The 288358-nt window shown below is 38.5% G+C and overlaps 3 protein-coding genes and 1 non-coding gene across 8 annotated transcripts; 2 read left to right on the forward strand and 2 right to left on the reverse strand.

Annotated features, from left to right (window-relative positions):
* The first annotated feature begins 3548 nt into the window (after positions 1-3548).
* ZC3H14 (zinc finger CCCH-type containing 14) lies at positions 3549-26998 on the forward strand. Of its 2 annotated transcripts, none has more exons than XM_054067284.1 (17): positions 3549-3683; positions 4259-4301; positions 8280-8394; positions 11107-11147; positions 11474-11669; positions 12027-12447; positions 14333-14493; positions 15507-15607; positions 16914-17069; positions 18728-18802; positions 19235-19391; positions 20273-20496; positions 21745-21865; positions 23452-23588; positions 24576-24670; positions 25562-25668; positions 26344-26998. In XM_054067284.1, the coding sequence occupies exons 1-17, from the start codon at positions 3648-3650 to the stop codon at positions 26348-26350; spliced, it is 2193 nt and encodes a 730-aa protein (XP_053923259.1). In that variant the 5' UTR covers positions 3549-3647; the 3' UTR covers positions 26351-26998. The 2 variants fall into 2 exon arrangements, with proteins under 2 accessions (XP_053923259.1, XP_053923260.1); XM_054067285.1 differs by having other exon boundaries at positions 3550-3683; positions 12027-12195; positions 26344-26995.
* Positions 26999-28440: 1442 nt separating this feature from the next.
* On the reverse strand, positions 28441-140978 carry EML5 (EMAP like 5). 2 transcript variants are annotated; one of them, XM_054067286.1, is made up of 44 exons: positions 140520-140978; positions 122793-122952; positions 118711-118809; positions 118092-118160; positions 115386-115571; positions 106263-106398; positions 103669-103870; positions 102446-102583; positions 101376-101632; positions 98394-98606; positions 96470-96637; positions 94511-94617; positions 94005-94123; positions 87338-87524; positions 85493-85598; positions 84476-84569; positions 82304-82404; positions 80491-80693; positions 79278-79389; positions 78153-78280; positions 76325-76466; positions 74372-74524; positions 73387-73518; positions 72291-72379; positions 71336-71512; positions 70368-70569; positions 69405-69531; positions 66388-66402; positions 60340-60348; positions 54399-54477; positions 52662-52791; positions 51880-51978; positions 49741-49761; positions 46738-46911; positions 45411-45619; positions 43239-43396; positions 42456-42570; positions 41797-41985; positions 41431-41603; positions 40049-40211; positions 39041-39144; positions 37218-37371; positions 36349-36449; positions 28441-36034 (listed from the first exon to the last, which is right to left on the reverse strand). In XM_054067286.1, the coding sequence occupies exons 1-44, from the start codon at positions 140714-140716 to the stop codon at positions 35998-36000; spliced, it is 5934 nt and encodes a 1977-aa protein (XP_053923261.1). In that variant the 5' UTR covers positions 140717-140978; the 3' UTR covers positions 28441-35997. The 2 variants fall into 2 exon arrangements, with proteins under 2 accessions (XP_053923261.1, XP_053923262.1); XM_054067287.1 differs by lacking the exons at positions 49741-49761; positions 60340-60348; positions 66388-66402.
* A 246-nt stretch (positions 140979-141224) lies between these two features.
* Positions 141225-203829, forward strand: TTC8 (tetratricopeptide repeat domain 8). Of its 3 annotated transcripts, none has more exons than XM_054067104.1 (15): positions 141225-141296; positions 164898-164927; positions 169217-169337; positions 172709-172772; positions 172926-173085; positions 173995-174084; positions 176703-176747; positions 182646-182731; positions 184063-184150; positions 187222-187332; positions 189360-189499; positions 190737-190911; positions 192997-193119; positions 194880-194963; positions 196598-203829. In XM_054067104.1, exons 3-15 carry the CDS (start codon positions 169253-169255, stop codon positions 196712-196714), a joined length of 1368 nt encoding a protein of 455 aa, XP_053923079.1. In that variant the 5' UTR covers positions 141225-141296; positions 164898-164927; positions 169217-169252; the 3' UTR covers positions 196715-203829. The 3 variants fall into 3 exon arrangements, with proteins under 3 accessions (XP_053923079.1, XP_053923078.1, XP_053923080.1); XM_054067103.1 differs by lacking the exon at positions 141225-141296 and adding an exon at positions 155957-156114 and having other exon boundaries at positions 196598-203828; XM_054067105.1 differs by lacking the exons at positions 141225-141296; positions 169217-169337 and adding an exon at positions 156022-156114.
* A 66205-nt stretch (positions 203830-270034) lies between these two features.
* Positions 270035-270107, reverse strand: TRNAT-UGU (transfer RNA threonine (anticodon UGU)). Its single transcript has one exon. It is a non-coding gene; the product is annotated as a tRNA-Thr (tRNA).
* Between the last annotated feature and the right edge of the window lie 18251 nt (positions 270108-288358).

Genomic DNA, 288358 nt, shown 5'->3' on the forward strand with positions numbered 1-288358 from the left:
AGCAATTGTATGCAATCTGTTATTGTGCCTCTTCACACCGTGTGAGCCAGGCAAAAGCATATACAAACTCGAAACAGGTCAGGGGTGAGGAAAAAGGCAAAGTGAGTATATGTGTGCTGACTCATGACTGTAAAACTTTAGAAAGTGTTTTGGTAATGTAAAGCACAAAAACATGCTACTGTCTGAGCAGGTCTAACCTGCAGATCTGCTATGCAAATAATATGTTACTCAAGAGAACACTAATTTCCCCTGAAATGTGTAGATAATTTTGTACTAGGATGAACTCTTCTGAGATATTTCTCTTAGAAACAATGGCCTTTCCTCATATCACGGGAATATTGCATTTTCCCCTCCATACATCAGCCATAGTTATGATGAGCAGTCCATAAGCCAAGAAAAAAGAACTCATTCAGGGGAGTATTATATTAAGTAAAATAAACTAACTTTGAACTAATCAAATAGATACTCTTTTCTAATGGTGTTTGCTACAGGCCAGAACTGCGTTTTCTCAATGGAGAAAACTGACTGATACATTGCATGACAAATCCAGCTATGAAAATTCAGGGTAACAGAAGCAACCCCTCCTATTTCTAAACAATTCATACTAGAAACAAGGTTTCAGTTCTCTTATCTGTCACATTTCCTATTCTAAATCACACCCATTTCCTGCTTGATTCCCAGCCCAGAAGTCGCATTTATTGGAGTTTTCTTCCTTTCCATAGTTAGTCCGTGCTTCATTTTCTCTCTTCACATTTACATTAACAACACCACCTCCTCTTAAAAGAGACAGCTAGGACATTGCCAATATGCTCCTCTGCGGCCTGCATTTTCTCCTTTTGAATCTCATCAAACTTTTATTCCTGAATTAAATTTTCCTTCTGGTTTCTATAACCCCAGTTTGTATCCTAACTTTTATGGGTTTTCTGCCCTTACTGCATTTTGCCTTATCTCTTTTTTTTTGCCTCATCAGCTCTCCATTACCTGCTTTGCTCCAACAATCAACTCTAATAAAAAGGACACAGACACAAAGGCATCCATGAACATACGATGAAGTCTGATAAAGACACATTAATAAGACATAGCATGATTGCCTCAGGGCACATACCAAGTGTCTGCTTCTCCTCTTTAACCCCCACTCAACACTCTTGATGTGGATGGCTAGAAACACATATTTCGCTGTACTCTTCTCTTTGCTCTCTTGTTGAAGATTATGAGAGGAAAAGACTAATATCCTACAGCCCCGTGTGGCATCCCTTGTTCTATAAATGTAAAGTTTCAGCGTTGACTACAGCCTTTCCATAGTGGAACAGAGGTAAACCTGCATTTTTCTTATCGACATTTTCCCTTCTGAGGCAGTTCTGATTTTTTTTTTCCATCCTGGTCCAAAGCTGTAATTGGAGTTAGATGTATGTATCAGTCAACAGGATGAAGGCTGACGCAAGTATTTGCCTTGTTCTGAATCTGTCCAGCATCAGGTCTTTGTATGGACTAGTGGTAAGACAGAAAGCTGGAAGGGAGCCAAACGGTATGCAGAAGTCACTCTCCCAGTAGAAAAATGGTGTGTGTGCATACAGACTCCTCAGCCTAGTGGAGAGTTATCCATTTGTGATAAAAACACAGGCACAATAATCCAGAAACTGCTAGATAAAGGGTTATTCCCAGGATGCTGAAACAATGATGTCATGTGGAAAACGATCTTAATTTACTCACTAGCTATGCAAAACAGTGTCTCCATGAGCTGAAAAGCTAGGATAGCTCTGATTCTACATGTGACTCTTAAAGTTCTTCTCTGAAATAATTCACTTTATTCACCCCTTTTATGTTTTAGCCCTATGTCTGAAGCCTTAGCTTTCTTATTTGTGAAAAAGCAAGAGGCAGCTGGGTCTCTGTGCATCATTATATATTTATTGAAGGTAGTGGAGAGAATGGAAGGTCCTAGAAAAATGAGCACACATCTGTTACATGCTTGGAGTCTGAAATTTCATGTTTGCAAGATTCATTTTTTCCTTATCAGGCATTGTAAAATGTTGAACCACATTCTACTAACTAATTAAGGTTATAGAATTTTCCTACTAGACGAAAACAGGCAGTTTTCCTACACATAACACAGTACAGAACCTGAAGTGGTGAGCTCCTATTGTCATTCACAAAGGATACTTTTTTCCCCCAAACACAATGTTTCTTTCTAAAGTAAATCCATTAGTTATAAAACAAATTCCTATTTCTGTCCTTCAGTAATTAGTTTTCTTGTTCCAGTGATAAATACAAGGTATTTGAAATCTTGAGAGATAAAAATGCATCTCTTGAAGGTTAGGATGGAATGTTGTAATTAAACTAATCTGTTACTAGTTGCATCTCACTGTAACACCAGTATGTTATAGGTATAGTCAAGCAAATAGCTCAGATAGTTAACAATAATTAGTCTAGGCTATTTCTGCATGATATTTGGTTTATATTAGGAGCAGTGATGCAGAAGGAGATTAATACAACTATTAACTACAATGCCTGAAGTTTATTTTATCCAGTAGCATTACTTGTAAAAGACCCTTTATCTGTGGGCTGGGCTTTCCGTAACATTACTGCTCACTAACTCAGCTGAAGTGAAGCTCGGGCATCGGTGCAAAAGGCAAACAGTAGAGCTTGCGTACAACTTTTTACATGAGGAGAAAAATTTTCACAGAAAGGGTCATCAGGTGCTGGCAGAGGCTGACCAGGGAGGTGGTGGAGTCACCATCCCTGGAGGTATTTAAGAGACCAGTAGATGAGGTGCTCAGGGACATGATATCTCTGCTCGGTGGCAGATAGGAATGGTTGGACTCGATGATCTGAGAGGTTTTTTCCAACCTGGTGATTTTATGATTCTATCAATTTCCAGAGTTCTCCCTCCTTCTACAACTGGTGCTTTGTAGTAATAACACTGCTAGAGGCTGCAACCTCTTTCTAAGGAATAAAAGGAATTTATTCTAAGGAATAATAAAAAAGGAATGTTGTTTCAAGGTGCTGATCAGTCTAACGTGGGGGCACAAAACTAAAATTCAATAGTAAAATGTTTTGTAGTAAGGCGTTAAAAATTATTTTGCTACTTTGCGTATCCCCATACCATATTTTCATAGTGAATAGATATTTAAAACTTCATTTTTTAAATCTTTTTCATTAAGATTAAAATAACCTTGTCGCTAATCGCATGGTATGCACGCTCGGGATAAGCTGCGTGGTGGGACTGGATAAACCGAGTTTATGAAATCCAGGAATGAAGAAAGAGGCAGGTTAAAAGCAGCATCACGTTGCGGGGGCAGGGTTTGGTGTGAGGGCTGCCCCGGCGCCTCGGGCCCACCTCGGGCACCCTGCGGCCCCCGCCATGTGCCCGGGCGCAGCTCAGCGGGGCGCCGGCAGGGGGCGCTGCGGGTGGAGGTTGCGCTCTGTGTCCCGGCAGGGGGCGCTGCGGGCGGAGGTTGCGCTCTGTGTCCCGGCAGGGGGTGCTGCGGGCGGAGGTTGCGCTCTGTGTCCCGGCAGGGGGTGCTGCGGGCGGAGGCCGCGCGCTCGGTGTCCGCGCGCTCGGTGTCCCGGAAGCGCCGGCAGCAGCCGTTTCATCCTGCGGCGGGAGCGGAGCGGGAGGCCGCGCTGGGAGGGGAGGGACCGGGGCGGCCATGGAGATCGGCACCGAGATCAGCCGCAAGATCCGGGTGAGAGAGGGGGCAGCCGGGCCGGACCGGACCGGACCCCGCGAACCCCGAGCCCCCTGCGCCCCTTGTGCCCCCCACAACCGTCGCACCCTGCTCCCCTTCCCCCGTCCCGCACACCCCCGTCACCCCCGCACCTCTCTGTCAGCCCCGCGCCCGCCGGCCCATCTCTCCCCGTGTCCCAAAGGGAGCCACTGTCTCTCCTGCGGCTGGAGGGTTTGTTTTTCACTTGCTGAGCCGGGATGAGCTTTTATCGAACCTCCCGGGCTTCGTTTTGTTTGCAACCTCATGAGTCCGGATGGTCTCTGCTTGAACTGGGGCTTGGAGGGTGGTAGCACCAGGAACTGGTGTGTAGATCTGGTATTGAGAGTGGGCTTCCTGGCAGTTCTTGCCGCTCTGCTGTCAGTCCCTCGCTGTCACCGAGTTCATATCAGGAGCAGTGGAGAAAATGAAAAGTAACGTGTTAAACTAACACATTCTAACAGTTAACGAGACAAATTTTGCTAAGCCTGGCACTGCTTTGCAGTTCGAAATACTTTATTTCTCTATCCCTTATGTGTGCTTTCATTATTTTTTAGGGTGCTATAAAAGGAAAGTTGCAGGAGCTGGGGGCTTATGTTGGTAAGTTTTATCATGTATTTAGCAATCTGTTTCGGGTTCATTCTTAGTTAGGAAACAACTGTCTAGTTAGTGGAACAGCATATTTGCTTGTTACTACTTGTATTACTGCATACAGCAGCCTAAAGCATGAGATGAATTATCTGAATTGTTGGGCTAGTATGAAAGAAAATGACTTGCTTCTTAGAATACGTGTAGTGTAAGTGTGAGAGGAGGCAGTGTCTGGACATGGATGTGTGATGAACTAAAAGGAAATAACTAAGAAGGTTAACAGTCTCCCCTTTCAAGGAGAACTGGTGGCAAGTGATTTGAAAGTAAAACAAAGAAACGATGATGTGTCTGTGAATATTTAAGGAAGTTTCTTTGAAGCTCAAGGAGAAACATTATATAAAGCAAGATCCTTGCAATATAGCAGCAGTTACCTGTGACTACTCTGAGATGGAATCAGTCTTTCTTAGGCATCTTTTCAACAGCATTTTGAATTCAGGTGAGATATTTGTCTATATTAGGAGAAAGAATATTACTGTCAGACAGAGGTAGGCTGGATCTTTTAGGAGGTGGAAAGCTGTATTTTACAGCAGTAAAAGTTGGTAACTTAGCAGATTGTTCTGTCAGAAGCAGAATACCTCAGTCTTGCAACTGCCTTGTTGTTTGTGATACTTCTTGAATTTCAGGTAAAGGAAAGGAATTGAGAGCATTGTTCGGAGACCCCTTGAGTTGCAGGACCGAGTTAAAAGTTTGTAGTTTGATCTTGAATTTATCTTATTTCATATTTAAAGGGGACCATTGTTGTCTTTTTCCATAACTCTTTTTTTGTTGTTTTTTTTTTTCTTTTACTGTCATTCCAGATTTTAGTTTCTCAGTCTTTCATTCTTTGTCTGCTTTTTCTTGTATTTTTGAAAAAAATCTTTCTTATCTGTAATACCAAAGTGCTGGTAGAATAATAGTAATCTTTGATTCCGTCTATGGCTGATTATTCTTTCTCTATTTTTTTTCTGTTTCCTGTATTCAGAAGGCATTAAAAAAAAAGAACTGATAACTGCTGTCCTCACCCCTCCTGGGTCTTGGGACAGCAAGATGGTGACCTGTGGGATAGACCCCCTCCCACAGTAGAGGAGGATCAGGTTCGCAAACACCTGAGGAACCTGAACATATATAAGTGCATGGGACCTGATGAGATGCATCCCAGAGGCCTGAGGGAATTGGCAGATGTGGTTGCCAAGCTACTGTCCATGATATTTGAAAAGTCATGGCAGTCAGGAGAAGTCTTGTGACTGGAAGAAGGGTAATGTGCTGATTTCTAAAAAGGGTAGAAAAGACAACCCTGAGAACTACCAACGTTTCAGCCTCACCTCTGTGCCTGGGAAGGTCATGAAACAGATCCTCCTGGAAGCTATTCTAAAGCACATGGAGGACAGGGAGGTGATTAATGGCAGCCAGCACGGCTTCACCAGGGGCAAATCCTGTATGACCAACTTAGTGGCTCTCTATGATGGGTTAACCGCAGGAGTGGACATGGGTAAACCGACGGATGTGATTTATCTGGACTTCGATAAAGTCTTTGACATGGTCCCCCACAACATCCTTCTCTCTAAATTGGAGAGATATGGATTCCATGGGTGGACAGTATGGTGGATAAGAAACTACTTGGATGGTCGTATTCCAAGAGTAGTGGTCAATGGCTCAAAGTCCAGATGGTGATCTGTGATGAGTGGTGTTCCTCAGGGGTCTGTACTGGGACCAGTGCTGTTCAATATCTTTATCGATATTGACAGCAAGATTGAGTGCACCCTCAGCAAGTTTGCAGATGACACCAAGCTGAGTGTTGTAGTTGCCACACCGGAAGGACAGGACATCATCTAGAGGGACCTGAACAGACTGGAGAAGTGGGCCTCTGAGAACCTCATGAGGTTCAACAAGGCCAAGTGCAAGGTCCTACACCTGTGTCAGGGCAATCCCCATTTTTAGTACACAATGGGGGATTGAGAGCAGCCCTGCAGAGAAGCACTTGGGGGTGCTGGTTGATGAGAAGCTCGACATGAACTGGCAAAGTGCGCTCACAGCCCAGAAAGCCAACTGTATCCTGGGCTGCATCAAAAGCAGCGTGGCCAGCAGGGCGAGGGAAGTCATTCTTCCCCTGTGTTCCTCTCTTGTGAGACCTCATCTGGAATACTGTGTCCAGTTCTGGAATCCTCAACGTAAGAAGGATATGGAGCTGTTGGAATGGGTTCAGAGGAGGGCTAGAAAGATGATCGCAGGGCTGGAGTACCTTCCCAGTGAGGGCAGGCTGAGTGAGTTGGGCTTGTTCAGCCTGGAGAAGATCTCAGATGAGATCTTATAGCAACCTTCCAGTACCTGAAGGGGGCCTACAGGAAAGCTGGAGAGGGGCTATTCACAAAGGCTTGTGGTGACAGGACGAGGGGGAACGGCTATAGGCTGCAGGGGGACAAATTTAGACTAGACATTAGGAAGAATTTCTTCAGAATGAGAGTGGTGAGGCACTGGCACAGGTTGCCCAGGGAAGCTGTGGCTGCCCCATGCCTGGAGGTGTTCAAGGCCAGGTTGGATGGGGCCTTGGGCAGCCTGATTTATCGGGATGTCCCTGCCCATGGCAGGGGGCTTGGAACTATATGATCTTTAAGGTCACTTCCAACCTTAACTATTCTATGATTCTATGATTTTGATCTATACTTAAAGTATCTTCACTATTTCGTGTTGAACAACCTGAGAAGCTGATCAGGTTTAAAAGTAGCTTGGCCAAAAAATAAAATTCATTCTAAGTTCCTAGATCTGCAGCTTGTGGTTTCCATTAGAAAAAAACAAAGCAATACAGAAAAAACCTCACCAAAAACAACAAAAAAGTTAGGGCTTAGACTAAGTGTGTTACGTTGGAGCACTTGAATAGTGATAGTGGAGTGCAGGTTCAATGTATGAATGTTATTTCTGTAGTATAGGGTACAGATAAATTATTTACAGGATATGTAGAGACACATAGAAGGAAGGTGATTAATTTAATTTGTATTTTTATTCCTATTTAAGATTTTTCATTTTTTAGGTCTTCTTAACATTGTGTACAGGCTTAACTTGATGAAATGAGAGCAGCTATATTAATACCTTGGTTTGAATTCACAATTTAAAGTAGATTTCCCAACTATTTTCACTTACTATTGTATTGTTCGTGTCCTGGATTGGTATTGGAGAGCGTGAGGTGTTTGATTAAATTAAATTGAAATGTGTGCTCAAGAAGCATCCGTAATGCCCTCAAGCAACAAATATGCCACTCAGTCCATCAGAGTAGTCCAGAGCTAGGCCAAAGTGCAAAGTCAAATACCAAACTGCCCAAAGCCTCAAATTCTGTCCTTTCTGCTAGGTATGTGTACCCTGTGTGAGCAGTCCAGCAAGGAAATGGATAGGAAATGGATTTCTCACTGTGTATGAAATTGCCTGTGTTAGGGAGTGTGAGAATCAAGACTCTCGGGGTTGCTGGTTGTTTGGTGGAAAATCTGGAAGTTAATACAATGTTGACTGTGTTTAAGGCAGAAATCAGAAAGGGGTATTTATCTGTTTGGATTTTGTAACAAAACAAAATTTGACATGGATAAGGATCTGTATTTAGCAATATTTGAAGTGGTGAAAATTGTAGATGATTTTTAGGGTTCAGGTAAAAGGATATAGGCAGCAGAGTGGCTTTCTTTTATCTTGTCCTTCTTGTGTTTTATTTACTTACTTTTTAAATGCTTTGATCTTACCTTCAGCTTATCCTCTTGTGAAGTTGTCATCTTCTATTTCTTACCCATACCTAAAATTTGTATTGAACCTCAGAGGAAAGGGAAGTCTTGTTGACTTGCTTACCTAATCTTCTGCCTGCAGAGTCTTTATAGTAAAACTGGAAAACACAATTCTGGTTACATGTTAAAGGATATTTGCTATGCCTTTTATGATTTATTATATTTTAAAACTACACATTTCTCTTTCTATTAGATGAAGAGCTCCCTGATTATATTATGGTTATGGTGGCCAATAAGAAGAGTCAGGAGCAGATGACAGAAGACCTTTCCCTTTTCCTTGGAAACAATACTGTCAGATTTACTGTCTGGTATGTTTGTAATGTCATACTGTCAATGTTTGTACTTGTCATACTTCTTAACAGCAATCAGGATTGCTTTCTGTAAGTGAAACCCGAGAATTTAAGAAGTTACATATCTTCCCATTGTGTGATTTACATCAGTAAAAACTTCTATTTTGCAGTTTTAATAAGTAAATTATTTTTAGTCTGTTACAGTTACACTATTACAGTGATAATTACGTGGCAAAGGGCTAGAGGACTTATAGTCTGTGTTTGCTTATAACTTCAGTCAAATCTTTGAATCAAGTGAGGACCATGTGTTGGCTTAAAAACATTCCTGCAAAGCCCACTGTGATCTTGAGACCATTATTCACTGTAGTTAGTTGTAAAATAGTTCTTCAAAAGCAAACTTCTTTTCTTTTATGCTAATATTGCTTCAGATTGCTGTTGGTGTTGGCAATTACTATATCAGGACAGACGAGTGATAAATCTAATTCTGTGCGCTGTCTTTGACAAGGCTTGAGCACCAAATGCTTGGGTGTTCCCACCTTTCAGGCTGTTTATTTATTACCAGTACTCAGCTCTTGAAAACAAAAGTAGAACCTCAGAATTATTGTGAGCAGGACAAGTTAGCAACAGATGAACTCTTTTCTAAACTCCTGGCAGTGCAGATTAATTTACGCTATGCTCCGTGACAGCCTTAGTCATCATATTTCTCATGCGTTTTCTAATACTGAATTTGGCTTGCAGTATAAACCTTTAATTAACATCATGTTTCAGAGTATCCAAACAGATATTTCACTCCAGAGATTTTTCTTTCTTTGAGTTGTGTATTTTTTCAAGTTAATCTTATTTCTGAGTCTCTAACCTGACATAGTTTTGTATGAACTAGAGAAATACTATATTTTCTCTGCTTTTTTAGTTTGCTGCCTTTGAAATTTTCATACCGACAGGTTCACTTCCAGTATTTCTTCAAAGTTATTAGTCTAATTCCTTTTTATTTGGTTAAGAGCTTTTATGCTATTAAATAGCAGAGGGAAGCGTTTTAGAAGTTGGGTATGTTATGAAACTGTAAACATTGAGAAGTGAAAATTAGTTCCAGCTATTATAATTCACTGTATTAACTATTTAAACTGATCTATTTCCATGTTACTTGTATGTATATCATTTGAGTTTGCTTACAAGTTGATGAGGGTAGCTCCAGTAGTAGGGTTTTGACTGAAACCTGATATACAGAAAGAAAGAACACAATAGCCCATAGCAGAAAACAATTCTGTGGCTTTGTAAATGAAACTAAAACTTTACTGAAAAAAATAATGAAGATGTAGAGAAATCAGCATTTTATATATATATATATATATATATTTAGAACTGGATATCAACCATGTAGTTCTTATATCTCCTGGTGATTTTGACACCTGCTTAAATTCCAAGTGTAGTGAGGTTTTTCATCTCGATTCAGTATCCACATTTGCTTGTAAATACGACTTCATTGTCAAGAGTGCTTCATGAGGTAATGAAGTAGGTATTAGTTAAAAGAATGATCAAAAAGAACACAAGAGGAAACCTGTGCATTGAGCTGTCAGAGGACTGGTGACAAAATGTTAAATGGCATTGTAGTTGGGAGTTTATTTCTTCTGAAGGCAACCAAGAACATTTACATTCTTAAACATTGGCTAAAGACAATACTCAACAAGGTCTGCCTTCCTCGTTTTTATTCTGTAGCTGGTTATTTGGGGTCAGCTGGCAAAAGTTTCATGGCAGTTCTGTGGCAGACCTGGCAATCCTGCTGGTTGGCCAATACTTCTTGCTCTGAATGAAGTGTCAGGTCACAGTTATCTGGAGGTCAGTGTGAAAACTGATATGCATCATCAGAGCTCAGCTGACAAAACTTTTAAGAGTTCTAGTGAAAACTCATGAAGTGAGTATAAGCCTTCCTTATACTCACATGCAGTCCTACTTTTCCCAGTTTTCAATATGTTTTTGTTCCTTAACTCCTTTCTAATAGTCTAAATTACAGAGATGCCCATGATCAGGTTTGAATTCCAAGTAGGAGGTTGGTTTTTTCTTTCTTCTTATGGTAATGTGTGTTTTTTTTTAAACAGCCTTATTATTTTATTGCCTTTTGATTTTTGGTGTTGCTTCAGCTTGGTGCCTTTTTCATGGGCAAATGGCAAATTTGGTACATTGCTGAAATGTTTTTGCTCATCAGTATGTCTCAAGGAATAGTGTTGGTGTAGACAAAGCATGCTGGAAGAATCCTGAGTATGTTAAATGCTGTAAATTGTATTTTGTTTAGGTTTGTATTTAGAATTATGTTTAACTTGCTACGCAATTAAAGTTTCAAATATGAAGTAAAATTTTCAGTCATGCTTTAGGCTTGTAACTTAGGTTTTTTGAATAACTCCTTTTAAAAGGCACTTAGCTCATACCATTGGTTGTAGTGAAAGAATGGGAAGTACTGGCTTTACTTAAGTAAACCAACTAAGTGCCAAACGTAGATGATGTGATGGGTACCTCACCTGCATGTATGAAGACTCACCGGAGACAAGACATTTGAAGCTTCCCTTTGGAGGTTAAATGTATGTTAGTTGATGGGAAGTGAAGTTTTAGATAAATGAGATGCTTGTTATAAGGGGGTCAAGTTGGTTTCTGAAAGATGATTATTCTGAGTGTGAGTTAAAGTTCTTTTATTTCTCCTTTTTCCCTTTTGCTTCCTTTGCTATCCCCCATCTATTCCAGGCTCCATGGTGTTTTGGATAAGCTGCGATCTGTGACTACTGGTAAGTAAAGAAATTAATTTTGAGAGAACGCAGGTTTCTCTCTTCTGTGTAGTGTTGTGTGTCTAATAAGTTTCAAAAAAAGAACTGACTGTTTTATTAATTATTTTCAATTTATATGGTCTTTTGGGTCCTGACTCAAGAAAATTGCTTTATATTTTGAGATAAAGAGCTTATTTCTGAATCCAGAATTTATTTCTGCATGTTTTTTGCTGATGTTTTCAGCTTGAAATATTTTCAGAGCTGTGCAATTTGTCGTTTGCAGTTTCTTAGCCACATTTACTGCAGAATCTGTGCTTTGTAAAAATGAAAGATATCTGTCTCCACAGAACCAACTAGTGTAAAATCTTCAGAACCTAATATCTTTGAGAGCAACCTTCCTTCCAGCAAAAGCAGTTCATGTGTGAGTGATGAGAGGAAGCGTGAGGACGTCCTGCCACCTCTTGCAGTTCTCAGCACTCGGACTGAAAGAAATGACTCGAGAGTTTCAACTAGCTCACAGGAGCAAAGGAACGCTGCTTCACGGTAAAGCTTCAGATTACTTATTAACAGTCATTCAGACATTAGAAGTAATGTTGACTGTAGTAGCCATTCTGAAGAACACAGATGGTTGGAAAGATCAAAGTCGTTTTGAATAAAAAAAGCATTGCTACAATTTGTTGCATAAAAAACATTAAATCAGTAATTCAGTTCCTTTTCTTTAAGCAACAGATGGGCTTAGATTAATTAACCAAACTAAAAATAGCACTCAGTGTGTTAGATTTGTACAGACAGTAGTACCGTAATGATTGTTCCTTGCTGGCTTTGTTTAAAAGACTGTTCTCATTTTCCAGAACTTTATTTGTAGATTAATTAATAGCTGGCAATATCTTTTTTTATCAGACAGTCTTGTGAAGATGGTTCTGCATCCCGCTTAACCTCTACAGTCAAGCCTTTGAGGGAATTGTCACCTTCGGAAGCTGTAATTGACATTAAACCTGAACCAGATGATCTAATTGATGAAGACCTAAACTTCGTGCAGGAGAATCCTTTGTCACGGAAGAAACCTATTGTAACTGTAACTTATGGTTCTTCTCGTCCTTCCGCTGAAATCTACCGACCACCAGCTAGCAGGAGTGCAGATGGCAATACACATGTGCACAGATTGGCACAACAGGGCAACTTACAGGGGAGCCGGCAGTTAGACACACAAAGCTGCAGGTCTTTGGGAACAGGCCAGCTGTGCAATCCAGAAGCGTTTGGCAGCTTAGCAGAAAGTTACAGACCCACCTTCAGACTTAGTGCTGATAAAGTAGGCAGTGAGGTTAGTACAGTGTGAACTATTGCTATGTTATACACTTGCTAGGAGCCTAAATTGCTATGTACACTTGCAGTAAGGTCTTGACCTCAGAGAAATTGAAGGACTTCGGTCACTGATAACAGTAGATTTGTGATTTCATTCTTTGAGTCCACTGATAAAAAGAGGTTGCATAGTTTAACATCATCACCTGACAGGTTGCTGCATCTCAGAGTTGATGAGCTTGTGCATCTTCATGCCATATTGAGTTGGACTAATGGGTTAGGACTTTGTTATGATGCACGTGATGAATCAGAAATAACATTTTTGATCTCTAAATCACTGGAACAGCATGATCTTCCATAAGTGCTATGTAAATTTCCAGCTTTACACAGCTCTGTAAGTCAGTATTTTTGGGGTCCTGTGTATTTATAACTATGCTAGATATAGTCTTCAAAGCCCAGATATGCTGCTTATTAGGGTTATTTTACTATTTAGAACCATGGCCTTTATGAACTCTTTGGGATGGGTGTTGTACAAAGGCAAACTAAAGGGTGGTTGTTGCCCTACATACTTTGGAGGCCAGACTAAGCCAAGCGGGGTGACAGTCTTAGCTGATTGTTTTAAGACTACCCATATGAATCAGTTAAGAGACCTTTGTGAGAAGAAAGAAGATTGTTATGACTGCTAAAGTTGCAATGAAGCAGGAATTTTACATACCTTGTATTCCAAGTGCATCTGTGTTTGTTACTGCTTACACAGTTCTCTGTCTTTGCTGCTACTTAGTTAGTTCTGTATAAAGGACAACAAATTCTATTCAGAAATCTAGAATGTTTTACAAATACTTGTGCTGATGTGTTTTGTTTTTTAAGATGGGGAAGTGAGAGTAAGAATATAGTGATTTGTTTAAGGCTATACATAAGACATTGATGAATGACAGTCACTTCTCTCCTTGGAAGTATTAGAAAAAAGATCTTGTGATTATTTTCTTCTATTACTATTTCATTAATGTCTGGAAAAGGGCTGTTTCAGGGGTGTTTCTTAGAATGGTGGACCTTTGCTGTATTCTGCCTTCTTTTAGACAGTTCTTCTGCTTTGGGAAGTTTTACCTTTAAAAAGGTAATTTCTTTAGATATTGTGTTTTTCTACTGTGTGAAGCTTCTCTTTTGGTATAGTCTAGGTCCATCCCTTAGAATATTGCTTTCTTCTTGGAGGATATAGGGTAATTTAAAGGATACTGAGTGTAAACCTAGTATCCAGATGCCTTGTTGTGCTCGTGTGTATTTCAGTGCTGAGTGATGGTTCCGACAGGAATTACTGGCATGTGCTTTCTCCTATGCTTTCACACAGCTTAGCATTTATATTTGTCACTACCACATGTCCTGTTATGATGTAAGTGGCTGTATCAACAGGGACCTTGCACTGCCCAAGCTGGACCATCCTGGCCCTGCATAGCTATTGACATCCTTTGGAATACGTCAGCTTGCTAGAAATGAATTCTTATGCTAATCTGAAATTAGAGTTGATACAGAGAGAAAGTCATTCATATTGATTTCACTTTTCTCTGTCAGACTTTCAACAGGTGCAACTAGACAGATAGTATGAATTCCTTTTGAAAACCCTACTTTGTTTGTAGGTATTGGATAAATTATATGTGCTTTAGTCTTCTCCTTTTGTAAATTTTATTTATAGTTACGATTTTACTAAGATATTTCAGTGTAAATATGTCTGATTTTCAAATTTTCTTAGTGCTGTCATTTTTTTCTGCAGACAGTACAGTAGTCCTAGACTCACGCAAATTGAGTGGAAGTTCTCCATCTTCTGGATATAGTTAGAATTGCAATATTTTCTCGCTTATTAATACATGTTCTTTGTATTAATTTAATTATTTTGGCTCCTCTGTTTATTGTAGGAAGAAGGCTCCAGGAAGAGACGGTTGCCTGTTGTAAGCTCAGTAGTCAAAGTGAAAAAATTCTGTAATGACGGGGAAGACGAGGAGGAGGAGGAAGACTATGGATTGCGAACAGGAAGCATCTCCAGCAGTGTGTCTGTACCTGCAAAGCCAGAAAGAAGGTACTTAAGATCTTAGTGATTCTTTGTGGTTTACAGAATGAATTTAATGAACAAAAACTTTGAAAATGCAAGTTGTGGAAAACTGTTGGCTGTTTTGAGAACTGACATATAAAATTCAGTAAGCCCTTCTTGTATTTTTGTACTGTCTCACAACTGTGAGTGAGATGTTTATATCAGCGTTTCAATGGAGTGGTATAAATTCATATCAGCATGTTTCAGACCAGGTATTTAATGTGGTAAAAAAATGTTAGAGGAGTTCTAATTGCTTTGTTTTTATTTTTGGAATAGTTTTCAAACCCATCATCACTCTTTCTTTAAGGTGATTTTAATTTTTTAAAAGATTTGAGAGGTTTGAAGTTTTTTTTTTTTTTCTGCTCCCTAATTCTGTCTGAATGTCAGGTGTCGAAGTACATCAGTGGTTTTAATCAGATTTTCAACATTTGAGCTAGGGAAGAGATTGTTCTACAGATCTACAGTGCCAGCTTGTATAAGATTTGTTTTAACATAGAATCTTACTGAATTTATCTTCAGCACCACAGCACATTTATCTGATTAAGACTTCCTTATTGTTGATGCTGAAAGACGAACATAAAGTTTATTTTGCAACTAAGATGTTTTTGATAAAGTCAGTTTTCAGCCAGATCTTACTCCCCCAGGGCAACTGCGTAATTGCTGGTGCCAACACAAACATAGTACCAGGCATGTGAGCAGCAGAGGTGGGATGAAATGTATGGCAGCGTATGTCCCTTTCAGATGCAGCATAGTTTTATAGCACCTTGGGGTGAGAGGTGAAATCACACCTCTGGACCTCTTTTTCAGATTTTTTGTGGATCTCCATCTACTCAGAATAAATTAACAAGGTGAAAACAATTATCGATCAAGTAATTTTAGGTTATAATTTCTATTAGTATTATGCATAACTGCATTAACCTGTTGAAATATCTATGTTTAACATGGATACACTTGCTGTTGCAATTCATGTACAATTAATTTTTTTTTTTAATCTCCCTTAGACCTTCATTGCCACCTTCAAAACAGGCCAATAAGAATTTAATACTGAAAGCAATCTCTGAAGCACAGGAATCTGTTACAAAAACAACCAATTATTCCACTGGTAATTAGCATTATTTTTATTTGTGCTAAGCTATAATATTTCCAAGTGTTGTTTTATAAGTCCTAGCTAAAGACAGCACTTAAGAGAAAGAACAGAATGTTAAATAGTGGGTTTCAGTGATACACATAAGGGGTTTTCCATGTTCTGTAAACAGTTTTTTTGAAAGTTTTGATCTTGTAGTTTGACTTAACGTGAGAATATTTTAGTGGAGAGGCCAAAAAGCGCCCCTTTGCAGTTTAATATAGAGGTAGTGTGTGAATTTTATCTGAAGTGTTTTGAATAGAATAGTAGAATAAGTTCATTTGAAGTATGTAGGTAAAACAAAATGGTAAGATCATAAATGAGAAACCCAATACTGAGCAGTGTCTTTTAGTTGTATGTGCTAGAGGTTGAGTGCTAATGTGATATTCAGCAAGGGAAGAATATGCTTTGGCTTTCACAGCCAGTTCTGATGGTCTTAGCAGAAGGCAGGTAAAGAAGTCAACCTGTTGTCCCGCTACCCCCGAATTCCATGCTACAATTAACTGAAAGGAGGTTATAGCAAGGTGGATGTTGGTCCCTTTTCCCAAGTAATAAGTGATTAGACCAGAGGAACTGGCTGCAAATTGTGTCAGGGGAGGTTTTCAATTGGACATTAGGAAAAATTTTTTCACTGAAAGTGTTGTCAAGCATTGAAACAGGCTGCCCAGGGAAGTGGTGAAGTCAGCGTCCTTCGAGGTATTTAAAGGAGGTATACATGTGGCACTTAGGGACGTGGTTTGGTGGTGGACTTGGCAGTATTAGGTTAAGGGTTGGACTCAATGATTCTTACAGTCTTTTCCAACCTAAATGGTTCTATGATTTTACTACCATCAAGTTTTATTCTGTTTGCAAGCACCTTAGAATAGGGTAGCTGGTACTGTATGAAAAACACACATTAATAATCTATGATTGTTTATATGAAAGGTGAAATGAGAAGGGATTGCAATACCGTAAGAAAGTACCAAATTCATTATGTGTAGAAGTGGATGAATTAATAGTTTTCTGACCTATTCTAACCTACTCTAACCCTTCTCATGCTGTTTTATCTTACATGCAGATCTTCTGAGGTGCCACTCAGAGTGCTCTATGCACGCGCATGAATGTGCTTCTATACTAAGCCTTTTACGGGTAGCTAATGATGCTTTATGTGGAGACAGATGCTTAGGAATTATTTTTCTGTATGTGTAGGAATTTATTAGAGTTATTTTGGCACCGTAAGTAAAATTAGTACTGTTGTGTGATTGGGTTGTATGTAAATGATTTAACATTGTTTCTTTATTTAAAGTTCCACAGAAACAGACTGTTCCAGTTGCACCAAGAACTCGAATTAGCCCAGAACAATCACAGTTAGAAGTAATCCATGTGCAAAACAAACTACCTGCTCTGAGTTCTCAGCTGCGAGTAGAAGAGCCAAAGGAGCAGACAGCTGAAGGAATTCAAGGTCATCTGATAATGTTCTTGAAAAATTTATACCAGGGCATGCCATTTTACAACAGGCTGAGCAAAGAAAAGGGAGGTGGTTCAGTCCATCCCTGGAGGTATTTAAAAGACGGGTAGACAAGGTGCTCAGAGACATAGTTTAGTGACAGATAGGAATGGTTGGACTCGATGATCCAAGAGGTCTTTTCCAACCTGGTGATTCTATGATTCTATGAAATGCTTTTAATTTTTGAGTCAATATCAAAGGTTGCATGTGGAAATGCCCTGAAAACCAAGAAGGTTTCTAAAGCATGGCTGTAAGATAGATACGCACAAACCCATACACACACAGGTAACCTCAGAGGAATTAATCAGTAAGCAAAGGGTGTAATAGCATTGTGGCATGTCACTGAAGAATAATTTGCATAAGCAAATGCAATAAACAAATGTATCCATTTATATTGGGATAAATTCTCTTTTCCCTATCCTTTGCATGTTTTTTCCTTAATATCTTAAAGGATTAATTCTATCACAAAGCTTATATGAGAGAATTAAGATACTCTTAAGTTTGGAATGATTTTCCAGCGTATGAAGTATTAAAGGATTCTTTCTGACGTACTGTTACCACACAAATAGTTCTAATGTTTTACTTTAATTAATGTAAATATTGGAATATTTTTGCTGTCACAGGACAGCTGATATTAGGGTAACTGTGAACAGTCAGGGTTTTTTTCACTTCTGTTATGAAACTCTAGAGGGAAAAATAGAGTAACATTTAAAGGCAATCAAAGTGTCTTTTCAGCGTTCTTGTGTTACAAAGAAGGAAGTTTGTGTATGTCTGTGTTAGTTACAAGAACCATAGAAGTAAGAATGTGGAAAAACTTCTGTAAGAAGTTAATTCACTAAGTGTTTAGATTAAATTTAGATTATCAAGTAAAATTTGGTTTCAGTAAAATCTTTTTTATATCAGCTCATTGTCATTGTTAAGGAATGGAAAACATTTGTTATTTAAAAAAATTATTTTTTCAGTCTCTTATTTGTCATATGAATGTATTTGGGATCTTTCTGCCAACATAAAATAGTGGAAATTTTATCTCTAAAGTACAGAAAAAGAAGCTTTATCAGTCTTCGAATTAATGTACAGAAAATGTTTATGGTATGTATTTTTGCTCTTTTGCCATTGAAATGGAAATGGCAGCTTACTTAGGAAACCTACAAAAAGCAAAATAATTTTCTTTAAACCATAAGTCAAATGTAGAGCAGTACTACTCTGATTTATTTCACCTCTTGTAAGAAGACCGTAAAGTAGTCCCTTGTAGTTAGGTGCTCTCCTGTGTGCTATCACTGAACAGTCCACACCTCTACAAATGAGGAGGAAGAATTTGGACTTTATAAGTTGCCATACCCACAGACCTGATTTGTACTGACCAATAATCATGGGACAGACTAAAGTCTTTGAGTATTTAGATTTTGCTCTGCCATCTGTCTGGAGAAAACTTGTTACTGTTTCTGAAACAATGGAAAAGGTTTTCATAACAGTGAGAGTGGTGCTTTTTTGATAGAAATGTGAAGGGGGTTGATTTCTTTTTTAATCAAAGGAATTAGAAGAGTATGCTTTAGTTCTTTATAGTTTCATTTTGACATGCAGTAAAATATGCTTCTAATTACTGGTTTTTTTAGGAGTTGAACAAAAAGACCTCTCTTGTCAGCTCCAGATTGATCCTGTGATTGAAGATACCTTGCAAGTGACTCAAGGTTAATTCTTCTGATCTTTTATTTTCAAATTGAATACTGTTGGCCAGCAAATGTTAAAATATAACTTCCTTTTCAATTAAACATACCGATTTCTAATATTTTCTGGTTTCTACATCTCTAAGAAATAAAAGCATTGCATCAGTAGGTGTTCAAAGCCTGAGAGATTCTGGAGGCCTGTGGACTCCCTTCAATACTGTTGTAACACAGCCGTTTGAGTAACATAGTTTCCTGTTCTGGTCTAGTATGGCTTATGACTCCTGTTGATCCACTTCTGTGGAATTAGCTTGGAATTAAAAATGTTTTTTGGAAGTTACTAATAAGAAATTAAACTGTAATAAAATCAGTTTATCAGCCATGTAAATTGATATTAAAAAGTATGGCATAAGTTAAGAGCACTACACCCATTGCTATATCATTTTTCTCCCAATTCAGATTACTATGATGCAGAATCTATGATCCACGCAGATACCAGGTCATTTATCCTGAAGAAGCCCAAGTTATCTGAGGAAGTAGTGCTGCAGAATCAGCAACTGGGAAAGAGGGCAACAGAGGCAATACGAGTACTCTCAGGACGTCTAATACAGACACGGTAAAAAAGTTCTTTCTTTGGGGACTGTTAGTAGTCAGAATGCTTGTTTATGGTTGAGATGGAATCATTCAGTCAGGATGTGTGAAATCATGGAAAATGGACTGACACTGAATAGTAGAAGGGGAAAAAGCAGGATCAACAAAACCCCTAGAAATCCTTCTAAATGGAAAATAATTCCCAGGGTCAACTGTAGCTTAAGCATGTCTTTGAATTACAAGAAAGAAGGAGCTGGAAAGTATTGCTCTTTTTTGTCATAGCTCTGATTTTCTGAAATCATCTCCACTGAAAGACTGGAGAAAATGTGTGCATCCTATGTTTTTTGTACTCCCTCTTTTATCCAAGTTAACTACTGTCAGATAAAGGGTACTAGGCTAGAGTGATCTTTCAATTAGACTGAGTGTTAAGAGTTCTCAGCGTCAGTATTTCAAGTCTCTCTTTGTAGTCCTACAAATTTTTACACCTGCCCTTTCATAACGTGCCGCTCAGTATTTTTGAGATGCCTGTTTGGTGTGTTAAAAGAATGGTATTAACCCTCTTTTTTAATCTCAAAACTGTGAATTCCTCAAAAGACTGATCACTTTCTTTTCTCTAACTGTGTCTATAAATGAGCTTTTGGATCTATCTGTTGAGCAGAATGCAACAAACTGAAATGTACCTGCCACATTCTCTGCTGTGACATTGATATCTGTATTTCTTATTAGTGCTTCAGGGAGACTAGAAGGCAAACTATTTATTGGAGTGCATTATTAGTAGTCTTATGTTAACAGAAGGTTTGTTACTGTGTAGCTCTCCATAGATTATATTGTACTAATTTTAGTTACTAGTGCAGCTCACTTTTTTACTCAAACCTCTATTTTTACTACATTTCTTTTGTTTGATAGAGACCAGCTTGCACAGGCAGAGAAACCTGGCAGTCCCAAGTTCATCGTGACACTGGACGGTGTGCCCAGTCCACCAGGATACCTCTCTGATCAAGAAGAGGAAGATATGTATATAACTGAAGGATTAAAGCCAGTTACCCAAAATATATGTGCCAGCAAAGGATTAAAAGGCCTTCTAGTGCAGCAGATGCAAATTGTAACCAGGCAGCTAGAAGGCAATGAGGGTAATTATGCTTACAAATAGGATCTAACATCAATATGGTGGTTTAATTGTAGATAGAACTCTTGGTTATGTCTCTCTTAAGGCATTGGCACATTTTTACTAGTACAATTAAATATATGTTAGAGTACTACCCTTGCAAATCTGTGCTTTTGCTGGTATAGTCTCTTCCATACTCCTGATAAAGCTGTTTGGTACAGGAGACTGTTACAGTTGTATCTCTGTTAGGGATTTTTATTTCATTAGCTACCTTAGCCAAAAGTAGCACGAATGTGACTGAAGTTCTCACAGAATCAGATCAATGTGGGAGTGATTTGTACGAGCAATGTGGGTTTACAGTATGAACGCATTAGTTAGCTTCAGTGTGGTGCCAGGAGAAGGCATAAATAAGGCTGCGGATGGGATGTTGCTGGAGCAAGTGTGTCACTAGTAAGGTTAGAGGGGTAAGTTTAGCAGTCCTGGAAAGCTTTGAAAATCTGAAGGTTTAGTCATATTTGGGAAGATAAAAAACAGTGAATGTGTAATTGCCTGAATTTGCAGAATAAGGTTTTACAAGTAATGTTAAATAGGAGAAAGTCAAAGTCCCAGGTTCCCCCAAGTGTAGTGAAGGTATTAAATGTTTCAGCTTCTTAAAATGCTTTTTGGATTGGAGTCTGGGTTCAGGTAACTGAAGTGAATGTGGTGAATCTGTCCTAGCAAATCACATGAAAGTGGTTCTTTTTTTGGTGTGGGCCCCATACCAATAAATCCTATCTGGTTAATGTAAAAATTTATTTTTTACTTTATCTCTTGAAATAATTTTCTAGAGCCAAAAATACCTTGGAGAAAGGAAGCGTATCTATTATTAACACATGGCTCAGCAGAAGAGTATGGTTCAGCTGAAGAATCTTTGTCTTGTATGATCAAGATCTGGTCTGTTTGTCTTTCACACCTCACTTGGGATTTGTGAAGAAAATGAATCTACTTTGCTTGTAAACAGTGCAAGTTTGATCTCCTATCACCAAAAGGCAGCTGCCAGCCCAATATTATGGCTTCTTTCACTTTGTAGTTTTGGAAATTTTCTTTAGACAGTATGATCATACCTAAATTTTTACTGTCGTGACATTTTTGGATTAATGGAGGCTTATTGAAAACTGGGCTTAAAGGACAGAGAGAAGAGGAAATATTGTAGATTTCAATTGTGCTAAATTATGTACAATATAGAATCATAAACGTTGGGTTTTGGTTTGTTTTTTTTTTCTTTCCTTCCTAGGGGATATGGAACAGTTAAATGTGCTGCAAAAACAGGAGAAGGTTCTTGAGCGCTGCAAGTACTGGCCTGCCTGTAAAAATGGAGATGAATGTGTGTACCATCACCCCACACTGCCTTGCAAGTGAGTAGTGCAAAGCTCATCCACTTGGCATGGTACTATTATTTTTATTTCCGTGTTAATATACTAATATTCCAAGATAGCATAAGTCTGTTAGGGTATGATTAGAGCTAGAATATCACACTGAAATTTCTGCTGGTTTCCTCTCATCTGTTGTCTGCCATTTGTCAGAATACAGTGATGTTTCTAGTAAGTAGAGTCACAGCTGTGCTCATGCAGAGAAAGCTCAAGTTTGGCATACAGGCTGGTGGTTTTGTGTTGCTTAGAGATGTGGGAACTGATGTCTTGGAACAACAGGCACTCTTCTGCTAGTTGTCAAAATGCTTTAAAGCACATTAGGGTACCACTACATTGTAATGTTGTGATTGCTTTTATTTGAACGCAAAGCATGACTCTGGAATGTGAAGTGTGCCTTCGGCTTCTCTTTCACAAGTAACAACTGTCTAGAAAAGCAATTTCTACTTTAAGATAAATGTTACGAGATTGGGTAGCATCATCTACTCAGACATTTGAATTCTCTTTTAAAATCTGACACAACTAAATTCAAAATAGCACTTTCACTTCAGTGAAGGAGCCATGCTACTTACGGAATTCTGTACCCATCTAGGCAAAGGTCTACATTCACAGTGCCTTTGTTGCTCTGCACTGCACACTAAGAACAATGCCTCTTCGCTTGCAATACGTAACTCGCTACTCAACTCCACTGAGCATGAGGTCGTTCAGTTATTTACTGAACATAGAGCATCCGCAGGGGAAATAAATACAGATCTCTTAGTGTACAGCCAGCACACTACACTATGTGCGCTCGCAGCCCAGAAGGCCAACTGTATCCTGGGCTGCATCAAAAGAAGCGTGGCCAGCAGATCAAGGGAAGTGATTCTTCCCCTCTATTCCTCTCTTGTGAGACCTCATCTGGAATACTGTGTCCAGTTCTGGAATCCTCAATGTAAGAAGGATATGGAGCTGTTGGAACAGGTCCAGAGGAGGGCTACAAAGATGATCAGAGGGCTGGAGCACCTTCCCTGCGAGGACAAGCTGAAAGAGTTGGGCTTGTTCAGCCTGGAGAAGAGAAGATCTCAGAGGAGATCTTATAGCAACCTTCCAGTACCTGAAGGGGCTACAGGAAAGCTGGGAAGGGGCTATTCACAAAGGCTTGTGGGGATAGGACCAGGGGGAACGGGTACAAAGTAGACAGGGGCAGATTTAGACTAGACATTAGGAAGAAATTTTTCACCGTGAGAGTGGTGAGTGGTGAGGCACTGGCACAGGTTGCGCAGGGAAGCTGTGGCTGCCCCATGCCTGGAGGTGTTCAGGGCCAGGTTGGATGGGGCCTTGGGCAGCCTGATTTAACGGGATGTCCCTGCCCATGGCAGGGGGGTTGGAACTAGATGATCTTTAAGGTCCCTTCCTTCCGTCCCTAACTATTCTATGATTCTTCACCCGCATGCCCTGCTTTGGTGTCAACTAACACACATGCGCAAGCCTGGTTGTAGTTCTGGCTTTCTGTGATATTCTGGCTTTAATGCACAACAGCTCTTTGGGGATTTTGCTGTGAGTATGGGCTTATGACTCAATTTCTTTTCCTTCAGAGTTTTTCCTAACTGCAAATTTGCTGATAAATGCTTGTTCATCCATCCAAACTGTAAATACGATGCAAAGTGCACTAAGCCAGACTGTCCCTACACTCATGCCAGTCGACGAACCACCCATCCGTCTTCTAAACCAGGTGAGCACCTTTTGTTTTTCTAAGCTTTAAATGAAAGTGCTGAAGGGAAAACAGTATGTTTTGGAAGCAGAAACTGACAGTGGTGAAAAAAAAAATTTTTTGCTTGATTTGTCTTAATTTTCTTTCAACTCTTAATGCTAGATGAAGAAGAATAATCCATAGTTACCACAAAAACTGTTAATGGAAAAATCCCTGGACACTCTTATACAAGAGTCCCTATGAAATCTATGCAAGGCCAAAGTGATGACTTGCATAAGTTGTCCCTTCTGGAGGGATTAGCCTGCACTGCAGTTTTACCACAGTTTGTTTCTTGAAGTAGATACATGTTGTGCCAAGAGCTTTTGACACCAGTTGAAAACAGGTTTCTCTCTCCGTGTGAACATTTTTTTCTTTAATAACATTGCAGGAGTTAACTTTATGTAACACTGAGGATGAGGTTACCCGGTGAAGGCAGTAGCTGTGGTTGGATTACGGATTGGTATTCCTGCACCTTTGAACAGTGCCAAGGTGGAAGACCTTTACTACGCTGAAGTCATGGTCTTTTGGAAGTGGTTTAGCCCTTAGACATAGTGTGACGCAGTTTTGTATCTTTGCCAGAAGGCAGAGCACCATATGCTTATCCCCTGTATCATTTCCAGCAGCTCCTGTGTATTCCTGGAGAGAGCACTGCCTGTGCTTTTCAGTCCTGTTAGCTGGCTTGCTGCTGGCTCCAGCTAACATTTAAATGTCTTTGCCCACCAGAATCTCTGTTTAATTTGTTGGAAGCATTGCCATGACTGGGTACCTTCTGTCCTGAAACAGTGAAGAGCCAAGACTAATCATTAGTGGATTGTGATATGCTTCCTGTTTCTTGCAGAACTTTGGAGTAATATAAAATGTAATCTCTTGCAGAAGAGTCGATGTATTTGTTTGTGTGGAGCGATATTAAACACAGTAGTTTATTCTGATCCAGGCTCACTTTTTTGTTCTTTTGTTTTCTATGATTAGCACCACTACCTGCGCCATCTCTATCCTCCACTAGTCGGCTGTGCAAGTTTTTTCCTGCTTGTAAGAAAATGGAATGTCCATTTTACCACCCAAAAGTAAGAATTATCTCCTACCCCTTCACTTCCTTGCCAGAAAGATACTTGAAGTTCCTTACTGTGGGTCAGGAAAAGTCACTAGCATTTCATACTTTTTGCTTGTACTTTTCACATTTTAACTTCAGCTCAGAAACAGAATATGAAACGCAGCGATTTCAAGAATTTGGAAAACTACGTTTTTAAATAATCTTTCTACAGGATTTTTGAGAAGTTTCAAACAGGCAGCCACAGCACTGGTCAAAAATCTGCCCAGCCAGGATGCTGGGGGCAGGGGAGGTCACATTGTAGCCTATATGGAAGGAATATGTTTCAGACTTGACTCTTCAGATGTGCTGCAGTGTGTCAGAACTTTAAAGACTGCCCCGTTACCCTGGAATATATATCCACATAATTTATACAGTGCAAGAGTTTGTAACTCAGATAGTTCTGTTCTACAGAAATGTTTCCCTGTGTATTGTTAGTAAGTTCAGTGCTTTTTGAAGCCCTGATGATGCTGAAATGCACTGTGTCCCCAGGACTCTTCCCAGATATTGTTAGCCAGATTCTCTGTCTTTTCCTCTCTCTTTCAGATAAAGCTGTGTCATGCTCCTAACATGTAGACAACAGATAAATTGAAACTGAAGTCTGTAAACCCTTAAAAGCAAAGGAACTTCCACCTGTTAGTGCAGTGGCATTTTCGGAGTATCTAATTTAATTAAGATTCTTGAAAAATATTTCCTTCTGTCACAGAGTTGAACTGATGGCACTGCCTACATAGTTGTTGATTCATTGATCCATCAGATATGTTGTACAGTAATACAAGTTTGCATACAATACATTGTAGATTAGCTTGTTCAGGTGTTCAGACAGCCAATGTTGTGTAGCCTTCTCTGAAATGCTTTCATTTTTTAGCATTGTAGATTTAATACCCAGTGTACAAGACCAGACTGCACTTTTTACCATCCAACTATTGCTGTACCTCCACGCCATGCCTTGAAATGGACTCGAACCCAAACCAGGTGAGACACTTTGATTTTATTTTTCTTGGTTAGGTTTAGAGTGTGTGTTTGACTTACATCAGCAATGTAATTTTACTCACAGGAGTAACGTGTGCGCTGAACGAAGATTGTACAAAGACAGACAGCTGTTAGACGCATCTTTCTTTTAGAGAGAATCCTGACCCAATTGAGTTTAGTAGTATAAGCATTAACTAAAGTGATGCAACACTGAAACGCAAGTGCCCTGCAGCTTGGGTATAGCTGAGTCACTGGGATCCTGACACATTGTATTTACTGAGTTTTATTTGATTAAAGCTGAAAATCCAACATCAGCTCTTCTTTACTATTGTTTTATCTGTCTTCTCCATATAACATTCAGATGTTTCTTGGAGTGTTTCTGGCAGAACAGCTCCTTCCTGTCATCTATCCATGATTTCATAAACTGGTAGCAAACTTCCCAAAGCTGGAGTCAGTGGCCTGTCTTAAAGGCAGTCAAATCAGTTGAGCCTTAATCTCATAGAATCACAGAATAGTTAGGGTTGGACGGGACCTTAAAGATCATGTAGTGATTCCAACCCCCATCATCTGCAGAGGGTCTTAATCATTACAGGGGTAGGATGCAAATCAGTTCTCAAGTCATCTTTACAGACCAGTAGGACTGCTACTTATGTGAATTGTTTTTCTCTTTCCCCTCAGTGAATGAGTATGATACAACTTGGGACTGAACTTTGTCTCCTTTGGACAGTAGTGGAAAGGCAGATGAACCACCACAGAGGAGCACAGGATGTCAGAAAAAAACCCACAGATTCTGACCTTTTAATATACATTGTTTTCATAAAATAAGGTTGACTTGAAATGTCTTGGATTTTCCAACTTTGAGCAATTTTACATTTTTTTTTAGACTGTAAGAAAAAATGTCTGTGTAAGAAAAGTTAAACTTTGAATTCCATTAAAAAATTTCAAAGCACATTTTGTGTTCTATTTGGGTAATGTTTCTTTCTTAAGACTAGGTATGTGGAAGAAGTAAGTGTATCATCAGAACGTCTTAGAAAGCCTATTCCTGTATTGGGATCAATACTAGACGTATTTTTAGTTCATCAGATGTTTGGTACAATGCATACAACTGAACTGGTGTCCTGGCAAACAGTGACAGAATGCTTCACCTGCTCACTGGGAAAAGAGTGAAGAGTTTCTTTCGGGCATTTTTTTTCCACATAATAGTCATCACAGCCCTGATGCTTTCTCCAATGGGGAAAACCCAAGGACAAGGGAAAAAAATGCTTCATAAGCAAGAACAACTAAACAATTCATGGTATGGTGCTCCATTTAAAAAGCCTACAACATTAAATACCACTTCACTTGAAAATAAATGGTTTCAGCTGTCTCCATTTATACTGGGAAGACACAGAGTTCCTCTCTGAATCTCTTCCTGAAGAATCTGGTTTTCTTCCCATATCCCTGACTGCTGCGCATACTCAGTAATGAATGACCTCATTCCAGAAGTTCCCGTGACTCGCATTGCAAAAAATGATACCGGGAGGTGACTATAAATACATTCAAGGGGTATTAGAATGATGGGAAGTGCTGAGCAGTAACATAAATGCACTTTTTTATTAAATCTTTTGTATCTTTTGTGGAACTACATTTTCACAAAAATATAAAAAAGAATTTCTTTTTACAAATATTTACATTCAATATCAGAAAACAATGTTAGCTACATATTTTAAACTTAAATTTGACAAAAAGTCTTCAAATCTGAAACATAACACTCCAGGAAAGTATTTTTAAATATTTTTTTTTTGTGTGAAATAAAGTACTCAAAGTTCATATATAAAAAAATCTTAATTAATGCAAAAATCTGACATTTACTTTATATATATATATATATATATATATATACTTTAAATAAACATACAACATTGTTACAAGGATTAGACGTTCATGGTAGAAACCAAAATGGAGTACACTTAAACCCATGATCCATATACAGTAATACATGACCGTACCTTTGGACTAGTTTAAAATATCTTTTTTGTTAAAGCAAGAGGGATTACCTGACACACTCCATAACAAAACACAACAAATCTGAACAGACAACTGGATTTTAAGCTTAAAGTACTACAGTAAAATATTTTCCTAAGGTAACCTGACAAGGGAGTGGAGGAGGAGAGGATGGGTTCTTGAGTTGTACGGAGTGACGCTGAAACGGGTTTCCAGGTGAAAAACTGCAAGTTACAGCATTGTTAGAGTTTTCCAAAGCTTGCCTTAGCTGCCCTTCAGAAACAGCTACACCGTGAACCTATCTTCTGTGTGAGATGAGGAGATAATAATACATAAGGGCGGCAGAAAACCAGTATTACCTCCACTGCTGAATTCCAACAGCTTTGATGTTTTATATCCTACTGTACAATATTTAGCGTAAGGCAAGCTGCTGATTTTTCTTTGCTAAAAAAGAAGTGAATAAACCAAGCCACAAAGCTAAAAGTGGAGGTATTCTTAAAGGGAATGGTGCTAATGCACTTACTTGGATTGTTATTATTTAAAGTGATCACTGTGGTATTGGGTTTGTTCTTATGTGAAATTTTACATTAAAAGTGCATTAACTTTCTTCACAAATCAGAAATGCAGGATTTCCATCACTTAATATAATATGCTGTATACCTGTGACCAAACTAAAAAAGCAGAAAGGAAGCCTTATCATTATCAGATACTGCTTTTTTTTTTAAAAAAAAAAAAAAAAAAGTGCTAAAGTGCTATTTCACAGCTAAAACTGCAACACAATGATAAGTAGGAGCAGGTAAAGGAAAAATAGACCAAAAACGTGGAAAGTACTACCCAACAGCACCAATGTTTCACAGAAGTACAGAAAACCATTTTTTTTCATGCAATTTGTGCCTGCAGTCATGCTTGGAGTTTCTTCAGAAAGTATATTTATTAAATTCCCAAAGAATACAGTATAGAGCATGTCCTGGGCATGATTGGTGTTGGAAAACATCATGGAGTTACGGAAAATTTACAGATCCATAGCTGTACATTACTGATTCAGATTTCAAGTAATGTGCTGGAAAAAGGTATTTAACTGCTTTGCTTCTTGGGCAGAATCAATACCCCATCTTTTACCTGCTTGGCATGGAAACATCCTCCCCTCCTCCTCAGTTACAAGTTACTAAGTTACTAGAAAATTCATTTTCCTCAAGGCAATGCTTTGTATTGGCTTTGCACTGGGATTCGCCATAGCAACAGTAAAGCCGTAGTTAACGCTGGCTGACCTCTCACAGCCACCACCTCTGACAAAATACTTATTTGGGGGCTGGGAGAGGGGAGTTGGGGTCCTGTGGGAAAAGAAAAAAAAAAGGAGCAGAATAATGGCAAAAGCTGATGAATGAATAATTGGAGGATGTGACATTAAAAAACTTCCCCCACCACCAAAGAAAGGCTTCTAATCCTACAGAGGACAAATTAAACAGCCCCCGCTGCTTCCATCTTCCAAAACCCCAGTGGAATCCTTGTTTCTATAATCTACACTTTTTTCCTAAGTGCTGCTCTCCTGCCTCATCCCTGCCGAGCCAGGATGAAGGTGGCAGGGGGAGCAGCATTTGTCCCCTGTGAAAGAGGAATTAATCTTCAAAAAAACTAGTAAAGCACAAATGACATTAATCCTCTATAGTTTAAAACACGTATTAACGCTGGGCCCACGTATTAACTCACTGAACTTAATAGTTCAGTGAGTACAACAAGCTTGCTTTTAAGAATACAGAACAGTGTGAATCAGACACATCGCTACACCACCAAAAGAAACATGGCAATCATTTTGGGGATATCTTTTAAAAAGAAAAACCATTCGGAGTTTGTCATTTGTGGATTTTTTGGTTTTTTAAATAAGGTCTCATAGGACATCTGTGCCCCAACTAAGCCAGATACGTTATAGTAGGAGAAAAGCACTTTGTAGGGTCTTGAAGTTACCCCACAAGCAACAAAAAATCTGGACACTCATATTTGGACTTTTGAAGAAGAAATCCAAATGCACCAAGTGACAGGACCATGCTGCCTGTCAAGTCCCAAACTCAACTGTCCTATAGCAGGGGCAGAAGCAGCAGTCCAGCTGTTTGTGTATAGATATGTTTCTTACAAAGAGGTGCTACAAGTACAAATCAAGTTCAGTTCTTAAGTGGAACCTGTAAGGAGTTTGGATTTTTTTTTTTATACTAAAGTTCACCTTAGGCCAATTATTTCCTTATTTTGTAATGGTTTATTATGGGATAAAATCAAGAACTTTACTAATTTATTTCTACTCTTGTATATTAATAGGCCTACATTACATTCACCTTCCCTAACTTACTATACCTACACGGGGAAGCCTGAGACAAGGAATCCCTGAAGCAAAATTCCAGCTCATGATGACTGAAATTGCCCTCAGCAGCTCCCTGTCTCCATCACACCTCCAGTTAAACACAACAGATAGAGGCCATAGCTTTATGTCTGTCATCTTAAACGCTGTGCACATCTGGGAACAGGACCAGGAACTGGTGAATGTTTCAATAAGAAAGAAATGAAAGAGGCAGTAATTGATACAGTTTGGTTATAAACAGTTTTCTGAAGTATAGTATTTTTGGTTAAAGAACACATTTAAGCCCAGTTGCGCAGGAAACTAAAATATGGATAAATCATAAGAGGCCTATTAAAACCATCCGTATTTGGCGTACGTGGGAAAGATGAGTAGCACTTTAGAATACATCCTTAAACTCTTGTTACCTGAGCTCTCAGTCCTACATAGTGTTTTTATGTTTACAGTGCTTTCTTTGTTACCAACATGCACATGCTGCAGCAGTGGTTAACCTGTGTTAGCTGCTGCACATCAGTGCTAAAGACCTGCCCTGTAGCTATGGGAGTGAAAAGAGCAATGAATGGGAACGGCTGCACCTTCCCAAAACCATGGTGAACAAAGCCATCTGCAGCCTTTCCTCGAGCTCCCTACTGCTCTCCAGTCCTTAGGCTCCATAACCAGCCATTGAGCACTTCCCACTGGAGGCAAGATGTTTGCCAGAGGGTGACACCACCCACCCGTTCCCCATGTTGGTTCTTTGCTCCTGCCTTTGCCTATTCATGACTGTCCCTTCCTCTCTTTGCCTTTGTTTTCCTTTCCTTCTCCTTTTCTCCAGGTTTATATTGACTGTTTTCCTGTTACTGTGTTTTCTCCATCCTATAGCTCCATAATTTTAAAAAGAATTGGAAATATGAGAATTGCCTTTTGTCACCATGCTCAGACCTTTCATGTTTTTTGGTTGTTTTGTTTTACTTTGGAGAGAAAAGAGAACACGTGTTCTACGCCTTTTTTTCCCCCCTTTCTTCTTTTTTTTCCCTAAAGAAAAAGTGAATTCATTGGGCTGCTGGTTTAACAGGTAATCAGAAAAACAGATCAAGGTTATGACTGCCACACTGTTGGTACTCTGAGAAAGGGATGGTGAGTGGTTACTTGTTCTAGCGTCAAGTAGATGTGACATCACCATGGCCCCCAAACACTCCAATTTTTAGTTACTTATGAATGAATTTGGCAAGTAAACATACTATGGCTTTTACGCATACTAGACACCCCAAACTATTCTTTTTTTTCTGAAATGCGATATGCGGAGTTTAAGCCTGAGGCCAAAGTAAATTGAAGAGCTGGAGACAGGCAAAGAAACAGGTTTGGTCTAACCACACCATGGTGTCTGGGATAAAGGATGTGCAGTAGGCTTTGGCAAGCTCACATATCTGTTCATATGAGCAAAAAATGGCATGGTGCTATCAACTTCAGGAAAACAGAGTAGATTGCAAGGAAGCAGCAGAAAACCATAAGAACAAGAGAGTATGCAAATGCAATGCAGCCAATGATGTTAAAATCACTGATGTGGCAATTTATTTTGTGACTTGCAATTTTACTTTCCTTTCTGAAGTATACAGGATGATTCACTTTGTCAAAAATAATGACAAGACAACGTTTGCCTACAGCTTACACTAACAGAATTAAAAGAAAAAAAATCTTTAAAGATTAAGGCTTGTCACATCTGTGACGCTGATAATGAAACAGAGAAGGTCACCTTGCCCGTGTAAGAACTGCCTTGAAACCAAGATCCTCCACTTGTCACACTACTACACACCATGCACAGTGAGTCCAATAACGGACTCCAATGTACGGGTCAGGAGTGAAATCCCTAGAACGTGGAAACTTGAGCACTGTTGGAAAGCAGCTGAGGTGCTGCGCAGGCAAGATGCTCAGGGCTTGTTGAAGGAAGGGCACTGTTTGCCTCGGCAAACTTGCAAGTCAGACAGGGGAGTTTAGGCAACAGCTGAGAGAAGGAGATCATGGTTTTAAACTAAGCCACCTCTGAATGCTAACAAAAGTCTTGTTCTTGGTATTGAAGTGCTTTACTTTGATCTAGTTTTCCAATCCAGGAGATAACTTGTCTGCAATGCCTCTGCTTTCTGATGGCACAGTTCCAGGTCAACATTATCCCAACTTGTTATGAAGTTCAGAGTCATTCGGTAGTGAATCTTGCTAATATTGAAACCCTGATATATAGCAAGGTCAGATGTTACTCTGGGTTTGTGCTTTCCTTCAGCCATGAAGAAGTGATAAAGTAGCTTTCATCTTCTGAAATGTGTTATCTTTAGTCTTACATCATCTCTCGGTTTCCCTATCAAAATCAGGAAGTCATATATAATGGCTGACTCATAAAGGATAAAAAATTTAAGATTTCAAGTCTAAATGATTCAATACACTAGGCTAATTTTTTCTCTTTGTCATATCAGAACTGTGTTCCCCACTTCCCACACTATGCCAATTTTCATTCTAAATATATTTATTTTTGTTTGCTCCTAGGAGCTGGAACTTCCTTCTCTGATTCTCTTTTTTCTAAATACACTTAAATAGCATTCAGGGGTGGGTTTTTGTTTGTTTCTGTGGTTTTTTTTGAAGTGAAAAGTCATTTTTGCTTTTATTGAATTAGTTTTCTAGTTCATTTCTTCTATTAAATGAAATATTGCTGACTTTAAAGATTCCAAAGATGTACATTTGCTCCTAGCCAGAGAGTTAAGACAGACAATTAAACTAGAGAATGGAATTATCCATTATGAGTGAACAAATTATACAGAGAACGTTTGCCTCCCGGTGCTGTATAATCACAGAAAGGACTTTTTCCAGCTTCAGACAGAGCCCTCCTGCCTACATTTCTTTTCTCTGATGCTTTGAAAGAAAAGGCTGTCACTTCACACTCCAACTTCTTCCCTGACCTGTCCTACAGGGTCACATCATCCTCTTTTCTGCTGAGCAACCAGTCCCAAGCTCCCACACTGCTGGCTGAAACAGGCAGTCCGTTCCCATATGCAGATGCTTTAAGCATGGGGGGCAACAGTTAGCAAAATACTACAGTAGGATTTCATGTAAACAGCAAATGAGGCACGATAACAAGCACCATCACAGACAAAAAGACCAAAACACCATGAAGCTGCCATTTTTAACCACGCTTACAGCCAGCTGTTCTCTCCAGCAGAGAATCACAGCTTCCCCTACAAAATATGCTCCAAACCGTCCTTAGGAAGAAAGCTGCAACCGAGGCTTTACTCACTCCTCCCCTCAACATCTATGCCCGTTCCCAGCTGGCTGACCCCATTTTACCTGGTAAACCCTCGGGCAGTTTGCCAGGGAAAATACTGGCTACAACAGGAGGAACAAGGCTGGTAGTTTCGTTTCTAAAGAGCTCCTCAGCTTCCAGGTCCCATCCCAGCCCTTTACAGTAGTGGTGAGGTTTGGAAGAGAGTGAAGAAGCAGGGAGATCTGAAGACTCCAAGTTTCACTTTGCAGCTACCAGCCTCGCACCACCAAGGACAGCCTTGCTGGAATCTACCCGTCAGCTTCTCACCGGTACTTCACCCCCGGTGTGGCATTTGAGATTTCTCAGGGCAAAAGCACCAATGGACAAATGATCAGTGGAGAGGCACAGCAATCAAGGGGGCAAGGCTGGGGAGAGGGAGGGAGAGGACAAGACCAGTACTGGGAATCCAAGGAAAAAACCTCCTGATAGCCCACCAACCTCTTTCATTGGATGAAGGCCTACGGAAGACCAGGAGGCTGTGAGACACTGAGCCTAGGATTTTGAAGGGAAAACTCAGAAAGGCAGAAAAATCTAGACTTTAATCTAGCAGTCTGAGTAGGATGGACTATGAGGGAGCTCTTAAAAGCCATCCAACTTGAACTAAAGAAAGGCAACTTTAAGACTGAGGCAGGACAAATCTTACTTCAAATCAAGAAATCCTGCATAGATGTGTTTCATAAGGGATAGAATCACAGCTATGGACTAGTATACTGCAACTGACCTCCCCATAGGTAAGATTTAAATGCCATAATTTTCATATAAAACAGTCAAGCAGACAACAAGGTTATGAGACAGATCAGGTCTAACCTCCGCTATCATATGCAATTCCCCTCAAGTGAAAAACATTACTGGCAAGATCTCCCTGTACACTCATGACCAAATCCACAGATTTTTTCTGCTGTAGAATAGCAGCTGCGTGACTGACAAGATTTTGCTAAGAACCATCATGCCAAGAAACATGGTGATTATTTAATTCATAGACTTCTTAAAATAAATGTTTGCTATAGCTTGATATATAAAATATATTATCTAAGACCACTGGGTAACTAGATTTTTATAGCATGTAAAAAGCATTTTTGGACCTAGGAGAGCACAAAAGTCTGGCTCATTAACTTTTTCCCCTCCATCTCTTCTATATGGGAGCCCACTCATTCTGTCTATAACCACCACACAGAGAAGATGCTCAGAAGAAGAGATGAGGTTTATTTCTTTTTCACTTTGATCTGGCATAAGAGTGCAAGAGATGAATCATATCAAAGCCTACTGACTGACCTAAACAAATAGCATTGTTAAAGCAATGCTGGCTTAAACAGAAAAAAACCCTTATGTTCACAGCAGAATGTCATTAGGAGAGTAATGCTGATAATCAGTGACTTCTGTTCTCTTCGCTGTTGCATGAAAATTAACTGCACTGATTAAAAAAACAGGTTCAGTCTGTAATGCCTCTCTATGACATGATTTAGACAAAATGAGCTGATGAAATCTTGATCACTTGTACCCAAAACACAGCTTCATTCAGGTTTTCATTAGCACTGAAATACATTTTTCAACTCAGAGTCCTAGTTATGTTACAGGATAGAATAAATGCACTTACACTAGTGGTGACAGCAGGTCCATTTAAAGAAGCATATGATTGGACATTTTTTACAACTGGGAGAGAAATCGGAGTAGAGACCTCCCCCAGCTAGTCCTAACTCTTCTAAAAAGTTCAAATGTACAAAATATAATGTTCGTCAAGTTCATATTCTCTCTGAATCCCCCGTATGATGGTGAGAAAATAAAATCAATTCATATTGCTATGAAATTCTTTTTGCAACTGGTGGGTGTTTTCTTTCTCGATTACGAAGACTATAAAATCCTCACATTCCCAGAAAGAGGCTAACAGCCCAGTCAAGTAACACATCAACAATCTCTCCTACAGAGAATACTTTTACTCACAAGGCAAAATTGGAGATAGACTTTTAGGTTGTGGGAAGGCACTCGCAAAGTGAGCAAATCTATTTTTACTCACAGAACTAATTTAATGTTTAAGTGCAACAAAAACACTAAATTAGCCATGAAGATCATGCATATCTAACGGCTTTCACCAGACATGACTGTGTCCCAGGCCTCTAAATACAGAAACATTTAAATCCTAAGGAATCAGCTCTCTTATTTCCTTATTCACCAGATGAAGTTTCCTTTTGACTAGTCATAGAAATATAATTTCCATTATAACAATTAAACATTTATTAAAATACTATATATTTAAGAGTTAATATATGGTTTCTTTTAGTACTAAAATATGGAATACTTTTTTTTCCCCCCAAATGATATTCAGAGCCCAAAACTTAAAGGAGAAACATTCATGCTGAAAATAAATCAATGTACAGCACTAGGTCAGAAATAACATCTCATGATTAAAACCCCAGGATCTTACTGTGAAACTGTACATTGATTAACAATTCACTTTTTCCTTTTATCCATTTACTTCATTTTCAGCCTGGCAGTGAGTGAAATACAAACCCGGATTATCCGATACATAATATGCCTCAGCATATTTGTTACACTCCATCCTTCTGACAGACCCTAGATTCTTGTCTTTCACAGATTGCTCTGTGTCTTGGATCAGCACCATTTCTTACGCATGCAGGGCACAGTAGAATGTCACATTGCGGTCCTGGGTAATTCATGCCTGGTACTTTACGCAGTGTTCTCTTTGCAAGTCTCCATGTCTCTCTTAATGAGGCATATGCACACATTTCCAAACAAATAAGCTGTGTTTTCAAAAAGATATTAAATATGAGATATAAAAGACTACAATATTATTTAAAAAAATGGCTAACACAATCAAAAGAAACATTTCAGATAAAAGTACGATACAAACATTTTAATTTATAAATTAAACTTAACTTTTCATATTAACATCTAGGCTATTTATATTGTTGCAAATACCCATTTCTTTATATACAAACAGAAAAGCAAGCACACACAGAAAAAGATGAAGTCTCTGAACTTGAGCTTTATACTGTTATGGACTGCCCACATCCACTGCTGTGTACTTTTTGACAGTAATGGAAAGGATACGTACCTGCAGTCATCCCCTCCAGCACTGACCACATACCTATCTCCACTGGTAAATCGAATATTAGTTAAGTGGGCAGAGTGACCTAAAAATCGTTTGTGTTTTGCCTGAAAAAAAACCAAAACAACAATAAAATGAGAGTCTCTAAATCCTCCATGTCCTCCTAAATCAAACAAAGCATGCATGTTTTTATCTACCTTTTTATTGCATCACGTATATTTTATATAATTTAAAATGTTATAAAGGTTTTCAAATGTGAAAGATCTCTGGAAGGAGAACTACTATTGCACTATAATTGTCACCAAATGAGACTGCACCTGCAAATTGGGAACAATGCTCAAGCTAAAACAGTAAAATTAAACAGATCGTGTCACATGATTGACCTCTAAATTTTGTGTAGAATTCTTAACACTTAAAAACATTACTTTCATTGCAAGTGTGCAAGTAGTTTACACTGCGCAGTCTCAAATCCTGAAAATTAACAAGTTAACAAAAAAACCTGTAAACACTTCATCCGTGGAAATACACAGATGGGACTAAAATTATCAGCTGTCTTGTTCCTCTGTCAAAGGTAGATGAGGATAAATAAACCCAAGGGCTTTGAGGTTTTCAGTATGAAGACACTAAGCTAATGCAGACTGGCAGACAATATTAACATCTACAAAAGCTTGTAGCAGGAATCATTGCACAAAATGTTAGGAAAATTTTGAGGTGAAGCAGGCTCCTATCACCACAGAGATAAAGTTACACAGATGCATTAAAAAGCTACAAGTTTAGAGAAGAAATATTTCCATCATACAACTTCTAGAGAAACAATACAAGACCCTAGTAGCAACAGTACTTCTAGTAGTAACAATCCAAAAACGTGTTCTTACAAATTTTTCAGGACACGGAAAATCAAACAGTTTGACCATGCCAAAATCATCGCCTGTTACAAGATTGATTCCCGAGTGAGAGACACAGGCACAGTTTACATCAGCTTTTTCAGCATGCCTGGACCAGATTCCAATCACTTCATCCCCTAGAACACTGAAACAGAAGAGCAGAGATGCCTTTGAAAACTACAGCAAAACCCACAGAGTATGGAAATAGTAAGCACCTCTCACATATTGTAACTGGTTTTGTAAAAATTTAATTTTTACATTTTATTCTTACACATAAGCATCTCATATAGATTCTACTTAGTAATTATTTTTTTATATAATTCCATATTTGTTTCTGAAAGCAATGTTGTGATATAGTTCCTAAAATAATGTGGTCCATGCCACACTCGGCAGCATAAGTGATATCAGTAGTACTAAGGTTGTCCAGTGAGGAATTTGCCCAAGAAAATGACTAAAGAAAGAACAACTAAAACCAGAATGCCATAGCATAAGCACTAGATGAATAAGTTTCAGCTGCTGGAATGTAAAAATTTGTATATTCTCATTATAACTATGCTTTGTTGATTCTGTAACATTTTCTTATAAAGTTTCCTTGAGTCAAACAAAAATTCTTCATTATAATCAGTGAGAGAAAAAGAGAGAGACAAATTGTCCCAAACGGAAAACATAACTACCTTAAGATTCCAAACCAAACATTTATAGAAAATTTTCTTCGCAAAGCTTTATGAAAAGTTACTCTTTATTCAGCCCTGACTCCAGTGCATACACATACTTCCAAGACAGAAAAAAGCACTTTATCATTTGTTAATAGGTGAACAATTTGGGATTTTTTCTGTGATTCTTTCCCTCCAAGTCAGGCATAGTACCCTACGTTGAAAAAGGAACTATTTACTTCAGACATACTCAACTGGGTGAGAAAACACAGGTTTCTTGTTTTCATATCGAAGATGTGACAGGAATGGATTACCCAAGCAGAAGACAAAAAGCTAGCAAAATGTGTTTTTCAGAGCCCTCTGAAAAAAGTTTCAGCTATGCCTTGCAGCAAACAGTCAGGATTATTATTGCTTAAAGTGGTTTGCATGTGGAAAATTTTGAAGTATTTATTCTCAAATTTTGTCCATGGGTATTAATCAGAGAACAATAGTTGAAAGTAGGCACAGGAGCCAGAAATAAGTCACAGGAAATCGGATTTACAGAGAACAGAAAATAAATTATTTCAAAGTGAAATGGAAATAATATATGGTATCATTCTCTATATAATTTCTAAGACTATTTTGAATGAAACATAATAAAGTATTTAGAAGTACTTTTGTATACCTTTTAATACACAAATATTAATAGCAATTTTAATATACAGATATCATTAGTGTAATACTGTAAATATAACTTGAACTAGGAGAGTCTTTTATTGTCTTTTCATGTTTTGCTATGTTTTAATTTTCCTTGCACTCTTATCATCAAATTGCTATTTTGAAGCAAATAGTGCAGTATGCCAGGTAATCTGCACAATGCAATGAAAAACTACTGAGGCTACTAGAAACATAGCAAAGGAAGCTAGAGATACACAACAAATGGGCATGCACACATTAGAGACATCACTTCTTATCAGATATCCTGACTGGTCAAGCAGCTCATATTCTACTGAGGGAATCTGCTATGTACTTGATTTTGCTGTTCTGCACTTACCTGATCGGTTGCCAGAGCAGATGGGTGCGTTAAAGGAAAAGATCTGACTAAATGAAGGGATAAAACAGTAGGTGCTTCTTCTGGAAATTACAAGTGTTTTTACAGCTGTAAGTGTGTGAGTCACTTACCTTGTCCAAGTAGCCCATGTTATTCTATCAATTACAGCCTGGTCCACAAGCTGTTTTCCTGAAGGCACTTCATAGACTTGCCTTTTGTAAGATCCAGTAGAGACCTTTGAGATGATCAAAGAGAATTTAGAATACATGAACTTGTTTAAAAAAGATGAAAATATAATTCTAAAGGGCTCCAAAAAAAGCATTTTTTGACTTTTACTCTACAAGTAACCTAGCTATTAATAAAACTTGCTTGATGAGTTGAAAATTCTTAAAAAAATCTACACAAGCATAAAGCCACATTGAGAAAGCATAAGAAATCTTCAGTTTTAAAATTTTAAGATGTCTAATTCATAAAAAATAATTGAAGCATCTAACATTAGCACAGATTAATTCTCTTTATATATTGGATGTATTAGTATGTACCTGTGTGTATAAATAAGGCAAAAACTCACATCTTTAAAACTGACACAAACATCTCAGCTTGTAGATGTTGGTTTGACAGTGAAAGAAGATTATTTCTTCTCTCAGTTATGAACAAAATACAGAAAGCAAAGTATACCTACTTTATTTGGATTTTAAGAAGTGTCTTCAGCCCTTTGGCTGGGAGTTTCGACACCGTGATTTCAGTGCTGCTCCATGAAAGCTATCTCTGAAACACTGCTATCGTTCTGGCCAGGGACATGAAGAATTCACAGGTCCCTGGGGCTTACAGAATGATAGACCATATTGTTTCCTCTTTTAAGACAGCCCATCAGAATAACAGAGATAAAAAGGTAGGGAGACACATTGCAGCATTTTTGAATTCCGTTTCTTTTTCTAAACTTATATCTTGTATTTAATCTCCAGATAACTATTTTTGTCATCCATTTATCACTACAACAAAGTAACAGTCTAGAGACAGTAACCTAGTACTCCAACATTTCATTACAAAATTTGGCAGTTGTGGAAGAATAATACTTGCAGAGTATTTGTCATGCGTATGTTTACGATATTGAATGGAAAACAATCAATGACTGATACCTGCAGATACGAGCTGTCTGCAGAAAAGTCCATCTGGATCACAAAACTTGGGATATCTTTGCAATAGCTGACTCGATTCAGCGTAGGACCGAGAGTCAGATCATAAAAATCCACTGCATTCTCACTGGAACCCACTGCTAAGTAACGAGAATCTGGGCTAAACCTGAACAGATAAGTGGGTTTCATGAGTACAGGTTGGCATTTACAACAGATTCTAATAGTTGAAAAGCATGGGTAAATTTGCATTTCAAGTACCTGGTATTCAAAACTAAAGAGGGAGGCAGAGTATTCTGCCTGTAAGCAAAATAACTTTTGAAACAAATGAAATTTTCAGACAATGTACATGCAGTAGAAGGTAGAAATAATTTTGGCACAGTTGCCACATATAAGCAAACTGGGAATATCTCTGGAATAATTATATTCATTATCTGACCTCATTACCATCTCAACAATCTAACAAATTTGTTACATGCCCCCGATGACTTTGACTCTAATGCTATAATTGCAAGGCTACGAACCAGAAAAATGAAACGTTGTAAATGAAGAAAAGCCAGACCTTGTAGATGATATGCACAGAATAAAAAGACGTGAAATCAAGCCTTAATCTGTGCAACGTACTTTTGCACAGTGATTTCTTTCCTCTAACTGAGTCTTAAAACTCAGTAGGTTCCTGAGCTGAACAAATTCCTCACAGCCCCTTTTGTGTTACTAGGGAAGTTTCTTTATTTCTGTTATCTGAGACATTCCTTGGGACAGCTTTCTGATTCCAGCAACCTCCTAACTCCTAGCAGGCATCTCCTGCCCTCCTGCAGCGAAGTCCCTGTTTGCTTCCTCCCACTCACCCCAGTTTGCTCTCCAGAAGCTTCCCTTAGCTCATCAACTTATCTCACAGAAGGAACAGTCTTGTCTTCCATTCGGGAAATAGAAGCAAAATTTTACTTCTGATAATTACAGGCATTTCCATCATCTTTCACAACTCAGTCTTCATCTGTAAACTTCCAGTCTCATTTTACTTCCTACACATGATCCCATCCTGCTCCTTTTCACATCTACTCATCTGTCCCTTGTCATTGGTCTCTTCCTACTGTCCATTTACTTCCCCATTCACCCTTCAGTTTAACTAATCCTTGGCCATATCATACTCCCTGAGGTGCTGGTTTTTGACTTATTGCTATCTCTTATTTTCACGAATCTCTTATTTTCATGTACTTCTTCCACCCTTTTTATTCCTTATCAGAGTGATCACACAAACTCCACAACTAACTGTTTCCAGCACTCTGAAACACTACTATAATGCTCCTCAGAACATAAAACTGTATTCTTAAAAATCAACATTATACAGATTTCTATAACACTTCAACAGACAAAGCATATTTTCTGACCTTATATCTTGAATTGCTGATCTTCTGTCCCGCTTCTTCCCCCAGATTTTTAGAGAGGTCACAAGCAAGATAATAAATTCTCCATTTTTCATGCCAATAGCTACCATGTCGCCTTCTGGGCTATAACAAACAGTACGAGCTGCGTGTCCTAAGCTGACTTTGTTTAGCATCTTCTGTGTAGAAATAAAAAACCAAAAAAAAGTAAATGTTTCTATTTGTTCCTATTTCAAAAGTGCCTCCTGTTAGCCATCTGCCGCTATTATTCTCAGAATATATTAAAAAAAACAGATTTCCAGTTCGCAACACCACCAAAAGTCTAGGATTCCATTTTTTTTTCCTAAACAACAACGGTTTTCCAACACCTACCTTTTCAGCAATATCCCAGAGTCTTACTGTGCCATCTTCTGCAGCAGAAAGGAAAAAGTCTCTGGAAGGATGTGTCGCTAGGCCCCAGATTGGTCCATCCATATGACCATTAATTAGAATGTTACATGCAGCATTTTTCTCTCCAACTTCAATTATTTCAGCATTTCTTGTCCCAACAAGAATCTTCCCCTTGAACAACAGTGAAAGAATATCTCTAATATAATACATTCACTATTCATGATGAACAGTAATAAAGATACAATCCAAAGCAACAGTACTGTCAAGAACTTTGCTGAAATCAAATAATCAAATCATTAAAGATAATTTATTTTTTAAACTCCTCTATGATTTATTAAAGTACAAAGCTGTAGATAAATAATTATACTATTTCAGTTACTGCTCATGAGTCAGATATTTGAAGTGTGAAAATAGATATTAAATCCTTAGTCTTTAATAAAAATATATACAGAATATTATCTTAAGTTAGACTAAGATCTCCCAAAGTACATTTTTTCCTGCTTAAAATCAGTTGTAGACAACTTCTAGATGTTAATTTCAAATACTAACTATAAAAGAAAGAGGAAGCAAACATTTTAACATATATTTAATGCTATAGATAAATTATAAGCGTTATTATAAAGACATGATGCTTGCTTTACCTTGCCTCTACAAACAGAGCGAACACAGTCTGTCATTTGTCCTGTCTCTAGTCTGAAGGCACGACATCGTTTCAACTCTTGATCCCATAGCTTAACTGCTCCTCCTTCCTTTGAGCTAGGAAAAACAGGAACAAACACGAGTATAATGGCTGGCACAAAAAAGGTAATTAATGCATGAAAGAAATATATTGTTTAATCTAATGAATTGTAAATGAGGCATTTAATTATTGTTTAAATCATTAAAGATTCCATTTGGTTTTACTGAATAGGTAATGTTAATATGCTGAGCCTCCTAGCTAAGCAAGAAATACTGATTCAAAGTCCTTGTCATACTATTCTACAGAACAAGCTGAAATATGATCACTGCTAATATTAGTAAGAATTAGCAGCTCTTAGGGAATCTGACAAGTCAAAGGAATAGTTACACGTGTGAACAAACTGCAATCTTATTATTAAGACAGGCAGAGATTATCAAAATAACATTGAGGGAAACAGGAAAGGTATTTTACTACTGTGAAATAAATATCAAAAGATTTTCACTTTTGCAAAAATTTTGCTATTTTCACTGCTGTGAAATAAATTACAAAGATATGGGAAAAAAAAAATCACATGATGTTAATTGCACAAGATATCCAACTAGTAAGTGTTAATCAGGAAAGCAGTAACTACTTCCCGCCCACCTTCACGAGAACCTTTCTTCCTACTAGCTATTCAGGGATCCAAAAGTGACTACTCTTCTAGCTCTGATGTCTCAACTGCCTATTTATAAAAAAGATGACTCACGGCCTTTCTTTGCCTCCTGTAACGATCAAGCCATCTCTTAATGTGGTATACATTGTGAAAACAGGTCCATTGTGAGCTTTGGCCACAATTCGTATCAACACATGATCTTTCCAGACACAAACATCTCCACTGATGGTACCGGTAAATGTCAAGTTATTCTGAAAAGGGGAAAAACATACTCATGATCTGATTCTGAGTAAGGCAGGAAGAAAAACAATCAGAAATTAAAATCATCACCATTTGCTTTTAGGCTAGATTGCTTTTATTCACTGCTCAAGACAAGAAAATTGTGGGAAGGGTAAGAAGAACCTGTAGAGACAAAACTATGAGCTACTATATTCTTTCTTGAATTCTGAAACATGCTTTCTTGTATCTAATAGGCTCTGCACTGCAAGAAGAAATGCAATGGCTTCAGCTTCAGCCACACGGTTACGTATTTTTTCAGCCTACTAGGTGTGCAAACTGTGGCAAAAAAACCAGAAAACCAAGAACAGCTTTGAGATTTCGCACAGACAGGCAGTTTGCACCCCCTTGCTATGTACATTATGCTTACTCTTCTTTTTGTTGTTAAGTGAAGGTACTCACTGGATTACAGTAACCATTAATTTATGAAGAAAAGTCTGAGTCAACTCAGAACTAAATGCTACCTGTTCTTTATTTCTGCTTCCTGATTTTGAAAAGTAATTCAAATAAATTTAATTATCCCTCATATTTAAGGACAATTTATTAGTACACACTAATTAGCCCACTAATAAAACCAACAGGAACTGGTAATTGAATAAAACTGGTTTAGTAACTTACATGAACAATCCTTAAATTCAGTATCATGCATAACATTTCAGAGTACCAGTACACATGTACAGATTTGGTAAGAACACTTTCCTTGACTGAGGTGGGTTGATGTTCTACGGTTTTTGTTTGTTTGTTTGTTTGTTTGTTTGTTTTATGGGGTGGTGGTGCCCTAATAAGAGAGCAAATAAAAGAGGACTGCAAATGAACTTGGGAGCAAATCTTCTGATTGTCCTCACAGTATGACTGTCTGGTTGTTTCAAACTCCTCTTTAGGAGGACCTGAAATAGATCCTTCTGAGACAAAAATCAAGGAAGAAAAACACTAGATCTGCTCCCTATGCGAAGTATGGGGAACACACCTGGTTTGGTCTGTTCAATTCGCACAGCTCTTTGAACCCCCATGCAAGCTTCTCATCCTCAAACAACCTCACACCATATTCCAAAACATGCAGCATAAAGCCTGATTTTCATGCTAAGACTCTGTTCCTCCAAAATAAAGTTCACAGAGATTTTCCAAACCCCAGACTAATGCCTGGGCTGTGCATCATTTAACAGCTACCATTTGGAAGATGTCTTACTGCTTTGTAAGTCTGTCTCTTCTTCTATTTTTAGAAGAACCCAAGAGAGACAGACACCACTCTGGGAAAGAAAGAATCTCACAAAAAATTAATCCATGAGCCATTCACAGTTTGAAAAATCAAAATCAACACTATAAATTCAGTCTGGACCCACAGGCAGATCAGCAAGCAAGACAGTAATGCACGTCATAAAAGAGAAGAACCACTTCCCAAAAGAAATATGTATCTATCTGCCCAGCCAAAAGGGTGAGTGCTCTTCATACAGAGCAACTCCTGAAACGGCGAAGACGATGAACTTCGCAACAAGGTCTGCATCTGTCAAAAGAACCCCAAAGCAAAACACAACTCTACTGCAGATGTCTGACAGTCATAGATGTTAATGAATGCCCCAAGACAATCCGCACTGAGATCACCCATGAGTAATAATACATACAGATTATAACACAATCACCCTTATGTGGGCATAAAATTATCCTCCGTTCTACTGTTTGGTTCCTGCAGTCTAGAGTCAACTTTGTTTTACCTAGATTAAATACAAAGCAGCATATTATCAGCCCAAAGCACCTATGGTTTTTTGCCTTTTGAGAACACATAAGTCCATAATCCACATTTTTTTATGTTCTAAAGAAAGCTGGTACTAGTTCTAACTAGCAGGCATGTATTAGAAACATGAAACTGAGCTTAGTGAAACAATTGACATACTCATTAGCAGGTTAGAAAAGTCTCACTGACCTGAATAAAGGCAGAAGAGTGAGAAAATTTTTGTCTGTACGCATTTCAAAATAGTTTGTTAAGGTACTTACCGCTCCAAAAGCTACAGATAGCATCGTTTGCATGCGGGCATCTTCTATGGAGCTGAGCAGCCCTTTTTTACTGAGAAGAGCTCTTCCAGCCAGCGTCCAGAACCTCACATGTTTTACTCCCACAGAAACAAACTGGGTATCTGAATCTGGTCTGAATTCTGCTACAAATATACGCTGGTTATGACCAGCCCGGCTGGCAATTTTGGCACCTGGCAGAAACGAAATGGACATTTTGAATTCACTGAGAAAAATATACATTTCCTGGTTAAAAAATATAAAAATTATGGAGAATTATGAGTTATCCAAATCCACACAGGTTGTGAAAAAAAGCACAAATTGCTCCTAAACTAAAACTAAATTAAGATGCAAATTAAAAAAAAAAGATCATTTAATAAGACCCAGAAGCAAAGCGTAGCAACTAATGAAGGAGCCATCTACTTATAATTTTCAATTTCTTCAGGACTATAAAAGACTTAGGAGCTCAGAGCTAAGTCAGTTTCCATCCTCTCTTAAATTCCTAGGACTCCTCTGAAAATCCCAAACTCTGGGGAAATAATGAGAGACTAAAGAATGACTTCTCTGCAAGTTCTGCCCAAAGTTTTCTATCTTTCTGCAGAAAATGCAGAAACTGGCTTAATTACACATGGTCTTAGATTCAAAGGTAATGCTTTTCCAGTCTCTTCAGATCTAGCAGACAAGCTGTGATGGATCCCTTTTTATTAGGTTGATAGCTGATCGTTCAACTTCTGAGAGATACCAGCTGATCAACAGAAAACTCTGAAGAAAGAGGAAATTAACCACTAAGACTAGAGAATTGGGTTCATATTCTGGGCATGACTTTGCCAGACAGAAAAGAGATGAGAAAAGGAGCTGGCCAAATCATTTTAGCCTAAATCCAAAGTCCGAAGGCAGTCTGAAAACCTGTAGTATAGCTGAAGACACAGCTACACAGAGGAGCTGCACTGGTATCACATTTCTTCAATTTGCAATTTTGGGCAGATAATTTCAGGAACAAAGAAGATTTTTTTAAAGAGTTTTTAAACAAACAGCAAAGAAATTACTGAAAAAAATATGAGTTAAGACGGCAATTTTCTATTATTCTAACTGGAAATCAGTGAATTGTCTTGACTTTTACACAAGAGTCCCAAAGGAGATACATTCAGCAGTTATTATAAGTCCATTCATTTTTCCTCTTCTTCTACAGTGCATAGTGCACAGAATTTATTGTAATAATTTTCAGTGGGCTGATATATACAATTGCTCTCGACTGAAGCCAACTTGCCTCTGAGATTATAAACACATTCCACATAATCAATCACTTCCCTACCTTCCTGCCACTTCCAAATGGTAATGGTATGTTCGGGATCCAGCCCTACAGAGAGCAGCAGTTTGCCAGTGGCACTGAAACTGACTGAGCAAACGCCCTTTGAATGGTAGCACCGCAGCACCGACAGCGTCTGTTTGTTCATTGCATCCCACACATGAATAGAAGGAGCTGTAGCTACACAAATAGAAAAACACATAATCAGTATACATCCTGAAAATGTCTAATGATTTGCTCATTGAAGAAGCGTATGCTTTTATAACACAAATAAAATTGTGCTGGTCAGACAGAAAGAAACATAAGAAAGAAAAGAAAGGAGATTCTGGCCTCCCATTAGAAACCAATTTACAGGATCTTTAGGTAGGACTAAGAAGTTGGCCTTATTACACTACTGGAGATGAAAACCTTGTTTAACCTGTTCCTGGACTTCTGAGGCACCGCAGAAGTTCTGAAAGCAAGTCATCTTCTCCTGTTTTTCTGCTGCTAAAATTTAGCTCAGCTTGCTAACTCAAAAACTTTCATAAATATTGAGTAGGTCATCAAGAATTTAATTTCTACACGGAGCTTTTCTGGACAACTGACAGCTACAAAGAAATTAGTTTACAGTGCAAGGCCAAAATCTCCTTTTCTACAAAATGCCATCTGTCTGAAACGCATGCTCTCTTAGTAGAACATGAGTTGACTAATCAGTTTGCTTACTGATGTAGAAGAGTTAGAATTTTTAATTTAGTTTGCATTGTTTGGACTGCAAGCTCTTTGCAGTACTGTCCGTCCTTCCATGCTGCTAATGTATGCAATTATTTCTATTATGATGACAACTATTTTTTCCAAATGCAAAGCCTTCTCCAAACATCTTGCAATTCACGTATAGTTTGCAATCTCTGAATAGCATCTAGGGTGTTTCCAGGACAGTAAGATCTCCTCTCAAGCTTCTTTACCTCCAATCTCCAGTATATCTGACTGGAGAGTCTGAAGGTTATTCGTTACTGTCGTAGATGCCAATTCATATAAACCAAACTCTCCTTCAGCTCCATGCTTTTTGTTTCTCATCAGCTAAATCTAGTCCCTCAAAGGCACACATATATGATGGGAAACAGCAGGCACAGGGATCTAAGTAAAATTTTAGCCACATGAAATGAAGTTTTTGAGCACAATTCCACAGCCGTTACAAAACAGTCTTTAGAACATCTTCCTAATTTCTTGTGTTTCCCATTGTAATTTCCTCTCATGGCACCAACATGCTGTTATTGTCACCTTTTGAGAGGTACTACAGTATAGCCGTTAAAACAAAGGGCACGGGCTGGCAACAACTGGCATGTCTCAAAATTTTCAGCGAACTCCTTGCTGTTTCTATGAAAAGTTGTGGGAACGGAAAGCTTCATTAGGGTTCTGATTTTCCCCTTCAGCACTCCCCTGGGTAAAACTCTCTATTGCCCTTGATCTGTGCGCCCCCTCTATAATCTTGTCCAATTTTTTTTCTTTTGGGTGGCAGACAGAAATTTTCACCTAGATTTCATGAATAGGACTCACAAAACCTTTCAGAGCAGGATCTGCAAGACAGAGAAGGTGGACACTTCAGTCCTCCTACTGGATGGTGTTCTGAAAGTCTGTGTCCTGCCACTGCATCCTGCTTGTGGAGCACTCCAGCTGCTTAACATCTGCTCTCGCATGAGATTTTCTAAAGAGTCAAGTTAGATAAAACTACCATGGGCTGGCAGGACAAAAAGTATCTTCAATAAGATGAAGCAAATCTTTACCAAGTAATTACGAAACTTAATTTGCCATTCCAGCCTATTACAAACATTACGGCTTCAAGCATAGACAAGAGCATATTTGATCTAGAAAAGCAAAAGTTGTCAATAAGAAAGGTGCCAAATAACCATCAATAAATTTTAAGTGAAACTATGCCACTGTCTAATGAAGACAGGCAGCATCTTGATTTCCATACTAACGGTTCCATAAAGAAGTAAAAAAGTAAAAGTGCTGGTTTCAGGCAGTGACAACAAAATTCTGCAGCAAACACAAGCTTGGACTAAAGTTGCAGCAGAAAGAAGGCAAGTGAGAGAGGGAAAATCTCCAGGCATTATATGCAGGACTAGAGATGTTCTTTCATATAAACAAGAGTAGCATCATTGTCTCTCTTGAACAGTTTAAATGTGTCTGAAAAGGTACCTATATTCTTCCTCCCATCCTTAGAGCAAGCACAATTAGGCATATTTAAAAGAAGTCCACATACATTAAACATCCCATTATACGTTTGTTCTCCAGAGAACAAGCTTTAGATCCACATGAAGATTATTACACTTTCTAGGTACACATTAACACACATTTATGCATCTCTGAAGATTTGTCACAAGACAGTTATGGCTGCTCAACAATGAACTCACTCACACATGATGGTGTTGAATTTTTAAGATTACAGTTGAAAAACCAGCATATTAATAAAAAAAAATAGCTCAGTCAAGACCATCAAAGACCCAAAATGATACAGAAAAAAAAACTGAACTGACATCATAATAAGCATTTTGGATCAGTGGTAAGAACTGCATGACGATTATACATAAATGTGAAAGGTGATTTTTTTTCACTCAGTCACCTAGGCCTCCTCAATGGAATTTACTTTAGAAATACATGTTTAAAATTATACTCAATTGAGTGTCTAAACCAAATGTTAATTGTCAGCCCCAACATGTCTACAAAACCTGCAAGTGTACACAGGAATTCTACAAGCAGCAGTATGTATTAGAAATTACTATCACTGGGCAGAAAGAAGGGAATATGCTACAACAAAAGTAGTTTTTAAGTGTTTTCTAACATTTTAAATGTTTCTGTATGTACAAATTACTGAGCTGTTGTGGTTTATATTCAGTGCTGACAGTAATATGCCTGATACAGGGTTTTAATAAACTAAAAATGAATTCACGTCACTTATTGCTCTATAAAGCTGTAGACGGCTACTATATAGGCTAACTACACCTGAAGATGTTAAAATTTTATTTCCCTTACCTGACATATCTGCTGAGTCTCCTGTAATGGAAAAGCAGCAGAAAAATAATTAGACCAGAAATATGATAACTGCTAAAGAAAATATATTCCACATTTAGTGTAATTTCTTAACACATGTTGATGTCCTCTCTTTGCATTGCAGCAGCACCAATACTGCTTTTAGTGTTAAAGATGAACAATCACTGATAAAAGGTGGTCACATCAGAAATAAAAATTTGTAGAAAGAATATATTTTGATTTCCATTTTGAGTTACAACACAAAAATCTAGTTATAGTGTATGTTAGGTCTCGGCAAAACTAAATAAAAAAACATATTTTGCGTGTTACTGATATTTTAACAAATTAACTGAAAAAAAAATTGCTAATTTTTGTTCTGCCATGAAGTAATGTTTGAGTCTGATCTTGACAAGAAGCAAATAGACACGTGCTCTTCTATAGGAGCACTAAGAAATCAGGATTATAAAGGTTCAGCTATTGGGAAGTATTACCGAGATTGCACAACAGCATTATAGTTTAAAAACACTTGAAATTATGTTTCTGTAAATCTTTTGAGGATTTAAATCACAATGTTGAAGCTATGTTTGTGCCAGTCATATCACCGGGAAAGCAGCAGCAGTTAAGTGTGTTCTTTACAATGTTCTTTACAGAGCATCTACTCCTTAACATCTGTTCAGAGTCTAAAAACACAGGTTGTCTGAAGATATTTTCCTTCCACCTAGTTTTTCAGATTTAATTTTCTACCTAAAAATATGTTTTATAGTTTAATTTTTAAGTGTTATCTGCTCCCAATCTGTATGCCTTAATCCACATTATAAAACAATTTAAATTGTTCTACTGCTAGTTGTTAGAAATTATTATGAAATAAAAAAGCGTTAAGGGTCCTGTGTTTCTTCTTGGGTAAGATGAACACTAAAGAAAATCCAGGCAAATAAATTTTCACATTATGCCTACATTCTTCCTGTATATTATATTATATAGACAGGTAAACAGGGCCAGATTAAGAAATAAACTAAAAAGCAATGAAAAAACAAACTCTTAAAGACAATAAAAGGTCTGTAAATCCTACAAGTGTTCTTTGCAATCAAACCACAGGCCAAAGTCTGCTGATAATGTTTGCATTTAAATAATTTTCATTAATGATTTCTTTAATTGATTTGAGGCAAGAAACTAACCAAAAAATGAAGCTATTTTAGCTAATCAGTTACTACTATCAATGAGACAATTTTAATGAGATGTACACCTAAAAATCCAGAAGAGAGAAGGAAGCAGGTAATAAATTCTGAAAAATTGACCTTATGCAGATTAAACATCTAAAAAAACCTACAGGAAAAAAAAAAAGCACACTATTCCAGCTGAAGAAACTAAGGTGATTTTTTTGTATTCTATGCAGTATGGAAGAAAATACGGGTTTGAATCTGCTGCGAAACAACTGAAGGTATGAAAACTGCAGTTGGAGTGGACTACAAGTCACACTGTCCTGCCAAATTTAGAAACAGCAGTATTAGTTCAGCTATGTGGATGCACAGTGGGTTTTTTTCTGGTTTTCCTTCTTTTTTTTTAAACCTACTTACTTCACAGATCAATTTTAATGCTAGTATGAAACATAAAACACTTCCCTGTACGTTTAAATTTATCTATAGGGAAACACCGTTAGAGTTTGGGTTCTTCCTAGAATAATACAACTATGTATTATCAAAACACCAAGTAAGTATTTTAATCTGCCTGATGAGATAAAACCAACATAAAGTGACATCTATTTTAAGAATTCAGGGTTCAGTTCATAAAGAGATGGATAGCTTAATTAAGCTTCTTTGGAAGGGCTATGAGTCTTTGGAAGGCCTAACACACAGTGATAGTTAAATAAAAATAGGCTAATTTCACGGGGCTTAAGATTTCTATAAAAATATTTTTGATAACACTCCAAACAATAGATAAGCTTAATCTTCTGTTATGCCTCATTGGTTTTTGTTCTACTCTATTAAATTACGCTAGAAGAAACACATAAAGAGGACAGGTAACTGAGTAACACTCATACAACGGAGATAGCATAATCAAAAATATTTGTGATTTATCATGAACTTGCAAGGCCCTAGTTGCATGCTCTTATGTTAATTTCTTTTTACAAAAATACAAACATACCTACTTGGCCAGTTGCCACTATGTTGGTAAACTTGGGGTGCTGATTTACAGTGAGGCACAAAATATCATCATTGTGTTCCTGGTAAAAAGACTGAGATCCTGAAAAAAAAAAAAAAGAAGTCCATCTTTAATTAAAACACTTATACACACATAGACACGGTTAATGTTCGAAAAATTTATAACAATTGTAAGAAAACAGCACTACAGTGATGTTGCAGTTTGGAGCTTAAAAGCAGAAAACAGAAACTCCTATTTTTTTTTCATCTTGATTTTACCACATAGCACTCAATAACTCTGAACTATTACCTCATTTTTTCTACATCAAATTGCTTAAATATCACAGAAAAAAAATGGCACTCTTTAAAAGATCTAAGTTATCCAAACTAAATTGATTGTTGGGAATGAAGTTCTGTGACACAGAGGACTGAAAAGTAAACCAAACAAAAACCAATTATTCTAGTCTTAGGAAAAACATTAAACAACTATAATTTTTAGGTTGTTTTAGTTTCTGTGATCATTTTAGCAAGCAAAGTTAAGATTCAGAAAGTTAATACCAAAATAATCACATTTTCTCTTCTTTCAAAATTCAGTCATCAGAAATATTGCAATACATTTAGTTTGCTTATGCATTATGAAACATCTCTGCAGACTGTTTTTTTTTGCAACAAATAATAATAATTTTCCCAAATACTTTTATAAGATTTAAAGCATACCATTGACTTCACAAATTATAAGTCCGTGTGTGTGAAGAAATATTTCTCCTCACGTGGTTTTTCTCCTACCTGTTGCCACATTATACAAGATCCCAACAGACGCAGTATGGTATATTACATCAGCACCGTCATTCAAATAGTGCACATTGTTTCTGCAGTCCTTGCCTCGGTACCCAAAAACAAGCTCCAAAATCAGGTCCTAAGAAAGATATTTACATCTATTAGATACTCAAAACCTTAAAGCAATTATGAACTTTATAATCTTTTCTAGGATTTTATTTTTCAAATACGTCCTTATGCAGTACAGGAAAAGGAGATCAATGATGCCTCAAGCCAACAGAAACCGAGATCCTGCCCCTGTCACCTTACATTGCTATTTATTTTTGTTGCACACAGTTATGTCATACATCTCCTCTGTTTGGCGGATGCTGTAGAATATTTATATGTCCACGAACACATACATATACACAGAAAGAGAAACTCATATGCATGCATATAAATAAATAAATCGCAGAGAGACAAGAAGAACACAGCTCTGTTTCTTGATATCTTCTGCATCAAAAAAGAATGACAAAAGAATGGTCCACAATCTAACTCCAGCTGTCAATAAGGAATTTTAGGCTGTTTTTCAGCTTTCCTACAACACTGATGGCAAAATGCAATTTTTAACGCTATAAAGAATCATAGAATGGCTTTGGCTGGAAAGGACCTTAAAGATCATCTTATTCCAACCTACCTGCATGGGCAGGGAAAACTTCCACTACGTTAGGCTCAAAGCCTCATCCAACCCAGCCTTGAGCACCTCCTGGGATAGGACATCCATGACTTCTCTGGGCAATACGCTCCAGAGCCTCATCACCCTCACAGTAAAAATTCCTCCTAATATCTAATCTAAACCTACCCTCTTTCAGCTTAAAACTGTTACCCCTCATCCTATAACTGCACTCCCTGATAAAGAGCGCCTCTCCAGCTTTCCTACAGACTCCCTTTTTGTACTGGAAGGCTGCCGGAAGGTCTCCGTGAAGCCTTCTCCAGGCTGAACAGGACCAACTCTCACAGCCTGTCCTTGGATGCGAAATGCTCCAGCTCTCCGATCATCTTCGCGGCTCTCCTCTGGACTCGCTTTAATAGATCTATGTCTTTCCTGTGCTGAAGACTCCAGAACTGAACGCAGTAGTCCAGGTGAGGTCTCACAAGAGTGGAGTAAAGGGGAAGAATCACCTCCCTTGACCTGCCGCTCACACTTCTTTTGATGCAGCCCAGCATACTGTTGGCTTTCTGGGCTGCAAACGCACATTTCCAGATCATGTTGAGCTGTTCATCCACCAGCACTCTCAAGTGCCTGACCTAAAGGCATCATTAACATATTTTAAAAAATTATTTTATTTTTAAAACTGTTAACAATGATGGGTTTTAAACAAAGCTTTAAAATAAAAGCAAAAGAAATTGCAGTAAAAGATGCTTAGTTTTATTAGCAATAATAAACCTATTTACAATCCAATAATCTAAAAAGGACATATTGCTTTCTATACACTGCATTTAAAAGGTTTTACTGTTAGTAAGAACTAACTCATGCTCCATATTGTTTGCAAGAAAAAGTAATAATCAGGCTTTTTCAGATTTACCAAAAAAAGAAAATTCTCTCCCACTCTTTTTTCTGTCTCTTTACTCACTATTCAATACTTCTATCTCTGATACATTTAGAATGAAACAATCATTTTATATGTCCACAAATGTGTCCATTCCTGGCAAAAAAAAAAAAAAAGTCCTAAAAGCAGAAGAAGAGGAGACGAATGTTTTTCTTACCTCTATAGGTCTCTTTTTTTTCCCAACATTGTTTGTTTGAAGTTTCTCCGGCTGTGGCAATGCCCTACTAACTGGTGGTCTGAAATAAAGAACTGTGAATAAGAGAAGGCTGTCCGTCACCCATTCCATACTAACACAGTACCTTCCAACCTCCTACTGCATATGGAAAACTTACAGCCATATACTACTTAACTTATATTTGTATTAATCTTCTAAATATACATTCCTCTGTCAAAAGAAAAATACCCACCTTTGTTTAACATGCTAGGTTTTATGACAATTCGTCAATAATCCATGAGGTTAACAGAAAACTTTTGTTTATAATGAATGACCACTGATATAATATTCTTAGCTTTTTCATACCATATTCTTAAGGTACTGAAGCTACTTCCCTCTTCTCTGTAACAATTTTTATTGGATAAACTCTAAAGGCTTACCTGATTAATCTAAATACTTAAGATAATCAATCATTCCTGTGGCCACAACTTTTCCTATTGTTGTAATAGTTTGTAAAGAATTCTGGGTCCACTTGCCCATCCACTCTTACATTGCCAGAAACGAGATATCGATCAATGCTTAGTTGGAAGCAAGGCATCACTATGCAACTGCAGGACCACTGGGCACAACTTATGTTCCACTGTTCTGAATAGCCCAATTTACTTAAGAAGTCTCAATTAGATATGTTTGATAAATATTTGTAACATGTCTTTCAGATTATGCTCAACTGCTCATATACAAAGAAACATGGAAACAAATCAAAATTAAGCAATTGTTCCTAGTAATTTGCAGGAGCACTGGTTGTTGATTCAATATTTACAGTACATGCAGCCAAGAAAAGAAACCTCTAAGTTTGACCCTTTAAAAAAATAAAATTTAAGAATTAGTTTAAACATAAGTTTAACACATAGATTCAATGAAATCCAGATTATTTAAACCAGCAGGCAGTGTGACAAACTAATATAACACATAAAGCAACAAGTCAGCTCTCTTTCATATACCCTTTTTAGTATGATGCACTTTTAATTCCATCTCTGCTGCTTTATGATGACTTTGACGCAAAATAATCACCATGTCTTTTCTAATAACAATAGACTATGATTTGTTTGTTCACTGTATATTTTAAACTACATTTGCAAAGTGTCTTTTCGGTTACTCAAATAAAAAATAATTTTCTGAGCTTTATTTTTTCATTTTCCCTGTCTAATTTTAAAACCATTTACACATTGCAGGGATAAGTATCACTATCAAAAGATTTGTACGTAAAAGAAAACACTCTCAGTAAGTCACAGTGTTTATTATATTAAATATATACGGAGAGAGGTCACCTACAGTTTGGCAGAGGGAAAGATCTTTGACCACATCTGTTCCCTACCTTCACAGCAGTTGAGCAATTCCGGTTACAAATACACTGATCAAGAGATAACAAGAACCTCTCAGTGCTACAGAAGCCTTCTTATCACTGTGTGCTACTCAAATCAAATCCAACCAAGTAAAACTACTGAAATACATAGACAAAAATTGAAAGGCACATATTCTGTATGAGGAATGGGCTTTCTGAAAGCACTTCAGTGATAAAGAGAATAAAAACCTGCCCTTATTCATTTAAGTAAATAAAAAGACAAAAAGAAACTAATACAGCCCAAGTCAAATTAAAATTTGCCAGGGATCAGAATTAGACAGCTTCATCTGAGATAAAATTTACAATAAGATTCTCCTCTTCTCTTGTAAAGAATAACTTGCTTTTTTCCAGTATCTTTTTTGAAATGGTCACACTGACCTCCCAAAATATTAACAAAAAAGGCTTTGTTTGGCTTTTGCAATGGTTTTTTGGTTGTTTCTTTTTTGGGGGGGGAGGAGGGAATTGCTGTTTTTTATTTATATAAGTACTGTTCAAAATGGAACAAATTCTAGTGCTTACAATTTCTGAAGTTAAATGGCAAAATAATAACCAGTTCTCTGCCTGTGCAACCTAAAGTGTTTGAAGAATGAACAGGATGAAGAACTTAAATGAATTGCACATACCCATGATTGTACATACACTGGTTTTTTTTGTCCAAGTATTATAATTATTGAAATACATATAATACCTGATCTGTGTAACAGGTTGAAGTTCATTTATAACAGTATTAAGAGCTGTAATTTTTTTTTCCTACACACAGTTTATTACTTTGAATTGTAATTAAAATTCCTTATTTTCTTTGATACCTCTGTAATTGCTGCAAATTTATTAGGTAACTAGGAGCACACTTATCAATGCAAGAACTTCCTTCAAAAATGCTCGTACAGAAGTGGTTCTTTTCACTTACATAATGTTGACTTTATATACTTTTTTAAATTAAACAAACGTAACATGTACCTTTCCTTCTTTAAACATGGAAATAAGGAACTATGTGAAGTGCTGAAAACTGGAATACTGTGTATCAGTGATTCTGTTAGTCCTAACCATTAATTGCCCCAGGAATGAGAGAGAAAAAAAAGTGGAACCTAAAATAAACAGCATCAATGTTCACTAGTTTCCCACTGTCATGTTACTTCTCTCATCTCAGGTAGCAGCTATAAAATCAAAGAGCAAGTACAGCAGGGATGTGAGACAGGCATGCTATTTGTTGTGTGTGTTGCTTTTACTGGCATGTTGTAGAACTCAAAAAGGCTGCTGTTGTAAAAAAAATCCAGCTGCCAACGACATGTTAAGGACAAAACAGAAAATCACAATGCCACCTTACTCAGCTGGGAAGCATTAACAACCAAGATATGATTGCCAGTCTACTCATACACCAGCAGAAATAAATCCAAACTTTCTTGAAGAAAGTATAAAAAGATACGCTCCTCTTGCAGCTCCAGGGAGTCTTCCTAGCTGAAAGAGAAGCCCTTCAAATAGCAAGGAAATCTTTAAATGTAGTTTCCTTTAGATTACATTGCACCAAGCATATGGAACAAGAACATAAGAGTCTAGATCTAGTTCTTGCAGCAGTTTCTCTATTACTTTGAAAGACTACTATGAAGCAGATCAGTAACTAATAATCACTTTTGGAAAAAAAAGTCCATGAAAAGTAGCACAAGAGGAAATTACAACTTTGGATCAAAGACCGGGGAATACTATGCCTTACCATCAAAAAACACCTGATCTGAAGCAAGAAGTCAAAACTGTAGGGAACTGAAAATCCAGTTCTCTTGGGACAATTCCTAAAAATCTCTCCATGGAAATATTTTGACACCCATCTCAATTTAGAGCTGCTAAAAAGAAGAAAAAAAAGGCACTTCCTGAAACATTACTATTTAGGAGGAACAGTGTATGTTTATCAGCTGTCAGAGGCTGGTGCTGCTTGACTGTTATTGCAAAGACAACTAAAAAACTGAGATTGGGGTCAGGAGAGAGTCAAAGAAATAAAAAGGATATATCTAAAAGAGCAGGGGAAATTACTACAGTTATGTTTGAGGCAAAGGAAATTAAAAGTAGCTTCAAAAAGTTTTGAACCTTAAAAAAAATCCTAGGCAACCAAACAAAAACAAACTGCCAAAATGAAGGTTAATATCAGTGTGAAAGATGCAGACAGCTCTCAAGCAGAAGGGAGTGACAATGCTGTGCTGGTGCTGAGCAGGCAGGTGGCACACAAGGGCTGGAGACTACATCACTAGAGGGCAGTCCTGCTTTACAGATGAGGGTAGAAGACAGAACGAAACTGCCCAGTCCACCTTTTGCTCACTTTAGAATGCTTTCAAATATTTTATATTTTTAATTGTGATTTTTCATGGGCAATCCAGCAACAGTCTTATTACTGTTGGTCTAGACATTGATAAAACACAGCATAAAGAGTCCTTCTTCCACTTGTTACCCATACATTTGAGACAAAGCACTCAAGCCTCATTTCTTTCCTCCTCCGTGCCCCTTTTATTTATGTCTCTGAAAGACAGAGAAAAAACTGATTTAAAGATAAAATAGCAGAAAAAGTAGATAGAGCAGGACAGCATATCTGAAGTTTCATGAAGGCAGTGAAAACTGGAAGGACGTGGTTCTGGCACTGGTTTATGTTACTGGAACTGAATTGACTGTAAGTGAAGACTTCTCGACTGCTTGGATCTAGAACGTGGCATTTTTATAAACAATTGCTGTCTGCTAACCCATTGTGATAGAATGGGAGAAGAGGTAAAACAATCTTGTATCATACAACTGCTTGAAAACACAAGCTATACTTAAAGGCTGCACAGATAAACAGACAGATATTGGTTGATATCCATCCTCAGCCTATCATTAGAGTACATTTACATTTGTACACCACCATACAAAAAAATAAAGTGAATGTACATTGGTCAACAAAACTTGACTTGACAATTTATACTCAACTGTAGTATCTCACAGGGCACCAAGACAATTTATACAAGTACCCACCTATGAAAGATTAACTCTACACTGATTCAGAGCAGTGGAACTGGAATGCAAACTATGAGCACGTGTGTATTTTTTTTCCCAACTAAGTTTCAAGACTTGTGCATTTAAAAGCAGGAATGTTGAAGGACACCAGAATACATTTTCCAAGTGCTTTTTAAAACGTGTGAAAGCTAAGGATATTTTTAATTTGTTATTTAATGGGCAGGGAATTGACTAATGGCATGTACAACACTCAGTGGTCATACACCTGTGTATATTATGAGCTGCATGCTCAAAGTCTACATGCAGAAGATGGGAAGGAAACCATGAATAACATTTTGGGGTGAATGCACACATGGATAGGGTTAGCTTGAATATGTGGAAGGAGAGTTCCAGCCATCTGTCATAGGGGAAATATGGCACTTTATCTCAACATGAAAATAGAAGCTGTATATACAGTTTATTATTTCCTGGTATGAGACCATAAAAATGGAATACGAGCATTCTGAAGTAGTTTGCAAAACACTGAAATCCCTTTTTTTGTTTCAGACATAAAAGTTTCAATACTATTGATACTAGTACCCATGTTGTCTTGTATAACATTGTATTTCACTCATTTTTTTTATTGATATCGAGTTTCAAAAGTTATTAACAGAACAATGGATGGTCTTCTACGTTTAATATAAACTGCATCGATGGAGTTCCATGGCAAATCATGGCAATGTCAATTACAACGTTTATTTCTGTTTTAAGAATCCAAGTGTCATTTTGGGCATGATTTCATAGAGTAAATTACAGCTGTTGGTATAAAAATAAAGTCCCTTCCTGTGAGGGTCATCATAGGTGCACCTCGTACTTTGGAGGATTTGCCATGGATTCTTGTACTCCCCTTCAGCATGAAGCCATTTTTACTATCTTTCCCAAAAGGTGTTGGCAAGCATGAAGTAAAGAACTAATTTTAAAAGGAAAAGAAGGAGTTCCTTGCATTTACTCTTAGCAAGATTTTTGAAGTCACTTGTGAAAATTCAGAGGTCCCATTTCCATTGGAAAATAATGAAACTTTGTAGTTTTTCAGTATCGCTTATCCACAACAATTAGTCATAATTATTTTCACATGCCCTATGACTAGTACATGGCATTTCGTATGCACTAACACAGATACAGATAATCTCATACTTAAATAATTTACTGACATATATACCTGGATAAGTCAGGCGAGGCTGTTCCATCCAATGTAAAATAATCCACTTTTGAGATGTATAGCTGGCCACTAGTGACTGGAAAGTGTACTTATCTCTCTATATTTTAATAAATACTATTGAAAAATACAATTTGGAAAACACATACAAGTTTAATGGTCCATGTAGTTAATTTTATATTGGTAGATAAATAAATACCTAGCTTATTGTATGGAACAGACCTACAACAAATACATATAAATTTAACACTTCCAATACAGCGATATTCCAAAGAGTGCTAGGCGCATGGTATAGCACCCAATATGACAGATGGCTTTTTAAGGAAAATCTGAGATGTCAGTAAAATATGGACTAGATAGCAAAATAAAAGCATTACCTGGAACCTCTTTTCAGCAGCAGGTGGGAAAGAGAAAGGGATTACTTATACAAGTTTGGCTGAAATCTAGGTGTCAATGAACTATTCATAGAAAAAATATATATTAACTTTCTGGTTTACTTACTTCTTTTCACAACAAGGGGATTCTTCACAACTTTATAGGTTATGTAAATCTATATTTGTAACAAAAAACTCCCACTCACTTAAATGGGAATTATGAACATGTGTTGTCACAAGAATGTAATTCTTAGGAATGATTCCTACTGTAAATAGAGAAAGAATGCAAAAGTAGACCCAAAAACCTTTGAAATATATTAAGTGTTTAAAGAATTGGCAAACACAACACCTCAATTACTCAAAGAAATGTTGTGCAGGTTTAAATTCCTGAAACGAGCTAAAGGAGAGAACACTCAACTCACTATTAAAGACAGATGCTCAAGTTCACTCACAAGAATACATTGTTATACTAAAATAGAATTATCTCAGCTAGTCAAAATGTGTGAGTACTGAGCTCTGCTGATATAAACTGGTTTTTTCATGATTATTTAATTCAGTTTATGTTGACTAGAGATATTTTGGAATCTGTTTCACAAATTTATCGCACTGGATGTATCTTCTCAGTCATGCATGATGCATACTTTGTCTAGCAAAACATTATTATTAAATACCAGAAGATATGGTCATACACAGATTATTTCCTCAATTTGTGCTATGCATGGGCACTTTTCATTATTCTGATTTGCAGGTACACTTCCTTTGTTTTCCTTTGCTTTTCTATAAAGAACTACCAAGCAATTCCACTGCAGCAAGAAGGAAACTAGTTATCAGTCTTTTTCACTTATAGGTGAGGCAAAAATAATTTCTCTCTCATCTGTCACAGAAGACTTTCCAGCAAATTTAGGAAACAGTGTTAACAACTTACAAATGGAATTCCCCTCATGAAAAATAACCTGTTTTACAGAATCTTTTAATTAGTTTCAACTTCATTTTATGATGCAAGACTGATGCGCTATTTCTTCATACAGGAAACAGCTAAATCTTTTCTCCCAATAAAATTCAAATGTATCTTCAACAGGTTTTACAGCCAATAGCATGCAATTCTTCAAGGAATACAGAATTCAAATACCTTCAGATAGTTTTCAGAATAAGCGCTATGCAGAGGAAATTAGAGTTTCTCTAAGAACGGAGTAAAGTCTTCTCTTACCACTTCCCTGAGTTCACCAAACCAAATGTTCATATAGTCAGAGAAAAATTTTTAGCTTACATTTGGCAGTTTCAATCCTTCAATCTCCAATTCTGTTTTTCCAGTCTCACAATTTAGGTATGGAACAAGATTTTGCACATGGGCCACATAAGACATACCCAATTATTAGCCAGCAAATATTTACATATACTGAGATACGATCAGATTCCCAATTGGTACAAAGCAGAATTCATAAAAAGCTTTTGGACTATCTTCATTACTGAAATCTGCAAGACTTATCTCGTGCTGCATTCAACCTCTCTAGCGATATGCCCAAGTTTTAGTTATCCTTTTCTTGAGGTCTTTGATAAATAGGTATTGTTCACACAACTTGTTAGGTTCTGTTGATAAACTCAGTCTATACAGTTCATAACCCAAACACAAATCTTTCAACTCTCATTATCAGGTAACACAATCACTCCTCTAGATATTTCTTTCCTGGTCACATCTGATCATATTAGTTGCAAAATGAACAGTTTTTTTTTCCTTGAATTCAAAATTGGAGATTATTTGGTAAACCTTGATACTTTAGCTATTGGCTTTTTGATTTCATCAAACACATGAGTTTTAGCACAGCTTTGGGAGGAAAAAAGAATTACCTCAAGCTGGTAAAGGGAGACCACTCCTTTCCATAACGTTATTCTAGTTTATTGCTAGTGCTCTGAGACACAGTAATACAAGGAACTAATTACAATGAAATTCTTGCTTGTGAAGAGTAAAATCTCAGAAGTTTCAAGAGTTTCAATCTCAAGGTTAATGCCATGCATAAATGTACATTCCAATGTGCAGAGACAGATTCACAGAAAGTTTAGCTACGAAAAGCAAGGCTTTCTCTCTAAAACTGTTGAAAACAGTTAAATTTCAACTATCCTGTAATCTAATTTATCTCGCAAACAAGGTGAACAGAGAGACAGAAGAAGCTGCTAATAGAAAGTCCTTTGCTATAATTTTTCATTTTGATTCCTGGCTTCTCCCCTCTCCCAAACCAAAGAAGTTAACAGAGTGAACGGAGAGGATATGGCTGATTTTTACAAAAAGAACTCGGGAATTTGTGCTATTTACATTCGTATCACAAGCCACTAGACCGCCAAGCAGAAAAGTCTAATTGTATTCTGTTTGATTATCCAAAACATATGGAAGATGTTTATATAAAATCCCTGAATTTCTCTTTCAGCAGCAATTGCAAGGTGATAATTGTGAGATTCAGAAAAAGAAGGCCTCATTTCAGTAGCTTCCTCCCTGTCTTACCTCCTTGGAAGTGCAATTTAAGTTTATTTCCTGTATGCATCAGGTAAAAAACAAAAACCAAACTTCACTTCTGGATCAGCAGAGGACTAGTTTGTAAATGCTTCATTAGTTCTCTTCCCATTATGAATGCAGAAGGATTTAGAATAGATGCTGTATTTTTGCATATGTCCTTACACACACACAAAAAGAAACCCCTCAATACCAAAAAAAAAAAAAAAGAAAATCATAAATAATTTTGCCACAATGCCTAGTTCTGAATTGCATCTGGGAGGCAATACAGAGCATCTAAAGAATTTCTAAAAGATACAAAACACTGGGATCTTCCTGTACAAGAGATCTCAGCATGTGGACTGAGTAATGGTACGTACTAAGGAAACAGGAGAGTGATGACAATGAGAAACAAACTCTTCAGAGTTTTAGTTGCTTGTAAATGTTCAGTATGGTAAATTTATGGTGAAAAAATTAACCCAGAATTCCTGGTGGTTTAGTTTTGAGATCTCTTGGTACAGTCATTCTTATCTGAAGTATATTTATGACAATCGTCCCTTTGACAGGGACAAATGGTTAACACTTCAGAACATACAAGAACAATGATATTCTTCAAATTCTTCTCTCAGTCTCTAGTGATTTGCAGTTAAGAAATAGTTAAGCCAGAAGTGTTTTGAAAATTAACAATCCATGATGGATTTTTCCTCTCAGCAATTTACCTAGCACAAAAACATACTAGGAAAGGACTTTCAGTAAAGGACAGAAACATTTTTTCCAGTTTATCTTGTGCTGCTGAATATCCATAAAGCTACTACTTAACCACAGCAGACACACAGTAGACAGCTTTTCACATAAAAATATTATCTTTTAATGAACTATAATAAATTATAAATCATTCCAATTATAGACATAAGTGCTGCCTCACACAGAAACAATGCCATTTTGTGTCTTCAACATAAGTTAAAATAAGCATTCCAATATCAATGATTTATTATGGTAATTTTACTACAAGAGAATGCCATATCATTATTAGAGGTTGCATTAAGGTACACTACAAGCAGACCTTAAATCAATTGAATCTAAATCAAATCATGAGTTCTGGCATCCCTAGTTTTTTCAAAAAACTCACCTGAAGTGTAAGGCTTCAATATATTTCTACTCAGCACACTGATTTTTCAGCACTAGCATCTGTTATTTTTTAAAAAAAAAAAAATCTTCTCCCCCCCCCCCCCCAATATTGAACTGCTTTAGAAAGATTGTTAGAAAAAAAAAAGTCCCAGAAAAAGTGAGGAGAGTCATATTTATCCTGAAGGAAAAAATAAAGGCAGTGCAGCCGAGTAGTTTGAGTTGATGAAACTCACATCTTAACTTAATATGTTAGCTACAAAAATGATTAAGAATAGAAATGTCCACCGTTCCTAGTACAACTGTGCTGTTACAAAGAGGAAAACAAATTTTTTTTTTTTAACTTCTTCTACTACTAGGAAAAAAGTAATTTATTAGCAAAACTAGAGCACATGACACTATCTCTGTTAGGGAGCAAAAATAATCCTTATTTTTCAGATTCATGTTCTGGGAATTGCATTCACATTTTCAGGGTCACTTGAAGAAGAAAATTATTATCCTACACCAAAAGCAGAATCCCATGTTCCGTATTTCACGGAGAAGTTACCTGCCCCAACAGACTGCAGTGTTTTGCAGCCTCTGCTTATTCTCCCTTTCTGACCCTAGGGATTCTTTCATTCCTTTCTGCAGAGGAGAGTAAAAAGCAGTGACACTGTTTTGATCTAGTTGGTGATGTGTATTTGAATTTTTGATAGATTAAATGGCCTAAAACTCTGATTTTCTATGCCATCCCATTATATGTAACGTAAAAGGTGAGATCAACTTAACCTGTTGAATACTAGAATTGAAATAATTTTAGACAATTTTTGGTATCCAGTGGAGTAATTTATGACTCTAAATCCAGGCTGTGATCTCAAGACTACAACTTCTGGCTTCACAGATGTGCTTTTACTAGACAGAAGTAGCATAGAGATGAGAATTTAGGTATGCTTCTTCCTTTGGTGTTCTATTGTTTAATTTAATGTTCTAGATACTAAAAAAGATATTCCTTCTATACAGAGGGAACCTAAATATTGAGCCGGGGTTTCTGAATTCCACTTCAATTGTCAGGTACAACAATCTTAAGCAGTTGGTATGGTATTTAAAGTCTCCAAAGTCTTAGAGTTCAATTATCTGGAGTATTTATCTCTATTTTCTCCCACAGAGAATTAAACTCTCCTACACTCAACAGTAAAAGGCTTTTGAATACTTTCTAATAGGGAATTTCCTTTATACACAAAGTCAAAATTACTCAGAAAATATTCTCAGAAGCACATTCTACACTGGTATGTACCTGTGATCCTAAGAATACAAGGATTCCAATAAAGTGTTTCTACAAGAATTGTATCACTTCTCATGATTGTCAATAAATACAATAAGCTTAGACATAACATGGAATGCCAAAGATGTACTACTCACACTCTGAGCAGTATACTCAAATACTCTGTAAATGAACAAACATGGAAGAAAAGTCTGTACCAGTTATACACGCCATGTATAACTTAAATAGAATCACTGACTTTACAGACACAGAAAACCCAGAATTAATACTAAAAGTTGCTAGTGGTATGACCTACAACTTAAGATGAATACAGTGGCATTCTTGATTATGTCAAGTTGTCAGCAGAAGGGTACACAGCGATTAACAAACTTGTATCATAGTCACCACAGAGATGTGATTGCACTGTGGAAACAGAGTCCAGGTAGATATGAGAGGACTTCTCCTTTCTTAACCAGCATACATCCAAGTGACCTGGCAGCTCAGTCTACAAGTCTGAAGAGTGGCCTACAGCCTGAGGATTTGTTGTGCTATAAATTTACAAGCAAGTTTCTGAGTATGCACATATTCTAAACAGAGCATGTCCTGCATTACCTAATGCAGACACCTAACCCAGCAACTCTGCATGCCATATGAATGCAATGTGCATTCCTAGCAGCATTCAGAACCTTAAGCAGTATAGGGTGCACTGGTAAGATGCTGCAGCCAAGTCAATAACACTCCTCTTTTCTCTGAAGCTTTATTACCTTCATGTGCAGACAGGGTGATACAGCTCATATAGCCACTTCAGGCATCTCTGCAACATGCTCCCTCCATTTTTTATTCAATGTTGGATGTCTACACCAACACCGTGATACAGTCCCACCAAAATCCACAAGAAGTTAGGTAAGCTCTCTGATAATAGCTACTTAGGTCAAGCTGATTCTTAGCCACTCCAAAGTGCTGAGGGAAAGAATGAGATTGGACCACATCCTCCGAAAGACTTTATTTACCATCCATTCACGTCTACTAAAACCAAGAACTGGGTTTATTCTTTAACCTTTATCCCTTTTCTACCCATTAGCAAGCTAATATTTAGTAGTAAAGAATTAAAGCCTTTACTTCTATTTCAAAGTATAACTACTTTCCCAAGCAGCTTAAGTTACTAAAATGTGTTTGTTCCTGGACTTCGTGTAAATGGACTTACCTCACTACCCCCTGCCTTCATTGGAAGCAAAAGGAAAGGGAAATAAAAAGAAGTTAGTATTTATGAAAGTAGACTAACTAAAACATGTACCTAATATTAATTTCAGTAGAACATAAGTTAAAATGCATATAGTAACCATATACTGGTTTTATTAAGAAAAAAATTTTCTTTTGACTTTTTTTAGGGCCTCAAACTTTTAAACAATGCAGGCAATGAAATTTTCATAACTTTTATGCATTTTGAATCAGAAAGTAGCTACCTCACTACAGACTTAATTTTCTTTATTATTTTATTTCAAACTGGAAAACACAACCCACTCAGCTTCTAGAAACAATTATTAAAAGAAATACAAGAGGTTTGCAATTTGACTTAAAAAAACCCCAAACTTTAATGATTACTTTCATTAAAAAGAGTAAATATAAATTCAAAATGTTGATAGTCCGCATGTTATTTCTTTTTTATTCCCACATCAAATACATATAATTAATAAATAGAAAGATTATTTTTCATTTTAAATGCAAGATAGGGAGCCACAGCTTTATATGCAGGCATCCATTCTCTCCTTCAGCAACACAACTTAAAGACTACACCAAAACCCCCACACGCATCAGGTCACATTCCTCAACAAGGGCAACACAAATCTGCCAATTTCACTGCAGAAAGAGGCATGTCCATTGCAACAGAACTCCTCACATTCCTACAGGAAGATTCTAGTCTGCCATATCTGTATATCCTTACACCTAATTATACTGTGTTGTGTTTTCCTCACCTCCCCCTTTAATACTAGCATTCTTCAATTGCCACTGTACTGTGTTAGGAATCTCACTTTCCTTTTTCCTCACTCACACTGTCCACATGTAAGTGGACAAAAAACAACTTATAGAATCACAGAATCATAGAATAGCTTGGGTAGGAAGGAACATTAAAGATCATGCACAGAATCACAGAATCACAAGGTTGGAAAGGACCCATTGGATCATCGAGTCCAACCATTCCTAACACTCCCTAAACCATGTCTCAGCACTTCATCCACCCGTTCCTTAAACACCTCCAGGGAAGGCGACTCAACCACCTCCCTGGGCAGCCTGTTCCAGTACCCAATGACTCTTTCTGTGAAGATTTTTTTTCTGATATCCAACCTGAACCTCCCCTGACGGAGCTTCAGGCCATTCCCCCTTGTCCTGTCCCCTGTCACTTGGGAGAAGAGGCCAGCTCCCTCCTCTCCACAACCTCCTTTCAGGTAGTTGTAGAGAGCAATAAGGTCTCCCCTCAGCCTCCTCTTCTCCAGGCTAAACAACCACAGCTCTCTCAGCCGCTCCTTGTAAGACTTGTTCTCCAGCCCCCTCACCAGCTTCGTTGCTCTTCTCTGGACACGCTCCAGAGCCTCAACATCCTTCTTGTGGTGAGGGGTCCAGAACTGAACACAGTATTCGAGGTGCGGTCTCACCAATGCTGAGTACAGAGGGAGAATAACCTCCCTGGACCTGCTGGTGACCCCATTTCTGATACAAGCCAAGATGCCGTTGGCCTTCTTGGCCACCTGGGCACACTGCTGGCTCATGTTCAGTCGGCTGTCAACCAGCACCCCCAGGTCCTTCTCTTCCGTGCAGCTCTCCAGCCATTCTTCCCCCAGTCTGTAGCGCTGCATAGGGTTGTTATGCAGTTCCAACCCCCCTGCCATGGGCAGGGACATCCCACTAGATCAGGCTGCTCAAGGCCCCATCCAGCCTGGTCTTAGACACCTCCAGGGATGGGGTATCCACAACTTCCCTTGGCAACCTGTGCCAGTGCCTCACCACTCTCATTCTGAAGAAATTCTTCCTAATGTCTAGTCTAAATCTGCCCCTCTCCAGTTTGTACCCATTCCCCCTCATCCTATTACCACAAGCCTTTGCGAATAGTCCCTCCCCAGCTTTCCTGTAGGCCCCCTTCAGGTACTGGAAGGTCGCTATAAGGTCTCCTCTGAGCCTTCTCTTCTCCAGGATGAACAAGCCCAACTCTTTCAGCCTGTCCTCGTAGGGAAGGTGCTCCAGCCCTCCGATCATCTTTGTAGCCCTCTTCTGGACCTGTTCCAAGAGCTCCATATCCTTCTTACATTGAGGATTCCAGAACTGGACACAGTATTCCAGATGAGGTCTCACAAGAGAGGAATAGAGGGGGTAGAATCCCCTCCCTCGACCTGCTGGCCACGCTGCTTTTGATGCAGCCCAGGACACAGTTGGCCTTCTGGGCTGTGAGCACACATTGCTGGCTCATGTCAAGCTTCTCATCAACCAGCACCCCCAAGTCCTTCTCTGCAGGGCTGCTCTCAATCACATCAACTTTCAGCATTCTGTGTTCAGTGGCAGATTGTATAACAGATTATGTTCTAGTGGTTACACACTCTTTCTTATTTCACATCTGCTTTACCTGTGGTCTTATTTTACTTGGCTCCCCACCCTCTTATCTTCTAAAGCATATGATAGCGAACCAATCAATGCAACTAATGCTGCAATCAACTGCGTTTTATAAGACTCATTAACAGAAACTGAAGAACCACTGTGGACATAATATTTCAAAGAAATGCAGAAGTTATCTGGAGACAGAAACAATGCAAGGAGCAATTACAACAAAATTAGTCAAATTAGTTTGTTGGCAAAAGTAAATAATTGAGAGCTGTCTTTCAATAAAAGAGTCATAGAGGTTCATGCCTATAATACCATCACTAGATATCACATAGTATTTAAATTTCAAAAAGAACATATCATGCCAGCAAATAACTCCATTATCTCAAGAAACTCCCCAAACATAACAATATACATACACCATTTTGCAGTATTTTGAGCTCTCTGAAAAAGAGATACAGCCACATCCTCTCATGAGGCTATTCTTAAGCTGTTTTTCTTCCCCAAAGAAAAAATGTCCACTGTTTTTCAATATACCCTTTTAAGTTACATATATATTCCAGTATAACTATGTTCTAATATCAATCATATTTTCAGATTGCTTTCTTGGCTAGAATTGTAATTAGCAATTACCTTTCATCAAGGGTTGGCTCCTTTTGTTGCAGATGAGGCTTAATTCCAAACATTGGTCTAATGTTTGTTGATAAGGCTTTGATGGTGTAATTAATTTCATTTTCCCTTGTCACATCACTGTCATATCCTAACAAAATCACAGTGAATGGTATCAAACCAAAATAAGATACCAGAAAAAAAATTAAATCATAATTTGTGCAGGCTCCAACAATATACTGGACTACAAAGAAAGTTATATCATGTATTATTAGTAACATAAATACATATATTAGTAACATAAATACACAACAGAAAGTAAGTAGCTAGGAATCGTGGTTAATATTAAGACATTCTAAGAAAATAATTCTCGTTTTCTAACACTAAGACTACTAACGTAGTCAATTAAATCACTTTGTGGATGTAGTCTTCAATATTTTTAAGCTAAAAGACACTGCATAAAAGTTCTTCTCCAATTAATGTTTAATATTCTTCTAATATTAAAGTGCCTCTTTTGTCATTTAGCTGGTTTTACTGAAAACGGAAGTTTACTTATTACACAGATCTATTTAAAGAATAGCAGTGATAGTTTACAAATTCTTAAAGACTGAGGAACTGACATGGAGGAAAAATTACACTTGGGAGAAGAGAGAAATTCGTGCCCAAATATAAACAACAAATAATGTATTTTTCTATGTAGATTTTTGGAACTTACCGATAATTGGCACTTAATATTTTTCATTTAAATGACATCAAGAGTCTTTCTAGACACTCAAAGCAGTAATTCAAATACTTATTTTCTTCACAACAGTTCACTGGTACTTTCCCCCAAAAGAAATTCTACTCAACATATTTAAAGCATCTTCACTATATAAAAGAATCATATATTGTTGATTAAACTTGATTATTTCTAAATTAGCAATTATTCCATGAATAAAGTCTTCTTGAGAAAGCATAATTGACCTAGTTCTATAAATTACTACTGACCTCCATCTTCTTCAGAATCTAGATCAGACTCTTCACTGTCACACTGCCTGCTATCCCGATGTCCTTCCATCTCATAGGTCCACAGCATCAAAGAAGTGTCTGCTCCTCCAACAGTGACCAACAAACTGTCATCATAGGTCCAACGAACATTTGTTACATGGGTACTGTGAGCAACATATCTCTTAAATTTTCCAAACTTTCCCTAAGAAGGGAGAAGAACAAGCAAATTTCACCAGTCTGCTAGAAAAAAAAATGGTGAGTTGCCAATGCAAAACTACATGTTCTTAGCTTCTTTACAATTTTGCATTTTTATGTATCACATGATTTGCCAAACTCTTCTCCTACAGTAAATTAGTGAAATGTTAACCATTTTTCCATACCAAGCATGCAAGAACTTGTTTATGAAACAGATTCCCAGTAAATACTAGATCATTTTTCCTAAGAGAGAAAATAATCTCAAAGATTAAGAATAAAATGCACAGAGAATAATTTGAGTCTGTAATTGTGCATTGTTACTATGGCAAAATATTCAAAATTGAAGATCTATTTATGATAAAAATATAGGAAAACTAGAAAGGCTCTAGACGAGCAGTAAAAATACAATGTGCTTCTGGAATGGCTTGCCTGTGATGCATGATTAAATAATATTAAGGCTCTTCATCTTAGAGAAAAATTACTGAGGTTGGACAGAAGAAAGGTCTATAAAATCAGGAGTGAAATGAAGCTGAGGATGAAATGTTCCTTGTCTTCCAAAACAAGAACTTAAGGGGCTAAAAACAACACTAACAAAAACCACACTGAGGATATTAATGCCCAAGATATTATTAGACAGTGTCTGTCCCATTCCTATTCTTACAGTTTTTTTCCTATCCATTTGCCACCGTCAGTGATAGGACACTACATGAAATGACTCTTTAGTCTGAACTGGAATGGTCAATCATCTCCAGGAACAGATGAAAATTACTTACTCTAGCAGGGTATCGAAACAGTTTCACAAATCCAAAATCATCTCCTGTGGCTAATACTTTATTATCACTAGTGAGGCAGGAAGCAGTTACATCTGTGACTTCACCAATTATTGGCCAGATTCCTTCACAGCAAGACCCCAAAACACTTGTCCATGATGCCCAGCCAATCTTTTCTACCTACACGAAAAAAAAAACCAAAACCCTCTTTGAGATAGAGCATGCTTCTTCCCAGGTAGTTTTCTTCTATATCTGATTTCAAGAAAAAGTTCTTGCCCTGAAAGATATGTCATATCTAAAAGTTAATATTTTAACATATTAAACACTTATTTTCTGACTATTCAGGACTTAAATTTAAGAGTCTCACATGAACTTCCACTTCTAACACCTCTAATAGTATTTTAAAAATTTTGACCTCACCTGCCCTTCCAGGCTACAGAAAACAAATCACATTTTTGACTAGTGCCCTTGAAAATAATCCATTTTCACTCTCTGCCCTTTGACAATGCTCTATGTCTGAGAAGACAAATCAATATTATAGCTACAATATACTACACCTGCCTAGGTATATTATATATACCATATTGCATTGTTACATAAAGATAGACATGAGGTCTTCCACAGCAAGGTGGAATCTGCTGAGTAATGGATTTTCAAAGGTGTTTAGGTACCAAAGGAGGCAGAAATCCAGTGAGATTTTCATAAGTGCTTACATCAACCAAATGTCCACTTCTTAACAGAAGAGAGAAATGTGATATCCTCTATGCATTTTCTCATTCTGATTATATTATCTAATTGGAAAGGCTGCAGAAAAGGATAAAGAATAGCTAAGCAGAAACTCTTTCAATAGACCAGGTAAAATTATAGTTTTATACATCATTCCCTCTTATGTGGTATAGTTGGTTGTCTCATAACCCTAAATTCGCTAACAAGTTACAAAGGCAGTCCATTTCCTCACCTCCAAACTGGGAATTGTCTGTTTTTTCCCACGAGGAGCTTCAAAAAACAACTGCTCTTTAGCACCAGTGTTAACTTGCAAAAGCTTCCCTATAAAACATATTAAACATAAACATTACGTAGAAGATTCCATTGTACAAAAAAAAAACCAACCAAACAACGAAAAAAGAAAGGTTATTTTTAATTTTTTGTTGCTAGCAGCATTACACAAATTATTTGATTCAAAAAAATTGCATATATAAACAGTGGATCTGGAAACATAGGCTTCTGAAAATCTAAGTCCTTTGACCCCTTAAATTCACAGTCCTCCCTTCTCTTTAAAAACTGTAAAAACATTTCACTCTTCTCTCATTTATGGTCGTCTCATCAGGTGGTAGGCAAAATGTACTGGGTCTAATTCAGAGCTTGTTTGTGACAACTGTGACAAGTATGTGCGTGCTCTTGGGACTGAACACAATTGTTGCTTGGCCAATGGCTGCTTACAAGCAGATGACTTCTGCTTTCCTTTATGCCATTTATTTTCTGAGAGAAATTCTCATTAACATTTCTGTCCTCTTCCTGTTTTCAAACTTCTCAGAGGAAGGTAACTTAAAACATTCTTGCAAATTAAATTGGACTGTTTTGAAAGTGATTATGCAGAGGAATGAGCAGGAATTAACACACTAAACAATTGTACTGCCTTGGTTTTGCATGAAACAGGACTACAATTAGTATTTAAATTAATCACGTATTAAGACGTAGGAAGACAGGAAATCTAGTCTGCCTGCTATTTTTGACAAGGACAGGTATTCCTGAGTTACAGATGCAACTGCATTACGCAATACATTTTTCAAGAAGTCAAACAATAAACACAGAAGATGAAAAAGAAAAGCAAACCAATCAACAGAGACAATCTGTTTTACTTTAAATCACACAACTTCTAAATATATACAGTAGCAAAAACCATGTTTTTATAATTATTCAGATGCTGTGAGCATATCCATAAGCTGAAGAAAGAAATCCGTCAGCGATACCATGAATTCATACTGCAGATGTACCCTATTTAGTCTATACTGTAATCAATCTTACAGCACATTTTTAGAACGAATGCTACTTACCTCTTATGTCCCAGTCCATGTGGGTGATATAGCTGGAGGCTCCCTTACAGATTCCTACTCGTTTACTGCTCATTACATTGTAAATATCTACAAAGTTGTCACAGGATGCCACAGCTAAGTACTTTCCAGCCCCTAAAACACATCAGTAGAAACACAACACATTTTCAAAAGCTGTAGTGCTCTGTATATTAAACACAAGCACATTCTGGAATTAAGCTATATGCAATACTGATTTCTTTGAAATGAGCTTGCTAATTTATACATAGTACCTGAAAGACTAACATTCACATCACAAAACCAAAATCAGTATAAAATATAAAAAACGCTGTATCATTACAACTTAAACAATAAAAGCCATTTAACAAAATTTTAAACTTTTATTGCACTTAAAGACTGTGATAAGGCTCAGATAACCAGAAGGAGATGTCGCACGAGAACTGGTATCAATAATTTGCATCAAATTTCTCTTGCAGAAGAGTATTTTCATTGTAGAAGTAGTACTAGCTTAGGCCACACATTTGACTTCCTCAATAAGAACTGTACTGTTTGAAACAAACTAGCCTCACTGGGAGTGCTAAGCACTGCAGGGGGGAAAAGAAGAAAAAAAGATGCCAGAACTTTCTGACACGCCAGCTTCAAGCATCCGTGTTAGCTAACAGGAACCTCAGTGAACAGCCAAACTTATGCAGCTCTCGAAACGGAACCCTAGGGACCCAGGGCAGCTGCTGGATGATCATGATTTAAAACTGACTGTTGCATTCAGGAGGTTACTATGAGCAAAGTTATTCCAATAATATCATCCTCAACTGAGCAAAACAAGGTTTCATATCCAACATATTCGAAAATGTTAAGATCTGTTTCCCTGACTTATTTGTTACATGTAAAAGAGTATAATACTACAAATATCTACTGCTTCTACCTTTTAAAGGTTACAAAGCTTGCTCGAGAAACCTTGACATCAAAATCTTCATTTCAAATCACTTACCAGGAGAAAATCTGATTTCTGAAATAACATCTTTCCTGTGCTGGAAAGCGACTAGATCTTCCAGGGTATCTGCATTAACTATCAAAAAACTTCCATCATTGAGACCAACAGCTAATGCTTTCCCATCAGGAGAAAAGCAGCAACATCTGCCTCCTATAAGGAATACAGATATGGCATTCAGATAAATTTACAGGGCATAATCCCTCTTTCAGATTTATTTTTTTCAGTAGTAAAGGAAATTTATTCCTATATAGTCTAACGGAATTTTTTAGATGCTGCCAAGGCAACTTCCAAGCTCTACATCTGTGATAGGATACAGAAGTTACTAGCAAAAAGACAAGTACACAACCCCACAATTTACATTACATTTATTTGCATATTAACTGACATATATTCTACATTAGTAATACAGATTAATCACCATTATCTGTATCTTTTTAATTTGCTTTTCTTCTTACTACCTGCTGCCAGCTGTTTGTTACCATTTGCTCTCATAAGGACAACACAGCTGGAAAAGACTCACAGAATCCAGTTGTTTGCTGTCATGGTCACTATGTCCTATAATCCTTTCAACAAACATGTCAAGTTTCATTTGAAAAACACTTTAATTTCCAATCAGTATTTATTTATGGTCAGCTTATATAGTTTTGTTTCCATGCCAGAATTTACCATTAGCGTAAATATTTTTCTCTATGATTTGTTCCTCCAATTAACTTGTAGACAGTAAACCTTTATTTAGCCGACCCCATCACAAAGCTTCCCATTCATTACCCTGCAGCTCCTCTTTCTCCATATCCAAATTTCAGTTTAATTTCATTCAGCTGAACACAGATGAGAAGTATACACAAAAATATTCTGATTCCTGTAAATTACATGAACACTTCAGTATGTTCTGGGAAAAATACCTCACTATCACATGTAATTGTCATCCTGCGATCGGCTAGAACATCCCAAAGAGCCTTCTACTCCTCAGTTACTCCTCAGCTACACAGACATGCCTCAGTAATCAAGTCTTGCCTTTCTTACTACCAAATATTATCTCATTTTTATTACTGCAGTCTGCAGATGTATCCAGCTTTTTCTGTACAGTGCACATGTGCTTTTTAAGATCGCTAAAGCTCTCAAAATGCTGTATCATCAGCAAATTAAGTTATCGCAGTCGCTATTTTTCTGTCAAAACTACTCTTAAGAATATTAAGAAATATCAGCTTTAAGATTTAAGCAGACTTCACCAACTCAAAACTTCCTTGTTTAATACCTGCTTCTGCCAGCTTGTGAGCCTTATTATACTTACTTTATCAATACAAATGATCTTCAACTAATTTTGCTGTAAGGTTTGGATCAAAATACTTTGCTGAACACCAAACAGATAAAACCTATTGTTTTCCTTTGCCTAGCAAAGCATATATACCATTAAAAGCTTGCTAAGGCCAGTCTGGTCTAATCCTAAAAAAAGTCTCTTTATATGATGTCACTTACAACAGATTTTCCACCAATCAAAACAGGATTTAGTTATATAGCATATAACGAATAAGGATTTTATTACTGTCTCTTCCTTTAGCATTTCAGAGACGTCTTCTAAGGTTCAAAAAGAAGAGAAATTCAACATTGCTTCCAAGATTTCTTCCAAAAATTTCTAGGTTCTAAGTCCTCCACTGTTCAAATAAGCTCACCATACTATAAGCAACTTGGCAGATCTACAGAACTGGCTCAACTTTTATTGTGAATTCACTGACGTAAAGACATTACAACTGTAAATAATCTTCAGAACGGTGTCACACAGAAATCTTTCACACACATTTATTAGCTTAAGGTCCACATAACTTGCGAACAGATCAATAAAATACTTTGAGCAAAGAAAGGAATTAATTCAATTTTGCTTTTGAAAGATTCATAATGCTAGAAAATGTCATCTGAATTCAGTTAAATATTTTTTTATACTAAGCATCTTACCCTTCTTCAATTTGCGAACAGCTAACATACAATGGCTAGGAGACAAATCCCATATTCTTAAGGTTTTGTCATCACTTACAGTGGCACAAATAGGTAAATGAGGATGAGTAGCTAGACCCCAAACTTCCCCCTCCATGTGACCCTGAAAAAACACAATAAATCATATGATTTTGTATTTGAAACTGAAATATGAAATAATACAATTAAGGAAGTTAAAAAAAAAGAGATAGAACATGCATTATCTTTAGAGGATAATACAGAAATATTTGAAAAGAAACATAGAACAACTGCAAACACCTAACCCTGCTCCTTACAGAAAAGTGCAAATTACAGTAATTAGTACTAGAGAATTTCTTTCCCTGAGAAATAATCCTCACACACATCTAATGTCAATGACACAAACAGCGGGATCGAGTGCACCCTCAGCAAGTTTGTGGATGCCACCAAGCTGAGCAGTGCAGTTGACACCCCTGAGGGACAGGATGCCATCTAGAGGGACCTGGACAAGCTCAAGAAGTAGGTCCATGTGAACTTTATGAGTTTCAACAAGGCTGAGAGCAAGGTCCTGCATCTGGGTCAGGGCAATCCCAGGTATCAATACAGGCTGGAAGATGAAAGGATTGACAGCAGCCCTATGGAGAAGGACTTGGGGGACCTGGTGGATGAAAAGCTGGCCATGAGCTGGCAGCGTGCACTCACAGCCCAGAGAGCCAACTATATACTGTGCTGCACCAAAAGAAATGTGGCCAGTAAGTCAAGGGAGGTGATTCTGCCCCTCTACTCGGCTCTGGTGAGACCCCATCTGGAGCACTGTGTCCAGCTCTGGATCTCGCAGCACAGGAAGGACATGGACCTGCTGGAGCAGGTCCAGAGGAGGGCCACAAAATTGATGAGAGGAATGGAACACTTCTCCTATGAAGAAAATCTGAGAGAGCTGGGGTTGTTCTGCATGGAGAGGAGAAGGCTCCAAGGAGATCTTATATCTCACTTTCCAATACTTAAAGGGGGCCTAGAAAAATGATGGGGACAGACTTGTTCCAGGGCCTGTTGCGACAGGAGAAGGGGTAAAGTTTTTAAACTAAAAAAGGGCAGATTTAGACTAGATATAAGGAAAAAATTATTTATAATGAGGGTGGTGAAACACTGGAAGATGTTGCCCAGAGATGCAGTAGAAGCCTCATCCCAGGAAACATTCAAGGCCACATGGGACATGGCTCTGAGCAACCTGATCACTGCAGGGGGTTGGACTAGATGATGTTTAAGGGTCCCTTCGAACCCAAACTATTCTAAGATTTTATGATTAGTTATATAGTATACAATATAGATTTCTTTTCTTCACCCTAGGTTCCAATACATTTTTTGGGAAATCTAGTTCTTTACATATAGCATTGGCCTATAGCATAGAGAAATGCAGTCAGTTCGATACGGCAAAGAAAACTAAATTTCTTTCTACATAATTACACAGAAAGTCTAAAAATAAACCTCAAGGAGGCTACTTTTAAAAATAATTAGAATAATTAGTAACCAGAAAAAAGTTAATAAGTAATTTGGTGGAGGATCCAATGTTTCATACACTGTTTTTTTTAAACAAAAAATTATCTTGGTCTGCTTGAAAGGATGTTGAACAAATTATTACATGAAATTCTGTGACCCATTTTGCTCATGAGAGAGTCATAATGGTCTAGCCTAGTATTAAAAATCTTTAAAGTGATAGTAATAACTCACTAACTTCACTAGTAACTAAAATCCATGTTATTTCACAAAAGACTTTACTTGAAAGATAAATCAGTGTGTGGTATGGAATATTTGACTGATATTTAACGTGTACCTGAACCAGCAGAGTTATTGGTCCACTTTTATCCACCTCCAATATTTCACCATTCTTTGTGCCCACTAAAATATGACCATGTCCTAAAGATATGGCACGTATAGAAGGATTATCTTCTAAGAGGAGACCTAGAACATTAAAATGTTAGAAGACAAGATTCTCAAGTGTGCCTAAGCATGCACATTACATTCTCATGGCAGAAAAAGATATGCAGTAGTAAAGAAGTAAAACATATTCCTGCAAGCAAGAACTTATATGTTTTGATTAATTTGGGAGAATTTAGCAATTATCGAGTCAAGACTAATCTTTCTTATCAGTTGAGTATCTCTGAAGTTTAATCAGCCTCAGTCACCAGCAATCGTAGTGAAAAAATGTACATGTGAAGTATCAACTATACAACTATATTGCTACCTTTTATGGTACCTTCAAATCTGTCTTTTAATTAAACAGATATGAGACTGAAATACTCCGTAGTAGAAAGTTTTAGGGTGTTTACATTCCTGATTTTTGAAAATCAAACCATATTAATGTAATTTTAGGGGCAGCTGAAGAAGAAATGGCTATGTGGAATGTCAAATAGGGAAGATTGTAAAGCAGCACCAAGATCAAAACTAAACAGAAAAAATAGAAATAACAGGAATTAAAAGGTTCTTAAATATATGCATTGACAGAAAAGTAAGTCCTAAAATGCACTATTATCTTACAATACTAACTTCAATTCTGAATTCCACTCCTCCTTCAAAGCAAGTAAAATCAGACAAAAATACTTCATGATTTGACATATAACAGACATTTTGGTTGCCACTTTACCCCCCTCAAAAAAAAAAAAAAAAATCACCTGGGTGGTAAGAGACTCCAGGTTAAATCAATGACTCCAGGCAGAATATAAGGTAAATATTGTGATCTGAAACCAACAAATGTGCAAACAGATACTATGACATACCAGTCCCCTCCCAACAGAAATATGAGTTATTTATAATCAGTAAAACTTTAAAAGCATGATTTTTAGTATTTCTTATGTTAAATGCAGATTTCCCCCTACTGGGGAAAACAATTCCACAAAAACAGTTTTCTAAAGAAAGTATTTGAAATAGAACAAAAAGAAGAATATAAAGTTTGTGTTACCTTTAGACCCAGGGGCCAAAGCAGCCCTTTTGATGGCATAGGTTTTGAGACAACGTTCAAAGGTATCGTCCCAGAGAGCTACTACCCCATCCTTTCCTCCAGTGACAAATCCCTGGGTGGACAGGGAGGTGGGGGGGAGGGGGGGCAGAAATATATCACAAGTTATAATCAGTTGTTCTCTTTCCTTAATTTTTCAGTAATTTCTGCCAAAATTGAAAATGGATAACATACAACACTACAATGTACATAACTACATGTTAGAGATGAAAAGATCAGGAGCAACAAAATGACTGAATACTCCTGACAAGGGCCGTGCAGTTCTGTACAATCAATGTACACAGGCTGAAGTCCTAACCAATAAGCTTCAATTATACTAGAAAAATAATGTGACACATTGAAATATTTTTCTTTATATTTAGCTTCAATAGCCCTTTGGTGTTTCTCCTCATTACTCCAAGCTAAACTTAGTACCACTCGCAAAAATTCGATCAGCGTTTAAGTCGTCCAAATACATGCATATTTGTGCCATTCTGTCTTCAAAAAGTATTTACAGCTATTTAATGAAGCAAGAGGTTTACTTAAAACTGAAGCCATTAGTACTTCCCTTCAGAGAACTTAACTCCTACAATATGGAAAAAAAATAGATGCTTTGCCAAAAGCAATTATACTGTAACTCAAATATTAGAAGGTGGAGTAACCTGGTCTAATCAGGAAAAAGACAAACACGTATAACTTCAGGAATACAAGTAATCTAACTGTAACATCTATTTACATTTAAGCACACACTTAGAGGTTCTCCTGAGTCAAAAGAAGTTGAGAATCAGGACCGAGTACTTACTAGCTGCAGACTGAATGCTTCTACCAATAGATGATAATTAGAGCACAAAGTAGTAAAGTATGATCTTCCTCTCTCACTACTTACATATTCCATTAAACTTATGGATGCTTAAATCAGTAAGTACTTTTACTTACTAGAAGTTACTATTATTGCCTCAGTAAGAGCTCATGAAAGTTACAAGGATGTCAATGGACTACACAGGTTTGATAAACATCATACTACATAAGAATTAGAGACATGCATAAAATCTTGAATCTGGACCTCACAAGGTATTTCTTTAATGGATATAAAGCCATCGACTTCAGAGTTTGGGAAAGGCCTAACTTCACAGACGTTTTGTCCAGACATCAAAAAACATTGAGCAGTTTTATTTACTTTTTCCAATGCGTGCATGCTGAACACAGGACCATCATGTGCTTTGACAGTTTTTATGAGAAACACATCTCTCCAAATACACACATCCCCCGTGGAAGTTCCAGAGAACGCCATCTCTTCAGTCCAGCCATATACCGCACACATCATTGTGTCAGTTCTTCCCAATGCACCTATGCAGCCCTTTCTCCCAATTAGTCCTCCACCTGGTTCAAACCAAGAACAAGTCATCAAATGTTTGCTAAGATTTTTTTTCCAAAAACTATACAATTTTATCCAGAGCAACAAGTCCTTTTTTTTCTAGTTCACCCATGCTCCCAAAAGAACTGAGCCTGAGAAGAGTTCTCACAAAATGAAATTTTTGTACTATTTGGCATCTTTCAAGAAAAAAACTTACTACTTGAATCATGATTTCAGTATGTGCACATACCCACACAGACATACAAAGATAAAGTGCATCTGTAAGCCTGCATCTAAACGAAAAACGTAACATCTACTAAACAATTCATAGAAGTTCCTAATGGAATTAACTTGAAAGAAAAAAAAAGTGTTTAAATCTTGACATCCCATCTTTTTCATAATGTGTTTTCAATGAGAAGATTTCTAGTTTTATTTTAAAGGCTTCCTATATTGGCCTTTGAGTAACAGAAATGTTATAGCTACACAAATTTTAGAAGTCTTTAAAATACCATATCGAAAATCATTTGACAGGTATAACACAAAGTAACTTGTGGCTAGAAAGTCAGATTTGCATTTTCGCAGTCCTCAGGGAAACTTCATGTTGTACAACACAGGATCTGACACTTCATACTGTTCTCAGGATCTGACACTTCATACTGTTCTCCTACTGAGAGGCAAGGTCTCTGCACTTCTGTGCCATTGGTACTAGTCCAAAGCATACTTTGATGTCACTTCTCATATCAAGTGCACCTGCTCTAGTGCAGATTTAGTTAAGATTTTTGTGAAAAATGTATAGGAATTCATTCAGTAAATATCCTGACACACTTTGTTGTTTCTACAGGTAGCAAATTCAATTGTTAAAATCAAGAATTTATATTGACTTCAATAGTTTGCCCTCAAGGTAGTCTTGATTAATTTCTGTCGGAGCTAGACCTGAGATAATCAGTGTAATTTTTTTTTTCTGTTACAGACTTTTCTCTCCACAATTAATCTTTATTAGAGACTCCTGTGAGAAGATTCTGCATGAATAATTAGAACATTCTTAGCAGATAAGCTAGTCTCCTGTAGCACACGTGTCTTTACATAAACGAAGTTTATACTAATATCAGGGAACGGATTTTTCGCTCTTCAAGATTTTTCAAGCAGATAAAGCAAGCCACTTTATGTTGGTTTTCAATCATCAAGTTCAACAGACGAATCTGAATAAACAGGTCTCAACTGGCACATCAATCCCCTTGAAGCACCTTGTCTGAATTATTGTATGTGGGTATTTATAAACTTCAATTGGTTTATATTTGTGCCTCATTTTAGCATACATGTTCTAAAGGTCCTTCTCCCAAAATTTGTTCTATGATTTTACAGCAGCTCTGTAACACTTTCAGATGTGCTATAGTATTATCAGATATAAAAACAGACAGTAGAAAATCGACTTGTGTAGCTCTAGCTTCATGGCAAATTCTTACAAGAATTACCCCTACTACCATAATGTCAATTATCATTATGCCTACTAAGGCAAAGCTAACTTAGAGATGTGCAGAGAAAACATTCACCTTTAATGCATGAAACATACTATAAGAGATGCAATATTTATCCTTTAAGTAACAGAAAGTGCTGCAATTCTGAAAAGTTTCCTTACCTGCTCTACGCCAGAATTTCAAGTGCTTGATTCCAACAGTAATCAATTTATCAGGCATAAAAGGATTAACCTTAACAACAAAAATCTTATCCTTGCTTCCCCTGAAATGCAAAGCAAAATATTTTAAATAAAAATGTAACTATTCATATTTTTAAATAGGTTTTCATTCGGGTTTATTTTTTGCTAACCTATACTTTCTGTACCTTGCTAACACTTAGTTCCAATTCATTAACAATAGTTTACTATCAGAAGGAAGAAAGCCTAAGAAGTAACACAGTAAGCCCTGTTGTATTTTCATTACCCTTCAAAGCAGGTGAGAAATTACATTACTTCAAAAACTCACTAGAAGGCATTTTCTTTGCAAAAGAATGTACATTTGCATTAAAAGTTTAGGTACGTGACATTCAGATCTCTGACAGCTCATAATGAAACATAAAGGTGCATAGCTGTAAATCTTTTTTAGCAGTCTCGTTTTGAAAATAAATTGCCATTCTCATGCACCTTTTAATTGATTTTTCTATTTTTCTTGTTGGAATAAAACATATGCTGCTATATCAATTTTATGAATATTTCAGCTGTTTCTAAAAACATTAAAACCTGTTGCCTGTTACAGATTTCCTACTATCCTTTTATAAAAACACTGCCTTGCTTCAGTCCTGTAATTTGAAAACCAGCTTTCCTCTGGTTTTGCTATCTATGCAAGGGAAGAAATGTGTTGTTTTTTTCCCCCTTTAAAATGCAGAAAAGCCTCTGATCTCTTTTGCTCTTGTTCATGAGTGGCAATAATATTTTACCTTCTGCTGTTTGCTGTCATTGAATGAATTAGTAGCAAAAAGGATGCATCAGTTTCTTTCCAAACTCACACTGAAATCCTCAAAAGTATAAATGCTCCTCCCAAAAATTCTATTAAATTCCTCTAACTAGGTAGGAGGAAAAAACATTCCAGAAACTAAATCCACTATAAACTGGTTTAAATTTGATTTTAAAAAAAGAATTAAGATACATGGGTTCAGAGAGCGGGGCCCGGGGGGGGGAGCGGGGCACGAGGGGGAAGGTGAGAGGATTGGAATCACATGATGCATAGACAAACGAAAGGTCCAAACCAGCATCTTCATAGTAACCAAGCTCATGGGCTCCTAACAAATAACTGGGAAGGGAGTGCTCTTCTTTATCTACATCATCTATTCAGCATTTTCATTCCTCAGTGGATAAGAAACTCAAAGTACGTTTAAAAAGAAAACGAGCGTCATTGAAAAGCAACAAATTGATAAAATGTAATTTAATGGAAAAAAGGAATGTAATACCTTTTAAAACTGTATCTGCAGAGAATAATAAATCCCTTTCAAGCCTACCTAAAACAGTATTTAAAGTATATGTAATGAATCCAGACAGAGTGGGGAAAAGCCCACTCACATTACTACTCAGTGTAAAGCAAAATCAAAGGTTTCAAAAACATTACTCAACATTAGAAACAATATTCTATCTTGTACATTAAAAATCTAAATGAAATAATATTCTATCTTGCAGATTAAAACTCTAAATGAAATAATCTGTGCAGAGTCAAAAAAAATTCCAAAATATTTAACCTTTGAAGGTTATTTAGAATTTCCTATTCAAAGCAGAGCTAACTTCAAAGTTAGCTCAGGCTGCTCAGGACTCAGAGAGGAAAAGGAAAGAAGGTGAAGAAAAGAGAATCAAGCAAAACAACTACAAACTATCATCCCAAGAAAGTGACCTCTGAAGGAAAAGATCTTAGAAGTAATACGGAAAAGCACAGCATATGTCACCATCTCTGAGAGGGCCAACAGAAGGGCATGGGGTAAGTTTTAAAGAAATTATTTCAGAACACATCAAATAAACATATATAAACTTTGCCTTCTATGTCTTCTTTCTCCACCAGTTGAGCTGTAATAATTTTTGTGGACTCTATCAGAGCTTCAGATTTTTCTTTCAAAGAAACTCTTAAATGTGTTAAAAGTTATCGCTAACGTTAAATGTGTTAAATATTATTGCTAATGCTATCGCTGTGCTAAATGTTATCGCCTGTATCACTTAAGTAATAGAAACTGCTAAGTTTTTCAAAGAACTATTATTCTTTAATTAATATATTTTCTTTCTCTTAACTCAAAATTAAATCTAGGTACAAAATTTGAAACAAAGTTAAATTCCTACCTAACTGCTGAAAGCTTTTCCCCTTTCTTCCAATCCCAGAATACAATAGTGTGATTGTCATCTATTCCAACAGAAGCCAATCGTTTCCCATCCGCTAGAAAAATAAATTTATGATTAAGAGAGCAGATAGACAGCATTATGTTGCAATAATAAGAAATCATATTAAAAATATTATAACTTCACAAATGTTATAAGAAGAATGTACAAGCAGTTAAATAATTGTATGATGTGGGCTTAGAGGCATATCTGTCTGTTTGCTTTTAAACTTGAGTGCTCAGTTGGATGGAGTTTAGGACCTCAAGTTACCCTGTCTAGACACTGCACTTAGATCCTCTGTGTCTGTGTCATATCACTTGTTCAGCTACTTGCTGATATAGCTGTCCAAAACCCTTCATCACAGGCTGACTGTGACAATTTTCTGTTTACTCCATGTTTGTTTCTACACAGGAATGCACTGAAGTAATACCACAAAGATTATGAAATATCCTTAAAATATCCTTAAAATATCAGAAGATTTAACTGATGGGCTCTTATTTTATTACAAGATGGAGAGAGAATCTGGGTTTCTGCCCAGAAGGACTCTGTAACTGGACTTCCTGAATTTATCTGTGTGCTACCCAACTGGCTTGAGTGATTTAATTAAAAAAAAAAAAAGAAAGTGCAGACCTGATCAATTTGCTCAAAAATTTGCCTACACAGTTGTAATGCAGACACAACACTCAGGATCTGTGTGCCTGCCTCATACAACCAAAAGAAATTCCAAAGTGATAAGATCAACTGTTGAACTGCACAGAATCTGTTCCTGCTTTTCCTGACGTGCAAGCCTCTGCCGGAGCTCTTTTTAATGGATGATCATTTTAAAACAGCTTCTCTCATTTGATACTGATCACTGGAGAACACATCAAATACACAATCTTCACTGTAAATGAGTTTCCAGTTGTTCATTAGAAATGATTAGCTTGTATTTTCATACAGAAAAGGAAAATTGCATATAAATAAATAATAAATACTTATTACCTGAAAAATCAACAGCACAAACACCGTACTGATGATAGCCCTTTAATACTGAGAGTGGTTTTATTGTTTCTGTATCCCAAATGTGTATTGAGGAATCTCGACCAACCTGAAAGTACACATATTTATAACCATTTTTTTCATTTCCCAGTTGTTTAAAATTCTAATACTGATAAATACTTTGAAAAAAATTACCGTGACAAATTTTTCCTAGTGTTATTTCTCTTCTCCTAGTGTTATTCCTTCTCCTGCTTTACAAATACCACTCCCCAACTGGGTCTTTCTTCCCTCCAAAGAACTTAGGCACATAGAGCACAATTAACTAAAGACCTTTCATGGGGAGGGGGAAAAAAGCACCCTTTATTGATTGCACTGTGGCATATTTATTCCATCAATTCTCTATCAGTCATTTCCTGTCTCAAAATAAAAGGTTAATTTTATTGCTAGCACGTGAGCTACTCTATGTTTGAGAAATCAAGGTGACTTCTGTTGTTTTCTGATGTCATTATAAGTGCCTACAAGGCAGACTCCAATGTATTAATACACATGGAATAACCTCCACTACATTGGCACTAATGTAGGTAGTTCGAACTTGGTAAGAAATGGAATACAGCCTCTTCTTTCCAATTAGGCACAAGTGTTTTTAGTTTAATATTTATGAGATTATTTGCTATTCCAAAGGTTCTGCACCTCAGAACATAAAAATGGGCTGCAAAACCAGACCCGCACTCTCCTGTGTTTAGGGCTAAAGGCAGGACTCAAAACTGGGATCTATATCTGGTTCTGCAACAAACTTAATATGTGAAGTCTGCAAACTTTTCATAATGGCCACTATCAGGAAAATATGAACCCATGTTGCCAGGGGAATTTAATTACTGCATTACCTAATTTCTGCAGGTAGCATTGTATACAACAGTATATAACGTGTATATATAAGACACTATACAATGGAGTTGTATAGAATAGCATATTATTTTAAAATACAGTAAACTCAGGCTCATTTTCATTCATAGTCTTTAATATTCCAAAATAAATTCTCACTTTTAGGACTTTAATCTCTAAACTGACCTGCAAACTTCTGTTAATCTCAAATCTTTTTTTACAAAATAATGGCATTATAGTATATTTTTATTAAAAACTTCACATATTCTCCAATTTATTATATAACAATTAACAATTATAATAACAATTATAATAATTATGATAATCATTAAAAAACCCTGAAACATCAAATCAGACATTCAATCGTTGTGTATAAATATTTATGGGAAGAGACACCTGTCAGAAAACATGACTGAAAAAAAATTACCAAAAATTACTGGCTGGTGAAAGATCTGATGAACTATTATAACTACTTTAGCAACATACATACTTGTGTTGCATATACAAACATAAAAGGTTGTCTGTTGATGATAACCAAAAACATAATGCATGAATTTGAAATGCCAGAATGTAATAACAGCACCACTAACTTCATGATAGGTAATGTAATAAATGAAAGTAATAATAAAACACCGAACTCTACAACTAAGATATTACAAAACTATATTTTAATTGAACATTTCCTCCATTTGTTATCAAGAAGAAGCGACACAATGCTTAATAATAAAAGAAAATTAATCTATTGCTAAATAATAAAGAGGTTATACCAACTAAACACTCTTATCAGAATCAACATGAAAACCTGAAAACACACTTATGTTGCAGTTTTTTAACATGATTCCACCTGCAACAGAAATGCTGTCCTTCACCTGAATAAAGGCAGACTGGACTTGCTTCCTCTAAAACACGCTTTTCTAAATTCAGTATCAACTTCAGATTCTTATTGCAGATAAACATGCATCCTACCTGGCCTGTTGCCACATAGTCCTTTAAGGGGTGAATAGCAAGGCAAAGAATGTCATCATCATGACCCAGATAAAAGCGCTGCGTGTTCTGCTGTCGATTGTACACCACTCCCACTGCTGCAACATGGTATACAATTTCACCGGTCTGAGTGTAAAATAAATTGCTTCGACAGTCGTAACCTCTGTAACTAAAGAAAAAAAGTTTGTTTATCGAGGTCATAACCATATATACTGAAACTTCTGAGATAAAATTATGCAAGATGGATTTTGCACATGTTAAAACTCAGATTACTTACAAATTATTGTTCTGGTGTTTTAAGACTAGGGACATATTTTCCCCAAAGGAACACCATTTTATCAATTTCATTTACTATTCAGACATCAAGATTACTAGCATTAGTTTGAAAGTGGCTGCTATTTAATAGTTAACTCTCCACGATCACTTTAGAGCAGGAAGGAACAGCCAGTAATTTTTCCAGGCCACATGGAGAATTCAAGCATGCATGTAATTAAATTAAATAACCAAAACTAATGCTTTGGACATCTCTTACTGCTCAAAAATCAGACAGCAAAGGTTTCCACAAGAATGTGGAGAACACAGTTTCCAGATGAGTTTCTTTTGTGAAGGAAAACCTGTCTCCTTTCCGTACTGACACAGCAACTGTCCTGAGCATGCCAGTTCCCAACCAGGGTCTCTATCCACTATCATAATGTACACATGTCTTCATAGGTGTGATTAAGATCCAGTACTCCATAAAAACCAAAGGTGCCATTTTCAAAAAGGCTAGGGTCCTACTTTCAGAAGCAATTTAAGAGGCTCAGTAATCTACAAAACATTAAATAAACAAACAAGTTTTAAATTACCATTTTTAACAACACTGTCCTTGGCAGTCAATGGAGATAAGATTTAATGCGTAACTTAAATTCATTCCTTCCTTTCCTCTAACATAAAAAAACACTCTATAGACTCCTGACACATCCTGTTTCTGTGCTAAGAATTCTCCAGCTAACCTCATCCCTTTCCTTCTATTCTTACAAATCTTCACTAAATCAACGTTTTAATTATTTTACAAAGATGCAGGGAAAATCCTGTTACATTTCTAAATATATAGTTCAGTTTACAGGGAGGGAATGTGTTTGAACACATTGAATGTGTTTGAATTGGCCACGCATTAACTTTATTTAGGGATCAAAATGCTCTACCTCAGTATTCTTGCACCCAACTTCTAATTTAACTAGTTGGAAAAACACCCTAAAGATAATCAGCAAGTCACTCTAGGCAAACAAAATAACTAAACTTCCACCATCAGCAACTGCAAACCAGCAGAAATTGCTAATATCTAAACTTCTAATTATATTACTTTCTTTGCTTAATTAAAAGCATGTACCATCAGAACAAAGTAATTTTAAGAAGGAAAGAAATGCAGGATCTTTTGCAACAGAGCAGCTCTTCAAATTATCATGTAAGTCAAAGATTCATCTGTATATATAACAGTGTCATACGCAAAATGAATGAGATACCATTAAGGTAACTGCTACTTAAGAGACATAGGGTTTAAATGTAATTATGCAGCCCAGTTAGAAGATTGTTTCATAAAATTATATATAGCTCTTCAAGCGATCACAGTGCAACCATATGCACTGGCCAAGTAATGGATCTTTGAGGCAGTTAAGCAACGTAGCTTAATGAATTCTGTTCTGAGAACTCCAGCCACAGATCCATGTCCACAAGCACTAGACTGTGCAGTACTGCAAAACACCACAAGACACACCCGGAGCAGGTTTGAACACACTATATTTCTGTTGGCTCACCTACACAACACACAATGGTACTTATGCCAGCTTATAAATGATTAGAGAAAATTGCTAAAATCCTCTCACAGAGTTTTTAAACAGACCAGCAGATGGTCCAGGTCCTTCCTCCCCAGACGCAGAACGCTGCTTTTGTCTTTCTGAAGTTAATGAGATTCCTCCTTGTCCTGCTTTCTAGCCCGTCCAGGTCCCTCTCAATGTACCAGCCACTTCTCTCAGTTTTGTATTGTCTGTGATACTTTAAAGTCCAAAGCTGGGTCTCACTGGATCACAAGCAAGCAAAGAGAACTTCCACCAGGTCTGAGCCGCAGCTGTATGTCTGCTCCCTGCTCTTCCAAAAGCAACCGACAACGTAGACTCACAATACAAAGTAGACAGACACGCTTCACGCTCCCTCCAACCCTGTCCTTCACTAATAACTTCCCCCAGCAGCAACAGGTGTGGATATTTTGAAGCTGATTTCTGTGTGACCCAAAGCCTGCCTCCTTGCCCTGCCGCACCATTCCTTGATGCCCAGACACTGGTTCTTAAAGGGACACAACACCCAATGAACTACAATAACTATGATGAAAGAACACAAACGTAACCTATCACAGCATGCAACATCAACAGTTTAAGGACATGACAACATTCAGTGAGGGGCAGGGGTTATAAAAGCAGACACAGCACCAAAGAAGATATCTGGACCTATTGTTGTTCAGATGTCATTTTCCTGTGCTTCAGTCTGCATTGCACTCTGTTAAAAATACTCGATTTTCTTCACAAGTGAAGAAGAATAAAAAAATCCTAAATACACACCTAAATAGGAACATTTTTGAAAGCAGGTATAAAAATATGTATGCTGGTAATACTGGACATTGAGCAACTTATTAGAAGCCTAGCAGTCACCTATAAAAGTAAAAACACTTCTACCTGCAACCCAGAAATTCACAATTTTCCCAATTTTTGTCATAGGAGCTTCTATATACCCTATAGTTAAGCACACTGAAACTGAGTACATTAATGCCATTTATTACAGGACTACCTAAAATATCCAAAATGTATCTAGGATGCAGGAGAATATTCCTTATTACTCCTATCTATAACTTTTTATGATCAGAAGTTTATATTTCAGTTTACTACCTACAGTTATTAAAAGAACAAGTGTACAGCAGTTGTTTAAGATTAAAATAAAATATATTTTGCCAAAATACCAAGTAAATCCAACAAAGACATTTTGTAACTCAGTTAAACATATCTGGTCTTTCCCGTATGACAGTTTACAAACTCTCTGACTATGTGGGCAACTTTTTGCCAGAGGATAAAGTGATGGGCTTAGACAGTCCAAGAGGAGATGAAAAGAAGCATGTTTCAGTGTAAAAGATCATACCCTGAAAACATGCTACACAGTTCCAAAACACTTACATCTTCCTATTAAGCCAATTTAGCACCAAGATTATTAGCTAATCTCAGAAAAAGCACAAAAAGAAACAAATTCTTGACATGGAGAAAACAAGCCACGGCAGTAATTTAAAAGATATCTTACAAGAAACTAAAAACAAAATAATGAGGAAAGCAAGGTCTGCATCATCATTACTGGGTAATATATAACAAGACACAATAAATATAACACTGCATTCTACAGTAGTTGATATTTTCAAGTGGTCTTCAGCAACTGCTTATCAAACTATCGGTCCAGTACTGATTTAAGGTAATATTATAGCAACTTTCAGATCAAAAGACAGCTATCTTAATGCTACACAGGCAAAAAAAATTCTGTTACCAAGGTCATGAATCGTAGGGACCATATTCAGTTTGAGATTAAGACATGCAAACAGAGGTGCTCACGTGTGTGTTAATACATCATAGAATCATAGAATCATAGAATCATAGAATCATAGAATCATAGAATCATAGAACGTTTTGGGTTGGAAGGGACCCAATAGATAAACTCTCCTGCCATGGGCAGGGACACCTCTCACCAGCCCAGGCTGCCCAAGGCCCCAACCAACCAGGCCTTGAACGCTTCCAGGAATGGGGAATCCACAGCTTCCCTGGGCGACCTGTGCCAGTGCCTCACCATCGTGAAGAATTTCTTCCTAAAGTCTAATCTAAATCCTCTCCCTTCCAGTTTAAAGCCGTTAATATACCTAACACCTACATTTTAATCAACAGTGTTCTACTCAATACAGTCAATGGAACTTGCAGGCAGGGCCACTCAGCTGACCAACCAGTCAGCGTTCAGTTTTACTTGAGCCAAATGGTTCCTCGTGCTCCACTGATTACTGATTTCCACTGACTAACGGAAGTTTCAATACGCACATAAAACCACCTACTTTTAGGCACACAACTTTAAATTCTTTAATCTGAAGCTGAATACTACCCACAGATGGCAAGTTACACATCTACAGACAACTAAGGGGCAACTTCACAACCAGTATCCTCTCTGGGAAGAGTCAAATGTCTGATGCTGTAAGTGTTCCAAAATTTGTATGTTACTCTTCAAAGTATATATGGGAAATTTCTGATTGTACTGCAATCCTTCCCTAAAAATCTCCAGAAGAACCCAATGTCAAAATAAAATAAAAAGGTCGCAGTCTTTAATATTAAGGTAGGGATATGTATTTTTTTTTAACATCTTCACATGACAGTGCTGTTTTCTCAACAGGACTCACTCACAGCCTACTCCCTTCAGATGTTACTTGTAGGTATATGTAGTCCTCTGGTAAAAAATCCATGCAAAATGTCGTAAGACTCATTTAAAAGCATGATAAATCCCATGTCATCTTATGATAAGGTCAGCTCCAGTAATATCCTGAAACTTAAACTAGACTTTGCTTAAATCCTTTGAATAATATTTAAAAAAAAAAAAAATCATTCTTGCGAGATCAGCACCACAGCTTTGAGGGAATAAAGAACATATGTATTATATTTTCATCCTTATTCCCTGTCCACGTAAAGAAAGTATTACAAACGTTTAGTCTCAGAAAGGCATTCCTCTGAATATCTCAAAAGATTTATTCTTTTTGTTTCCGAACCACCACTGCTGTCAAAGACATGGAAGAAAGAAAATTCAAGAATAGACAAAAAGAGAACAAACTAGTCTACTACTTTAATAACGTTTCTGATCATGATTGCATCAGACCTCTCAAAGAAAGATGCATTTAAAGATTAACCTGTTAGCAGGAGTTGTTTTCTCATCCATATTAGTCTGTGGCTAGCTCACATATTCAGCATTATTAGTTTTACCTCCTTCCAAAACAGGAATTAAGCAGAGGTTTAAAAAAAATTTTTACAGGATATGAAGAGATTTTTAAAAGTTAATCTTTCAAGGCAGTTGACAAATTGAAAACACTAAACCAGCGTGCTCAAAAACAAAGAAAGGAAAAAGAGCTTCCTATTTCCCTAGTTCAAAAAAGCACTGCTTTTTACACTTCCAAGGAACATCCAAGACATTTCCATTGCAGCTAAAGAAAGACGAGGCAAAGCAGACTTCCTGAATCAGAGAATATGCCTATTACTCACTTGGATGTGGGTCACTTTAAAGTTAACAGCCTGGACACTGAGAAAAATCTGTTGTTCAGCATGGATTCTTCATTAGTTTCCTTGATGCCCATTGGGTAACCAGACAGAACTCAACTGGACATTCTACTTCTGGTCATTCCTGGATATTCTGGTCAAGCTTCACTTCTGTTGTGAAGGAAATAACAATAATCCCAAAGATCCAGGGCCCTTGTTTGTGCTACATCTTCTTCAGGATCATTTGGTTTGATTCTTAGATGAAATTTTAAAGACTACATACAGCTACACATCTTAATGCATTTTGTACACAGATATAAAAATCTTTAACTGAGAATTCTGGAGTGCCAAAAATGGAAATAAAAAAATCAATTCTGTACCAAGCTTCCCAGTTGTCATTTTTCTCAAAACTGTTCTCAGACTCCATGTCTTCTACAGACAAAATTGCTCATTTGAATGATTAACTATTCTCAGTCAATTAATTTATTAAGCTTTCTATGTGGAGCCCTTCTAATATTGTTTAAGTGTCATTATAAAGACAGATAGCAGCAGTAACTTATCTGCGCATTTAGTTAGCTCTAAAAAAGAAGTTGTATTGCTGCAAGGAGGTGTCTTTAGAATGGAAAACACAGTATTACCTGATTTCCAATGCCTTAATTTAGTAAAGGCTTTTGTTTTGCTTTGTATAAAGGGAATTTTTATTTCTGATCATTATTCTAATGTAGTAACATCTACTGCCAGTTGGCTTTAAAACACCACATCTTTGTCCTACCAAGCTGCCAAAGATGAAATCACAAGATTTCAAGGATGCATCTGAAAGCCATTTTGTTACCCAAATTAGCATCAAAAAGAGAGTGAAACTGAATTTTAACACACTTACAGGATCTATTAATAATTAAATTTAATGCCTAAACAAACAGAGGAACATGGAAATTGTTTCAAATTAGGTACTAACAGCTTATATATATTTTTTTAATAAAACACTCATAGAAACATCACTTACTACAGAACGCCACATTTCTGTAGTAGCTTCCAAAGTAATACACCAAAGGAATATTGGTTTCCAGGTACTCAAAAATAAGGGTGATGGCCAAATCTACTATTTAGCCACATCTATTCAAATAATAAGTATCAGCTAAAGTTTCAGTGCAGATTAACTTCAGGATTCATGTTCAGAATTAGTCTAGGTTGGTACCAACGCTTTCTATTACTATAATGTAAATTTATTTTTACAGAAATAAATAAAACCAGTAAATCACAAAGCAACTGTGTACAAATCTTTCATTAGATTATTAAACACCAACCTAAAAAACACAAGCAGTCTGTTTGTATATCTTAAAGAATCCTAGTTTTCATACCCATGCACAAAATGTAATCTTATACTGTTCCCTGGAGCTCGCTCTCTTCTCTTAGAAGCTGCGCTTTTTCTTTTTTCTTTGCATTGCTCTTTAAGCTGAGGTAGATCTTCTTTGTAAACCTTTAAGAAAGAGTAAACATATAAGAGACTCTTAAGAAAAATGTTTCTGAGAATTCAGCTGCAGTTATTACCCACAAAAAAAAGTTGAACTGAAATAATTGAATAAAATCTCCAATAACTGCGGCTGGCTGTTGTATTGTGTAACTAGTTTTTAAATTACAATCAAAACTCTAATAAGAACATGCTAGGAACACATGTAATCACTTTTTTCTCCTCTATTGTGCCTTAACATTATGGAATGCATCAGAAAATAACAATTCTAAAGCTTTTGTTTAGTACATGCCCAGCTTTCCATCTCCACAATTTTCAGATTTCAACACGACTCCATAGAAGAACAACTTAAACTCTGGGAAGCATTCCAACCGCCATTAAAACTAAAATCTTTACCTGTCGACGATAGGTGATCTGTGTCTCTTGTTCAATTTCAGAGTCCAGCTCTGGAACATCAGACTGATCTGAATCTGATTCATCACTATTAGAATCAACCAGACTCTCTACCGCCAAGAAAACAGAAACAGAAAATGAAGCAATCTAAACTAGAAACCAGAAAGTATTTGAAGTAACTGGTCAATGTTTCTGATTCGATAATCAATGCTTATATTAACTACAACATGGACTGCTAATAATTGACAGTCTGACAGGATCAATTCTGCTGATATGGTAGAAATAATCCAACTTGTAAGTATGCTAAATTTTTTCGCTCGTTTTTGGGAGCGAGTTAGTTTTTACTCATTAGAATTATTTTAACACTAATGTTAGGAGGAAAAGAAGAAAGTAGAGATTGAAGTAATGAGTATAAAGAAGAAATTAAGACTTATAGAAAGTTAATGAGAAGTAACGGGCTCCAAAGAGAAACATATGGTTACATGGTCCACTGACATAAGCAGCAATTCTTCAGGTATATTAGGGGGAAAAAAAAATCATATTTGGAAAGAAAGTAGTAAAATTTTGGGTGACTGTGGAGAAAGAGTAGTCAGTTAATCCTTCCTTTTTCATCTGGGGAAAGCCACATAATGTCGTAGCACAGAGTTTCATTCCAGCGGAAATTGAAAAGAATGTACTGGCTGATAAATGATAATACATTTTGATTTTTCTGCAACCTCTGGCTGAATTTTTTTGATTAAGAAGCCAGACACAAAATCAGCCTAGAACATAAGTGGGTTTTAAAAGATCTCCAATTGTAATTGCTAAGAGAGAATCACCAGTCAGTCAGAAAAGTTTCTAGAAATATGCAATAAACAGCAATCTTTGGAGCTACGCTACTTAATATTTTTATCAGTGATCAAGAGAAAAACAATACCACTAAAGGTAGCAGATTAGAGAGTTAGAAAAGCCATTAGCAGGACAGTTATCAAAAGAGTGATAGAACAGATGTACTTTGCACATACTGTCAGATAGCCAGAAATAAGATTATGTCTCCAGGAACAAGGAACACTTGTTCCTCCAGGAACATTTAATAGAATGAAATTTTATCTTGTGAAGCAGTAGCTAATGAGAAATTTCAGTCATGGGAAATAATGAGTCAAAAATGAATTTATACCATTAATGATCAAACCAGTTAAAGGCCTTTTGGAGGTTTCATCAAGGAGATGAAGAGAACAATTGCTTCCCTCTGCATTTGGCACTGATGTGGCCTGCACTGAATCAGCTCCTTCACCTACTAGCCAAGTCCACACTGATAAATCTTCATCTGTACTTAGCGATTAGAGGGTGAAACAACCTATTTCACTGTAACACTTATCACTTAATACTTATTTCCCCAAATAACTCTCTAAATTCTGTTAGGCATTGCCAAGTGAGGCAGTTGTTAATTTTTAATTGTTTAATTTGGGGAAAACTCAAATTGAGAGTTAAGAGTAACTGCTGTACTAGTCACTGCAGGAAACATCACCTACATTTTTTTTCCCCAATATTAAACACCTAGAGTCTTCTTAAAAAAAAATCAATTATAATGCTTACATTATCATCTAAATGCTTCAAAATTTTAATCAAATGAGTGTACATGCTTTTTTTTACCCACCACCTAGCTATTTCGTTGTTGTCAATTTAGTAAAGGATGATACGTACAGAATTCATAAATTCCTATCTATGATCCAAACTTTTACATTTTCCCTTTGCACAGGGGACACAGTGGTGATTTTTTTCCCACAGTCTTGCTAGACAACACACAAGGTAGAGGCAAGTATAGGCAACGTGATCAAGCACTTCAGGTAGCTGCAAAGCTTAAAAAACTATTTTGTGCAGACTGACAATTCTTAGTATTTACTTCTATACTTGCATCAAAACATTTTACTTCTCTTTTAGCATCCCCTCCTCCTACTCTTGTGTTTTTAATAAGCTACTTACCTTGGGGTGCTATATGAAGAGAATCTTTCAATTTCCTGTCAGGGACAAATTTCCACTGAAAGACAGAATGATCAGCTCCCCCAATAGAAACGACCCACTGGTGATCATGCGACCATCGGACGTTTGTCACATGAGCGGAATGACCAAGATACTTTTTAAACTTTGCTCCTAGAACAAGAACAAAAATCTCTTTCAATAAATGTGGAATAAATATTTTAGAAGCACCACAGGGAAGTCTTTAAGATAAACTTTAAAATTTGGAATCCATGATATGTCATCTTGAACAAGTCAAACACAAAGAGATAAAACATGATAGTGCTGTAAGAGATGTAATAATTTTTTTTTAAATTGCATTGTATTACATTTTGTTTTATTTTTGTACAAACCAAGATTTTGCCAATTATTATTTCTACATCGAAAAGATGCAGTTATTTAAACGTTAAAAGGATTTATGCTTAGCTCTGTGAAAAAAACCCTATTGAGTACTTGCAGCACTGGTTCCCACTGCTTGTGCAGTCAGAATGCTAAGTGCTTCTAGCAATTCATATCCTCACACCTTTAGTAGTTGTAGCAGCAGCAGCAGTAGTAATATAACTACATGAAGTTACCGTTTTCACTGACTACTACATAGCTACAACACAATCCTTCCATCAGTTACTATAAAAGAAGTTCCTAACAGCACTCCATTATACAGACTCTTGTGCCTTTTTTGGGGGGGGTGTCTATAATTCTAATGCAAAATAGGATAAAAAGGGAACAAATTCAGCCTCCTTCAAATGGACAGAAGACTGTTTTCTAGAACGCATTTTTGGCTTACCTCAGCTACCAATAAGAACCTTATCACTTTAAAAATAAAACTGGAAAGATTGAAATGAAATGGTTTTTATTACCACAGTTTACAAAAAGAGTTGACAAGACCACAGAGAAACATCAGTCATTTACAAAAAAAAAAAAAAAGAATCACTGCTTTAGGCACATATTGCTTGAAGACATATCCTAAGACCCATCACAAAGATTGTGCAGTTCTAGCCAGCATTAAACATGCAATGCTGCAAATTCCAATGCTGCAATGGTGCAATTCTTTGTTTCCCTTTTCAAAACTTGGAGATTTGAACTTGAAGGAAACTTTTCAGGTTAAGAGGACTCTTCTTAAAAGCTACAGAGCATTTCACGAGTTTTTTCTGGTCGTTATCATCATGTTACCAGCTTAAACACAAAGGTCTCTTTTACTTATCATTTGTTACAGTTCAACTTTAATGGTGTCTAGAATTAAGCTCTTCAAACAGCTCTGAAAAAATGAAGCTCTTCTTGTCTAAAACAATACATCTCTCCCCTGTTCACTCAGTCCTGAACAGTAATCTTCAGTTTTGAAAACTTCACATGAGATTTGTCCTTATTGCTAGTAAAATTTTGAGGAAAATTATATTGGAAAAGTTTTAAAACTTGAAATGCATAAGTGGCATACTCTGATTACAGGAGCAACTTACTGTTCACTTATTTCTTGCCTCTAATCATTTAGTAAAATTATTTTTTCTTGTTTCTTGTCTCCATCAGAGATCCAGAGGAAGGAAGAAAACTACTTGAAGACCAACATGAAATACTTAAACATACGTATCTTACAAAAGCATAGAGATTACATCACCTCATGAAATTTATCAAAAGAAAAAAATGAGAACTATTTTATGAAACAAATTATATGTAAAACCTTTGGCTATCCTATTCAAAATGCAAATAAAGTAACTGTTACAGTTGTCAATACACCAGCCTATTACTGATTCTCACCTTTGAGCTTAAACTAAACTTCTAAGAACAAATACTGGCTATTACATATTTTTAAAAAAAACAGTTTTCTAAAACCTTTTTCTTGAACAATCAAACATACACATTGAACATACACATTTATAATTGAACTTAAAGGTACTACCTTTTCTTAGACATGGATATCGAAAGAGCTTTACTATTCCATAATCATCAGCTGTAACCATAACTTGCCCAATAAAATTTGCATCCACAGAATTTATGTCATTTATATCTGAATATTTAGGCCAGATTCCATTAACTTCCACACCAGAAACACAGGTCCATGATGCCCACTGAATGCCTTTTAATTCCTCCTTGTTTGTTACTTCTTTTCCACCTAAGAACAAAAATGAAGAGCTCCTTTTCAGTATTCGCTGCTGCAATTTTAAAGAATGTAAAAGTTTTTAAGATTCTCCAGAAATCAAATCCAAATGAGACTGAAATAAAAACTTACTTCTAAAATTGTCCTGGATCTAATATTCTCTGTTATGACCAACAGTATCAGTAGTAAGGTTTCTCAAAACTACTTAGTGGAAGATAATGAGTTTGGTACTTTACAGTTTATTGTTATTTCTTATTATTTGCTGGAGGCTGTGTTATTTTTAAATGTTTATCAAAATATACATGTAGCCATTCTAAGATAAAGTTTGGAAAAACTCTTTTGTTGAATTGTTCTAGAAACCTGGATTATTTACAGCAAAAACTGAAGAACAATTAGATCTAGCAACTGTAAATTACAGAAAATACCAATTTTATGCTTAGGTCATTGTTACATTATTTTGTATCAGCTACACCTGTATAAGATCATTCCAGTCCTACAGGGTTTCATATAACAGCTTAAGTACGGAGTCAGACCAAAGATCCATTTAGTATACTAAATACTCTGCCTTCAAGAATGGCCAGAAGCAGAGTGCAAGAGCAACACCAGAACAATGCAAGCACATGTAAAAGATGTGAGTCAGACTGAGTGCACAGCCACAGAACCTCGGCAGGACACTGCCAACAATTCACTTCTCAGTCTTCAGTGGAAACAAAACTGAAGAGAACTGGACTGGGTTTTTTTCTGTTTTCTTCTTGTCACTAGGATTCTGACTAATGGCAGGGGATGGGATGGGATGGGATGGGATGGGATGGGATGGGATGGGATGGGATGGGATGGGATGGAATGGGATAGGATGTCACAGGGATCAGATACTGCAAGGAGGCAAGTTTTCAACACAGAGATAATGCAAGGGAGAACTCAAGTGGACTGGAATAAACAGATTAAAGACAAAAAGCCATAGAGAAAAGGTAAAGCAAAATGGCAAATAAAACAGAAAGGGAGACTTAGGAAAACAAAAAAAAACAAACCAACCCACCCTTGAGGAAAAGTTTAACTACTGTACTGCCCCCCCAAAAAGCTGGAAAGCAACCAAAGTCCCCTGTTTCAAGATCCTTCAGCTCTGACCAAATAACTACACTCTTTGACAAAGTTTACATTGTAATCTCTTTCAATCACTAATCCATGTAAACAATGACTACTAATACTGGTTATACCCATAACAAAGTCCTACAGATCTCCTATTAGGCAACTCTAAGTTCCTTACTCATTTATAGTGGAGTTTCAAGTGCTATATGATTCCAATTATTATTTTAAAATATTTATGAGATTCCTCTAACTTCACTGACTCCGCTAAGTTTTTTTCATAAACAAGCTTTCACAATCCCACATTGTAATATATCAAGAAACTCCAGGGTGAAAGCTGCTTATATAACTTCAAATTTCTCCTCTTGTGTGTACATTGTTACAGTTTACAGTGTAATTCTCACTATTTCTTCTTCCATATCTTCTGTTTCCTTCAGTGCAAAAATAAAAAAATCAAACTTGCACATAGAATGTGTTGGATGCTTCAGCAAAGAGTCACTAAAAGCTCCACAGAACTACGAGTAATGTACAATGCAAAGCGTAAATATCGTATAATGAAGGGACAATATAGTATGTGGTGATGATACTAAATACTTACTACAAATGCAACAGTGGGGAAAAAATGGAATGGTATCACATATAGAGTGCCCACATACAGAAGAAACAAGTCAAACCTTGTGACAAACACTGCCCTTGGTATTTTGTAATTAGGTCTACTTAAATTTGAGGCTTTGAGATATACATACTATGTGCATATGTCTTCTGCATAGGGAATTGTATTGACGAAAACTGTTCCAAGACTATGGAATGGTTCAGTCAAGTTTTCAAGACAGCATTGACACAAAATAATAGGGTTAACACAAACTTTGAATCTGAAAACTGTATTCTAATATTGTGTAATACACTATTTTTACTATCATAGTCCCTTGCCATAAAAGAGAAAAAAACACATCTGAGCTTGCATTATCAGTAGACTGTCCAGCTAGATTTCATTATATTTTCCTTCATTTTTAAGGTTGCATGATTGAACCATATATGTAACAGATCTTCAATATTTCTTTTGTTTCCAGTGATTAATTCCTAACATTTTGACATCTTTATATCAGGTACTCCTATTTTCTCTATAGTTACCTAATCCAATTACCCTACCAAGAGAATCTGCATTCTGATTATTAAAATCTTCTTACTGTAAAAGTTCTTTCAAATTAAATTCCTCAGTTCTGCTGCAATCACAGCTGTAGAAAACCAGATGACTCTTCTGAGACACAACATACTGATTTTTGCACACATTTTGAAAAACTTACAGCACAAGTAAATGACAATTCATTCAATATTGAAGCTCAATAAGTACAAAGCTATTAAGCTGTTGCAAAATCCAATCTGAATGCAATATTTTTCTTTTTTTCTTTTTCTAAAAAAGTAGGAGCAAACATTTCATTTTCAGAAATAAAATAAATTATAAGTTAGCACCCCTACCATGCAAAGATGTTTATTCTCCTTTGTGATGCATAAGGATAAAAATATTTAAGCACTTGCCAGAAAATGCTGTATTTATTCCAATAAAGCAAATATTTATGCAGACTTCAAAAAACATTGCTCTATAATCCAGTGCTTTGAAGCAGGTACTGTATTAGGCTGTTTTTACAAAATATGGTTTCCGTAATAAGCAACAAATACAACAAAGGCAATTTGGAATCTTACTTGGCATCCTGTAAAAAAGTCTCTTCCCATTGCCATCATTGGTCTGTAAGTATTTACTGTCTGAAGACCAATCCATATGGGTGATGAAACTTAGAGATCCAATACATTCCCCAACTTTCTTGTATCGCTGAACAACACCATATATATCCACAGAGCTGTCATTGGAACCAACAGCTAAGAAATTCCCATCTGGTGAATATTTCAGTTCATGAATAGCTTCTTTCCTGTCTTTGATATGAACAACCTCAGTCATATCTCTGTAGTATGAAAGAAAGCATGTCATAAGTATAGAAGAGTCTTATCATTCTGTCCAGTTGCCAGTTTTAAAAAACAGACAAAACTATGAAATGATGAAGTGAACTTTACTATCATTTGTGCAAACACAAAACTTCTAGAGTTGGATAGGACTTTATGACCAAAAAAAAAGAGAAGGCAAGAGACACACAAGAAGGTGCTGCAAAATGAACTGTTCCAGCTGGGTTCACAAAAAAAAAGTAAATAATTAAAAAAAAATCAGGTCGTTTACCAGAAGAAAACTTCACTCACATAAGACACAGAACATATTTTCCCTTTAAAATTATGATGAACACAGCAACAGGGCAGCACTGCTTTTGAATGCATGATGTGCTGACAGCAGCATTCCAGCACACAGAAACAATTTAGGAAAAAATGAAAATTTATTTCTTAATCATAGAATCATAGAATAGTTTGGGTTGGAAGGGACCTTAAAGATCACCCAGTTCTACCCCCCTCTGTGATAGGGGACTGGAATACAAGAATAATTAATAAAGCTAAAACCTAGAGTAAAACACTTTTTGTAACACTGCCATTCTTTGCAAATATATTTTTTCAAATATGCTTTTTCAAATGTGCTGTTATGGAACAACACGAACACATGTAGTGAACATATTTCAGAAACCTGAGCACCCTTAAGATCAGTAATTTAAAAAAGAAATGTAAGTGATCTCGTCTAGGGCCACTACAGTGTCCATATACAAACTATAAAAGCAACTACATCACATGCCTGAAAAACTTAACAAAATATCTGGTTTTAAATTTTTGCAACATACCTGACCCGAAGCACAGTGAAAGAGCCATCCTTCATTCCAAGAGCGAGATGGATTCCATCAGTGCTAACTGCAGCACAGCGAATGGGCTCCTCCATATTGCACCGGGCAATCAGAGCATGGTCTATTAAACTCCAAATTCTAAGATGAAGTAATAATTACAAACATAAGGAGTGTTTTGTAGTTGCGCCATAGATAGCATAAAGCCTGCTATTTCTGCAGGACACTAGACATGGTACTCTCCTATTTCAGAATAACTTTCCACAAGGAAAATCTATGCCAAAACCCTGAATTTTGTATAGAACAAAGAACATTATTGCATCTAAAATAAAAAGAAAGTATCTAATGAGAAAATGCAGAGGCATATTAATTTTGTTTGACTTTCTCGCTACAAAACCAATAACAGCATATGACAATACACACTTCTAAACTAGTCTGTGAAAATTCCACTACTTTAATACTATAGCCAAGAACATTAAAGAACAATTAAAAACTTTGCTCAGTAAATGTAACCTTTCCTACCAACACAGCAGTATTCATTACTCCTAACTAGACAATACTATAACATGTAAGCTTTTACAGTAAGATACATTACATCATTTATAAGATACATCTAGAATCCTAGAGCATTATTTTAATATTCATAATTCAACTACTGCTTTGCTTGACCATGTTACACTTAAGATACTGAAAAAAAATTAACACATTTAATTTCTAAGAAAGAAGAAAAAAAGGTGGTTTTGACACAAAAAGATGAACTTGTAAGAAGGAGTAATTTACCAAATTTACTCAAAATATAGGTTCCATTTACTACACATGCATTAAGTACAATGAAAACCCCAAGCTAAATGTTAATTGACAGCATATAAAAAAGTGAATATGGTATGCGCAAAAAGTTTTTATTACAGTTTTTTAAATTGTAACCTGTGAATGCCTAACATAACTCCTAAAAAGGAAAACACTTGCAGGATACTTTTGTATGACTGCTTAATGTTAGGCCAAATGAGATTTGTCCACATTTTGCAGGTTTAATTTTTGTGAAATACACCTTTCTACTGTATTTCATTACTGCAGAGCACTAATTTCATGCATAACTTAACTGGTTCAGAAGAACTTCAGTGTCATGTTTTAATGTCTTTAAAGAGTGTACAATTCAATTAGGTTATCTACAAAATGAGCTGTTTGTATAAAACTCTACACAGTTAAACAAACAAACAAGATTTAACCTGACTGATCGATCATCACTTCCAGTCATTGCTAGTGGTTTTGTAGGATGTACAGCCAAAGCCCACAGCTCTCCTTCACAGTGCCCCTGCATTATCAGGAAAGGCTTATTACGTTCATGCACCACAATTTCAAAAATTTCACTATCTTGTGTCCCAACGAGTATGTGGTCTCCTCTCCAGCAAACGCTTCTCACAGACAGACCTGTAGGAGAGATTGTTACTGAGACATACAGCCTGAGAATTTATGAAACTCAGGTAACTTAGCACATGACAAATACCAAGAAGTATCCATATAGCTTCTCTTTTTCCTTAATTTATTCCCTTTATCTATTCCGTATGACACATACTGATCTTGGAACATTAACTTCTAAAGCTTAGTAAAATATTACAGAAATTCTAAAATAAAATGTGAGCCTTACACATAAAGGCCATGTAGCCAATTCCTGCATTACAAGATCTCTGACAAAGAAAGATCATACTGACATTTGCATCTAAAATTATTCATTTAATGTCTTTAAATTTCAACAAAGGTAGCAAACAATATAAATCCTAATTTCTGATCAAGTCATGGGCCTTAGTACTAGCTAGATGAACCTAAATTATGTAACTGACAAAAGCATTATTGGAACATGCATTCCATTCAAAACAGCCTAAGAGCTAAATTCTCCCCAGCTTGTTTCTGAGATGCTTCCCCTTTGTAATATCTTAATAGTATCTAAAATTATTTTTCCCACTAAGTAGAAAACAAAAATAAATCAAACTGAAACAGCATACAAAGAGATGAAAAGGGTTTATGATGGAATTTAACATGCATTTTTAACAACAGCATTAGCGTCCAGGCTTACAGTGGGGGCAAGCAACTTGTTTATAGATAAGATTGGGAATAATAACATGGAAATTAGGACAGTTGTACACTGTGAACCCAGTCTTATATGCCCAATTTTATAAATATGCACATTTTAAAAGAAGTTGTATTTATTACATTCTGATAGTGCAGCTTGGTTTCCCCAAATTCAGGTGCAGATGCCTAAATACTGACTTTTGTGGAGAGTAGCTCAAGAATGATCTTTGAAAAAGTACTCTGGATAGATATGTAAGACAAAATTACATCTATCAGATGACAGAAAGGAACATTGTATCAGTACAAGCTGATGTGCTTTTGAAAAATATTCTTAACTATGTAGAAGGAAAAGAAGAATCTTATATTAGTAAATTTATATTGAAGAAAAATTGCAAGACTCAGAAGCAGTGAATGGGTGGGTTAGCAGGCTAGTACTTCTTATGGTGGAAGGAGATATTTTGAAAAACAATTTGACTACTTGTAGATAGATCTACAGTCAATTGCTCTGCAATCCACTCACAGGGATATAGAACTTGAGTTCATGTTCACAAATAAACCTACCAAGATGAGAAGTATAGGAGCACTAAAAAATGCAATTAAGAAAACGAGCAGAAGGACGTGTCATAAAGGCAATCCTCAAAAGGATACAGTAAGACTGAAGGGAAAAGATTCAGGAAACTGAATTTAGTCAAGATAGGATTTTAAAAAAACTATCAACTCTCAAATGTCATGGACATTTGATAAGTCAAAAAGATGAGGATGGAGTTCACACAAGTGATCAAGAAGAACTGAACGAGTTCATAGCAATAGTAAAGGAGACAATCTGGACTGGAGAACAAGTTTGGAAGAATGCAATGGGGAACAAAATACAGCTTTCAACTAGATATTAGAAGGCTGAGAAATAGCAGCTGAGTAAATTTAAATTTAAACCAGAGTCACTGTAGTGCAGGACATTTAAAATGTAACGTATTCCATCTTGTTGCAGTATTTCACAAACTTGGTGGGAATGCCAAGTCAATTACAGAATATAAAGATTTAACTTTTAATCAGTTATTTATTGACCCTGAGTACGTGATTGCCATCAGACATCCTAACACACTGTCAAATTCTTGGCAAGATACTAGTAAATAATGAGTGACTGTCAGCAAAGAAAATCAAATGCCAACAAAAGCAGTATTGTAAGTGACATTAGTGTTTAAGTACATGTTGGTATTCTCTTCCTGAATTACTACAACAAAATCTAGACACTGACAAAACATGCTACAGATTGCTTGATGTAAAATTTAGCATGACATAAACTGTAATTGAAGTCAGAGGCACATGTCAGCAGCATACTAAGTACTAAAGAACTGTAGGTTACTTCCACAACTTTTATGAAAACTTGGATAACTAGCAAATGCAATTTCTGGGCTCTGCTTTTTTACATCATAGATCTCACTGCCTAAGTTCTCTTAAAGCACTCCCGTTCCTTGTTAAAAACTGCTGCACTACAGAAAAGATGTGCATTTAATTGGTTTAAAAGCAAAAAAAAGTTAAATCTCTGTATCTACGAGGTAACAGCAAGTTTTACAGTAACTTCGAAGGACTACGTGACCTTCATAGTAATGGGCATGATCAAATTTCTTTTCTAGCAAACAGTTCACAGTAACACACGTAAACTAAACTTTTTGGTTTTTTAAAGTCTTTTCTTGTTCAAAACACTGATAAATGTCCTACCTTACTGGTATATCAAAAGTGACAAACTTCACTTTACCTTTATATCCCTGGTCTGTTTCCCTGAGATCAATCACAGTAATCGGTTTAAAATTTAAGTCCCACAAGCGAACACAGCCGTCCCTGCCACCAGTGGCAAAGCCCTCTTCACAGGCATTCATGCTGAAAATCCCTGCCTAAAGACAGAAGAAAGTTATTTTAGTGGTATACACAGATTAGAGACACCAATATGGAAAGTGGCACTCTTATCCACGTTGGTATTGATTTGTCTTCCTGTTATACTGTTGAAAATAGCATAAATGTATGTAACTAATACAAGTTTGGAATATGAGAGAGTCAGGAAACAAATCCATAACAAGCAGAATTTACATTAAGAGACAAACAGTAAGGTAAGAGAATTGTTGCAATACTACTTTCATCCTGATGATGACGATCGTAGTGATGCTGCTTCTTATCCCTAGAAAGAGTTTAGTTCCATACCCTCTAGGTCCCAGTCCAACTCTAGCAAATGTCAGCAGGAAGATTTCCACATTGATTTCCTTTGCTGCTATTATTCAGCTTCTATGCAACCAGAAAAAAAGCACATCTGGGATTTTTTACATGTTAAGCCAAAGAAGACTGATGTAAAAAGGAAAGCTTTAGAAGCAAAATGTAAGAAAAACAGTGATGACTTTACACCAGTTAAAAATACATAATGTAAGCTCTTATTTGAAACAAAACCTAATGCACTTCCTTTAACTTTGATACATGTTTTCTTCAGGGTAACTAAGAGGCAAGGATGATATATCTATTATTAAAATAAAGATACTATATGCACATAGCCATTATACTTGAGGTAAACGACATATTAACTAAATAGCTTACACACTTTAAGTACTTACACAACTCACTAGTTTTATTTTCAGAAGAATCTCAAGCACTGCAGTAAGCAAAGCTATTGAAAGTCTATGAGAAGTTAAAAAAATCTCTGTATTCATTGAAAATATTTAATATTTGGCTACGACAGTAGAAAACAGGAAAGCATTAAAAATGACAGAAGGGAAAATCTGTCACTCTGACTCCTCTCCAAAAGAAGGTAGAACAGCCAACAACACACATATATCTTCCATACCATTGTTCTGAAATTTTAGTTTGGTGAAGAAGTAAATGTAAAGTTCCAATAGTTTCTTCAGTTTGTTTGGATTTTACAGTAATGAAGCACATTAACCTCAAAAGTGAAAGCAATTTGCAAAGGAGAGGTTGGCTTTTGGGGGGGAAATAAAGCTGTATGCTTACAGGACAAACTAGCATCCAGTGTTGTGGCTTGTGAGAATTCTCAGGTACTCATGACTATTTGCTCATACCAAGTTGTTTTTTCTTCTTAAATTATGACTAATGAAAATGTCGTAATGGACGGATCATAATGAAACATGGCCTGTGTTTGCTTCTCTAGCATCAGGTAAAAAAGGAATCTCTCACATTTCACAAAAAAAGGCATATTACTACTAGTCTGTCAAGTGATAATCAAAACTGAAAGCCCACAGTACCAGAACTCAAATTTTTTGACATGTCATGTCCATCCTCAGCATACAGACTTCTAAGACAATCTACATTTTCAGGAGTATGTGCCTAAACAGAAACATACTGGAATGTTTAATTCATAAGGAGATTAGATTTCTAACCCCCATTAACTCTAACATTCTGAAAATCCTCTTTCTGTTTCTTTAGGAGTCTAGAGACTTTTGAAAATACAACCCAAACTGTATTTGTTTCTCTGTGTGTCTGTCTGTATTACTGCATTAACCTTTAAGTGTCATTGAGCAAATATATGGCTAGCAGAATTTTGGCTTGTTTTGCACCATACACTTAATTCTGCCCAAGTTCTGGCATATTTGAATCTTTTAAAGCTCTTTTTGGAATGTAATCTTGATAACAGGATTATTCTCTTTAATTAATTCCTTCAAAAATCCATGATTTAATTAGCATTAAAAAAAGAATTAGACATTTGGTGATGTGGGAAGCTGGCTGAACGTTCTGAAGATAAGATCAAGTAGATCCAGGATTAATCTGTTTTCCATTTCACAGAACATCCTCATCTTGTAAAGGACACAGTGGTTGTCAAGGAGATTTGTCAGATGTTGTGCTTGCTCAGTCTCTTGAAATGCAATAGGACATTGTCATTTCAGTCTAAGTGCCACTGGAACAGAAGAACTAGGTGAAAACTAGAAAAAAGTACCTAATGGAGGAAGCTGAGCTTAGCCGCTCTTCATTTAATTGTCAGGCCTGCACTTACTAGCGAAAAGACAGATTCAATACTCTAGTAGCTTGGTCACTCATAATTCTTCAACTAAATCTTTTCAGAAACTGTGAAGATTGTTAATGCAAATCAACTTTGGAATTTTCATTCTTCTCTTAATCCTTCAGACTGAAATTTTCATTAATGTGATTTGACTCTTGATGGTAAGTAGCCTTCTAACAATAACAAGAGGCAAACAACTGCATTGAGTTTGTGTGATTCAATGGAAAAATGTGAGCAATAAAGACCGATTTTGCTCCTGAATCAAAATAAAAGCTATAGATCGTGGTCCTCTATCTTAAAAGTTACAAAGTTTTACATACAGACTGCACTTGTCTGTTACAAATTTTTCACTACCTTTCCTATACATGTGAAAATTCAGGAAATAATATCTTAGACTGATTAGCATTTTTGTCAGAATGCATAGTATTTCCTATTTTTCCAGTATAATCAGCTGGTATCACATCTGTGTTCCCTCAAATTTAAAAAAAAAAAAAGTTGAATGAGAGCAAAGAAAGAAATAAATGCCCAGATCTTTCAGAAACAATAGCTGAAAGTTGGAGAAGTACAAGAACACCTTGACAAAGATGGTCTCTACTGCATGAATATTCTGCCACTGCTTCTATCCAAGAAGCTTCCAATATGGAGGTAGTCTCAGATTTTCTGCTGCTGCTGCACCCATCCTGCCTTCATTGGACAAAAATCAAGTGTTAGTTTATCCAAATGCAGTCGTTCTTATAAAATCCACCAAACTAACTCTAACTATGCAATTCCTAGAACACATGACTGAAATAATTATAATTAGGAGTGAGCTTGAAAGATCATACGAAAACTTCAAAAGCAACAAACTACTGAGCAGTACGGAGAACAGAGACATTTTGCCAGTTCAATAAAAATGCCAGCACCTTCTTTTTACTTCTAGATACAATATTTTTTAAATTTTTTTTTAATTTTTGGCTTTGAAAGGTACCTTAAAGATCATCTAATTCCACCCCCTGTCATGGGCAGGGACACGTCCCGCTAGATCAGGCTGCTCAAGGCCTCATCCAAACTGGCCTTGAATACCTCCAGGGATGGGGCATCCGCAGCTCCCCTGGGCAACGTGTGCCAGCGCCTCACCCTCATTGTGAAGAATTTCCAATGTCTAGTCTAAATCCTCCCCTCTCCAATTTATACCCATTGCCCATAGTCCTCTCACTGCATGCCTTTGTAAAAAGTCCCTCCCCAGCTTTCTTGTAGCCCCTTCAGGGACTGGAATGTCACTACAAGATCTCCTTGGAGCTTTCTCTTCCCCAAGCTGAACAAGCCCAACTCTCTCAGCCTGTCCTTGTATGGGAGGTGCTCCAGCCCTCTGATCATCTTTGTAGTCCTCCTCTAGACCCTTTACGGAAAGCATCCTTAAATATTTGCCAGCTCTGTTCTACTCCCTTGTCCCTGGAGACCACATCCCAGGGGTTCCTACTAACTAACTCCTTGAAGAGCTGGAAGTCTGCTTTCCTGAAATTTAGGGTCCTGACTATACTCCTCACCTGTCCTATATCCCTCAGGACCTTAACTCCACCAGTGCCCAGGCTGCAATGCACTCTAGAAGTCCCCTGGACTGCCTGCAGCTTGCCGTGCTATTTTTCCAGCATTTGTCAGCATGGTTGAAGTCCCCCAGTATGATGAGAGCTTGCAAGCATGAAGCTTCCTGTAGCTGGAAAAAGAAGGATTCATCGGTAGGCTCTCCTTGATCAGGTGGCCTGTAGTATACACGAACCACAAGGTTCCTTTTGCTGCCTCAGTCTTTTATTCTGACCCACAAGCTTTCAACCTGTTTGTGGCTACTCTTCAAAGACAGCTCTTCACATTCTATCCATTTCCTGATATAGAGGGCAACGCCTCCACCCCTCCTTCCTGGTCTGTCCCTTCTGAACCACCTGTAGCCACTGACAGCCACACTCCAGTCATGGGATTTGTTCCACCAAGTTTCAGTGATGGCAACCAGATCATATCTTTCTAGTAGCATGGTAGCTTCCAGCTCTTCCTGTTTATTGCCCAGGCATCATACATTTGTATAGAGGCACTTCAGCTGGGCTGTTGGCTGCATTGCCTTCTTAGTTGAAGACCCCTTATTTCTTTTAAGGTGTTCTGCAGAAGTTTGCTTGTTAGCACCTACTACCTCAGGAGCCCCCTGCTCACCTCCACAGGACTTCAACTGTTCTTTGTCATCCCCAGCATGCCCCCAGGCAGCAAGTGGAAGGCCCATACTGGCAACCCATCCCTTCAACCACTGTGTGTCCTCCCACAGCTTGTCATAGGCAAGCCTGATACTATTCCTCTCCCCCTTCTTCAAAGCTCTATCAATGAGCCCTGCAAGATCCTGAGCAAAGACCCTCCTCCCCCTTTGAGAAAGGTGGCTCCAATCTGATTCCTGCAAACATGGTGTAGGTCAATTCAGGAAATAAATACCAACATGTAGAACAACACAGATGTTGGACACTTATTCTAAGATATTGTCTCTCCCAACATATACTGCATTGGAAGGAAATGGATTGAAAACGTTTGAGGTTGGTGTCAGTAAGTTTACAGTGGAGAGTCAGTACTGTGAAATTAGTCTTCCTATATCACTCACAAAATAGTTAAAAACCACACATATTGCTATTAAAAAAACCAAATAGTTGCCTCTACACCTCTCATTGGCTGCAATAAGTGGACGGTTACCTTTCAAATGCATGACTAGCCTAAGCAGCAGAACAAAAATACTGCATGACTTACTGGGTTGGTACATGACACCAGCTTAAAACCATTCATTTAAGTTCATTATATTGTTTCCATCTATATTTAATTAGTATTCAGCCAACTGACATAGTCGTGCAATAGTTTTAACAGAGTACCTGTTATTTAACCTCGAGCCTGTTATTTAACCTCAGTTTCTGACATCAATCCACACAACTTTAATGTGCACCTCTGAAAGACTATCTGAAAATAAATTATTTAGCTCCTGAGAAAGCATCTTATGTACATTTACTATGCAAGACAAAGGCATAGCACACAAGAATCTTTAAAACATACAATGTTTTTAAATAAGTATAGTATTTAGTTTTAATACCCAAGTAACATCTTGCATATGTATCTTAATAGTTGTGGACAACCTTGAATTTAGAACATGTAAGATAATAAAATAAATAGAAGAATCTACAGTCTGTTCTTTGCACTGGTACAAAAACAAGACTCAAGGTGTATATTAACTTTCCAGAATCAGGTGCACTGCCTACAGTAACTTCCTCAAGTACTACCAGTGAAAATGAACTTAAATATGCTTTCAAGTTGCTGTTTTCTTTCTCCCTTTCAAAACTTTCATTATTAGTATTATTATTCAGGAGAGATCAGCAAAACTAAAATTTGGGTTTCCCACTGCCATCCAGTGCTCCCTGCACATGAACTCTGCAACTTCACTCTTAACTCCTGCTTATTTCCATATTTTCCTACTTTTCGTTCCTACTTCTAAATTTAATCGAACACTCCAGTCGTCTTCCACTAATTCTCCAGTCATCTCAACCTACTTGCTTTCAACTTTTTGATTCCACTCAAACTCAGATAGGAATCTGTTGGAAACTCTTCTTTCCTTTGTCTACAGTTCTTAGAATTGCTGTGGCAGAAGACAGATAATCTGGTTTAGCTGTGAATTCTTATTTTGCTTTCTAGTGTTAAAGTTGCTATCTGTTTTCTTCCTTGCTTATACTGGGACATCATGGTTTATTTTTCACATTGAATGACTCCTAAAATACAAAATTACTGTTTAGTTAGGGTAACTGTAACAAAGATAGCCAACCTTTGAAAAGAACACATTTTCTATATGAATGAAGAACATTGCTGGCTGGTTGGATTATATTCGCACATCATTAACGTGCTTTAGAACACGCTTCCTTCATCTCAGACACCTACTGTTTATACTGCAAGAAAGGAGCCCGTGGTGCTTTATTCAAAAAATGAGACATGTTTTCCTTGGATGAACTTTCAGTTTAATTCAAGCCTGTTGAGGAGTAATGATGCACAATGACAAACAGGCATGCAGGGAAGGCAACTCCAATTCTACCGATTTCTATCAATTCCCTACTATGTACCCCGTGCTTTTAAAAAGATACACATCACAAATGTTATCACTTACACCTGCATTTTCTTTTAAAAGAAAGGGTGAGGAGGATATGATTTATAAAATTAAGTACAAAATAACTGTAAAATAGTAGCTTAGTATGGTTGAAGAGGCACTCATTCCAAGCTGCTAAATTCTATGCTTACAATAGTTTGACAACTATTATCCTTTAAGGTAACATTTTTATTGAAAAATAAGGTTTAATTTTGTTGGAAAGTATGCTCCCAGAAGAGATCGGGGTTTTTTTTATCCTGAAATTGTTGAGATTTGTAGTGACTCTAATCTTTGTGAAAATTAATTCAAAAGCCATGGACTAGTGGTCCTGCTTAATATTCAGTACAGCAAGGTACAATTCCATTGAGCCTAAAGGACAGAGCCAAAAATAGAAGGCTAGATGAGAACTACTGTAAGGTCACCTGGTCTCTGTCCACTGATGCTACTGAAGATAAGGAGCAAAACACTTCAAATTTGACCTTGTGGTCAACAAAGAGCTGACACAGCACGTTAGGTAATCGAGCAACAAGCTCTCATCATCCTATGTTAATCAGTTGGGTCATTTCACACTGAAACAGCTGAAATGCACTACATTATTCTGAGATATAAACTGTCACAATTCTCAATATTCCAAGAAAAAAAAAGTGAACATACAGGACAGGTGTCTCCTATGGCACTGAATAGGATGGGGGCCAGGGGAATTTCCTGACGAGCTTTGGACAGGAGACCAAGTGCGTTCTTTCCTCTTGGAATCCAGGTCTGCACGTGCATTACAAGCATTTTAAAACTTTCATTTCACTAACTACAACATCAAAAATTAAATATCCACATCACCTTAGGAAAACATAGAATAGAATATAATAGAACACTATTGAACTCTATAGCCAGATCTGAAGATACAGAGCAAGAATCAGATACTATCTGAAGGCTAAAATATCCCTCATACTTCTTGGTTTGTAATTCAAGCCTTTTTGAATACTTTTAATATATCTATAGATAGATACAGGAGGATACGCATGTGTGTGTGTATATGTGTATTTTTTATATATACACACACTCGTATGTCTACAAAGACATCTCAAATGCAGAATATACTCCAGGACATGTCTCCCACACTTATGCTCTTTGTAACTTTATTTGTATTCATAATCAGATACACTGTCATTATACAGCTGTCTGAATAAGCAGTCCAGTCACTTTTAAATCATTAGTAATCCAACAAGCTGCAACTGTCCTGAATGTACATTTTTAAATCATCAGTAAACCAAGACTCTCCTTACCATAGACTGCAATCTCTTCCACATAAATACCATTCACCACTTTGTCCCCTACATTCTATGTGATCAAACCATGAAGAGTGATTTTAATACTTCAGAAAAATCCATCATCCCATCCAGTTCAATACTGCCACTTACAGCAAACATATATATTTATTTATAACAAAAAAATTAGTTATCACTGATTTTTACCTAGAATTTTGAAGCTGCAATATAGGAACTTATATGCTTGTATTTTCACACTATTTTAAATTGTTAGTAAGGGAACTTCAAGTATTATCTAAAAATCGCAATGCTTTCTGAAATGAAAATCAACCTTCACGCAGCAGATAATAGAGCTTCATAATGTTACCTTAGCAGTTTCATGCCTAGTACGTTAAAAAAAAAACAGAAATCAATTGGTTTTGTCTATAAAGTGATACTTGGGCAAGCTAGAAACTGAATTTCGCATTGTATTACCGTATATGACTTACTATCGTGAGCAGAAATGATAACTCTCAGTCTGGCATACATAAACGAGACTATAAATGACTATGTGGGTTCTTCCTGCCTACTTTAATCACAAAACCATATGGTTTGAAAGAACACGCAAAATGCAATGAAACCTTTATGTAGCAAAAATATAACTACTTCATAGTTGCATTAAACACTTCCATTAAAAGAAAATCTTACCAAGCACTTTTGAAAAATTTTATTAAACTTTCACTGATATGTCTTCACTTTTCAAGGCTGTAGACTGTCCTAAAAAGCTGAATGAGTATCATCAAAGGCAGAAGAAACATAGGACAATAAAGAGTGACTGAGGAGCTAGGTGTTTGGGCTGACATTACAGTTCATAGAATCAATGGACTCTAGAGAGCTATCAGACAATCAGCCTGTAGGACTCAATTCATTGAACAACAGAAGAGCTGAGGCTGAAGGAAAACTCAAGAGAGCTTCTAGTCCAAATCCCTGGTCTCTCTGAGGACCTGTTTCTTTGTTTCAACACCAATTGCCTAAATACAGGAGTCCAGGCCTTCTGAGAGTTTTTGGATTAATCTGACATCCACAAAATAAAGTCGGATAAAGCAGAGCCATGTTCTTTGGCAGAGGCAGTTATATACTCAACTCAGGTATATAAAATGTCATTATAGATGTCCACATGTAGGAAACTGAACAGACTAATACACGCTTACACAAGGCGTATGTATTAATGCATTCCAGGCTCTATTGATTACTAAGTCCCTCATCAATGATAACAGGAGACACTACATAGACAGACACCTAAATGCATTTCTCAATCAAGCACTCACTTTCTACCATAACAGTTGTCTTAAGCAACAGAAGGAAAGGAGAGGAAAAAAAAACCAATTCAAATTAGACATACTGAATCTCTACCATTGAAATTGTTTAGGAACACAGACCAGATGATCTTGCACTGCCCTTTCCAGCTCTACAGAAATCTATTTAACATTTTATAATAATTTAAAGAGACATACTTACAGCATGTGCTCCCTGTATCGTCCGTACAAGGTTGATTCCTTTCCATACATATATATCTCCATTCAGTGCACCAGAATATGTCACCTCATCCCTTGCACAGGCTAGGCACAATATAGTTTGGAGATCACCAGTTTTGCCAAAAACACCACGTTTTGGTGTCAATGAATTGCCACACAAGCTCCAGAACTGCAATATAAAGTGATTTAGAAAGATTGATATTTCATCAATATCCTATCATTTAACATGCACACCTGAACGAGAAATACCTTACCTCCAAAAGACATCATCATTCTTACCCTTTTCTCTGCTTTAGTTCTCCAGTTGTTTAACAACTTTTTTATTTTAACTAACTTAATCGTTCCTTAAAATCAGCATAGCAGACTAGCTGGGAAGCAGTTTCAGGGTATCAGTATTAAATCAAACTGAAATTCTTTCAAATTATAATTTTTGAGTCAGTTGCATTTTCAGTCTTTTTTGAAAGCATTCCACAGTAAATTTATTTGATCTTTCTTTGATGTAAGACTTTGCAAATGCTGCATTTGTAAGTAGGTAAATTTCTGAAAAGGTTGCTATTTGCTCTGTTTGAAAGCAGATGGTTTTATTACAGTCTTACCCCTTTTCATCAGAAACACTGATTATGCAAAGCAGCCACCTAAGAGGACTTTTTTGAGAACTTTGTAATAAACAGCATGTGATTACAGCAATCACAAGAGTGAATTTCCATCTAGGCAACCCAATATGTACTAACGACTCCTCAACTGAAGACAGACAAAGTCTCCTGTCAGAGCACAACACTGGCCAACCACATATCCAGCTATGCTTTGGTTTCTGATATCTCTGCAAACATGCAACGCTTACATATTCCCTTCAAACTCTCCTGTGCATGTAAACATGCAGCGGAAAGTCACCAAATTGCCAGAGTAATCCAGTGGAAAATGTGAGAGCATTTATGTCATTACTGCCGATAGGTTACTCTTATATTGACTCAGCATGTTCCCTGTGTACATGTACATGAAATCGTATATCACAGCAACTCTCTCTGTTATCAATAACTATTCAAAATTCTGAAAAGAGACTTCAATTAATGCAGGATAATGAAAGCAGGTACAATACACAGACTTTCGTACCAGCAATACTGTAATTAAGAAATAATCATATACTGATTAGAAAAATCTCTGGATCTTAACTAGGGTACATGGGTCACAGATTACGTTGTTGCTTGAGAAGTAACTGCACGATCACTGCATAAATCAAACACCTAGCTCCAATATGGAAATAGGTAACATAGCTAGGAAAAGTACTTCCTCAATATCAGTTCACTTGGAATTGTCTACATATTTAGTGTGACAATTTGCATAAAATATCGTGAGGAAAAAAAAATACAATAGTATTACAAACATGAAAGTAATTACAGATAGCTGAAAGAACAAGAAGGGATGGTTTAAGAAAAATACACATCTCTTGCCTGATCCAAATGCCTACAAATCTCTAGGATTCTAGTTTTTATATGATGTTCTCTCAAAGGAAACAAATTATTTTTAAGATGCTATTGTTATTTGAAAAGGCTTTGCAGAACCTTAAAAGTTGCCCAAATAAACTTTTGCTTATTTAAATTGATATGATTTGACATCATAAAGCCATCTTAAATATACTACCTCACTGCTGGCAAATATTAGCTTGTAACTGGCATAACGGCCCTTTTAGATCTTGAAGCAGAAAAAAAGATCATTACTAATAATGTTCTTGGAAATCTGTAAATGACATGCTCAACACTATACTAAATCAAAGACATATGCAGTCTGGCCAAAACATTGAAGTCTTTTTATAATAAACCATTAATATATACTAATCTAGAAGTTCATGGTATAAAAAGCAACATTTTCCTACCATAGGAACCTACACACAAGAGTAATACAGAACTTTCAAGCTGCCATCTACTGCTGTTATGTGGTAACACAGACAACAGTGTACGGGAGAATGCAGTGACTTTATGAAAAATATTGGATGGCAGTCAAGCATTGATAATCCTGCTGACAGAGTTAAACCTGAAAAAGAAGTTGTTTATATGTGGCAGTTGGTACATGGATCAAACAAAGCTTAAAATAGACATAAACTGTCCAAATTACAATCATGTAAGATTTACAGAGTGTTCAAAATGACAAAGGTAGGAATAACAGCAGGGAAAAGAAAAGAATTAAAAGATCAAGCACTTTCTCTTTCTCCTGTATCTCCATTCTCTCTCAAACTGTAAAAAATGTGGTTTCCAACTCATTTCACCTCTGCAATGTAACAATTAATTAATTGTTCAAGAATCAAGAACTTGAGTACCAGGACTCGCCTCAGAGGTGTGCATCCTGTCTTATGCTACTTGGGATTGCAAACAGCCTGTTTTCGACAACCTAAATTTCAAATTCTATTACAATCATTAAATACGATGCTACTGACAACTGCTTAATTCCTTTTGCGTTCCTTCTGTCAGGGCATGAATTCTTCTGAATGAGATGGTCTGTTTTCCACTCTATATGTATCTTGTAAAATGTCTAGTGTAGTCAAGTGTGATCCACGATCACAGTATCTAAGAAGTAATATTATTCTTACAAAGGACATTTCATATTATAATTATAATTTCCTTTTAGATTCTATTCTTATATATGTTAGAAACTACTGCAGCTTACATATTTTATGAATTAAGATTTATTTCATTACCTTAATGTGTTTTACGCCACAGCTGACGAGCTTGTTCGGCTGGTACAAATCCCAAGAAATATCAAATATCTGCATAGAAAAAAAACAAGGATGTCAGCAGAGATGGCCTTTCTAGCATGGGACAGTTAAAAGAGTAAAAAGTTGTAGTAAATTAACAGATGGTCTGAAATGTTTTAAATGTAACTATCAGAATGACTTTTTTTATGCCCTCATTCAATACTGGAATTGAAATTGCAATGTAGAACTCATGCCTGTTCTGTTTGGGTTTTTTTCCTACAGTGCTTACAACACAACATAAAACATAAAGGTTCATCTACAGGCTAGCAAAAAAATTGAAGAGATTATTTGCATTTTGATTTCCCATATGGGGATTAAGGTCTAGGAAGCATATTAATTTTGCACTTCCTCTACATGCTTGCAGTCTCAACAAACCATACACAAATCAATAGTGAGTTACCTATTTTATTTTAGAAACAAAGGTACATATCTTAAAATCCAAGCTTCATGCAAACTCTATTTCTAAAGCATAAAGTATTTTTTGTTCAGACATGGTATGTATACACACAGGATTTTACAAACTAAAACTACACTGACTCTCAAATTCCTTAGTTATACTTACTCTGTCCGTATGACCAGGAGCCATCGATAACAATTTTCCTTTCCTCCAGTCCCATACACAAACTGTGTTTTTCGAATCCAAACCAACTGAGACCAAACGCTAAAAATGTCCAAATTAAATAAATAAATAAAAATAATTCAATATATTAATGAAAGCTAGAGTCATCATTTCCAATGATAATAAATTTGCAATACATTTCAGATAGATGAAATAGCTACACTTCAATATAGAAGAAAACTAAAGATGCAACGTCATATGCCAGAGCTTCCACAGATGCATCTCTTTAGTTACGATCATAAAAAAATACGATCTTCTTGGATAACAACACATTTCTGGTTTATAAAGTTTAATATATATATATTTATATGTAGCACACTGGGCAAGTACCAGTCCGGAGACATTTGCAGAAAGGAATTATTTCATGGACATTAATAAAAACACATGTGTTGACCTTTAATTATATACAATATGCAGAATTTAGGTATTTATTTTAAAAGTTCAGGAGAGATAAAGAAAAAATACTTTGTTCTATCTTCCTGAAACAAACACAAGATTCAAAACCATTAAAAGCTTTCTCTTTTGCTTGATTCTTCAAAACTTATATAAGTGATTATTCCTTTCTGGATCCTTTCTCAAACCAGACTCCAAAAAGATCCTGAATGTACAAATTGCATGAAGCTTTTAATATTCACAGAGTCTGAAGCCAATTAAACTGTAAAACTAGGAAGGACAAGAAGATTGTTCCAAAAAAATATAGAAAAATAGAAGTTTGTGATTTTCCTATGCTCTACAGCCTGTCTTGTCTTCTGCTCTGAATGTACCCTTAGTAAGTTCATGGATGACACTAAACTGGGAGGAAGCATTGATCTGCTTGAGGGTAAGGAGGCTCCACAAAGAGATCTGAACAGGCTGGACCGGTGGGTTGAGGCCAATGGGATGAGGTTTAACAAGGCCAAGTGCAGAGCCCTGCGCTTGAGACACAACAGGGTTTTCCCCCCACCCTGTAGGGAAAAGTGGCTTGAAGGCTGCCTGGCAGAGAAAGACCTGGGGGTGCTGGTTGACAGCCAACTGAACATGAGCCAGCAGTGTGCCCAGGTGGCCAAGAAGGCCAATGGCTTCTTGGCTTGTATAGGAAATGGCATGGCCAGCAGGTCCAGGGAGGTGATTCTGCGCCTGTACTCAGCACTGGTGAGGCTGCACCTCGAATACTGTGTTCAATTCTGGGCCCCTCGCTACAAGAAAGACACTGAGGTCTGGGAGTGTGTCCAGAGAAGAGCAACGAAGCTGGTGAAGAGGCTGGAGAACAAGTTTTATGATGAGCAGCTGAGGGAGCTGGGGTTGTTTAGACTAGAGAAGACGAGGCTGAGGGGAGACCTTTTCACTGTCTACAACTACCTGAAAGGAGGTTGTAGAGAGGTGTGTGTTGGTCTCTTCTCCCAAGTGACAGGTGACAGGACGAGAGGGAATGGCCTCAAGCTGTGTCAGGGGAGGTTCAGATTGGACATGAGGAAAAACTTCTTCACTGAAAGGGTTATCTTTAGGATAAAGGTTTTTTTTCACTGTTCAGCAGTAAATATCTAGACACACTAAAGAAAAATGTAGTTCAGTATCTATGTAGACTATCAAAGTTAGTTTATGAAAGGAAACTTAAGTAAATTTCCAAAGATAGAAACCGATTCCCAATGACATCATTCCTTTACTGTCTAAAAAGCTTCAAGATTATGAGAAGAGAAAGAGACAAGTTAAATACAATTGCTATCCATGCTCCTCATTTACTAATGTCAACTTCAATTTTTCAGATACTGCAAAGTCCAACGTTTCTATTCCATCTTTGAAAACATTCTCGGAAGGAATGTAAGTTTCAATTACAGCTACACTTCCAGTTCCAGTCCTACTGCAAAATGAGAGGCATAAATGCAGATTAGTTTTACAATTGCTGCATACTCATCACAAAAAATTTGGGCACTGCTTTTCCAGACATAAACTAATACCCTGACTTCTCAAAACAGGAGATTAAATTATGTCCTCGGTTCTCCTGATAACTAGAAAATCTTGTTACCAACCAGCATATCCCCATAATGGAGTAAAGCTCAAAAAAGTGCAAAAATACAGTGGGAATAATGTACCATAAAGTAAGATGAACTTCTCTCAATACCAGGGAGACTGGAAGGTAACCTTGGTTTCAGATAACACAGCCACATCAGTGAATCATCAGGTTCCCCAAGACAATTAAAAAAGCATAATAAATAAAGAATAAATAATGTCATCCTGGGCTATCAAGAGCAGCTGAGGGTGAGGAGGAGAGTGTGTAGGTAGCACAGCCCAACATGAAGTATAAAATCTGAACAACTAATAAAACTTCAATCCACATAGTCTTTCCCAGTGACTGGAGATGCCCAGCATCGCAACAGTGATCATATAGAGACCAGTAATAGGAACCACATTTTTTTTGTGATTTATCTGTACAATGCAATTGCTAATGTTGTGATTTCCGTATATTCCTGTATCACTATACTAAATCAAATTCCCATATAACATCAAATATACAAAATGAGTATGTTTAATATCAATCATTAAACCCTCTGAAAGAACGTGGTCGGGAACTCTGACTAATCTAGATTTAAAAGAAGGGGCAGGATGTAAACAAATACCTTTGGCATGTCTTTCAGAACTCTGTGTTTTACAGTATTTCTATATGGGGACAATTCTGGAGACGCAGATCTTAAAAAACCTGAATCCAGCTTTCTTTTGAGACCACAAAATTCTAACAAATGCCATAAAAAGGTGATTATATGGAAATACTGAGAAAAGCAGACAGGCTAAATTCTGACCATTTATGGCTTTCAATATAAGAGTAAGCACTGTGTACACCTCGAACAAATCACACACCGACATTCAAATCTCTCCAGTACACTCAGGGAACTCATAATCTAAAACAGAAAAAAAGTTTGGAGGCTTCAGTCTTAACTGGATACATTTTGCCCTTAAATTAAGGCTGTTCAAATGAGAAAGTGACATGAGTTTACACAGACAAGAACACAGAGAAAAGATACTGCTGTCAAGTAGAAATGATGTTCTAGAAAGAAGTTGACTCCCTAAAGAATGAGAATCCTACACAATAAAATCTGAAGAATTTCCGAGAAACTCCAAACCTCCTTACAACAATTACAGCATGTTTTACAGAAACAAGTTACAGCAAGGCTTTCCTCAGTTTGTGTTCAATAGAGCTCCATTTGGTATCATCTTAATAAGGACAGCAAGTGGTCTCCACAATACATCCTCACCTGAGAAAGCAGTAATAAATAACAGATATTGACCTTTTTAGCAAGCAAAAGGAACTGAGATATCACATTGCAAGGCTAAGTGGGAGGTGAAGATGTGCTGAATAAAACTAGGGGAGCACAAATGCAGAAAGGACTTTCATGACTAATACCTCTTCATTTGCTATCTAATGTAAATTTTATATTTCCAATACATCAATCAAAAAGGCCTTTTTACTTATAGGTGCCTGGTAAAAATTATCTCCCTTATAAGCAGCAGCTCTGGGAACCAATTTACAACTCAGAGAATGCTTTAAAACAACAAAATTATAACCCAATAAAACCTTTTTTCTTTAATCTTAGATACAGGACACACAAGTCTGAACAAACAATCAAGAAGTGGAGAGCCACCAATGCATGCAAAATGCATGAGAGAATGGGATCCTGCCTGAAGACATTCAGAGTCCAAGATAAGCAGAACAATGGGATTACTATTGCTTTTTGCACAAGTCATGCCCCTGCGTGAGAGAGGTCCACCATCTCCAACCATTTGGTATAAAGCTAAACTGTAGTACACAGACCACAACAATCTCCCTACCACCCCATCTTCATTTAAAACTCTTTTGAAATTATACCTTTCCTTCCAAATGTGAATATGTGTCACTACTGATGACTATTTTTTTGGGAATATTGCACTTCCTTACTGCATTACCATTATCTGAGTCAATGCACTTCCTTAAAAAAAGAAAAAGCTACCTAACAAGATTCCTGACAGAAAAGCAATTTATTTAAGTGTTTTAAAATAGAATATTAATTACATACCTGACCATCTAAATCAAAAGCCACGCAAGCTATACCATGTGTGTGAACATCTTTCAGAACAGATACAGTTTGCACAGTGTATGAGTCCCACACGCAGATGTATGGTTCTTTTCCAACTTGACCTGTTGCCACCAACACACGATCAGGATGCAAAGCAAGGCTGCCGAAGAAAAAGATAGAAAATATTTTTGCATAAAACTTTTACATTTGATAAGTTGGTTGCATTAATATTTTTTCTTAAAATTGCTTTTATGATATTTTCCCATTAATAGTAGATATTAACAAGTCATCTTGTATCAAAGATTGCACAATAGCTGTAAAATTCCCTCAATGCAGCACACACCACCGTCGTTCTTGAATTTGAACATCCAGACCTTGCCTAGTCAGCAAGACAGATTTTGTTTTGTTAATGCAAACAAGCTGCAAGGGAGGAGAAAAGTAAGTTAAGTGTATATTCTAATAGAAACCCAAACAAGTGACTTGATGACATTCTACACAGACTAGATACAGCAGTCTAAAATGATGTGAGAAATACCACATGACAACTGGGAAGATAAAACTTCAAAAATTTGCTGTTTATTTTGGCTGAAAAATTTTCTCTGCTAACTAGTCATAATGATCTTGAGAACCACTAACAACATATACTAAGTGTATTTATCTTCTCAGCATCACTTGGATAGGAGAGCACTTTGCCACACCAAGATGATCTTACACTTAAACATACGTTTTGATGAATGAAGTTCGAAGGGGAGTCTATAAACATAGCTGAACTAGCCGGGATAAAGCTAATGTGGAAATGACCAGTAATAAAGATCGAACTCAAAGGATGTATACATTTTCTATAGACAAAAAAGACTGACAGAAAACCAGATTAGAAGTTACTTGATATTTCATGAAGTCATACTACAATATGCTTTTATATTTTTTCCTATTTTAATATTGCTTGTCAAGTTACACACATAGAACTCTGAAAGGATCCTTTAATTTCAAAGTTTCTACAAAAGGTAAAAAGCCTCTGGACCTTTCAACTTCTTTATGGGAATTCCTCTTTGCTACTCCGCATTACCCCCAGCACCAGAATCAAGCAACCAACAGTTTCTCACTTTGCTTGTCTTCAATTCTGGACTCATTTCTCTGGTCCTTCTGTTCCCTCTCTATTTGACAAAGCAACTACATAATTAAAAACAATGCAGAAAGGAGCCGGCAGGCAAAACTTATCACATTTCACTTCAGTTCTGCCACCTAATCCTGACCAACACCTGCATATCTCCCAGAGCATACACAGGCAGATGGTGTACACATGGGCAAAATGGAAAAGCATCTGGAGAGGGAGAAAATGCTGCATTGGAAACGATCAAATTTTCACAATGACACCACAGAGAGGGAGAGATAAGACCACATGGACAACAAAGAAATTCAAGAAGAGGAAGGAAGTGAAAAGGATAAGGAAAAAAAAAAAAAAAAAAAGAAGAAAAAAGACAGGGACTGAAATTAAGAGAAAAGGTAAAAATACAGCCATCTTATGACTGATTCACAACCTCTTCAATCCTGTACTTAGCTCCGCAATCAGGGCACTGTGCAGTTTCAGACAAGTGAAAACCACTCTGCAACTGCAACATTGAAAGTAGCTCAGGCACCACTCTGGACACACAGACATGCAAAAGTACCTCATGTTACACTTCATAACACACTTTCCAGCAACCTACAATTAGCACAGCATGTTTTAACTGAAGAGCAGAAGTGACAAACACAACACACCAGAGATGGAAGGGACAAAGGTAAGGTGCTTCCAAGGGCCATGAAAGCACTATCCCAGTCCAAGTGTGCCAACTAATTCCACTTGAAGCACATCAGGTGAATATAAAAAACATTTCCTCTCTTTCTAATTAATAAATTGAAAATAATAACTAATATCAATACCATAGTATTAGTCCTTTCTATATCATGATATAAAATAGTGGCTTAAACAACTGAGCTCAAATTCTGTCTTGATACAGAATAATGCAGAAAAAATTATGACCCAAAGCCTGAACTTCAATCACAACAGCAACATTGTAAAACTATGAATGTCCTCCTCCCATCACTTCAGTCTTTAGAGTAAATTGCTAGAAACCTTTTTAGGCAGTTACTGAAAGTAGAAGAAATTAGGTATACAATAAATATATTAAAACAGCAAGCTTTCTAAAAAAATGCCAGTGTGCAGGAATTTCAGGGAGACTGAACAGCAGAGCTGTGGCTGAAGAAATACTTACCTTGGTAACACCTTCACTCATTATTTCTTCCAGATCAAGAAATGAAGTATAGATTAAAGTACTGCTTGCAAGTATTTTATCTCACTGGCTATCACAACAGATGGAAAAGGGAAGCGTACAAAGAGTCAAGGGAGTTCCATTATGAACACTAGGAAAAGGAACTGCCACACTTATTCACACAATTTTCATATGAACAGTGATGGAGAAGATCCTTTCCTTAATATTCAAGACTTAATAAGTCTTGGCTATTATTACACCTGTGGGGCACCATGGAGAATTCTGGGTCTGAAATTTTGAGTCCTGATCAAAAGTCAAGGATTAGACTCCAGGTGTAAGCAATGTGGAGACCCTTTTCAGTTATTCTATTGGACTCCAAATGATTAAGCAATCCGAACAGGCATAGTAATTAATACAAAAATATAGCGCCTTCATCTACCCTCTAGAGTAAATGCACTCTCACAACTCACATATTCAGGAATGTTCATTATTAACATAGTCCTGACATTCTGAATAGCCTCTTAGTACAGCAAGAAAAATGCAGCTAGAATGGGTGCCTGGAAATGGACAACCATAAATGTTTGCCCTGCAGGGACCGTGTTGACCAATGGGAAGGACGCAGTTAACAACATCAAACAACGAGTGCAAGTCAGTACAGTGACCTAATATGGATTATCTCGCATTTTTTTTCCTACAAGGAGAAGAAGGAGATTGCTTAGAGGAATGGGAAGCTCTACACTTTGAAGGAGAGGACTCACATTCGTTTTACTGTCCCAGTAGTGAAAGCTGGGATGACCTACTCAGGTTACACTGCTGAAACTGTGCTTGTATCTAGCCCACGCAGCTAGACTGAAAACTTGCACCCGATTTCTTGCTCTTCCTTGAAGTATGACTAAGCAGATGAATGAGATATCACTGCTTGTCCATAAAAGGAAACAAGTATTCCTAACAACAGAAGTTCATCAGGCCTTCTGACTTGCCTCTGGCCTTTCCGATCCGGACTTCTCAAGAACAGACGTTAGATCTAACGTACTGTCTCTGAAGAGGCAGATGTGAAGAATGTCCAAAAGGCAAATGTAAGCATGAAACAAAGGAGGAATTAGGCTAACAAAGTGCTAAGTCAAATTAATTTTGAAATTGGCTATAAAAAACTTCTCACAAGATTTCAGAAGTAGAAAATTCGAAAAATTTGCCTGTCACTATTGCAACAAAACAGAACAGCTGGACCTGTGGAGAACTGAGATCTGCACTGATAGGTCTGACAGGTCTTTAGGTTCCTAGATAGGTATTATTCAAAAGAAAGCTGAAATACAGTATTACAGGTCTGACATATACTGAAAATAGGTATGTGTCTCAATTTAGTGCATTCAAACTCCTCATTTATACTTCAAACAGAAAAGATTCTTCCTCCCTTTCACAGCAGCATGTAAGCATTCCCATCATTCTGATGAGACATGTGCACTGTACAATATCTGTTAGATTAATCATGTGAAATATGAAATATGGAATCTTAAATATTAAACATTAAATATTAGTGGCAGACTGTAAAAAAAATATAAAAACTGTCCATACTATGTCTATTTGGGATGAGAAAAGGGACATGGACGTGATCCTCCAATCTGTGCAAGATCTGTAGTGTCAGGGGATCCTGAAGGAGAATAGTATATAATAAACTACTTTATTTTAAGAGAAATTAAGATTTTCTCTCTTTACTTGGTTTGTGCTGAGCATTAACAGGCATTGATTAATACAGACAGGCTGCAGACAAGGATACAGTATTAAAGATGATGTTTCCTTAGCAACAATATTGGATGAAAATCCAAGAATATATTCATGTGACTACTTCTGAGCTTCATAAAACTAGGGCACCAGTAAAAATACACAGAAAACACTGCAGTAAAATAACAGCATCTCAGATATGTAATAATTAAGAGTTAACTTTAAGTGTGAAATTGATTCTATGAGTAAACACAGAAAAGTATTTTCATTGTATGTTTACAGACTTTTTACATATAGTTGTGGATATTTGTTGCCATTTATCCATATTTCCCCTGAAACAATGTCAGGACAAACTATAAACCATTTCAGTTATACTATTTAATTTGTTAAAGCAGAAAGAGCTGTAATCACCAAATATCTCATGACTTTAAATAGATCAAGTCAGAACACACTTGCATCCCATAGTCAAAACAAAGCAGTACTCATCATGGAGTGCCACTACTGGGTCTTCCATATAACTACTGTCACAGCACCAAAAATGTCAAATACAGCTTTCTGAAGATTACTTAAATTGTACAAGCATCCAACTGCAAAGTAACAGAGTCTGAACTGGAGACAGGGAGACTGGACTAAAGCTGTACATTGATTATTGCCACCTGCAGTTCATCTCATTACCATTCCATATCTTCCATTCTCAGATCTGACTGCTTTTAGATAAACAAGAAAAAAAAAAAAAACTAATAATCACTCTGTGTTCCTGTTTGTCCCAAAACTCAGCTGAACAGGGAAAGAAAAAAAAAACCAACAATCAAAACCAGATGAATTTCAAAGAGAAGGAAAGAAACAGAGAGTGAGTGCAGTAACACTGATGCAAAGTTCCCAACTCATCAAATATGAAAACTGAGGAAAAAGATTCTGGGAACTACAGGCCACTTTACACAAACGCCTGTTTTTGCCTTGCATGGTCATATCCTCCACTGCTGAGGGCAAGATCGACTTAAGCTTTCTAGTAAAAGAGTTGCCATCTCTACAAAAAAAGATTAAAGATAAAGATATTCTCCTTCTTTTCAAATATTAACGGTTTTGCCAGTGCCAATAGGACAACTCATGTTTTGACTGAGCACGGGGTGCTGTTTTTCTCCAAATTCTATATGATCTTGACACTTTCATCATCAGGTTTTCACTATCTGAGGCAAGCTTCTTTTATAACATACCCCTTAAAAAAGATGGCAGCAAATTCACTTGCATTTTAATAGCAAAAACCTCTTCTTACAGAGAAGTCAGAAACATCATATACACCAAAATGATTTGGAGATAAATTTGCTAAGACAATGTCCTATTATTTTGTACTCACTGTTCACATGAAAGAAGCAGTTCTGCTAATAATAGCTGGTGGTACAATAACGTGACACACTAAAGCTTGAAGGCAACCAAGGTATGGAATCCCAACTAAAAAAATATCCACTTCCTTGTTTTCTTATGAGACAATGCAAGGACTTAAGACTCATTTTTTAAACCATTATTAGATATAAGCTGTCAAGCGTAATTCTTCCAGTGGAACAGGGAAAAAAAAAAAAAAGAAAAAAAATTAATACAGGAGAGCAAGATCTGTGGCAAGAAGAGGTGCTGCCATCAGCTGTCAGTAACTCAAGAGTGAGACAGTCTAGCTTTTCAGCTCCTTTCAGTCATCACATCTGATGGCCCGAAAGAGATCCCTGTACAACTCAGCAAGCACTATTACAGGATTTGGTGAGGAACTTGGTCACAAAGTTACTAACTAGTCCATCACTCCTGAATGCAAGCGGTGAAGAGTAGACAAGCATACAAAATGATCATAGATTGATTTTAGGCTACCTCAGTTTTTTAAAGCATAAACACTTGATTTCCCATTACAACCAGTTTACAAACTAAGGAGCTACTTAATTAGCTAGCACAAAGATTATCATGCTGTAGCCACATAATCATGCAGACACAGAGACAAGTACAGCCATAAAATCAGAATGGATTTAATTTCAAATAAACTTTGCAATGAAATACAAGCAAGAAAAGTGACAAAAATTCTTATCAGTCACAACTGCTCTCATTCTTCAGTGCACAAAATTTCATTACACTCTTTGCTGAATTAGAAATGCACAGAATAAAGGATTAAGGGCCAAACAGGTATTTAGTCCAAATCTTTTAGCCAAGAGAATTTCAAAAATTTCTTTCCAGAAAAAGGTTTCGTTGGATGCTTCAGACCTCACAAGTTAACTTAATAAACTTGCTTGACGTACAAAATGTTCTAATTTCTAAATTTTCCACTGTCATGGTAAAACTCCTCAGAAAACTCTTCATTCAGTCATTACCTCTTGCTGCTTCTCCGTAAGAGATTTACAACAGTTTTTATCAGTGAGATTAATCTTCTTACTTTCATTTTTGAAATTTATGGTAGATCTTTTAGTATTACATAGCAAAAAACCCGCACAGATGTGTACAATTTTCTTTCATATTTCTGAGCAAGTAGATTAAACTACAATTCAGTCTTCTCTCCCATGGGATATATTATGAAAAACTCATCTGACTGTTTGAGAACATATCATTTGAATATTCAAGAGTGGAGTCACAGAACAATTTGTAATAACTTTTGTAAGGTTCATGCTTTTTTTAATACAGAAAGGTCACCCTGATAAAATTAGCAGTTGGCTTAAAACAAGGAATGCTGGGGAGAAGGCAGTGGCAGAGCTGCTCATGAAATAAGTTGAGCTAAGCAGAATATTCTGTGCTTCAATCAACTGTATTTGATTACCTACCAAAGAAGGCTCAGAGCAGAAGACAGCAGCACTAAGAAAATCTTTATATTGTCAACTCTCAAGAAAGCAGACATACTAACCTTCTTTCCTAGCTCTTGAGAACACCAGACCTACAGGTATTCTGCAGGTGTTAGTCAGAGGTGTTTTCCTACAGAAAAGGAAAGTGAACGGCTTTTATAAAACTGGTCTCAAATTTACCATCCCAGCATCTAACTTCATGCCTAGAAAGGTGAAATGCACCAGGATACCACTTAAAGTTGGGACAACATCTGAACTATCATTTAGAAAAACTAAATAAATGTAATGCAGGCCACAGAACAGAAGTATTTAAATGAAAGACTTCCTGCCAAAACAAACAGAAGTCCCACAGCTACCAGAAGCATAAACAAAACAGGGAAGAAGCATGGGAAAATGCAAGAATACCAAATGAACTCCAAGGTCCACTCCACGGTTGTATTCGGTAGGCAATGAAAGCTGTTGCACATGTGGGCTCACTAACTTTATTACTGAAAACTACTAAAAAGGAGAAGATGTATAAAGAGCATTTGCGAGCAACATTTTCAAGAAAACAGAGCTGTTCTCTCTTTTAAATTATGTTTATCTCAGCAATATTGATCTATATTAGATGAGGTATTATAAGGTACACTGATAAAGCATATGCTGTAACCTGCAAAAGATAAAATCACAATTATTTCTAAATTAATTTATTACTAAATAATGTTTCAAAGGCTATCCATTTCTATGGTATTCATTTCTATGGTAGAAAAACCAGCAACTCATAAACCAGTAAGTAAATGAGGAACCTGTAACTAAAAATACAAATATCTAAACTGCAACCTCGATCTAAAAAACACCAAACCAAACATTTCCCAGTCCTTCACATTCTCCTGTTACTTCCCAAAGCACTCTGGAAGACTGTTTAGTTTAATATGTCACACTCGCCATAATAAATCTGCAGGCAATTCCCAAGTGCTGTCAGACACCTTGTCTTGATCTAAGATAAAGCATCGTTCACCTTGCTTGCTCCTGTAGACGGATTATAAGCAGAGAATGAGGATTAACACAGTTATAAAAGTCAAGAGAAGGTTTATACAGTTGTCAGCTAACCAAAACATAGCATTAATGCGCTCATTCTATGTGCACACTGTCTTGTTAAAATAGAGACATCTCACCACAACTCAACTTGGGTGAGTAAAGCACATAAATTTTTTTAAGTGACTTCTACCTTTCAGTATATCTACCTTTTTTTTTCCCCAGCTGTATGTATGTGTAATGTTTGCACGCATTTGTACCGGCGTCTGACATTTTCAGGAGCTTTATTATTAAAATAATATATAATACATAAAATAATATGTAATTCAGAAAATTCAAGGGTTACTGCTGTTTTTTAACTTTATACCCAACTAGATTTAGTCAAAAAATATACAACACAAATAGAAAGAAGCAAAACACTGAAACAATTCTTTCCCATCTAGCCTTTTAGAACACTGCAATAAAACTATGTAATAGCTACACATTTCATTCTCCAGTTCCGGTAAAGAAAAGAAAAAAAGTAATCAGTGATGAAAAATGAGCTAGAGCTGAGAACACGATTTTACTCTAATGGTCAGAGTCTTGAGGCACTGGAACAGGTTGCCCAGAGAAGTCACGGATGCCCCACCCCCGAAGGTGTTCAAGGCCAGGATGGATGAGGCATTAAGCAACCCGATCTAGAGGAAGGTGTCCCTGCTCACAGCAGGGAGGTTGGAACTGGATGTTCTTTAAGGTCCCTTCTGACCCAAACTATTCTATGATTCTATGAGCACTTTATAAACATTATTTTCAGCTTGGACACATTTGCTTTATTATTAGATCTAGTCCTTTGCCCCAGTTTTGTTTCTCATCTGTTCAGTTGAGTTCTTCACCTGAATGAAGCATTTTATTTACATATACTTTGACATCAAATATCTAATCAATACACCTTGTATGACGCCAATGGAAGTTTAAATACACATCCTACAGTAACACAATGTAAAAGGCAAATGAAAAATTTCCCTGCCTGTCATCTGTCACAGGCTTCGCTAAATCATCAGTGGAAGTACCACTTGGAGTACCTATAAAGCTGATGACTTTATTCAAAATGACATTATTTTCTCCAAAGCTATGGCACTAACACACTTCGGACACATTTCAGTTGACTCTTGAATTCAAACCACCAAGAAACATTCAACTCCAAGTCACAGCAATCCTTGTGAAGAGGAAAGTTCAAATCTGAACAGCATGTCAGGATCTGCTCAGGTGCCCTCCTGTGCCAGCCACAAATCTCACCCATTACCCAGTGAGGAGGCACAGGTTGTTCTAAAAGATGCACAGGTGAGGGTTTTCTGAAGGCAGGGTCCTAGTTCTGAGACTGGATACACATTAAAGCAGTTTGTAAGCTGAATCGAACAGAGAAATCTCTTGGAACTAATGTAAAGTGTATTTTTAAGATTCTTTTATTTCCACGTACCCCTCTTAAAACCTAGTAATTCTGTTTATATTTGGATAGTTTAAAGTAAAAAAAATCCTGAGACTAAAGTGGCTCAGAAAAAGAGATATTACAATTCCCAGCTCAAGAGAAGTAATTACTCCCACTGTGTGAATCCACTGCTTTTCAGCACAGGACTATCATGAGGATGCAGAACAATGCTAATCCAGACATACAATATCAAGATAATTCAAAGAAAGTGAGCACCCCAAAATATTTGTCAAAGATGACCCCATGAATATATAAGTAATAAGAAGCTGGATATTGCTGTTAGGACAGGAGTTGAAAGAAGGGATTTTTACCGCCTAAAATGAGAGAAAGCAACGCGTGTTTTTAAAGCAGAAGACTCAGACTGATCTGGTCACACAGATGCAGGACTTGATCCATCCTCTCTGCGGGCCAAAGCAATAGGCACTATAAAGAAAACTCCCCTGAAAAAGCTTGGAAGACCAAGCAGTGAATCGATATTAAAAAACTGTGAAAAATAGTCGGAAGGACTGCCCACTGTATCTTCTGAAGTAATGTCTGAATACCCAGGGCTTTCATTGAAGGAAAACTGCCGCGACTGAGAGACGGGACACAGCCTGATGCAAGCAAGATGTCGATTTTATCGTATTCTTAACATATATTTATACTAGTTATAAGTGACTTACAAGCAACGCGTTTCACGCTGATTGGTTATAGTCCATTGCTGTATGAGCTAATATTTGGCATTGCTGCATAGCTACAGATATCTACTCTTTTTGCAGGTCATTAGCTTCTTTAGACAGTAACAAGGTTTCCTCCTATCTAGATGGTTGCTACGCCATTTGCACGTAGCCCACATAGCTGTTACTCCTTGCTCTTCTTTTCTTGAGGGGAGTTCTTGTTTTTAGCTTATCCAAGGTCTGTGGCCGAGCTTATCCAACACATCCCCCTTAAACAATCATTCTGTACTTTGGGTTTTTCCAAAGCCTGTCAGACCCTGTCCTACAGATAACCATCAGGCATGATCTCACAGATCCTACTCAAAAGAAGAAGAGTCTACCAGGAAGCCTCTCAGCAGTAACGAGGATTCCCCGTTAAAGTCTTTTTCAGGTAGGCTGAGGAAAGTTATTCTGAAGAAGAGAGAGAATATTTGTCTACAGACGTAATAATACAGGTATCCTCTAGCAGCTACGTAAAACAACAAGAAAAACTGCTTTTCTAACAGGAACAGTCACACAAAGACGTCTTGCTCTAAATGTACTGTAGAAGTGAAATATCTTGCCTATCACCAAAACAACTGGTATGTCAGCATGGGGCTTGCAGAGGACAGGTGGTCTTCATGTTCACAAGCTGGTAAGATGTCTCCAAAAGCAATGTTGCTCAACTCATATATCAGCTCCTAATGAATATAAAAGTTTGCCCTCTTTCTTTGTAATGCTGACATAACCTTTTCCATTTTCATGACCAAAACTGAAGCAGAAAGACAAAAAGTTGAAATGAAGGTAAAGGTGGTCAACACCAAAAATGTTCCAGGGATTTGTTATCAGATGGTGCACATGCTAGAATTCTTTGTGGCTTCTACCTTTTGCAATATATAACTGAAAGGTATCTTAAGTCTGCCTTAAAAAATCAGTCATACCTTTTGCTACCAAGAGTTAAGGCAATCTTGGCCGATTCTGATCTTTTTGTGCAAATCAAGCACTGCATACTGCAAGTCTATTAATATCATAAAAGCTACAACAGCAATAAAAATAACAACATTGTTTACTCCTTGTAGAAATTAAAGCCTTTTGTAGCCACTGGAGTAATCACAGCTATCTGCACTCTAATGAACATAGTTTATACATATCGGTAACATTCTGCAAGGTGCTCCACAGAGGTAGCAGGGGAAATTCATACCACAACAAGCAACATGCACACCGGAATCTCACCATGTAGAAAATCTTCTATTTGTATTTTGAAGAAAACACTCAATAGCATCTAGGTTAAACAGTCAACTGAATTATTAAGGCAGACAGGGGAACTTTTACACTCTGCTTCAGAAGTTAAAAGAATATTATAGCTTTATTTTTCTTTTCAAGTTATTTCAAGTGCTCAGTAACTTTGTCTACCACGTGAAAGTACTAAAAGAAACAGATTCCAGGTTAAGCAAATATACTGTGAATAAGCTAATTTCCTTCATAATACTACAACAGCATTATAATTCTGAGTGTACCTTAAAACTAAATTTAAACAGAGTATAGGACTGATCCTTATCACTGCAGATTAGACACCTTTGCCACTTTTATGAGTAATAAATAATTTTTCTTCGGAAGTCATTGAAGCTAGACTGAAGTGCTGTCCCAAATCACAGACTTAACTCTGCAAGTGATACATTAATATTTTGAAAAACTACATTTTGAAGTAATAAAACCTGTTGAGATATTGTAAAATGTAAAATTAAATTATCTGGCTCTTTTAGCTTTATGTCAATGACAGCTTAAACTTTAAAACGCAAAAATGGTAGATGACTTAAAACTAGAAATAAGTTTTTATCACTTTTGTTGTCTGGTGGAATTTTTACACATCACTTGAAACATAAGCTGAAATTTTTTTTTTTTTTAAAAGCCTACATTGCTTGTGTTAATAATTAAAGTAAAATTTAAAGTAATTTTCTGATATGTCAGACACAACTAGTAGATGATGGTTTTCAATCTAAAACACTTAAAGGTGGAAAAAATAAAACAGTCCCTAAATAATTTACTTTTAAACCTAAAGTTTATTTTACATCTTAACTGAAACTTTAAATTTTGCATTTAAAGAAAAAGACATTTGACTTCAGACAAACCTTTCAAAATAATTATATTATTCAAGCATGCTAAGCTAGTGTCTATCGCTATCATAATGACACTGTAAACACAATAGGTAACTTCATAATACTATTAAAAATCATCCAGGAATATAATCCACCTTCTTACCTATATGAAGAGAATTACTAACGAATTAAAACATTGAAAACATAAGTAAGGAGAAACATTATTACTTTGATTGCAATTTGGAAAAGTTACAAGATTAGAGCAGACCTTCAAGATGTCTGTAAAAAATGGTTTAAAATTTTTATTAATCAAACACTATTAATTCTTCGATTATACTGCTTGTTGTTGTTCTAGAGCCTTGTGTTGTCACACTAGCATTGAGAAATGAGAAAAAAAGCCAACTACCAAATGAAGAAAAGCATTTTCTACAGCACCAAGATGTTTTCACATTTAAGTAGTGACCTGATCTGACCCTTCCCATGAGTGCTGACAGAATCAGTCCAGAAGATGATGTGACTGCTGGCTATGAAAAGCCTGCTGCATGAAGGCAAGCTCAAAAGCCTGTAGCTCCTTGATTTGTATATCTACTTTAATCAACTTCTGGTATGTTTTAGATGTTCAGTTCTGGTTGGAAATTTTTGTTATTGCTATACATGTAGCTTTAGTTAGGAAAAATTAAGTTTTCAGTGGTATGCAGGCATATAAAACAACATACACACACTAGTCCCTTTCTAATCTGAATCCAGGAACTATAACAGTCTGTATTCCTAAAGTATTTTCATTTTATCAAACCAAATCCAAGAAAAAGACACTTTTACGAGACAGCATGCAAAGCTCTTGGTAAAAACCAAACCCAAAAACTTTCAATTACTGCTGTCACGTTTATTGTATTGTTCTTGTCTGAAATAAATGGTGCATGTCTCTGACCTAACTCCAGCAGGCTTATGAGCGCCTGCTGAAGTTTAAACTGAAGAACAGGTGTCACGCAAAGCAAAATACACATTTTTGCCAACTCTACGAAAGATCTCAAAAAGATGCACTAGTCTGAACTTAGTTTTCACTTTTGCTTTTCAACAGCACCATCAATGCCAGGTGAAAAATAAATTCCTTGTAAATTTTCAATACTCTGAAGCTCACAAAAAAAAAAAAAAAAAAAAAAAAAAAAAAAACAGTCACAGGCAGTAGCATTAAGGAAAAAAAAAAGCATTTAAAGGAAAGATTATCCTAAAAGTCTCCTTGGAACATGTCTGCATAGAGAATAGTCCTGGTAACATCAAAGGCTTTTGCCAGCAGACAGCCATGTAAAAAGGTGGATGAGGTCAGAGTTTCAATTTTCTCACCTTCCACCAGAGAAAATAAAGTACATAAACATGTTTTAGGTAGCCCAGACAAATAAGGAGCCTCAACAGGAGCATAAGTTTCCAGGATGACAAGTTAATACTCTAAGGGCGTATCTTCTGAAATCTTTATACAGATCAGGATTAAATATGATCCCCCTAAAGGTGTCTCAGACAAGGGAAGGACAGCCTACATTAAATAACCCAGGCTCCTTTAAACCACTATAATTACAGGGAGAACAACAGAAAAATCTAAGCTGAACACACCAAGACATCGTTTCTTCCTCCTCTACCATAAAGCAAACCAATTTACACCTCATAAGCTAGTCTGGCAGTTTATGAAATCCTACAGAGCATACAGTTTAAATCAGTAACTTTGCAGAAATAATTCACATGTTCACTCAAAATTAGTGTCTCCTACATATACACAGCCCAGGCTGGATAGGGGATCTTACGTTCTGCAAACACAGCAGACGTCCAAGTTATGCTGCTGCTGATGGACAGAATTATCAAAGGAAATCACCTGAGATTTCACGTACAAAATTTTACTCCTAAAGTACTCCTAAAACCGCAAGAAAAACACTAAAGTTATTGGCACTCCCAAAACATGCAAATTTCCAAAACACTTCTGCATCTAAGTGATGCATTCTGCAAGTGTCTGCACAAACCCAAGACCTCAACAATAAAAATATGCAGATGCATAATAAATACAAGATCGAAAACATGATACTCCCTATCCTCCAAAAGAGTAGATTGATTTCTGGAACACAATTCTTAGAAGAGATAAAAAACAAAGGATTAAAACCCAAAAGTTCCCCAGAAAGCAACAGTATTCCTTTTAGAGACAGATTGGAGCTAAATGACTGAGACTGTTCAGTTAAAAAAATAATAAAAGAGGCCTCAAGTGATCCTAATTACTCTCTTCTATTCCAAAAAGGACCGTTTGATAGAACTAAGCTACAAAAACACTGGAAAAGCGCTCTTTTTCAGTACCCAGTTAACTAATGCTGGGGATGGGAGGGTGTGGACACCATGATTAAAGCTGAGATTAGACATTTGTACTGGAAATAAATCACATTAAATCACCTAATCATTTAAAAAATCTTAAAGCAGATTTATACTGTTTTGTTTAATAAAAGGAGGTAAAACTTCACAGAAGAAGGCAAACTGCCAGTGAAAGGAAGAAATTTTCCAAAGGAAAACATCCTCTAGCTATCCGCTAACCTAATGCTGTTTTCTGTTATTAAAGAACTGGTCTCTGACTTAAGAATTGCAATTCCTCTCTTCCTGGTTGATGCTTAAAATCAGAATGTCATCCAAAGCACGCTAATGGTATAAAAGTTCTCATAATGAAGAGTACTAATAATATCCCCACGCAGCATGCAATATATACTGTGTAGTCTTTTTAGCTATGGAGCCGTGCTAATGGAAGACTGATCCTTTAAATATATAAGATTTTCAGACATCAGATCTGCTTGCACAAATGAGATCTCGTAAGAAGACAGTCCTTGCATTTCTTTCGCTAAGACATTCACAAATGCCTCAGCATTTGAACAGTACTTGCTAAGCCTATTACAAAACAAAATATAACTGCTTTATTGCAAAAAAAAAAATAATTCATGCGTTTACAATCTTCAAGAGAAAACTCAGCAACACTGATTACTGTATTATATAATCCCAGTTTTGCACCTGTTTTCTGGTATTTTAAAAATCTATTTTTTGTAATACTTGACCATCCTACTATGACAGCTTTAAATATTGAGAACTAACACATCTAGATACCCAAGTTTAGTCAGGAAACATACGGGATGATGACATTTAAATGGTACCATGTTGCTTTTAGAAAATGCAGCAAGTGAAACACTGATTACTGCAAGTCTAATCTTACCATTAGAAATACCCATGCCGCTTTTAAATCGAGTATTCTTCTTTAAGTGTACCGATATTTTTGCATAGCATTCTGCATTGCATTCAGCACTCATGAACAGATTTAAGAAGCATGCAAAATTCTAACTGCATAAAACTATAATGCTGTAACATATATAGAATTACATTCTCTCTCAACATCAGTACAATGCAAAGGAGGAGAAACTCCAGTACATCAGATCACGGTACCACACCAATTCAAGTATATCCCCATACAAAATCAGGCCAAGTCATTATATTCTTTCTCTCTGGTTTGTTGACTTTTGACAGTCTTTTTTTTTTTTTTTTTCATTTAGTACTATTCTGAATCATGAGTTGTGTCACACTTTGGCCAAATGTAGCACGCTGCACCAAAACTGAGAGAGAGTGAGCAAAAAACTGTTACCAGAGGAAAATATAAACAACTTCCCCAGTTGTAGCTCAAACCACTTAATTCTCACACTATAAGAAGTCCTACTGAAAAGAAGGGTCTCATTCAGAATCACTCACAAATACATTGTATTAAATGTGTAATATTACACTAGGGCAACTTTGAAGGTTACATTAGAACAAGCAAGGACCCACTGCTTCCTTAGCACAAGGGGAAGTTACAGACCTGGATTTCCCACACCACCTGACATCAGAAATGGCTACTTAGTTCTTAAGAAGCACTTTTTCCAGGATTAAAACGAGAATGTGAATAAAGCATTAAATGATGCAAGTAACAGTGATTCAAACTTCCCATTCAACACCCCTAGCGCTGAATGGTTTATAATGGTACATCGTCTGCCTACTTTTTTTCTTCACATTTTTAGCACTGAGGAACAATGTACTATAGATGTGACACCTTTCTAAGTGACATTCACAGCCATACTTCAAAAGTACTTCAATTTCTTCAAGAAGATTTAAACAAAGAAGTGGCCCTTACGGCCAAGTTTTCTAGTGTGTCTAATAGCTTAAATGAAAGACAGAGCACCTATTCTGCCCACTGCAATCAATAACTGTTACTCATGAGTAACACACACACAAAGCGATGCACTAAGGATCATAAAAACAAATTTTGTGCTGTAAATTACCTACGAAACTGTCTACTGCTGACTCTTACTCCAACAGAAACAGCAAAGGAAATCAAAATTTAAATTCCATCCGCAATGACACCTACTGGAAGTGAAAGGACTGATGACTCAGGCTCACATCTGCCCCTCACACTCCTCAAATTCTCTCATTGATCCCACACCACCACCAGGCCTATAAAAGCATCCTGAGTGAAAATACATTTAAGAAATAACACCAGCACATTTCTTGTGCAACATTAGCTTGTAATTTTTTCTTTTTAAAATTAACTTCAGCACCGCATTCACTGCCACGCCAACTACTGAGCTACAGGAGAAGCCTCAATTTTGCAAGAAAGGCTCATCTTTTAAGGTTACCCTAAAAGTTTCAGGAGTTACAGGCAGGCCACTAATTCCCCACCTAATCGCCGCCTTTTTAAAGGCGAGCCAAAGGTCTACCTGCTGCAGCTTAACCTCCTCCGCAGCCCGAGTCCTTCAGGGCACACACGCGATTACTGCCGCTCCTCCCGCCGGGCACTCGGGGACCGGGCAGCGACCTTTCCTGCCCCGGGCCGGGAGGGGGGAGGGGGGGGACGGACGACAACGACACGGCCCGTCGAACGCGGCAGCCGAAAGCCCTTGCCAGGCTGCTTCTGCCCACGGCGGGGTTAGCGCTGCCTGGTCCGGATGGATTCCGAGCCGCTGCCCGCATCCTCGGCAGGGCGTGGGGAGGCACCGGGGCAGCGGCGGGACGCGGGGGCCGGGATGCGGGACCGGGATGGCTCCCGGAGGGATGCGGGGCATGCAGATCCAGGATGCGGTGGGCACAAGCCGGGATGCGGGGTCGGAGAGCCCACAAGGAACCAGGACCGGGATGCAGAGTCGGAGCTGAGATGCGGAGTTGGGATACGGGATTGGGGAGCCCGCAAGGAACCAGGGCCGGGATGCGGGGCCGGGAAGCAGGGTCGGAGCTGGGATGCGGGGTCGGAGCACACTGCGGGATGTGGGGGCGGGATGTGGGAGCCTGCAAGGAACCAGGGCCGGGATGCGGGGTCAAAGCAAGTGGCAGGATACGGGGTTAGGATGCGGGGGGCGCACGGCGGGATGCGGGGTCGGGGAGCCCGCAGAGAACCAGGGCCGGGATCCGGGGTCGGGCTGCAGGGTCAGAGCGCACGGCGGGATGCGGGGCCAGGATGTGGGGTGCACGGCGGGATGCAGGGTGGGGAAGCCCGCGTAGAACCAAGGCCGGGATGCGGGGTCGGGGCGCACGGCTGAATGCGGGGCCGGGATGTGGGGCGCACAGCGGGATGCGGGGCCGGGATGCGGGCTTGGGGAACAGGTGCCGGGATTCGGGGCCGAGACGGCTCCCGGAGGGAAGCGGGGCCGGGATGTGGGGCCGCGGCGGTACCTGATGATGTCGTCCTGGTGCCCCAGGTAGAATTTCTGCCGGTGCTCGCGGGGGCTGTAGACCACGCCGACCCCCGCTACGAAATAGACGATCTCCTTGGCTGCGGTGTAGTAGAGGTTGTTGCGGCACTGGTGACCCCGGTAGCCGTAGACCCACTCCAGCCGCAGGTGGCAGCTCGGCGCGCTCCGGTCAGCCATGTCCCCCCCGCCGGAGACCCGCGGGAAGGCCGCCCGCCCCGCTCCGCTCGCTGTCCGCCGCGCTAATCCGCGCCCGCCGACATGAGCGCCCGCCGCCGCCGCTCGTCCGCCGCCTCACAGAGGGCGCCGCCGCCCCAACCCGCCGCGCCGCCCCGCGCCCACAGACATGGCTGCGCTCAGGCGCCGCCCGGCACCCGAGCCAGGGCGCCGCCACGGCCCCCCCACGACGCGCCTGCGCCCGGGCCAGCACCGCGGACAGCGCCGCGCGGTGGGGAGGGGCGGCGGGGAAGGGCGGCGGAGAAGGGGCGAGGAACTGCGGTGGGGGCGAGGAAGGACGGGATGGGGGCGCGGGGCGGCGGGGAGGGGGCGAGGAAAGACAGGGAGAGGGCGAGGAAGGACGGGGAGGGGCTGAGGAACGGCGAGGAGGGGGCGAGGAAGGACGGGGAGAGGGTCAGGAAGGACGGGGAAAGGGCGAGGAAACATGGGGAGGGCGAGGAAGGACGGGGAGGGGGCGAGGAAAGGCGTGGGGCCAGGAAGGACGGGAAGGAGGTGCGGAACCGCCGGGTACTCGCGGCAGGAGGTAAGGGGCTCCCCTCGGCGCCTGCTTGGGTTGGGGGGCGGAGGGGCGGTCCACACGTTTGTGTTCCCCTCGTTTAGTTTTATATTTTTACTGCCCTTTCGGGCATTCGCCGGTTCCTCGCCGTTCCTCGCGGCGGGGTGAGCCTCCTCCGCCGGGGCCGGCGCCTCGCCAGCTTCGCTTCACCCAAGGAGAAAATGTCAGCTGTAATTTGGCAATGACAGCTTCAGCCCTGCAGTCCCACCGCCTGCCTCATGCACCGTGCACAAAAGCTGCTTCCCCGTCCGTACCTCAGTTTCCCCACGACACAACTTTCATCCTTAGATCTGAAAGCATTTTAGCTGGGAAAGTCACCATTTTCCGATCTTGCAAGTAAGGAAGTGACTTCTTTGCGTTGCATGGGACCGCAGGGCAGGGGAACCCCTTGCCACCTCCAAAATCTTCGTCAGGAGATCATGCACCTGCCCAGCTTCACACCTAGATGCCTAAATGCATGTACATTACCAAGATAATGCAAACGGCTTTGCGCTATAAACTTGAATACTTGTTCTAACAGCTACTGGGGAACTCATCCAATTTGGTAATTGAAAACAAAACCAATCATTTTCCTGTTACTTTCCAAGTGTATTTATTTTGTCAGGATTTCTTTTTAAACCTCCATTTCCTTAACTTCTATTTCTCTTCTACTATGTCATTATTCATATTGACATTTCAGCGACAAAACATCTACTTCTAACTAGTTACTTCATGTTGGAGACATTTTTCCATGCTTCTCTATTTACATTTTAACTAATAAGAGCTTTTCCTCTTAAATCTTTCTTGAGTAAACTTAATACTATGCTATTCACGTCATTGTTTTAGATAAAAGAATTCTTTTGCAAAAACATGCATTTAAGCATTACAGTCAATTAATTTTATATTAACGTATTTTTATAGTCTAGAACACTGAGAGGCAGTATTTTTCTCAAGCCGTGACACTAAAGATTTTTCAGGATCAGATGCAGATTTCAATCTCATGCGTTTATTGAAAACAATACTAGGCATATAACAGAATTCTGCAGAGATCAACACAGCCTGAAACTTAATTCAAATACGTAGCCAAGGAAACTTCTCCTTCCATGAAAATATTAAATTTTTTTGAAAGAAAGAAATAAAAGGGCTTTTATTCCTAATCAGAACAAACAGTTGTATGTATTCACCAACAAATAAAGCAAATGTTACTTCCACAAAAATGTTAACAGTCTTTTCCCCTACTATTTGCTTCGTAAACAACCAGAGCCCCTTGGAACTTGGGCATCTGCAGCTTCTCAGGACAACCCAGGATGGAAGACTAGCCAGGAAAACACTGCAAAATTCGCAACCAGCTCATCTTAGAAGTACAAAACATATTATTCTTTCTAGTCTGATGGCTGTTCTGTGTTGCTATCCCAGCTCTTTTCATGGGAAAAGTGGTTACAGAAGAAGTCCATAACAATCGTGCTAAAGTCTCTTTCTGGAAATAAGATGGAAGTGAACACTGTCTTCCTTTTTAAAAACAAACCAAAAGAATTTTGCATATCTGCATTGCTTCCTCTTTAATTCCACAGACTGTTTTGAATGTCAATATACATTTAATCAAGCTGCTAGTAATATTTTGTGCCATTCCATAAAGTTACAAATATATTGAGACTAAAAATAAGATATTACAACTGTGAGACTGTTCCCTCCATAAGCCACAACTTATGGAGAAAGTAGGTTCAAAAATAATGAATGTACATGATGACTGAAATAATTTGTTCCAAGCTTTTAGATGTTAATTAGATTGATTATCAGCAGGCAGAGGCATTTGATACATATTTGACTTATGCTACTGTAAAAACTCATTTGAAAGTGGGAGTATTTTCATGGTGTAAGTTGAGAATGTATTAGTTTTCTCTTTACTGCACATTTATAGCATATTTAAACATGAATGTACAGAAATATGTAATTATGGTGTCTCTACGTCTACTCTATATACATATACACTTTTGTGGGGTAATTGCTTAAAGTGAAATTCTGGACCTCTTGAGAGCAATAATAATGTGTGGTATTATCACAGAGTCATAGAATCATTGGGGTTAGAAGGGATCTTAAAGATCAGCTAGTTCCAATCCCCCTGCCATGGGCAGGGACATCCCACTAGATTAACTTCGATGGAGCTGAAATTTTCATCCAGTGGTCTTGCAACTCAGAAATTAGAACAAGAGAGTATCTGGGTTAGGCTGTTTTCAGCTGCATGTTCCAAAACCAAACTGAATCAGGAAGAAACTTTAATGGGTAATGACATTGGCTATAACTGGAATTTGCTCATCTTATTCCTGTTAATGAAAAGGAGAACCCAAAACTGTCATTGGAAAAACTATATACATGCAATGCAAGGAGGGTGGGAATAGCTGCGTGTCACACATCACACAAACTGCCAGCATTTCCTTTGTTTGTTCCAAAATTTACTACCATCTCAAAGATGAGGAAACGAGAGAAAATTCCAAGAGGAAAACTATTTATTGTGGTAGTTTGCTAACCTTATGCCTGTAAGGTTGCATAAGGGATGCAAGTGAAATTTTACACACACAGCTTCTGTTTTTGCTGGGAATAGGAAGCAGCGCAGTATCACGCCTTAGTCACCCCTTACTTTACCTGTCACTCAGCTCTGACACACATAATTCCTTTGTTCCCTAGTAGCCTGGACGTCTCCACCCAGCATCACTGGTACCGGGCAGTCATGGCTTCAGGAACCACCAGGACATCCCTCTGTCAGTGGTGTGTGCGAGCAGAGGTTCATTTAGCCTCTGGCCCCAGTCTTTCTCCATTCTTTTTCATGCTAGACGTACAGACTTAGCGTGGCGTGACCTTTTGAAGCTCTCCCAAAGCCCGTGACCCCGCCGCCACCCCCGCAGCCCCGCGGCCCCGGGGGCGGCACGGGTGCAGCCCCGGCAGCACCAGGGATTCGCGCTGTCCGTGGTGCTGATCTCAGTAGGCAGGAGCCGTGAGGCCCGGCTGCAGTCGTAGGGAGAGGAAAGTTGTGTTTTATGACGTAGGGTTATAGTGGGAAGTAAACGAGCTTTTAGCCAAATAAGACTTTTTATGTGTTTCCAGTAAGGTATTTTACAAGTGAAATGTGGCGTTTAGCTGTTTTGCTTCAGCTGCCTATGATGTTTTATATCTTTCCTGTGATGTCAGATAGATCATTGCAAATTGTGTTTCGTTAGTATACAGTGACACAAGTGCATCAGTTCTCTAAATAAATCAGATAAGTGGCATTTTAATGTCTCACAACGTGTACTTATAAGAACATGTGCTTCCTAGCATATTGTAAATAAATCTACAATGTATCTCATGTTCTGCTAAGTGGAACAAGGCTTAAAGAAGTGATTTCTTAAACAAATGCTCTTGGAACAGCTAATTCCAGAGCACACAAGATGAGGGATTATTCTTTGTTAAGTCCTAAGTAATACAGAGTAGCTAGTTCAAGCAGTAATTATATAATATGAAACAGATGAGCAACAGTGACAACATTAATTTCAACATCCTTGGGGATAAGAAGGTGTCAATCTATTATGGGAACACAATGTCTGAAAATAATATTTTGTAAAACTAAGAAACATATTTAAGAGAGAAAATTATGAGAATTACCTGCTACCATTTCATAGCACTGAGGCAAACACTAAGGATCACAAAGGTCTGTTTGTTACTGGATAAAGATAAGAAGGACAAAAGACAGCATCTCAAACTTAGAGACTATTTGAGTTTATTCTCCTTCAGAATATATAAAATTTATCAAGAGATTTTATACTATATAAGCCAACACATAAGATGCAAGTTATTAATAAGTTTTAGAGGACTAAGATATAGTATTAAATTAATAGTAGTGAGATTTCTTTTTTTAAAGTAACATTAGAAGCAAGAAGCCTTGAAAATAATCATCTACTGCATTATCAAGAAACAAGGGAACTGATCAAGTTTAAGAAAATGGCATAGAAAAATAGTCACTGATTTCTTCACATCTCTTCTCAACACAGAATAGTCTGGGAAATATAAGATGGGAGCATGTACAGGGTACGGTCACTTTACGCTGTACTTCCAAATATTTTGAGAATTTTACAATCTAGATGACATGCTCAGAAGAGAAAAATGCAATTGCTCCTTAAAATCGTGTCCTACATTGAAGCATCATCCAATACTGTAACTGTTTTAAAAGCAAGTTCTGTTATAAACTTGGTAACTATAAATCCATATATTTTCTTTTGGTACTGACTCATAAACTAGATGCAATGATTTAAATTAAAATAAAACAATTATGTGTGCATAAAAGTAAATATTACAGACATTAATTTGTCCTGCTTCTGCAAGGTAACTTGCACCTTGGTAATCATAGGAATTGTATTCATTTTGTAAACATTCATTCTGGGCACTGGAAGAAATCAGCACCCTACTGAAAAGACAAAGAACATGCCACTTTCACAATGCAGACAACAACCAGGGCTGCAATAAGTCTAGTCACTGAAATTTGATTTAGAAATGTCCTCACACGATAGTTTCCCAACATATGGCTGATAAAGAGATGGACAAGATACAAACATTGCTGAAATTAAATTCCTCTATTATTAGTATAGAAAGCAACAATTTCTTCTGGACATTCTAATATGTGATAAATCTGTTTAGGACAGGAAATAATACAACTACATCAGTAAACAATACCAGCGGAAACTGGAGAGGGAACACAATTACTGAAAACTGTATACTGGCTTCCTTAGCCATGATGTTTTTACCAGCAGATCTTATTTTAGAATGTCTCTCATAATCCAAAGTTCAAATCCTCACTCTTTTGAAACTGAAAGATATCCACCATGTTTTCAACAGCAAAAATCTGAGTCTAAGAATTTCCATCACAGTTTCTATATTTTCCACATAAATATAAAAGAACTTCTGCATTTAGTTATACATTTAGTTCCAGATTTGAAGTTTCTGTAGTAAAATCATGTTTAATATTAGTCTCAGAAGGTAGGCACTAAGATTTGTATCCATTCTTAAAATGTCTATCAGACTTTAAAAATTGTCCCTATAATCTGTGTTAGCACATGGGAACAGTCCACTTAAAAAAACCCTCTTTTTAGTCTGTAAACAATGAAAAACTACTGTGTTTCAGACTGCCAACAATCTGACACCAGAATGCATTTTGAAGCCACTTAGTGGAGCACTCAGTTTCTTTCAGCAATGACATTGTGTTTACACAACACGGCTCTAGTCACCACACACAGACTTGGATCTAAACAGCTTTTTTCAGCTTTCATTTTAGGCACAATTACATGTGTACTGAAGTCATTCATCTAGGTGATTTGAAGAACTTGTATCAAGCACCAGCACTTAATAAAACATATGACAACCTAAACAAGCTTAAACGAGCTGCATAAAGAGAGGCTGATTAAATCCCAATGAATTTTCTATCATAGACTTATGATAAAAATCTGATCCTGAGCTCTCAAAGTCAAATGATTTCAACTCTTAACTAAACTAAATATACAATGCAATTTATTTCAAATTCTGTTTATGTGACAGCTAACTCTGGCTCATCATATGATATCATAAACAATATAAACCAACATCTTGTTCGCATGCAGTGTTAATTTTTCTACCTGATTTCAATTTTTTCTTTACAACTAGAATACTGTAGAATAATCAACCCCAAAGCATGTTATCAATACTTCTGGGTGGGATGAATTAATATTTCAGCTGGTTGATGCTTATTATCAGATTAAAACATTGTCAGGTCAAGACGACATCTCTCTACATAGTAGTTGACAAGTTTTTCAAAATATAATACACAGTACTCACTTTGCAAAAGCTCTCAAAAAGCTTAGCTGTCAAAAGGAATCAGGAAAGAGCTTAGCCTAAGTTACTACATAGAATCAAAATACAATACAGGTTTATCAAATATGAAATAATTTACCAGTGATAATATAAATATTAAGAAGAATGGAAGGAAATTAAATATCTAAACATTGAAAAAGTAACAATATTAACTCTTGTGTTGCTGAGAACCTTAAGAAACAGCACAGCATTATTAATCCAGGAAGGTAAACCTTGACTTAATTCATTTCATTGTATGATTCCATACTATCAGATTTGACTAAGCACTGGAACAGATTGTTTAAGGACTGGAATGGGTGACCCAAAGAAGCTGTGGATTCCTCATCCTCAGAGATTCTCTTATCGCAACTGGCAATGCCCTGAGCAACCTCATCCAGCTTTGAAGTTAACCTTGCTTTGAGTGGAAGGTTGAATTAAGCAGCCTCCAAAGTTTCTTTCCAACTTAAATTATTCTCCTTAGCTCTGTTGGCTGCTTCCCTACAGTCATACTGCACTTAAGTCAGTCTACCATCTGAAATGAAGTAATCTTACTATAAAGACAGCAAATTGCAGTTGTAAAAGAAAATATGGGCAAGAGACTGTTACATGATATAACTTTTTATTGTAACTTACTGTTCACAGGTATCTATAAAATGCCCACTCCTTACAATAAGGAAATAGATCTTTTTTGCTCTAAAAATTATAAATCAATAACCAAACAGACTCTAAAAGGAAGAAAGTAGATTTGTAAGGCACCTACATAATTTTTTGTGGGAACTGACAGGCATATAACAAATTATGATGCTATAATGGCTTTGTAATTAATACAGTAGACTGAGTACCAGGAGATCTCTATTCGCTCTCTACCACTTTTGTCTGTGTGTGTCTGTGTGTCTGTGTGTGTGCGCGTGCGTGCGCGCGTCTGAACCCATTTACATCCACTGCAGATAAGTGTGCCAGTCTAGCTGCTCTAAACTTGAAAAGAAACAGTCGAGCCCAGTGGCTTTTTAAGCCAAGCATCCAGTCATCAGTGGATCCTTCACAATTTTTTGCAACCAACCTTTAAATGGAAATAACATAGCAGCCATTTTCATAGGCCACTGTTTTTTTATAGATGCATTGATTTCTGCTAGTGTGTTGAACACCAGTTTATATTCAGCACAGCATACGGAGCATGTGCATCAAACAGGAAATAGTGCTTCACAGGAAACTAAAGATAAAAAAGAAGGCAACAATACCACTTGAAAAACATCCTATTCATCCTGTACATTGAAGGAGGTGTGGATCTGATCACAAAGATTGTATTCAGTCCATGTATAAATAGAGCAAGGGAGACCTGAATTTGTCTGAAGATTAATGGTTTGGGACCTGAGAAGTATTGCCACCCAAGTTCTGTTATCAACTACTGGATGATCCCTTTTTAGTTAGACCTGATCCCTTTTTAGTTAGACCTGATCCCTTTTCAGTTGGGCCTGATCCCTTTTCAGTTAGATGGTTAAGATATCATGTTTGATCAGCAAAAAACAGCGGTATTCTTATTTATGATAGCAATAATTGCTATTGATACATATTATTGCCTCGTCTGGTCACAGAATGAAACCTGCAGCTGTAGCTACAAATTACTTACCCTAATGCTGAATCTAAGCCTCAGCACAAAACTCTGCTCTTAATGCAATTTCATTTGCATGACCTGTCCTAATTTTCTATCGTCAGTGAGAAATGGATTCTACAAGCAAATACTATGTGAACTCAACTTCAGATGGCAGAGTCCTTGCTGAAAATAGGATGTAAAGAGGGAACTTTTGCTTTGTGCTCTTCTGCCACAACTATATGCCTTCCCAAAAACCAGGGACTTGGCATTGCCTGATCTGTAGTCCTGCTTGGGTTCATTCAAAGCATACAAAACAAAACTCATTCTGTGCTCTGCTGCTCTGCACTCCCCCAACATCAAATGTATCTGAATCATTAGAATGAATCCTTTTTGCATGTTACCCTTTCATGACACTAACTCTTTTCAAAAGCAAGCCAGACGTCTCTAGCTGAGACAAATCTGCAGGTAGATGTGCGGTAACACCAATGTTCGTTTTCAAGGCCTTGTTAATTACAATAGCAGATTACATCTCTCTTCTGCATTCTTGCATCTTGAGAGAGATGAGTAACTGATAGAAGCAGAAGACTCCATCTAAATGACCTAGCTACTGAGAGATACAGAACATTTCTTCACAGAGTTGCATAAGAAATATTAGGATACCAACAGAATTTTTGGGACTATTTTTAGGGTCTATTCTTGGTTTTATTGCAAGAATATGAATTCATGATGAGAGATTAGGCCGGAGAATTAGCATTCCTAGTTCAAGAAACAAGTATGATTGCTTGGTGCACAGAAGACCCCCATGGGAGCAGTCAGCCTATAGCATCTGTGTTTTTAAAATGAAAGAGGTCTTAAGATATTGGTGAGTCCTGTCCTACTCTCCGCTTCCACAAACACTTTGTAAGAAACTAATAAATGTATCTCGTACTCGTAGTTTAAATGTTAATAGACTGATGCAGAAGAGTTATACGAACATTTTGAAAATGCAAAGCATTTTAGGCGCACAAATGGTGTATTCTGAAGAAGTATATAGAGGAGAAAAACATTAAATACATCTATCCTTTCAGTATCATCTATCTAAATACATCTGTCCTGTATTCAGTGTCATTTTAAAGTGCCTTTGTCAGTAAGAAGAGAAAAACTATTAAAATAAAAGGTGAAAAAGCAAAGCAGATTTAAATCTCTAAGCAACATTTAACCTTGACAAGTAGTTGAACAATTGATTGAAACACAACTGAAATCCAGTACACAGATACAGATGTCAACAAAACCTACATTTTATAAAAAGCGTTATACAAACTCATGTGTTTTATGAATAAAGATCAATAATATTGGATTCCTGGTATTCAGTAGAGTTCCATGATATATTCATTTTAAATTAATTATAGTAAGAGTTCTTATTGTAGCCTGTCTCAGAGACATCAAGCTTTCCAATGAAGAATAAACCATCAACAGAAGAGAAATTAAACTATCCCTTACTTCTGATTCCTCAATTTTCCTTTCCTGGTTCAAATAAATGAAGGCAAAGTTCAAATTACCCATGAGACAGCGATATCATCACAATATTCCAGCTGTAAATAAAACAGCACCACTGAATTTCCTGTCCTTTCACAGAAGATGAGAATAGTATCTTAAAACATACTAGCTAAACTTAAAGCATACTAGTCACTTCTAGCATGATGAATGTGGATAGTTATACAAGAGAAGCACAAATCAAATATCTGAGTCTAAGTACCCAGGATTTATTTTGTCCAACTTGCCAGGGAATAAATTTTCATCATTTTGGGAGAAAGTGGGTGGAAGGAGATACCTCTGGCAAGCTACTTGGACAGTGTCTTAGCCCTGAGCTATAGGAAAGAAACTAAGCAGTTTCCATGTACTACACACAAGTATGACTGAACTGATAATTCCTGAAGCATAACACAGAGATTTAAGCACTACTAATTTTACTGAAAACAACCACTAATTTCTGATAAGCCACTGAATAGCTATATTGTGATAGATAATGCAGCTCTCAGGTGGGGTGTCAGATATATATTCGAATCAATGACATCAAAAAGGAAATGCTCCAGAGCTGAAAACCACTCTTTAACACATTGCAGATACGAATACCAGAGTCTGAAAGAGACTGTGTTCTTGCTTTTGTGGAGCAGGGCCAGCATGTTCAGCCTCCCAGCCTGCAACCGTGCACCCCTAACAACAACAAATGTCATCCCTGTAAGTGCAACTGAGAGTTATTTCATCTACTACAGCCTGTGTGTGAAAACTCCTGAGAAGTTAAACAGGCTGTCCAGGCTTCTATCAGGTTAATGATGAATAGAATTCAATGGCAGCATCATTTTATTTACAGACCAGCTATGTAGTGTGTCTACCTACAGGGGACACAGGGCACTCATTTGCTGACTCGTTGTTGAATTCTTTTTAGATCTTGCATGTACAGCTTAAAAGACTATGATTAACTCACAAGTCACTAGTGGCTCACTTCATACATAGCAAGGCATCTGTACAAAGGACTAGCACACAGATTTGCAAGCACATGAATCCCTGAGAGCAAAAAGCTTTGGTGTAGAGTGCAGAGTCAAATTTCCACTGACCTTTGGCTCAGACTCATCCAGTCCAACACTGAGATAGAGAAATGCCTTTTACTGCTGGCATCAGCCAAATGCATACAGTCTGCTTTTTGGGGGATAAGCATCTGCATTTGCAATAGAGGCTGATACCAAATACCTCAGAAGGCAGGTTGGACTCATTAGCATCCAGGAATGCCACATAACCAGAGCAAACACAGCAGCTCTGAACCAGACATACACGGATAAAAGGAATACTGCTCACCTGACTTGAAGGAAACTGAAGAGAGTAGGGGTTTCTAAAGGCCAGGATGCCAGCAGCAGACTCCCAAGGAAATAAAGCAAAAAAACCTCCCTACATCTTGTTCTCCTCTACTGTAGAAGCCTCACAGCAGGGCTCTAAAACACCCTAATTGTCTAGCTGAACTTGAAATAGTCTAAATAAATCTATGCTTCTCAGAAGGTGACATGGAAAAGACTATTTTTCAGTCTGTGCTTAAACTGTGCAAAATGACCTGAGGCTAACTGAAGTGCATAGCTGCGCATTCTGGTGGCCTACCTTAAAAGTTAGTGTTGCTGTTAACTAGAAGAAACATGGAAAAAAGGATACGAAAATTCCTCTACAGTATCTTCCCATTACTTATCTTGGTATTAGCCTGGGAGAACTGCAACTCAGGGCCCAGGAAATGACATCCAGAGCTATAGTGGCTCTCTTTGTCAGCTCCTGTTTTACTTCCTCTGTCAATCCAATTCTCACTCTTTTTTTCATATGCCATAGGATAATTAATCAGTACTACCAACCAGCCCTACAATTAGTCATAAACCATGATCAGGATTTGATATCCCAAGTCAGACAGGGAGTTTACACATGCCTGCATGTCCTCCTGTATTCCTGCAAATAAGTTTCCCTGAGTGGTCTTGTTTGACTTATTCCCCAATGCACTAGTTGCTATGCACTGGCTTCCAAAATCCTGTTATCAATGTACCAGAAAGTGGGTAGCAATTATTAGAAATACTTGCTGGACTGCCCATCTGGCTTCTGTGCTGTGTCTGAGGATTACACAATTATGCAAGAGTGTATCTACATATGCCCAAAAATCAGTGTTCAGATCTAGATTTATTTGGAAATAAATATCATAGGCAGGTGGATAGGGCAAGTTGCTCAGTTATACACGTATGAAACTTCTCCCAGGTTTGTGTGTCACCTAACTTCAGCTGCAATGGATTATGTCTTTTTCTTCCCCTGAAGGTCACAGGCCCTGAATCTAATTTCTGGCTGTTTAGCTTTCATGTAGTTACACCAGAGGAGGACTGCCACACAGGGCAGTCAAGGCACACAAAGAAAGACACAGCATGTTTCTTATTCCATGATTTTAATAAGCTGGAGAAGTGGAATATGGCTACCCACACAGATCGTTATTTGGAGGAAGTATTAGACTGGTTGAAAGGTTCAAATTCAGGGATTTTAATAATAAAGATAAATGAGAGTCCCCATATTAAGAAGCAGAACACTGCCCTATGCAGGAAGAGGAAGTCAGCATTATCAATGGAAAAGATTTCAAAGATTATATGCATAGGATGATCTCTGTACCAATACCAGAGACAGGCCAGGATATAAGCGTGCCAAGAAAGCACACCAGCAGCACACTTGGGGATTTGGCCTCACTAAATAGCAGCAGAAGGCTGTGACAGACAGAATGCATTTTTATGGCTGCTGCTGAGGTAGGACTAGGCTTCAGGAACGCAAATAGTGTGTGCACAAGGCAATTGGCCTTACTCGAAAGGTAGGACAGGTTGAATCATGTGTAATTTTATGTTCAAGTGCTCTACTCATACAGCAATCTGTCAATATTGGACTGAGTCTTCTTTGCAGAGTTCCAGAACCAAAACACACTTTAGACAGCTGTTTCTAGGAGTAAAACAGTGCCAGTTTACAAAATTGACGTTTTCTAAGATTTTATGGAGGGTGAATGTCACACCCCAGACCCATGAGCCACACGTTTGCATCCAGGCCTGACTAGGGAGGGTGGGTTCATTTATCTGTGCAGCGATTCAGATGCCAACAACGTCACTCTCAAGGTGGAAATCAAAAGCAATATTTATTCTGGCTCCAGCAAACATAAACAGACCAAAACACTTGGGTGCACAGCCGAGATACAGGGGTGTGACCTTCTAAACTTACAGGAACAAATCCCAACCTGTTCAGATCACAATCTGATCCCTGAACACAACCATGGGGACTCGGATCTGATCCGGCATGCACACTATAAGGTAAAGGGATGGAGACAGAGAGAAAGAGAAGGGAAAAGGAAAGAAATCACCGCACTGATGGGCAGCGGCAGTTCCTTGGGAACACATGGTCACAGAAGCAGCTTTGTCCAGGCTGGTCCAATCGAAGTGATGGGTGAGACAGAGCACGAGAGAGAGAGAGGGTGCACCACATGGTTCCTTGCAAGTTCTTTTATAAGGCCTGTCCAACCCCATTAGTTGGGGTGGTCTTGCCACTAGTGCACGTAGCGAGGCAACACAGGAGTCCGGACTTTTAAGTAGTGTAACCACCAGCTTGGATGGACACACCTTTCTCTGTCCATCTTCACTTCTTCTGACCCTTATACAAACTCTTCTGTCCAGAACACTTATCAGTAAAATGTTCAATGCACCATGCATAGCTTCAGGAGCACAGACAAAACTGCAATGTGATCTGGAAGCAGAAGGAGACTGACTGTGTTTCTATTCTACATGCTGGCAGGTAGGCCATGACAGTAAAATGGTTTGATAAAAGTTAAATTTCCAGAATCACAGCTGCTTTACATTTGGAGTTATGTAAAGAAAATAATTACAGCCTCTTCCTTGTGTAAGTTTTGATGATAATTTATTCTATAGATTAATCTTTTTATGAACTTCCGTCCAAGTTACAGTTTTTTTCTTTATGATTTTAGTTCTAATTATTCACATTGCCATGAATGGGGGAATGAATTAGGCTTGCCAGGACAACTCTTTCTGGCTTCATACATTTGAACTAGATGCATACTGTGATGTAGAAACTGAAAAAACCTTCTTGTTTTTTTGCGAGCCAAAAAAACCGCTTACACGTCACATCTTGAAAAGAAAGGAAAAATTATATTCCTGTCATTCTTAACAGTGTTAAATCTCATTGCAAAAAATCTGAAGATCCATCTTGATCTAATTGCTACCATATGGCAACAATACTTCACTCTGAATCACTGAAGTGCAACAAATAGCTTTCCCAACATCTTCCCCTTCCTTCTGCTGAGAAGCCACTCAATGGTACCTAATATGTTAACTTTGGAAGACCCCGGTCTTTCTTGTTCTAAATAGAATCTTGGTGCCATAAAGCTATGGCTGAAGTCCAGTAATATGTGTATTACCAATTATTACCCTTCTCTTTAAATTGGAGAGATATGGATCTGATGGGTGGACAGTTCAGTGGATAAGAAACTGGTTGGATGGTCATATTCAGAGACTAGTGGTCAAGGGCTCGAAGTCCAGATAGAGATCCGTGATGAGTGGTGTCCCTCAGGGGTCTGTACTGGGACCGGTGCTCATTAATATCTTCATCAATGATACTGACAGTGAGATCGAGTGCACCCTCAGCAGGTTTGCAGATGACACCAAACTGCATGGTGCAGTTGCCACACTGGAAGGACAAGATGTCATCCAGAGGGACCTGGACAGACTGGAGAAGTGGGGCTGTGAGAACCTCATGAGGTTCAACAAGGCCAAGTGCAACGTCCTACACCTGGGTCAGGGCAATCCCCGATTTCAGTACAGGATGGGGGATGATGTGATTGAGAGCAGCCCTACAGAGAAGGACTTGGGGGTGCTGATTGATGAGAAGGTTGACATGAGCTGGCAATGTGCGCTCACAGACAGAAGGCCAACCATGTCCTGGGCTGCATCAAAAGAAGCGTGGCCAGCAGGGCGAGGGAGGGGATTCTGCTCCTCTATTCCTCTCTTATGAGACTTCATCTGGAATACTGTGTCCAGTTCTGGAACCCTCAACATGAGAAGGAGACGGAGCTGTTGGAATGGGTCCAGAGGAGGGCTACAAAGATGATCGGAGGGTTGGAGCACCTTTCCTATGAGGACAGGCTGAGAGAGCTGGAGATGTTCAGCCTGGAGAAGGCTCTGAGGAGATCTTATAGCAACTTTCCAGTACCTGAAAGGGGCTACAGGAAAGCTGGGGAAGGACTGTTCGCAAAGGCGTGTGGTAATAGGTTGAGGGGGGAATTGGTATAAACTGGAGAGGGGCAGTATTAGACTAGATATGAGGAAGAATTTCTTCAGAATGAGAGTGGTGAGGCACTGGCACAGGTTGCCCAGGGAAGTTGTGGATGCCCCATCCCTGGAGGTGTTCAAGGCCAGGTTGGATGGGGCCTTGGGCAGCCTGATCCAGTGGGATGTCCTTGCCCATGGCAGAGGGGGCTGGAACTGGGTGATCTTTCAGGTCCCTTCCAACCTAAACCATTCTACGATTCTACGATATTATGATTCTATGAAATATACAGCAATTCTTTTATTTAAAAAGCATTTATTGTCTGAAATGTTTCCTCATTCCGAGCCCACCCGCTCCCCCCCGCGGTCCCGGGCGGGGCCCAGGGCGGCTCCGCCCCCGCAGCCTCTCCTCTCGCGGGGCGGGCCCGGGCGTCCCCCAGGCAGCGCGATGGGCCCGGAGCTGGAGCCGTTGTTCCAGGCCTGGAGCTGCTTCAGGCGGAGGAAGTTCGAGCGGTGCTCGGAGCTGTGCGCGCAGCTGCTGCGGAGCCCGCCCGGCGAGCAGGTAGAGTGGGCGGCGGGACCCGCAGCGCCCCGGGAGCGGCGCTTCCCCGCCTCGCAGTGAGCCCGGCCCGGGGTGGGGGCGGTGCCCCGAGCTCCTTGTGCGGCTCTGGCACGGGGCTGTGCTTGCCAGGGGCCGCGGAGGTACCGCCAGGGAAGCTAACGGTGCAGATCAGCCTGTCTAGGGCTGTTGCTATGCCATTTTCCTTCCAGTGCCCGAAGGGGCTATGGGAAAGCTGGGGAGGGACTGTTTACAAAGGCCTGTGGTGATAGGACTAGGGACAATGAGTATGAACTGGAGAGGGGCGGATTTAGGCTAGACATAAGGAAGAATTTTTTCACGTTGAGGGTGGTGAGGCACTGGCACAGGTTGTCCAGGGAAGCTGTGGCTGCCCCATCCCTGGAGGTGTTCAAGGCCAGGTTGGATGGGGCCTCGGGCAGCCTGATCTAGCGGGACGTGTCCCTGCCCATGGCAGGGGGTGGAAGTAGATGATCTTTAAGTTCCCTTCCAAACTATTCTATAATTTTACATGGAATTTCAGATGTCACAGTTGCTATACAGACTATACTTCATCAGCTTAAGAGACACCCGCTTTAACTTGCTTACGTACGAGCATTGCCATGGGATAGAAGGCATCTCCATTCCTCACTCTCTGCGCTTTCTCCAGCTGGACAGACTGTGGAAATGTTGGGCATGTGTTGTTCAATACCTATATATTCTTTCACCCTTCTGTAAGAAGGAGAGATTTGCGAGCGTTGTTTTTGGAGTATTATTTGTATGCATATAAATGTTTACTACTGCTTTATTTGGACAACAGTAATTGAATGGACTTCATCATAAATGCTTCACAGTAAATAAGTCCCTCAAAGTATTATATAGCTCTGAAACTTGAAGGCAGTTCTTTCCATCACAAAGGAAAAGTCTTAAAAGAAGGCTGCACAGTCACACAGTTGTGTACATGTAAAGAACAGTAATGGTTTAAACTGGTTTAGGATAGATATTTAAAATATGCTTTTGCTTATAGTATGTACAGTAAGGCCCCCAATAAGGAGCTATCAGCAGAAAAGATTTTAATGGAGAAGACATTCCAAGAAAATCGGTCATGAACAGTAAATGAGATTAAGTATTAGTTCTGTGCAAGTCCTGTATAATTGATGTGTATCTGTATTTTGAGTTCTTGTTGCACATCGTCTTTGCGTATGAAGTACAGCACTTGATTTGTGATTACAGGCTCTTGAGACAGTACAGATAATAATAGTAAATTAGAGTGGTAAAGGTCACAGTGCTGCTGTTGCTTTTAATTTACAGTTTTTTTAATTGGTAAAATATTTTCCAATTTGTGATCTCAACATGGAAGTATAAAGACAATTGCAATTCTACTGCTAAAGCTCAGGTGTCAAATTGTTTTGTTACACCTGGCAACTCCAGACTTTAGCTGGACTGTTTCCAGTAGCACTTTGAACTTTTTGAGGATATCTGCAGCTGACAGAAGTTTGGTAAGGAACAGAAGGTTTAAAAGGCTGGGGAAAATGTTTAGGAGGAAAAGAACAAAACAGAAATGAGAGGATGTAGGTCCCATTGGTTTTCCTTCTTTCTTCCAAATATTGATCTCATGTGCTGCATACAGTTAAATATATAAATTAAATTGTTTCCTTAAATAAAGCCGTGCATTCTCTCTAGAGAACCAGGACCTTATGTAGCAATATGAGAGTTTTTCCAAATACTATAGGAAGTTGGGACAAACAGTTGATTACTTAATTTAATCTTTGAACTGATCACACCAGCCTATAAGCTTCATCTTCTACAAGAATGAAAACGTGAAAACATTTAGGATAATTATGCTCTGAGAAACAGTGGAGGACAGGGATATGAATGTTGTCTGTACTATGGCGAATCACAATCTCTCAGAAGAGGGCCTATGTGAAGTCTCTGAATTTTAAGATGGAGTTTCGTAAGTGTTTTGAAAACACTTCCAGGCCATAGTTGTCTGCAAAGGACAGGACTTTATAACTTCAATAGGTTCATTTCAGAACTATATTCCTGTTCAGTTTTTTGTGAAACGAGTACTCTTCACCAGCAATGTATATTGGACCTACATGAAAGTTTAGATAGAAGAAAAATATCTTCAGTTTCAGTAGAAGCAAACTTGAAATATGATTAGTTTGGTTCTTGCCCTATTTAATCTTCTTGAGGAAACCTTATTAAGAGGTCTGTTTAAGCAGCAATTAATGACTTCTGAAAATATTTTAAAATATATATACTTTAGCTTGGAGAATATCAGTTGTCTTCTTAAACATTTTAAGTCTGTGGAACAATGTTTCAGTCTTTCTCTATTTCAGTCTTCCTCTGTTTAAGTACTTACTGTAAGTGGAGTAACAGTTCAGAAACTTTTTAAAAAATAAAATAAATTGAGAGGTGGTTAAGTGGCGATTCACCACGTTTCTTTGGAAGGATCATTAAGTATACTCTGCTTCATGGTGTGTAATGTAATGCCTACACAGCATTCTTCTATCGTTCTTCTCTATTAGAGCATAACTCCTGACAGGAGATGTTCCGTTGTTTATACCAGCTGTTTATTTTGGTACAGCAGTTTGGAAAAAACAGGGTATTGGTTAAATAACTTTCAAGAGTGCAACTTGAACCAAACTTAAACCAACTCAACATACAGGATCTTAATCTGAAATGTCTTCAAGTAAACCATTTTCTAGTTATCCAGCTAAAAAAGAGCTTTAAAATTTATAGCAGACCTGACATGGAGTGGCATTTCTCTGAATATTATTTTGAACCTCCTTAGTACAGCAGAATGCAAAAGCCACTGATGTTTATGTATTGCAGCATGTATACTTTGCTTTTAATAGAACAATTATTTTTATAAAACCTTTGGAAGATACTAAAGTCCAAGGCTGAGGTAATTAGAACTCAAGTAAGTGGCATACATTACTTAATTCTCCTGACTTGCCTGGTCTAATAGTATATTACATTATTCTGTATCTATTTTAATGATAGCATATCAGTTAAGTTGCTGTAGTTGTAGATACTAGAAAAGTGATCTAAGATTACTTTTTTTTAAGAATCCAGTGATTCTCAGGCACATTGACTGCTGATTCCTGAAGTCCGCGTTACTTTTGATGGTGGTGTGCTAATGAAATCAGTAGTTCCTAAAAATTTTGATCAAACTTTATTTCTGTTTTCATCAGCGACCTACCAGAAAATGGTGCTGTCTTCCATCTGTGTGAATTACATTACTAGTATTTTAGAATAACCTGAATAAATAGCTAAAATTAGGTATGCATAATTTTTGGTGCCTAACCCAGTATGTGTGTTTTACTATGCTTGAAAAATACATAGCAATTCTAAAACATATAATGTTCAAGCCTTTAATGGGAGCACTTCTGCAAATCAGGCCCAAGATATGTCATGTTGGGGGCCAGGAAAGCAAACACACAAATGACAACACTTATGGAAAGTTTGGATTAAGTGAGCTGCTGTGCAGCACAAGGGAGTACTCAGCTGCTCTAATCACCCTGCCATCTGTTCTTGTCCTCTCATCCCATATTCTGCTAAGTGTGTGCTTCCCACCCTCTGCAACTAGGGAAAGAAGGATCTTATAACAATAGTAGCCCTCGATTCAGGGATTCACTTCTTTGAACAGCATGCATTAGGATATGATATAAACCACGTCACAGGAGATTGTATCCTTTAAGGAGATGCTTGGGAGTGGTTGAGTTAAACTGTGACTGATATGGATCAGAACTTTTTCATGCTCAGGCCACTCGCCTTCCCCTTTCTAAGACACGTAATGTAACAATAAGTAAGTAAAGGAAGAGACTAACACTGATAATGATTCTGTGCCTCAAAGAGAAGACCTTGCTTGTGTGAAAGCCTCTTCATTTTTTTTGCAGCTGTCAGCTGGTCTGCTATGTGATAGCACCATTCCTGCTCCATTGCATCCACAACACTTTCAGTTGCTCGTAGTTTTGTGACATCAGCTTTCTACAGTGGTCTTAGAAGTAGGTGTTTTTGCCAGTCACACTTATAAATGTAATAAGAAATTCTCTTGACCAGTATATCTTGATGTATCTCTTAATTTAGCACTCCCTGTACATATAGCTTAGGATTCATAATATGTTTTCATTAGAGGTACAATGATGTTTAAGAAGAACATGTTAAAATAAGTTTGCTGATAATCCAATCAATAGTCACATGTACTTACATTTAGACCTTTCTTAATTGGTGTAGAACACTCTTTGAACTCTGTCACTAGATGCAATAAGCCGTAGATTTTTAAGGTGTAGTGTTGACCTTTTAGCCAACTGGGCATGAATCAGGAGTTTTCTTATGTAGCAGTATCAGATGCTATGCCATTCTAAACTTGAATTCTTAAAAGAACACAGCAATGAAATCAAACTATTTTGAAATCAGTTATGTTTTCCTGAAGATTCCTTAAAGAATAAAGCATCCTGAACATTTTGAGAGAAGAATAATTAGCTGCCACTGAGTTATATTTTATGAAATACTTAGATATTTTTTTCTATAAAATGTCATTTGCATTTCTTCGTTTAAGAATTAGGAACATAAATTTTGTTGACTAGCATTGGGGTCTACAAGCACATAAAGCGCTGATGTTCAGTTTAATTATTTCCTATTGTAAGCATACAGGCGTTGTCTTCAGTGTTTATAGTAATATCGTGACCTAGAGGAAATACAATCCAGGGCTGTCTCTGTTGATCATCCTGATTAGTTACCTAATCTGATTACTCTTCTTTGTGTTCCATATGTCAGATTCAAGGCAATAACCAGCACCAATGTGTGAGGCCTGCTATAGTTTAACAATTAAAAAAAATGCCTAATGTAATTAATAGACGTACAGTGAATGTCCTGCCTTTAACTTGATTAATGGTCTGCTATGAGGATTTGCTTTTGTTCATTTGTCCTTTCTTCTCCCACAGTGAACTTTTAGCTACTATTACTTGCATGTCACTGTTTTTTGTAAGGTCATAAACAATTCTGTGATAACTTTATTAAGTATGTGGAACTTGATTTGAAAAAGTGTCTTCAACTGATATCAGTTATTGGTTCAGGAGATCAGTTATCACATTTATGCTTAAAAACTAGTGATATATACAGGGAAGTTGTCATTCCTGCGTAACGTTTTTCTGTGTTTCTGGATTGAATCATTAGAAGAGCATTTTCAGAATACACTAATTTTACTATTCTGCATCTGTTAATATATACTCACCTGAAATTAATTGTTTAGTGAAGCTCTATCAGACTATAAGGTATATAATCTTTTACATTCCCTCTTCTAGGCTGTAAGCATTAGAAGACTTAATTTTTCTAAATGTTTTTGGTCTTCAAATAAACTGACTTTACACATTAACTTTAATTTTAAAATGCCCTCGGTGGATTTAGAGATCTGGGTTAAATCCTTCCTTCATTGCTTTTACAATCTTATTAATTTCAAAGGAGCTTTATATGTGTAAACGAAGAATAAATTTGACCTTTTGTTTTGAGATACAAGCTTACGGGGCGACGCTGTTTGTTAATCCTCTCAAAGAAATCTTTATTTGGTATCTAGCTCCAGTGGATTACTTGCATGAGTAGCAACTGCTGGACCCAAAACTGAAACAATATACTAGGATGTATGAACAATGCATACTGTCCCCTACCATTATGAGAAAGTATATTTTTAGTAAGTATTATTGGTTGACTCTACTTCCCCCCCCTCCTCCAAGGGTTGGAAAAAACAGTGAGCGATGCAATTTCTGAATTTGTTAGTAGTATGAATACTCCTACATGAGAAAACTTGTTTTATTTTTAAATTATTGTTTTAAACTAATGAACAGTGCCTAAAGTAAGATACACATCTGTAACATCAAGGCATTTTTAAGTTAGTGTTGACGTAATATTCCTAACCTTGTCCTGATTACTTGCTATAGCACATATGGTATGGAAGACCACCTACTGCTCTTAAACCATTTTCTAGTACACCATATGTGCTGTTACACTTGGACATAATGCGCTTGAATAAAATGCAAGCTGAAATATCTCAATGTCCTTTGCTTTATTGCTTAGAAAGCTAGTACAGTTTATTTTTTTAGAAGGTGAATACCATAAATAAAACAACATATTAAAAGAATTTGTAGTTCATTTAATCATGCATCTAAAATATAAAGGTAGTTTTCAGTGCCTTAGTCAAGCCCAGGTACATAACAGACAGCTGAGATTAATCCCTCAATTAATGTTTAGTTCCATAGAATACTCAATTTATAAGATGTGTTGTGCATTCTAACACCAGTGAGCAAGTATGTGGTTTCAAATATGATCCTTAAAAGGCCACAGAAATTCCAGTGCACTACAGAAGGAAGAAGCTAGAACATCACCAGTCTTCCAAGTTCATCCTGTCATGGAAGTTACTTAGTAAAAATGTTGGAATTGAAAGAAGTAGACCATGCCTCATACTACAGAGGAAAAGGGAGAGCTAGACCTTGCTGTTTTCTTGCTGAAACATGAGCTAGCAGTGTGCCCTGGCTGCAAAGAGAGCTAACAGCACACTGCAGAAGACATTGATGTGATCTACTAGCAGCCTTCTAATACGAACAAGGAGGTTATCAAGAAGATTGAGCTAGGCCCCTCATAGTAGTGCATGGAGCGAGAGACAGCAAATATAAATTGAAATGAAGGAGGCTTTGGCTCCTTCATTTCAATAAAAATATAAGGAAAAACTTTTCTCTATGAGGACAGTCAGGGAATGCAATGGGTTGCACAGAGGCACTGTGCTGTCTCCAGCCTTGGAAGTTTTCAAGACTCGGCTGGTCAAAGCTCTGAGCAGCCTCAACTGACCTCAAAGCTGACCTTGCTTTGAGCAGGGTGTTGGACTAGAGACCTCCTCAAGTCTTTTTCTAGTCTAAATTATTTTAAGGTTTTAAATTCTGTCTAATATAGACGGCTGAACTGAGATAGATTTATGCAAGGCCAGATATGAAAGAAATTTTCCTCTGCCTCTGGGAGCAGAAATGATCCAAGTCTATGAAAGATTAATAGTAATTTAGGGAAGGTAACATTTCTCTCCCACATTGTTTTTCCCTCTAAAGTTAAATATACGTTAGAGAGGAAAAATTCCTCCCCAGTGCTTGGAAGTGAGTAGCAGAAGCCCTGAAGGGTAGTTTAAATGTTATATAAACATGATTACACAATAAATAATGATGAACATGTATTTCCTCAAGTAAATACTCAAAAGTGACTATTCACTCACTTTTACTTCAAGTTTTCAAGCAGATGCAAGTTCCTGTGTTTTGGCTTGTAGTAAATTTGGGTGGTAATTTTGCTTACTGGATGGTGCTACAAGCCATTAGTTTGACATTTATTTGACTTAGAACATTACTCTCCAGAATAAAATAAATACATCCTTTCCATCATTAAAGTACAAAAAGAATTAAATACGTGCAGAAGTTTTCTTAAATGTACTTCAGTGATACCACAAAAATGCACAAAGATGGATTTTATTGCATAGGCATTCTAATCCGATTAGCTTCGCAGAGATTTGCTTACATTTTCCAATTTTTTCTTTCTTTTTTCTTTTTTCTTTTTCTTTCTTTTTTCTTTTTCTTTAATGTACCGTTTTTCAGTCTAATAATTCTGTAATGTTAATCTAAGATTTGGCCAACGTTACCCAGCAGAAGCAAGAAAGCTAAAGGTATCTGAAAAATGTACTGCAAATCACAGAATCACTAGGTTGGAAGGGACCCACTGGGTCATCGAGTCCAACCATTCCTAACACTCCCTAAACTATACTCCTCAGCACCTCGTCCACCTGTCCCTTAAACGTCTCCAGGGAAGGTGACTCAACCACCACCCTGGGCAGCCTCTGCCAGTGCCCAGTGACCCTTTCCATGAAAAATTTTTCCTGATGTCAAGCCTGAACCTCCCCTGGCGGAGCTTGAGGCCATTCCCCCTTGTCCTGTCCCCTGTCACTTGGGAGAAGAGGCCAGCTCCCTCCTCTCCACAACCTCCTTTCAGGTAGTTGTAGAGAGCAATAAGGTCTCCCCTCAGCCTCCTCTTCTCCAGGCTAAACAACCCCAGCTCTCTCAGCCGCTCCTCATAAGACTTGTTCTCCAGCCCCCTCACCAGCTTTGTTCCTTTTCTCTGGACACGCTCCAGAGCCTCAACATCCATCTTGTAGTGAGGGGCCCAGAACTGAACACAGGATTCGAGGTGTGGTCTCACCAGTGCCAAGTACAGAGGGAGAAAAACCTCCCTGGACCTGCTGGTCACACCGTTTCTGATACAAGCCAAGATGCCATTGGCCTTCTTGGCCACCTGGGCACACTGCTGGCTCATGTCCAGTCGGCTGTCAACCAACACCCCCAGGTCCTTCTCCTCTAGGCAGCTTTCTAGCCAGACTTCTCCTAGTCTGTAGCACTGCATAGGGTTGTTGTGCCCCAAGTGCAGGACCCGGCATTTGGCCTTGTTAAACCTCATGCCATTGGTCTCAGCCCAGCAGTCCAGCCTGTTCAGATCCCTTTGCAGAGCCTCCTTATGCTCCATCAGATCCACGCTTTCACCCAGCTTAGTGTCATCTGCAAACTACTCTCATTGTGTAAAACATCGATTGGCTCCGTAACATGTGTGAGTTGAGATAATATAATAAGATGGAAATTTGGGTATATCTGTCAGAGAGGAAATATTGGTGCAAAATGGTATGGCCACAGAGTGCAATTCCATTTTTTGTTGTTTTTTATTGTTTAATATTTTCATTCCTCAGTTTCTGTTTCCTCTCTTTTCAGGAGCCTGATTCTGAATACACCGTGTTCCAGGTAAAATTGTTTAATAAGTGCAATTATTAAATAGAATAATTAGGAAGACTTTCTGGCACACTGAATACTTGTTTTGTTATTAAATTCTGAATGGCATAAACTTGTTTTTCATCGTTGGTGTGGCAGTACATTTGATAAGATGTATTTTATAAATAGACAGGTTTTATATACTTTATATATTTATATTTTTCTGTAGTTTATTTCTCTCATTTATTTCCTATCGGTTTATTCAGTAGTTGAGTAGCTTAGTGCCTTCTAAAAGCTGAATTGAATCTATCTAGAACTGAATGACCTTCATCTGCTGATGAGATTAGGAAAAAGCCGACATGTATTTTACAAACAAAACACTGTGTTCTTGGGGTTTGCTTTCCTGTTTCATTTAATGCAGTGTAATGGTGGGCTGCTACCCATGTCCTTTCTGCTCCTGCAGCTCATTCTCACTGCCTGCCTTGTGAAGAGTCTGGTAGTCCTGAAGCTGCACAATGGTGATGGAAAACTTGAGAGTAACTGGTTAGTTTTTACTCTGTCCACATTAGCCCAAGATTATTGCAATGGGAAGCACTGTAACGTGCATCTGGTGGCATCTTTTGGCTCCAGCCCACAGTCAGAAGAGATTAAATGCATTTTGAAATTGCGTCTTTAAATACAGCTCAAGAACACATCTTACCTGTCTGCCATTACATTTCAATGAAGTCTTGCAAGTTGTTTGCACGCAAGATGGTTTCAGTAAAATACTGCCAAATATTTTCTCGACTAAGGATTACGCCTCACAAGGTAGTTGTGTTCTGGGATTTTCATTGCCTATGGAATGAAATTTTGATAATGGAAATGATTATTGGAGAACTAAAGTTCTTAGAAATGTGTTACCAGATTCAGAAAACACATTTAGATTTAGATTTTAAATTTATATTTTCTTAATTTTTTTTTTTACTTTCCAGGACCGAGAGGAAGCTATATGATTCATTGACAAACCAATTCTTAGGAACTAAATGAAAAACACTTTGTCACTTTTATTTCTGGAACTTAGTTGTCTTAAGAAATACGTTATCACATTTCTGTACTTATGGCACTTACAGTATTGCTTCTCTTTTTTATTACGATTAGTTATTGTAAAGTTGTGTTCTGATTATGAGTTAGGCAAGCTAAGTCTGTTAATACGTTGTGAATACATGAGTTGTCCAATATGAGCTGGCCCTTTCTTGATCTTACCATCTAAGTGTCCATTTCATAATAATGCAAGTCTTCGAAAGCACCAGACATTATTGATCCTGCAAAAAGAGAGCAGATAATATGAATGAAATCTGAGTCAACAGTTTTAAGTCGACAAACTTGTGCTAAGGCTAGGTGGAAATAATGTTGTCATGTGGTAACTCAGAAATAGGTGTTTATTTTTATGGCTTTTTGTGACTGTAAATGAGCCTTCTTTTCTCTGTTAAGAGCATGGTTCTTCCAGTTTTGTGCTCTTCTTATTTATTTTAATTGAAACTTTTCAACTGAAGTTCTGCAGTAGTTTCAGATTAAACCGTTATGGGTTTTCACTGAGAAAAAAAACCTGTGCATTGTACTACGGTAAATTGCTGAAACTCTGTACTTTCTTGTGAACATAATTGTTAGATTTTTTTCTGGATAACTGAAAAATGCAACACAGAAAGCAGGCTTCATACAAGGATAAAATAGCTATAGGAAATACCAGGACTGCTGGAACGAGTTATTTATAGAAAGTCAGCAAAAGGTGAAATTACTGAGCTGTTAAGAAAGTTTTTGAACCTTGGATGGGTTTTAAATCTCATGATAAAAGACACGTTTACTTTATGAACAAAATAAAAATATTGAAATTTGTTGGGAAGGGTCTGTTTTAACAGAGAGATGTACATCTCAGGCTTTCTTTTAAAAAGTAAGACAATAGCTGTATGCCATAGTTTTAATAAAGTCCTATGTGACTGTTTATGAAAAAGTAGCAATTTTTTATGAAAGAAAAGAGTGTTGGAAATTTCATTAAATTCTTTTGGATAAAAGGTCTTTTTCTTAGATCTCCCTTTGTTTGTCAGTATACATTTCTTATTCCCTTTCCCACGCATTGATTTTTCAGAAATTCAGCAGAACTGTGTACACGCATATAAATGATGCTGTTGTTTTATATGAGTCTTGTAACTATTAGGAATATTGAATTGTCTTCTTGTCTCTCAAGGCGAAAGTAGTTTTTCTATAGTTTAATGAACAAATTCGACATTTTTCTCTCTTTTGCTGTTTTGATAAGAAGTCCTGTAACAAACATTGCTGCAGGCAATGCTCTAATCTACAGACTGATGTTTAATTAAAGTATAATACGCAATTTGAATTATTTGTTGGCTCTGAAGCCTCAGACTAGAAGCTTAGGACTGGAAGAGCAGCCTAGTGATTCTATTTTTTTCTGACAGATGTTTGTCCTGTAATGGCAGAGACACGTTACTTTTAAAAAACACTATCTCATGTTTTTTATTGGAAAAAATTACAGTTGTCTATCTACGTTAAGAACTGGCCCCAGTTTTAGCAGTTAGTGTACAGAAGTTGCTACTTCCAATCCCAGAAAAGGTCATTACTGTGGGCAGCTTTTCTTATCTCTACTAGCAAATTAGTCTGTGTTTGGCTATATTGAGAGCTCTAATTTCAGGATATTCCAAATATAGACATGGTTCCGTTGACTTCAGGTGTATATGTCTTTGGAAGAAGCAGAGTGTTGCCAAGGTATTAAAAATTCAACAAACTAAATACTTCTATAGAATAATGAAAGACAGTTAAGGGTGTTGGACATCTAACTGCAAATCTTAGTGCTAATTGAAGGTTGTTAACCTTCTACATAAGAAACTAAAAGATAATAAAGCAGATCTGGATTATGTCTGTCTGGCCTAGATTCAAATCATCCTGCTCTGTTCCTTTCTCTTCATACTTGAACAAAGATTTCTAATTGTGGTTGAACTGGCTGTCTAAATCCCTCCTTTAGTTCTGCTTCAAGGAAAGCACTTTTAAAAAGGAGAGTTAAATATTTCAACGTTTTTACATATACTTTCTTTTTGATAGACAGTTATAAGGTTGCACAGATGTATGAGGGAATTGTAGACCAAGGGGTGGTTGTCTGAGACGTAATGAATGAGGAGCATCCCATTAAATGGTTACATAAGTTGTTAATTAAGCCTCAGGTCCAGATCTTCCCCTACCTCTTATGTAGAACAAATGTTTCCGTGTGTTTGACCTTTAGTTCTATTAAGTGAGCATCAGTCTGTTTCAGTTTGGAAATGTTTTCTTAGCAAATATTAGACATGCTTTTCCACCAAACTGCTGTACCCTGTGTCAGAAAAGAAACAAATCTAATTGTTTTGGCGGTGATTTTTACTCTGGAAAATTTACGATGGTCTGTTCAGTATCTGAAGGAAGATCAGGGGTTGGTCTTGTGGCTCCCCTTATCATGTCAGCTCTATGAGTATATTACTGTCATATTAAGTTATCAAAGTGGTTGGATCTGCACTTTGGTGGTACTTCCATATGGCTGCTGCTGTTTTTTCTGTTCCCCATTGATTTGATGTCTCTACAGTCTACACAAAGCTTGTCACATAGGCTAGAATAAGGCTGCGCTTTCCACACTGCTCATGCAATGCTTCAAGACATTTAATGCAGTAATTGTTTAGTGCAATTCACTAACAAGTACTCCAATAATCTCACAATCTGAGATGCTTAATCTACATATTTACACATTTACACATTTTTTAGCATCTGATTCTTTGAACAAAGGAGTTTTATGTTGTCTTTCTAAAGCCTGTTGCTTGTGGATAGTAATATACTGTTTCTTTAACTGCTGGCTAAAGGATTTTCCTTCTTCCTCTACAGATGCCTGGAAAGGGCATTACGTTGCATTACAGTGGTTTACTTACCTTCCTCTCTCATCCTAATTAAAATAAGGTGTCTGTCAGCCATGGGTTTTGAATGGCACTGATAGCTGCGGATTTCTTCAAAAGCACAAGATCTGAAGCGAGTTTTCTGTGACCTAAATTTGTCATAACTTTTCATGAGGCATGACATTCTGTCCTCCAAACTCGGTGGATATAGCTGTTCCACTTCAAAAGAGTTGTCTGAAGTCCTGGTCCGCTTTCCACCTTCATCAGGGAACTAACTGATGGATATACCCAGCCTTTTAAGTCAATACCTTGTTCAAGCCTGTTAAAACTGTGAAGGGAATAATAGTAAATAAATGGCAAAATTGCTGTTTAGATTATTTACTTTGTGGCTTGAAGATATTTTACTTTATCCTTATTCAGGCTGCCTGGAGCCTGAAAACACGAGCTTTAACAGAAATGGTGTATGTGGACGAAATCGATTTGGATGAAGAAGGAATTGCAGAGATGATGCTAGATGAAAATGCCATTGCTGAAGTTGCACGTAAGAACAACTTTCACTTAATTATGTTAAAGGAACAAGAGCTTGTTTGGTCAGGGTTGTCATCTAGGATAAAATATTATAGTACATGCTGAGGTGTCCTGATACAGCTTTAAGCTATTGCCACAAGAAGAGTTTTAGGTGGTTTTATGATTGTATGGCAATGTTGAGATACACCACAACATCTTGATATAGTGCTTAGGCCTGTGAGATGGAGGTTCAGACAAACAGCGTGTCAGCTTCTCCTTTACATCTCTGTACTCACTGGCTCTTTTCTATCAGTGCGTTGTTTTCTTTTATTCCTTTCTGACTTCTTTGGACACTGTGGAAAACTAGAGAAAAATATATGCCTTTGATGTACTAAGTCTCATTCATTTGCCTCTACCATAGGCAACGGTCTGGTCGAATCTGACATCACCATTTTGTATCATTTCCCACAAATATTTTCTGAACTGATTTTCTCTCCTGCTTTTCTCGACTTTTTCCTCTGTTCCTTCCCGGGACAGTTCTTTAGCCGTGGTTTGGGTTTGTTTCTGATGTGCAGGTCTTTCCAGCTTTATCAGTTCCCTTCTAAGTGGGCAGTAGTTAGTAGTCTTGCACTACTTTCTGGCATGATATCTGTTTCTCTCTGTTTCTTTAATTCTGTCCACATGGATTTTTTTATGCATCTTAATAGATACAGCTCTCAACCACCTACAATGTCAAGGAATTCAAAGGAAGAACTGGACAGACCTAATATTTGAAAAATTAGAAGCTTTTCTCATCTGGATAGAAGTAGGCAATTGCACATCTATCTGATTTCGTTTTCTAAAATTGTCATTATATGCTTGGTCACTTATCAGCAGTCAAGCAGCACTCAAGTTGTATTGATACATTATGGTAATTCAGTTACATGTATCTATCTTAAAACAGCATTATAATATAATTTAGACTTTTGTTTGATTTTATGCCCCCTGTGGTAGACACCATCTGCCAAGAAAAGTCTTAGGTGAATATTACTGAGAAATAAGGTATTCTGGAAGAAGACATTCATATTATAATTACATTGGGAAAAGGTGACTTTGTGGATAATGTGTCACAGATTTAAAAGCCAAAGAAAATCATGATAGTGTAGCCTGCATTCCTGAATCATTGAGATAAGACTTTGCTATTCGTGCTGCAAATCCACTAAATGTGCCTAAGCTAGTATATGGTTTTTCAGAAAGTCTTAAGAACTTTCCAGAGAGAAAGAACCCCGTGAGTCTTTAGTAAATTCTTAAATTTTCTAGCTTTTATCAGTATATGCCATATCTTTAGTGAGAATTATCAGTTATAGCTATGTAGCTTTGCGTACATTTTATGCCTGATATGAAGTCTTTATTTTCAAAGGTATATTTCAAAAGCAGATAGGTAAAACTATGATTAAGTCATCTGGTGATCTTTTCCTTGATGAGCTAAACAGTTTTCTTGTTCTGAAGTGTATCTTCTAATTTTTGAGTCGAGTCTTGAAACTCTCAACACTTAACAGTTAATCTGCATGCTTTTTCGCTTGTAGTTGCCAAACCAAACAGTACATTGATAAACAGAAAATACATTTTTCTTCTACAGCTTGATATTACTTTATTGTGGTTTTCTGTTACACTATTATATGAGAGGTAAGCACAGATATCACTATGAGAAAGTACAGAGAGAATGGAGCCAGTCTTTGTCGTGGTGCCCAGTGACAGGACCAGAGACACTAAGCACAAAATGAAACACACGAGGCTCTGTCTGAACATCAGGAAACACTTTTGTTCTGTGAGGGTGATGGAGCAGTGGCACAGGTTGTCCAGGAAGGTTGTGGAGTCTTTCTCCTTTGAGATATTCAGAAACCATCTAGACAGAGTCCTAGGCAACTGGCTTTAGTGGCCCTGCTTGAGCCTGATCAGACCAGATCACCTGCAGAGGTCCCTTCCAGCCTGAATCATTCTGTGATTTCTATGATCACTTTCACTTTTACACATGATGTAATAAAAATGGGTGCTTGCTGACTGTGGACTTTTTCTTTTGTTGTTAAAGTGCATTAGCCGTAGTTGGTCTTAACTCAGGGTCTTTCGCTGTGGCAAATATTCCAGGATATCCCTCCACTATAATTATAGCTCACAAACTTACAAACGTGTTATCATACCTCCATATTACAGCTGATACTGTCAGTACTTCACTTACTAAGCAGTTCAAATCCTTTTACATCAGTTACGTGTCCATTTCGATTTTGCATCTGTCCATATCTTAGATTCCAGGTTAATCTATCTTTTTAATGATTTTGCTCTCAGTTTTGCACTATTAAATATTTACTGACTTGCATAGGTCCTGGAAACAACTGTTTCTGTGTTTCCTCTCTGCATATATAAAGTATCTTCCATTATTTTTATATTTATAATTTCCCCTCAGTTTTGTTTTAATAAAAATGTCCTATAGCATCATTTTTGCAGAAAACTCCCATTATTTTACCTCTGGACTCTTTAACATGATCAATCTTATCAGCTAAGGTTGTAATCTTTCTTAAAAGTGTTACCTTGACAACATATTTTTCAGAAACTCATACTAATTGGTATTGTGGATGATCACAGCTATTTCATTAAAGGAGTCATCTGTAATCGTTGCTAACTGCTGAAATTATGCTTTTAAATTCTGTCACTGTTAGTGACCACATGCATTGCTGTGGCCTTTTGATGTCTGTTCGTAGCTATATCAGTTTGGATTCTCAAAGTAAGCACCGGGTTGCCTGGGGTGAGATCAAGGGATCTAAATTCTGTAAGCAATCTCCCAGTACAGAAAAAGAACAAAAAAAAAAGTAGTTATTAAAAAAAAATTGTCTGGGAAAGGGATTTTAATGCCCTAGCTTTCTTATATCATTATGATAGTTAAAAAAAAAAAAAAAAAAAAGGCTCAGAGAGCAGAAGACTAGTTCATTGTCTGCTAGCTTGAAAAGTTGAAAGCCACTTTCTCCATTTCTCAGAAGAGTACCCTAGTTGTCGTGTTAGAAGCTCTACTGGGTAGACTGCCCACCCTTTCTGCTGCAGAGTAAGAAATTCAAGATTGACAGGACTATAAAAAAGAACAAGTAAGCAACAGAGATCCTAAGATCTCTTCTGTCTAAGAAGAGAGGGAATTCTGAATTTTGGTCCTTATTTTAACATCATTTACGTATTTAATTGAGTCTACCAAGGAGAACATAGTTAATACCTTTATTGTATTGTTTAATACAATTTAATTTGTGATATTTAGTAGTGCTATGTCCCCTCAGTTTGAACAAAGAAATTTCTAGTGTGTTGTAAGACACTATCATTTTTTAAAGTCCCCTGGACAAAGATGTGGTATCTCAATGTGGAGTGAGAAATGCTCTTATTTTATAGGACCAGGAACATCTCTGAAACTCCCTGGAACTAGCCAAGGTGGAGGCCCCAGCCCAGCTGTTAGGTATGTGATCATTTATTTTTTTTAAATATGACTAGTTAAAACGAGCAAATCCTAAATTTAACTTGTCAATAGGAAATGCTTCAGATATAAGGGTTTAAATTCTTTATCAATAAAAACCACTCAGTGTAAGTTTAATGTGCTTAACATCTTCAGGCCAGTAACACAATCAGGAAGACCTATTACAGGATTTGTGAGACCCAGCACGCAAAGTGGACGGCCAAGTACTATGGAACAGGCTATAAAAACACCTCGAACAGCTCTCACAGCTCGTCCAATTACTAGTGCTTCTGGGAGATATGGCAGGCTAGGAACGGTAAGTTGTTTGACTCTATTCTGAGAAAGATAGTTTTCTTGGTCATAGTATCTGGTACAGTGACATAATTTGCTTAAAAGCTGCATCTAATTTCAAGTTTGAAGGAGTTGAGCATTTTTAATTTTTTTATTGAAGTTATTTTCAAAGTAGAGTTTGAAAATGCTACTTCTTGTTAGTTTGTTAGTCCGTTTATATAAAAAATGTACCTAAATTCACAAGTACACAAAAATTCACATAAATTCCAAATTCACAGGTTCTGTGAGACTCATTTTTGTTCACTGAAGGCCGTGGAAAGACTATGACATGATTTAACCATAAGTATTGAAACCTTATCGGAGTTTTTTCGTTTACTACAAAATAATTAGTAATCTCTAAAGGAAGTACACTACACAACTTTTATCCTGTTCTATTGGCAAAATTAACAACCTGCAACTGGCACAAATATCTCATACAGATTACCATGACATTAATGGGAAAATGTGCTATCTTCTCACTATCACATTTATGAACTGATCTTCCTAAATCTTTCTTGGAGATTTTTTTGTTAAATGTCCCAACTACCTTCAGTCCATCTGTCAGTCCAAGCTGCATGCTTAGGCATATTACAGAAGTAGTGGAGAGAGGGAAGAAAAAGGTAGTACCAGAAGGTAATTCATGCAGCCTGGTTCAGGAAATGTATGGGAGTAGGAAAAAATCCTGGCTTTCAGATAAGATTAAATTCAGTAAGAAGAGTCAGTGCTTTCTTTGGTAAGTTGATTTTTTGGGGGTTAGGGTTTTGGTTTTTTTTTTTTTTTGTTTTGGGTTTTTTTTTTGGGGGGGAGGTTTGTGTGCTACTAATATGTTGAAAATTTTCAAGAAAAGGGTAGTGGATCTTCCCTTCCCACTCTAAAACTTCTTTCTCCTTTTCAGGCTTCAATGCTAACAAATCCAGATGGCCCTTTCATGAATCTGTCTCGACTGAATTTAGCAAAATATGCTCAAAAACCCAAACTGGCAAAGGTATGTAACTATCTTGGTTAATGTTGTGATATGTTTTTCTTGTTTTCTGGCATCATTTTAATGTAACTGTTCATGGGATTCAGCATACAAACAGTGAACTGTGTTGTAGATGTAAAGTTCAGAAAAATAGTTCAGAAAAATAGCATGTAACTTATCTCTTGACAGTGGCTATAGGCGTGATAAAGGGCAACAAAAAAAAAAAATAGTCCTGGAGGAAAAAACTCAGGAGAACCCTCTTAAGTATCTTTGTACAAATAGATGGCAATCCTTGCCTAAAAATTTTCAAATGGTTTAGATTTTTCCCTTTGATTTTATGGTATGATTAACACTTTATATATGAAAAGACTTCCATCTGGAGTACAGTATCCAGTTCTGGAATCTCTAACATGAGAAGGATATAGAATTGTTGGAATGGGTCCAGAGTAGGGTCACGAATGTAAGTATCGTAGAGCAGTAGAGCCATGGGCAGGGACACCTCCCACTGTATCAGGTTGCTGCGAGCCTTATCCAGTCTGGCCTTGAATGTCTCCAGGGTTGGGACATCCATGACATGTCTGGACAACCTGTTCCAGTGCCTCCCCACCCTCACAGTAAAAAATTTCTTCCTAATACGTAATCTAAATCTGTTAAGAAACACAAGACATATTCATAAGAAACTAGGCTTAGTACTACTGCTTGAAGACAGCTAGCTTTTAATTGTGTTTGGTAACCCTATATAATATTTAAGTCGGTGAGTTATCTTTCAGGTGAAATATTTATTCTCAGCAACAGCTCTCAGGAATGAGAAACGTATGTTTTTAACAATTTTGGGTTTTAATTAGCGTTTTCTGGGGCAGTGTCTTCCTTTGATTTTGTATAAAAAGAGGCTTAGACCAAAAGCGTGAAGCAACAGTCATAGAAACATCTATGAACAGCAAGTGTGTTTGCCAGTATTGTGAAGCTAACACATTATGACATTAACATTTAGCAGAGAATGTAAGATATAAGTTTAAACGTGGAGCTATATGGACTTACAACTTTTTTTAAAATGAAACAGCATTAAGGCAAATGCCAAAGCAGGAGGTGAGACTGCAGACTGCACTCTGTGTTGAGAATTGTCATTAAAGTTTTAAAACTCTTTGAGCAGTCACCTCTTCCAGATGCCAAAAGGTGATGAATCTTGCAACTTTTAAATTCACATACCTATCCTGTGTGTGTGTTGGTGCATACTCCTCCTGTGTACTTCTTCTTTGTGTGTGCAAAGTATACTCACTGCATCTTTTTTTAGTTAGATTATCTGTCTTTTCGTTGCATGCCTAGGTCTTCTGCTGTTTTGAAGTATACAGGAATGTAGCTTTTCTCTTCCTAGCATCAGCCCGGTTAAGGACTATTGCAGGAAACCCCATAGTAGATACGGAGGTATCACCTGTCACCAGAGAAAGCCTCTGGTAAATCTCAGCAGCTAGTTTATGGTGTGAAACAGGAAGTTTTATCCTTTTTAGCCTGTGGATTTTTAATAGAGTTATTAGGATAATTCTAGATATTTTTATCCAGGTGAATGTTCAGTCATTTAAATCCTTTTGAAGGTCAGGGCCTAAAGATAACGGCAGTAAATTCTTTGTGCCAACTGTGCAAGAAGACATCTTTTCATTACTCACTTCTAACTAATGCTTCCCTGTTATCAAACTAGAGGAGGAAATGTTCTGCTCCATCTTCGTTTTCTCTTCTTTTGTTATCCACCTATTCTAATCTCCCTATAAATGTGGTTTTGTTTAAAAATTAATGTCTTTTAATTGTTGTTCAGAGTCTTTTCTGAACAAAAGTAGAAGAAAAGTAGCTTATGGTTTACTCCTCATCAGAAATGACAATTTATCAATAATTCTCTAGTTCCCTTAAGGTAAATCTTAAGAATTTTGTCTATGAAAAGCTGGCAGAAGAGTCAAGAAGCCCTTGGAATACTGCTCTTTCCTCATGGTGCAATGTTTTCTTTTAGTTTTTTATAATGAACAATAAGAATTTAGAAAAACATACTGTTCTTGTGAAGCAATTAAGACCTGGGATTTCAACTTAATTGAAACTTGTTACTAGCACCCATACTATATTTCTGACAGTAGAGGCTTCCAGTCTCTATTTTGTTATCTAGTATCTTTCAAGATCATTTTATTCACTTAAAATGCCACCCCTATTGCCTTTTTGATACTCTTCTATATTCTAGTGCAGAACAGCTACAAGGTAGTATGACTCGCTTAACTTCACACAGGAGTGAACACAGCACAGCTGATGCACGGAAGCTCTTTAGGCTTTGGTATTACCAGTGTTTGAGTTTCAGAAGCACAGTGTAGTTACCATTTATCAGTTGCACATCAAAAAAATATTTCCTTTACAGATCCCAAAATTCTGTTAAGGTTTAGAATTTTTTTCCCTAAGGCAAAATTTACCCATCTTAATAAACCTGTGTTTAATTTAGGTAGATTTCTCACTGCATAAGCACCTAACCATGTATTGCAAAAAGTCTTTGTTAGATCACTTGTTGATTTTACAGGTAAAAAGTCATGAAAATAGTCCCAGGTTTTCAGATGTATATTCACAATGAACTTTTATTTTCACATATGACTATGTTTTAAATCTTCTTTTGACAGGCATTATTTGAATATATTTTTCACCACGAAAATGATGTAAAAAATGTGAGTAATTCATATGTTCCGATTTTTGTTTTTATCAAGTGTCAATGTTATTTCTGTCAGTAACCTGCCAAACTAAGGTGGCATGTCACACCCAAGTGCAGAAGTGAAGCATTCCAAGCTGTTTGAGAGAGAGAAATCCTTTGTTACGGGTGTGGTAATCAGCGATGATAATTTGCAAATACCAAGATATGGATTGCTCTCTTTTTTGAGAAGTAAAACATTCTATTGCTTAAAACTAAGTCCCTTATCTATTGACACTTTAAGATCCTTGTGTCTGATGATTTCATATTAGCAGACTTTATTGGAGCCTAAACAGTAGCTGAAATGCCATGTCAGGTGGGTGGACTGCCTAGATAGTTCAGAGTTCCTGAGGCTTAGGAGTAATCAATAAGTTATGGAAGACTGTTCATTAACAGAAGGTGAAAATACCTGACAAAATAGTTAGTGATTGAACTGAACATCATTTGGCTATTTAAACTACTGAGATCTGAAGTTAAACTCTCTAATTAATCACAACACAAATATTTTGTTGTTGCTAATAGAGATCAGAACCATTTCCAAAGGTACTGCTATGTGAAGCTTTTTAATCTAGTATCATATGATTATAGTTGTACACTGTCAATTTATTGCATAGCATTTTTTTAAGAGGATTGAATTGCAGTGCATTATTAATCCGAAATGTGGTTGAAACAGTAAATGCAAGTGTCAGAAATATCAGAGAGAAATAACAATTAACATTTACATATTTTGCGACTGAAAATGAAGAAGGTTCCTGTGTTTTATGTCACTAATAATTGAAGTTTTTGTTGTTCATTTCTGAGAACTCAGCTCATTAAGAGTAAAAGAGTGGCTTGATAAGACGTCAGACATGGCTGTGACCTACACTTTAAGGACATACAGCATTTCTAGACTAGACAGATAATTTCAGAGAACACAAAGAATTTTCCAAGCACTCCAGAAAAAAATTATAAGTTGTTTTTGTGGTGTGCTGCATGTATTTTGAAATCCTTGCTAAGAAGCCCAAATCACTGTCTTGCAGGAAAAGTTTTGCCTCTATTTTTTCTCTGCACCCTATCCCTTCCAATCAATATCTGTAAACAAAGAAGTGTCAACCTAGTGACCACTGTTTACTGTGCAGTGAGAGGGAAATCAACAGATTTGGTTAATCTGGTGCCTTTATGGTATAATGTGTGTCTCTGAAGAGGTATTTTTTCAACTGTTCAGTGTGCTTTCTCTCATTTGCTTTCATTCCTCTTTTCTTCGGCACTTTATACACAGTTTTCAATATAATTCTGTTCTTCAGTGTGTGTCCCCATCCTTTTGGACTACAACTGCATTAATTTTTCTTAAACAAAAGAAGAAATACTTTAATATCTACTTGAACTTGGCTGCATCACTGTTTATTCACCTCTCCTACTAATGGCATTTCACTAATTCATTTTCTTGCCTTTCCCTGGGAAGAACTTGTTTGCTTAGGATTCAGCAGAGAAACAACACATTAACTGTTGATCTGGATCTTGCTTGATCACCCGTTAGACCATTCACTGCCATCTCTTCTATCTTTGTATTACCTGCTACTGTGTGAGGTTGCACATTCTAAAAAAACTCAAACCATATTTCTGAATGAGATGGGATATAAGAGCTTGGAAAGCTTGGAAGCCTGGGAAATAGGCTAAAGTTTGTCTCTATATAAACTGAAAAGCCCTCTACTTGTTGACTTTCTGCATGGGTTTAATTGAAAGACAAGTTCCTGCAGTTCTGCAAATAAAAGCGAAAATAGTAGCAATGATATCCTTCCTCTGTCATGGTGCTGATCTGGAACAGTCTGTACTGTTCTCAACTGCATTATTTAAGGAGCAAAGGCAGTTTTATTATTTATCTCCTATTTAGTATTCAGCCAGTCTATAAAAAGAAAAAACCTCAGCAATTTCAATTGAGAAATAACATTAATCAGCATGCATTCAACTGGACAAATAATGCTAGGAACTCAGTTTAAATTAAAAGTAAATATATCTTTAATCTGTCAATTATCAGAAACATGGATTTGCAAGAAAAAGAGAGAAGAACTGAGCTTGTTCTGTGCTTGAAAATTTATTCAGAAGTCTTTAACCTTATTTAATGAAAAATTAAACACTTCTCTGAAGAAATTACTATTACTCTATCCGTTATCATTCTTGTCTTGTTTCCTTTTGAACACATATACTTAATAACTGACTTTCTGTACCCTTGAGCTATTTCTGCTTAAAAGCCATTTTATAGGTTAAATGCTGCAAGAGCAGGGCAGTTTAAGAGACTCGTCAAGAAATAGTTCAGCTCCTGCTTTTTTCAGCAGCAGACTGTTACATCTATTCTGCCATTATTCACAGGTGGGTAGTGATGACAAGACACTATGTTCTGAGAAAGAACAATGAGTATGCAATATATGTGTGAGGCCAGAAGTTGTGACCTCTGATATTTTCTTAGTTCTTCCTTACACTATGAAGTTTATACTCTCTGGTAGAAATTCTATATATAATAGAATTATATTAGATTTCCAAACTACAGAAATCCAGAAGGCATACACCAAAAGAAATTGTGTTAAATTGACTATGGCTAATGTCATTTACTCAGCTGTCTTATAGACTATCCTGTGTTGATTTGTCTACAAATAAGACTTTAGTCAATAACTTGTTGGGAGAATTACTGCCATTCAACAGCATGTGAAAGAAGCAGCAGATGCTTGCTATCGTTTCCATCTATCAAATTTCTTGGTCCGTAAAATACTATGTATGAAATCACTAAGTTTCAAACAAATCTACATTTACACATTTAATTTTGCAATACAATAATAAATTACCAGAACTCTACAAGTCGTTTTATACTCAATTACAGCTGGTAGACAATTTGAAATAATTAATACTGTAATAATAATTAGTACAGTAATAATACAATTTAACTAAGGAAAGTAATGATAAATAATCTCAGAATCATGCTAAATACACTTACTACTAGAGAATCTACATTCTTTTTCATTTAAAATCAACTCTGATTCATTCTTCAGGAGAAACTTGAAGAGCAAAAGAGCAACCAACCAAACAAAATAACCCAACAGTAAACTCACTAAGTGTTGGGGGGGATTATTATTTTTATTTCCACATATATAAGAACTGAGAGTAAAAGAAATTTGTTCTGAAAGGCTTCCCAGGGCTAGGGCTGTTATTGAAGTGGACTCCTGCGTATGTGGGTAACTATTGTAAGTGCTCTGTGGAGTAACAGTTTCAGCTAACCAGCATTTCCAGATGATGAGTTATATATTGAAATTTATTAAAACTTTTGGGACAATCACTGTGGGGTTTTTGTCTGATATGTACATTAGAAGCAAAAAAATCCTTAAAAGGACATACCACTATCTGCCAATCCACAATCTGTGCTGGTTTTCCCTTCTAGTTATTAATACAACTCTACCGACATTCAGACAAGACACTGGAGTGTGCGACAGGCATAACACTTAAAACCAATCTATAACAGCAGTATTCACTTAACATGCTGTGCGGATTGTATATTGATTTGTCCCTAAATTGTGCAATGAAAAAAAACCTTTGCAGCAAACTGAAATTGAATTACACTAGCAGTTGGTATTGATGTAGCAAGGTGAAGGCTTTGACTTTTAAAAGTCTATTTTAATCAATTTAGTAACATTTCAAGACCCCATTGTCAAAAGAGTTTGTTGTAATACCAGGACAAAGTCTTAACTATAAGTATGCAAATAGCTGACATTGATGCACAATGCTTCAGGCAAATGCTTTTTAGAGGTGTTGGTAACATTTGTAATATTTTAAAGCTTTTGTGATCGCTTTTAAAGTATCAGAAACAGTATTTTCCTTTTCCTATCCTACCTCCTTAATAGTAAAATGTAAAAGCAAGATTTAATGTCAGCAACTAACTTCAAAATCAGTTAATGCAATATTAGTAATAAGATCGCGGTAAGCGTTCAAGATCTGCAGTGACAGAAAAACTGCTGATGTTAGTGTCTGCTAAGCCTGAAGCAGTCTTAGTTCCCACTTTCCAATAGCAGCCAGAATTGTTAGCCTTGCGTAAAATAGTTATCAGAAATAATGAGGATAGCAGAAAGAAAGCTGAATGTGTAGCTACAGAAGGGATTCATTTTTGAAATTCAGTCCTTCTCTTTGAATACTTGTCATCAGAGCATCCTAAGCAAGGCTCTTTGAAGCACGTTATTTGCCAAATGACCGTTACTCATTTTAAGTGACTGTTCATGCTGTATTAGATGCAGGTGGGGTATTTGACAGACACACATTGTTTATACATTTATAAATGCAACAAAAGTGACTGATGTTTTAACATCAACTACTTTCCCAGCTTTTCCTAGTACTGGGACAAAATTGCTTATATACCTTGAGATGTAAGTATTTGTCTGGAAAGGAAACTGATAATTTGTCTTGAAGCAAGCTCCCTCCCTATTATAGCTGTATTGTCCAGAGGCGCTGTTGTGCACTTTGCAAAGCCAGTAAGAAATGAAGGGCAACCAAGGTAAGAACTGCCATCAGAGTTCTTCAAGGTTTCCACCTAACTGGAAGACATAGTGACTTTAGAGTTCTAAGCTTTCCTCAGTTTTCTCTCTCCTGTCGCTATCTCAGGGAATGACACCTATCTCTCTTTGAGGACAGCATCAATGGAAGCCCTTTCTCTGAATTCTGACAGAAAACAAATTATTCTTTCTCACAGAGCCAAGAGGGCAACTTAGATCTAAGTCGTCATAACTGCACCGACTTTGCTGTGCTATGTCAGATCTACACATGTTGATTACTTGCAGCCTCATTTTGCTAGCAGGTAGAACAGGAATCAAACACAGATGTAGAAGTCACTAAATGAGGTTCTTCTACTATTCAGATTATTTTTTTCTTGGAAATTATTGGTTCCTTTGCCCCTGAGTGTCTGGTGCACAGAACTTTTCTATATTTTTCCTAGTAGATAACTAGTTTTGGATTTCTGTGGTCGGCAAAATGTTTATGGAAAAAAAAGTCAGTTCTTTGTTATAAACATACTGTGCTAGAGCTTTTTAGGCTATTTATGATGATATTCCTAAAATACAAGTAGCAAAGATAGCATGGCTTTGGTATGTTCTGGGACAAAATGAAATTTAAAGAAAGAAACAATAACAATTGCTTCTTGGGTAGGTTTTGGTACAGAACACATGTCTATTTGTTTTAACAGAGATGTTTAAATTAGCTAAAACACGAAAAGCCATAGATTATGTCTGTGGTGTCTGATGGTACCATGTTGACTAGCATATCTACTTTTCCAGTACACCAGATAAGAGGGATTTTAAAACACCACTTTCTTCAATAGCTATCTGTTTCTTTGAATATTTATCTATTTTTCCTGTCATAAAATAATTACTTGCATAATAGACTTTTTAACTGAAGAAGTGTATCTTACTGTATACGGCTGAAAGTTCCCAGAAGTGAAGGCAGCCTGCTATTAGCAATGAGATGAGACTTTCTACAATATCTCAAACTGGCTGAACTAATTTCTTTATTTTGCTTGTCTTTAACGACTTTTAATGAACAAGGATGGGAAGCTTGGAAGAAGTGTATCAGTTTACACAAATATTCCATATATTCTGAAGCAGCACTTCAGGATTCTGATCAAATTAATTTTATATTTTATCTTTTAGTTACTAGAAGCTGTTTGAATTAGATGTTCATGTAGGGACAAATTATCCATTCAGCTACTTTATACACTAAGTTATAAAAATAAAGCAGTGCCCCCACCTCAAGTTACCAAAACTTTTTGTTCAAAGTTGTTTCCTTACAAAAATCTTTACATTGCTCATTTTCTAGTCTTTGTGCAAGCATTGAAGATATTCATGTTAAGATATTGGGTTTGTTTTGGAAGGCTCTAGATTTGGCAGCCCTTGCCACTGAACATGCACAATTCAAGGACTGGTGGTGGAAGGTCCAAATTGGGAAGTGCTACTATAGGTAAGCCATTGTTCATTTCTTGTGTGATCAGTGAGTATGAGTGCAGGGTGAACTGTTGGGTGCATTGTGCCATGCTGAACACTAAGAAATAGTGCTGGGCAGAGTGCTGTGCGTACAGTTAAATATCTTTTAATATTCGAGGAGATTATGTTCAACTGTTTTGAGGCAAAGGCATTAACATTTAGTACCTTTAAGTAACGGAATTGGTTGCATCTTCACCTTTGTTAACGTGTTTCAAAGTAATTTGTTTGAAAAGTCAGTAAATAAATGCAAAGAGCTATTGTTGAAACAATAGTTGGTAGAATTTTACAATAGTTGGTACAATGTTGGTACACTTGACTTAAGAGTACTCTGACGCTGCAGCTGTAAGCCTGTTTGAGGAAAGAGTAGCAACAGTGGGGAGGAGAGCTTATTGCGAGCAGTTGAGAGTGGTTGCTGAGGATCTGGCTATGCTTGTAACAGCCAGTTATACCAAATCAGATGAAACTCTTCCTGATACAACCTCTTTTCACATAATTCAAACAACTATTGAGGCAGCTCCACCTTTCATTCTTTACAGTGTCTTTAGCCCGTGAATGTAAAACATGTGGATACTGTATTGGTTGTTGAAAAACTGAAGCATCATCTGCAGTCTTTACAATTCTATGAGCAGTGCTTGTATGAACAAGCTGATAATACAAAGCAGTTAGCCCTTTAAAATTCCATGTTGTGTTTTAGCTTGAAACTATTGCTTCTTTTTAGATGCCCAAACTAATGGAATTCTCCACTATCCTTAACCTTTATTTGACATTCTTTAGCAGATTAAACAGATTTATTGGTTGGGTTGGTTTTTTGGTTTTCTTTTAAGCTTAGAGGTCATTCATCGCTTTCAGGATTTTTATGGATAGTGTTATAAAGACTAAAGTGTCCAAGCAGGCATATCTACTTCCGGACTCCAAAATTACCTTATGTCCCCATTGACTGTGTTTCTTTGTTTCAGCTGGCTTGTTCTGGCTGTGTTTTGTGTTTCTTCACCAAGAATGAGTGCTGTCTGGCAGGAGGAAAATAAAGGCAATTTGTGTATGAGAAGTGCACCTTTTGGCTGTTGTTGAAATAGTACAACCCTCTTAATTTTATGGTCTATAGAGCATTTATAGGTTACTGCAAAATATGGTAATACTGCAAAAGAAATGCTTTTGAGATGAAACAGACTTCTGTGAGGTTCCTGTGCCATATACTTTCCTAGGAGAGGTGTCTTTGTTCAGTATGCACTGCTTCATTATTTAATAAGCTTTTTTTAAAAAAAAAAAACCCTAACACATACCTTCTGTATCTGTCTGTTGTCTCTTTAGGTTAGGATTATATCGTGAAGCTGAAAAACAATTTAAGTCAGCTCTCAAGCAACAGGACATGGTTGATACAATCTTGTATTTGGCAAAAGTAAGTCATAGATTTGCTTGTTTAAGAATCAAGCGAAATTCTGGACTATCCCTGAGAAATCCATATACCAGAATAGCTGAGTATTGAGCTTGATGGACCATTGAGTTTAATCGTGTGTGATCTCCATACAGACCCGAGGCAATACATGCTAACAATTTATATTGAAGTCTATAGTTTACAAAAGGATTTTGGAGGTTTTCAGATTTCACAAAAAAAATGTATCTCCTATGTTACTATATTCTTTGTTCTAAACTCCAATGAGTATTCTGTTGCTAAAGAATTATTTGACTTTGAGTATGAAGAGCAATGTAGCTATATATGGTCTCCTAGGAAACTGATGCAATAAATCAGTAAGTGCAGAGTGAAGCTCCAAATCCTGGTTTCACAAGCAAAATCAAAACAGAGTGAGCTTAAAGAAAGCAATCAGAGACCTTGAAATAGAGAATGTTCTGTTAAAATAGACATTAAAAGCTTCATAAGAACAAGTGGCTAAGCCTCAGAATTACTTGTTTAGCAAGGTACATATCAGATTGTAAACTTTTTTAAGACGTTCAAGAAAAGGTGGCCTGTGAGAAACTAAAACTGCATTTTTCTTCCTATTGCCCTAGAAAGACATTAAATCAGCTGCTCTTTATCAGGTCCCTTTAAGCCAGCTGCCACAGGCCTATCCAAAAGTCATTACCACTAGTGGATAATTCAATTATTCGTATTATGATACTTGCTTTACGTTTACATTTCTTGAGCAATTTACAGTTTGTATTTAAATGATCATTATTGCTATCTGGAGACTTATCTTCAATACAGCAATTGGAGGTAGTTTATTCAGTTGAACTTTGTAATTTTAGATTTCTGTCACATGAGCTACACTGATGAAACTGTCAGAGTAATTGGATTAACAAATGATGATTCGATATGGGAGAAATGCATTCCCCCACATCATTACTAGTTCAAGTAGGAGCTGCATTTGAACTTCCACCTCCTATTTCATAGGCCAGCTCACTCAAGTATGAAGTATCACACAATATGATTTAGTGGCTGTGGGTGGATAGATAGTAGAATAGGGCAGTATGATAGAGATCAGTCTGACAGTACAGAAAAGATTAGACTTGAGTTGAACAGCCATTATAAAAAATAATGGGATTGCATCAAGTTCTGCGCAAACAGACCAATACTACGGTTCCAATTAGTTTTCTGTTTATATTCATTATTACAACAGCTATCTGGTTTGGTTTGGGGTTTTTTTTAATACTTTCCTGAAAGCTACGTCTCCCTTGAAATCAAATTTATGAAAAGATAAAAGACCACAAGAAAAGTAAATAAAATAGTCTTTAAAGAAGTCAGGGCTGCTGAGAAGTTACAAAGCTCTTCATGACCCAGAAGAGCTGGGAATGAGTTACTTTTACGAGAGAGGAGAGATACCAAAAAGAAAATGGAACCATTCTGTGTTTAGTATCTAAAACTTAATGACTAGCACTGTAGTACAGGTAGAGCAGGTCTCCCCAAAGCAGCTGTGAGTAGGTCAAAGTTGTCCCACCTATCTTTTTATTTCTTTTGCCACTTATCTGGACAGCAGCATTACAGTCTGCCCAGGTGCTGGACAGTGCAATATGCCACTGGATATGGGAATTACATAGTAGATTACTGTGGCTGTGTTGTCTTAGCGTAGTATTTTCACAGTGGATCTGTAGTGAAAGCATCTTGGTAGTGAACCTCCAAATGAAGAAATAGAGCAGACTCTATACCTAATAGTGCATTAGGAATAAATTGTTGATTTAAACCATATTCTTAGATGGTGTGATTAGTGTAGTCCTAGTAACACGCCACCCGAAAAAACCCAAACCTCTCTCTCTTTTCTTGCTTTTGAGAAGAGGGAATTAGTGTTCTAGAAGATTGCCTGGTTTTTTTCTTTTTTTTTTTCCAGTTATGAACTTTGAATGGCAGTCTCTTTACTCAAAAGGCACTCAAGATCCACAGCGCTTTGACAATTAAAAATGTCAGTTGAGTGGTCACAGGAAAGAATTCTTAGCAAATGTCTAGGAATGCAAATAAATTTAGAACTTTAACAAGTAATTTGATTGTAGGCACTTAAAAGTCCATGGAGCTCAAGGGCAGAATCAGAAGGTATATTTGGAGATTTCTTAGGTGTTGAGTTAATGTTGATATTTTTCTTTCATTGCACCACAAAGTGTTTGTATTGGGATACCAGTCACAGGTTCTTTCCCTTTATTTAGTCATATCAAGTATTAGCACTATTTACTATTTCTCCAACAGGAGCACTCAAAACACTTTTCCACTGAGTGGGAGATGGATTAAATCACTCTAACTGTCTAATTTCCCAAAGCAGGTGTGTGGGTTTTTTTCCTTTGCTGCAGCTGTGTTTACCATACACCAAAACAGGAGGGCTTTACAGTGGTACTCTCAAACAGTTGCAGAGGTGCTCTCTTTCAACACATTGATGTCCTCTATCCAATTCTCACACAACTTTATACACATCACACATTATCATAATCGCCACAGAAGCCAAAACACAGAGACCAAACTGCCCTCTTTCTGTTACGGGATTTTATTGTTTGTGACAAGAGAGGTTGGCAAAGCAGTAAGGGGATTTGAAAATGTCACTGCTCTGTGCAGTGCAGTCTTATTTGACTAGGTAAAATATTTTGGTATTCCAGGACTATCAGTCTAAAGATCCAGTTCTTTCAAGCCTAGACATAAGTTTTTTAAAATATATTAAACAGGAAAATATTCAATGTGTTACCTTCACCTCAGTGTCAAAGTATATTATTTTGATATGATAATAAATAACAAGACAATTTTTGGCTTATTAGTAATGTCCAGATGTATTAGTAATATCAAGATGATATGCATGTTTAATTATTTGAATTAGTCTACTTTATTGAAGAGATTTATTCAGTATTCACTCTTATTTTTTTCTAGCATTATTCACTGTCTCAGCTAGTGGTTTACTGAATAAAGGGAGGTGTCATGCCTTTTATTTATCTCCCTTGTTAAACAGCAGTACAAGTATGCAAGTCAGATAATTGACATTTATATACACTTTATTTGCTTAGGTGTATTCACGCTTGGATCAGCCTGTTACAGCTGTGAACATCTTCAAGCAAGGGTTAGATCGATTTCCTGGAGAAGTGACTCTTATTTGTGGAATTGCCAGGATCTACGAGGTATGCACCCACAATGCAATCCTTATGGTGGGCAAAGTTAGCTCCTGTGCAAGAAAAAAGAACCAATAGTTGAATCAAACTATAAGGTCATAAAAAACTAACTATGATGATTTTCAGTAGACCTAATGCAAAACAGGTAGCATTACACAAAAGTGCCCAAGTAATGTCAGGGCAACCTTGCAGGTTTATTTGTTAAAATGGTTAGTCACACTAGTAAGAACCTATTTACCCTTGACACACAGAAGCAAGTCTACGTGAAGTCAAGTGATCCAAATGTCCGTATAGTTAGGTCTAGTTTTTATGTGTTTCATCACACTAAAACTGTTCAAATGAGTAAGGACCTGCTATCAGGATTAAATAGCAAAATAGTCTACTTGTCAATGTTGTCTTTATATTTTACTGTTAAATTTCTTGAGCCAATGAGGACAGCTGGAATATGAATGTTTCTTAGTTTAGGAAGTAGATGTTAAAATAACATAAGTAGGATTAGTTTTGAAGTAATTTTGGTTTAGCTTGGTAACCATGTACTTTGTGTTTTAGAATTGTGTATTTTCTTGTCAAAACAGAGGACTTAATACTGTTTTTCACTGAAAGTTGGTAATGATTCCATGCCAAAAGAAATGTTTTAAACAAAATCGTGAGGTGGGTTTTTTTCTGTCTACATTCATTCTTGGCATTCTTTCCTGTTCTCATCATTCTCATCTAACCCCGAAGCAGTAATCCATTTTCATGTTAAATCCTTTTTGTCCTTCAGCAAAGAAGAAAATGGCTGCATAATTTTTGGAGGTTTTTCTTTCTGAATTGTTAAATGGTGTTTAATATGGATATTGTTTTGCAGAACCATAAATAACATTACGTAACTCTGTAAGGAATTATTAAAGAGCAGCATAATAGTTGACAGGATCTAGTTTTGCACTGACACCTGAGAGCAGGATTATAGCTTCGTTAGCAAAGATTTGCACTGCAGCAAAAGGTTGTTCTCATTACATAGACTCACAAGTGGAATATATACATCAGGCATCTTAATCAGAGCTTTTCTTCTCTGTCACTGCCTTTTGACAGTAGAAAGAGTTGCAGACTTTTTGGTTTTTAAAAAAAACCATTATTTTTAAATGCACTGCTTTAGTATTGTTTTCTTTAATCATAGGAAATACGCTTTTTTCCTAGGTAAATACACTGCTGAAATTAAATAAAAGCTTATTCTGTAGTCACATTGAGAGTACAGTGTATCGACAGTGCACAGGTAGAAGTTATTCCTTTCTAAACACGGAAATGTGTTTTGATCTTTTATTTTCTTCTGACATGGTGTTGAGTCCTTTGGTGACTTGCTTTCCTCAGAAACTGTGTGATATTTACAGCAATAAGTTCACCTTAATTAATCTTCCAAGTAGCATGCATCCAACCATGTATTTTTTAGTACAATATAGTTCTCTTAACTGGCATATGTAAGCTAGTACAAGTTTTGGTAGTAAATCCATGATTCCTGTTTCCAAAGGCACATAGTAGTTCTGCATGTACAGTTGTATTCTCATTTATGTTGAGAGAAATTAATGAATTAACTTATAAAGCACTGAAAATAGTTGAGACATTGACTGGGGAAATAAGTTTACTGTATGTTACCATACTGGGAAACTTGACTGCACAGTATTGTGTATCACAAGACTTTTGCAAAAAGTAGCAAACGTCTATTGCCCACGCTAAGCTTCTGAGCAGTCTCTTGTTCTAAAAAATTTTAAAAAGCCCAAATCTTATCCTGTAGCTATGGCATAGACTTAATGACAGGTACAGCTAGCACTGGTAAATTAATATGCATTCTTCTCATAGATGTGTGTGTCACTTGTGAAGGTGCCAGTTGGTGCTGTTGCATTGTATGATGAGAGAACTCTTAAGAGTATTATTAACCATTGTCAGTTAAGTACTGTACAGGGCATAGATAAAGCACTCATTAGATTGACATTTTAGTAAGTTTTATGATAAACATTGATGATAAAAGGTAGAATTAATTTGAATTTTTTTCAATTGTATAGGAAATGAACGACATCTCCTTGGCTGCAGAGTACTATAAAGACGTCTTAAAACAAGACAATACTCATGTGGAAGCCATTGCATGCATTGGCAGTAACCATTTTTATTCAGACCAGCCTGAGATAGCTCTGCGGTTTTATAGGTATCTATACTTGGGGGGGGGGGAGTGGAGGGGACGGGAAGGCAACTGAACACATGGGAGGGTGATTTTTGTAATGCTGGTAGCAAAAAGGAGCATTAGGGGGTTGCCATGAGAGGATGATTGAGCATTTGGACTAATATACCACAAAATTAGCATGCCAACTTCCATACTGGCCAGTGATAATTGCATCTCTCTCTCAAAAACTTGTCATCATTACATGCAGGTATGTGGCAGTATCCACAAAGGTTATCAAAACAGTTCTTAATGTATTAATAAACAAGGAATGATCTTCTGCAGTTTGAGAATGGTGGACCTTACTCTTAATTTCAGTTACATTCAGGAGGCACATGGAGTTCCTATTTAGCCATTTGAGAAAGAATAGCCTTTGAAAAACTCCACCTGAAGTCATAAGCAGTTGTGACCACAAAATCCTTTACTTAGAAATGTTTTACTGAAAGCAATGAAAAGATAGTATCAACAATGCTGTTTGCTTTTTTTATCAATATAGTGAAAGTGCAAATGAGCCTGACTCATGTTCTTAAATCTAAGAGCAGATTACCTTATTTCTGCACAACCTTATTTATGTTGGACCAGAGTTCTTTTACGCTTCAGGTTCAGAAAATCATGGTCATGCTGTAGACAGCAGCCCTCTTTTTTCCCTAGCCCTCTTAACATACCTATTTTTCCTATAAATATTAACAAACAGAATTTTTATAAAGCATCTCCATTCTAAAATACGCATTAAACAACATCAATTTAAATCTAACTCTGAGTTATGCTTGAAATGTAAGGTTAATGCAGATTCACATACTAGATGTACTAGTACTGATTAGAGCAGTGCTGAAGGACAGGAATCAAGCAAAACATTGAAGTCTGAAGAGTTATAAAAAGTAACTGCAACAAATTACAGCTTGATTGAGGCTGAGGGATTGGAAAGAGGAAATTGAGAAAGTCTGTGTACAGCTTTATCTTGCAATAAAGTCAGATCATGTGGCACAGTCGAAAAGAGAGAAGTTATCTAATTTACACAAAGTCTTGCACAGCTTTGATTCTGCTAATGAAAAATGCTCTGCATTGCCCTTTGTGAAACCTTTACCGATAAAGTGTAAGACTGTAACTCTTGATTATTACACCCTTTCAGATTAGGGAGAAAGGAGGAAGGAACTTTGTTGTTTAGGATAGAACTCTTATTAGGAGTTATCTAAAAGACCAAATTAAGTATTTTCTTTCAATCTAGGCGGCTCCTGCAGATGGGTGTTCATAACTGCCAGCTTTTTAACAATCTGGGCCTCTGTTGCTTCTATGCCCAACAATATGATATGACACTGTCTTCATTTGAACGTGCACTGGTTTTGGCTGAAAATGAGGAGGAGACAGCAGATGTGTGGTACAACTTGGGACACGTGGCTGTGGTATGAAAATTGTTAACAACTTTTTTGAATAAATATAATTCCAGAAAACCTAGAAAAAGAATAACTGGGAGGAGTCATTGCCCTACTTTGAAATATGAAAACAGATAGTGTACGTGATAAAGTGCAGTACAGATTAAAGGTTTGTTTGCACTTCACTAAGGAGGAAGGGGCAAAAGAAAAAAGTTCTGTACATAGTCAAAGAATGTGGCTTACTGCTGCTAAAAGATGCTTCCTCCCCACTGTCTTTAACTTTTTCTTCTTTCTAAACAAATTGCAATACGTACCAGCCCTGGAAGACCTTTGCTGCAATATGAGCTAATCTGACAAAACCATTGAATTCAAGATATTTTTTTCTAAGCTGTTATTTATGTTATATAGAGCATTAAGCTGATTCTGTTGTCATAAAAGTACACATTCGGCAGCACATAACATACTAAGGCACTATGTATGTCATCGTTGAGAAGGCATGTTCCTCTGTCTCATAGGCAGCAATAGAAATATTGTATAGTTGTGTGATAAAGTTTGATAAATTTCTACATTAATTTTAGTTCATTGCCCATTATTGCAAATGTTCTTTCAGAAGTTGTATTAGATTTCTGTTTAGCTGTGTGCCCGGAATAAGGTTACCAAATAAACTTTCTGGCAGCTTTCTAATGAGTTGACTTCAAATGCTGATTATGATTTAACTTAAGTCAGAGAGAAACTCAACTGCTCATCTTGATTGTACAGTGACTAGGATAAGCACATTGATTTATACTACCTAAAACACTGAAATTTGAACTGATGTGCCTACATTTTTCAGCATAACCCTACAGACAACCTTGTCTACAAACAAGGAGAAGTCTGGCTAGAAAGCTGCCTAGAGGAGAAGGACCTGGGGGTGTTGATTGACAGCCGACTGGACATGAGCCAGCAGTGTGCCCAGGTGGCCAAGAAGGCCAATGGCATCTTGGCTTGTATCAGAAACGGCATGACCAGCAGGTCCAGGGAGGTTATTCTCCCTCTGTACTTGGCACTGGTGAGACCACACCTCGAATCCTGTGTTCAGTTCTGGGCTCCTCACCACAAGAAGGATGTTGAGGCTCTGGAGCATGTCCAGAGAAGAGCAACGAAGCTGGTGAGGGGGCTGGAGAACAAGTCTTATGAGGAGCAGTTGAAAGAGCTGTGGTTGTTTAGCCTGGAGAAGAGGAGGCTGAGGGGAGACCTTATTGCTCTCTACAACTACCTGAAAAGAGGTTGTGGAGAGGAGGGAGCTGGCCTCTTCTCCCAAGTGACAGGGGACAGGACAAGGGGGAATGGCCTCAAACTCCGCCAGGGGAGGTTCAGGCTTGACATCAGGAAAAAAATTTTCACGGAAAGGGTCATTGGGCTCTGGCAGAGGCTGCCCAGGGAGATGGTTGAGTCACCTTCCCTGGAGGTGTTTAAGGGACGGGTGGATGAGGTGCTAAAGGGCATGGTTTAGGGAGTGTTAGGAATGGTTGGACTCGATGATCCAGTGGGTCCCTTCCAACCTAGTCATTCTATGATTCTATGATTCTATGATTTATCATCCTTAATGTTTAACCTTATACTGTATCAGTACCTTATACTCTATCAGTACTACCATCTACCATCTACATGGTAGATGGTAGTACTAGAGCATTGAAGAGTAGTCAGCTGCTCTATACAAAGAAATTAATGCCCTTAATTTTATCATCTAGTCTTATGTGTTATTTATTAAAAGATCTGTGTAGAGACAGAGAGGCAAGATCACTCCCCTCTGAAGGCATCTATGTTTTTCTCATGCTACTATAGATGGTAGCAGATAGTACCTTTATCTTTAGACCTCTAAAAGTCAAATTAGATTAATTGAATATCACTTGGAGCATGGAAGTTTGTGTTGGAGAGAAAAGACACTGTCTGAAGGAAGAATAACAAGCAAATGAGAGGATCTGGGAAGAAAGCACATATGGTTCTGATCAGTATGTTTTTATTGTAATCTGTATTCCATGGTAGTACATATGGGTGAAAAGATACTCCAGATAACAAAACAGATGCATGTTGTTTCCAATTTTTTCACAAATTAAAATACAGTCTTACTTTTAGGGGATAGGAGACCTGAATCTGGCTTACCAGTGTTTCAGGCTAACGTTAGTCCACAATAATGACTACGCGGAAGCTTACAACAACTTGGCTGTACTGGCAATGCAAAAAGGTCACATCGAACAGGTTGGTGTTGAATCTCACCCTAAGAAGAATGCTTCCTTTGACCCTTTTGTACTTAAGAAACGTGCTGTTTCCCTGAGGTGGAGGAATCATGAATGTCTAGCTTGCTTGTTACAGGCAGAAAACACGGATAACTTTTATGCATGTTTCAATGTAACCTCCATGTTATCATGCAATCTCCCATTCAGCTGCTCAATCTTAGGCATGTCGAAATGGTTTACAGTGGCTCTGCAGCTGTTGAGATCTTTTTTCCAAATGACTACTCAAACCAAAATCCTTATTCTGTAATCCTCACTTAAATTACAGCTTTAACTATATGTTTGGTTTATAAATGTAGATAATGTATTTTGTTCAGCAGCAGAAGACAGCAATCGGATCAGCTCTTAATTTTTTTTTTTTCAACAAGGGGATTGCTTTAAAATTTTGTCCCAAGGCAGAAAGTTCTTGACAAATACTTTTACATTGGTGAGCTTGGTGATTTACCAAATGTGAGTATATGAAGTTGTATTAGATATGGAATTGACATGCACAGTGAAGAAAGTGCATTTCTTTTTTATACAAACACAGGGAAAATATGCATTTGTTGAATGATTTAAACTACAGTGGCTTTGTTTTAATACTTATGGGACCAAGCCTATTTTGACAGATTCATATAGACCTAAGAGAGTTACAGTATGATATAGTAAATACCTTTTTTAAGAGCAGATTCTCAAAGTTAACTTTATTCAGGTAGCCTAGCAACTGCGACTGAAATGAACCAGCACTGGATGTGTCCATTGGCAAATAAACTTCAGGTTTAGTTTCAATTTCATAACCAGTAAATTCACAGACATTTAATTCTCAGGTGGAACTTAGTCCATTTGTAGAGGTTGTGATTGCTTATAATTAGCACTGCAGAGTCTTTCCGTTAAATCGTTTCCTGTCTGTTTTAGTTTTTAGCTTAAAGTTTTCTATTATCTTGCTGTTCCACATGTATAATTAAAAATCAGGATCATGATGGTAATAAAATTATGCATAGAAGAATAAAAAATGTGAAGATATTTTGCTTATTTTGGATTACATTTTATTTCAGAATGTTCTTCCGTAAGTTCTGGTGCATGTGCTCAGAGTTGCCAGATTTAGGGAGTTATTTTTAGAAGTTCTTAACTATGTTTTCCCAAACAGTTTACAGATACTTTTCTATTGAAAAAAGTCAGGCTTTTTCCCCTGAAGTTCTTCAGTTTTCAGAGTAAGCATTCACAAGTTGACCTTAATTTTGTATTGGACTTCAGTGTGAAAATGCACACCCTGATGCTTAATTTTTCATTAATTTTTAATGCTGCTGTTTTGTCAGAAAAAAAGAGTTAATTTTATTAATATTTTTGAGTGTGAAAACTGTCATTTTAATGATAAAATTTTGGTTTTCAGGGGTGCTTAAGACAGGGCTGTCAGTGACAACAGACAAATACAGTGGAGTGGGACTTTTTTTTTATTTACATTTTCTGTTCAGTGTTTAGAACTGAATTGCTTAATTGAATAAGTTCCAGCATGTTTTTTTCTGACTCAACCAAGAGTCTTATTCCTTTCAATGATATTAAACTGGATTATGCCTAAATGTACTGCTGATATCACTCATGTATAGTTGAAGATGGCTTTTTTAATAAAGGCATAGTAAAGAAAACAGGATGATTTTTTTTTCAGAATGATGAAAATTGCATTAAACTGTTACTACCCTCCCTTCTCTCACAGATTTCTTTTCTTTCTTTCTTTCTTTCTCTACGTAGGCAAGAGCTTTGCTGCAGACTGCTTCATCTTTAGCACCTCATATGTATGAGCCCCATTTCAATACTGCAATACTCTCGGAGAAGGTAATGCACTGTTCTATTCCTGTAATCAAAAAATTGAGCCTTGATGGGGCAGTTGGGTTTTTATTGTTGTTACAGAGAATTCCAGATAGGCAAGACAATATAGTTGAATGCATAAACTAAAGTTACGTTTTCATTTTAATACCTAAAAGTTTTGTGTGTAGAAGTAGTCATTCAAATGGTTGCTTTTGAGAATAATTGAGGACAACTATCTATAATAAAGTAACTTGGAATTTTTCCAAATGCTCAAAATGAACAGTCCATTAACAATTGTATCTGCAGTCTTTACAGTCATTGACTTTTTCAGAATGTGAGGTGAAATAGTATCATCATTTATCAGTTAGTATAGAAAAAATATCAATTACTCATCCCATGGTCTTACTGATCTTAAAAGGAAAGTCTGCTCTTCAGCTTTGCAACCTTTGGAATTTTTGTTAATAATTTCTTTGACAAAGAGCGTCTCAGACACTGAATTGACAGTGCATCCAACATTCCTGTAAATATCAGGACTTGTAAAGTTTTTGCTTATTTTTCACAAGAAAAAATTGTTCCTTTGCTTGTTCCTGCACCTTCAAGATTCTGTTATGAGTCTTGAGTAGTGTGGGCAGCCCAGCTCTTACAGATGCCAAAGTACATGTGTTAAAGAAAGAACAACCCATTAATTTGTAAGCCTATCCTTTCCGTTGTGATTTTGAATAATTTCATTCTGTTCTTACTGATTAAGGAGTAAACCCTAGTCTGCAAACGTCTTGTTACATAGCTTTTGCACGAAGAACCTGCATAGGCTGTGGGAGAAGGCAGATGGCCAGATCAGCTAGCTGTGGTAATGCAATCCGTAGATTCAGTGTAAGGCCATGCTTTACAAAACATAACTTCTCTGGACAGGACCCTGGTTTCTTCCCCTTCCGAGAATTCCTGCTGTAACTGAAGCTCTGTGTTAAGCAGCAGAGGTCTCCTGCTGTCACTTATTCCTGCTTATTCCTTCTCACTTGGGAACTGTGGCCTTTACTAGATGTGTTCCCAAACATTTTGGTCCTTTGTTGCTGAACCTGCTTTCTGAGGTGTTCTCCTTATGTACATTTATTCCTTCCAAAAAATGATGGCTATTTAGGGAGTAATACAGTTCCTTAAGTAGGGAACAATGTAGAAACATACTTCTAAAAGCAGAAGAGGAGCAACATCAGCTGTCCAACACTGTTGTGCCTCCCTTTTGAGTGTGCAGGAAATCCCACGGAGTTGCGACTTTTACAGGGGCTCAATGTGTATGGCTTCTTTACACAGCAGTACTTCTATGGGATTTCAAAACAAATTTTCCTGGTTTTATTTCTCCTCAGTTCAAGCACTGGGCATGATGTACCTTGTCCATTCTTCAATAAGTCAGATGGAATCAGATATAAAGTTACTGTCTTGAAACATGCCTCCCATTAAAATCACATTTCTATTTTTTTTCTTCTCCTCTCTTGATGTAAGGGAGACATAACCCGCAGTTCAAAAGCATCCATAGTGAATCTGTTTTATTTGTTTGCTTTCAGGACCAGCTGTGTTTAAACATTTGTTTACAAATCTACTGCACAGAATACACAATGCAAGTACTGCAGTGCTTGGATTTACAAAATGATTTTGTACGTTTCTTACAGGTTGGAGATCTTCAGAGGAGTTACACAGCTGCTCAGAAGTCAGAAGAAGCATTTCCAGGCCACGTTGATACACAACAGCTCATCCAACAGCTAAAAGAGCACTTTGCTATGCTCTGATGAGCTTATTTTCTCTTCTGTAAAATCATTTAGCCAAAGTGAATGTCCCACACGTCTGTTTTGAAAATACTAGCTTGAAGTAGATAAACTGTACGTAATGCATCCCAGTGGCAAAGCCTGTGTTACTTTGAGTAGCAGGAAGGGTTTAAGATTCCTCATTAGATTCTGTGATCTTAAAACATATCACTTACTAAAATGCAGCTAGAACACATGTTGCAGCTACGTACATGAGAGATTGTGGGAGTGGCAGCATACTGCCGATATGACAACTTTGAAATAGTGGTCTGCTGTATCAGCAAGTAAGTCTCCATTTAATATTAATGGACATTTTAAAGGACCTTTTTTCCTGGCTTTTCTGCAGAAAAAAAAGAGTTTTTAAATATTCCTGTGTGACAGTCTGTCAAGTGACAGAGTAATGGAACTTCCTAACTGGTCTTCAAACTTGGCTTTTGATGGTATACTTTCTTATTAGATCTTATGTTATATACTAAAATACCTAACAAGAATTTAAAATACATATGTAAAGCAGAAGTTGTTGTATTCCTTGTTGTACTGTATGAATTAAATAAATCCCTGTTTGTAGGGTTTATCTGATTTATTTATGTAACTGAAAATCACATCCTTATTGCCATGAAAATGAGTCAGTGATCTTAATGCATTTTGAAAGGCTCCACAGAACTGATACAAAGTACCACAAGTATATGTGTGCCTCTCTACCCAGGAGAGAGTTGATTCTTAATCTCAGTGAGGAAAAAGGGTATTTAGAAGCTTGCAGAGTTAAGTACTAATTATTGATTGGGTGGTTGCCTGTGCTACCACATAGCCACAGTTGCTAAATATTTGATCATACTAACTACAAGAATACTACTAATAGCAACAAAGTCTTTCTGTCATTTATCTTTGTGTTCTAACTAAAAGGTATACATTTGCATGATTGCCCAACTTGACCTTTTTAAAAGACCTTTAAGAAACGTGTAATGTTAAGGCATTCTATAAAGACACATCCTGAAGCAGGCCTTTAAAATTTTCTCATGTTTCTCTGATATATGAAGGGATTATCTTGGCTTAGGGAGCAACCCTAAATATTCTTATGAATATTGTTTCTTGCTTTTTACTGTTGATTACTTCCCCACCCTTGTCTTTGCATGACTGTTGTAACTAGAAAGGCAAGTGCTGGGTCACTTAGAGAAGTGTACCCCAGGCTGCCCCACAGAGCAGTCTGTAGGTGACACAGAGAAACACTGTCATTTACTGGCTTTAATATTTCACATCATGTTGTGAAATGCATAAACATTATTGGCTGAATAGATGCAGCAACTTTAATGGAAATCTTATTCTTTCTGCATTGGTCTTTATACTGTCATAAATTTGTCACAAACTAATTAAGAGAGAACCTTGCTTATCAGTAATTTACATTACCTAAATAAGATTTTGCTCTCTGCTAAGGGGGAAGAATTTATAGGGAAGTTCCATCCTTTGATCTACTCTGCTTATGTCTTTCCAGTTGATAGTGCTAAACTTGGGAAGCTACCAGAAAAGAAAATGTTTATCTTAGCAGTTTAAAAAGAACTGTTGAGAATTTTTTAATGTCATATTATTAAAGTATTTTTAAAATTGCACATTAAATAAGATTATTTCTATATGAACAGGAACAGAAACTAGTAAAACAACTTCAGTATTTAATCCAGTGTGGCAGCTCAATAGTTCCTAATAGAGGTGCTTATACGATTCCCCTTACTGTGATCACTGTACAAGTTAATGATTTGAATAAGTCTTCGTTTAGCAAACAGTACTCCTTAGAACATAGATCTGATAAGATTATTCTTCTAATATTGGGGTATATGTGGTGATTGAAAGGGAGAAGGCTCATGCAGGGTAGAGGAATACTTTACACAAGTTGCTTGTGCAAATTAATTGTAAACAATCTCCCCACCCCACACACAAAGACACCAGGTTTTACGTAAGATTAAAGCCATTTTAGCTCCCTAATGTGCAGCATCTGCAAGCCATTCGAAATTTATCTTACATGATGTGTTTTGGTTGCCCCAAAGGGTAGCAGCTATTTGCTTTGTTGACCTTTCAAGCCCCGAAGAAAGGGTACAACAGTATTTTTTTCATGACTAGCTCACGTAGAGATTAAATCAAAGGTGGTAATGAGCACAGCAGCACAACGAAACAACAGATGAATCAGCAGGCTGTTTGTTGTGGAAGAATCTTTTGATTTTGTTGTATGTTAATTCTCTGCGAGCTCCAACGAACAGATGAATCGGCAGGCCCTGGGGCAAACCGCCTTTAGTTAATTGAGGATGACACAGCACAACACAATGCATCAGAATCTGTGTTCATCTCTGCAGTAGGATCATGTTAGGACGGTGTGACCTTAATATTGCATGCAGTGTTTCTGTACATAGAAATAATTTTTCCTCTAACATCTAGTACAGCTCCAGCTCTGTCTAGCTGGCCCCTCGGGAGAAGAAAATAAAATACAATGGCAAAACAGCACAAACAATCAACAGTGTTTTAATACACAGGGAAGATGGTGTCCACAACAGTGCCTCCTGGAAGGAAGCTCAAAGCAGATGTCTGGGAGGCCTTGAAGTTTCTGTGTCCTTGCAGGAAAGATCTGCACAGTCTATGGCTGTTACCACCAACTCCAGTCAGTCTTTTGACCAGCCCAGTTGCTGGGGTATTTGTGGTGGACGAATGCATTTAGCAGTTGATAATGAAGTGTCAGGTTGTTAACCGGTTTTGGTTGTTTTGCAAGGTGTTGTAGCCTTAGCACCAGCTGCAGTTATGGCTGAAATTAATCAGTATTCCTAGTTAGGGGTTGTGGATCATTTTCACTGAAAAAAGCTTCCTCAGAGGTTGTTGGGCAGGACACGAGCAGTTTGCTATTAAGTGCCAGTTCAGTCACTGTAAGACTTTGGATAAAGATCCCATTTTGTTGTTGTTGCTGATAGTGATGTTTTTAAATTTGATTGCTTCCTGTCCTTGTAGGCTAGAGGGAGAGATTTTTAGGTCATTCAGTCTGATCTCTGATATGACATAGGCCAAAATATTTTAAGCCAGGAGCTCTTTTTAATGAACCCAGCTGGTGCTTAACTAGTGATTACCTGCCAGAGCGGCAGCAAGTTTTGGTACAAAAAAGCTACAGCATTTTCTGTAAAACATTTTGTATTTAGTCACTCTCACTGCCACAAGTTTGTCTTCTTTTTGATGGGTGATTTCAATCTTATTCATGCCCCTCACCTTCACCCACCCCCCAACCAATGGGTACTCGTTATACCCAGTACTAAGGGGGCCACAGCTGAATAGGACCATGGACATTTTGCTTCCTTTAGGCAGTATCTACTTTGCCTCTGTTACCAGAGCTGTCATTGGCCTCTGTGATGGTTATTTTTGACCAAATAACACTTGTTTCCCTACAACAGAGAGCATGAAAGAGAGAGCTTAGAACAGCCCTTTGCACAAACAAATTTGTCTAAACTAGGGCATACCATTTTCTTCCAAACAGCAAGAAACAGTTGCTGTGAAAACTTACTGGCAGGTATTGGCTATTCCCCTTCAGCAAGGACAGAACTGGATAGTCTGAAATGCAGGGCAAAGATAAGTTCAAGATATGTGCAGGCGAGAAGCAGCTGCCTAGCAGGAGGCTGAATAAGCTGAGTAAAAGTCTTTGTGAGATGCCAGCTTGTTCCTCACCTACCCAGAGGAAGTCTCAGAATTGCCATTTTAGGAAGTTTCCAGATGCATTTTATATTGCACAGAGCAATATAAAACTTGGGGTACAAAGCCACTGTGGAATCAGATTCAAAGAAAGGATGAACTTTCATTCCATGGCCAGGACAAAAGGAAGCTGATGCAATTTTCTCTGCTTCTTGGAATTTATTCAAGGTCTAGGGCTGCTGCAGTCTTCCAGTCCCCAGCAGGTGCCTGTGTGTATACACATCATAATTTTGCACCGCTGAGCTCTGTGGGCCACAGAGAAGTATTGTACTGATATCTCAGCCATCACTGGGAGCAATCAAACAAATGGAGGATGTAGAATGCAAAATCCCCCTTTCTCCATAAATAAAAACAAAATAAAGTTTCTCTTTGTGCCTTAAAAGATGAATGAAGCAAAAGCCAAGAAACCCTGATATTCAAATCATAGATGGACTTTTATCTCCAGTCACTCTCCAATAGCATTTGAATTCCTGTGCTGGTAGGATAGTCGTGTTACTAATTTCCTTATTAACATTTTCAGAGTTTAGGAGCGCTCAGGAGCTGCAAATGCTCAGACGCATCTGTAAACAGGTTAAATCTGGGAGGTATGTCAACAGAGAAAGCAGATTTCCTTGCAAAACTATCAAGTAAACAAACCCTGAGTTACACTGAAGAACTGGATGATCTGTACGAGCACTATATTTACCTTCTCCTTTCTGTCAGTTACAGCAGTTGCTTAGTGCACAGCCTTCTCCCTTCTTATGTTTAGTTTACAACAGGATCATAAAGGTTTAGCTGAAAAAGAATTCCTGGTTAGGTAGCAGATCTTTATATGTCAAAAAAAAAGAGGGATTAAACCATTGAGTTTACAATAAAAAAGTAGTCTTCCCTGTATATAGTGCATTATGTTTAGTTGTGTATGTGAATGTATCAGCACATACGAATGTGATTTTCTTCCCTATTTCCTGTTTGCTTCTTGGCATGTTTTGCAAGTGAAACCAATTATATTATTCAAAGATTAAAAGGAGTAGATGTGGTGATTATGGAGATGGTTTAAGTAGTGGACTTGACAGTATTAGGTTAATGGTTGGACTTGTTGACATTAATGGTCTTTTCCAACCTAAATGATTCTGTGATTCAATGATTCCAAGAGAAGTCTTGAAGCCATTGGAAATGAGATGCAAGAAGAAACAGTGGGATGCAGACCTTGCTCAGCACTGTGGAAAGGGCAAACTCGTTAAGAGCCAGGAAACTTGGTTCCAGCAGGTAGACCACCCCCGCAGTTTCATCTCGTTTTCAGCTTATTCAGTGTTCATAGCCATAAAGTAATTGCTGAGATTTTTCATTTTAGCTTTAGTATTATTTTATACTACTATCAGTTCCATATTTTGCAAAGTCTGTATGCTAATAATGCCAAGCACCTTTGAAACTATTATACATGTTACCTAGTTAATTCTTAATACAATAAATTTAGATCACCCTAACCAAAGGTCATAAAACCTTCAGTAAAGAGACTCTGGCCTATTTCTATATGAGAGACCACACAAAAGCTTATTTAGGGAAATAACCCTGGACTATTTTTGTTCCTGTGAATTACCATAAGATGACAGTTCAGGGTTCAGATAAAACCATGATCTAAAATATATGGTCACTGCTTGGTTTGGTGTTTATTTTTTAATTTTTATTTCATGGAACAAAACCAGATGCACGTATCTGTCCTAGCTTTTAGGGATGTAATTGTTGGTTCTTCCAGAGATACTGATGTGGGAGGCCCAATAGAAAAACTTTAAAGCTTCTGACTTTGCCTGCAATCCTGCAGTGTCTAAGGGATAGGCTTAAAATGTTGTGTTGTTATGAAGCATTTATTTATTATGGTATTAAATAGTAGTACTTGGATGAACACAAGATTTGAAATTCAACAGAAATGCTGGGAAGGCAGGCTAATAAGCAGAGGACCACAAACTATGCCAAAGTCATATACCAAAGATCTCTGCAGTATAATACAGAAGTCGAGGCAATCCTTGATTTCAGTACAGAATGAGGGAAGACGTATTTGAGAGCAGCCCTGCGGAGAAGGACTGGGGGTTGCTGGTTGATGAGAAGCTCAACATGAGCTGGCAATGTGTGCTCACAGCTCAGAAGGCCAACCGTATCCTGGGCTGCACCAAAAGAAGTGTGACCAGCAGGTTGAGGGAAGTGATTCTGCCCCTCTATTCCTCTCTTGTGAGACCCCACCTGGAGTACTGTGTCCGGTTCTGGAATCCTCAACATAAGAAGTGACGGAGACCAGCTCACAGGGACGCCTAAATCGACAGACGGACTACCGCTCTGGTGGCAAGTAGCAACATTTTATTCTCCAAACGGAGTTTTTATACTCTTCTGGTTGAGATAACATCGTACTTGTATGCACTGTTTACATACTTTATTACTATTCTTGTCGTGAGAAAGCAGGCTCTACAAGTTCTACAAAACAAGGGTCTACGTGTCTGTCCAGAGTTCACATAACATCCTTAACTAAATCTGCAGGTGTTCCTGGAGTGTATACATTTAGCTTGGGCCCTGGAATGGGGAGAAACACATTATACTGCCAAGAACCTCTGTGTCCACATCCTCCCTTCCAGGAGGAGCGGCTTTTAATCTCAGCACAGTTTTCTGTTATCGACCCTTTCAGGCCCCACAGAACACTGCTCTCAAGGCCTCTGGCTTCATCATTCTGCTTTTGACCCTTTCAGGCCCTCAGAATGTATAATGGTTCTCCTCAAAGAAGGATATAGAGCTGTTGGAATAGGTCCAGAGGAGGCTACAAAGATGATCAGAGGGCTGGAGCACCTTCCTGACAAGGACAAGCTGAGAGAGTTGGGCTTGTTCAGCCTGGAGACAAGAAGGCTCCAAGAGACCTTATAGTGACCTTCCAGTACCTGAAGGGGCTATGGGAAATCTGGGGAGGGGCTATTCATAAAGGCTTATGGTGATGGGATGGGGAGGAATGGGTACAAACTGGAGAGGGGCAGATTTAGGCTTGATATAAGGAAGAATTTCTTCAGAATGAGAGTGGTGAGGCACTGGCACAGGTTGCCCAGGGAAGCTGTGGCTGCCCCATCCCTGGAGGTGTTCAAGGCCAGGTAGGATGAGCCTTGAGCAGCCTGATCTAGTGGGATGTCCCTGCCCATGGCAGGGGCGGTTGGAACTGATCTTTCAGGTCCCTTCCAACCCAAACTATTCTATGATTCTGTGATTCCATGATTCTATGATATCACTACTGTATGCGTGCAAGACATCCGCAAATAGCCTCTGTCCTCAAATGGGGCAGTACCTATAGGCAGTGAAGGAAATAACTCTCCAAGAGTTCAGCAGTCTGACTGAGCACTGGCAAAGGTGGATGGAATGGGAGATCCTATTTTGCAGAGATATATGTATATTTGCAAAAGATAGAAAATTAATGGTAAATAAATATAATGTGGCAACTTATAAATGTCTGAGGTAATTTATACTTTGAAACCACACTTTTGACAATTTTTATTATCTTCATTAGCAATGTAGGTATTTGTCAAACAGACTCATTTTTAAGCAAGTGCAAGCAAAGCCCAGAAACTTTAAAACTGCTGGAACATGACAAGTCTCATGCTGTCTACCTAAATACAACATCATCTTTAAATAAAAAGTTAGATTTACTCAGCAATATCAGAAAGTGGTTCTAATTCAGCTGAAGATTTGGATGCTCCTATGCCTTTAAAGACAAAACCCAACACCTCCGGAACAGATGCCTTTTCTGCCAGATCGGATCTCAAAAAAAAAAAACCTTGAAAAAAAGCCTGAGAAATGAAATATATTTGATTTTGAAGGGAAGGGAGAGTTGTTTCTTGGGGTAGCCCCTGACCGGTGCTACATCATCACCTGTAATTTGTATCATGGTGGAACCTACCTGCTGCAGCATAAGCCAATGACATGGTATGAAGTAAAATACATTGTAAGCAAATTCCTGTCCTGCTAATTAGGCGTCATTTCTGGGCCGACAAGGTGATTCAGGCACAAATCTCTTGAACAAGGAAGAGTAAGAGAAAACCTGCAAAGTGTTATTTGAATTGGAAACTATTCTTATGTCGTACTAGGAGGCATCTGCTTGTCTCTTGGATGTTTTCACCAAGCCACGTGGGCGACTTTTCCAAGGTTAAGTTCTGTTGCAGCACAATAATATTTATAACCACGTCCAAACAGACAGGCTTTACCCATACAAGTCTGTTCAAGGATTCTGAGGAAAAATAAACACTCTTGTTACATAGGACTCTGAAAGGTACATGCTATAAACAAATTCTCCTTTCCTCTCTGGAAGTCCCACTTTAGCTCAGTTTGAAAACAGCACAGCAGGTAGTTTAACAGGCATTAAATAGCTTGTGGTTTACCATAAATCTATTGGTCTTTAAGGGGCCACAGAGTGCAGGGAAATGTCACGTTGCCATGCTCCTGGGAGCAGTGCTGTCCTTGTCTTTGTGACCATGCATGTTTGAAAGTCAATGCTAGGTATAGACACAACACTTTTCTGCCCCCTCAGGAGTTCATATGGCCAGGCATGCTGAGTATAACAACTTTGTTTTAACAATAGCAAAGATGCTAGATACAAGAAAGATGAGTGCTTTTCACGTTCTTTTTTCCCACACACATCCACAGTGGGTAGTCAAGAATCACAGAATTGTTTAAGTTGGCAAAGGCCTTTAAGATCATCTGAATCCAACCCTTAACTTAACATTACCAAATCCACCACTAAACCGTGTCCCTAAGTGCCACATCTACACCTCCTTTATATGCTTCCAGGGATGGTGATTCAACCACTGCCTTGGGCAGCCTGTTCCAGTGCTTGACAACCCTTAGTCAGCAGGGTGTGCTTCCCATCAGTTGATTATAGCTGTAGTAGAACAACTTTTTCTCATTGATCTTGATTTCAGAGGTTTGTACCAATGTTTTAACCTCTACTTAGGTGAAGAAACTGCTTAGAGCAGATAATCAGTAGATAAGATAGCCCCTCATAGCTGCTGAGAAATGGGAGCACTCTCAGGCAGAGTACATCTTGCCAGGCAAGAAGAGACGAACCACTCCATGGTGCTCCCAACCATAGTCACTCAGATAAGCTTCAGTATAAACATAGCATCACCAGTCAAGTATTGATTAAGCTTTAAGCAGCGAAAACGAACACATGATTAAACCTCAATAGACAGCCCAGGACTTGTTTTAAGGCTTGACTTGCCTTTAAAAGGAAGTTGTTGAGAAGATACAGGTGCCTCAGGGTTTTGACAGCTCCCAAAGGCTCTGGCGACTGCATGTCATTTCTCTTGGCTGGTTTCTACCAGTGAGATAAGAAAATGGAGCTGTAACCCTTCCCCGGGACTTAGAGCACAGCTGTACGGCTGGAGTGAGCTGGCACATGACAGCTGATGTAAGAAATACCTTTAGTCTTGGGAATAATACTTGCAAATTTGAGGTTTTTTCTTAAAAATGAGCTGAAAATAAGATTCATTCTGTGAAATCACAGTGAAATCCATCTCTGGATCAGACACTTGATCTGAGCTGCCAAGCAACCTAGGAACCACTAACAAATCCTAAGTGCGGTTTCTCCTCTTTTCTCAGTTTTTGTGACCTAGTTTTGTCTTTTCTCTCAAAATATGTTCATCCTGCTACACTGCACTTGCATTCTCCATGACTTCATGTTCTGTTTCCAGGCAGTTTGATCTATACGACCCCAGAAGCATTCCTTTCATCCTTCAGCTGCTGACTGCGTAAGCTTGGCTTTTCCCAAAGAAATGCATTCCTCAGACAAGCTTCAGTTCCATCTGCTTGAGCTGTCATGATATCAGGCCAGCTTTGCCACACAGCCACTGATAAATCTAGAAGTTGTTCAGATTTGCCATTTGCTTGAAGAGAAACACGGCCCGTTTTGGCTGGGCTTTTCAGCTGAATGCTTTGGGTTTGTCCTGTGCACACATCCAGAGACCAAAGTAAATTTCATTTAACTGATCATGCTGACTAACAGGGATTTCATTCTTTTCCAGCCTGATAGCCCGTATTTAATCTGATGTCCTTTTCCCATGCTCTGGAGGTTTAGAAGATTGCAACAGCAGACATGAGCAGTATTTACTTTTGTCTATCTGTCTCCACTGCCTCCTGCTCTAAAACACTGAAAACTCTAAAAATTTTAAACCTCTGCAATTTCTAAAATGTAATGTGACTATATAATAGGGATTGCTTGGAATAACCTTCACTGAGATAGTCACAGCAACCCTGTCAAATCACCCCCGCTAAGCATGAGATATAATATGTGGACACCTTCCAGATTCATCTCCTCTGCAGTGCATCTTCATTGTGCATTTACAGCACTATACTGTAGCCTTCCACTTGGTGACCCTACATGTCACCAATAGAAAGCTGGACCTGTCAGTGGTCAACCCCTCCAGCTATGGATGGCACAGAAAGTCCCTGGACAAGCACAAAGTTGTGTATCTGTACCCCACAGGGGTGCTTATGTTGCCTAAACGTATCCTGTGCTCTTATTGCATGAGCTCACACCACCATTGTGGGCACTGCCGTGCTGGACCTGGTGTAGAGGGATCCAGATAAGGTGAAAGCTCTCCACCAACAGCAAAAACTTTGCTTATGTAGCCATGTGTGACAGCAGACATTCAAACACAAGCCAGCTGGCAGCTGGGGAATGTGTCGCACCAACAAGTGGCTGAGAACCATGGAGGAAGCGATGCTGGGGAGAAAGGATCTTAACGTAGCACCATGCTGCAGGAGCGCTGCAGGACGAAGATTATAAGCAGTATCAGAAAGGACTGAGAGAATAAAGAAAGTAAAAGTTTTTACTCAAAATAGGCCATAAGACTGCTGAGTTCACAGACAGTGTCTTGATAACCATATTAGGTGTCGTTCTCATGATTAATTTCCATATTCTGTAAAATATTCAGTTAACTAAGAGAAGTTGCAGACATGCAGACAGGTACTTTAGGTTCCTGCTGGAGCAAAGAGACTTCCTGGAGGTCATGAGTTCCCTCTGGCAGGAGGGAACGGGATGGAGCATAAAAGGGATGGAACGTGAAAGGGATGGAGCATGCTTTGGGCAATTACATATGGACAATATTCTCAGCATAGAGCCAGCACAGAGAAGAAATTGTGGTGTCTAAACTCCTGGATAATATTGGAGGCAGATGGAATAGCAGGCAGACCTCAACAGAATTCAGCTGATATAACTATTACTCCACTAAATATTTCCCGGATAAGAGAGAGGACCTGAAAGTTTCTTTCTGATTTTGGATATTGAAGAATGTGTGCTAAATTACACTGAAGTGGTGCTTATATAAGTACTTTGATCTGTCAGAACTGTGCCCCTCAAGAGCATTAACGAGGACACAGAAACACAAGAGTCCTTCCAGATCTACCAAAAAATCACCTCCCCATCACTTACTGTCAAAAAGCAAAAGGGAATAGGAAACTCTGAAGAGATTTTTGAAAACAAATTTTCTTGCTGAAGACTCCTGATTTGCCCATTTGCCCTCTTGCCGCACACACGCCCATCCGCAGCAGCTTTGCGCTGGCTGTCCTGCAGCACAGGGCAGAGAGGCAGGGCTGACAGAGCAGCTGCCCAGCCAGGGAACCCCCACAACCCGCGTGAGCCCTGGAGACTGGAGCTTCAACATGTTGTTCAGCTTTTACAGCCATGGGGTGATGTTTTTCACAGAGCATATTTAATGTATAATTTAAATAAAAGCATAGGGTTTCCCAATCTTCTTCCATGGCTGGTGAAGCCACAGCGTCCATTCCACTTTCTGTTTGACTGCTCTCATGCCTCCTTACGTTATGCCAGCCAAGGAGCATGTATTTGCCTGAGCTCATTATCAGGGTGATCCGTGAGTGCTTGTGTAAGCTGAGAGAAGTGGAGTGTCTCTGCTCCCGCTGAGGGGATCACAAGCTGAAGCTGCTTGGCATTTTTTGTGATACTCTTAGGACCTTCAAACTAAAAGACCTTTAAGTTCATCAAGTCCAACCATAAACTTAACATCCAGATTTCCTGTCATTGCACAGCAGTGTGGCTTATTGCCTCTATGATTTTGTCTTTTTCTCCTTCTTCCTACCTAGGTTTGCATCATCCAAATGGAACAGAAGTTAAAACATTGGTGCGGGGTGTAGTTAGTGTGGTAGCCTTCAAACATGAAAGAGCTCAGGTGAACTAGATCATGAAAACAGTTGTTGAGCTTTGTTTATCCATACTGCCTAGTAGTCCTCAAGAGGCAGTGCAGATATGACTGAGCATTAGTGAGGAGATCTCAACTTCAAAGAGCTGTGTGAAGCTCTCCTGACAAGTTATAGCCAGGCTTAATAAAGAATATTGGGTAGCAATTGAGCATTTGGATCATGCGGTTTGGTCTAGTCCTTAGAAGAGAAACCTGGGAAGAGGAGTACCTGCATTCCAGCCACAGCTGGTGCTCCCAGCCCATTTCCATACAAGCAAAATAAGGCTAATTGTTACTATTGTTATTATTAATAATAATAATAATAAATGCATTTTCTCTCAGCTGCCCCCCTTTTTCAATGCTTGCACACAGTCTTTTTTGCATGAATATCTGTCCTCAAACGATGATGAGAGGCAATGTTTGTGTGGGAATGACAGGACTGAACTCTTAATGGATTTTGTCTTCGATCTCCTTCAGTAACACTCACAGGCAGTGGGAGAATAGAAGCTGTGCAGGAAGCCAGAGTGCTGCGGGCACGCTGGGCTCACAGCACTTCTCCTCTTGGACAAAGGCGGCATCTTCCCTTCCCTGCTGTCACTTCCCATTTATGTCAGGGAAGTTCACTTGCTGCAGCTTTTGCAAGTGAAAAGCTAATATGTTCATGAGGGGGTAGAAAAGGCCATTTGTTTGTCAAGTAAGATAATGCTAACACTGCAAATAGCAAGTCAGGATTCAGAAAACACCGTTTCTTTTTAAATCACGCAGGAGGTCCTCTTCATTTTATTTAGTCACAGGGCCTGAATCAACATCTGCTCAGACAGAGATATTTAGATAGAGCAAATAAAAAGGAGACTGCTCACCCTGGGGTCCACGTACAAATAGAGAAGAAAGAAGAAAATGTCAAATCTGCATAAACTCTGCCATGGCTCCCTGGTGGGTATAAAAATACCTCTTTTGAATGCTGTCTTGTAATGACAAAAAAAGTTGAGGTGACCTTTTCTTATTTTCAGCAAATGTTTCCCTTCTAATCCTAATGTCTTTTTTCACTTGGTAAAAATGCAATCAAATCCCAAACCTGTACTTCATTCTATTGTTAAAATCTTACATCCATTCTGTTTACTCACAAAACTACAAATATTTTCTTCCCATGTCTTTATTACAAAATATAGAATAGCTAGTCTATTGTTCACTCTGGAAAGGTGTAATTCAGAATGGCGAAATAATCACTGGTAGTCAGAAAACTCCTGACAAGTGATTATTAGTGATGAATCCCAACAGAGTAAATAAGATTGTTGCTAGAAAACGAGAAATGAAGATAAGAAAAAAAACCATAATGCCCTAGAGACAAACTGTGCTGCCTCAGGAACTTCTGCTTTCATAGGGACACAACATTTTTGTCAAGATACAAAATAGTTTTTTGTCAAATAAATTATTCATATGGTCATTACTCACCACAGATTTCCTTTCTTCATGGTCTTCCATATACACTAGTAGATAAGAGTCAACTGTTCACCAGGTTGTTAAGAATATCACAATATTCACTGAATCTTCACATAGTCCATTTTATAGGCACTTTCTGTAGCATATTTAACCCCTAAGTCATAGAATGTTGCAGGAAAAGAGCTAACAAAATAATTTCTGTGAAAGGATGGTGCTGTGAGGAAGGAAACCGCGTATTTAATGCAACTAAAACTCATGGTCTCAAAATACGCAGACCCCCTTGAGAATCACATCAGCAGCTGGAGCCCTGACAGCCTTTCTACCATTATCTGAAGAGCAAATCACCTGTTTTCACTGTCTGGATCTCATGTCCTAGAGGGAGCCCACCGGCCCCAGGAGAAGGAGGGCATTTATCATGATCATCCTCTTCCCTGACACTCCTTGGGTCCTTCACAGCCCAGTGCTGGAGGCAATTTCCATGTATCTCTTGTCTGACATGGGCACAATGAGCCTCTGGAACAGCTTGAATAAAAGAAAGACAAGAAGGAAGCAAAAATCATTTGCCAGGAACTTTATTTTCAGAGATTTGAAATGGAACAGGTTGTTCTTCCTGTCTCTTTATCAAGAAATCCCATCACTTTCAGAAGTGTTTTAAATGCAGAAATTCGTTGCCTCTTTGAAACATGGCTAGATAATAAAGCCCATTTTAGGACGGAGGACAAACTATACACATTTAAAGTGCAGAAGAAAATACAGCATTTTCTGCCTCCAGGACCTCACTCCTGCTCCCTGTGCGATGCAGAGCAGGTTCAGAAGATGCTGACCAGAGAAAACCTTCATCTGGGCAAGGATGATAATGTAAGGAAATATTTAGATGTGTTGTTTCATGGCAAGATTGCCATTGCCCAATAAGAAACCTCATAGGGTACCACACGTACAGTGAAATTTGATTCAGTTGCCCGTGGGAAATATAAAAACACTGAAAACTGAGAAAAAGAGATGTCTGCCACTTGCAAACTCAAGTGGGGCAGGTGAAAGGAGGGCAAGTCACACTCTTCTGTGTTTGTGGGGCTCAGATTCTTGAACCATGCCATTTCCTGAAATATTGCTCCCCACAGTATTGTCTGCAATTCAGTTAACGAAAGTGGAAGTAATCTGGGCTGCACAGTTGACTTCAGCTCTGATAAAATACTCAGCTGTTTTATGTATAACATTCATGTTGTTGTCAGTATGCCAGTAAATGTCATTGCTATTTTTTTTGTAATATATCATGTCAGAAAATCATTTTGGGGAGGATTTTAATTTTCTCATGGGGTTCAGCAGCAGATGAATGCTTTCCTCGCTGCATGTCATCAGATCAGACAAGTACTGCCCTGCTGCCTCCCATCAGCACATGGCACAACAGATTCCAGCTGCAGCTCCCCATCCTTGAATTAAATCAGCATTTGTGTATTGTAGGGGTTTTTTTGCCTCTTCCATGCAGCATTACAATTTTTCAGGCTTCAACAGCAGTGACAGGAGCCCTCATTACCCTGTCACTGTGTTGCATTGAAATGTCTTTTTAGCAACTCCAGTTTTTGGGATGATGAGTTAAAACAGTCTGTACCCCACAGAGTTTGGGATGCTGGATCAGTGTCTCAGCAGTCAAATCAGAGGGCCCCATTGGTCCAGACTCCAGACAAATCCAAGGCAGGCAGGCAGTCCTGGCTCCAGGAGCTTAAAACCTGGAAAACCTAATGAGTTGTTTGCCTGCCTGCCTTATTTACCTGATGGAGTGCCTTTGGGAAAAACTTAGTGCAGTTCAAGGAGAGTATACATGGCTTTAAACACTTCACTTCTCAATGTCTCAACTCTTCGCTCATAAAAACAACACGGCATAGTTCCTCCACCTACATGGAGTTGTGAAATTAATTATAAATGGCTTGGAGTTCATTATCTGAGAGGAGCTATAGAAGTGTAACTGTTATTTTTAATAATGCATAAGTAATAATTTATTTAACATTTCTCTATATTCCTCATCAGGTTCCCGAACCTGACTGCCCTTTCCTGCTCTGTGTCTGCAATTTCTCTCATGAAAGTTAACAATAAGCTGCAATTTTTGTTGTTGTTGTTGTTATTCTGTTTAGGATAACAAGATACTGTGTCTCAGTCATTAAAGCTGTGGCACCTGTTTAAAAATAGGGTATCAAGTTTAAGTTAAATAGGATATGACAAGAAAGGAAAAGAATCAAACAGCTATTTTGTAAACATGAAGTGTTAATCCAGTAACAAGAATGAGTCTTATTTCTCCTCAATAAGTTTATGCTGTAGTGTAACACATTAATTTCACTGCAACGTGCATGAGGCCAGCCACACGACCAGCAGCAACTGAGACCAAAGCAGCAAACCTCTTGCCAAAGACGTGAGACGTGACATTTCTACATGAAGGGATCTCTCAGACTGAGGGATTTATTTCCTTCCACAGAAGCATCCAGTGAATCCCAGCCTCCGAATGCTCTCAGGGAAGTCCTGCAGATTACCACTTACCTTATGCATCTAAACATATCTTCACTAGCTAATTCCCCTTGGAAGAACAATGCTGCTGCCTTTTTGACATTTAACCAACTATTCTGCAGTGCGACTATGCCCAACGCAACATCTTTTAGAGCACACCATCCATTCCTTGAGTGTTTTTCACTCAGATCACATGGACTTTGTAAAAGAGTGGAAGAGATGGTGGAACATACAGTTAAGAGCTGGAACTAAGAAGGAGAGTTGAGATTGATATAAAAAGGTGTCAGGAGCTGAAAAGAAACCTATTGTGTTACAAGTAAATTATGTGAAAGAATAATGCTTTTGAAAATGTTTTCTAAGCAAGGCTTTGAAGTTTATAAATTGTTTAGAGCAGTGGGATAATGATGTACTGAAAATAAGAAAAGCAAAGCTCTGATCAGAGCACTGAACGCTGCACTGGAGCTCATTGGGAGTCACTTTCATTTATTTACAAGTAGGAAAAAATCAATGGATGATATCCTGTGCAGCTTTTGATTGGAGAGGGATTTTACTTCTGTTTCTTGGACTCAGGGAATGCACTATTTTGTTTATTAAGTTTCTAGTTTAACTACATGGATTTGCTGCTTCTGCTTTCTCCACACTCTCCTAAAAGGACTGCAGCACCCCTCCCTGTTTCCGTGTTCTTCCTTGCCTTCACCCATCACAGGGACTTGTTATGCAGCTCAGGGAGCACCACACTGCAGCCTTTCACATCTGAGCTCCTGAGCAGGGAAGGGAAGGGAAGGGAAGGGAAGGGAAGGGAAGGGAAGGGAAGGGAAGGGAAGGGAAGGGAAGGGAAGGGAAGGGAAGGGAAGGGAAGGGAAGGGAAGGGAAGGGAAGGGAAGGGAAGGGAAGGGAAGGGAAGGGAAGGGAAGGGAAAAGAAAAGAAAAGAGAAAAGAAAAGAAAAGAAAAGAAAAGAAAAGAAAAGAAAAGAAAAGGAAAAACAGTGTAGAAAACAAATGCAAACAAGAAGAAAATGGCAGCTGCTGTCTTAAGAGTATTTTTCTCCAATGTACATGTAATCAGAGCTGCAACACTGTGTTCTGTGGCAGTCGCCAGCCCTTGGTAACTAAACCCAGGCATATAACCCTGCCATTGTTTCTGTCAGGGGATGGCAGAGGGCTAAGCAAGGGTCAAAAGTTTATGCGAGGCTGTGGCTGTTCCAACACGTGGAGGGCAGTGTGTTTTCACTGCACACATGGCACTACATGCGCTTGAAAGGTCACTGCAGCGGGCACGCTGAGCGCCAGCCCAAGTGGAAAAGTGGCTGAGTAGGAACTGCAGTGGGAAGGGGTAAGATGGAGCATGGCATGCGGAGAAACCAGCCAGGGCATGTGTACAGAAAGGAGCAGGGAAGAGAGGGACAGACACAGAAGAGGGAAATAGAGAGACACAGAGGCAATACTGGCAGAGAAGCATCATGGGCTGGGATGGCAAAAGACTGGTCTTGCACAGGCAGATGTTGCATTTGGCAGGGCTGCGCGGAAGACACAAGGCTGTTTGGTCTCCCAGGACTCGAAAAGGTCAGCAGCACAGAGATCTTCATACCAATTATACTGCTTAAGTAATTGCTTTCTGCCTGCTATTATTTTGGAAAGAAAGAAGGAAAGTGATTGTGATGTGGGGAAGCAAGCTGCATGCTAGCTGCTACACTACGAGGAGGGAAACATTGCTTTCTGCTGTATTTGTGTCCGGAGAGAAACACCCTGCATTAAATGGAGTGTCTGTTTAAAAGCTAAGAAAAAACCCAGCAAGTGGACCTGGGCTGTCTGCAGCAACCCACAAGCTGGGCCCTCCAGGAGGCAGCTCCAGCTGTGCTGCCTGTGACAGCAGCTGCTGACGCAGCTCCAGCAGCCAGACACTCTCTTTGCACATGAAAACTTGACAACAAAAGCTTTTGACACCGATGATCATGACTGCGGGATGAAGACAAGATGCATATGGGAATATGTGCCCTTCTGCTGTAAAGAGAGAACAGAGAAATGCCCGCTTTTCTTCCACCCTTGCTTTTTATACTCCTGTACCTTCAAGTAAATGCAGCGCAAGCTAGAACTGCCAGCCTGTGACACTGACTTCATCCTTTCTTTGTGCATTAAGTCTCCAGTATGAAAGACTGAAAGAAAAATCAAAGTCTCCACTATGTTGTAATGAGATTTAGCTTCATCTTAGGCTTTTTAATTTCCTGTGGTAATAAATAATTCTTCTTACTGATACCAGAGAAGTAATGGAAGGCAGAATCTCCATTATCTGTATCTGAGAGAAGAAAAGGAAGATTAATGATTGACTTGATCGATCTGTGTATTATTGTTTCATAGCAAGCAGACTCCATCAATGCATAATCACCTTTGCCATGGAAGAGTCCTTGACTCAGCTGAGGTGGGTACTTACTGTGGCAGGTGCAGAAATCCATTAAGAGACAGTCCTTGTCCCCATGAGTCACGTAAGTGAATAAAACACTTCGAAAAAGCAGGGAACAAGCAGATCCCTGAGCAGCAGGACTAGCTAGACCTGATTTCCCAAGAATATTTTTTCTGAGGTTTTGTGTAGTAGACGGTATAAATTCTTGAGTTTTATTTATGATTGGCATATTAAAAAGACTTTCTCCCTTGAATCCTCTGCTCTCTAATAGTGTGTGAGATTCCCACCCCAGCTCCTTCTCAGTCTAAGCACTTAAAGTTGGCCTCATACACAGAACCACTTCTGTTTACGAGATCTGTGAAAACATTGTCTCCTTCAGACAATTACTTCTCTGCCAGATGTCACTGACATTGGAAGGCGTACTGAGAGACAGACAGGCAGACAGCACAATCATGCCAAACCTCATTCCCACAGGAAAACAGTAATAAATTTTAGGTAGAACAGGAAACAGGATGGCAGGAAACATCACAAACATCCTTCATTTTTTTGTCCTCCCTGTCTGTTTGCCTGACATCTTTTTGCGCAGATATCAAAGTACTCTTTGCAGATCAGTGCTCCAGACATTGAAGATGGAGTACTAATCTCTTTCAAGCACAAAGCACTACATTTGAAGGAAAAATGAAAAAAAATCCTCTTCAGCTCTGAAGTAAACTGTCATCCACTGAAAAGTGACCTTTTACCCTTTACTTTGTCCAAGTCCATAATAATAATTTTGGCATTGCTGGAAGTGCAGAAAATACAATACCAGACTAAGATGGAAGCACTGGAAGTTGTCTGGTGATATCTAATTGCATGCTTGGTCAGCTCTATGGGCTTCCTTTGCAGGAGGGATGTAGGCTGCACCTGGAAAACAGAACCACTTCCATGATATATTTTGTAGTTTGTTATAAATACTCCATATTAGGCTGTCTAGTATTTAGTAGCAAACACCAATCACTTATGTACCACATATAGTCTGATATTTGCAAACAGATTTCAAGCTTGTTTTATCATTATACAACATATTTTTAGGACATTTCAGTTGTGAGATCAATTTAAGTATTTAAAAAATTTTTCAGTAACACACTTTACAAATTCCTAAAATAGGTTCGGGGATTTAGATGAAAGAAGAGTGAAAGAAAGGTCTTTGGCTTAATTACAGTGGCATTTAGCAGACCTGCAGCGTTTGGGCTGGCAAGCAAGGACAGACTCCAGCATTCACTGTCAATGCTGCACAGTGTCTCCAACAGCAAATTCCGGTGAGAGGAGAGGAAAACTTTTTAAGAAGCTTTGAGAAATTAGTAGTGAAACCCCCAGGGACAGGAACATATATCCCACACAGCAGAGAAAGCCATCTAGGGTATTCCATGCTCGTAGCATTCATGGTAGAAGTTAAGGTAGAATATAAGATATACCACAATGGGTGCATGGCCATTATTAAATATCTAAATCTGAAGAACATCTGCTTTCTGATATTTTCACATCAGGAAGGTGCCTTTCTCTTCACAAGACCTTTTCGATGTTTTTGCATTATGAGAATGAGTAAATATCTCTTATTGCATCTTGCAATGACTGGAGGTGCAGCCTTTAGCTCACAGATTCCATCCCATTAAAGTCTCAGTGATGTTTAGCATACCTCAATTTATCTACCTGTGAAGCAGAGCTAAACTTCTTGTCTCTGTTTGGAGATTTAATGTCTTAAAACAGGAAGCATTTCAAGATGTTTTCAAGTAATTCTTACCAGTATGAAATTTTAATAAAATAAAATAAAATAAAATAAAATAAAATAAAATAAATCAAGTCCTCATTTTCCTTTTGTCAACATGTCAAGTGTAAGCATGAAGCAACAGAAGTATTTTACCATACTGATCATAACAATGTGTTTATTAATTTATCCACTGGGCTAGCTCATGTTCCCACTGAGGAATACATAATCCTTAGCAGCCATACAGAACCTTTCATCCACACATGTCAAAATACATTACAAATGCTGCAGTGTCTCTTGTCAATGCAAAACTTTCATTAAGGTTGTGGAAGAAGTATTAAGCTCAATATGTTTCCTTGAAATAAATATTTATTAAGAAATTACCTTGTTTTTTTCACCTCAGTGTCTTTCAATCGTGCCATCACAGCATTCACTGCTTACCCAGGGGCAGTGACTCATCTTTGCTCTGAAGGAGAAGGCTCTCAGAGGCCAGCAGTCATCTTTGTCAGAGGCCAGCAGGCACTGTAGGAGTGGCTGACCGTATTACACTGACCGTCTCCACCAAATGCAGCCTTCAGAGCAAACAAAAGCACAGATGTAAATTAATCACACAATTGCATTACTGCCCTCTGAACCAGCACACTCAGCTAGTCCTTCCCTGAACTCTGCTGCACTGAAAAGACCTTCAGCTGGATTATGCTTAATCGAAAGCATTAGCACTGAGTGCAAATCAGTTTCCTCCTACACAGACTCCTGTTAACGTAACATCACCACAAAGCTTTTGCTGTGATGGCAGCATCTGCAAATGCTTGGCTATGAAATATTTTAGGTTATGCATGTCTTCTTTTAGATCAGTATTTGATAGCTAAAAGGCAGCCCAGTGTCCAGGCCGAGAGGACAGGTTAATGCTGAGCTGCTGACCCGGTGGCATGAACTCTCTCCTCCTGCTCTGCAGTCATTTGGTGCTGCTACTTCTGCCCAGCAGGTGAAAATATGTCTTGTAGCTTCATGTAGCATGAAGGATTATCCTCCTCCCCTATCTTGGTGTCAGGATGAGGGCAGCTGCCCCTTAGGCACTCTGTTGGGAATTCCCACACGGTATTTTTGCTGCCATCTTCCTGAACCTCTAGATGCAGTGCCTGACTGGCTTTATGTATACAGGCTGTACGGAGGTGCACTGGGGGTGTGAATCACCTCCAAACAGGGTTCCTGACAGACAGCAGGCTGAGAACGGAGTCCTCGAAGGCAGACATGTTAAGAAGAGGTATCATATCTTTTTTTCAGCCCTGAATTCAGGCATTTCTCTGTAACCTGATATTCATGTCTACGTAAGCCTGGTATTCAAAACTTAGTACCCTCTTTGAACTGAAACATCTGAGCCACCTTTGCAGAACAGGCAGCAGACTTATTATTATTTTAAAACACAGACTATACTACATTCACCTGTACATTCTCTAGAAAAAGTGGATGAGCTCTCTTCATTCTTCCCTCAACAACACTGTTACTGGTTTGAAATGAAATCACATTTAAATTTTATCCTGAACCCAGGGCACAAACTCTCTGGCTTGCTATGCCAGACTGTGCTTGTACGGTATGCGGAGGATTAAACCGAAGCGACTCTGATTTCTAATCAAAGTGGAGATGCAACATAAGCGTGGAGACATCTGGTCATGCAGTAAAGAAGCTACTTTAGACATGGGAAGTAGCAGAACATCGAGAACTTTAGTAGCAGGAACTCAGGGGCTTGTGACTTTTGAGTGTTTAGGACATAGGCAATGGTTGTGGGGTTGTGCTCTTAAACTTGAATGCTGCCTTCAGTTTTGCAAGAATATGGGCCTCAGGCTGTAGCTTAGCAATGAAGACCTGAGAAGTTTGGCTCAGGCATGAAGCGCAGGGTTGCCTCTCTGAGCCAAACCTAAGGGGCTCTGTACCTTTATTTGATGGAGTAAGAATTCTGTTTAATGATAGATTTTTTGGCACAATCTCTAGTGTGAAAGGAAGACTAATCTATTCAGTATTTCTGTCATGAGGATATCTGGCGTCAGCAGCAGAAAAATGAGATTTCATTCAATTTTAAATCTTCCTTTGCACTGCAGATTGTGAAGGTGCATTATATAAACTGCAACACAAGTAGACATTCTATTGGTCCACTTATTCAAATGCTTTCAGTTCCCATTTCAATGCAGTTTCAGCTTAAATCAACATTGACCTTAGAAAGGTGGTTTATTCCAGCAGCAGGTTTATCTGTTTGATAGATAAAATCACAACTGGGGCAAGCAAACGTAACTCCAGTGAGAACAGTACAGTTAATTCTACTTATGAGAGTCAATGCGGCCTTTGAAAGATTTTAAAGCAATCAGCGTACCTGGGCCTGTGGAGCTTGCCAGCTCTTATTAACCTTGATCAGCAGGCAGGCAGGCAGAACGAAGAAACTCTCATGATTCAATGTGGCAGAGTCTGACCTCTGTGTTTGCCTCCTGTGCAAATTCATGCAGAAAAAAATCATGCTCAAACACTGCATCTCCACCACAGACAAGTAAACCCAAACACAGCCAATTCTCTCTGAGCTGTTCCCAGAGTCCAAAGCACAGTCCACGACCACAGACACCGCTGACACAAAGACCCTGACCTAGAAGCCCTGGGTCTGTAAGTAAGATTGAGTTTAATGGGCATTGATTGATTTCACCAAGAAAGCCTGCATGGATCTGGAAGCAAGAGGAATTTCTTATGCTGCTCACAGTGCTGTGGGTGAGGAACTACTACCCCTCCTCAAACCAGCACGAGTGCTAGGCAGTAGCTGCGAGACGGCAGAAATGGGCACACGAAGAGTGTCTGAGGTTTTGCAAAGGGCGGATGTGTGGTTCAGGAAGAAGGGATGAGGAGAGGTGGAGAGCATTACATCAAGCACTCCTCCTCACCTCCTCAGTTTGCAGGGAGCGCAGAAGGACATGTAGGGCTGCAGACCGCATCAACATCACTACCACAACATGCCCAGAGGAGCCACTTGAAATAGCTGGTGTCTGGAAACCAGGACTTGTGGTATTTAAGCACCATGAATTATTTAGGAGATCCAGCAAAACAGGCTGCTCTTCACTGACTGCTGGTGTGGGTGATACCTTATACTATGGGACTGGGAGCAGCTTATGCAATGAGGGGAAACAAGCAGCGAGCAGCAGCAGCCAGGAAAAGGGAGTCCTGCAGGTCCTGGCGTCTGTCCAGAGGGAGGTGAAGGCAAATAAAATAAAAAGTGACTCTCCATGATTAAGTCCTTGACTTGTCCTAAAACCCAGTTCTCCAAGGCTCCCAAATCATACATTAGAAAAGACGCCTCCCCCTGCCAACAAACAAACCATGAATTTTTCTCCCTTGAATTCTCAACAGTGCTTTTAACAGATAAAAGTCTGGCTATATTTTCACAGCTTTTATTCTGTGAATAATAAATCCCCCTCTAAAATATGTTAAAACATGGAACAGGCAGCACTTCTTAGAAAAAGATTTTGATTTTTTTTGTTATTTATGATTTTTCTGCATTGTATGTCATGTTATCATATTATATTCAGTTCTCTATGAAATTGTGTCATTTTGTATTTACTGCAAAGGTGGGCCTGCTTATTTTAAATCACCATACCGTTTTTAAGGTTTTAGTGTTAAGCTTTAAGGTTTGCTTTGATAACTGAATTTTCTGACTGAGCGTGTTAGTGCTCCAGATTGACCTGAAGATTAATACAGAATATGTAAGTATTTCTGGAAATGTGAAGAATCTTTGCATAATTTTTCATGTTTTATACTTAAATGTATTTTACCCTAATTAATCATTGTTTCTGCTACATATATTATAATTATCCAAAATGTCAGAGGTATGATCTTATCACATAAACAGAGAGAAATAATCTCATTTCTCCTAAATCAAGAACATTTTAAAAAGCATTTATGCAATGGTGATGCCTAGGGTTCCACTCTTGTATGTGATAATAGCAGACACCGTACAAATAACAAGGCAGAATCAGCCCTTGGAGAGAAAGAAGATTTAAAATAGAGGCCTATAAGAAGGAGGAGAGACAGGGAATTGTGTTTTGAAATTGTGACCTTCCCCCTTCATAACACGCCTCACTTTTTTCATCACTCCTGATCAGCTCAGGTTTTGGAGAGAATCACACCTGCACTAGGAGCCTCTGGAGAGGGAGGAATACATGTAGAAAACATACACAGTCACAGCTAAAAATTAGGACAAGCTGGGTAATGTATTCACCATTAGTGGTAGAAATAGAAAAGACAAAGCACCACATCTAAATGTAGAAGCCATCAGCCGGCGCTGCTGGTTATGGTTCGCGCTGCTCACACACCTCAGTTGGTGATCTCCATGGTTTTCGGGCTGTCCTTCCCTTTTCACCATGGGCTAGCATTTCAGCCCTTCTGCCTTCTTGCCTGGGGCCGGAGGACGTGATGCCAGTGGGCTGGAGATGGGGAGGTCTGCGCTCTGCGTCACAGTGGGGACTGGCACTGGATGAATGAGGGAGCACTTATCCTGATGCAGCCTTCTCCCTCCAGCTGAAGGAGAGGGACAAACTACAGAAAAACCCCAACCTCAAGGAGACCTTCCCAAGACAAATCCAGCCCTGACAGGAAAGGGACCTTGTGTTTACAAGGCAGCCATAGACACATGGGTGATGGTGACAGCCGCCAAGCATGTGTGATGTGGCTGTAGATGTAAAGCAGACCGAGGCAACTCTGAAAGCTGTGTTCCTGCCATCTGCATTGCTGCCAGTGAAGGCGGAACAGTCTCTTACTCCTGTACAGAGCTTGAGCACACGGGTTTGTTTTGGTGCTCCCTGAGCTACCAGAGTGGTAATGATGGAGCAACATTAGCCACCATTCAGACCTGCAGTGAGCAACTGAGAGTGAAGAAGACTGACATGCGAGGCCAAAGGAGTGACCACATGCAGACCAGAGGGGCTTTGCTCTATATACGCTGCCTATGCCTACATGTTCAGGGCAGTTGAAGCATCTGCACAGGGCCAGCAAATATAACATTAGACCTCTGGGAGACCTAGGGGATTCTCTCAAGCATCACAGCTGGCACGGACATCCTGAATTTTGGCAATGAATACACACTGTCTTCAAGCTGCTGTGTGATTTCCTGCTCTTTCCTATTTGGATGCCGTATCCTAACCAGAGATGGCTGCAGTCTCATACCAGATGAAGTGAATCCCAGCATCTCATGCAGACCTGCATTTGCCAATTCCTTCTTTCTCATTGAATTGCAAGCACTACAATGCATGGCTCTGCAAATGGGTCTAGTCCTACAAGCACTGACTGCATTGGGAAGGAGTGGCAGGTACTGAGGAGATCTTTGTCACAGGCTCAGCAAATAAGTGGTTGAATTGGTATCTCTATTTGATCATCAGAGTCTCCAGTTTCCACAGAAACAGCTGTTAGAATAGTTGTTTATTGATTATTCTTATGTATTGGACATACTCAGCACCTTGTAATTATCTCATGCTCCATTTATTTATTTATTTATTTATTTATTTATTGGGTTTATGTGCAATTAGTTGCAAAGCTACTAGCAACACCTCAATGTATTTATGGATGTTGGAAACAATAAAATACTCTCATTTTCCAAAGAAATGCTGTCTGTGATGTATCTGCTACTACAGATGGCAAAATATAACTTGCCAAGAGCACAAGTAACTTATTTTTTTGCCAACAGCACAAGTAACATTTTTTGTTTAATTAGTAATTCTAGCATGGGTCAGAGCTGTCATGCTTGACTGACAAATTGTAACCCATTGCTTTCCCTCAGAGGACAAGACAGAGCTTCTGGTGTTTATGAGGGGCACCATTTGACATCTGTCCAAAATATTTTTCAACTGGTCTTCAAAGTATTCAATCTGCAAGAGCAGTCTGAGGTTCAGATATCCAAGTGATCTGCATGCAGGTGTAAAAATGAGAGTGGGGTAAGAAAATCTGATCTACAAGGATTGAGTATTTCAGATCTAACAGCACCTGTATATAGAGCTATAGGACAAACGCAAATAACTTCAAATTGAGTTGCAGCTTATTGCTTAGTAATTATATTTGCGTATTTAGGAATGAGGACACGTTTTCCATAGATAATTTTTCAGCAGCTCCCATAAGATTATTGTGAATTTCCCTGACAGAGGAAAAAGTCAGGTGGAGACGGAGATAATTGATATTCATTAGAATACCTTATCTCAATTAAGCTGTTATTCTGAACAGAATCCAGCTGTTATTATGCAACCCAGACAACCATCATAGAGTACATTCAATTACTCCCTTGGATGCACACACATACACTTCTGGTTTCTTGCTTGGGGCAACTGCTGGGAGGCCAACCCCAGCTGCTTCCTCAGACATGGAGGCTTTTACAGATACACTACTGGGTTCGGCAGTGCCCTCAGGGTCCCTTGTTTGACTAGGTGTTTATTTAAGCCTGTAGTTGTTGACTGCATGTGGCAGCCACCGCCTTCTTGGATGTGGTCCGAGTTACACACCATGGTGGATACCGGCATGTGCTGGTGGCCTTGGGCAGATTCAGTAGCTTTTTTGCGTCCTGTGTTTATCAGTACTTGTGGATTGAACGACACCATAAGTCTCCAGGGCTTATCAGCTCTTGGGAGGCTTTCACATGTTATTTCTCCGTGGGAACCTGCCTCTTTTCAGCCTCCTGTTTTATGATAACCATTTCTCCATCCTGCACCTGCAGAGGCCATTCCCATGACCCATATAGGAACCGATACAGGACATGGAAAGAAAAGCAAGGACCAGAAATTGCTATTTCCTCCCCCTTGTATATACACTGAAGTTTAGAGCCAGGCATGCTCATCTGAAGGAAGAAATTTGGCTAATCTAGCCTGGATGAGTGCTTACCTCAGAAAGTCAGGCTACTGCAGTTACAAAGCTTTGAGGCCAGAGCTGACCACCTTGGAGGTTAGGTGAGGTCTATCTGCGCATCCCCATCTGTCAGACAGCAAAGTGGAGACAGCAGACCAGGGTGAAAATCTTGGAGGGTCTGCAAGCTTATTACAAGGCATGGGTAATCTACCTTACAAGATCCTTATATGGTATTTTGCTTGGTTTTGACAAATAAGCTATTTTAAATTTGTCAGCGGCTGCAAAGGCCAGTGCTCAGTGAGTTGAAGTTCATTGAAGGAACTTAATGCTTCACTCTAACCTAGGCTGTTGTATTAGTTCTTTCCCTTCCTTCATAGTTGTAGTTGATCCACAGCGTAGCTAGTCACGGTAAGAACCATGTCTGTGTACCTGTCTACAACGCTCTAGTGTTTTCAGATGCTGGGCAAATGAACGTTGCCATAATCCAGAGGTACGAGGAAGTACAAGTCACGTTCCTTCTATATCCTATATATATTTCCTTGATTTTGCCTTCCTACAATCAAAATCCTTCTGTTCTCCTAGTTGAAGAAGTGTGTTTTGGCAGGGAATATAACTTGCATTTTTAGGTTTTTAGTTGGACAGTCTTAAAATAACTGTCAGCCTTAGTTCTTTCACAGACTTGATAGTGTGGATATTTATAGTAAAACTGATATGATGGGTTAAGACTGAAAAATTAGAATTTTTATTACATTTCAAAATATTACTGTACAATATTGAGATGCTGCCATGGCGACCGCAGCGTTACCCTGCTTTACATGCTCATGCAGTCACTAGGTCTCCCCAGGCTTCCTGAGCAATTCAGTATCCAGGTTTTTTTTCCTTCTGTTGCAACTTGTCTGTCTGATGTCTGAAATATTTGCAAGTCAGGGGAGCAGAGACATAGGCACTTATTTAGCTGTGGCACTACCAGTTTCATCCGAAGTGCTCCTATTTTAGCTGATTCAAACTGTGGCAAGAAAGAAAGGGGTCTGGACTCATGCATTCCCTCTGATTCCAGTATAGCTCATGGACAGTCAGTTACTTAAACAACACAGATGAGAAGAGCCAATTTATAAATTTATTAGAGGAAATATTGCACCTGAAGCTTCACCTCAACCTTCTTATTAAACATCCTGACTTAGATATCAGTGACCCATAGAAGGACGTGCAGAGACAGCTGTCAGCCCATAACCTCCAGGCCAGACATCTCAGTTCACTTCTGTCTCTTTTCAGTCACAATCCCCTTACAGTTTCCAACTATGATGCTCCAATTTACTCTTTGGTGAAAAGTAGTCACCATAGCCATTACAGTAGCCTAAAGTTAGCTCTCCAATGGCTTCTTGGCTTGGTCCTCAATCTTCTCTGGACCTGGTGCTCCTGATTATGAAAATACTGCATTCTCTCATCACCCCCAGAGCACAAAATGAGGGCTGGCAGCAGGGAGCTGCACCACAAGTCATGCACACTGCCTACAGAGGAGCATGCAAGGGGCCTGAGAACAGCAAGAGCAACTTTTTCTCATATATCCCAATCTAGCCTGGTTTTACAGAAGACACAATTCCATCCCTAGCCTGCACCCACTCGGCAAGATGCTTGGTCTTTCTCAGGGAATGTGATGGAATTAAGACACAGAAATGGATGCTTTCTAACACAGGATTAAATACAATGAGGAAATGTTCAATCCTGTGGCACAATGTAAAATGTGTTTGTACTTTCCAGCTTGAATTTCATTGGACTCCTGTAATGTTCAGTGTGCTTCCTATTATTCTTTTATTGGCTGGGCCTTCACTATAGCAGTATATTGTTGATGCAGTTATTTGTAAGGTGGCTTATAAAGTATCTGTCCTGTTATCATGCTGGTCCAGCTGGGCAGCAGCCATAAAATCTCCTCTCCAATACACTTCCAAGCAGCTCAAAGCATAAAAAGCAAGACTTACAATTGAAGCTGTCGGGCAACTGCACTGAGAAGACAATGTTTGAGTTGAGATAACAACATCAAGGCTTTTGAAGAACATAAAGGAATAAAGATATCTAAACCAAATTACTAGCAGTTTTAATTCAGTAGACAGATTTGGGGAGACCACTAGCCTGACCACATAAGTCTCATAACAACATCTGGCATTTTTCATTTCCACATACTTTCTTGCTCGGTACCTAAAACAGACATCCATAAAATATCTACAGTGAGACACATTTCTTTTCTTAATAAAATAACACATTGGCGGTGTTTGCAGTCTACTGCCTTCACTTGAACTCCACCAACGTCAGTGAAGTAAAAAAAGATTTGGATCAAGCCCTGATATTTTTTTCCACTTCAATGTCCATATTGCCATTAGATACTAATAAATGCTACAGAGTCACTAAACAGCATCGTAATGGTCAGGGCAGGTACAATCTTCCCTGTTACATGTTTGAACAACATTTACCCTTAATTTCTGGTAAGGTCCCCCACATCATCAGAGAAGAATAAGACATAACAAACCCTATAACAACTTGTACAACCTACAAGTTATTGAATTATACAATAATCCAAATCATAGGGAGTATGCCTATAATACTGCTGGTGGCCCTAAAGGTCATTGGATTAATAATCTGAGTTCATTATCTCAAAGAGTTTCCCAAATTTTTAATTTAGAAAGGTGCTCTATTAACACAGTTTTCAAAAATGTATTTCCTGCAATGGTTTAACATTATGTTTTAAGTGCAGAACTATCAACGTCTGTGGACAGCCATGAGGATTCTGTTTTTATACTTGCTATATAATTATTATTGTGGAGGCATATAACTGCCTCATTCAGTGGGAACGACCTAGCACATGCTGTAGTATGCTCAAGCTTCTCTCTCTCACTGCCACATTGTCTCTGAGGCGATCCACTGAGTGTCAGCCCTCGACAAACAGAACAACATGAGTTTCTAACACAGTGGCAGTGGAGTTACCCTGTAAGAAACCCTTTTCCCCATGCTGGCACAAAGAGAACAGTTTGCTGTTAAATGCAAAGGCTTCAGGGCATGGGTCACTTGCCTAACTGCAGACAGCAGAGGGGATTCAATAATTGCAGCAGTTGCTGCCTAAGCATCTAATGTACCTCTCTGCACTGGGGAGAAGCAATGCTGCATCAGTTGTTCTCAAGCTATGTAACATCATGTCATGCAGCACACACTGATGTGACCTAATGCGGTAGGTGATAGGATCCGTGCCAAGTTATGGAAAGGAAGGGAATTTATTTCTTCATGCAGACTGTTTTAACATGTTGAATACTGCTGTCATGTTGAGTATGTTTCTGAATGACTTTGTAGCCAGATAAAGCATTCATGCCTTGTCTGTATGCTTGCTTTGTTTCCAAAAAAGAGAAGCAGTTGGCAATTACTGCCATCTCACTGGGGATTATCACCTGCAAAAGCAGGGTCAGTTGTCCAAAGGCCAATATTTATAGCTTTGTCTGGAATCCCTAGATTAGAGCTGTGCCACCAGGAGAGACCTCATGAATCATCACAAGTGGAGCACAAAGCAGTCAGAGTTGCAACAAGCAATCACATAACAATCTCTTTCTTCACCCTTAGCCTGTGGATCTGTCGAGGACATTAGATAGGAATCCCAGAATATTCATTTGCATATTGTGGATGAAAATCCCAAAGGAACCATCTGCTACAGCCCAGCCAGGAGATGGAAGCTCTCGCTGTCTGGGTGCCCCATGCATAAACATAACAAAAATGTTACTTTTGAACTAGGACTGCAGAACAGGCACCTGCAATACCCTTGAAAAGGGAAACTGAAAATGTGGAATTGCGTCTTACTTGTACACAAACATTTTCTTCAGTATAGTAATCTGGAGTACAATTAAATTCTGGAGAGCATGGAGCATGCTGGCTTCCAGCTTTTGAGGATGTTGTTCCACTGCTGAACCATGGCTGCACTGTATACATGTTATCTCATGGACAAGGAACAACTTAATTGCTCCACTGCTATGAGATTTAATAAACCATTTTCAATAACCATCCACATAACTTCAGTATCATAAAAAAAAACCCCAAGCCCTGCTAGCCAGTTCTAGGCAGAAGGAGGAGCACCCTGGGGAGTAGTCAAAGCCTTGAACGCAGTGTAGTCATCTTCCAAATGCAACCACATGCACATGATATGCTCAACATGCAGTACAGTTTCCAGTCTTTTGGCTTAGATCCACTTTTAGCACTAACAGAAAACCACTAAGCAGCTCTTATCCCCCAAAATACACAAGAAAAAGAACAACTTCTGCTTAGATGAATTCCATTGAAGCAATGAACTCATTGCTTCCAGCACAATAACTCCAGAGGGTACATGAGTGGATGTGGGGTTGTCCCTCAACTACTAAAACATTCTTAGCACTTTAAACAGCTCAGAGATTCAGCAAATTTCACAAGAAATCATCTCCAGAGCAGCTGGAAGGAAATCCTCCCAGGAGGCTCTGGCCTAACATTTCTCCTAGCTGACTAGAAGCATTAATTTGTTCTGAAACCCCAGAGGCCAGAGTGGGAGAGCGTCAAAGTGGACAGTGCTGCCTCAGTACTGGCCCAATGGCACAATCACTGTGGCTCATCCTTATGCAAATCCCATCAAATCAACTGAAGAAAAAAGTATCTCTTTTCAGAGAAGGTACAAGGTCCATCTTACACTCTGAAGATCAGCCACAGTCTGCAGGTACTTCCAGAAATCATGTCTGTTTGTTTAGGTAGAAGAATGACTGTGGAATCACTGGGGTATAGTGTTACCGGTATCAGAAGAATTTACGTTCCAGATACATAATTGGTAAAAAATTATCCGTGATATTTCCTTAAATATCATCTCGGAGATGGACACCTCCAGTATTCCTTCCTTGGACTGTGTTGCAAGGTCAGGGAAATCACCAAATGCAGAGAGCTCACAACATGACACCTTTCTTGATTTCCTACTCAAAAGAAAGCTTTAGGGCATCTGGAGCTCCTGCTCCTGCTGAGATTGTGCTACTGTTCTCAGAGAATCTAAAAAAAACCCCTCTTGGTAGCTTTGAATTATAATCATGAAGAATAAAGCGCTGCCTGAAGCTGCAGCTTTATGATGATGCGTACTGATGATGTACAGAAGTGATTTCCATGTGCTTCAAGAAATATGTTAAAACTCCCCTTCTTTTCTGTGCAAGGTATATAGAACATTCAATATTTATTGCTGAAACCTCCACCTACATCAGTGCTTTTTTCCACTACTGCCAAAGAGATACAATGAGTCTGTCAAAACATGTGGAAAGCCTTAATATTTTAGGTCGATAGTATTTTAGCATCAATAATTTAGTGTCAATAATAAATACTGCTACTTCCTTGCACTGTGCCACTATGAGACCTGACAACAGCTTCAGTCACTGAGTTAAAATTGAGACTCTCAAAAATCATATGTCTAAACAATTCCAAAAATAAACTTACTGCCTGCCATATATCCCAGATCATATTTACCACCAAAAATGCGTTCAAACTACATCTGTTTTCAACATCAGTTGTCTGTAATACGTAACAGAAAGACAAATGCAATTACTCAGTCTATTTTTGGTATCAACTTTCGTATACTGCTCTACATGCTTGTGGAAGCAGGAACAGCCATGTTAAACAGGGAGGAGACTAATCATTTCCAGATTCCTTTATCCATGCTAAATAACATCATACTTCATCTGGTTTGCAAAGAGAAGAGGAAGTTTTCGTGTATCATCTATGGAACTGCCCAACATATAGACATTATTGTGCATGTCTCACATACTCAGGACGAGCAAGACATTTTCTCCATGAGTTCTAGACATTAGGCAACATAGTCAAAATTTCCTGGTGAAAAAGGAGACCTCATGGAAGTGTACATACAAGCTGGCAGGGCTTCTCCAGGTAGGTGCATCATGCTTACCGTCACTGCAGAGCACAGCAAAGCCACACTTCCCATTGCCAATTTCTCCACCCCTTAGAACGCAACAGGGCTGAAATGTGATTGCACCCAGCAACTAGTGGAGCTAACTCCTTGCTTCTACTTTCTTTCAGGGATACTTTCCCCTAAAACAGCACAAGCAGGGTTCCACAACTGCTCATCCTCATGAGGCAGTCGAAATAGGAACAACATTTTTCTTACTGGGATTGTATAACATTGTAATGATTGTATAACATTGTAATGACTTAAATATTTTTGACAGTGAATTGAGCTTAACAATTGAAGTGGTTGCTTTCCTTTCCCCAAGGGCATACAGTGCTCACTCAGTGTCATTTTTCTACTCTTACAGGTAACCACAACATATCAGTTTATTTGGCAAAGCAAGGATGGCAGGAAAAGCAAGATTGAAGAAATTAATTCAGCACTTGCAGTTGTCAGGGTGAAGTCTGGTACCTGGCAGAATTCATCCCTTCTTACCAGTACTCATATTGAGAAATCTGCATATGAAACGGGCTTGTTGGGACATCAGGATTCTTAGGAAATGCCCATCACTCTCAAGATACTACCAAAAAGCACTAACCCCCAAAATTCCATGCTGTTTAGCTCTCTATCTTGGAACAAGGGTGTAGTCTTGAAGACCGAAGTCAATGACAGGTTTTCCCTAGTTTCTTTCCTTACCTTTTTGACAAGCCAATTTGATGTCATCTACTCAAACAGCAGTAATTACTGACTTTGAAGAACCCAGACACATGGCCTATCTTTCATAATCCTACAATAGGTTCTGATTTGCTACTGGAAGCTTATGCAGGGGTGGTTTCAGGCATACTTTAAAATATTTTAAACATTTTTATCTGTGATTCATTCTACTCACTTGGTAAAGTTGTTTTTTTTCTTTGCCAGAGGTCATGTTTTTAAGTTTGTTGTACTATTTATCCATACCATCAGCTGACACTGCTTCAAGACACTAAGTAAAGTATAAGAACTAACTGGCATATGAGCCATAATGTTTAAGCAGGATCATTTGGGTATGGAGAAGAGCCAGAGATGACATAAGCAATAAACAGTTTGTCTGAGTGTCCCTCACTTACAAGGACCTGAATGACAGTCTCAGTGCGTTCTGTATTTAAATTAAAAAATAATATTTTATATGTTGTCTGTTATTCATTTACCAACCTGTCATTTAGTAACTAGTCATTGTTCCATAGTTCCCTTCCATGACACCTCAGCATAACAAACACACCAGGAAGCCTGATTTTCAAGGTATGCAGTTCTGCTTATGATGACAAGCACTCAATAAGTACTCCTCCTAATGTCTAATCTGTATCTTTCCTTCTCCAATTTAAAGCCATTCCCCCTCATCCTATCACTACAGACTTTCATGAAAAGTTCCTCCTCAGCTTTCTTGTAGCCTCTTTCAGGTACTGGAAGGTCATTATAAGATCTCCTCAGAGCCTTCCCCATGATGAACAAGCCCAACTCTCTCAGCCTGTCCTCGTAGGGAAGGTACTCCAGCCCTCCGATCATCTTTGTAGCCTCCTCTGGACCCGTTCAAACAGTTCCATATCCTTCTTACGTTGAGGATTCCAGAACTGGACACAGTACTCCAGGTGGGGTCTCAGAAGAGAAGAATAGAGGGGCAGAATCACTTCCCTCTCCCTGCTGGCCACGCTTCTCTTGATGCAGCCCAGGATACGGTTGGCCTTCTCGGCTGCGAGCACACATTGCCGGCTCATGTTGAGCTCCTCATCAATCAGTACACCCAAATCCTTCTCTGCAGGGCTGCTCTCAATCACATCATCCTCCATCCGATATTGAAACTGCAGACTGCCTCGACCCAGGTGCAAGAGGTTCACACAGGCCCCACTTCTCCAGTCTGTTCAGGTCCCTCTGGATGACATCTTGTTCTTCTAGTGTGGCAACTGCACCACTCAGCTTGGTGTCATCTGCAAATTTGCTGAGGGTGCACTCAATCTCGCTGTCAATATCATTGATGAAGATATTAAACAGCACCAGTCGCAGTACGGACCCCTGAGGGACACCACTTGTCATGGACTTCAAGCCACTGACCACTACTCTCTGAATACAACCTTCCAAGCAATTTCTTATCCAATGAACAGTCTATCCATCAAATCCATATCTCTCCGATTTAGAGAGAAGGATGTTGTGGGGGACGGTGTCAAAGGCTTTACGAGGGTCCACATAGGGGCAGGAGCAGCACACAAGATAACTTGGCTAACTAGAACAGTTTCATCCAGACTTACCTGACCTGTATCACTCCTAGTTTTTTAATATGACTCACTCCTATAGTTTCAGGTGTGGCACAAGTATGACTACTGTCCTTGTCCTTTATATTTCACAATAATTTCAAAAGATTCCCCTACAAAACTTCTTTATTATTTTTTTTGGTTTTGTTTAGTGTACCTTCATCAGAACCCATCCCTCATGGTCTCTAGCAGGAATAGCACTTCTCCCTGTACTGTATCCGAAGCACTGGATTCAGTTACCTAAATATCTACAGACCCTGGGAAACACCACGTCTCCAGTGCCAAACTGAGGTCAAGCAGCATGTCCTGGAAAATGTGAAATGGTGCTCGGAATCTAAGTCTAGAGAACTGAATCTTACCCACAGGCATGTAGATACCAACAAGGTACGTGCTATTAAACTTCCTCTGTTTAGCTGTGACAGTGAAGCAGCACCATCTCTGTGAGCAGTTAAAGTTTGAAGAGACAGGAACCCAATAGGAAAGGGTCTTTGAATAGATTAGAAATGTATAGATTAAATGAATGTGCCGACAGTTCTACCTAATTTATTTCCACTCAGGCATATGTCATATCCATATTATGGCAGTTGTAGGAACACATAATTGAATAATGGGACTGAAATCACCACAGGAACACTATTAAGTATAAAATGCTGTCATTTCCCTAAGACTTGTTTTTAAACAAGCAAGATATTTCCTAAATCCAAATATGGGGGGGTTGTGGTTTGGGTTTTTTTTTTCTGTTAGGAGATGGCTTTTTACTTTTAAAATCATACACAAATATAAATGGAAATACAGCAGAATCAGCAGAGAGGATGGAATAAAGGTGAAGATAGGATCAAGCACATATGGTGTGAGTCTGTGTGAAACAAGCCTGTCTCAGGTGTGATGCTGCTCAAAGATGAGCAATGATACATAGATCTGATTAAGTGATTTGAGTTTTTTAATAACAGGATAATTTAATATACTTTGGGTTAAGCGATAAGAGAGATGAACAGTTATTGACAGGTCTAATCTAAAAGTTAACCTTGCATAAATCAGATGAGAATTTGGCCCTTGCTCTGGATCTATTAGAATGAAATATTCTCAAGTTATAATTTTTGTTCTAAATCCTGTGAATGTAAATGCCATTAATTTCCAGTTATCTGTAGAAAAAGAAATCTTGGCCCAGACATACTCTGCAGTGCAACAACACATGGCAACAATATATCTACTGCCAGTCATACAGTGAGGGGGAAAATCATCTGCCTAAATGTTAATTTTTTTTCATGAAAATTTTCTGTATTTCATACCCATTGGATCAGCAAGTGTCCTCTTATTTACAGCATAGTAATACCAAATCTCCACAGGTGAGAAACCCACCTCAATGCAGCCACCCCTGCAGGAATCCTTCTGGAGCATCAGTGACCTTATCAACATCATTTGAGCTGCAGTTTTATTTGTTTGGAGCGAAACCCAAATGCCAAACGTCTGACTTTTAACACAAGCTCCAGCTCTAGGGTTTAAAGTGCAGATGGCTTGATCCTTCACACCTTCCACTTACTTTAGTGGGAAATCTGGATAATTGAGAGGAAAGCACTAAAAAGAGCAGTAGGTGCAATCAGGGGAATCCGTGCTTGGCCTCTAGCCCAGGGTGGTGAGGCTCGATAGCAGCCGCTGCTGCCTGGAAAACCAGAGGAAAGCTGCTGGCAGAAGACCAGGAAAGATCACCCTGAGATAGTGCTAAGACACAGCCAGGGTGTACATCCAGACATGACGGCTTGGAAATATTCATGAGTCCATCCACTGAGAAAGAGCAGCAGAATTTCAGTCTCGTCTTGAGTTGTTATTTATTATAGCAAATTTCTGGTGTGCATTTACTGAAGTACAGACTGGCTTAGAGATAAGAGCCTGTGATCTGATCTGTTTAACAGGTTTGCCTTCTTCCCATACAAACTGGTCTGGAGTCTTCACTCGAGTAGAGTTGCTGCCCTAGAAAATCAGGTTAGGATAAAGATGATTCTTTGACAATGTAAAGCTATGAACAGAGCTGTAACTCTTCATTTCTCTCTCTTCCTCACACGTCAACATTGCAAGGGGAAAAGGGCATGGCTACTTCAGAGGGATAGGAACTTGAGTTATCAGCATAAGGCAGAGAAGGTTTCACCTGCTGTAGAGCAAGGATCACAAGTCGTCTGGGAGCCGACTCACAACTGCTTCACAAGTTTCAGCCGCAAGTAAACCTAGGAGGTGAATTTCCATGTCCTAACTTATACCTTCTGGACCTGTGAGACAGATCAAGGCTTTAATGCTAGTGAGGCATATCATTAATAGTAATTCTTGAATTCTTGCTGGAACTGCATGTGGCCCAGAACTGGCAAACAGAAGCATTGGCTTTCTCTTCAGACTTCAGCAAATGAGCAAGTTGCATGGTTCATTTTCCCTCTTTTCAGAGTAACTGACAATACCAGCTTACCTTGCAGATCTTTTATGAAGATTCAACATTTCCATTTCATAAAGTAATTTGAAATCCTTTGCTGATGGATACTAACAAGCCCTCATATATGATAATACACCTAATTTTAAACCAGAAGACATTTTATACCTTGCCAGAACTCTCACAGCAACAGGATTCATTAGAATAGCTAATAAATTACATGCATTTTTTATTATTCCAAGTTTCTGAAGTACATTTTTTGTCAGTTACATTAAATTATTGAGTGAAATAGTCAATACCTGTTAATACATCCTCGTTTATGATTAATGACAGGTTTGTAGAGGGATTTAGGGAAAAGAAGTTCCTCATCATTAAAGACTTTGAGGCTAATAAGTCTTAACGACTTTTCTCAGTACTGCCCCAGCTGCTAGGATGGGCATTCTCAAGCGTTCTCCCAGGAGTGTGCCTTGCCTATCAGATGATTTGTATTAGAGAATAGCACAGATGCTTCGACATCAGGAAACTTACAATTCATTGGGTGGGAAACAATTGGTGAACCTGAACTGACATCACAGTATACATTGCAAATGATGTTAAAAATGAAAATTATTATTCAGGGTCAAATTACCCTTAAATTGGAGGATGAGTCATAAGGTACCGCTTCACTTCTCATCCAAAGTTGGTGCAAGTTAGGTTGGTACAAAAATAATTTTACAGAGGCCTGAAGGAGTCTGAGGCATAAGGGGATATCATGCAACTAAGATTAAAAGCAAGTCAGAAATTAAAAAAACCAAAACCAACCAACCAAACAAACAAGAACAAAGAGAAAAAAAGCTAAGACTATTGACTGTTCATACCCCCCTGCAATGAGAATTCTACTTGCACATGGGGGTTCCTTGATTTCTGTTTAGCAGAAAGAACAGGTAATGGCTCGTTGTTCTTTTCTACTGTCTTAGAACAGAGAAGACATTTTTATTTCCTTACATATACATCAGCCACCTTCAGACAGTACCTGAAATTAAATTCTACAGAGTGAATTATTCCTGTAAGAGCAGGACAAGAAAGACATGCAGCTCAGATAGCAAGACAGAAAGACAGCTCTCCTTAGAAACCAGTGCTTTTCTGTCAGCCAGCTTCCTGTTGAGGAGCCTTAGGGCTCACTGAGGCTTGAAAGACAGTCTGCTGGGATAAGCATGTGATAATATCTCCACCAAAGAAAGCTTCCCCTGTTCAGAAGTTCATCAGGGTTATTCAGAAACAGCAGTTTCCTCTAGAGTCTAGCCTGCACCCTCTGTATTGTTAACATGGCCAAGAGCAATACATGCACCACTTGACAAGTTGGAGAGATAATTTCATTATGTATGCACAGCTACATCCTATAGACATGTCTATTGCATTTATGTACAGCCTATTTAGGGAACAGCACCTTGAAGATGTATCGTTGCCTTTGATCCATGATACTAATTCTTAATTTGCAAAAAAACCCCAACCCTTTGCATATTCAGTCTGTCTCACTGCCTGTTGCTCCATGCATTGTTCTGTCCTACTTGGCTGGATTAGTCCGGAGGGTTGATCTAGGAGAAGTATTTTTACCAAACTAACAAAAAGAAGACATGATTCTCTGGATTCCCCATTGGCTCCTATGCAGCACAACAACACACACTGGTGTTCAACATCCTGTTGTTTGTATTGGTTTTCCCCACCTCTAACCTTCCAACACAAGAACTTCACCAGAAAAGATGTCCCATAGTGAATATAAATTGTTCCTTGTTCTTGGTGTGTCTCAGAGTGTGATAATTCTCACAGAAAATAAAGGATTTCCAGCAAACCCAGGTATTTTCCATCCAAAGCAGACACAGCAATAGAAGCAGCTGAGAAACAGCATCTTTGCAATGAAAATAAGTTCTCTGTCAAATCAGACAAATAAAGCAGAAGGTGCGAAGTCACTAATAATTTTAGATTTTGTGCAGATTCCTAGCTAATTGTTGCTTTTGTAGCTGTAGCTCCACTTACTAGGAAAGGGTCATATTTCATGCTTTTGCTTGTTTATTACTCTGAGAATTGAGTTCTGAATATGAATACTAGATATTTGTCAGTCGTAAGATACTTTTGATTAAGACTACTGAAGTCAAAGCCTTACCAAGGAAACATACGTGGACATGATCGATAATTCTATAGCATACACCTTCTATGCAAATATCACAAGTTTGTTATACGCTGTTAAGGCTACGTGTGGTGGAATCCATACCCAAATGCCACATAGTCGTTTGGGGTCTCTTATTCCTTAAAACATTCCCGTATGTTGTTCATTTTTAACTCTAACTGCAGATGATGGGCAGAAATATTTCAATTTGAGTTTTTTATTATTATTGGTATTGTAAGCCAAAATTAGGCTGTTGCTCATTGAAATCCATCTGGGAATCTGAATATTTGCTTTCTTTACAGGAAGGAGTGATTATGATTTGTTCCAAATAACTGCTGTTTGAATTAACTGAGATCACAGATAAATGCAGATTTCCTCTACTTCATAGTCCTTGGGGGAGGTTTAAAGTACTGAGGCTGTTCTTGGAGATACTTTCTCTGCACTTAGCAGAGAAGATGCAGTCCTGTAATAAGTACGTGCCACTAATCCTTACTGCTAATATTTTTAATATTTTTAAAGTAACTAGCTAATGACAAAAACAACCCCTCATGCTTTAAAACTTTTACTCGTATTATTCAGCAATTATTGAGGGAAAGCAGAAGACTGATCACATTCAGGCCCAAACCACTCTCTGCCCCTTTAGTTTTCTTCCTATACCCTACAATTGTGTGAATATTTAGTAGGATTCACCTTTACCTCTGCCAGCACTACAACTTAATTAGCCAGATGGTTGCTCTGGCTCTAGCCTTGCAGTGCGTATTGCTTGATGGAGTTCTCTGCCACCGCAGCACAGGCAGTGTAGCACTGGGCATGAAGCAAAGCAGGTGTAGAAGTAGAGTTTCTTCATTCTTCTAAAAGGGAAAAAATTAAATCTAGCAGGTTTTATCAAAGGATTCTTTCCCTGGAAAGTGCTTTGTAATCTGAATGAGCAGCTCCCTGTTCAAAGATACTGCTGTGTCACTATCTATTACCTGTGAAGCACCACCAGGACAGGCAAAAGCACCTGAGGTACTTAAAATGCCTAGGTTTTATATGATCTCCCATTATCTCATTACGATGAATTAATAAAACAATAACTTGAGCCATGCAGGGTGCTATATCTGTGATTGGTCTTGATATGCTCTTCTTTTTAAATAGGAATGTGACGGTCCATGTTACAGGCAAGCTTCAGAAAAAGGATTGCATCAAGTTGCACCAAAATTATGATTACCCATACAATGAGTTTTACATTCAGATGTGTGCGCACAATTCCCTTACTACCCAGAGCACAGACTTGGCTCCATTAAACTCAAGAGGCAATTTACCATGGAGTCCAAGAAAAGTATTACTGGATTGCTCAATGCTTTATTTCTCTTTACTTTGTTGTTTCTCTCAGGTTTCCTTCTTTCCTTGCAAAGAGCTTTGATTCAGCTGCAAAAAGACATCGGAAAGTGTATACACAGGGGAGGCTCTGTCCTCACAATGCTAAGTAAAGCTGCAGGAGCTGGTGCTGACACTGAGCTACTGCAGCCTCTGAGCACTGGGCTTGAAACATTCAACCTCGCACTCTGATGGAGAGATAATTTGTGTCACTTAAACAATCGCATCCTTCACTGCTTCCACTGCAGGGACTGAGGCAAGCGTTGCCATGGCACAGAACAGCACTGCACATGCCTCAGTGAACTCAGAAACAAACCCCTTTTCTCTCTGTTGGGAAGTCCCACTATGCAGCTGTAGCCACTGATTCATTAGAATAGTGCCTCAGATCTTCACAGGTAATTTTTAAGGTGCACCTCTTTCTTTTTTTTCTGCAGAAAAGTTGGTAATATGTGTGGATTTGATATGGAACTTAGTTTCGCTAATTATATTGCAATCAGTATAACTAATCATGCTGATGGGGAAAGCAATAACAATGAAGAGAAAAAAAAAAAAGGAGTTTAAAATATTTATATCCATGGAAAACTTTCCTATTAGCAGTTATAATAGGTTCCCAAAATTGGAAGGGAACCAAAGGAAAATATGATCTTCCTGGATGGATTGTAAAGAATCTACCATCACTTTTGTTTCCACAAGCTCTTAGCAACAGCTTCTACACCATTTCCACAGGGGCTAAGCCAAAAAAGAAAACTGACCCAAAGGTCACTGAATCAATGCAATCCATTCTTGATGTTTCAGAAAATGGAAATTAAAACACCCTAAACCCAGTCGTTTAATCAAGTCAGCACGAGTAATCATTTTTTCTTCACCATAACAAATGAATGGTTGCTATCATGAAAAATGAAAGCTTCTCATATTTTTGATCTAACTCTCCTACAAGATGTAAAAAGTTATTGCTTTGAATAACTTTAAACCTTATAAAGAGGATTTCTTTACTCTTATGTCCTACCAAGATTACATATTGTATAGAACAAAGTCTTCTTATCACTTTCAAATGCTCTTCTTATCACTGCATTATTATTCAAATGCACTGATCACTTTCAAATGTAATATGATTAACATAACCTACTTCATTGTGTTCCATTATGCCAATCGAGATTTTATTAGTTATAATTTGTTTGGATGGGCAAATATTTTCCTTCTAGTTTGAGCCAGAGTAAGCACAAAATAAACTTAAATCAGCAGCTTCCCAAATTTTAATGGCATTCTGCTCCTGCAAACCCAGAATAAGTATACCCTAAACCAGACTCAAATTCTACAAAATAACCTCAGTGTGGTTTAGAGTCAGCCAGTAGCTGAGTGTCACACAGTCTCTCGCTCACTCCCTGATCACCACCCCGGTGTGATGGGGAGGAGAATCAGGAAATAAACTAAAACTTGTGGGTTGAGATAAAGGCAGTTTAATAGGACAACAAAAGAACACATCATCATCACAGCAATAAAGATTACACAAAACAAGTAATGCACAATTCAGTGCAATTTCTCACCACCCAATGACCCAGTGACCGACTGTGCAGCCCATCCTAAGCAGCGATTGTGGATCAGTGAGCTCTGGCCCCCAGCCAGCTTCCCGTTTATGTACTGCACATGGTTATATGGTACTGAATATCTCTTTGGTCAGCTTGGGTCAGCTGCCTGGCTATGCTCCTCCCAATTTTTTGTGCACCTGTACACTTGCAAAACATGGGAAACTGGAAAAGTCCTTCATTTCTTAGGAAGAACTAAAAGCATTAGTGTAGTATCAAAGCTCTTCTCATACCAAATATAAAACCCAGCAGCTGCTGGGAAGAAAATTAACTCTGTCTCAGTGGAACATAAGCATTACCTGGCAACACCTACAACAATATACTCTTAACATTATTCTCATTCTAAAACCAAAACACAGCAGCTATAGGGAAGAAAATTAACTCTATCTCAGCTGAAACCAGGATGTGGATAAAGACAATTTTCAGAATCTTAGCAGGTAATAGGTGTTTGAAACCCCAAATGTGACTTTCATAGTTGGACCCAATCTCTTATTTTAATTTAATTTTAAACAACAATTTATTCACCATCATCAACCAAAGGAACAAGGTTAGCACCTTGGACTGTGAACACAATAGAATTGTGAAAGCATGTACACATACACCTGCTCAGATGCAACACTAGAGAAAGGGCTAGCGATAGTCATCCTTAATAACACACAAGCTGGGAAGAAAATCCTGGACTGAGAGGAACTGAAAAATTGCTCATAAAGAATAGTAGCAAGAGCACAACTTCGCACCTTTGGCCAAATTCAGTCCTAATAAATTTGCCTTCTGTCATTTAATTTTGTAAACATATCTTAAAAACTACAGAATGTAAAAAAGAGAAAAGCAATAAGAAAGCATCTACAGATTTTGAGAGTCTTACCACCAAGACTTGGCAACCTTTTTGCCAAAGTACTCTACGCTGCTGTGACATAATCAGAAGTAACAGGACACTCACATTATCAAAGGACATTCCTATAAGGTGCTTTTCTATTGTCTTTGTACACTGAACAGGGGATATCTATAATGCAACACAGTATTTTCCCACAGCCTAATACCAACAGTGAATGTTTTCTGCTCAAACAGAGTTTAGGCGTGCATTCATTGTTCCTGCTCTTCAAAAAGCCTAAAACAGGGTTGGAGACAAGTGCACAACTCGGTAATGACTGAGCAAATAGCAGGATGATACTTTAAAAGTTAACTAGCATTTGATTCTGGAAAAACACCCGTTGCTTAGACTCTGTCCAAGACTACTTTGACAGCCCTAAGTAATGTTGCAAGTATTGCAGAACATGGCATTTCCATAGGTTTATAGAGACAGATAAATGAGATAAAAAGGAAATCCTTCATCAAGAAAGCTTAGAGGACAAGGTTGCTGTTCTCCTTAGGTATTAGAATATTTAAGAAAAGAACTCAAAGAGTAGAATCATGCAGTAGGCTGAATGGACCTCAAAAAGGCAGGATACAGACAGATACATTTTTTTCTAGACCCATTCTGTGTAATATTAGCTTACCAAGCAGTAAATTTGAGTCATGCCTATATAACACCTATGCCTTCATCACTGCTTGTGAATCTGCTCCTCTGGGAGATATTTTTATTTAGAATTACCAGCAAAGATCCAGCTTTAAGACATTCAAGTCCATCAGCATAGAGGAGAGAAATCATTGCCCATGAGGACATTTTGCTATGAATAATGATCTTTGGGCGGGAGAGTCAGGTAAAGATCAAATAAAGGTCAGAGGCATTTTTCTCCACAGCATTGCACCTGGCAAATTACCAGAGAGAAATAAACCCTGAGATTCAGGAGACAGACTGAAAGCTTCTCAAAGACAAAATGAAAAGCTGTATTTGGCTCCATTAAAAAATCATATCATTTTAGAAGAAATGCAGAATATAAATCATCTAGTTGGAATGCAGTTAGGGCCTGACTAAAAGCTAAATTTTGCTTGTAGATTTTGTGGCTTTATATTTCCATCACCATATTTAATCTACAGCATAAACATAGGAAAAACAGCCTGTAATGCCAGGCCTAAAAGTGATTTAAAGTTATTCCCTTTTGAGCAATGCTTTCCCAGCACTCTAGATATACAGTATTTTCAGTGTCCATTTTCCCCAAAGTGTTCTATTTTTTTCTGACAGACTAATACTTCAGCTGTCTCACAAGATCTTCTCTTTTAGATTTCTAGCTGAAATATTTCCTTTTTTATCACAATGATGTCACAGATTAATGAGTGTGGCTACAACCTCCCCACCCCTGTTATCCAAGATTTTGTTGTTTGTGGTTAGTTTCATTTTGCATCCTCTGCTTTCAAAATTAACTCAGCTGTGGATGAAGATATATATCCTATTAATGCTATCCCTTTGGGGAATGCCTACAACAGCTGCAGCTGCCATTTCATTTCTCCTTAATACCCTTGTGTCCTAGAATACAAATAAAACAAATGTTGGTATCTTGTCCACTGCACACTCCACATCATATTATTTTAAATACACTGTACAGCTACATAAAATGCCCCTGATAAGACATTGTTAGTCCCTTGCAAATAAGCTATTAGAAGAACAGTTTTGTGCCCTCATTATCCATCTTGGAATAATGAAACTCCACGCTGAATACTGATAAACAATCCAAGATCTCATAAGCCTTCTTAACTCTGAGCAGTGAAATATTAAAATACTGCAGAAACCATGACAGCTGACAAGTGGAGTCATTAGAAAAATAAATGCAAATCCAGCAGCAAATGACACTGCGTAAAGCAAAGAGGTTTACAGCTAATGACTTATACTGATGCACAGTCCCATATTCTGAAAAGAAAACCTCTAACATTTATATTGATGACAAGCAGAACAGTAATATATTTAAACTCGGATGTATTTTGTCCTGCACTGAACTCAAACTTGGGAGAGAGACTTAAAAATCTAATAATAGAGCTCTTGGATCTTGCTTGTACTTTCATTTTGACATGTCAGCTTATGTATTTAAAATTCATCTAAAGATAAGAACCCAACATGTCATCAGCACTGACTTTCCATCTGCAAGTAAAGATACTTCACTGATTAAAACAAGACTGTGTCTAGTTCCTGTGCAGTCAAGTAGCAAAGGAAAAGAACTGTAGTCTTTTGCTGATATTGTCTCATGTATTTGCTGCTTTGCTCCCTTGTAGTGGTATCATATGTTAATAACAAAAGAGGAGCTGATGATAATCAGTACTTTAGCAGGGAATGAGAGGCACACTACATGAAGCAGTTTAGACACAACTGCAGGAATGGAGTTCATGATGCTACACTTCCTCTGCTGCAAGTGTGGATATAGGCTGGGACCGAAGTCTGAGCTTCAAAACCAAGCACTCTCAAAGGAAACGATGGGGAGGAAGAACAGCCAAGCCCCAAGCCCAGCTGAGAGGATAGGTCTTGAACCATAGCCTGCCGAAGACCACACAAACCCCATCATAAACAGTACCAAGTATAAGAGCATCCAGTCCTTAGCATGATTGTGACAAAGTCTGCCTTTCTATACAACTTTCAGTCCAAGTGCAATAAATGTTAATGAATTCATCTTTGTAATACTGAAGTAAAGGAATTTCACCATCCTCACACTACAATTAAGGACATCCTGACAAGGAAAACCGTCATTCTAAAGTGTGTTCTCAATTGCACATATTTAGTCTCTGACAAAACCAGGAGTTGGTGGCCGTTGTCTGGATTCCCAGTTTTAAAGTTCCAGAATATATATATTGTGCCTATTGTGAAGTATAGCACAGTGGCTTAAAAAGAAGAGAGAAGCAGAGGTCTATTCAATTATCAACCTACTAAAAGTGACTTGTGCTTGGATTATATGGGATTTCAGGATCAAAGTAAAACTGATCCAAAAACCTGGCCACATTTAATTGCTTTGAAACTGTATTTTTAATTATAACATTCTTTCACTAAGAATATGTGCATTTTCCTTGAATCTGGTTTTAAAAGCATATAGGATAGTTTTTGTAAACAAGGATTATAAAGTCAATATTTTGATTAACAAGTCAATTCAAAACTGCAAAGTAAGGCTCCATTAACGTTTCTTTCATCCATTCAGGAACTTGTACCATGCAAACTGGCATCACCTGCAGCACCAATAACAATCTCAAACACAGGTACCTCCTCACGCTCACCAGATCTGTATAAATTACCTAAAAAGGAGAGTTCATTGTGAATTCAGATACACAAATGCTAAAAAATCTCCCTTATCCAGGGAATGTTTCTCCCTGAGATCTGATTGATTGTCTTCTCAAAAAAAAAAAAAAAAAAAGGGCACATAATAAAATAACTGTATAGTGATCAATTTTCTTCGGGGTCATATGGCATGAGAACTTTTACGAGTCATCTCAAACTAATACACAAACAGTGGTACCAGAGGTTGTGCTGGTTTCTGCAAAGGCTATGCCTGCTCACCAAGTAATAACTAATCTGTGTTTCCATGGGTCACTGTCAGCCCTTGGCAACGGCATCTGCTTATGGCTGACCATGGACCTGAAGTTATAACCAGCGACGGGAAGGCTGGTGACTGAGAGGACAGGGTGTCATCCTAGTGGCAGGGCTCTGCCTCCAATATCCTGGCCGAAAATCCTAACCAAATGGCTTAAGGACTTCTGCCTCCAAGGTTGCAACTCTAATTCATCCCCTTTTTCAATCTCATGTACTCACAAAGTGTATTTCATTGCAGATTTAATGGAACACCTCATGCAGAAATATAACTCTGATTTCAATGTGAAACGCTATCATTTTAAAATGTCTTTGTCCTCATCACTATTCAGATTTATGTCTGTTTTGGTCCATTTGTTTGCTCCACTTCAAGGATTTATTTGGTGATTGAGAAGTAAATAATCACCCATAGTGCAACAAACCTATAAATAAATCAAAAAGGTTTCTTAAAGAGGAATTGTGCAAGAGGACTGTATAGGCAGATAAAATAGAACTGTTATCTCTTTATAGTTTGCAGAAGACGCCATACACCTGCAAGTAGAGTCCAGAGAAAAATTTTACCCTTTTCAGTAAGTGCTTTGAGTGTTATTCTTTTTAATCTGCTAATGAAGGAGCTGCATTGTTCCTCAGCGTTCCTCTGGGCATCATAATGACAGATTGATCTCGCAAATACAGCCTTCTATTTTACGTGAAATGAGGATATAGCATCATTTCTGCTCTTGGTTGTGCTGATGGTATCCATAATCAGCAAAGTGATTTCCAAAGAGAACAGACGGCAGAGAGCTTGCGATGAGAAACATGCAGAATCCACAGATAAAAACAAGAAACTGATGGGCAATGTGTGTGGTAAAATACACTTGGGTCTCAAGCAATGATGTATCATGTACTTGAGAAATGACATATGGCACTTGCCTACAACCCTGGCTGGCTAAACGCCCAGTGCAATGTGGATTATACATAATTGCTTCACACCAGTGAAAAGCCTCTTTTGCATTTTATAAACATATTCAAATCGACTCCTTGCTTATGACACAGGAGATATTGACAAAGAAAAATCATTTTGGAGAGGAGTACAGTGCATTGCAGTTCAACTGGCCCAACATTTTACGCAATATATTACATTGTCTGTCTACATAGCATATTTTGAGACATGTCCAGATATTAACAGGTACTAATTTCATGCTCTCTCTAGAAATATATATTATCTAATAAAAAAAAAAATTCCCTTCTATACATTGTGCAGGAATGAGTGATTGTTAAAATATTTCTTATTGTAAATGAGACTCCATAGCACCTGGCCCACAGCCTTCCTCAAATATTCTGCAGTGTAAAAAAAAAATACAGCCCAGTATAGCCATCTCATTAACTTAAATCAGAGCTGCTGCAGCAAATAAGAAAAACTCCATTTCTCTTTACTGTTTACTTATTTTTACTTCGTTTTCAAAACTAATCCGTTCAGAGCTACTTAGGTGGCTGCAGCCACCTGTCAGCCTTGAGCTCAGATCAGAGGACTCCTGTCCATATTTCCGCAGCTAATTATGGGCCAGGCAGACTCGAATTTTACGCTATGTGCTTTTGTTTACGATGTGGTCATTGTATGTTCTTATGTTTGGAAGATTTCCTTCAGAGACTTCTGGGGAAATTGTGGTACTTCAGCAGCAGCAGGATTTAACCTTCCAGCTCTGCTTATTTGCTCAAAAACCCTTCCATCATGTCCTCCTAACACTGCCACTTTCTTACTTATAATTAAACTATTCTGTTCTTCCTACCAAGTGCTAGAATTACAGAAACAGCTCATTTGAAATGTGCAGACTGCTTGCTTGTAAAACATTTGTCTCTGCCCTGGCAGGAATAAAGCTGGTTTATGCTGTAAATAAGGAGTAGGTTGCAATGCCGCATGGCTGCTCATTATCGCTACATGAAACTAGCTATAAAAAAAAAGCACATGCCCCAGGAATTCACTGCTAAATGGATTGGGTTCAATTTCCCTGACTCTTCCCTTTCCACAGCTCCACATGCATGATTGTGAGACACCCAGTAGGATGGCAGGAGGGGTAGGATAGATGTCTGCCACTCATCAACAGGAAAAAATAGCAGGAAGGTCACTGGATTTTTATCCACATTTCTTCAACTACTTTCATGAGCTATATCCTCTGACTTTCTTTGCATGTTTTACTTACAGCCTTTGCTGTTTGTCTGCTGCTCCTGGCATACATCTGGATGTTGTCAGGGTCCATAAATCTGTCTAAGTACTGCCAACTGTTACCCATACAAATTCCAAAACATGACATCATTAGATTTAGATGTATCAGAAAAAGAATCTGAATCTATTTCCAGAAAAGTCTAACTAATTTCTGTTGTGTATATCAAAGGGAATGAATCACCTGGAGAAGCCAATAAATTTTTGTAAACACACATTTGAAACCACTTTTGGATTTTTAAGGAAGCCTCAGTTCCTTACCCAAAGTAATGACTAGCAATTTACACCTTCCATGCACTGAGTAGCTATGGTGAATTGAGTTCTCACTGACATTAATTTCCTTAATCCCATTCTGCAGACAGAGAATCAGAGGCACAAAACCAGTCAACTTTATCATGTGTCTTTAATTTATTAAATTTCTCAAGATTTGTTCATTCATTACACTCTTGAGACGTAAGTCCTCGAGTCTTGTGATAAATCTCATATTATTTCTTTCTTTTGACATCTTCAGAAATATTTTGAGGCACTCTAATTAGTTCTTGAACTGAAATAATCTTACAAATGCCTTAGTGCATATGCATCTGATGAATCCATTTCCAAAATGAGCAGCAGGCATTGAACAAGAGATGACAAACAAAACTTTCTAAATTTAGTAGATATCTTAAAACACTTTACAAATATGGGCACATGAAATGTTCCTCTTTTTAGACACAGGGAAACTGAGGCACAAACAGATTAAAAAAAAATAGACAAACAAGAAGCAAAATGTGGAAGAAAGCCCAGATTCCCTGAGTTTCATCCCATTAGTCATTCAATGCACTAAATCAGAACAGCCAGACTGAATTCTGATCTGGCTCCTAAATGCTTATGCATATGCAGAAGCAATTGAAATGTTCAGGCCTTTTAAATAAATTTGAATAAACAAGTAGCATATTAAAAGCTGCAATCTATAGTGATACAGCTAATACTGCTCTCTATTGGAGATCACATTTGAGAATTTCTATCAGCATTATGTCAAATGAACAGACAGTAAGAGGGCCATTTTAAGCAGTGCAGGCTATGCACTATCAGCTTCTAGACCATGATTTACCTCTTTCTCCTTCATGGTTCCAAATTAATAATCTCAACACTGAGAAATGTTGGCAAATGCTTAATCATCTGCATGTATATCAACTTGCCGATTCAATGCACGCACACACAAACGTGCAAAAGCAAGAACCACAACCGTTTCCAGATGAACTATCAGTTCAATGAAGACTCACACTAATACAAAAGCTACACGTGCCTTGGATGCTTCCGTATACCTACGTACAATAAATATGTTAACCAGATTTTATTTTCCTTTCCCCCTGAATGGAGAACAGAACAGATGGTTCAGGCAAGAGACTGCTGCTGATTCTAGCTTCATTTGTCATTGAAAGACCTAGCTATTTGAACTTCATGCAAGAACTGTGAGAAATGTGGTTGGCTGCTTCCTCCCGTGATGGGTTTATCAGTCCCAGTTTGCATCAAGTCCATGGATGTTTGCTGTTTGATTTCTTTCTTTTTACTAATTCTGTGAGCTGCTGACTTTTTGAGAAACAGCACAATATACAAGTCAATAGTGAGGGATTTTAATCACAGACTATAAATGTCCAGCTTTCAAATGGGATCTGTTGGACTGGGTCCAGATGAGGGCCATAAAAATGATCAGAGATATGGAACACTTTTCATATAAGGAAAGGCTGAGAAAGATGGGAGTGTTCAGTCTGAAGAGGAAAAGGTCCAGGGAGACCTTATTGTGGCCTTTCAGTACTTAAAGGGGATCTACCGGATCAATGGGGACAAACCTTATAGCAGGGCCTGTTGCTATAGAACAGTGGTTTTAAACTGGAAAAGGGTAGAATTAGACTAGATATAAGGAAGAAATCTTTTACAATGGAGGTGATGAAATATTAAAGGAGGTTGCCCAGAGAGGCTGTAGATACCCCGTCCCTGTAAACTTTCAAGGTCAGGTTGGACAGGGCTTTGAGCAACTTGATCTAGTTGAACACGCCTATGCTTACTGCAGGGAGGTTGGCCTAGATGGCCTTTAAGGCTCCCTTCTAACTCAAACTATTCTATGATTCTACAATTAATAGTAAACATGAAAACTACTTATTGTATCTTGCACTGCATGTTCTAAAATATAAATATAAAAATTTACGTCTTTATGGCCAATTAATATTTACTATGCAAGCAGCAGTTGAATATAGACCCTATTAATCCTTTCTAACATTAGATTTGTTTTTATTTCTGTATGAAAAGCATTTAACTGGCGTATTTTTAAAATTCTGTTAATATAACACAACTCCAGACCACTGTGAAAAATCCTAGGAAAAAGACAAATTGCAGCTAATAATAATATGTGATAAAATGTCATGAAAAGTTTTATCCAAAAAAAGTCAGTTCTGGGAGAAGGGGTCTTGTAAAATTAAGTCATGAAATATGAAGCTGTAACAGAAATACTTCAAAATTCATTACTTTCAGCAAAAGAAGCAAATTAGAAGCAAATGTGGGGTTTTTTTAAACTTGAATATTGCTGACCTCTTTTATACCCAATTACCATGACATGATATTCATGCTCATTCAAGAGATGACAGCAAGCCCCCACGGAGAGAGATTCTGGGCTGGTACAGTTATGTCACAAGGGAGTGACACACAATGTGCAAAGCGAGGCAGTCATATGGAGTACCACCTTAGCTGTGTGAACCATGCAGGCTGTCTTGGAAGGACCTAGGAGATCCACACAACAGTTTCATCTCCACCTCTGCATTGAGCAGAAATATGATACACAACTTCAAGTGCATGTCAGTCAAATCCAGTCTTTTCTTCACTCTCCCTTGTGAAAACGTTACTTTGCTGCTAGCTCTGAGTAACTCTTGACATTGCTGAAACTCTTCGATGAACCTTTTGTTCCTTACAGAAAGGCAGGAAGAAGAAAAGCTGTAGCTGGTCCACAAACAGCATCACTGATATGATCCTGTGTTTAAGCTGTTTGTTCTTCACCTCGAGCTTAGTGTCTTTTCCAGCTGCACCTGTGTATGAAATTATGCTAGATTTACACAAATGTTGAAAAATTCACCTTAGGTATAATATTTTAAAAGAAGTGGTAGGATGTCAGACTATATATGTATGTGTATTGAAAACCCCATCATTGTTTGTGTCTAAGCATCACTGAAAATTACTTGAGAAAATCCAGGCAAATCAGGTTGACATATTTTCTTCTGTGTACTTGTGATTACCATAATATGACTATTTGAGTAGAAGGTGTCTTCTGACTATGGATTTTATTACACTTAGAGCTGAATACCATAAAAATACAGACTTTGAACGGAAATATCATTGCTATACTTTAGCCCACAAACTTTGAGATATTCGAGACCAAGACTGAAATATTGGGAATGCAGATTCACCTCTGTAAGAGACTCCAACCTGCCTAGTAGAAGAGCTGACTTCACAGATCCTACCTTTCTGCCTTCAGAGAAGCAGAAAAATCTCATTAGAAATTTTCTCTGCAGCAAAATCTGCTCTCTTCTGTCAACTTGACAGCTATCTAGCAGGCATGGGTGGCTTCCCAGATGACCAGCCAAAGATCAAGACAGTCAATAATTCCAGCTGTTTTCTCATTGTCAGCAACAGCCCGTCGTCTCACTCCAGGATGCCCCTTGGGCATTAAAAGCTCAAACTTTTGTGGATGGCATAAATTAAAGAAAAACTCAGCATAAATTAAAGACCGCTGAAGTGAAAAGTACGTGGAGGAACCAGCTGCACTGGGGTGTCAGTATGTAGATGAACTGAGAGTCAATTTTAAAATAAGCCATTAATACGTTTTATGCAGATATGCAAGTTAGGGCAGCCCAGTCCTACAGGACAAATTATTTTTCCATACTACAAGGCAGGGCAGGACTAGGCTGTGGGGAGCTGGAGACCAGCCCTGCTGGGGCATTGCTGGGGCAGGGGCTGACAGCCATGGAGGGTTGATGTGGGCTGTGAGTAGGGCAAGGAAGACCCCAAATTAGGCAGGCTGGGGCCTCTAAGGCCTATTACTGCCCTGACAAAGAGCTTCTCCTCTGTGTGTGCCTGTTGGGACATCCAGTGGTCAGTGTTGGAGAGTAAGAAATGTGGGGCAGTGTGTGTGTAACTGAGGAGTTCAGACAACGGGACACTGAATCTGGGTTGTTCAGAACTTCATTGAACCAATTCCTGTATCAAGCAAACATGCAGTTCAAGTTCAAATCATGGCAATGATGAAAGCAACTGAGTTGGGTTGTCAAAAAGGCCATTGAAATATCCAAACCAAGATTCAAGTAGTGAACACTATATATGTAGTTATTATGTAATGTCTATCGCATACATTGCTTCTTTCCTCATGGTAAGATTTCCACCTCGCCATCACCCTTCTCCACAGCCATGACAAACCTACTGGGCTATAGCTGGTGGATAATTTCTAATTCCTTGATTTCAACATTTAATGAACCACAACAATAATTCTTTCACAACAATAATTGTTTTCCACTTACTGCTTATTCATGAAATATGTATCTGATCCTGACTCTTCGCTGCCTATTTACTTGAGTAAATAGATCCTCTGTTCTGCACAGGCAGCCCTGTCACCATGCTTTAAGTCTGGGGACATGTGCAGAAATCTTTGTACAATAATTACAGAAAGTTAGTGGGGTAGAAGGAAGTGTTATCCGTCATTATCTCTTGCTCCACAAGATGTGAGGAGAATATAAATAAATCCAGACACTGCAAATGCTTTGCTGCAAGCCAGGCGATTAAAGTATTTCAGCTTCCTACAAGTCTATTTAAAGCAACTTAAATCTTTTTGATGGCCAGTAGTTCACTACAGCCTAGCTGCTTGCACAGGCTAAGCTTCCCTAACATGCCGCACAAAGTCCATGGGAAAATGGCTTCGGCTCCTGATGAATATTAATGCAGATGAGACATTAGGTTATAAACAGGTCTTCAGAAAACACTTTAGTCTACTTTTATTTACCTTAGAGATACACAGGCTCCCTTATACGGCTCAGTAACGTTTGTTAGGCTTATATACTTCAACCTTCATTCACATTCATAAGACTTCCACATTCAGAGCAGTGGCAGGTCAGAGGTTATTTTTGCAACAGCTTTTATGTCTGGGGAACATTTTAACTTTCTGTCTCTCAGTCAAGAAGTACTGCTCAGCATTTACTAACAATATTGAAAATACCAGCTCTACCACAGCTTGATTAGCCATTTACGTGCAGGCTAAGTGGAAGGCTATGTAGTGCTCTCACTGAGCGCCTGAAGCTGCTCACAGATGCTGAGAAGTGAACTCAGCTTACACACTGCTGAAGAACTCTAGTGTTGGTAAGGGAGGGGAGAGGAAAATGTGCACTTTACAGCACATTCTTCCTCTTCCTTCCCAATCCCAGGACAGAGTTCAGGCTATAACCAGCCTCAAGAAAAAAGAGAAATATAAGAGCCTTCATTTGGGATAAATCCAAGGAAAAAATTATTATCTTAAATCCAAAAGTCTTCCTTTAGGTGTCATTGCCTAACAAAGTGTAGTTAGTAACTGCAGTTATTCAGGAGAATAGTTTCTGCATACTGTTCTGGCAGAGACTGGAGAAGTAGGGGAATTCAAGAGGAAGAGGGGCAATGGTGTAAGAGAATGCAAAAGGGGAACAAACTGATGAGATATCACCCTGGGAAAAGTCTAGAAATAAAGTTTTGGGACAAAGTGCTATTTGAATAACTTGGAAATAAGAATAAAGACTAATTCAGAGAAACATTTTTTTGCAGATAAATCTTTTGAAAATAAACACAATTGCATCAAATATGTCAGACTCAAATAAGTTGTAAAAATATTGATAATGCTTGAGACATTTACACTACTAGATGATTCCAGTCCACTTTATAAATTCAGAAGTAACTATGGATGGAAGGCAACAGCTAATTTAACAGCTCACAGTGCTGCTGCACAAGGCATTACATGGGAAGGAAAGTGACACTGTGATCCATTAAAACAGCAGGAAATGGAGATAAGCAGTACAGAATTACACAGATTAAAAGTGAGGCCACACATCAAGCTAATGACTCAGTTCTTAGGGAAGGAGAGTTAGATTCTTTGTGCTCATCTGGAGCCTGCCATTACTGACCTCACCTAGCTTCTATCAGTATTCTGGAAAATACATTGATTAGAAATACATAAAAAAAGAACAAAAATCTTGAAGGCATGCTTGGTGGTAAAAAATCTCCACCGCCTCCCAGTGCGATCAAGCTTAATCAGCTAATAACAGCTACATCATCGTCATCATCATTATCATAAATTCTAAAGTAAGGGGAAAAAAATCAAGTCAGATAATCTTAAGAGGTTTGGCTCTTTCCGAGTAACAAAATCCATTTGAAGCTTTTTTCTTCCTTGGCCTGGAAAACTTAGTGATGAGATAACTAAGGGGATACAGGGTAGATATATAGATCATATTTTGAAGATAATTCATTGTTTCTTGTTCCTTTCTCTTAACACATGAGAACAGGAAACCAGCACCAAGCTGAGTGGAAGCAATAGCAGCAGATCGAAAACTTAGTCTATGTATTTTTTAAAATACAAGTAGACTTTGGAATTCGCAAGCAAGAAAGTAGTACCTGTCACTAACAATACTAAATATCTGTGTGCTTAATAGAACTGTTATGGTCACATTACATGCCATTTACACAGCCTGGTAGACTTTATTTTGAGGTGCTCCATCTATGATGAACAATATACATCTATGGAGAACCGATGGACTCTAGTCAGGAAGAGACAGAACCCACATTGTTCATATTTTCTGCAGTTCATGTTTTCAATAGTCAGTAGAGACCTATACTCCAATGTTTGTATTAGAAATATTATTATTATGTGGCATATTCTGCCCATTGCATTTAATCAAACCATGTCCAAAACCCTGGTTTCAGTTTTATAACCTCCAGTCACAGCCCAAGGATAACAGATACCTTCACAATTAGATTAAAATGTCCAGTCACCAGAGAGTGGAGACTGTTTGGAGCCTGTAAAGAGCATCTCACTGTCAGCAAAAGGCAGTTTTTCACAGAGGCACACAAATAATTTGACAGCATTTCACCGAACAGTGTTAGCAGCTATAGCTGAACTGTCCTAGAAAATGAGCAAGGCTAACTATAAGTAAAGTCAACAATCTACAAAAGCAGAAATTATCAAGAGCTGTGACACCTTATACGACTTAAGGCAAAACTTAGCATTACTCACAGAATCAAATGACTCTGGCCCATTTCAGCATAAGCTCTAGTTATTGAGCTAAGACAAAACTCGGGCACAAGGAATGCTTCCATTAATGTACTATTTTCAGAGTTCAAGTAAATATCTTTTTCCTTTCCTTCAATACTTTGCTGTTTATGCCCACACCTTTCATGTTAACCCCCAGTTTAGCTTTGCTTCCACAGTGTGTAACTCTGGCAATCTTTAGCCATGCAGCCTTGGTGTGTGTCTTAGTTCCTTACAGGGTAACAACTTTTATAGGTTCCACACTATGTAAATATTTTAACACATAGTAGCATTGGGCTACAGTGTAAGGAAAAAAAAAATACAATCTGAGGTATCTCAGAAAAAACTGTATTTACTTTTAATTTCTTCTTTCAAGCTTTTTCTGATTAGCTGCAAAAATTATTTCAATTGAGATGCCAGCTGTTCTATGAAACTCAGCTGAGTCCCATCTGGCCTGAACTATAAGAGTCTGATATTCTCAGCTGCAGTGAGCAGTGAGCTAAGACACAGCTGGTTGAAAATTCAGAGCTAAAACACACCAGCCCATGAGTTGTGTGGAACATCAGTCTGCCTCAAGTGCATTTGGGAAGCACGAGGCAAAGCTGAGTGACTGAATGAAAAAACTAATGCCCTCAGAAGTGACAATACCTATCATAAGTCCTGGAATGCCTTGCTGTAACTGCAAGAAGCTATGTATCACATCAGTGCAATTTGCTGTGTACTGATAACCACATCAGGCTCGCTGAGAACATCTCATTTCCACCACTTCTGTATATTCAGAGATACAAACCACAACATAAAACTCATCTTAGAATTAGCAGAGGTGGACATCATTAATACTTATTGCTCACATCTCAGTCACATAAGTGTTTTCAGTTTTTAAGAAAGGTTCATTCTAATTAATGCTAGTAGTGTAATATGTTCTTTGAAAGGTGTACTGTACAGTTTGGAAGTATTTATTTTTTACAAAAGAACTGATTTTCTACACCAAAAAAAGAAGAAAGTCCTTGGCATTGTGTCAGTCATACTGTGCTCCCCTGACAGTCTGAACTATCTGTATAAGCCAATATACTCAGTCTGACCTTATTAGCTTTCCATATGGCTATAACTTAGTTACGTTTGTCGCTCTGTACTTCTGATTACATCAGAAGAGCTCAATCTTCGGGTCATGGGCTGTTTACAGCCTGTAAGGAGAACTAAGCCAACTGAGCCTGCTCAAGGTGGTTGGCTCTCCATTTCCATAGCTTTCTGGAGCGCCCTGCCCTGGGCCCTTGACACCATCCTGGCCTGCCACGCTGGACAGCCCAAGTGCATGTATATATTCCATTTGCACACCTCCAGGACTGAGATAGTGTCAGCAGAATGAGTTGATGGCTTTCACCTCTTCCCAGCCACCAGAACAAGCCATGGGCTCTGCTCTTCCGAGAAGACTGGATCCAGCTGGATTGCATAATTCATGTAGAAGAGCTGAATGTTGTGACTCACTGTCTGCTGTGAAATCTGAGAAGACTGGTGGACTATTGATGACAGCAAATTCTGCCCTAGCTGGAGAATGCAACAGCCTGCCAGACATTACTGATCTGCTAATGATGCTTATCTGCTGTAGAATGGAATTATCTCCATGGAGAATGGAAAATGGCAGGGTAGAGAGAAGAAAAAACTCAGGGAAATCAGTTTGAAACAAACTTCTGGAGTTGGTCAAAGGAGTAAGAAGGCACTAATTTGCAGAAGACTTATTACAATTAGAAGTTCTTACAAATAAGACGTCAGAACTTTAAGATTTTGCAGGTTTTGGCCATGGGCTATGTTTAGAGCTGTACGTCTCCTGTGTTGTATCTACTAGCAAAATGGTTTTAATTTTAAAAAGCTTTTACAAAGACATGCAAAACTTAATGAAAGTTTGCTAGCCTTTGAAAGATACAATTATTAATCAGAGTATCTATGGAAGTAGGGATGGAGGTAGTCTGTGGAAGGATGTCCTTAACCTAGCTGGGGAGTCAGCACAGCTCTTAGGGCTGAGGACACATGTACTGTGGGGCTCCACATACACAGAGGAAAGCAAATGAGAGAATGCTCTGCCATGCCAAATTGAGACGCAGAGTTCATTGTGGGTCAGATCTTGTGGCTGCTTCACCACTGTGGTTGAGTTTAGCAGCTGAGTGAACCTCCAGATTGAGTATCTAACAGGGATTATAACAAATTATAGTTAGTCTATTCAAGTTAAGAAATAAAGGAGGACAGATTTCCGAAGATAATTAATATGTAAAAATCAGATATACATCTCTTTGGCCCAAACTCTACTCTTTCCAACAAAGCATTTTCCACTATCTTGATGGTTGTCACTACTGATTTGTTCTTAGATAGACCTTATTCAGCTGAGAAAATTCACCACTTAACTAGAAACAAAAAACTCAAGTTGTCTGGGAAAAAGGCCTGTGGTTCACGTATAAACCAGGCCTGGCAGATTATCATGGATAACTAGGGCGTATAGAAAAGCTTTTACAGCCCTACCATCTGGTACCACAGTCCTAATGATCTGCATTCCCCATTGAAATGGCCTTAGGGAAACACAATTGTTCCTTGGTATGGGTCTTCCACATGAATTTTTATCCTGCAGAAGGCAAGAAGGGCTTCCTTTGCCAGATCTCTACTGCCAGTAAGTCTTCAATAACACCACTGTAATGGAGCATTAACTAATGTTCTTGCAATGTTAGATATATTCAGACTTTTTTTATTTCCTCTTTCTTTTCTCCTGTTCCTGTTGTCTATTTTTGGAACACTTATTAAAATAGCAGTTGCCTGCAAAATGTCTGATGAAATCTTATTTAAGTCTTATATGCAGTCTGTCAAAATCCACTTTCTTCAGAAATGGGATTGATTTGCTACAATTTCTTTTTAATTGAATAAAACCGGATAAGTTCAGCCAATGTTAAAATATTCTTTGGACATTTTTGGAACAAAAACCAGTAGTGCTGTATATTGAAACAACAGCAGGTTATCTCTCTGCTGAGGAGAGGTAAGAAGTGTTGTAAATGCTCAATACCAAGAGCATAAAAAGCTTGCTAATGATCTAAAAATAAAAAATAATTGTTTAAAAATGGAAACATGGATGCTCACCGAACATAAATTAAAGTGATTTTGAGATAACATCAGAAAATCCAAGGCATAAGATGAGCTGTGAGCAGCAAAGGACATAAAAGGCAGTGAGAAAAGCTTTTATAAATATATTCAGGATAAAAGACGGAAAGCATTGCTCTGGTCTTAAGCAGGAATGGTGAAAAATGTATGAAGGAATGTAAAAGGACAAAATGTTCAGTTCCTAAGCCTTCATAAAAAAAGAGTAGCTATGAACAGATTCTTAACACATTTCAGTGGTCTTGAACACCTGCTAGGATTAGGAGAAAACAGATCACATATATTTAGCTGTGACACTTGTGCATGATAACAGAGCCCGCTGAAGTTCACCTTAGAAGATTAAAAAATAATTGAAACAATCTGAACTACTTTGAAGACACACAGAAGACTGCTGAGAGCAGAAAGGAAAACAGAGAAGCTGGAAAACTGTAGGCGAGTCAGCTTAAGTTTAATACCTGGAAAGACACCACAACAAAACGTGAAATGATCTGTGTATGAGCATCTAGAGACATAAACGTGATAGGAAACAGTCAGCTAGTACTTATCAAAATAACTAAGTTCATTCCAAGTGAATAACTTGTTTTTTTCAGAATAACTTGCCTTTTTTGGTGGAGGAAATGGATGTTCAGCTTAGAGAAGCTGCTGCAGTCTCAGACAAAACTTCTCCACAGGCAAATTCAGGGCATGTGGCCTCTATTATATCACCATAAAATAAGCCTGTCAGCTGTGGTAAAGGCCTGCTCAAAGAATAGTCAATAGTATTCTCATTCAAGTTTCAAATTGTGCCAGCTTTTGAAATACTGAAAGCCTTTACATTGCGGAGCTTTTTTTCTCAGCACACTTCTAATGGGAAGGAGTGATTTCTCACCAGCAGTGAGAGTAGCCCTGTGCAGAGGAAGTGTGCCAGACCATACCTGCACTTATCACAGGACAAAATGATGGAGTTAGAGGCAAATGGTTAGTCTGGAAGCATTAAAACATCTCTGTGGGAGAGCTATGACTAAGCCAGTTCTCTGCCCATACAGGGTGACTGGTGCCGTCAGGGCAGACAGAAGTAGCCATGACTGAGTTCAAGTGACCCCGATCGTCAGCGACTGTCAATGCAATTGGCAGTTCTATCTCCATTTATAAACCAAAGCATTCATAGGAAATTGTGGTTAGTATTGTGCTACATCACTGTGGCATCTGGCCATGCTTGAGTTTCTCTTCCATGATACCCTTTGACCTGAAGATCCTATGACTTGGCAGTTAGAAAAAATGACTTAGAGGATACCTCAAAAAGCACCTTGTTCAGCAAGTCAGCAGAAAGGAATGAGACAAATACTTGTCTCATATTCTTAAGGTGCAGCAAACAAATTCAATCTGGTTACACTGTCCCCATGTTGAATGTCTGGTAACACTTAGTCCCAGATGGGAAAGGCACATGCCCAGTTAAATTCATCCAGTTGGTCTTTACTGTTTATAATTCAAAGTATCTACAGCTTCATCAATATTCAGCAATTCACAGATTGTACAATAATGTATTTATATCAATTCACAGTATCAATCGATACTTTCAGGTCATTAATTTTAGGTCCTAAATTTTGATATATATGAAATTCCCATAAAACAAATAACTTGGGAAGAATTAAGGGTTTTTTTTTTTTGAATACACATCATGCATTGCTTTGCACTTGTACGTTTGTTTACGAGAAGTATCAGTAGGTTACTTATATTTCTAAGTTACTGATCTTCCTCAGCTGAGATACAGGAACTGAGCAGTTGAGGCATACATGCAGTGTTCTATAGTAACTTTAGCTGACAAGCTCCTATAGTTAATTGGATCACAGTGGATTGGGTCACATGCGCCTAAGCCCTGTATTACATCTGGATGTAGTTCACTATATTTTTATACAACTTTCCTAAACTTTTCTAGAGTTCTTTATTAGTATATACTAATAGTCCTTTACTAATAAAAGCAGCTAAGACAATTCCTTTTTTTTTTGTCTTTAGAAACAGGAGATCAAGTAATAGATTCTATTCTTAACATGAAGTAAAAATACATCTCTAATAATAAATATTCTGCAACTAAAATGCTTCTTCTTCTATCAGCTTTCCTATGGGTCATTTTATTTCAATAAGCAAGGTCAGGGACAGCTACTAGACTGTACAAGACTAATATCTCCCTTAGGAGGGTTTTTAACTATAACTCACCTTATCTGATGTAGGTCCAAATAGAAACTGATCTATAGGTTCTTCTTGCAGCCTTTGCCGTGTCACAGAAATGAGGTTATTAGCAAGAGTCACCAAGGGCTTGTCTACAGGGGACACTCAAAAAAGGGGGAAGAGCTCATCTAAAGACAACCAGTACAAAGGCAATACCTGTAATTAACATCCTCTTAAGACAAAGGTGTACCTGCAGGTTGCTGCCCCAGGTCAAAAAGCAAGTGTTGTGACATCTTTGGCTCCTTAGATTCCTGCTCTCAGATGGATGAGAGTGGAGAGCAGGGAAGGGAAGAATCTTCATTGCAAGTCCAAACTACAGCCCATATTCATAGCCATTGAATCAACAGCAAGGTGCTCTACCAAACTTATTTCTGCATCCCCTGTCAAAGTATTACCACCTACATTAGGAAAACAACTGTACGCAAAATATCATTTGTTCTGTGGGGTTTGAAGGGGATGAAGAGTTATGACAGGAGTCTGAAATTGCCATGCCAAGTTATCACCCAGCCAAAGCCATTCTTATCTAGAAAGAAAGGAACTGCAGCAGAAGAGGCGGCAGCTCAGCAGAAAGATACTAGAAAGCAGTCAAAGGGAAAGGGAAAAAGAAGCCTCTGATTTTGTCCACTTCTAGCATTCTGAAGAATCTTCTCCTGTGTCTCCTCCATCATTTATTGGTAGCAACAACAGAAATGCTAATGCAAAAAGAGTTTGTGAGTGTTTGTACTGCAGGTCACATTGATAAAGGGATGAGTAGCCCTTTTTTCACTGTGCTGTGTACTAACTGAATGTCAAGGTAATAGAGAGATGCAGCCCCCGAGGCACTACAGAGTTCACTATTGTTGACACCACAGCCAAGACCACATTAGGGACAACTTGCAGCTCAGAAATTTGCTAGTGTGAATGTGTGCCTGGTCTCTGGGTTCAACAGACTCATTGGTCATTCCTCTGTAGCACTTACTTCTCTTTGTTTACCCAGCATCAGCTGCCTCTTGTGACTGAATAAAAAGTCAATGAGTTCATTCAGTGACTTTAGGACAAAAGAGCCTCCGGTCTACTCTTCACAGTGTTGCAAGGTCCTGGCATTTGCCAAGTTGTGTGCCGCAAGCTACACTAGAATTTAAGTTTTTAATATAGGCTACGTGTATTAAGAATTTAATTATAATAACATCAAGGACAGTGATGTAAATAGTTCTCTTGAACTAATTAGTAGACTGGCTTTTTAAAGCTTAACTGTTAATAATTTTATTGTGATAGGTAATAATTTGGAATGCAGTTAACAATTAGTGTAATTATACCCTTCACGAATTTTCAGTAAGTAAGGCTTTTCAATATAATAGATCTGGTCATCATTTGCATTAGCTGGCATGTTTCATTATTATTGTCCTTTGGAAGCCTCAGGAAAAAGCAGAACTTGGTTCGGGCAAACTTCTCTCACTGCCTGCAAGTTTTCCTTTTCCCTGTTCTCTCATCATCACTCTTTGATATCACAAAACTCTTTAGTGTTGACTTTAATTAATCAGAAACCTTCTCATGATTCTGTCAGGACAGAAACTGCTGGCTACCGTTAGAAAACACAATTTCACATTGTAGGATCAGAGAAGGGAGACATAAATGTTCTGTGGAATTTTGGGATTTTTTTTTGAACACACCTAAAAACTAGAGAAAGGTGAGAAGCAATATTAAGTGAAGCGGGAATGACTATGCATGGGAAGGTCATGAATTAAGAATCATACAATAGCCTTGATTTTCCCCCAAAAAAGAACAGTTTAGCCGATTAACTAATTTTAATTTGAGATCTCTAGGAATCAAAACAATTTTAGAAGTTGTCTACAGCTTTGACAAAGTCACATCTCAGAAATTCAGGGCAAGAGATTACCAAAGATGAACACTCTGTCTAGAACAGAACTTGGTAAATTTCCACTGTGATGTTACAGGCTAAAAAGCAGTAACTTTTAACTAACCCTTAAAAATAAAGCTTGTGCAGAACTTCCACTGTAATTCCTGCTCTTTGTCTTGCACTTCACAAACATACAGTGACAATACTCTTCTTTAGACCCATACAGTTTTTACATATGGGCTGACGGACTTGTCATCACTGAGAGCCAGATACTGAAGTCCTGACTCAGCATAGAGCCAACATATCCTCGAGATGAAGTCAGTGAAAGTTGTGATGTAGGTATAAGTAAAATGCTGGCTGAGGATGCTGCCGCAGAACACAAAGTATAAGTGAATTGACATTGCTTTCATTTGAATGAAATACATTGAACCAAGAGGCACAGTTGAATGAAGTATGTCTCAAATTCTAGTAACTCACAGAATCACAGAATCACAAGGCTGGAAAGGACCCATTGGATCATCGAGTCCAACCGTTCCTAACACTCCCTAAACCATGTCCCTAAGTACTTCATCCACCCGTTCCTTAAACACCTCCAGGGAAGGCGACTCAGTCCCACTGGGCTTCAGTTTTACTTACTCAGTTACATGACTTTAATTCAGTTGCCATTAAATAACTGATGCTGATGTCCATTTAACTTAATCAAATATGGTATAAATTTTATGAGATAAAACAATATGGATATTGCCATAATTCTATTTTAGGATTTTATTTCTAACTTAAACTATACAGGCCAGGATAGGCAACCATATTTACAAGTTTTGGGTTTGTCGATAACACAAGAATACAGTTGGTTCAGGAAGGTTAATTAAAAAGCAGCTTTGATAAATCATTTAGCAGAGCATTGAGGATTAAGCAAACTACTCAGCCTGAATCCACATCGCCTGCATATCTGATGTTTATAGAGGTCTCTTTATTGCCCAGACCTTTAGAAAACTATTTTTAGTGGCTAACTGTTCAGCTGCATTATACCTTCACCTAGATTCTCTTTCTTAGTTGAAAGGAAACTGAACACCCAAGGAAATAGGGAAATTAAGCTGAATATCAAATTACATTGGAAGTGCAGGAGTAGTAGGACATAAATGTCTTGAAAAAAGATGAATCTAAAAAATCATCACAGGAAAATCTATCTATTCCTAGGGGGGTCATTTAAAAAAAAAAAGATGGAACTTGTCTGTTAGAGTGTGTTGAAAATGCATATCAAAAGGCTTTTGTGGTGGGATAAAGCAACAAAGAGATATAAATTAAAGATCAGCTTTTAAAAAGCAGATTAGAACAGTAAGAGATAAATTCAAATGAAGAGTCAAAGCAGCATGAAGCCAAGAGAGCAAGGATGTGTGGAAAGCCCAGGGGAGGATGAAGGAATGGATAAAAGATTCTGGATCAGAGGCTTGAGCTGTTATAGCAGCATCACTGAGGGCTGGATGAGATACAGGCTCCTGTCAGTGGTGGTTTAGGAGAATTAGGTTTGCCTGAACCAGCCTGACATTTCTTCAGATGTGTTTATCAAGTCTGTTTGAGGGCAGCTGGCCCCTGGCACTTTGCAGCTCTGAGGGGAGGAGCAAGAATTGATTCTTCATGATTGATGTTGCTGTGCTTGAATGCAGCCACTAATTCCTCTGCACAGCTGCACAGCAAGTTCCCCTCATCCCTGAAGCACAGCTGGAACACAGACTACCTGTGCTATGTGGGGGTCTGTACTGTCACAGCCCTGGTTTTTGAGGGACACCTGTAATGCTTCAGCAGTCTCCTTTCTCTTCAGCTGTCTGGAAGGGAATTGAGCAGACAGGCTGCTGTGCAAAGCAAGCTATGCAGATGGGGCAGAGACATGTAAATCACAGTGAAGACAAGGCATCAAAATTCTCTGATTCTAATATCAAGGGTTTATCTGCAAAGTTTTTATCAGGTCCAGACTCAGCCCTATGTTGAGATTTCTTCTCTGCTGCTCAGAACTTGGAATGTGGGCTATTTGTGCTAGCACTTTAATTATAATAACCTCACAGGCAATGTTTTGAAAAGCTCCACTGAACTAATGGGCTGACTGACATTTTTAAGCTAAATAAGCAGCAGTGGTGATGCAACATATCATAGACATCAAACTGTCTCCAGTTACATCTCCATTGCTGTGCCCACTTAGCACTCAAGCTTTCCACCAAACACTAACTGCTTCATCATCCACAAGGCCCACGTTTTGGATTTCTCCTTGGCTCAAATCTGGAATAAGCAAACCACTTCACTAGATGCGATACACAAGCCCAGAAGGACCAGCTCAGGTTCACAGGCTGCATGTTGGACTCCAACAGCTCAAGCTTCCCAAAAGCAACTATATGGTACAGTGGCTCAGTTTGGGCTGAAAAAGACAGCATGTGGTGCTGAACACTGACTCGGACATCAAGCTTCTGAACTCTAGATTGCTGCATTTCCCCAGATATTGGTACCTAAAACGGACAAGTTACAGCTCACTTAGATATTTCACCACTTCTGAGAATTACCTTGATGGCAACACAGAAGTTACAACAGAGACTTTGAAATAGGGTCTGATTTTGGAAAAACAGCAGACAGGTTTCCCCTCTGGGTACGCCGAGCAGGCAACAGAGACACACGGCTCAGGACAGCACCCAGCAGAAAGGTTTTCAAGGGGAAACCAGGTGAATTTAGAACAGTTGTGACAGCACTTTCCAGTTTCATTCCCATTCTTCTGCTAGTAAGCAGCCTGCAGTTATCAAATTGTTAATTCTAACACCTGAACAAGATTTTTCTCCCAAGAAATCCAGCCTGGCAAATTAAAAAAAAAAAAAATCTATTAGACTCAAATGGTCATTCTTTGCAAGATGAAGTAAACACTGCTGGTACATGCATATCTCATTCCCCTTGAGATCTGCTGCATGTGAACCGTGATTGTAATTTTTAAAGTTTCACACTGAGCAACGGTTGCTATTATTAATTGAAAGAGGACCCAAATATACCAGCATTTCCATCAGCTTCATGGGAGAATAGATCTGCAGAACCCAGGAAACTCATTAAATATAAGGAAATATATAAAAATGGTAGGGGAATGCCCCTTCTGTTCAACTCATAAAAGAAAAAAGGAGAGCTTTCTCATACCTGTTCTTAGCAGTCTGACAAGTGGAAGGGTATGTTACCAAAGACAAGGCACTCCACACCAGAAAGGAAAATTTTCTGAATTACTAAAAACATTTACAGTTTAACTGAGCAATGATCAAAAAGCAGTGAACAATCTATAATACAAGTAACACCCAGAATGATAGCTGGATGCAAATACTATTGTTTCTTTGCAAATCTAAGATTTAAGAACCTCATATATATTAAAATCACCTGGTTTTACACTTCTAGCCATCAGTAGCATTCATGGAAGCCCACTCCTGCAACAGCAGGAAGCAGTTCCTGGTTTCCTTTTTTCACCCAGCTTCTAGAAAGAAACAAGTTGCAAGAAAGAAACAAGTTACTACTGCAAGTACCTGCCTGCAAATTAAACATCCCCACCGCAATATCTTACACAAATCATTCTAAAATGACCAAGCCCAAACAAAACGTGATGTTGGCATTACTCCATGGTTTAAAAGTTATAAATAGCTGAGGAATTCCTAATCTACAAGGAAGGTCTATCATGGATTACAATTGTGTCTTAAATTTAAGCTTTCAATTTACTTTGTTTTTAAAAAAACTCCACAGAGTACTTTCAATGTAAATTAAGCAGAGAAATGCTACATCCTAATCTTGAGGTAGCTTCTATGGAAGGATGTGGTCATATTTAAATTACAGTCTCTTTATTGCATAGTTCAACTATATGGTGCTTCTATGTTGTGTTTTGTCATTCTAAAAAAATATGAGCACATTGGTAGTGACAGCTGTCCCCATACAGCATCTACATGCAGTGAGAAATACTCATCCTTATGTGTTTGCACTTTTTAAATTTCTATTACAAATGGCTTTCGGTATGGATTAAAGTTCTTATTATGGTGATGAGATCTGTAGCCTCTTTTCAGGTGGGAATATACTGTGATTTGAGATTGTCTACATGTACAGGCATTACGGTCATTAGCAAGACTCAAGGATGCAGCAGGGGGACTGTAAGCAACTGCATTCTTGTCCAAAAATAGTCTGTAGCTTGGTGACCAAAAAAAACCCAAACTCTGCTGTTTATCTCAAGAAGAAATGAATGTGCTTTACTTGGAAGAAGTGCAGGTGCTGTCTGAGTGGTAATCAGATATATGTGGATGGGCAGTCAGGAGTATGCAGCATTAGGTAGCATTCTGCCGCTGTGTTGCCAGCAGAGCAGCCTCTCTGAACAGAGCTTGACACAGTGGATGCTAGCCTTATTTTATAGTATAAGTTCTGCATTTACAGTCTCCCAATTATTTTAGGTTCATGTTAAAAGTAAACTGCAACTGGATAAATCTACAGAACCAGCCTTAGAGAAGCAGGCAAGAAAGTTGAATTATCTTTTTATTTTTCTGAATGATTTAGGGTTGCACTTCTAAATTGTGTTTAAGCTTTACCTTGTCCCCAACACTAGTTCTACTTGCACACTATTTTTTGGTCTCTTGAAAGCCAGAAATATTGTAATAGTCAGAAGAGTCCATTGAGTTTAGCGGTGTCAGCAGGGATATTTTTGTCTATACATAAGATACATAGAGTCTAAATAAACATTGCTTCATCCTTTTTAAACTCAAGCTTTCTTGCTCTTTTTCATCCATGCTCAAGTCACAATAAACCATGCATACACAAGATTTTTAAAAGAACCTCCACTCTATGCTCTGTGCCTTTCATTATGTTCAAATCTTGTATTCTGCCTAGATTCTGTACTGTTCTCATCATTAGATTACAAACTGCGTGGAAAAAAAAAAGGCCATTTTTTAACTTAGGCAACATCTCTTTACTGAAGTGCACTATCAAAATCTATAGATAGACATTGATACTAAAATATAAGAAGGTTAGGGTCACATACTGCACAACGAGTTAGTAAAATATTTTGACAGCTGGAATAAGACATTTCTGTTTGCTTTTCTTCTGTTCTTCAGGTGTTATGAAAAATTCCCTGAAAATATAGGAAACATTATTTTTCTTTAAGACACAACACTCTCCTGTTGAACACTGAAGGATTTAATTCATCTGTACTTTCTCATTATCAGAGAGGCCCCAGTTCTCTTTAATCATCCTTATCATATGCTAACATCACAGTCAATAACATCCATCCCAGAATCCAAATGGGTCCATTAGTCATCCCTCCATCCATAGCTAACTGGCTCAGAAATACAGTCTTTTGCCAAGAATGCCAGTAAGCACAGATTTATCTACAATCACTCCCCTGTGAAGATTGCCTTGCAATCTTGCCTTGAATCTTCATTTAAAATCCTAATGCACCGAGCCCCCACTTCATCTGGGAATGCATTTGGCCTGCATCTGATCTTGAACAGCAGTATTTTAATCACTTTCTTTTAAAAGGGAGAGATTTCTTGACAGAAGAGGAGGAAAAGGGGCAAGGAGACAACTCAGTCTGGGGGTCAGGATATAGCAGACTTAGTCAATATTGTAGCTGGTGATTGTAATGTTCAGACTTCTTTCTACCAATTTTCAGACAACTCTTGTGAATTTGCTACTGACACCCTACAAAAGGAACTCTGCACAAAGTAACAGGACCATTAAGCTCCTAAAAACAAGTGGTTGGGCATCAAGGTGTGGAACATCCTGGAAAAGCCTGACCAGAAACATGATAGGTTGTCATGCACAAGGAAATTCGTGTCTATAAAGCAGAACAACAGAAATCAAAGAGCAATGTCTGACTAAAAATAGTATCTTTAGAAAACAAACATTTCTCTTTTTGATGTTGCTGTTAACTCCTTTGTTTATTACAATTAAACATTTTCACTGTTTATTGAAGACTTTCTCGACAGGCATATTCTCATCAGGTGAGGAAAAAAAATATCTCAACTTCCACTTTTTGGCTTTTCCTCACTGGCATAAATCCGAAGTCATCAAACTTAAAGTATTTGCAGAGAATATTTCCAGAAACACAAGTCACAATTTCTTCAGTTCTTTTCTGACTAAACAAATGGAAATAGTCTTAATTTACCTTAGATTTTGAAAGTGCTTGGAGTTTGGTGGGAGAGAGGTTGTTTAGGGTTTCTTTTAGAAATTGATGGTGTTTTGGCAGCATCTGTACAATATTAAAGCATGTGGAATATTGGAAGTGTTTATATTTCATTTTCCCTCTGATGACCTGAGCGGTTTCACAGTCATAGTTTGAGTCTGTATCACGTTGCTGTAGGCTATGCTTAGATACATCGATATTTCTTACATATCTGGAAAGAAAAATAACATGCTCATGAAGAAAACAGCCTCTTCTTGTCTAAGGCTTCCTGCTATTGAACTGAGAGAGGTGGGTACAAATTTCCTGGAAAAAAAAAACCATAATAAGGACATATATCTCTGAGATGAGCTCAGAATGCCTTGCAGTGATGGCAAGGTATCCATCTTTCCAGACAGCGTGGTAATTCCTAGGGCTCTGCTAGCAGTCCAAAAAGAAAACAGAATTAGTATTGTCCAGGTCCCTTACTATAGTTTGACCATAAAAACATTTTTTCAAGGGATATCACCAGCGATTTTCACTGGGCCTAGTGAAGGTCACGTCATCTTTTTTTGAGCAAAGATTGGACAGGTTTCTCAAGTTTCTCAGCTACTAACAAGGTCTACTTTATAACAAGAAATGGAGTGCAGGTGACATCACTTCTAGAGGATGAAGGAAACTCTGGGATCACTCCTTAGCTGGGATCAGGAATCAGGTGTGTAGGTGTTCCACAGGGGATGGAGAACATCAGCTCCGAGTACTCCTGGGCGCATCTCCTGCTTTCTACTCACATAAGAGCGTGACCACACTGGCGGCAAGGGAAGCCACTGGGCAGACAGGTCCCAGAGAAAGGCCTGGAATAGGGCCACCAGGAGTCACAGAACCTGGGCAAGCCCTCTTCTGAGCAGCTGAGGAACCTCCAACATAAGATAGGACAGCGCTTGTGGAGACTCTTCTTTTAAAATAGATCCTTTTAAAATAAATCCTTTTAAATAGATCCTTTTAAAATAGATCCTTTTTTTTTAAAATAGATCCTGTTTAATAGTAAAGAAGTATCTTTGAAAACTCCATCACGTGAGCCAAAATCTCGGAATTCAAGGCAGCGTGCAACAAAGCCCCTGCTCCTCTGCATGTGTGGCACCCCCGGCTCTGCCCGAGGCTGGTGAAACAGAAGCAGCCAACAACGGTGTCGCCCTGAGCCTCCGCAGCACCCACGTCCCCCTCCAACAGTGACATCCCCCTCCAGCAGCACCCACGCTCCCCCACAGCACCCACATCCTAACCACAGCAGCCACGTCCCCCTCCATCAGCCACATCCCCCTCTACCACCCACGTCCCTCCCCAGCACCCACGTCTCAACCACAGCAGCCACATCCCCCCCAAGAGCGGCCACGTCCCTCCTGCAGCCACGTCCCCCCCTGCAGCAGCCACATCCCGCCCCCATCAGCCACGTCCCCTCCCAGCACTCACATCCCCCCTCAGCGCCCACATCCCCCCGCAGCCACATCCCAACCACAGCAGCCACGACCCCCCCGGCAACATTCATGCCCCCCACCCCCCCGCAGCCCCGCCCCCGCCGCGGCGCTCCCAGCGCAGGGCGGCCTCGGGCGCTGTGCCCGCGCTCCGAGGAGCCGGCGCTCCCCCTGGCGGCCGCCGGCAGCACCGCCGGGGTTCCCTCGGGGCAGCCCTGCCAAGGGAGCGCGGTCGGGAGGCAGAGCCGAGAGGCTCAGCTCCCACCGGCTGCCACCCAGCCTGCCAGCGCCTTAGAAAAGCAGCTCAGAGATACAACTATATAGACTGGATATAAGGAAGAAATTTTTTCTCCGAGGATGATGAAACACTGGAAGAGGTTGCCCGGCAAAGTGGTGGATGCCTCATCCCTGAAAACATTCACAGTCAGGTCGGATGGGGCTCTGAGCAACCTGACTGAGTCAAAGATGTTCCTGCTTCTGCAAGGGGTGGACTTAGATGACCTGCAAAGTCCCTTCCAGACCAAACCCTTCTGTAATTCTGTGATTCTACAATAAACGGGAATATCTCAGCCATGTTCCTGTGATATTTCGTGGACGTGAGTATCGCAGCAGCCAAGCACTGTGTGCAGGATCTTCCCTTCCAAGGCTAAAGCATCCTCGCCCCATGCCCTGAATGCTGACACTGATTGGGCTGGGCTGGGCTGGTCAAGCTCATTCCAGATGATCCTGCCAGGCATCAAACTGCCCAGGAACCCTATGTGCCTTTATAAGCACACGTGGAGTTCCTTCTCAAGCCATCTGTGGCCTCCCAGGGATCTGGTAATACCCTGGCTCTCATGGCAAAACCTGGTTCCCCATCAGCAGAGAAACTATGGGCCCACGGGATGGCTTTTACCACCACCTGCGAGAGCCTGCTCCAAGGACTCAGGGAGGCCTGCTGGACCACAGAGCTGGTTGGGATCTTAGTCAGTTGGTAGCACTGAGAGTAGGACAGAGCACTGTTTTCCCAGACAGGACAGGGAGGCAATGCTGCAAACAAGTCATTCCAAACAAATGTTTCTGTATAAGAATCCCAAATCACACCAAATTCAAATGCTTTTTGGGCCTTGTGGCGTAGCACAGCTCCTGTCATAAGGGGGAAACGGCCTGTCAGCCCCCTACTCTTCTTAGCACAGCAACTCATGCAGCCCGTGCATCCCCACAGCTTTCACCTGAGAGTAGGTGAAAGGGGGCTGGAGAGGAGCAGTGACAGCAGCCGGGAGGGTGTAACACGGGCTGCAGTGCCATGCCACAGCCCACACATCTTCCTTGCCATATCAAGGTGCCACCTCCGGCACACTGAGCAGCAATCTCCAGCAGCTGCCTGCCTGATCAACAGCTCTGCCACCATTCGAGCCCCTGGCAGAGTGGGACCTGCAGGTGCTGTCCCTTCCCCTCACCACAGACTGTGAATTAATTTTCCTGCTTAACGTCAGTAACAATTGCTGTGGTGCTTGCACTGCTGGAAACCAAATGCACATTTTTAAAGTGTGGTGCTCAGGAGGATTTGTGCGGAGGTTTCTAGCTCTTTCTTTAACCTAAAAGCAGAGAGCAAAGACTTATTACGCCTCCTGTGTCCAGCCCCTAGCACAGAAATAAAAATGACAGCTCTGCTTGCCTGACAAGCTGTGAAGAGTCAGATAATCCTGTCCAGCTTATTCTCCACTCAGGGGTAATTTGTTCCTTTTAAACCCCTTAACAGCATTTTGCCAAAGCTCCCATCAGGGAAATTGTGCTGTGAGCTGTAGAAATGTTTACTCAGCCATCCCAGAGCACTCACTGTGTCCCCCTGCTCCCCTCAGGCACAGCCACGAGTTAATTTGGTGACTAGTGTTATTGCTACCACCCAGAATCTACCGAAAGTGCTTGTTCCCAAGGCGTTCTGCTCCACAGGCCGACGGAGCCTACACACACACCCTAGTCCACCTCCACCAAAACATCCCAAAATTAAGGTTTTTCCTTATTTATGCAGCAACGGAGGTAAAAGAACGCCAGAGGCCCCAGCGAGGATCGAACTCGCGACCCCTGGTTTACAAGACCAGTGCTCTAACCACTGAGCTATGGAGCCGCCATTCAACTCCTTTCCTGGCTGTCTCTAAGCACGCGGCAGAGGCGCTGCCCGCCGCCCCCGCTGGGAGGAGCCCGTGTCCCGAGCGGGGAGCTGGCAGCGTCCCTGCTGCTGGAGGGGGCGGGGGGGGGGCAATGGGGCGTTTCCAAACCGAGGAATAAAACTCTCGGGAATCCAGTCAAGCCAAAAAAACCCAAAACACAAGAGAAGAACTCAAAAGTAGATGATGTTTGAAATACAGCCTGAGTTTTACAGATTAGGAGTAAACACTGTGATAAAGCTGCATAAGATGGTGCAGGATTTTTTTTCCTTGGAAAGGTTGGATAGGCGTGGGAAGTGTGAGAACCGCTGCTGGAAGGCAGAAGTGCTGCCTCCGGGCTCTGTGAGCATCACCCCGCGGGCAGCGCTAAGAGTTCACCTTAGAGAGGATTTCCAGCTGGTTGTCTCACCTTGCACCTGCACACCACCTTTCCAGAGGTTATGGAGTTCAGAGCTGGAAGGTACTGAGAGCAGCCCTGCAGAGAAGGACTTGAGGGTGCGGGATGATGAGCCAGCAATATGTGCTCACAGCCCAGAAGGCCAACTGTGTCCTGGGCTGCATCAAAAGCAGCGTGGCCAGCAGGGAGAGGGAGGGGATTCTGCCTCTCTTTTCCTCTCTTGTGAGACCTCACCTGGCGTATTGTGTCCAGTTCTGGAATCCTCAACATAAGAAGAGTGTGGAGCTGTTGGAACAGGTCCAGAGGAGGGCTACAAGGATGATCCGAGGGCTGGAGCACCTCTGCTATGAGGACAGGCTGAGAGAGTTGGAGATGTTCAGCCTGGAGAAGGCTCAGAGGAGACCTTATAGTGACCTTCCAGTACCTGAAGGGGCTACAAGAAAGCTGGAGAGGGACTGTTTACAAAGGCCTGTAGTGATAGGACATGGGGAAATGTGTATAAACTGGAGAGGGGCAGATTTAGACCAGACATTAGGAAGAATTTCTTCACTATGACAGTGGTGAGACACTGGCACAGGTTGCCCAGGGAAGCTGTGGGCGCCCCGTGCCTGGAGGTGTTCAAGGCCAGGTTGGATGGGGCCTTGGGCAGCCTGATCTAGTGGGAGGTGCCCCTGCCCATGGCAGCGGGGTTGGAACTGGGTGATCTTTAAGGTTCCTTCCAACCCAAACTATTCTATGATTCCATGATTCTATGATTCTAAGATGAAAGTTCCAGCTAACAGCTAAAATGTGGAAGGTGACAATACTGCAGGAGTTAAGCGTACTGCATTCAGTACCGATGCTGGAGGCCATCGCTCACAACAGCACACACTGAAGCAAATGTCTCGCAAAGGTCTTCAATCGCTTATGGCTGGACTGAACTTTTGGGCTTTTTTAAATGCATGCAGATGAAATTATTTAAATCCCAGTCGTATGCCTTTCCAAAAGCAATATTCAGGGCCCTGACTTGATTCGGTAGTGGTATCTATTTCTTTAGAATTCAGACTTGGATCAGCAGGTGGGAAAGAGATGCAAAGGAATAGCTCATAAACCTGGCTTGACTGAGAAGTTTTACAAAGAATGGTGTACGATGGAAATAGTCCACAGCAGGATCAAGATCCAGAGTACTCTGGGCACTAGATGTATAAATATGCGATTTCTGCCAAGAGACTTTTCCTGTCAAAGAATTTTCTCTCATTGACCCCCTGGCAGTTTGTAATAAATTACAGCAATAAAATTTGAAATTAAACTCTGAACAATTATTGCTGAGTTTTGGAAAACAAAGCTCCATTGAACAGCTAGATAGCAGGTACAGTCAACAAAGCAACAGGGAGCAGGTCCTTTTTCTCCACTGATAATGTTTGTTACGTGAGTATGAATTCAAATTATAGCAAAAATATTCTGTGAATTGTTTAAATCCAGTAAGGGTTTTCTCTTGATTTTGTGTTAATTCTGCAAATAACTTAGTCTAACTTGTATTCTAGTCCTCGTGACAAAGATATTCTTGTTAAAATTACAGATCTGTCTATTAATCAACATTATTTGCTATGGTTTTGCTTAGGAGGGACATATATCCTCTGAGATATGTCAGAGTATATCAAGTATATCTGAGATATACTTGATAATAAGCCAGGTTGCAGGCTTTTTGGTCTTTGAAACTATGATGACTGCCAGTGGCAGCATTAATGCTTTTTTAGATGGCAGGGATCCCAGGAGAAAATTTTATGATAGATGTGTGTGTGTCTATGTGTACATGTGTAATGCAGTGGAAGTTCAGGAGAAAAAATTCATAGAAAATAAAAGGCATACAGATTATTAATTATCAAGATAATATTGACATGATTAGTTGTTACACCCTAGAAAACAGAAAAAAGTCCCTTTACTTTGTAAAAGACCTTGTAGTTTTCTCCTATGTGCCTCTCTTCATGCTCAGCCTGTTACCACACGCCCATCTGTGAACTTGGGGAGGCCAATGGAATCTCCACTGGAGGCTAACTTCCAAGTGCATCAATACACAAGAAGTCCAGAACATATTTAAGCATTATTAAAAAAAACACACATCCTCCCTCAAAAAAAAACCCGAACACCCAAAAAGCCCACAAAAAACCAAACCAAACCAAAACAACAAACCTTTATGGAAACTTGTTACAAATTGCCATGTTACTTATTTAATCCTCTGTTGTGTTCTTCTGCTACCGCACATCACTGCTAAGGCATAACAACCAAAAAAGATTTCAGGAAGATTTTTAAAATCCTAGTGGGGCTGGACCTGTCACCCCTAGGGCAAGAACTGCCCCAGATTCCAGCTACAGGACAAAGGGACTCTCTTTGAACAAGAATAATTGTACTGGTTTTAGTATTTAAAACACTTACACTCTTAAGAAAGACAGTCCTCCAGAACTAATGGATACTTCCACTGATTAAATTAATGTGGGAAAACCAGACAATTCTGCACTGGAAAAAAAAAAAAAAAAAAGAAAAAGCAATGCAGAAGGCAGTTGATACTTCCTTCAGGAGCTGAGGCTCACAAAAGAATTGATTGTACAAAAACCTGTGTGATTGCTGGCAGTGATGAGGCAGTCAGTGCTTACCTTATCACTTAACAGAGAGTGACTGCTGGAGTCAAAGATGTTCACCTTCCCTCAGACACCAAAGGAAACACATCAGCTGTGATGCTTGAGGAGAACAAAACTGAAAGTGGCAGCACATATCAATGGGAGGAGAAAAATTATTTTCTGCATTCCTCACAAAGGGTGCATTATCAACCCCCTCCCAATAATAATTAAAAATAAATTCTGAGCTCTCTTATATCATCACCTTATATGACTGAAAGTAAGGATTTGAAAGCCTGACTTTTCCTCTTCTTGCTATCCCTTTATTCTAGGCTCATTTTAACAAGACTGACTGGTTTTCCCTTGGCTCTAGAAGACATACACCAAAACCCCATAGCAGATATACTGAATCTTGACAAGAAGTTATTTAGCCCAAATATGAGTGGCAAGGTCAGAGGTGCCTGAATTCAAAATAAGAGAATGAACTTGGTTCTCAAACTGAAGCTAATGTGCTTTAAAATTTTCATGCAGTGACACTTCTTTGCTATGTTCACATCACTTTAGGGAATGTACAGATTGTCTCTAAAAGCCCCTCTGATTACTATGGAAATCAAGAATCAACAAATAAGCCAATAAATCATTTATATTTATACCAGTACTCTTCTATTCCTCTACACTGCTCTGTTTTACCTCTCCCCCTATCTTTCAAACACATTTTCAGAACTGAACCAATATCTACTTGGCAATATTTCTTTAAATGCATATTTTTCTTTCACCTCAATATTACTGAGTTGTCCATCTTTTTATAACAGAAGGCAATGCTTTGCATATGAAGTCAAAAAATGCTTGTCTAACTTAAGCTACCAAAACCTATTATTGCAGCAATCACTCCTTTACTAAGTCTGTACATCAGTGCCTGAGCTGGGAAGCCCTCCGTTTCCTCAGTGCATTAGTATTGACAAAGCTAGTCCTTCAAATACTTTTTAAATAACCTTTTTATATGATGCAATATCACTGAAAGTTCGCTGTATTTATTTTTGTCAGTTCAGAATGGTGGGATTTCATATGAAAGGGTTGAAAAGATTTTTCTCTTAGTGCTCTTCATTTTAAAGGCCTCAAAACATTAATGCCTTGAGTGTTAACATTCTGGCCTGATAAGTAATCTGGTTCTGCACATACTCCAGTTGGGCTAATGCGAGAAACCAGAAAAGTAGCTTTGTGGATAGGGAGCACTGCCAAATTGCAGGGATCTCCCCTGCAGTTGATGATTGCTCTCTGTTTTTTGATTTTTTTCAATGTCACTGTACCAGAACAGCAGCATAGGCTGCCTTTCACGTTACCTGAGACATCAAAGGGAGATACTGAGGACCTGCCTCTTTAGTGTTTTCCATCTTTTTCAGGCACTGACGCTCACGCCTGATAAATACAACATACTGCAAAAATAGCACCCCTGTGCATGAGTGGCATGCTAGTCTTTGTTGTGTCAGAGGCTCCAGCTTACAGCTTTCAAGCTCTTAAAATCTTTGAGCCTTAAACCTAGTCACATCTAGCCACATAGTAGATATGCCCATGCCTTGCGCCAGAGACTCGTCCTGCTCCTGAGCTCACCAGGTCATGGCATGAGTTAGGACTCACAGCAGGAGGCTGTTGGTGGGGCCAGCAGTGTCTGATAGTGTATTCCTCCACTACCTTGCACCCAGCTGCCTCTTTCCCACAGTAAAACCTCCTGTGCTGGGCCAGCAAGGTGCCAAAGAAGAAGGTTCCTACTGCAGACATGATGCAAATGGCTGATCAATGAGTCTTCTGGTAAGGAGGAGGAGACAAGTCCAAAGGAATGAGTTTGTGGTCAGCATGTGAGGCTCCAAAGATTCGCCCGAGCCAGTTGCCTAAATTTTCACGAAAGTGAGAGAAGAAACAGCTCTCAAGTGGTAAATTTGGCTATCACATCTCTGAAGATGGGTGCACTTCAGGAGTCATTAGCGTGGCTGGCACCGACTGGGAATCTTCCTGGCAGTCTGAGCAGACAAGACAAAGAATAAATTGATTTGCCCTGCACATTTACAACATTGCTTACAGATTTGGTTCCTTGGTCAGGGCATCATCATTTTGACATCATCCAGTGTCTTTCAAGAACATGCGATTCATTTTCCAGATGTCACTTACAATTAATCTATTTGTTCCTGCAGAGTGGTAAAATATAGTTCTCTCACATCACACAGCTATAAAGATGACCTCAGTGTTAACTGTGTCAGTCTGTTTCCAGCGCAAAGAAACATTTCACATGACTGCTTCCTACGAAGGGTGTTCCACAGTCTCTATGTTTCCCATCACCATAAAAAAGTCCTTTTGCATTTCTCTCTCTTTATTTCTTTCTGCATTCACTTTCATTATTGGTTTATCTTTCCATCAGGAGAGTAGGCAAGGAGGAAGGTTTGCTGGGCAGCTCCATTGTATGTATGTAACGATACTGTGGCAAATGGAAACACCAAAGCCAGTTTCTTTTTTTCAGTAGGAAAGCTGATAGGAAATGAGTCCCCTATGGGACAGAGCTGGGAAGGGGAGTGGAGTTCATATAAGATTTCCACACTATTTCATAGCTAGCCTGTTAAGAACAGGTATCAAGCTACAGCAAGGGTCAACAGGTAATTTTCTCTAACACAGAGTGCATGCTGCTCATGCTATTAAACCATGTCAAGGTAATGCAGTGAATATTACATTGACTTGTCAAACTGCATTAACTGTAATGCTTTCTCTCCAAGACTTTAAGATGATACCACTTGGAATAATAGCTGCATGAGGCTGCTGAGAAATATGACCAAGTATTAGCATCTTTGCAAAGGCTCAAATCTTTCAGCCTTCCTGAAGCAAGAAAAAAAAAATATCTCCCTGTGAACAAGCACCCTAATATTCATAGAAAATACAATATTCATATAAAACACAATAATTCAAAGGGGACAAAAATGGGTTATTAAATGAAATACAGTAGCTTGCCAACAACAAAGTGGGACTAGTTTTCCTTAAATAGGAAAGAAACAACCAAAACCTTAAAAAATATTTCAGACAATCCTGTCTGTAAAATCAGTGCAGGGGCCTGTCTCATCTATGATTCTTATTTTGTACACTGCAATATTATAAGGAGTAGAAGCGACTCACCTTCCCTTTCATGTAGAAACATGATTGGGCATTATTGGAAGACCAGGGAAATACAACGATATTTTTGAGAGCCCAGAAATCAAAGGTCCATTTTAGTTTATACAGAATTTCAATGTACCCAGTGTATTTCATTGCAAGCCATTCAAAATGGCCATAAACAGAATGGCAACAGCTGTGAAGAAGTTTAAGAAGAACTTCTACATGACACTGATTTGAATTTTTAAGGAGATTTAATGTAGCTTTTTGATTAACCTCCAAATTTCTGAGTTATTTTCACTGTTTGGTGGTGGTGGTGGTATATTATCACATCTTCCACTCCTTCGTTTACTTTCAGCTGAATTCCCTGGAAAGCAGTACCTCACTCTTCTTTACACACACTTTATGTCAACATCCTCTTGTGAAAAAATGACAGGTGTGACTGGCAGATTTTGCTTGCTTGTGCAGGACTTCTTTTTATAGTGTAGTAAAGATTCTTCTTGTTTCCTATCTGCACTGTGTTTAGCTGGCTAATTTGGAGTCCTGGGGCTGTTCTAGTTGCAACCTAGGAGATCTATGTCCCAGTAACAGGCTCTGAAACAATTGCACCATATTCTACTGCTAAAACATCCCAATTTTGGTTGGGAAAAGAATTCAACTGTTCACTTGGGTCATTGATTGAAACTTTCAAGTAGTGTCCTGTTCCAACTTGCTTGCTGTCAATAGCAATATCTACTGTAAATTAAAACTCAACCAACACACTTCAAACAGGCTGTGAGAGTGATGCCTTCATCGTCACCAGATCAAGCTGCATTAGAACCTCAACCTGATAGTCAATACTTCTATATTGTGTGACCATGAACCACAGCCCTATATTCACAAGCTGCTGAGAGATTTAGGCACCAGCGCAAAGCAGTACCATCACAGCCCAACATCAACGGTCTGATGGTAACACCAACGTGAAACCTGCAGGAGGAAATAGGTAGCATTTTTCTCTCTTTTCTTAAAAATGAATCACACGGTCCAAACACTTTCTTAATTACAACAAAGAGTTTGTACACTTCAATAGTTTTCTAGCTGGAATTTTGTCTGACAGAAATTGGTTTGGCGTTATCTAGTCATGATAGTGAAAAAAAAAGGCTCTAAATTAGAAATTAAGTGATATGGAAAGATCTGGCTTTTTAATTAAAAAAAAGGAGTTTGGAAATTATTAGTCCACCTTCTAAAGCAGAAAGATTTGATTCTCCAAATATAGGTGGAGAGTTGCAGTGAAAATTGTTAGATGCATATGCCAGTATAATTGTCCTATTTTTAACATATTTTTAAAAACATGTTCTCATTATACAGTTTGTCTGGTTTGTATCACAGTGATACTATTGAGCCTTGAAATGTAACTCTTTGAAGACACTTAACAGTGATATGCTGGTGCTTTTAATATTTATTTACAAAAATGGCAAAACGAAATCTGCATTAATATCACAATGATTCCATTCTTCTGGAAGAAAAGAGTAACTGACAAAGGTCATCATCAGAGCTCCTGGCAGTATTCTTAGTGAGAGTTGTTAAGGGCTGTTCTGTCAAAAAGCCAAGTTTCTTGTTTTAAAAAAGCCCAAAGAATTAATTTAAAATTACAGAATAAAGTGGCTTGGAGGAGCTATTAAGCATTGCACGATAAATAAAATCAGTCTGTTTATAATATAGTAAATACTATTGGCTGAAAGTCATATTTTAGAATATATTTATTACTACAAAACTACTTAGATCATGAAAATAAAGAAAATTAATTTAATTTTCATCACTTATGCAGTTTGTTTTTTTCATTTAATTCTGCTTGGATAATGAAAATGGCGCATTTTTTTTCCATGGGTGATATAATTTCTCAATTTTTCTGGTTGTCAGGCTCTTGCCAAGGCTGCAGTGACTGGGTTGCAGAGACCTCAGAGGAAATAGTTAAAGCCCGATTTCAGGGGAGGGGTGAGCAGGGAAATTCTTGAAAATGCCTATCTGTAATTTGGTCAGGTGAGAGTCTGCCGATGATAGCGTTGCTAACAATGAGCCAGACAGCACATGCCAGACCACAATGTGAATCTTTGGGTCACACATTCCAGCCCTTAAAAATAAGTGCAAGATCCATCTGAAAGTACACCCACAATCTATTCCCTTTCCACGCTCACAGCCAGGAGCCAGCACCCGGGATTTGCTGGTTCCAGAAGCACATAATAATAGAATCATAGAATGATAGAATAGTTTGGGTTGGAAGGGGCCTTAAAGATCATCTAGTTTCAACACCCCTGCCATGGGCAGGGACATCCCACTAGATCAGGCTGCTCAAGTCCCCATCCAACCTGGCCTTGAACACCTCCAGGGATGGGGCATCCACAGCTTCCCTGGGCAACCTGTGCCAGTGTCTCACCACTCATTCAGAAGAAATTCTTCCTTATGTCCAGTCTAAATCTGCCTCTCTCCAGTTTGTACCCATACCCTCTCATCCTATCACCACAAGGCTTTATGAATAGCCCCTCTCCAGCTTTCTTGTAGCCCCTTCAGGTACTGGAAGGTCACTATAAGGTCTCCTCTGAACAAGCCCAACTCTCTCAGCCTGTCCTCGTAGGGAAGGTGTTCCAGCCCTCCGATCACCTTTGTAGTCCTCCTCTGGACCCATTCCAACAGCTCCACACTCTTCTTATGTTGAGGATTCCAGAACTGGACACAATATTGCAGATGAGGTCTCACAAGAGAGGAACAGAGAGGCAGAATCCCCTCCCTCTCCCTGCTGGCCACACTTCTTTTGATGCAGCCCAGGATACAGTTGGCCTTCTGGGCTGTGAGTGCACATTGCTGGCTCATGTCGAGCTTCTCATCAACCAGCACCCCCAAGTGCTTCTCTGCAGGGCTGCTCTCAATCATATCATCCCCCATTGTGTACTGAAAACAGGGATTGCCCTGACCCAGGTGTAGGACCTTACACTTGGCCTTGTTGAACCTCATGAGGCTCTCAGAGGCCCACTTCTCCAGTCTGTCCAGGTCCCTCTGGATGACATCCCATCCTTCCGGTGTGGCAACTACACCACTCAGCTTGGTGTCATCTGCAAACTTGCTGAGAGTGCACTCAATCTCACTGTCAATACATTGATAATGAATAAGTTTTTCTCAGGTTGCAGAGGCTTATGCTGCACTCAGGGAGCTGAACTGCCACTTGGGGTCCCAACAAGGCAAGCACTATTTTTCGTCTCAGTTACTGGTTGTACCATTTTTAACATGATGGGCAGAACTTGACATAATTGAAGTCACATCAGAAAAATGGAAAGTGATCCATGGCTGTAAGAGAAGTTTTTAAGGTATATTGAGACCTAATGCCACACAGTGAGATGCAGGCCACTGTGAGAAATTAGAAGTCTAATTACCGTGACAATCTGGGCAGTAGTTCTTGGAGGACAGTGAAGCATATGCCTCTCATTTTTACAGTTCCTGTTAACTGAAGTAAAAAGATCCCTGTCTTTCAGTGAAACACAGCTACAGACTTTGTTTCACCAGTGGGGCTGAAGATTGATCTAACATCCCTGAGTTTCAAGAAGGTCTGGATTTTAGTGCAGTCTCATTTTTTTACTTTAAATTCCTGATATCTTCCAGTGGTATAAAAATCCAATTCAGTAGTACCAGGTTTCAGGTCCTACAATCGTTGAGTACAGGGAGATGAGGGATTACACCTAGTATGTTCTTCGAGCTTACAATCCTTTCTTTTGAGGTTGTTAGGATTCTGACAGGGAGATTTTATTATAGTGTGGTGTTAAATATCCCTATTCAGCTGCGGGTGTTAAAAGAAGCTGCTTTCTTGCAAATTCTTATACACTAGGGGGTGCAAACGTCCTTTTAATGAGTCAAGAAATGAATGGTCTTGGCAGTACTGGCAGGAAAGTGCCTGGTCCTCTACTAAAGCTTGCATGGTAGCTGTCTAATTTTTTAAGTCACACTTGACTCATACAAATGAATAAGTAAGAGTACCGCTTCCTGTAACAGCTCTTTGGTGGTTTCTAGGTTTATATATAGAGCAGAGAAGATGCTAACGTAAGAGTTACATAAGAGGAGAAGTCAGACCAAGCCTACTTTGCATGCCATTGCCTGCAGCCGTCTCATGTCCTGTGGTGACTCAGACATTGCTGTAAGCTTCACGGAGGGATGGTCTCAACTTTTTACCCCTACATTTTCATATCATTCTTTGATGAGCTAGTCTTCTGACTCAGGCACTGCCTGAAGTCCTTATTTCAAAGCACTTATTCTTCTGTTGTTACATTTAGACCTGATTCTTGCAAGTCATCATGTGAGGCATGGTGGGATAACCAAGGCAGTGTTGTTTCACCTTCATGGCCTCCATCTGAAAGTGTTTGTTTTCTCAGCTTGTCCCAACAGAGCATTTAAGCACTTATTTAAAAGGAAATAGTAGTAGTCCTGCTGAATGTGATGGGTTTGCTCATGTACATAAGCATTAATCATATTTTTACACACCCTCAAAAGCGATGAAGCAGCGTTGGGTACAAGAACAGAATTCCAGCTCCAGGAGCAGCAAGGCCTTAGTCCCTCTACTTATGCATCGTTGCTTACTCATGCTTCTTTACTTACTCACAGATAAGGAACAGAGCATCTGAAGAGTTATCTTCCTCTCATGATAATGCCTTCTCCTTTTAGGTCACAGAAATCATTCTGCAGCTACAAAGAAATGCTTATGAATGCAGGATCCCCTTGTGCAACATCTTTTCTTTTGCATTTATTCATTAGCTGATTCCTTATCTCAGAAAGGCATGATCCAGGCCAGAAAGTCTCTTCTCCTAAATCATGTACACAAATGACTAAAAACTGAACTCATAAATAAAGCTTGGGAAAAAATGCCATGGTTTAATGCACTTAGGCTTTTACATCTTTCTTGACTACATTCCATTTTCCCCATTGTATACAGGTTTCGCAGAAGTCTTTGCATCCCCAGACACAAATATCATCTTGTGATAAATGGAACCCAACCTAAATACCTCAAACTCTCTGCCTGATTCTTGTACCATCGTACCACCAGCTTTTTATTCCTGCAGTGTTCCATATTATCTTCTGTTTCCTTTATTACCTTCTATGCTGCTTCATCATTATATCAAAACACAACAAGTGTATCAAAGCAGTTTAATGCATTATGGTTAAATATTTCTTTCTAAGAGAGAGCAGACCATTCAGAACACCATTAAGACAGAACCCCAATTGAATCTGATGCAGCCATAAGCTATAGTTAATGAATGTTAATAAAGAATGACAATTATTGTTGACTTCAGAACGCAAACAAGAACTTCAGACACTGATTCCTATCAGCATATTACAGCTAGCTGAATTCTGCATACTGTCTTAACAGTTGCTTAACAATGCAAAATAAACTGTTCTGTCTGTTAACACTACAGGTATAGTTAGAACAATATCTATTATTGAACAGAATAGATATGAAATTAGTTTATATTCTTGCTCTTTTTGAAATGGCTCTTGGCAGAAAGTGAGCTGTTTAGGCTGCAGGCATAACTAATGATTTTTCTCCTGGAGCTATCTATGGAGATAAAATGAAACTGAAGCTTTTCTGTGTCTGTTTACATGAAAGCGTCATCAAAAAAAACTTTGCTTGGGTGTCTTTGAGGTAATTTCCAGGGATGTGACAATCCTAATGACTAAAGACTATTCAAAAAGCAAATGCAGCAACCTTGCACTGCAATACCACCTCCTCCTTCCTTCCCTCACAGGCACCTCTGATGAAGTACCTCAGCTCTGATTTGCAGAAACATGCTGGAAATTAAGCCACCAAAGCCAAGATCCAGAAGGACACTTAGGCGTTTGTCATTTATCCTAGCAACTCCTATCTTTGAAAACTGCACCTTCCAAAATGGTGTCCACACAGGTACAGAATTCAACATCTGCAGCTACATTCACACCTAGCATGCAGGGTGCACAGTCACCATGATAGGGGATGCTTGGAGAACAGTATGTTTTAATTCCTAGCTCTGAAATGTTTTAATTGCATCTTTCTAGTTAGGATTTATACTCACAGGCCCTTTCTTCCACAGGAAGACCCCAATAATGTGGCTACTTTGAGGTAGACGTTTTACAAAACAAACTGAGCTTAGGTAAGAATTGTACACCCAAGAAAAAGTCAGATTTTAGGCCAGTTTGTCATCCCCCATACTTGATGCAATAAATTATGATTTATTTTAATTTCAACACAAAAACTGAAAAATGCTTACATGTTGCCATAGACTAGTTTTGTAGCCAGTATTTTGGCGTAGTGGAAGGTTTGGGCCTGGATATCTCAGGCTGAGGAAATCATTTAACTTGCGTCTCTATGCATCCTCTAACAGAACGTCAGTAAGCTACTGCAGAGATAACGTCCCACAGCTTGCTCTATCTCCACCTGCAGTTTATAGAAAACAGCGGTAAATGGTGTTGGACCCACGCAGCTGATCCCTATATATCCCTCAGGTCATTTACCAGGTTTAACCAGGACAGACTGACAAAAGAAGCCCTGTTTCTAAAACCTCGGTGTAACCCTCTGTGCTATTTAACCATCTTCTGAAGCATCACAGTAGTGAAGCATTTCTGGGCACAGTACCTCTTCCCTGGCAACAGTACACGGAGACCTGGAAGCAAAAGAACTCTCAAGTTGTTGGATGCAGGCATAGATGGAAAGACAGGGCATGTACCAGCTGAATTTAAGGAGTGGCTGAATACAGGGTTTGAATCATGGAATCACAGAATGGTTGAGTTTCAAAGGGACCTCTTGAGATCATGTAGTCCAACCCCTCTGCTCAAGTTGCCTAGAGCCAGTTGCCCAAGACTATGTCTAGCTAGGTTTTGAATATCTCATCTCCATAGATGGAGACTTACAGTCTCTCTGGGCAACCTGTGCCATTGTTTGACCATCCTTACAGTAAAAGAAAGAGAGAAAGAGAGAGAAAAAGAGAAAAAGAGAGGAAGGAAGGAAGGAAGGAAGGAAGGAAGGAAGGAAGGAAGGAAGGAAGGAAGGAAGGAAGGAAGGAAGGAAGGAAGGAAGGGAAAGAAAGAAAGAAAGAAAGAAAGAAAGAAAGAAAGAAAGAAAGAAAGAAAGAAAGAAAGAAAGAAAGAAAGAAAGAAAGAAAGAAAGGAAAAGAAAGTCTTCTTGTGCTCAGAATTAATTTAATGTGTTTTACCTTGTGCCTCTTGTCTTATTACTGGGCACTACTGAGAAGAGTCCAGTTCCCTCTTCATTCGTTCCCATCAAGTACTTATACACATTGGTAGGCAGTCTCTTCTCCGGGCTTAACTGTCCCTGCTGTTCCAGCCTCTCCTCAAAGGAAAGGTTCTCCAATCTCTTAGCCATCTGTACAGCCCTTGGCTGAACTCACTCCAGTACATCCGTATCTTGCTTGTACAAGAGAACCCATAACTGAACACAATTCTGATGCAGAACAGAAGCCATCATGCAGGCAACTCCAGTTCCTCTCTGGATGTGAGCCTTTGTCTTCACACTCATTTACTTTTTCAGTCTCAGCACTTTGGTACAGCTTCCAACAAATGTGCAAAGTGTAGCAGTGACACCTTTCCATTAGAAGTAGGTTTGAAGCTACCAGATTCATTATGCGAACAAGGCCCCACAATCTGAGGATAATTTAGCGATTCCTGTGATGAAAATATCTCTCATGTTCTGTGAAAGGAACTCTATTACCAACCTCACTGCTTTCCAAAAGGTGCCAAATGCTCCCTATTTCATTAATAATCCATGTAACTTTCTAATATACCTTGTGGAAAAAAAAGAAATCATGTTTTGCTTGAGCTACTGGGTTCTTATAATGCCTACAGTATTAATCAGTCATTTACACTGATTCAAAGTAGACTAGTTAATATTTTTACTAATAATTTTATTGCAATAATCAGACACAGAAAGAGCAGTTTAACCTGAGCTTAAAGCTGGAGTCACAGATGAAAGGTCTGATCACTCATTCTTACCTGAATTCCTGTCCTGCAGCTAAATAACTACTTTCAGATAACTAAATGAAAAAAAAAATTAAATTCTCAAGTAGAAATATAAAATGGAGTGGAACGACAAAATTTCAATTAAGGATGTAAAGGACTCCTCATAGGAGGACGGGAAGGCTGAAAAATGGCTTTGGCTGCCCATTCACTAAGCAGTCAGGTACGAGAGGGAGCAGACCAGGTGCCAGTGTAGAAGGGGACCTGTTACAGTTAAGGGTTCTTGTGGGATCAGGACCTGGAATAAGGACTGCTTTTAAAGGGTATGTGGGAGTGTCCCAGGAACATCAGTGGCATTGCCACGGGATGTGAAAGCTGTCCTGGCCAACAATGAGCTATGATTTTGGTCGAGGGTGGAAAGAACGCACCACCTGCCAGTCGGACCTTCTTGAAACAAAAACATCATAAGCATTTTCATCCCAGCTTTATGCACGAAACCTCAGCTGACCCATATGCAATTGCAATGACATTAAGATGCTTTCCAATTTCTACAGTGCAGTTTTGCACAATCGGAAGTGAGAAAAATAATGAGAACTGAAATTATCAGAAGAACAGTCAACAAAGTATTTCAAAATAAGTGCCATAGCAAAGTAGAAAAGACGATTATCCCGATCTCATTTAAATGGATAACGGACTTGTTGTTGTTTTGTTTTATTTTGTTTTAAGAGAATGCCTCTGCAGAAATCCTGATGTGCCTCAGAATTTGTCATGGTGCATTGCAGAAGCCAGGTGGGGCTAGCCTAGATTCGATGCTGGTTATAAATACAGTTAGAAAAAAAGCCAGTGCCAACAGATATTCATGAGAAACTCTATAAGAACAAATCACTGATCGGAGAAGAAAAACAAGATTAAAACACACAACAGATTTTTTTTTTACGAGTGTATACAAGGTTATAAATTATAGTTACTGGTTCTAACAACATAGAGAAACGTTTGGGCAGACACAGTCCTTGCCACATAGCACTTACAGACTAGACGTTAAAAATACTGAAAGGACTGAAATGATATGTGAACCTATAGCAAACCCTTATTTGTGGTTGCCTCAAAACAGCTTTCAGAAGGGCCAGGCAGGTTTGGCATGTTGGCTGGTGTGAAAGAGCTGTAGAGACATCCCACTTTTCTTTAATGGAGAAGCCTGTGTGCTCTTTAAAATAAGGTAAGGACTTTCCAGTGCTGAAGAGTGATGAAGCAGATGATGTATTAAAGATAAGAGACAATATTTCAGCATGTTTTGAACGTGACTGTACCTAAATATTAGGAATTCAATCCATCACATAATCCTGTGCCATGAATAATACCAAGGAAATTACCTAAGACTACAAATGATTCTGTCCATACATGCCAACAGATATTCCAACTCCACCTCTTGCCTTCTAGTGTGAAAACTCTTCACCAAAACTGTGCTGTCACTAAGGCTCACTCTTGAGGCTTGCAAACTAGATTCTAGCTTTAAGATACCAGACTTCCTGGTATCTCTCTCAAATCCTACACCATCTCTGTTGTTGTCTCACAACCCTAAAATAGATGAACAACCTTTCCAAGGATCCAAATACAGATATTTCTTTTCCAGAGCTGTCTGCTTTGCCTAGCACAAGCAATATTGTTTTCATTTAAATACCTCTTCCCACATCACTCTATTTTTAAAGTTCGGACAATGGTTGTCATACCACAGCCATCTAATGGCAGGATCTAGAGTTCTGGTCCTCATAGCCGTTATCTAGTGCAACCCAACTGAAAATTTTGATGAGGTCCCCTCACTTAGAGCAGCCAAGTCTCTGGCACACAGAAATGGTATGTCTTGAACACAGTGTAGGATCCCTTTTATGTTCAAGTATATTCAATATAAGAAACAGAGTTTTAATAAAACTCAACAACCCAGCATATAATTCTGGCCATGCTGGAATTTTGCACTCCATTTTCCTAGACTGGGGGTTCCCTGCTGAGATTTTCACTGCCTGCTTTCATCTCTAAAATTGTCTGCTAATGTTTCACACTCTATAATAGCACTTTATTATTTTTTCAAATATTAGGTTCTATTTCATGAGCTCTTAAACAAATATGTCTGAAGGACAAGGAGGGTATGGATCACCCATCAACACAGCGACAGCAGTCTCATGTAGTTCTCAATAGAGAATCAGCTTCAAGAGCTTGCAATACTTTTGCCACAACCAGCTCTAGCCTGCAATTCAGTCCTCGGCTTTCCCATCTCCTGCACTATGCTGCTGTTGGCTGCTGGGGTAGGAGGTTAAAAGAATAACAGGAAAATAAGCTGTCTATATGCAAACTACCATCAATTCTATAAACAGATCTTTTTCTCCTTTAATGTGTTATGTATAGTTCTCTCAGGTGTTAATTAAAACAGCAGCATGAGCTTCCAGTAAGTTTTGTGGGATGTCTCTTTGAATCAGCCCTACTATTACAATGCACTGTTAGCAGGAGGTATTTTCCTTAACCTCATTACAAGAGAAATATTACGCAAAACATACTTTGCAGTTTGAGTTTTTGAATTCTTGTTGGAAGGCAAAAATGAATACCAAAATTTCCTAACAACTGAGCACAATGTATACCATGACTACAAACTATATTACTGTTTCCCACACTCTGGCATCTAAGCTTGGCCTTATCCAGCTTCCCCATCAATCACTGCACACTGCTCTTTGGTATCATGTCATCATATTTCCATGATCATTAATCATGTTACCCAATAAATCCTCTAGCAATTATTTAAGCTACTCTCTTAACAGCTGTCCACTTCACATATTGCCACCTTGGCTGCTCATTTACCAGCATGCCTTTGATCTGGGAACTGTTCAATCAGATCAATAACATGTAAGGGAAATGCAAATGGTTGGAAACAAGGGAAATTCTATCATGTAGAATATTCACATTTGGAACAAGCCTTTCAACTTGGAGGCCAAAGCTTTTCTTTATAGTGATAAAGTTCTTTATAACGATTTAACAAATTACAGCTTGGTAATGGCAAAGCATATTGCATTTAGCAGCAGAGTAAGTGGGGAGTGAGAGGAAGACCCAGGAGCTCCCAGTCATATATACTGGCAAGCCCCCTCTTTCCCAGTGACACAGGACATGAGATGCCAGACTTTTCCCTGTGGGAGACAGATGTAGTGAGACACAAAGGCCATATGCACATTCAGGTTTGGGGAACCGCCTCGTTTATCCCCAGGCCTTCCTAGCGATCTCAAATATGCCTTCCCCAACCCTTTGCAGGTCCCGGTCCACCCTGCAGACTCTTTCCCATCAAGCTCTCCTGCTCCCTTTCCCACCCTTTCCTGCTCTCCCGTGCATTGCTGTTATATGACCACTGACTTCAGGGATTCATTTTTGTTAGTCTGGTTTTTTTGTGTTAGGTTTTGTCACATGTGAGAGGATCTCTTTGTCTTCAGGCAGATGTACAGCTCCCATCTGTCTGTCAAGAAGATGCATGAGGAATAGGCAAGATTACTAAATACAGCTTACTATCTGCAATGACTAAATGCCAAACACAGATATAAATTGTAGTGCACTTGGAAAGCTGATTAATTAAAAACCCCTAACACTACAGACAAATGCTCGTTTCAAATGTTACTTTATCAGCATCATCTTATTCTTCCTCGACTGAGGGCAGATTATCATCAAGCATTTTTCAGCCTTCTCTAGTGAAGCTTTCTTAAGCACTTCGGCATTTTGAAACAATACTTTTTCTGCAGTGTTGTTTTCTGATGCTACCTACTCTCTTAGTCACAATTTACCATGGAGTTGTATAAATTCCCACCTAAAGAAGACAAAATAGAGGAAGAAAAAGTAATATACATCTTTATAAATTATTACATTCCGTGCTTGTTTTGTTGAAGTGAAGGCTGTGTGATAAATCATGCCACATGGTTGCGCAGTTCATCATTTTACTGCAAACCTGCACAGCTAACATTTGTATTGCAATACTCCCCCTGTGCCTCCAGTGGGGCAGCCCCCCTGTGCTATATAATGAGTGACAGACCATTCCTCAAAGACTCTATGAGCTAGAGACAAGAGATTCCTACTAATCAAAGACATCTCCTTTCTCCAAAGGATGAAG

This window comes from Cuculus canorus, chromosome 5 (assembly GCF_017976375.1).
Source record: "Cuculus canorus isolate bCucCan1 chromosome 5, bCucCan1.pri, whole genome shotgun sequence".
NCBI lineage: Eukaryota > Metazoa > Chordata > Aves > Cuculiformes > Cuculidae > Cuculus > Cuculus canorus.

Coding starts and splice junctions, on each gene's coding strand:
- ZC3H14 (XM_054067284.1), top strand. CDS start 3,648: ATGGAGATCGGCACCGAGATCAGCCGCAAGATCCGG. Junction 11,670..12,026: donor CAAAGGAACGCTGCTTCACG/GTAAAGCTTCAG, acceptor TTTTTTTATCAG/ACAGTCTTGTGAAGATGGTT. Junction 24,671..25,561: donor GTCCATTTTACCACCCAAAA/GTAAGAATTATC, acceptor TTCATTTTTTAG/CATTGTAGATTTAATACCCA.
- EML5 (XM_054067286.1), bottom strand. CDS start 140,716: ATGGCTGACCGGAGCGCGCCGAGCTGCCACCTGCGGCTGGAGTGGGTC. Junction 118,161..118,710: donor CTCCTGGTCATACGGACAGA/GTAAGTATAACT, acceptor TTTTCTATGCAG/ATATTTGATATTTCTTGGGA. Junction 115,572..118,091: donor GTGGCGTAAAACACATTAAG/GTAATGAAATAA, acceptor TTTATATTGCAG/TTCTGGAGCTTGTGTGGCAA.
- TTC8 (XM_054067103.1), top strand. CDS start 156,001: ATGGGCCCGGAGCTGGAGCCGTTGTTCCAGGCCTGGAGCTGCTTCAGG. Junction 173,086..173,994: donor GATATGGCAGGCTAGGAACG/GTAAGTTGTTTG, acceptor TCTCCTTTTCAG/GCTTCAATGCTAACAAATCC. Junction 184,151..187,221: donor CAATCTTGTATTTGGCAAAA/GTAAGTCATAGA, acceptor TTATTTGCTTAG/GTGTATTCACGCTTGGATCA.